The 261715-nt window shown below is 63.3% G+C and overlaps 24 protein-coding genes and 1 non-coding gene across 50 annotated transcripts; 12 read left to right on the forward strand and 13 right to left on the reverse strand.

Annotated features, from left to right (window-relative positions):
- Positions 1-1385: 1385 nt before the first annotated feature.
- UAP1L1 (UDP-N-acetylglucosamine pyrophosphorylase 1 like 1) lies at positions 1386-8032 on the reverse strand. Its single transcript, XM_030838230.3, has 9 exons — positions 7744-8032; positions 6874-7078; positions 6470-6645; positions 5998-6170; positions 5609-5802; positions 5044-5184; positions 4273-4458; positions 3736-3802; positions 1386-3282 (listed from the first exon to the last, which is right to left on the reverse strand). The coding sequence occupies exons 1-9, from the start codon at positions 8030-8032 to the stop codon at positions 3199-3201; spliced, it is 1515 nt and encodes a 504-aa protein (XP_030694090.2). The 3' UTR covers positions 1386-3198.
- Positions 8033-12525: 4493 nt separating this feature from the next.
- On the forward strand, positions 12526-21191 carry SAPCD2 (suppressor APC domain containing 2). 3 transcript variants are annotated; one of them, XR_004035491.2, is made up of 6 exons: positions 12526-13117; positions 15721-15833; positions 16396-16542; positions 16842-16949; positions 17045-18400; positions 20264-21191. XR_004035491.2 is itself a non-coding variant. In XM_030838234.2 (6 exons), the coding sequence occupies exons 1-6, from the start codon at positions 12532-12534 to the stop codon at positions 17367-17369; spliced, it is 1206 nt and encodes a 401-aa protein (XP_030694094.1). In that variant the 5' UTR covers positions 12526-12531; the 3' UTR covers positions 17370-21191. The 3 variants fall into 3 exon arrangements, 2 of the variants coding, with proteins under 2 accessions (XP_030694094.1, XP_030694093.2); XM_030838234.2 differs by having other exon boundaries at positions 17045-17167; positions 17241-21191; XM_030838233.2 differs by having other exon boundaries at positions 17045-21191.
- Positions 21192-27275: 6084 nt separating this feature from the next.
- ENTPD2 (ectonucleoside triphosphate diphosphohydrolase 2) lies at positions 27276-33058 on the forward strand. Its single transcript, XM_030838235.2, is given in 11 exon segments — positions 27276-27707; positions 27709-27780; positions 29208-29325; positions 29887-30362; positions 30416-30558; positions 30560-30623; positions 31080-31145; positions 31148-31339; positions 31429-31548; positions 32489-32623; positions 32725-33058. Coding segments are annotated over 11 exon segments (1644 nt in total). The 5' UTR covers positions 27276-27653; the 3' UTR covers positions 32929-33058.
- Positions 33059-35161: 2103 nt separating this feature from the next.
- Positions 35162-41412, forward strand: NPDC1 (neural proliferation, differentiation and control 1). 4 transcript variants are annotated; one of them, XM_030838240.3, is made up of 9 exons: positions 35166-35532; positions 38563-38709; positions 39873-40007; positions 40096-40266; positions 40337-40403; positions 40493-40577; positions 40665-40744; positions 40877-40973; positions 41042-41412. In XM_030838240.3, the coding sequence occupies exons 1-9, from the start codon at positions 35421-35423 to the stop codon at positions 41108-41110; spliced, it is 963 nt and encodes a 320-aa protein (XP_030694100.2). In that variant the 5' UTR covers positions 35166-35420; the 3' UTR covers positions 41111-41412. The 4 variants fall into 4 exon arrangements, with proteins under 4 accessions (XP_060156096.1, XP_060156095.1, XP_030694100.2 ...); XM_030838238.3 differs by having other exon boundaries at positions 35167-35532; positions 40662-40744; XM_060300113.2 differs by having other exon boundaries at positions 35162-35532; positions 40877-41412.
- A 4529-nt stretch (positions 41413-45941) lies between these two features.
- On the forward strand, positions 45942-48015 carry FUT7 (fucosyltransferase 7). Its single transcript, XM_030838237.3, has 3 exons — positions 45942-45985; positions 46446-46587; positions 46680-48015. Exons 2-3 carry the CDS (start codon positions 46575-46577, stop codon positions 47693-47695), a joined length of 1029 nt encoding a protein of 342 aa, XP_030694097.1. The 5' UTR covers positions 45942-45985; positions 46446-46574; the 3' UTR covers positions 47696-48015.
- A 2167-nt stretch (positions 48016-50182) lies between these two features.
- ABCA2 (ATP binding cassette subfamily A member 2) lies at positions 50183-70464 on the forward strand. 4 transcript variants are annotated; one of them, XM_030838242.2, is made up of 48 exons: positions 50183-50320; positions 53968-54061; positions 55053-55164; positions 55246-55409; positions 55704-55831; positions 55962-56072; positions 56382-56600; positions 56881-57251; positions 57514-57673; positions 58513-58641; positions 58731-58898; positions 58970-59066; positions 59217-59390; positions 59459-59561; positions 59640-59754; positions 60509-60699; positions 60798-60948; positions 61024-61228; positions 61345-61509; positions 61597-61777; positions 61876-62088; positions 62175-62371; positions 62459-62641; positions 62797-62981; positions 63436-63556; positions 63823-64059; positions 64138-64344; positions 64597-64699; positions 64801-65120; positions 65193-65406; positions 65497-65602; positions 65701-65812; positions 65889-65949; positions 66032-66206; positions 66344-66459; positions 66544-66691; positions 66793-66916; positions 67038-67170; positions 67309-67426; positions 67540-67718; positions 67802-67943; positions 68013-68147; positions 68325-68428; positions 68510-68602; positions 68703-68805; positions 68881-69018; positions 69093-69299; positions 69715-70464. In XM_030838242.2, the coding sequence occupies exons 1-48, from the start codon at positions 50255-50257 to the stop codon at positions 69748-69750; spliced, it is 7314 nt and encodes a 2437-aa protein (XP_030694102.1). In that variant the 5' UTR covers positions 50183-50254; the 3' UTR covers positions 69751-70464. The 4 variants fall into 4 exon arrangements, with proteins under 4 accessions (XP_030694102.1, XP_060156097.1, XP_060156098.1 ...); XM_060300114.1 differs by lacking the exon at positions 50183-50320 and adding an exon at positions 52633-53122; XM_060300115.2 differs by lacking the exons at positions 50183-50320; positions 53968-54061 and adding an exon at positions 54383-54401.
- Positions 70465-72216: 1752 nt separating this feature from the next.
- On the forward strand, positions 72217-77490 carry CLIC3 (chloride intracellular channel 3). Its single transcript, XM_070045683.1, is given in 7 exon segments — positions 72217-72270; positions 72467-72493; positions 74182-74287; positions 74340-74499; positions 74614-74719; positions 74800-74982; positions 75057-77490. Coding segments are annotated over 7 exon segments (795 nt in total). The 3' UTR covers positions 75216-77490.
- PAXX (PAXX non-homologous end joining factor) lies at positions 73047-79937 on the reverse strand. Of its 5 annotated transcripts, none has more exons than XM_060300122.2 (7): positions 77245-79705; positions 77113-77173; positions 76822-76871; positions 76546-76760; positions 76398-76469; positions 76176-76260; positions 73047-76072 (listed from the first exon to the last, which is right to left on the reverse strand). In XM_060300122.2, the coding sequence occupies exons 1-7, from the start codon at positions 77367-77369 to the stop codon at positions 76054-76056; spliced, it is 627 nt and encodes a 208-aa protein (XP_060156105.1). In that variant the 5' UTR covers positions 77370-79705; the 3' UTR covers positions 73047-76053. The 5 variants fall into 5 exon arrangements, with proteins under 5 accessions (XP_060156105.1, XP_030694105.1, XP_030694106.1 ...); XM_030838245.3 differs by having other exon boundaries at positions 73047-76076; positions 76546-76736; positions 77245-77522; XM_030838246.3 differs by lacking the exon at positions 76822-76871 and having other exon boundaries at positions 73047-76076; positions 76546-76696; positions 77245-77526.
- A 799-nt stretch (positions 79938-80736) lies between these two features.
- LCNL1 (lipocalin like 1) lies at positions 80737-86556 on the reverse strand. Its single transcript, XM_060300533.1, has 8 exons — positions 86468-86556; positions 86260-86331; positions 86021-86108; positions 85528-85658; positions 84686-84981; positions 84448-84558; positions 84084-84185; positions 80737-82747 (listed from the first exon to the last, which is right to left on the reverse strand). The coding sequence occupies exons 1-8, from the start codon at positions 86554-86556 to the stop codon at positions 82536-82538; spliced, it is 1101 nt and encodes a 366-aa protein (XP_060156516.1). The 3' UTR covers positions 80737-82535.
- PTGDS (prostaglandin D2 synthase) lies at positions 86090-90611 on the reverse strand. Of its 3 annotated transcripts, none has more exons than XM_070045655.1 (7): positions 90434-90611; positions 89477-89616; positions 89290-89366; positions 88632-88748; positions 88393-88494; positions 87800-87825; positions 86090-86108 (listed from the first exon to the last, which is right to left on the reverse strand). In XM_070045655.1, exons 1-6 carry the CDS (start codon positions 90545-90547, stop codon positions 87800-87802), a joined length of 576 nt encoding a protein of 191 aa, XP_069901756.1. In that variant the 5' UTR covers positions 90548-90611; the 3' UTR covers positions 86090-86108. The 3 variants fall into 3 exon arrangements, 2 of the variants coding, with proteins under 2 accessions (XP_069901756.1, XP_030693977.1); XR_009564209.1 differs by lacking the exon at positions 86090-86108 and adding an exon at positions 87284-87433 and having other exon boundaries at positions 87622-87825; XM_030838117.2 differs by lacking the exon at positions 86090-86108 and adding an exon at positions 87284-87433.
- A 25917-nt stretch (positions 90612-116528) lies between these two features.
- On the reverse strand, positions 116529-121397 carry C8G (complement C8 gamma chain). Of its 2 annotated transcripts, XM_030838250.2 has the most exons (8): positions 120972-121397; positions 120625-120787; positions 120408-120544; positions 120170-120240; positions 119991-120098; positions 119635-119736; positions 119510-119548; positions 119316-119424 (listed from the first exon to the last, which is right to left on the reverse strand). In XM_030838250.2, exons 2-8 carry the CDS (start codon positions 120760-120762, stop codon positions 119411-119413), a joined length of 609 nt encoding a protein of 202 aa, XP_030694110.1. In that variant the 5' UTR covers positions 120763-120787; positions 120972-121397; the 3' UTR covers positions 119316-119410. The 2 variants fall into 2 exon arrangements, with proteins under 2 accessions (XP_060156108.1, XP_030694110.1); XM_060300125.2 differs by having other exon boundaries at positions 116529-119548.
- Positions 120401-125782, forward strand: FBXW5 (F-box and WD repeat domain containing 5). Of its 3 annotated transcripts, none has more exons than XM_030838247.3 (9): positions 120401-121571; positions 122406-122621; positions 122804-122961; positions 123316-123490; positions 123697-123845; positions 123920-124325; positions 124524-124671; positions 124739-124951; positions 125023-125782. In XM_030838247.3, the coding sequence occupies exons 2-9, from the start codon at positions 122429-122431 to the stop codon at positions 125264-125266; spliced, it is 1686 nt and encodes a 561-aa protein (XP_030694107.1). In that variant the 5' UTR covers positions 120401-121571; positions 122406-122428; the 3' UTR covers positions 125267-125782. The 3 variants fall into 3 exon arrangements, with proteins under 3 accessions (XP_030694107.1, XP_030694108.1, XP_060156107.1); XM_030838248.3 differs by lacking the exon at positions 120401-121571 and adding an exon at positions 121638-121900; XM_060300124.2 differs by lacking the exon at positions 120401-121571 and having other exon boundaries at positions 121928-122621.
- Positions 125783-132748: 6966 nt separating this feature from the next.
- Positions 132749-155977, reverse strand: TRAF2 (TNF receptor associated factor 2). 3 transcript variants are annotated; one of them, XM_060300126.1, is made up of 13 exons: positions 155191-155977; positions 154677-154720; positions 145349-145565; positions 144810-144888; positions 144547-144645; positions 140299-140460; positions 139494-139568; positions 137857-137931; positions 136091-136417; positions 135436-135613; positions 134740-134888; positions 133926-134090; positions 132749-133118 (listed from the first exon to the last, which is right to left on the reverse strand). In XM_060300126.1, exons 1-13 carry the CDS (start codon positions 155265-155267, stop codon positions 132930-132932), a joined length of 1836 nt encoding a protein of 611 aa, XP_060156109.1. In that variant the 5' UTR covers positions 155268-155977; the 3' UTR covers positions 132749-132929. The 3 variants fall into 3 exon arrangements, with proteins under 3 accessions (XP_060156109.1, XP_060156111.1, XP_060156110.1); XM_060300128.1 differs by lacking the exons at positions 154677-154720; positions 155191-155977 and adding an exon at positions 152659-152709; XM_060300127.1 differs by lacking the exons at positions 154677-154720; positions 155191-155977 and having other exon boundaries at positions 132976-134090.
- Positions 155978-160429: 4452 nt separating this feature from the next.
- On the reverse strand, positions 160430-160502 carry TRNAG-UCC (transfer RNA glycine (anticodon UCC)). The gene has a single exon. It is a non-coding gene; the product is annotated as a tRNA-Gly (tRNA).
- A 4260-nt stretch (positions 160503-164762) lies between these two features.
- On the forward strand, positions 164763-168424 carry EDF1 (endothelial differentiation related factor 1). The gene is made up of 5 exons (XM_030838254.3): positions 164763-164952; positions 166452-166503; positions 166872-167032; positions 167321-167414; positions 167976-168424. The coding sequence occupies exons 1-5, from the start codon at positions 164875-164877 to the stop codon at positions 168035-168037; spliced, it is 447 nt and encodes a 148-aa protein (XP_030694114.1). The 5' UTR covers positions 164763-164874; the 3' UTR covers positions 168038-168424.
- Positions 168425-169493: 1069 nt separating this feature from the next.
- MAMDC4 (MAM domain containing 4) lies at positions 169494-177483 on the reverse strand. The gene is made up of 27 exons (XM_060299900.1): positions 177438-177483; positions 176664-176771; positions 176417-176590; positions 176212-176337; positions 175890-176020; positions 175722-175806; positions 175446-175571; positions 175136-175273; positions 174957-175045; positions 174698-174871; positions 174354-174438; positions 174088-174267; positions 173860-173985; positions 173568-173699; positions 172901-173017; positions 172599-172733; positions 172324-172460; positions 172034-172253; positions 171795-171932; positions 171569-171687; positions 171394-171484; positions 171122-171268; positions 170808-170942; positions 170580-170707; positions 170366-170474; positions 169665-169843; positions 169494-169535 (listed from the first exon to the last, which is right to left on the reverse strand). Exons 1-27 carry the CDS (start codon positions 177481-177483, stop codon positions 169494-169496), a joined length of 3417 nt encoding a protein of 1138 aa, XP_060155883.1.
- Positions 177484-179084: 1601 nt separating this feature from the next.
- Positions 179085-180620, reverse strand: PHPT1 (phosphohistidine phosphatase 1). Its single transcript, XM_030838261.3, has 3 exons — positions 180393-180620; positions 179897-180021; positions 179085-179346 (listed from the first exon to the last, which is right to left on the reverse strand). Exons 1-3 carry the CDS (start codon positions 180550-180552, stop codon positions 179254-179256), a joined length of 378 nt encoding a protein of 125 aa, XP_030694121.2. The 5' UTR covers positions 180553-180620; the 3' UTR covers positions 179085-179253.
- Positions 180621-181211: 591 nt separating this feature from the next.
- On the reverse strand, positions 181212-188946 carry AJM1 (apical junction component 1 homolog). 5 transcript variants are annotated; one of them, XM_060300131.1, is made up of 3 exons: positions 187666-188946; positions 185968-186051; positions 181212-185892 (listed from the first exon to the last, which is right to left on the reverse strand). In XM_060300131.1, exon 3 carries the CDS (start codon positions 185838-185840, stop codon positions 182910-182912), a length of 2931 nt encoding a protein of 976 aa, XP_060156114.1. In that variant the 5' UTR covers positions 185841-185892; positions 185968-186051; positions 187666-188946; the 3' UTR covers positions 181212-182909. The 5 variants fall into 5 exon arrangements, with proteins under 5 accessions (XP_060156114.1, XP_030694116.1, XP_060156112.1 ...); XM_030838256.2 differs by having other exon boundaries at positions 185968-186125; XM_060300129.1 differs by having other exon boundaries at positions 185968-186231.
- A 151-nt stretch (positions 188947-189097) lies between these two features.
- On the reverse strand, positions 189098-209224 carry RABL6 (RAB, member RAS oncogene family like 6). Of its 3 annotated transcripts, none has more exons than XM_060300133.2 (15): positions 209097-209224; positions 202409-202543; positions 201138-201185; positions 198816-198868; positions 197816-197907; positions 197547-197687; positions 196911-197016; positions 195335-195438; positions 192941-193260; positions 192617-192767; positions 191519-191731; positions 191215-191437; positions 190687-190858; positions 189849-189907; positions 189098-189752 (listed from the first exon to the last, which is right to left on the reverse strand). In XM_060300133.2, exons 4-15 carry the CDS (start codon positions 198834-198836, stop codon positions 189561-189563), a joined length of 1794 nt encoding a protein of 597 aa, XP_060156116.1. In that variant the 5' UTR covers positions 198837-198868; positions 201138-201185; positions 202409-202543; positions 209097-209224; the 3' UTR covers positions 189098-189560. The 3 variants fall into 3 exon arrangements, with proteins under 3 accessions (XP_060156116.1, XP_030694119.1, XP_060156117.1); XM_030838259.2 differs by lacking the exon at positions 209097-209224 and adding an exon at positions 208477-208849; XM_060300134.2 differs by lacking the exon at positions 209097-209224 and adding an exon at positions 208286-208435.
- Positions 209225-210852: 1628 nt separating this feature from the next.
- On the reverse strand, positions 210853-218106 carry CCDC183 (coiled-coil domain containing 183). Its single transcript, XM_070045656.1, is given in 9 exon segments — positions 210853-212466; positions 212468-212482; positions 213634-213756; positions 216245-216349; positions 216548-216723; positions 216867-216949; positions 217379-217499; positions 218039-218076; positions 218078-218106. Coding segments are annotated over 9 exon segments (936 nt in total). The 3' UTR covers positions 210853-212220.
- Positions 218107-220248: 2142 nt separating this feature from the next.
- On the reverse strand, positions 220249-222228 carry TMEM141 (transmembrane protein 141). The gene is made up of 5 exons (XM_030838262.2): positions 222112-222228; positions 221768-221834; positions 221459-221542; positions 221091-221198; positions 220249-220691 (listed from the first exon to the last, which is right to left on the reverse strand). The coding sequence occupies exons 1-5, from the start codon at positions 222163-222165 to the stop codon at positions 220678-220680; spliced, it is 327 nt and encodes a 108-aa protein (XP_030694122.1). The 5' UTR covers positions 222166-222228; the 3' UTR covers positions 220249-220677.
- Positions 222229-230940: 8712 nt separating this feature from the next.
- Positions 230941-235644, forward strand: LCN15 (lipocalin 15). The gene is given in 6 exon segments (XM_030838102.1): positions 230941-231036; positions 231429-231568; positions 231637-231707; positions 232494-232583; positions 235159-235258; positions 235566-235644. Coding segments are annotated over 6 exon segments (576 nt in total).
- A 77-nt stretch (positions 235645-235721) lies between these two features.
- On the forward strand, positions 235722-239207 carry LCN8 (lipocalin 8). The gene is made up of 7 exons (XM_030838103.2): positions 235722-235805; positions 236769-236896; positions 237303-237373; positions 237669-237776; positions 237856-237945; positions 238044-238164; positions 238985-239207. Exons 1-7 carry the CDS (start codon positions 235722-235724, stop codon positions 239205-239207), a joined length of 825 nt encoding a protein of 274 aa, XP_030693963.2.
- Positions 239208-247286: 8079 nt separating this feature from the next.
- LCN6 (lipocalin 6) lies at positions 247287-253900 on the forward strand. The gene is made up of 7 exons (XM_060300557.1): positions 247287-247376; positions 247556-247695; positions 251080-251150; positions 251663-251773; positions 252128-252229; positions 252529-252554; positions 253889-253900. Exons 1-7 carry the CDS (start codon positions 247287-247289, stop codon positions 253898-253900), a joined length of 552 nt encoding a protein of 183 aa, XP_060156540.1.
- Positions 253901-254249: 349 nt separating this feature from the next.
- On the forward strand, positions 254250-257642 carry LCN10 (lipocalin 10). Its single transcript, XM_070045688.1, has 6 exons — positions 254250-254360; positions 255103-255242; positions 255575-255645; positions 255970-256077; positions 257208-257306; positions 257614-257642. The coding sequence occupies exons 1-6, from the start codon at positions 254250-254252 to the stop codon at positions 257640-257642; spliced, it is 558 nt and encodes a 185-aa protein (XP_069901789.1).
- Positions 257643-261715: the final 4073 nt, after the last annotated feature.

Below are 261715 nucleotides of genomic sequence, written 5' to 3' on the forward strand. Positions count from 1 at the left end.
GGGATCTTCCCGGACCGGGGCACGAGCACGTGTCCCCTGCATCGGCAGGCGGACTCTCAACCACTGTGCCACCAGGGAAGCCCGGGACCATAGTTTTTAAACATGAAACCAGCTGAGGTTCCTGAAGAGGGGCCGCACTTAGGGCATCGAGATGACTGGGATCGCATCTCTCAGAGGATTTCCCGAGAGCAAAAGAGAAAATCCTAAATGACGTGACCCCAAAGAAGTGTTACGAAAATTCCAGCACAGGCTGGGCGGACACACCTCGTGTCTCCTTGTTTTCCAATAAGGAGAACAAACAAGTATTCAGCAAAAGGACAGAGCCTTCCCCAAAAGCCAAAAAACAGAACAGATGGATCCCAGATAAAGCCAGAGAGCTCAACCAGGAGGGCCTGAATACCAGAGACTGGCCAAGGGCATCGGGCGGCAGGGCCGTCAGCCCCCAGGCTTCTCCTTCAGACCCCACTTCTGGACACCAAGTCATGTCCACTTTACAAGTAAAGCAGCTATTAGCTCTTTTACCAGCAAGATGAGTTTATCTGGGAATAGCAGAGGAATTAGAATTCAGGACGTGCAAACCACGGCTAACCACAGGCAAGTGCGGAGAAGAAAGCACAGGACCATTACTTTGCGGAGAAAAAGGGGACGTTTCACTTGTGGGAAAGTCCATGGGAGGAAACAGAGTTCAGGGTGGTGACAAGTCTCCTTGGCTGGGCTGTCGCCTTCCTCCTGTCCAGGGATGAGTGGGGGGCCCAGGGGCAAGCAAGCTCCCCCTTCAGGCCTCCCTCAGCTCAGGGCCCCTCCCTGGTGTTTTCCAGGCCCCAACTGCCCACTCCCTCCGTGGGGAGCCCACTGCTTCCTGCCTTCTCAGCTCTGACATTTCTGGCCCTCAGGAGGGCTCCCCAGCACGTGCACCTACTGCTCAGCTCCTAGGCTTGTCTGAACCCGTTCCAGAAAGATCTTCCTCCCTCCTGCCCCTTCCCTTCTAGGGGTCGTCCCTGAGGTCTCCTCGGGTCTTCTCCCACACACAGCTCTGCTGGCAGTTCCAGCGATGTCCTCACGCGCCCCTCCCTGCAGTGAGTTACCAGGGAAACGCTGCCATCTGGAGGATGCATGTGCAGGAGGGCAAGTCACAGGCTGTCAAACCTGAGGGCGCAGGAGCCCCCGCCCCCCGAGACCTGGTTCAAAGGGCATGTTCTGGGCCCGCCCCCAGGGTGCCAGCCCCACTAGGTCACCTCGGGCTCCCCTGAGACCCTGGGAAAGAGCTAGACGGAGCATGGGGCAGATCCCTGGGTGGTCCAGAGCGGGGTCAGCACAGCCTGTGGGCTCTTGTCCCCTCAGGGCCCAGCCGGCTGCAGCCCCTGGATGGACGTGGCCCTGGGAACAGCCGCGGTGTTGCTCCCACACGTGTTGGTCAGAAACTGCAGTCAGCAGGCCAGGCGGCATCATAGCACCTCGTGTTTATTGGGAATCCCCACATTCTGTGGAAAATCGAGGGTCTGCCGTCTTTCAACTCAATTGCTTCACTAGCGGCCGTCTGGGTTAGAGATGGTGGGGGCGTGTGGCCCTCAAGGGAGCAGGAGGGAGGCCCTTGTGGCGAAGGGACCCACCGACCGTGCTGCCCCCGAGTGCTAGGTGGGCACAGGGGAGCCTCACCTGTGAAAAAGGGCTCAGCACAACCAGGGTCTCCTGGTCACAGTGTCCTAGCATCACGGAAGATGCAAACATTGCAGGAAACCCAGTGCAGGATACCCCGGACCCCTCTGTGCTACGTGTGAAACTTCACGTGGAAATAGAAAGCGTTTTCAAAAGCGAGCTGCTTCAACAGTTTACCCCACTAACTGTACTTGTGTAGAAAAAAGGTTGCCGGGTGCCCCGGTGTGGCAGTCAGGAGCCCCTGGGCCGCGGCGGGAGCCTCAACCTCGGCCTCCCCCTTGGCGACCCTCCGCTGCCCCAGGCCCTCTGCTCGCCTGTGGAGCAGCGGGGAGAAGGAAACTAAGGCACAAGGTTCGATTCTGAGGCTTGAAAAACGTGGCAGCGCCTGGGTGGATGCAAAGTCGTCCTGTGGGCCTTGGGCGTGGCCCTGACCCCGCCGGCACGCCCAGGTCGGGAGGCGTGGACGCAGCCACCGTCCACTCCAAGTCGCTAGAGGGATCACCGCCTCTGAACCCACCGCCGGACAGCATCCTTCCCGGGGGAAAGCACTGCTGCGCGTGGACTGTGGAGCGGCGAGGGGGCGGGCGGCGTCGGCTGGGCAGGCTGCGTTTTATGATGCGCTCCACGTCAGCAGGAAGAGGCCGGTGCCGCCTGCTGCTCTCCAGATGGGACATCGGGCACTGGCACCCAGAGCAGCCACGCCAGGGGCAAGAGACCAGAGCCAGCTGGTTTCTCCCTGCCTCGGCCAGGCTGCCGGGGTGCAGCAAGGGGGCCACGGCCCCAGAGAGCAGGGGCGGAGTGTGAGCCCCGGGATCCGTCAGCAGCTGCCGGCAGGCTGGGCGGGGACGGCGCTCCCCTCCTGGTGAAACTCCAGACTCATCAGCCACCACGGGAGCCCCCGGCACCGGCATCAGTCCCACTGGCTCCTGGGGGCCGAGGCCTCGGGCGGAACTCGAGAGAACTCAGTGCCAGGCGTGCAGGCCAAGTTTCCGGAGAGCCATCCCGACCTGCTGTCGGTCTCAGCCGGGCGGGGAAGGGGGCTGGGCCGCGGCCCCTAGGTTCAGCTGCCAGGGAGGGAGGGGCAGCCGCTTCCAACTTGTCGCCCTGTGAGGGGAGGACACTGTCCTCATCTCTGCAGAGAAGCGCGGGGCGGTTGCTGCTTCTCACCGGGCGGCTTCGCCTGGGGCCGGGGAGCCACCATGCCGTCCTGCCCCGTCCTGTCCCGTCAGGCCTCAGCTCAGGCCGGAGCGGCTACACTCCCTCGGGCCCCATCAGCCTCCTCTGAGCCCCACTGCGCAAGGTCCTGAGTCCCTCTGCCTGCGGCCTGGACCCCACAGCAGAAGCAAAGCCAGAGAGGCCGAGTGGGCCCACAGCGGGCCTGCGGTCACGGGCCCAGGGGAGCAGGAGGCGGGACAGTTCCCACCCTCTGTGGTCCATGTTCTCAGTCAGAAACTCAGAGCAGCCTGCTTTCCTCCTTGGAGCCCAGGCCGGGGCTGCTTCCTCAGCCTTGGGGACCCCGGGGCCGGCAGGTCTAGGAGGGAGTCAGGCCTGCAGTGTCCTGGCCGTGTCCACGTCCAGGATGAGTGGGGACCCGAACTCCCGGCCTCGCAGGTACACCTCCAGTCCCTGGAAACAAGCAGGTCATGATGCCCAGGTATCCAGCCCCTGGGCTCCGGGTGAGATGCCAAGTCAGCCTGGAGTCAGCGAGGGGCAGGGGAGAGAGGCTTCTAGAAACAAGGCTTGGATGTCCTGAGACCTCAGGTCAGGGCAAGCCGTCCCCCAGTGCAGGCCAGAACTTTCCAGAGAAAGGGGAGCCAGGTCTCCTGCCCCAGCGACGTTCCCACCGGCCCAAACCCCAGGCTCCGATGAACCTGGCTTGTCCTCCCTGACCCCTCGAGGCCTCTCGACACCTCACCGCAGCCCACGTCTCGGAAAGTTCTCTGCAACTAAGGGGCCGCTTACCCCGCTCGTCGACTGAGGCAGAGCTGTGACTTCCCACCAAGCTCCCAACCCGCCCCCGTCCTCTGACCACACAAGCCCGACCCCAGAAGAGCCCCAGATGGGCCTGGCGGCTCTCACCTCTCCGGAGTATGACACCAAGGGCGAGATCTCGCAGATGACCGGAGGCTCTCCGCTGCCGGGTGGGCTGGGGGGTGCACTTGTCAGCATCTGCTCGGGGGTGCGTACCCCAGGGCCCTCCCCTGCCCTCCCACACTGGCTGGCCCAGTCCCCACCCAGCCGAGCTGTCCACCACACCTGCCGCCCTCCTCGCGGACAGCTGGGCCCCGGGCACCGACAATCACAGAAGGAGACACCTAAGGTCTTATTCTTTCTCCACCCTGAAAAATGACCTGGTGCCGCTTTCTGGATGTCATGCCTGGGTCTTGGCTTCAGAGCTTCTGATGAGCAGGGAAGGCGTGACCCCCATGTCCCCTGGGGCTCTGAGCAGAGCTTGAGGGCCGGGCACACAGCCATCTGCCTTTGGTGTGGGGCCGGGGCGGAAGTGCCCACCCCAGCTCAGACCACAGCACAGCCAGCAGGGCCCTGGGGCTGGGGCTTGGGCCGCGACACCCTGACATCCCATCCTTCGGGTCGCACCCTGCAGCCCACGCTCACCTGGGCTGCTCGGGGAGCCGGGCCCCGTGTGCGTCCAGGAAGTGGGCTCCCGCCTGCAGGGCCCACCGGTGGTGCTGAGCGAGCAGGGCCCGCCGCGCCGTGGAGGGGTTGTCTCTCTCAGCCGAGTCAGCGTTCTTCAGAGGGGAGAACTCCTCCCCTCGCAGCACTTGGAAGGCCACGAAGTTCCTGGGAGGGCGGGGACGACAGCTGGGGACCCAACCTCCCAGCCCAGACGCCCTGGTCCTGGGCAGGTGAAGGCCAGGCCGGGCGACAAGGACTACGTGGGGGTCTGGTCTGCAGGCAGCAGGCTGGGGAGGGCCCCGCAGGCACCGCGTGAGTCTTTGTTCCTGAGATTCCGGAGCTGCCCTTAGTCCTCCCTTCCCTCCCCTTCCCACCAACCCCACCCCAGAACCTGGGACCCCAGGGTGAGGGCCACATACCCTGGGAGCCCCCAGCAACCTCGCCTGGAAACAGCTTCCTAGCTCCCGGCCAGGGGCAGGTGGAGGGCTCAGGAGAGAACATGGGTGCCCCCCAAAGTCCACAACCCCAAGGGCTCCAACTGCCCCAGACGCTCCCTGTGCTCCCACCCCAGGGGCTGCTTCTTCTGGCCTTCTTGCCCTGAGACCCGCCTGCAGCCCCCCAGCTCCCCCCTGCAAAAGGGCACTCCCACTGTGAAGCCCCCAGCCTCCACTTCCCTGCCTGGCTGGGCCTCAGAACCACCACCAAGTCAGGGAAGGGAAGGAGGAAGAAATGAATGACTTCTCCACTAACTTGGCAAACGGGAGCACATCAAACACGAACTTCTCCATCTTTATCCCGTTGGGCTCGAGTGGCTTCACTGGATTCCCTTGCTCATCCACGTAGGGGACCTTCTTCACAGCCACGTGTGGCTTCAGCAAGGGCTCGAACTCCCTGGGGGACAGGAGGCCAAGGGGAGGAAAGACACAGCTCAGACAGGACATGTTGGAGCCCCAGCCCACCTCCCCCATGCCCGGCCAGCCGGGGCAGGTGGACAGATGGACACAGCAGGCACAGGGCGGTGGGGGCTGAGCCCTGTCTCTGGAGGGCCAGGCATCCTCATGCACCCCGGCCTGAGAGCTGGGCACCATCGGCCACATCCCTGCCCAAGCCACGGGGTGGACGTGGTGCCTACGGGCAACGGCCCCCACCCGGGAGCAGGGCCACGCCCACTCGGCCACAGCCTTGTACCAGATACTGGAGCGCTCTGCTGCCTCCAGCTTGTCTGAGCGCAAGACCCCTTCCGTACCGCACCCCACAGCCCCACCCAGCTCAGGTCTCCCCCAGTCCCTGTGGCCCGGCTGGCCGCCCTGCACACCTGGTGGCCATCTGGAGGAAGTCTCGCGTGAAGAAGTGGTTGCAGATGTTGCCCGCGTTGTAGAGCAGGCCCCCTCCGGGCGCACGCAGCCGGGCCGTCTCGGGGCTGATCTCGCTGTACTCCACCACCTGCGGGACGCCGTCTACCTGGCACACCACACCCACCGGCTCCTCGGGGGACGCCTTTTCCACCACCTGCGGCCGCCACGAGCGGACGGGCGGGGACAGCTGACTGGGTCGGGCCCGGCGTGCGGGGGAGGAAGGGGCGGGGCCAGGGCCTGGGAGGAGGGCGGGGCGCGGAGGGCAGGGCGGGGCGCGGAGGGCAGGGCGGGGCGCGGAGGGCGGGCGGAAAGGAGAGGCGAGGGCGACGCGAGGGGGCGGCAGGCTCACCTTGGCTCCACAGTCGGCACCCCGCAGCACGCAGAAGCCGATGAAGACCGGGTCGGCCAGTCGCACCAGGATGTTGTCCACACAGTACACGTGCACAAACTCTACTCCGCGCCGCTCCATGTCCTCTAAGACCTGGTGGTCCGCCAGCGCGCAGTACAGGCCCCCGTTGCCATCTGCAGAGGGAGAAAGCAAAGGGTCTTGGAAGGGCTCCTGCCGGCCTCAGCCAGCTAGTTGAGGGCGCGCTAGAGGCAGGCGAGGGCCCCCGGGGCTGGGCCTTGTGCCTGAGGCCGCTGTCTGTCGCCATCCAAGTAGCCCTGCGGCTGTTCCACGTGACAGGTGGGAATCAAGGCCCAGAGAGGGAAGGCCACTGGCTCAGGACCATGCGGCCTCTGTCCCCGGCCTCCCGACCCCCAGCCAGCTCCACGTGGTAGGCCTGGCGGACCCTCCCTGCCGCAGGGATGGGGGGGTGTACCTGGCGCCATGGCAACCTTGTCTTTCTGCTCCAGGATGGCCCTGCCATCGAAGGTCACAGCAGGCAGCATGCGCTGTTCAAACATGACCACGTTGTTGGGGTCCAAGTGGAAGAAGTCATGCTCCTTGAAGAACTTGGCTGTGGGCCCCAGAGTGAACTCACTGGTCATGATGTACCTGCAAGGGGAGGCAAGCCTGAGCCAGGCTTTTGGAAGGCCTGGCCCCTCCGGTAGACGGGCTGACATCAGGGTGCAGCCTTAGGGCAGCGGTCAGGCCTCTGCCTGGGTGGGTGCTGGGCTCTGTCCGGGGCTGTGCTGGGGTTGGGGTTCAAGTCTTGGTGTAGAACAGGGCTAGGGCTACACGGGGCGGATCACTCTGGGGCCAGGGTAACGCAGGAGGGCACACCAGGGCACGGTGCAGCGGGTCCCATAGCGCTCGCCAGCCAGCTGCTCCACCCGCCGAATCCGTTCTGCCTGCAGCTGATACAGGGTCTTCTGGCTGGGCAGCCCCACCTGATACATGCCCTTGGGGTAGGTCACGCCCAGGCGAGTGCCCTGCCCACCAGCCAGCAGCAGCACAGCCACCTTGTTCAGGGCGATCTGGTGGAAACCTGGGGGCATGGGGCGCCATGAGGGGATGCCTGGAACCCGTCACACAACCACCCTTTCGTTTTAGAGCAAACCAAACTTGTGCCTGGGACGGTGAGACGTCTGATAGTCGCAGAACAGAACGATCCAGATAACATTCTGATTTGGGCCTGGGCCTCACCCAAACCTAACCCTGCCCCGGCCCCGCCGAGGCACTGACCATAACCTCCTGGGTTCACTCCCAACATAGGTCCTCCAGAGGAAACACCAGGTGGGCCTGGCTGGAGTTGTCCAGCAGGGGCCTTGGGCAGGCTCCCCTGCAGGAGCGACTGCCTCCCCTCCAGGCCAAGAGGCAAAGGGCGCAGCTGCGCCGGCGCTGGTGTGAAAAGGAGCGTGTGCAAGTGTCTAATGGGTCCCCTGCTGTCAATACGTGGGCTGGGCAGCTGGCCATCCAGGCGTGCCCAGCACAAAACACTCTCCCCAGGGAGTGCGGCCTAGGGGCGGCTGCCAGCATGGCAGCGTTCGGGGGCTCCAAACCCCAGCCCCGAGCTGGTGCGTGTGAGAGCGTCGATTTCACGAAGGAGGCAAACTGAACTCCAAGTACCCCCTCCCCTGTCGCCCCGCGCTGTGGGCGAGGCCGCCTTCCGGAGGCTGGGGCGCCCGCCGCCTGGACCTCCGCCCCGCCTACCTTCCTCCTCCCAGAGCCGCCGCGTCTGGGGGGCGACCCCGCTCGCGCAGCCTACGCGCTCGGGAGGCAGGGGCCGCAGGCGCGCGGCCAGGTCAGGCGCGGGGGCCGGAGGGCGCGCGCAGGCGGCGGCCGCGCGCCGGCAGTGCTCGCGCAGCGCCTCGGGCTCCAGGAGCTCCAATTGGGCCAGCAGCGCGGCACGCGGGCCCGGCGCCAGCTCGGCGCAGAAGCGCAGGAGGTGCTCCTGGCCGGCGCGCTGCAGCCGGGCGCGCACGTCCAGCTCCGAGGCCATGTCGCCGCCGCCGTCGGCCGCGCTGGCACTCGTGACCCGCGCTCTCGGACCAGCGTCACGGGACTCGGCGGGCGGTGCGGACCCCAGCTGGGCGGGCCCGGGGCGCCCCGCCTTGACCCCGCCCAGGCCCAGCGCGGCCGGGTCGCGGACCCCCGCCCGCCCCGCCTCTTTTCGGCCCCGATCCCGCCCCGGTCCCGCCCCCGATCCTCCCCGCCTCTCTTCGGCCCCGGAGGCCACGCCGAGCCCCGCCCCTGCCCACTGAGGCGCAGGAGGACTGACTTCAGTTCTAATTCACCAACCTGCCCACAGCCCTGGGGGGCGGGGCACCCGAGGGAGAGGCTAGGGTCTGTCCCTGCCCGTGGACCTGTTTGCATTTACCAAGACGCCTGGCGCCGGGGACAACAGTCCGGGGCTCAGTGAAGAGGCCGGCCAACTCACGGCTGGGCTGGGGAGGACAGAGCCAGATCACCAGCAGGGCTGGGTGCCACCCAGCAGGGCCACCCTGCCTCCTTGGGGGCTCCCTTCTTCACATCCTCCCTCCTTCCCCTTGCCACGTGACCGGAACCGCGCAGGAGCTGCCCCTCACCCTGCCTTGTTCCTTAGCTATCTGGTTTTAAACATCTTGCTGTTTACAAACTCCCTTGTGAAAAATATGAAAGAGTAGCTTCAGCCACTTGAAGACAAAACTTTCTTTTAGAAATGAGTTTTATTAAGTCTGAAAGTAATACATGCCCATGGTTAAAACAAGTTCAAATGGTGCTTTAGGACCCAAAATGAAAAGTAAGATCTCCCCCAGCCTGTCCCAGGGAACCTGTGTTAAGGCCCTTGCCTCTCCTGGCAGGCAGGTTCTGCCCATAGAGCCCCACCCCTTCCACTACCCTTTCTGGGTTAGGACGTGGCGCTTCACAGCCTCCTGGGGGCCCACTGTACCTTCTCCTGGACCTGAAAGAAGTCAGCCTGCCTCAGGGCCTTTGCACCTGAATGGCTCTTCCTCAGAAAGTCACGTGACTTTCTGCCCCACTTTGCCAGATCTCGCCTCACAAGTCACAGTTGGAGAGACCTTCCCATCCTCTTCTGTTCCTTCGTGCCTTTCTACATTCTTCCCTGCCTGACTTCCCGATGAGAAGTAAACCCCATGAGAGCTGGATGCTGTCTGGTTCACTGCTCTGTCCCTCACTTTAATTTTTTTTCTTTTTTTTTTTTTTTTGCGGTACGCGGGCCTCTCACCGTTGTGTCCTCTCCCATCGCGGAGCACAGGCTCCGGATGCGCAGGCTCAGTGGCCATGGCTCACAGGCCCAGCCGCTCCGTGGCATGTGGGATCCTCCCGGACCGGGCCACGAACCCGCGTCCCCTGCATCGGCAGGCGGACTCTCAACCACTGAGCCACCAGGGAAGCCCTGTCCCTCACTTTAGATCCACGCCCAGCACACAGTGGACACTCAGTCAGTGTTTGTTAACGGAACGAACGTGTTGGACCCCAAGCCTAGCACAGTGACTGGGCCACACAACTGGTCGAGAGCGCGTGCTGAATGAGTGGATGGCCTGCTCCTGTAGCCTGTGGCAGAGAAGGGCGGCCCGGGGCAGATGCTGGAGCTGGACGTGAAAGGCAGGGAAGCAGGGAGCAGAGCAGGCTCCACACCCCAGGCCAGAGTCCACCCAGCTCTTACTGCCCCTGCACACGTGCCCTGGAAGGCAGGTGTCAGAACATCAACTTGGGGTCCATCTTGGTCAGGGTAACCCCTAAATCCCACCTCAAGGCGTGGGTGAAAGGGAGATCAGCAGGGTTGGGACGATCGGGGCTGGGGAGCCAGAGGCCCCTGCAGGGCCAAGAGCACGAGAGCTGACCCACCCGGGCAGCCGGGGCGCAAACACGCGGGAGAAGCAAGGAGGCAGGGGCGGGCGACAGCTTCCCGGACCCCTGCCAAGGGCACGCTTGTGGCCGTGAAGCCACCTTTCCTTTGGACTAGGGCCTAGTCCAAAGGGTTCGGGGGAGCAGGACCCCAAGGCCAACAAGGGTTCCTGGTTGTCACTGTGGGAGTGGAGGCCAGAGAGCCCTGGGGTCCGCTCCGGACGGGAGGCAGGTGCCTGTCCCTCCTCCCACACCCCGTGCTGGCTGGGGACAGAGGGGCCCAGGGCCCCTGCCCACTCCAGGGAGCTCCAGGCTGGCACAGTGAAAGGTACAACTGAGGTGGCTACCTCAAAAAGTTTAAGGGCCGCAGAGCACCTGCCTTGCCTGGGGCTCTGGGAAACTGCCCCAGGTGACAGCAAATCTGAAAGCTGATGCTGGGAAAGTGGGCCAGGCTGGAAAGCAGCTTGGAAGGAGGAAATCAGACTTCAGGATAAGAAGGACACGGGGGCCACGCCTTAGTCCCACGCCCAGAGCTGCCACTGATTCCAGTTGCCTCCATGGCTTCCTCCAGTGCCTAGCCCGGGGCCACGGAAAGCCCACAGACCAAGGGCCAGCGGGGGCCACCTTCCCCACAGCCCTAGATGCCCTGAGAGGCCTTTGCTTCCTCAACACAGTGGGCGCAGGCTCACAAGGGCCCTAGTCTCGTCTGGGTCCCACTGGCCACGTGGCCCTGAGAGGCAGCAGTACCACTCACTGTCCGCTGGCCGCCGGCCGCCGGCCTCCACACCCGCACTGACCCCCATAGAGCTGTCCCCAGGCCTCCCCCTCGCACAGGCCTTGCCCTGGCATCCCACACAAAGATGCTCTTTCTGCTGCGACCTCCAGGGTGGTTTCTACGGGGCACCACTGAGGACCAGCCCCTGCTTCCAGAGAGCACAGGGCGCAGCCAGGAGCAAACAGGAAGGGTGTTCCTGGTAGGAAAGCCACCAAGTGCAAAGGCCCAGAGGTGAGGGAATGCTGGTACCCTAAGGATAGGGGAGTGGGGTGGGGGGGTGTTGCTGGAAGCAGAGAAGGAGGGGGGAGGTGAACTGTAGGACAAATGGCTTGAATGCCCCCTGGGACTTTGGCTGGTCCTGACACTTTGGGAAGACAGGGACGGACCAGTCTCCATGGGGTGACTCCAGGCTCACAGCTTTCTAGGTAACCCCCAGATTCCTTACCACAAAAGAGTCCTCACTTTGAGGGGTAACCCCAGGGGAGAAATGGACCCAGGACACTCCCTGGCCAGGGCAGCTGCCCCTACAGCCTGAGACACAGAGCAGTGCCTGGGGCCCAAGGACACAGAGACCCAGGTAGGCAGGCCAGCCAGAGGGTGGAGCCGAGCCCTGTGCCAGCAGCCTGTCTGGAGGAAGTGTTTGGCGACTCTTTGCTGTTTTATCCCTGAAGGCGGACAGTCTGCTTCTGAAGCAGCAGATAACACATGTGCAGTGTTCAGTGGCAAGGCGCCAGCTGCATGTGGAAAACTGTCAGGGGAGGGGAGGGAGCAGGGCAGGGTCTGAGGACAGGCTGTGGTGAAGGCAGGGGTCCCAGGGGGTACTTCCCTGGTTTGGGGGGGGTACTTCCCTGGTTTGGGGGAGGGGTTCCACCGGTTGGTCCTGAGATGGCCTCCCAGAGCTGGACTGCAGGCTAAGCCCTGTCCCCTCCCAGACTGACCAGATGGAGTGACCACATCCTGGCTAGAAATGAAGCAGAGGCAGTGGTGGCGGCGGTACACACGGCTGCCTAGCTGGCCTGAGGAGGCCATGAGAGCCCTAGGAGCAGCTGGAGGAAGTGACCAGCCAGAGTAAGGGGCCGGAGCAGAGGACCTTGCGAGCAGACGGGAATCTGGGGACACGGGAAACGTGGCTTTGTCCTGCAGCCGACAGGAAAGGCCAGGCTATCCCCAGGGGCCAGAGGAAAAGCTAGCAGCCGTGGGGACAGAGAGGCCTCTGTGAGGGGAAGCGCCCAGCTGGCTGGAGCCCACAATCCTCTTGGGGCCCGCCTGGCGCAAGAGAAAGGAGCCCCAGGGTTGCGCCGGGGGACCCTCAGCGAAGAGCGCCCAGGGGAGCTAGAGGGGGAAGGTGGGTGTCAGGAGGGCTGTGCTCCCCATCCATATCCCAGGAGGCCACCTGGGGACAGGTTTTCTGCCGGGCGCCTGGCCCCGCCCTTGGGAGGTGGGTTGGGCGGCCAAACCCCGCAAGGGCGGAACCGCGGCGGGAGGGCTGGGGTGGTGGGGGTTGGGAAGTATAAGGGGGCCGCTCAGGGGTCCCTCCCCCACCCGCGAGGTCGGGAGGGAGGCAGAGTTGGGGGACCCAGCCCTCTACTGGCCGGGGGCCTCCGCGCGAGGCTCCGACCCCTCCGCTCGAAAATCAAACCGGGCTGCCGGCCTTTCAGCCAATCGGAGAGGAGATGGGTCAGCCTCGGCCAATGGCCGCCGCGAATGCTAATGAGCGCTGACAACGCGAGGAAGCCCATTCAAAAAGTCGCAGCTATTGTCGCGACGGGTTGCGTGCCGCCGGGCCCGCCGTCGGGGCGCGCGGGGACGGACTCTGGGCCACGCGGGGACCAGCCCGGGGCAGGCCGAGGACCGAGGCGTGCCGGCGGGCGCCCATGGCCGGAGCCGCAATGGCCGAGCCCGGCCGCGGGCCGCCTTCCGCGCCCGCGCCCGGCACGGAGGGTCTGCCGCGCGCCTTCTTGCAGAGCCTGCGCACCCTCTTCGACATCCTGGACGACCGGCGGCGCGGCATCGTGCACCTGCGCGAGATCGAGTCCCGCTGGCAGGGCGCCGACGCTCGCGAGCTGCCCCGCGGCGTACTCGAGGGCCTGCGCCAGGTGGCCCCGGCCAGCGGCTACCTGACCTTCGAGCGCTTCGTGGCCGGCCTGCGCACCTCACTGCTGAGCGCCGACGGCGGCACGCGGGCCCCGGCGCGCGCCCCGGCCCGAGGAGGCTGCCCGGCGCGGCCCGGGGGGCAGCCGCCGCCGCCGCAGCGCCTGGTGTTCGCGCCGGCCGACGAGCCGCGGACGGTCCTGGAGAGGAAGCCCCTGCCCCTGGGCGCGCGCCCCCCGCCGGCCGGCCCGGGTGGCGCGGCCCGGAGCCTAGAGAAGCTGTGCAGCCCGGCGGAGGCGGCGCCCGGCCCGGAGGAGCCCGAACGGCCCCAGGGCGCGGCGCTGGAGCGGAGCCCGAACACGGACGCTGGTGAGTGCGGGGCGGACCCCGGCCCCGCCTCGTAGCTCCCCTCGCCGGCGCACCGAAGAGTGGTGCCCGAGCATCTCCCAGCGGGGGGACAAGAGCGGACAGCTCTTCATCGGCTTCTGAGCCTGGTACACACCTGGCGGCCCGGAGGGGAAGAAACCTCGTCCCCATGCCGGTGTGCTCAGGGACCCGGGCCAAGGGGCTGGTGGGTGACTCAGCAAACCCCACCAGGAACCCACTCTGTACCAAATCCTAGCGGGGCACCGGGGAACCTGTCCAGTATGAGGGGGCTCTCCACCTCCAGTAACTGCCCACACCTGGGGACACCTGGGCCCTTGGGCTCACCTGGTGACTTAGGCAGAGGCAGTTCTCACTGGTGTAGAGCGAGGACCCCCAGACTGTGAAGGGCCCTTGCTGCCTTCTTGAGTCCCTCTCAGTCTGACGGCTCCGCCAAGGGGCCTGGGCCCGCGGCCCCGCTCTGAGGCCGGGGCAGGCAGGAGCTGCCAGAGGTGGTGCAGGAGGACCTGGCGTAGCTGCCGGGAAAAGGCAGAGGGGTGGGTGGTCTCCAGCCCAGTTTTCCAGGCCTGGAGCCGTGGCACCTCTGACACCTGGGAGGGACCGACCACAGCCCCTGGGGATGGCCTGGCGTCCGGTCCACTTGGCAGGGACAGGAGATGGCTGAATGGTCCCCTGTTTGTCCCCCAGAGTCTGCCCTGGGAACAAGACCTGCTTTATGGCTGTGGGCGGGGGCTGGGCCCCTCGGCCCATTCAGCCTGTGCAGGTGCAGGCCTTCCACCCGGGCAGCTGCCAGCCCTTTCTGTGCTGCCCACCGCTCTGCCAGCTTCGCTGGACCCCCCCGCCCAGGCTTGGACATATTCCCCAGCCCGAGACTGCCAGCTGGAGCTGCGGCGACCCCCTAGCCTCCCTGGTGAGCTAATCCAGCAGCTCACCCGAGGCTGAGGGCTCCCGCATGCAGGCGCCTCGCTGCCCAGCCTCCCTGTCCCCGAGGTGTGTGTAGGGGGAGTGGGCTTCTGCGTGTGCCTGGCCTGAGTCCAGGGCTGGCGCAATCCACGCGGCTGCACAGCTGGAAATCAGCCGTGGGTTTGGGGTTTGGCGACCTCAGTCCTGTCGTCCCCCCGGCTTTGCCCTGGTGCCCTGTGTGACATGGGGCCCCTCACTGCAGCCCTGTGAGGTCCAGCTCCGGGGTCGGGCACCTGGCTGCTGCCCACCACGGGGCAGGGTTCACATCCGTCCCTCTCCAGGCTTCAGGCCAGGGCTCTCGCTGTCACCTTTTGCAGGCAGAGGCCCAGCCAGGGCGTGTGGCACACTCTTTGGGCGCCAAACCTTGAGCTCCAAGAGCCCCCAGCACCCCGGGAGGAGAAAGGCCTCCATGCGCACAGCTTCCCAAGCCCTCTCAGAGGCCCAGGTCCCGCTTCCTGTTCCCTCTCGGAGCTCAGAGTGCACAGCAGGCCGGCCTGGGCTCCATAAGTACCCGCTGCTCTATCAGGCCCAGACACAGGTGCTGATGCCTCTGCCTGCTGCTCAGCCGCTGGGCGTCCAGCGTGCCGTCCTCTGGGGGTCCCGGGGCTGCCCTGCAGACCTGACAGTGCAGACGAGCCAAGGTGTTCCGGGGTGTCCTGTCCCCCTTCCCCCGCGGTGCCTTCTCTGCTTGCCGGGCAGCCCGGCAGGTTGGAACGTGAACTCGGCCTGCCTGGAGCCTGTCTGCCAGGGCTGGCTGGTGGCCTGCGTGGCCACCTGGTGCCAGTCCTCTGGGTGTGCCCCTAGCAGGCATACCTGTGCCCCCTTCTTGCACCACCCGCCCACCACTGTGCGGGGCGGGGCACAGGGCTAGGGAGCCAGTGGAGGGTGCCCTCCTCACCTGCACCCCACTCCTGCCCTCCTGGGCAGCCCTGCACATACGCCCCCATCCCCCAGGAAAGCCTGCTGGCCCTCCAGGAGGCTCTCCCAGGGAAGTACCTGGCTTTCCAGCCCCCAGCCGACTGCAGCTGGCCACATTTGCTGTAGGAGTTGCCTGCTGAGGGCACGGCTGGTGCACACACGCAGGGAACTAACTTTATGCTGCAGTCACCTTCCCGGGAGAAGTCAGGTCTCTGCCACCCATGCCCCACGTTTTTCCTGCGTGAACTCCAGTCACCCTTAAAGGGCCTGGGTGGGCAAGGAGACAGGAGTGGACTCCAGAGGCCGCCTCGCTGGCTCCGTACCTAGCAGCCTCTGAGCCCCTGAGGTGCGGGCCCTGGGTGTGCACAGATGAGCCAGATGAAACGCCTGCCCTCAGGGAGCTCACGCCTGAGGCGTGTGTGTGGGGTGTGTGCAAACATGCAGCCTCAGCGGCCACACGGCTCTCCCCAAGGCAGGTGTGAGGGGAGCTTGTGGAGGTCGAGTGGGGCCCAGACCCCAGCCTGGCACCGGCAGGGTGCGGAGGTTCTGAATTGCTGAGGAATCCCGAGGCATGCAGGCCGGCACACCTGGTTCTGCATGGCTGGGGTTGGTTGGCAGGGGGTCCGGGATGGGTCTTTGCGGGGCTGGGGGAGTCAAGCTTGACTTGGCAGGCCTGGAAGTGAGCCAGGCCCTCGCCTCTGCTGCAGATGCAGTGGCCTGCAGGGCCCGGGAGCTGGGCGTGGGGGACGCCCGGTGGGGCCCCCGTGCCCGAGGGGAACGTCGGAGACACACCATCACCAACGGTGTGGACTGCGACCTGGTGAGTAAGGGCCCGGGGGGCTCTGGGGGGCTCTCCATCTTGCCTGGCTTTGGCCTTGGCCCCCAGACGTGGCCTGCTGGACCACCCCTCTGCCCGGGAGGGGACAGCTGGTTTTGGGTTCTGGGGGATTCTGTGGCAGGAACGTCGGCAGTTCTAAACCTCTCTCCCCATCCTGCTTTGAATCCCCTTGCGGGCCGGCCCGCGGCCAGGTCAGGAAGTCCTTTAGGGGGAACGTTTGGCCCCCTCCTCAGCACTGCGCTGGCCCCTGCCTGCTTCCCTGCTATGGTAGGCCGGCCCAGCAGCCAGGGGCTACCACTCGCCGTAAAGAGAGGGGAAGGTTCCCCTGGGGAGGGCTGCGTGGAGGGCCTGAGGAAGGCCAGGGCCCCCCGGAGGAGGAGGCGGGCTGTGCTTCCCAGCGCAGGAGGGCTCACGCGAGTACGGGTGTGCGCACACGGGCCGGTGGGCCCGTTCCTGTGCGGGCTGGGTGAGTTGCGGACATAGACAGGTGCAGGCGGCACCCGCTATTACGCCCGTTGGCATGGCGCGTGCCCGTGTGTCGCAGCTGAAGCAGATGAAGGAGCTGGAACAGGAGCAGGAGGTGCTACTGCAGGGCCTGGAGATGATGGCACGGGGCCGGGAGTGGTACCAGCAGCAGCTGCAGCGCGTGCAGGAGCGCCAGCGCCGCCTGGGCCAAAGCAGGGCCAGTGCCGTGAGTGATGCTGTCCAGGACTAGGCTGCCCCCCAGCCCCAGGCAGAGTGGCCCTCGCCCAACACACACAGTGATCACCCACCCAAACCCGGGCACCCCCAGCTGGGCACAGTGGCTGTCCCTCCACCCAGAATGCTGGGCCACGCCCCCCCCGTGATATTCCCCACCTGCTGCGACACCCCTGGGCTCCCTCAGCTCACAGCAGTGACTTCCCCCGCCCGTGGGGACCCCCTTCGAGGCATTGGGGCTGACCCTGGCCGGCCTGCGCTCTGACCACCCCTCCCCCACTCTCCTCCCAGGGCTTCGGGGCTGAGGGGAGCCCCCGCCTGCTGGGGCAGCTGCTACCCAAGGTGCAGGAGGTGGCCCGATGCCTGGGGGAGCTGCTGGCCGCGGCCTGTGCTGGAAGGGTGAGTGCTCGCCAGACCAGCTCGGTGCCGCCCTCACCCTTGTCCTAGGGGCTGTGCCAGGGCTGCCAGGCCTGCCTGACCGTGCCCTCCTGTAGGCTCTGCCCTCGTCCTCCTCAGGGCCCCTGGGCCCCGCCCTGGCGCCCGCCTCGCCCGCGGTCCCCAGCTGGCAGCAGCAGACCGTCCTCATGCTGAAGGAGCAGAACCGGCTCCTCACCCAGGTGAGCTGTGGGCGGGGTGCGTGGCCCGGGGCCGGAGGCTGGGCAGGCCCTGACTGCCCTCCTGCCCGCCCAGGAGGTGACCGACAAGAGCGAGCGTATCACACAGCTGGAGCAGGAGAAGTCCGCCCTCATCAAGCAGCTGTTTGAGGCCCGTGCCCTCAGCCAGCAGGACGCTGGGCCCCTGGACTCCACCTTCATCTAGCCGGCCCCAGGCACAGACGAGGGGCCTCGCGGCCTGGCACTCAGCCCTGAGGCTGAAGGCGCCCTGGCCAGCCCGAGCACCGCCCTCCTTCCTCCCTACCAGTCTGGGCTCCCCTAACCCCAGGATGTTCTGAGACCCCAGACATTGACTCCATCTTGGTCTTGGGGGCCTGACCTGGGGTGGGACTCCATCATGCCAACACACAGCCCGAAGCTGCTCCTGCCACTGTCAGTGGACAGTGGGGGACACCCCCTCGTGTTCACCAGATCTGGGCAGTCCTGGCAGCTGGTGTGTCTCCCCTCCCACCTGGGGTCTCCAGTGGAAGGCACTGATCACACTAGGCTGCGTTCCCAAGAGTGGCCAGCAGAGAGCGCCACATGCACTGGTGACTGCGGCCTTGGAGGCCCCGCTGTGGTGTCTCAGATGGGGCCCGGAGTAGGAGAACCTGGGGCGGGCTGGGACACCTGCAGGTCCAGTGGGTGATTGGCCCCGGGGGTCCAAGGGCGTCTTGCCCTGCTCAAGACTAGGCGGCTGTCCCTCAGTCAGGAGCAGATGGAGGGTGGCCTCTAAGAAGGGGGTTCTGCTTGTGTCCAGTTCCAGGGGAGCCCCGAGGGCATGGTGTTGGGGATTCACTGGATTCGTGCCTGGGCCAAAGCTGGCCTGCTTGGTCCTCCCCACGGACCTTAGATGCTAAACAAACGGGCAGACCCAGGCCCCAAGCAGGGTTCAGCCTCCACATCCCCGGCCCCCAGCCCTGCCGGCCGGGGCTCTCCCGTTTCTGGGCTTTGCAAATGCTCTTCCGTCCCTGGGAACACCCACTTCCTGCTTCACCTGACTGGCTCCTGCCCAGCCCTGCACCTTGGATACAGAGGGAACGAACCGGCAGAGGCTGAAACGGCAAAGGGGGTAGCCTTTGCCCTGAGGGTATCTGCTTTCCCCCTGAGGTCTTCGCGGAACTTGGAAGGCAGGACCAGAAGCCAGTGTCTGCCCCAGGGGTACTGCCCACAGAAGGCGGACCCTCCAGCTGCAGGGTGAGTGTGGAAGAAACCCGCGACTCAGGGAGAGGCCTCGTGGCGCTGGCTTTCCACGCAGGGTGGAAAATGCATCCTATTCATTTGCAGTCTGAAATCAGGCTGCCTGTGCGGCCCTAGAGACCCCAAGGGGAGAATTGTAAGTGGCCCAGGTTGGCGGGGCCCAGGCGGCTGGTGGAAGCCAAACGTCCTCGCTAGAGCAGCGAGTGTTTCTTAGCCGTGCACGGGGGATGTCTGGGGCCGCGTTAAGTCTTGGGGGAGCTGTCTGTGCCCCGTAGGATGTTTAGTACCATCCCTGGCCTCTATCCACTAGATGCCAGCAACACACACACACACTCAGTTGTGATGACCAAAATGTCTGGACATTGCCAGTGCCCGGGGGCAAAGTTGCCCTTAGCTGAGCATCTCTGCTCTAGAGCAATTCAACTCCACCAGGCCTCAAGGATTTCCTACAGACCAAGTTCCAAGGAAAATGAGCATCTCCAGCTTAAAAAAATGTTCACAAACACCACAAGGAAAGAATCTACCATGAGAGCCAGCAGAAACAGCAGATTCAGATATTCAATAATCAGAGAACATAAAATGGCTGTGTTTCGTACGCCTGAAGAAATAAAAGAGACCCCAGAAAATACGAACAAGGAATAGTCTTTATAGTTTCTTATTCTGTTAAAAAAAAGTGTAATCTTTTCTTCTATAAAGGTGACCGATAACATGAAAAAGAGTCTAATAGAACCAGGAATTTAAAATATATATAAAGATTTAAAACTCAAATGGACCTCAGATGGAAAATTTCAGCATAGCTGAAGGGAGACTTAGTGAATTGAAAGACAGAGCTTAGGAAATGGTCCAGAACACGGCCCAGGGAGACAGAGTTGAGAAATATGGACGAGAGGAGGGTCTTGAAAGATAAGGGGGAGAGGGCTGCTTGTCTGATTGGATTTCCTGAGAGAGAGGCTAGGGAAGGAGGGACAATATATGAAGTTAAACTGGCTTAAATTTTTCCAGAATTGGCTAAAAATATCAATTCTCAGATCCAGGAATCCCAGTGGATCCCAGCCAGGACGAATAAAAAGAAATGACATTTTCTCTTAAAAGATTGCTAAAGACATTGAGGGAGACGTCTCTAACCTTTACTGTGGGGTTGGGGGCAGGTGTGGTTATTGGGGGAGGGGTGAAGAGACAGTTCAGGGAAAACCTCTCCTGGACAAGTTGAAAGGTGAATGGATACCTGAACCAAGCCTCAGATGATGAGTGAGATAGAGGCAAGGGAGCACATGGGTCATGCCAGGAATGGAGAGGTTTAGAAGAGGAAGAGTTCAGGAGGCGTAGAGCCAGGGCACGATGGGCTATGGATGGAGTTTGTACTTTTTCCTGAGCTCTGTTAGAGAGCTATGGAAGGATTTTAGTTGGGGGTTGCCTATGTGTGTTTTATGTAGCTTATAGATGTTTGTTATAGAAAAAAATAGAAAATAAAAATAAACAGAAAAAAAAATTGTTAAAGAATCCAGAAACAGAAAAACAATTTGCTACAAAAGAGCTGCCACAGTGACATCAGAGGCCAGAGAGAGTGAAACGCCGTCAGTGGCTGAGATTCTATACGTAATTATTAACCTAGAGGCCCACGTCCCGAGAAACTGTCTTTTGAGGGTGAGGGCAAAATAAAAACATGTTCGTACAAAGTTGAGAGTTTACCACCAACAGCACTTGACTAAAGGAAATTCCAGAGAAGGATTTCAGAGAGAAGGTACAGTTCAAGAAGGAATCACAGACCGGGGTGAGTCAGTTAGCTGTGGCTGCAGAACGAGGCAACTTAAAACTTAGTGGCTTAAGGCAACATATTTTCTTGCCGTTTCTGTGGGTTAGGAGCTGGGTGGCTCTGGCCTGGAATCGTGTGAGGCTGCGGTGAAGATGATCTGCCGGGGCTGCAGTCTCCCCTGATGCCGACTGACAGGCAGGACCCACTTCCAAGACAGCACATCCACACGGCTGTCGGCAAAACATCGCCGTTTTTTGTCTCCGTTGTAACAATAATTAATGATGATGATTTGTGGGAGAGCAGGACAGGACCCAAATAACGTCAATAATGCCATAAAAATGGGGAGGAGTGATTGGAGATAAACAGTTCTAAAGTATAATTGTTCAGGGACTTGCCTGGTGGTCCAGTGGCTAAGACTCTGCGCTCCCAATGCAGGGCGCCCAGGTTTGATTCCTGATCAGGGAGCTAGATCCCACACGCATGCCGCAACCAAAGAGCCCAGCTGCCGCAACTAAGACCCAGCGCAACCTAATTAATTAATAGTAAATTTTAAAAATTCATCAAGTGTTAAAATAATAAAGTATAATTGATCATAAGGAGGGAAAAGATATTAACTTTATATTTTATTTTATTAAATATGTATGTTACAATAACTGGGAGAACCAGATAAAATAACTGCTATTCGGTGTATACCTTCCAAAGAAGGGAGGGACAGCGAAATGGGGGAGAAAAGGGAAAAGAAGTTCAACTCTACAAGAAAAAAAAATCAGAAAACACATAATAAGGGACTTCCCTGGTGGCGCAGTGGTTAAGAATCCACCTGCCAATGCAGGGGACACAGGTTTGAGCCCTGGTCCGGGAAGATCCCACATGCCGCGGAGCAACTAAGCCCGCGTGCCACAACTACTGAGCCCGAGTGTCACAACTACTGAGCCCGCGCGCCTAGAGCCCGTGCTCCACAATAAGAGAAGCCACCTAATGAGAAGCCCGTGCACCGCAAGGAAGAGTAACCCCCGCGCGCCGCAACTAGAGAAAGCCCGCACACAGTAATGAAGACCCAACGCAGCCAAAAATAAATAAATTTATTTTTAAAAACCAATAAAATAACATAAAATTGACTCACCACGTATGATGGTTAATTTCACGTGTCAGCTTCGCTAGGATAGGGTGCCCAATCCTTTGGTCAAACACAGAATTTGCCGTGAAGGTATGTTTTCGATACGACTGACGTTTACACCAGTGGGCTTTGAGTAAAGCAGATTGTTCCCCATAGTGTGGATAGGCCTCATCCACTCAGTTGACTGACGTTTACTCCAGTGGGCTTTGAGTAAAGCAGATTGTTCCCCATAGTGTGGGTAGGCCTCGTCCACTCAGTTGAAGGCCTTAAGAGAAAAGACTAAGAAACCCCGAAAGGAAGGATGTCGGCTTGCAGACTGCTTTTGCGCTCAAGACTGCTGCATCCAGTCTTTCCTGGGTTCCAACCTGCTGACCTGCTTTGCAGACTTCAGACTTGCCAGCTCCTACAACCGCATGAGCCAATTCCTTAAAATAAATCTGTTTCTCTCCCTCTCTCCCTCTCTCCTCCCTGCCACCCCCATATATATATTCCTGTCGGTTCTCTTTCCTTTCTCTGGAGCACCCTAACACATCATACACACAGCGATTGCATTCTTGGGCATTTATCCCAGAGAAACGAAGACTTATTTTCACGCAGGAACATGTATATGATTGTTCATAGCAACTGCACTGGTAGTAGCTCCCAACTAGACACTGCTCAAATGTCCTTCCTTCTATGGGTGACTGTTTGAAGAAACTATGGTCCATCCACACCACGGGATACAAATCGGCAATGAAAAGGAAGGAACTATTGATAACACAGCAACATGAATGCACCTCAGGGAAATTATGCTGGGTGGTGAAAGCCAATCTCAAAAGGATACATTATGTGTGACCCATGCATGTACCAACCGGGAGATAACATGATTATGGAGATGGAGGGTGTGGGTTGGCTGAAGGGTGGTGTGAGAGGTCTCGTGGGGATGGGTCAATTGAATTTCTTGCTTGTCGTGGTGGTCCCATAAGGCTACACGTGTGGTAAAATTGCAGAGAGCTACACACACAAATGAGTGCAAGTAAAACCAGTGAGAGAGAAGTACGCTCCTTAGGTTGTACCAATGTCAATTTCTTGGTTTTGCTATTGTACGATATGTTAAAAAAATCTATCTATCTATCTATCTATACGGCAAGACTTATCAGAACTATAAAGAAAAATTGACAGACTCACCATCACAGTGAGAAATTTTAACATATATCTCTTGATAATTGATAGGATATAGTAGATTTGAACATTATTGGTAATGTTGATCTAATGGACAAATCCAGACCGAGACACTCACTAATTGGAGAATTCTTCTCAAGCACACGGAGAGCATCTATAACTATTCATGACCACATGCTGGGCCCAAAAGGCAATGCAACAAATATCGGAAGATTGCTCTCATGCAGACTACATGATGCAACCACGATGCAGGTACCTTAGAAAACAGCCCAGACTTTTGGATATTAAAGCACACACACTTCCCCCCAAAAAACAAAACCAAAAGAAACAAAACAAAAAAAAGGGGAGGAAAAAAAGAAAAAACACACAAAAAATAAAAAACAGGAAAAAATAAATTTAAAAAAGGAAAAAACCCACACCCACATCTAAACAATTCATACATCAAATAAGAAATCACAATGAAAATGAAAAAAAATTATCTAAATGAAAATAAAAAGAGTGTGCCTCAAAAGCAGAGACCAGAGGGAAATGTATATAGACACTTAGATACATCAGGAAAGAAGAAAGCCTTGTAAGAAGTGAATTAAGCATTGAACTTCAGAAGTTGGAAAAAGAAATAGAAATAAATACAAAGAATATAGAAGAAAGAAATTATAACACATTATATTAAAATATTTTTATTGACTATATATATGTACTCGACACATTTTTTTGGCCACGCTGCGTGGCTTGTGGGATCCTAGTTTCCCCACCAGGGATCGAATGCGGGCCCTTGGCAGTGAACGTGGAGTCCTAACCACTGGACCACCAGGGAATTCTCCGACACTTTTCTTGATGCTGGGGAACATCCAAACAAAAGAGACACGAAAACTCCTGCTCACATAAAGTTATATTTGAGTAAGAATGATAAAGGTTAGAGCAGAAATTAGTGAAATAGAAAACAAACACACTTTATAGAAAACATCCATGAAGGCAAAGACTTGATTGAGGAAACTAACGAAGTGCAGAAGCATCTGCCTGGAATAGTGAAGAATAAAAGAGATAAAAGGCAGAAATAAAATGATTGAGCAATTTAAAAAAATAACAACATATGCTGCAGAAATTAAGTAGATGTTAACAGGATTTTTTTTTTTTTGCCCTGCTGCACGGTATGCAGTATCTTAGTTCCCCAACCAGAGACTGAACCCGTGCCCCCTGCAGTGGAAGCGTGGAGTCCTAACCACTGGACCACTGGGGAATTCCCACTAACAGGATATTTTAAACAAGATTATGCCAATCCATTAGCGGTGGATAAATACCTCATGGTAGATTATGCGTACAGGACCCAAAAGGAGCAAATGATAGAGCAGAAAATGGATACATCTGGACTAATCAAGCACTTCTATGATTTCACTGCAAAGGACTCGTGTCCCCAGTATACATAAAGAATTCCTGCAGATCTATAAGGAAAAGATAAACAATCCCTAGAGAATGAACAAAGATTTGAAAAGATGCCTCATGGAAGACAGGAAAGACTCTATTTCTTCAGTAATCAAGGAAATGACATTAAAAGCTCAAAGAGAGGACTTCCCTGGTGGCGCAGTGGTTAAGAATCCGCCTGCCAATGCGGGGGACACGGGTTTGAGCCCTGGTCCACATGCTGTGGAGCAACTAAGCCCGTGCGCCACAACTACTGAGCCTGCGCTCTAGAGCCCGTGAGCCACAACTACTGAAGTCCGCGAACCACAACTACTGAAGCCCCCATGCCCTAGAGCCCGTGCTCTGCAAAAAGAGAAGCCACTGCAATGAGAAGCCTGCATACCACAGCGAAGAGTAGCCCCTGCCCACCGCAACTAGAGAAAGCCAAGAGTTGCACAATACCAACCAAAATGGTGGTGTGTGCTCTTGAGATCGCCAGGTGGCGCCACCATCCTGAAAACAGTGCAGCTATTTGCAGGTGAACCTGCACACACAGGTGCGCTCTGGTCACCAGCTCCTAGGCTATTCCCCAGGGAAAGGCTTGCCCGCGTGCAAATGTGCACAGGAGCAATCTTAGTGAAAACAGCCTGAAGCCAGGACCCCCGACACACTCACAGCTGAAATGCGAGCTTTGCAACACTCACAGCAGAGAACGATGCAGCAACGGGGCGGACCATCTACAGCTTCACAAGCCAGCGTTCTGAATCTCAAAAATACAGTGGGAGTGAAAGAAGCAAATCCCAGAACAGTATTCCAGTATAAAAAAAAAAAAGAAGAAAGGAAGGGACTTCCCTGGTGGCCCAGTGGTTAAGAATCCCCCTGCCAATGCAGGGGACACAGGTTCAAGCCCTGGTCCAGGAGGATCCCACATGCCGCAAAGCTACTGAGCCTGCACGCCACAACTACTGAGCCTGTGTGCCACAACTACTGAAGCCTGCGCGCCTAGAGCCCATGCTCCGCAACAAGAGAAGCCACCGCAATGAGAAGCCCACGCACCACAACCAAGAGTAGCCCCCGCTCACCACAACTAGAGAAAGCCCTCACGCAGCAACAAAGACCCAACGCAGCCAAAAATAAATAAAAGATAAAATTCTAAAAAAAGAAACAACCAGGAGAAATAGCACAATATATTATTTAGAGAGATGGAAAACTATAAAGAAAAGCAAGAGAATAGCAAGTACAAAAGTCAAGAGAGTAGACACCTCTGGTCAGGACAACCGAAGGCTCTCTGATATGCCTGTTCCTGCACTGTGATTCTTTCCACAGGGCATGTGTACCGCACTTGCTCTCCTGTCTGTCTGCTGCATCTCACGAGGCAGCACAGGCCTCCCCTGACCCGGGGAGCCTTTGACAAGCCTGCTCTCCCCTGGACCGGTGGTGGGTTCCCCCACATGCCATGGAGTCCGTGAGCATCCCTCGCTCACTGTGCATGCACGCAGCCTGGTATGCCTCTGGCCCCATAGGAGGTGCTCGGCAAACGTCTGTTGAATGACTTGATGAGCACGTGTAGAAAGGGCGCAGTGAGTGAAGGAGATGTTTCAGCCACGAGACACTGTGGCTTCCGATGGAGAGACTGAGCCAGGGACAGCCAAGACCTTAACCGGCCCCCCTGGGAGGTCTGGATCCTGTCGGAGGGGAGGAGGGTTCTGAGGACCCCTCTCCTGAGGGCCTCTCCCGGCACCTCTCTGCAGCCGCATGCCTCTGCTTGGAGCCAGGGCCAAGCCATGTGCAGCACATCTGGAGCCCCACCCCTGCTGAGGTTCCCGGAGGCCCAAGGCCTGGGGCTGCCCCGCCAGAGCCCCCTCCTGCCGGTGGGCTCCTGCCAGGGCCTCCCTGCCGCCTGTCCCCCAGCCCAGTTTCCAGGGTCCCATCGAAGGAAGTCTCTGGGCCAAGAGGGGATTCCCGCCCTGGTCTCCCTGGGAGAGAACTCGCTCCCAGTCTCCGCCGTGGCTGTTCCATGTCCCCTGGCTTCTTCCCTTCTTCTCTCCCCAGGCTAGTCTGGGCCCCTGCCACGAGCACCAGGGCAGGGTCCAGTTCTCTGTTCTCCAGGACCCCTCCTCTCAGGTCTGGTGGGGCTCCCTTGGGCCTAGAGGGGTGAGGAGGGGGCAGGGGCCGGCCGGCAGCACCAGTGTCTCCTGCCCTTTCATGTGCAGGCCTCTCTCTGGGCCGCCTTTGTCCCTTACATTTCAGCCTAAACTGCAGGCCTCTGGCTCCTCTGAACTTTCTGGGGTGGAAGAAAGGGCCTGGGGGCGGGGGAGGAGAGCTGGCAGGAAAACGGGGCCTGGAGCCCTGTGCTGGCCTGCCGCACCCAGTGTCTCTCTGCTGGAACCCAGCCCGGCGGGGCTGGGGAGGCCCAGCAACGTCCCGAGTCGCCCACCCTTCCCACTGGGGTCCTGAGCTGGAAGAAAGGCTCCTTTGCTGGGCCTGAGACACCAGACCCTCAGCCTGGGCAGCCGTCCCAGCAATCCCAATTGTCCCTGCCGGTTCCACCCGGCCGGGCCATTGCCCAGACCCTGTGCCCATCAAAGGCTGTCCTTTTGGTCCCCTAACCCCGCCCCCATCTGCTGGCTCTCCTGGGTGGTCTTGCCACATGGCTCCCTGCTGCTGGAATTCCTATTTTGCACAAAATGGGGGTGGCCCCTGGCCAGAGAAGGGGGTGATGCTTGGCCAGGGTGGCACACAGGGCCCATGGGGATTCCAAGCACAGCGGCCAGTCATTTCATGGGGTGGAAGGGCTGAGCTGGGTCCTGCGACCAGCTGAGCACTTAGCCCAGTGTGCAGGGACCTGGGTGCTGACAAGCCCGGCCTGGGGGACCCTCTCCCTCATCCGCAGAGGCTCCTCCTCCCTCCTTGGGAAGCCTCCGGCCTCCCCAGCCCAGGCTTCTGGGTCCCCCAGGAAAAGGGGGCCACCGGGATGGGGGGTGGGCCAGCCTGAGCGTGGGTTCTCTTGTTTCTGGGCATGGTGCGGCTGTGGCCATCCTGTTCCTCTCTCTGCCTGTGCCCTCATCTGTCACCTTGGAACTGTGTGAAGTAGGTCTGGCTTCACCCTGCTCGGCACTCAGCTTTGAGGTCTCAGCACCTCCAGAGCAGGCTCAGCCTGGGTCAGCTCAGTGTCCTGGGGGGTGACCAGGGCGATGCCCTGCCATGCAGCCCAGGACTGGGTCAGCATCGCAGGCTGGCCAGCCCTTTCTTGCCGGGAGGGCATGGCAGGGGCCCAGCCAGGAGCCCACGTGGTTCCTGTAGCTGGCGTTGCCTCCTTCCTTCACGACCAGGCCGGGGGAAAGCCGGCTCTGAAGCGGCAAGACCCTTGGAACAAGCCTGCCTGGGCGGCAGCCCAGCCCACCCCCAGGCCAGGCCTTCTGCCGCCGTGCCCTAAGGCCCGAGGGGCTGGGGGCTCTCTAGGTCCTGCTGGAGCGGAGTGCCCAGAGGCAGAGCGTGGTCGGCAGGCGCTTACAGGTCAGCGGGACAGGTCAGAAGGGGTGAATCTTTGGGGCTGAGCGGACAGGAAGAAGGTGGGACATAGACTCAGGGCGCCAGGGCTGAGACCAGGGCGCCGAGAGGGGCAGCGCGGGTGACTCAGCCGCCGCGTCTCTCACCTGTGCTCCGGAGCCAAGCGGGAGGTGGGCGGGGCGGCCCGCCAGTGGGCGTGGCAGCCGTGGACCGGTCCGCGCCCCGCCCCAGGCGCCTACCCGCGGTCCCGGGACCTCGGCCTCCGGCTCCCCGCCGCCGCGCCGTCAACGCCTGGTCCGCCCCGCGCCCCCATGGCCGGGAAGGCGCTGTCGCTGCTGCCGCCGCTGCTGCTGGCCGCGGCGGGCCTCGCCAGCCCTCGCCGGCCTCCTGCTGCTGTGTGTCCCCACCCGCGACATTCGGGAGCCGCCCGCCCTCAAGGTGCACGCTGGAGCGCCCTGGCAACCCGGCGCAGTCCGGGAGCTGCTGGCTGGGCCGGGGCGCCAGGCGGAGAGGCTCGGACCGAGCAGGGCCAGGCTGCGCCCGCGTGGCAGCCGGGACCCCGCGCGCTCCGCTCCCGGCCCGGCGGGATGAGGTCCCAGGCCCCTCACCAGCGCTCCGGGTCCCGGTCCAGGGCGCGGCAAAGGCGCTTCCGGGGGACGCGGTGCGGGAGGCCGAAGTCCCGGGAGCTCTCCGCTCGCCGCGCCCGCCGCGGAGCCTTTCGCGGCGCGGCCGAGGGGCGTCTCTCCACACCCCCGCGGCTCCCTGACCGCGGCCCGGCCCGCGCCCCCAGCACGTTCGGCCTCCAGGGAGGCATCGCCTCGGGGTTTGGCCCAGATGGGGTGCGACAGGCGCTGGGGCCCAGGGACTCCTCCCCAGCCTCTCCGGTGGCTCCCACAGTGAGGGGGCAGCCCTGGCTGGTCCTGAAGGGGTCGGAGCGGGCTAGGCCTGATCCCCCCACGCATCCCCGCCAGACTCAGCCTCCAGGAGCCCGCCCTCCCTAACCCTCTATTGGGCTTGTGGGCCGGCCTGATGCGTGGGTGGATGGTAGGTGCTCTAAGGCCCAGGAGCCCAGGATGGAGATCGCTGGGGTGGGTGCCCTGTAGCAAAGGGCGACCACCCGGTAGGGGTGCGGTGGGGCGGGCCACTTGGCCTGCTGCTGCTGGAGTTCCCTGTGTCAGGGAGAGGACCAGAGGGGCCCCCTTCCCGGCTCAGGAGGGCATGCTCTCCAGACCGCCTCCTCCTATTGGAATCCAGGCCCCTGGGGGCAGGTGCTGGAAAGTGGCTCTTGCAACCTGGGTGCTGACCGTCACCCGCCCGACCTGCCTGGAAGGCCCATGTGGCGCCGGGGCAGCTCTCTCTGGCCCTGCCTTTGAGGCCCAGGGAGGGGGTGTCTGCTTATCGCAGGCCCACGCGCAGCCTCAGTCCAGCTTTCCCCCTCGCTTCCACATCCTCAGGTTGGGCTGAGGTCAGAGAGATAAGGACAGAGGGGAGGAAGGAAGAGCAGGCCCAAAGGGGCGCTTCCTGAAGCTCTAGCTTTTCTCCTGCAGCCTGGGGACCTCATGCCCCCCCGGGCAAGGTTCCAAGCGTGGTCCCGGGACCCCTGACTCTGATCCTGCCCCTCATTTGCCCTTGCCAGGAAGGCTCCCGCAGTCAGAGGGCCATCCGCCTCCACTCCCACTCTCCCCCCAGGCAAGCTGTGGCACAGTGAGTGTCCCTGGCCTTCTCTGAGCCTCAGAGCTTCATTCTGAAGCTTCCACCCTCGACACAGGGTGGGGTGGGGTGGGCTGGAGAGCTGAGAGAGTCAAAGGGCATGGCTTCAGGCCCCCGCCCCCCCCCCCCGAGGCTGACCTTCCCCCCACCCCCAGTATGGCATCGTTCTGGACGCCGGCTCTTCCCACACATCCATGTTCATCTACAAGTGGCCAGCGGACAAAGAGAACGACACAGGCATCGTGGGCCAGCACAGCTCCTGTGATGTGCGTGGTAAGGGTCCCCTGTGCACTAGGCGCCCCCTGGCCTGGACACCCACTCACTGTAGGGTCTCAGGAGCCCTCTCCGGCCTTAGCCTTTGCAGACACCAGCCATCAGAACCCGCTGCTTGATGCCAGGTGGGGCCCAATCCAGGCAGGAGCTGCAGGAGCTCCCCCAAAGACAGGCTGCGTCCCTTCTTTTCCTAGAAGAGAAGCCCCAGGAAACAGTTGGAAGGTTTGGGCCCTCCCTGGCCCAAGACTGGCCTCTACATCCCAGGTGGGGCAGGAGGGGGTCCGAGGAGCCAGTGGGCACACCCAGGCAGGCCCCTGGGCAGGCTAGGCTGGGTTGACAATAGCCAGTGCTTTGTCCTGCCACCTGTGTGCACATCCACTGGGCAGGTGGCAGCTCAGAGACTGTGGGTGGCACACGGGCGGGCCCTTTTGTCTCTGAACTGGTCTCAACTGCCGCCTGTTAGGAGCGCAAGCCCCTCCCCCACCGCCCCCGCCCTGCTGGCCTATGGTCCACCTAGAGGCTGCCCAGCAGGCTTAGGCCCCTCTTGCTGCCTCCCTCTAGGTGGGGGCATCTCTAGCTACGCTGACAACCCTTCTGGGGCTGGGCAGAGTCTTGTGGAATGCCTGAACCAGGCGCTTCGGGATGTGCCCAAGGAGAGACACGCGGGCACGCCCCTCTACCTGGGAGCCACAGCGGGCATGCGCCTGCTCAAGAGACCTCCTGGCCCCGGGGACCATGACGGCCTCAGCACAGGGCGGGCCCTGCATGTCCCCCGCAGCAGCCCTGGGCTGGGGCCCCCTCGGCTGGCTGTGCACCCCAGCAGCAGGATCACGGCCATCTGGGGAAGATGTCCCTCAGAATCCTCCCTGTGTCACAGCCTAACCAATCCAGAGGCTGCGGCCAACGTGCTCGCGTCCGCGACACAGACGCTGACCCAGTATCCCTTTGACTTCCGTCATGCCCGCATCCTCTCAGCCCAGGATGAGGGGGTGTTTGGCTGGGTGGCCGCCAACTGCCTGCTGGAGAACTTCATCAAGGTGGGCCCGGTGGCCCCCACCCACTGACTGACCTCAACCTCCACTTCCCACAGTATGGCTGGGTGGGCCAGTGGTTCCGGCCAAGGAAGGGGACGCTGGGGGCCATGGACCTGGGGGGCGCCTCCACACAGATCACCTTCGAGACGGCCAGCGCAGCTGAGGATCCGGCCAATGAGGTCCAGCTGCGGCTCTACGGCCCACAGCTTCCTCTGCTATGGCCGTGACCAGGTCCTCTGGAGGCTGCTGGCCAGTGCACTCCAGGTACCCTCCACTGAGTCCTTCTGGAGGTAGGGAGCCAGGGGGAGTGGGGGCCGAGGGCCCAGAGCAGAGCCCGAACAGCAGCCGTACTGAGGGGGGCTTCTCCAGGAACCAAAGTTGGGCTTTCATCAGCTGTAAGGACAGGTGGGCAGGGATCCAGCATGGGTAAAGGCCCAGGGGCTGGAGGTGAGCCTGGTGAGTGGCTGGCTGGGGAGGAAGGAGGGCCAGGGCCACATCTCAGCGGACCTGGACAGCCTGCCTAAGGGGGTTGCTTTTAGTCCAGCAAGAAGGGGGAGCCGTGGATTGCTCCTGAGCTCAGAAGTGATGCTGCCAAAGTGGAACTTGTGGGAGATTTATCAGCTGGTCCTCTGGGGAGGCCCTCCTAGGGTCTTAGGGCGGGGATGGTGGGCAGTGCTTGGAGTGGCGGTGTTGCCACACACACCCTTGTCATCTGCCCAGACCCACGGCTTCCACCCCTGCTGGCCGAAGGGCTATTCCACTCATGTGCTGCTCCAGGATGTGCATGAGTCGAGTCGCCGTGCACTGCAGCCCAGCGGCCCCAGACCTTCAACAGGCGCGCCAAGGTCAGCCTGTCGGGAAGCAGCGACCCTGCCCTGTGCCGTGGCCTCATGTCTGAGCTCTTTAACTTCTCCTCCTGCCGCTTCTCTAGACGCTCCTTCAACGGCATCTTCCAGCCCCCTCTGCCTGGAAAGTTCATCGTGAGTCCAGAGGACTGGGGTTGGGGGGCCGGGGGCGTGCCCCGAAGTGCTTGGGGTCTGGTCACGGTGTGACTGTACCCCCCTCACAGGCCTTCTCTGCTTTCTTCCACACGGTGGACTTCCTGAGAACTGGGATGGGGCTGCCCGTGGCAATCCTGCAGCAACTAGAGGCGGCCGTGGTCACCATCTGCAACCAGACGTGGAGTGAGGTGAGGCCTGCACCCCCCTCCTCCAGGGCTGCTCAGGGGGCTCCGCCAGCCAGTGTCACGCGTCCTGATCATTCGTTTGCTCTACGAGTAGAGGGAGTCTTAGGCCTCTCAGAATGCCCACTGCAGTGGGGGATACACTGTTAATCAGACTTGAAAAGTGGCCAGGCTACGGCAAGGAGGCCAGGAGCCAGATGAGATTGCAGAAGCCTCCCTGAGGCCTGACCCTAGAACCAAGATCAGGAGGGTAGAGGGAACAGCCAGTGCAAAGGCCCTGGGGCAGCAGGGAGCATGGAGTGGACAGGGTGGGGAGGCGTGTAGCTGGGAGAGTGTGGGGGAGAACAGCCAAGCAGGGGAGAAGCAGAGGACTCAGGGGAGACTTAGCAGATAGAACTGGGGGTGGGGGAGTGAGAAACCCCCAGGTTTCTGGCTGCCACCATGGACTGGACACTGGCTCAGGTGAAGGATGGAGGGGTTCGGACATGCAGAGGAAGAGGTGACTCCGGGAGAGGCACTGGAGTGTCTCTGGAGTGGGGCTCGGTGGTGACGGAGGCCCCATCCTGTCCTCTTCGTGGCTAGTCTCAGACAGACTTGGGGCTGCTGGAAAAGTGGGGATCGGGAGGCAAGCCCAGGGGCCTGGGGTCAAGCCTAGAGCTTCTCCTGTTACCCCGACCATCGCCAAGTTTGCTGCAGCCCTCTGCCCGCTGCGTGGCCACCCCTGCTGTCCCCTGGAGGTCCCCCTCCCAGGCGCAGGTTCTTGCTGCCATCTGGAAGTCACGCTGTTCTGCCCTGAGGAAAGAGCTCTGCCTGGGGGAGGCCCCCTCAGCCTCGTTCTTTCTGGGACCTGCGGGGGGGTCTCCAGCCCTGCATTGCCTTTCTGTGTCTGGTGGGGCAGAGATCTCCCGGTGGCCCCTGGCCCTACAGTCTCCCACCTGCATTCCAGCTGCAGGCTCAGGCGCCGGGGGAGCGGGCCCGCCTGCCCGACTACTGCGCTGGGGCCACATTCGTGCAGCCGCTGCTGTGCCGCGGCTACGGCTTCGACGAGCGCACTTTTGGAGGCGTGACCTTCCAGAAGAAAGTGGGAGCCGGTGGGCCCGCGCGCAGGGGGGCGGGGCCGAGCGCGGGGGGGCGGGGCCTCCCGGGCTGCGCCTAGGTTGAGGCCGCGCCTCCCGACCGTAGGCCGGGGACACCGCTGTCGGCTGGGCGCTCGGCTACATGCTGAACCTGACCAACCTGATCCCCGCCGACCCAACCGGGCTGCGCAAGGGCACAGACTTCAGCTCTCGGGTCGTCCTCCTTCTGCTCTTCGCCGCCATGACCCTGGCTGCGTTCGTCCTTCTGCTGAACCGGGCGTGCTCTGCCAAGTCGCCGAGCGCCATCTAGGGGCGGGTTGGGGGCAGCTGCCCCAGCCCCAAGTCCCCCATGCCTCACCCCACCCCACTCTCAACATCTCTGTCCCTAATGAAGCCCGGGAGCAAGGCTCTGGCGACCACGCCCACATTTGGCCGGATCGGCGAAGGCAACCGGCTCCAGCGCCCTCCTGCCCACTCCTGCCTTGGCTTCATCGCTGGGCCTAGTGTGCCTCCTCCTCTTACTGTGGGTGGGGATTCAGACACCCCGCAGCCCTCAGCCTGTGAATGCGGGGTTGGGTCCGCAGGGAATGGAGTCCTGAGAGTCCCCTCCCACCCCCAGTCTTGGGTTTTAGGGGGAGGGTCAGAGCCCACAAGCTGGGAGCCAGCCCAGCGCCTACTTGTAAAAATTTTGTAGTAAAAAGTTTTTCATAGAGCAGTGGAGAGAATGTCCGTGGGGTGGGGCGTCTCTGCTGTTGCCGGCCCTCCCTCGCTACAGTTAAAAAAAATTTTTTTTGGCCGCGTTGGGTCTTCGGTGCTGCGCACGGGCTTTCTCTAGTTGCGGCGAGCGGGGGCTACTCTTCGTTGCGGTGCGCGGGCTCTAGGTGCGCGGGCTTCAGTAGTTGTGGCACGCGGGCTTAGTTGCTCCGCGGCATGTGGGATCTTCCCGGACCAGGGCTCAAACCCGTGTCCCCTGCATTGGCAGGCGGATTCTTAACCACTGAGCCACCAGGGAAGCCCTCCCCGCAGTTGTGTTGGGTGCACAGGCCCCCTCCTGGACCCGAGGGAGGACCCCGGTTGTTTCTACTTCCTTCCTCTCTGGGCCCAGACCTGGGGTGGTGTTGACTGACCCTGGTCTCTTGCTCCATGGTTGTGGCCTGGAGTAGCTGCCAGTTGGTTGGCCTAAAAGAGTCCCTGAGTCCCTTGAGTCTTCTCTGGCCAGCAGAGCCCCTGCAGCAATGGCAGATCTGCAGCAGTGACCTAGGCCAGACTGGAGTCTGGGCCCCGGCCTCGAGCTGGCCTGGGTGCAGGTGCGAATGGCAGGCCGGAGAGTGAGTGGGCAAGGCAGCTGCCTAGGGTGCAGGCAATGCTCAAGACCTGGGGGGGGGGGGTGAGGGGCAAACCCTCAACAGGAGGTGGTGTCGGGGGATGTGGAGATCGGGGCCAAGACGGACGAAGGGCCCATTGCTCAGAAGGATGACCCTTGCCAGGAGCCTGGATCTGGCGCCAAGCCGTGCAATCACACCAGACGTCGCGTCCCTGCTGCCTGGGTGCTGTTTTCCGCGTCCTCAAGAGACATCAGCCGCCCCCACCTGCCGCTCCTGCAACCCCCCTTCCCTAAGCACTGTTTTCTCCAGCGTGGGAACGCGTGGTCTTGGCGGCATCTCCCCGCCGCCTCCCCCTTTCTGGGAAGTGAGCTCAGACACTATTTCTGTCTGGTCATGCCTTGTGTGGGAGGATGGCAGTCCTTGTTCGCTCATCACCCCCCTGCCCAACGCACGCACCACGTACACTTCTGCTGGTTTCTGAGCCATTTCACAAACCTGAGGGCAGCCAGCCCCATCTTCGAAGTTTTGAAACACAAAGGGCTGAAAGGAAGCACCGTGCTGGGGCCCACCCCCACCCCCGCACTTGTTCTCTCAGTAACGTGAGCCTGGGAGGTTTCCAGGTGGGATGGGGTGCGGGTGCTCTCAGGAGGCAGCCGGTGGGGGTAAGAGGGGGCATCACAGTGCTTGCTGTCGTGGGGCACCCCGGAGCTAAAAGGCTGTCACCTGGGCACCGTGGACAGCTCTCAGCTGGCTGTCATCAGTAGCTCCAGGTCACTCTTGCCCCCTGGTGGCCTCACTGAGAGCGGCCGTCCCACTGCAACCACCGTGGCCGCCGGCACCGACCTCGTTCTGTGCGCGTGTGTTTGCCTTCACAGTGTGTCTGTATGCCTGGGTCTTTGCGCACACCTGGGCACCTCTGTGCACCTGTCCAGCTGTGTGCGCCTGGTGTCCTTCCAGGTCCAGGCAGGTCCTCCGCTCCCGGAGGGTGGGGGTGGGGTGGGAGTTAGCAGCCCGAGAGGGACGGGGCCCGGGGGAAGCGCATCCCGGGGAAACCCATCCCCAACCAGTCCCTAGCCTAGAGAACATCCCCGGCAGCACAGGCGGCAGTGGTTGAGGCACCCGGAGAACTGGCTGGATGGGTGGGTGGAAGGGGGAGCAGAACTGGAGGGAGGGAGAGGGGGCGCAGCCTCACAGCGTCGTCCCGCCCCCGCAGGTGGAGCGCGCAGGCGCACTCCCGGCACGCGCGCCTCTCGCTGCCTAGCCTCCGTCCCGGATCCTTTGCCGCAGCGTCAGCGCCGCCGCCGCCTCTTTTCCTCATCCTCCGCCTCCTCGGCCTCTGCCTCCTCTTCCTCCTCCGCCCCCTCCTCCTCCGCCTCCTCCTCCTCCGCCTCCGCCGCCTCCCCCGACGCGGCGCCCGGAGCCCGTGCCCAGCCTCCGGCCGCGCGGTGCCATGCTGCCCCGGCGGCGGCGCTGAAGGATGGCGACGCCTGTCCCTCCGCCCTCCCCGCGGCACCTGCGGCTGCTGCGGCTGCTGCTCTCTGGCCTCGTCCTCGGCGCGGCCTTGCGCGGTGCGGCCGCCCGCCGCCCGGGTGAGCGAGTGCACTGGGCGCAGGCCGCGCGCGGGGCGCCCCGGGGACGGGGATCGCCGGGCGGGGGTCCGGCAGCGCGGCGCCGCCGTCATCCTCCCCGCCGCCGCCCTCGCCAGGGCCCGCAGGCCTCGCAGGCCCCGCGGGCCCCGCAGGCCCAGCCTGCGAGCCACCGCGCCGGCCCCGCCTCTCGCGGGTCGGGAAAACAGGCCCGGCGGGGAGGGCGCGGCACCGGGCTGCCGAGGGGCTCCTCTGGATGGGGCTTCTGCCGGCTTCTGATGTTGATTCGCTTCATGTCTTTGTCTGGGTCCGTGAGCCTGGTGGGTCGGTGTCTCAGGAGGGCTCTCTCTGCGTGGCCCCGCGGCCTGGAGTCTGCCCCGTGGGCGTTTCTGTGTGTGCGCGTCTCGGGCACCGCGGGTGCGGGCCCGGCCCTGGGTGCCTGCCGTCCTTACTGCCGGTGTCCGTCCTGGAGTCGGAGTCGCAGTGCTGGTCGGTCCCTGTGCCTCGGGTGGTGGACATGCGCCTTGCTTTGCTGCCATGGTGGGTCTGAAGTTTCCCTGGGCATCTGACAGCTTGTCCCAGGCTTAGGGTTTTGCTCTGGCCTCAGTGGGGACAGGAGGAGCTTACAGTCTCTGCGTCCACACTCACCCTCTGCTCTGCAGGGCCCCTCCATTCTGTCTTCTGTGCTTGGGGTTGGAGGGCACCCCCCAAGGTAGACTGAGGCAGAAAGGGATGAGCCCAGGGTCCTGGGAGATGCTCCTGGCTCCCCAGGTGGGCACTGGGGTTCCAAAGGTCTGCAGGAACGCAGAACCCAAAATGCACTCTGCCAGGTGGCAGAATTGGGAGACTTCGTACCCATGACTTCACTCATTTTTCCTGGCAGCCCCATAGGAGAAGTGTTGTTCTCAGCCCATTTTACAGATGAGGAAACTGAGGCACAGAGAAGTGACCACTGTATGATGCCGCTGGGATGCTAACCTGGGCAGTGCGTGTGGTCTGCATGTGTGGCCTCAAGAGGCCAGAGCAGGGCAGGCTTCCTCCTGGCCACAGCACCCCTGGACAGAGGCCTGGCACCACCAGGGTAGGCTCCCAAGGAGGCCTGAGGGCCAGATCATGGCTGGCCAGGGATGGTGGAGGCTGCCTGCTGCCGGCCTGGCTCCAGGGCGTACGGGGTGGGGCCTCCTGGGGAAACGGCTTATAGTCCCAGTACTGAGCCTCTGGGCTGGGCCGGTGCCGCCCAGCTGCTCATCAGCTCTGCACCCAGGTGCGGGGCAGGGTGCCAGGCACTCTCCAGCTGCTGCTGTTCCTGGGACCTCGTCCCTCACCCTGAGTCTGGAGCAGGGGCCTTCCCAGGGCTAAATGGGCAGCAGCCACATGGTCCCAGGGTGGGGGACTGGGAGTGGAGGGAGGCCCCGGAACCCGGAACCCAGAGCCAGCTCTGGAACTCAGGCCTCTACCCTTGCTCTGGCGCACTCTGGGTTCTCTGCAGTAGGGGCCGGGGCTGCCTGGCTCCCCAGGTGCCCAGCTGGTGGGTGGGGTCCAGACGGACCAGCTGGCACAGGCTTAATGTTTAACTAGCCCAGGCCCTGGGCCCAGCTCACTGATACGGGCGCCTGCCGACCCAGGTTGTGCTGGAGGGGGGATCCCTGGGATGGCAACCTCAGCCCACTTGCCCACCTGCTGTAGGAGCTGCTGGAACTTCCTTGAAGGGATGCCTACAGCCAAGAGGCTGTGGGTGTCAGGTTACCAAGGAAACCAAGCCAGGCCAGCCAAAGTCTGGAGAAGGACAGAGCAGGCATTCCCAGATGCCCCATGTCACCCTTCTGCAGCAGGGACTGTCCTGGTTCTCCGAGATGTGCCCACCCGCACCTCCCCAGACACCACTGACAGTTCTGCTGGGTCTCCCCTGGCTCCGCTGGCTCTGCTGTCCCGTGAATGGGGCTAGTGTCCCAGGTCTTGAGACATTCCCCACCTTTTTTTTTTTTTTTTTTTTGGCGGTACGCGGGCCTCTCACTGTTGTGGCCTCTCCCGTTGCGAAGCACAGGCTCCGTATGCGCAGGCTCAGCAGCCATGGCTCACGGGCCCAGCCGCTCCGCGGCATGTGGGATCCTCCCGGACCGGGGCACGAACCTGCGTCCCCTGCATCGGCAGGCGGACTCTCAACCACTGCGCCACCAGAGAAGCCCGAGACATTCCCCAGCTTTGAGGCAACTCACCTTCTGCATCCAGAGAGGAAACTGAGGCAGAGAGGGCCACCGCCCTCCACCCCCCAGCATCAGAATGGGAGCCTTGGTCACGTGTACAGGACACTGAGGTCTGGGCCCCAAATTAGAAATGGCCTGGCCTGTAGTCCCAGGCCTTCCCCAGTCCCTGGCAGTGGTGGCTGCAGGAGTGACCCCGGCCTGGCTTGTGTTTCCGAAGCAAGTGAGACTGGCAGACTCCGTCGCATGTATCCCCAGCCCCAGCGGCTCGGCTGTGCCCTGGGGACAAGCCAGTGGTTAGATGTGGGGCAGTGATTCGACCTGTGCTGTCTCCCAGCTTGGCCCTCTAGGGCTGTAGGATGTCATGATGAGGTTTGCGGTGGGGTGGGGAGGCAGCCCTGAAATAGGAGACAGCCCCGAGGTGGTGGGAGGGAGCGACCTGGGCCCCGCCCTCTGGGGCTCCCAGGTTGGGCAGGGGTGAGAGACTCGCTCTAGGACAGGTTGAGACTGGAGATGGGACTTGGAGCGCTGCAAGGCCCTAACGTTCTCTGGATGGTAGGGGACAGTTCCTGTGCGGAGAGCTGGCTCAGGTCAGGGGAGTGGACTCTGGGGAGGGAGTGAGGCAAGAGAGTTCCGATAAGTGTTAGGACTGTTTGTTTTCCTGGTTCTGATTCCCGGTGCAGGGGAGGAAGGGCCCGCCCAGAACAATGGCCGGAGCCAGGCTTGGCCGGCTCTGTAGGGAGGGGTTGGGGTGGCCAGGACAGTCCTACTTACTGTGCAGGGGCTGAGTCAGGCTGGCCGTGACCCTGTTCTGCCTCCGCTTTCTTCTCAGATGCAGCCGTCTGTCCTGGGAGCCTGGACTGTGCCCTGAAGAGGCGGGCGCGGTGCCCCCCGGGTGCACGTGTCTGTGGGCCCTGCCTTCAGTCCTTCCAGGAGGACCAGCAGGGGCTCTGTGTGCCCAGGATGCGCCAGCCCCAGGGTATGGCTTCCTCCCTCCCCCACCTGGTACATTTGACCCCAGCCTTAGCTCTCAGGTCTCCTGCGCTTTGTGGGGTGCCAGGGACTCTCAAGTCGCCCTCCAAGTGGCCTGGCGATCCTTTCCAGATGGTACCAGCCCAGAGCTGGGTGGTGGGCTGAGGCCTGGGGCAGTTAGCCCCTCCCAGGGCAAGAGGTATCCAGTGTGAAGTGCTGGGTGATTCTGGGAGAGGCGGGGTCAGAGTTCCCCAGGCTTGGGTTTCCGCAGGGCTGGTCCCAAACCCCTCAGGCACCCACTTCTCCGCCCCGCTGGGCCGCCCCTGCTCCCTGCCCAGCGACCCCTCTCTCTCCATCGCTCACCTGTCCTGTCTGATTGATTGTGCTGGCGGTGCCCTGCCCGCTGGCCTGAGCCCAGAGTCTGTCGGGATGGTGCCAGAGTGACTCCAGGTGTGATGGGGCATTGCAGAGGGTGCTCTGGGGGCTGAAGAGTTGGGTGGGCTGGGAGGGGCTTCCTGGAGGAGCATGTTCCTGGCAGCGAGCGGGGCGGGGGCCTGCTGCAGAAGGCGCATGCTCTGCGCTCTGGGTGCTGAGCGGGGGCGTCTACTCGGAGCCCCTGTCCGGACTGTGGTGCCCACGGCAGGGCCGAGGGCGACCCAGCCACGGCCCCGCCCCAGCTGCGGCCCTCCCTTCCTCCTGATGGCCTGGTGGGGGCGGGGGTGCAGAATGGGGCTTCTCCGCATTCCTTGGGGGGTCCTGCTCGTCTTGGCAGCGGAGGCAGTGGGCCAGGTGACGCATTGTCCCCGTGCTCCTCCCACCACTTTGTGGGTAATGCGTGGGGTGTGGGGCAGCACCCCTGCCCTTCTCCTGGCCTCTGCACGTTCCCATAGCACCTGCACCCCCTGCCCGCTTTCCTGGGAACGCTGGTGCTCACACAGAGCTCCCTCAGTTGTCACCATGGCAACCGGGATGGCCAGGAGCAGGTAGGCTGGTACCTGGTCCTCTGGCCACAGGTGCCTGGGAGGAGCCTGCAGGGAGAAGGAGGCCTCGGCCTGGGGCTGGCTCCCAGATGGGCCTCTCCCTCTCTCCCTCTCGGAGGGCGCCGGGTAGCTGGTGTTGCCAGGGAGGGGCTGGGGGCCTCTCCACCTGATAGCCCTTCACCCTCCCCAGGGGAGGGCTTGCCCCAGCCCAGACTGGAAGAGGAGATCGACTTCCTGGCCCAGGAGCTAGCCCGGCAGGAGGCGGGGCACTCCAGGCTCACGGCCCCACCCCAGCCTGAGGGGCGACTGCGGCTCCTGGAGGCTGGTGAGACCCCGCCCCCTTCCCCTGTCCAACTCCCCACCGCCCTTGACCCCGGCCTGGTCTTGCCGTTTAACTTGCTCTCCCTCTGCAGCATCCACCCTGGGGCTCTCAGAGCGTGGCCGGGGCCCCAACCTGGGCCTCCCCTCCACGCGGGGAGCGCCCACGCCCCGCACCTCCTCCCTGCGCTCCACTGTGTCATCTGGGCCTGTGCACATGTCCCCGCTGGAGCCGCGGGGCGGGCGCGGTGACGGCCTTGCCCTCCGTAAGTCTGGCCGGGCGGGGAGGCAGGGTCCTGCCCGAAAGGCTGCCCTCACTGCGCCCCCTCCCTGCAGTGCTGATCGTGGCGTGCTCCGTGGCCGGCGCGGCCGCCCTTGCCGTGGCCGTTCTCTGCTGGTGTCGGTGAGCATGGGGCCGGGCTGGGGGCGGGCGGCCGGGCGGCTGGGCGGTGACCCCGCGGGTCTCAGGTGTGGTGTCTCCACTCCCCGCAGGCTGCAGCGAGACGTTCGCCTGACCCAAAAGGCCGACTATGCGGCCCCGCAGGCGCCCAGCTCCCCAGCCACGCCCAGGATCTCGGTGTGTGGCCGCGCCCGGCCCCGCCCCGCCCCGTCCCGCTCCGCCGCTCTGCCTCGGCCTGACCCTGTCTCCCCACTCCCGCAGCAGCCCGGGGACCAGCGGCTGGCGCACAGCGCGGAGATGTACCACTACCAGCACCAGAGGCAGCAGATGCGGTGCCTGGAGCGGTGAGAAGCCCCACCCGCCCCGCCCCACCCCTGGCCCAGCCACCCCTACCCCGGCCCGCTGCTCCCGTCCCTATCCCGGGCCACTGGCACCTGGAGGGTGAGGGAGGACCCGACGATCCTGCCCCCACCCAGGCATAAGGAGCCCCCCAAGGAGTTGGACTCCGCCTCCTCCGACGAGGAGAACGAAGACGGCGACTTCACGGTGTACGAGTGCCCCGGCCTGGCCCCGGTGAGTGCGGGGGTGGGCGGTGGGTGTCCCTCCCCAGCCCTGGACCCACCTAACGCCAGCGTTCGCAGACTGGAGAGATGGAGGTGCGGAACCCACTGTTCGACCACGCCTCGCTGTCCGCGCCCCCGCTGCAGTGACCCGAAGGCTGATGCCCACCCTCTCGTGGATGCGCGGCCCACGGGGGGGGAGGGGCAGGCCCCAGCCTTTGCCATTAAAGAGACTGTGTCCTGACACGCGTGTGCTTGCGGCTGGGGCCCCGGGGCGGCTGGGAAGCCCTTGCCGGGGAGACTCCCCCTGCTGCCAGGGACCTTCTCTGCTCCTTGCACCTGCCCCCTCACATCTGGACACCCCCAGTCGAGGGGAGGAAGACAACCCGAGAGACAAGGCACGGATTGGGAGTCCGGGAGACAAGCCAATTAAAGTACATTTCAAAACTTTGGCTGGGTGTGCCGGAGACTGACCTCCCCCCTCCCCGCCACTGGGAGGGACCCTGGAGCGGGCCTCAGGCTTCCTTCCACGCCCCTGGAGAGGCGGGATCTCTGTGCCCTTCGTGGGAAGACCCTGTCACCGCCTGCTGGGGAAGGGAGGCTTTATTTTTCCTAGGCAGAGGACTACCCTAAGCTCTTTCTCCTCCAGGCCTCCCCCCACCAACACTCGTGCCCCAGAGCCGGGGAGGGGAGGAGTGCGGCGCAGGGCCAGGCCAGTCTGAAGTTGATGCCCCTCCCTCAAGACCCCGTCCTCTTGTGTGATAAAAAGGGCTGGGAGCGGGCACCCCAGGCCTCCGTTCCTGCCCTGTGTCCACATGGGCTGGAGGGCGGGGAGGGACGGCATGCAGGATTGACTGTGGGCCCCTGCAGCCTGTGCGGGGGGCACGCCAGGCGGAGCGACACAGGCTGCACACAGGTGGGTGGGCCAGGTCAGGGGACAGAGGTGGCAGGGGCCCTGAGTGTCAGGAGCTGGGTCTTGATGCACCCCAATCCCCCGCCAGGGAGCAAGGAGGCCAGTGGAGGGGGAGGGGACCTCCAGCTGAAGGCCCGGAGTGGTGGCCGAGCTTCGTGGTCAGAAGTGCCGAGACTGGGCCTGGCAGCGGGGTTTCTGGGGTCCAGGGGCAGCGGGGCCTGGTGCACACAGGGTGTGGGTATCACACCTGTCTGCCTCCCCAAGGCTGGGAATGAGGGATGGGTTGGGTTCAGAAGCCCCTTAGTGATTCCTAGGGGTGGGGCGTCTGGAGAATGCTGGACCTCTGGCTCCTAGATGGATGGGGGCAGCCGTGAATGGGGAGCACAAAGCCAGTCTGGGACAGTCAGGTCCCTGAGGTGGGGCTGGGCCGGGGAAATGGGGTTGGCTCTGCTTAGAGCTAATGGCTTGTCCTAAAGCGGTATGTTTCTGGGGCTAGAGCCCACCCCTGACTCCTGGGCCGTGGCCTTGGGCTGGCCCTCAGCAGGAAGCCTCAGTTTTCCTTTGAGGCACTGGTGTGGGAGATGAAATGGGCCGGGTACAGGGAGCTGGGAATGAGGGTAGGGTGGGATGCAGGCAGGACGACGAGGACTGCTGTCCACTGTCATCTAATCTGTATCGTGAGGGGAAATGGCCACGAAGAAAACTGGGGGGCAGAGAGGTTAAGTTCCCACTCAAGAGCAAGGCACCCAGCTGATCCGGCCAGGCCAGTCCGTCTCGCCAGCGGGACCTGCAGACCCAGGGCCGGCGGCTCCCCTGGAGCCCTGGGGTCAGTCCCCGGGCTCCTGGTACTTGCCTTTCCCACCTCGTGCTGGCCTGACCGGGGCAGAGAGCGGCCACCCTACGTGCTGACCACTGTCACCTTCCAGATGACAGCACCTAGGCAGCAGGAGTGGGGAGCACGCAGCCCCAGCCCGAGGGGCGCCTCAGGGAGAGAGGGCCAGAGCCTGGCTACCCAGCTGTCTGCCCCAGGGGTGGGCCTGAGCAGAGCCAAGTCCAGACACGTGCCCAGAGGCCCCCTGGTGGCCATGCTCCCAGCCCCCGGCTCCTGCAGGAGCGGGCTGAAGGCGGCAGAGGGAGCCCGCACACCCTTTACTCCCAGAGAGAGGGTGAGGCAGGGGCTCAGGGAGTGCCTTTGGGAAGGTGGGCGCCCAGGCTGGCAGGTGGCCAAGGGCGCCCCAGGTTGGGGGTGCAGCTGAGGGAGCAGCACGAGGGCAGTGCCGGAGGGCAGTCACAGCAGGCAGCAGCCTCCCCGTGGACCACCTGGAGGCCACCAGCCCCGCCAGCCCTCCTTCCCTTCCTGCCCAGGCTGTGGAGCATGGCCACATCCTGTCCAGGGGGAGCTCCAGGACCTGCTGGGGGCTCCTCCAGGGCCCTGGGGTGGTGCAGGGTGGGGACTCGGAACCCCGGAGCATCTCAGCCACCCAGGCTGGCGGGAGGACATCTCCTCCTGGTGTCTGCAGCTGGGGAGGCTCCCACTGCCTAGGCTCTTGGCTAGGGGGCCACCCCACCCCGCGGCCTGTGCCAAGCACCATCTTGGCCCCAGGGTCTATGCTGGGCTGTGGCAGTGTCACCCTCTGGCACCTGCACTCAGGAGGACAGAGGCCAGGGAAGCTTCCTAAGGAGCGGAGGCACACATGCATCACCGGCCCCGCTCCCCCCCCCACGCCCTCTAGTGAGAACCGGGTGGAGGTGGGGTGAGGGCTGCCAGAGATGGGGCCTGTGAGAGTCCCAGGTGGGCTCAGGGCTCCTGGTGCGGTGGCCAGGAAAAGTGCTCGTGGGCAGGGCACCTGGGCTGGGGACGGGAGCAGCAACTCCAGCCCCAGGGCAGCCCCCTGCACCCCAGGGCCTGTGAAAGGAAGGGTGGTTGAGGATTTGACCAAGCAGGGGCCGGCTCTGTCTGAGCTCGCCTGGGGCCAGTGGAGGCCAAAAAAGCCAGATGGGGAGCGGACATGGAACTGCTCGGGGCCTTGCGCCCGGTGAGTGGGCTGAGGGAGGCCCTCCTCCCTGGGGGACCCCAAGCCCCTGCCCTCCCTTCCCTGACCCGGTCTGCTGGCCCCTAACTCGTTGCGGAGGCTGCCGGAAGGGGGATCCTCTTCCCTTGGGCCCTGGGCAGTGGGAAGCAGGGACCCTGGGGAGAGGCTGGGGGCCGTCTGATCGGTGCCCGCCAGGAGGCTGGCCCTGGAGCAGCCCTGCGCTCAGCTGCGGGAGTGACCCTGTGTTCCTGGGTCCCAGATGCTCACGGGCTGCTAAGCTGGAGGTGGGTGCCCGCCGGCATCCCAGTGACTCCGAGGCCCAGGGCTGAGCTGGCAGGAGGAGGCGCCACTTTCCCTTTGACTCAGACGCTCTCACCTTTTTCATTTTCCTCTGAGAACCTCTCGTTCTGACCCATCTCTGGGCCAACCTTGGAGCCCCATTTCCCAGCCAGCAGGTTCTCACGAACGGGGGGGGGCCCAGTGACTGGCAGGCATGCCAGGGGCCCCTAGGAGCAGCAGACCTCACGTAAGGGTGGGGGAGGTTCCCTCAAGTCCACCCAGGAAGGGAGTGGGCTGCGGGTGTGGGTGAGGCCGGTGGCAGGGCCCCAGCCAGCCTGGCAGTGCAAACAGGAAGGGCAGAGGCTCTGGCAGCCAGGAGCCAGGTCACTGGCAGGCTGTGGCGGGATCAGCTCCTTCCTGCTCTCCCCCACCGCCCGAGGGGCGCCTGCCACAGGCAGAGGGGGTGTTCTCCTCCGGGGACCCTGTGCCAGGGAAGAGACGCCTGGGTGGGACCAAAGGCCCAGTGCCACTGTGGTCCTCTCTCTAAATGACGGGTGCCGGAAGGGCAGGGGTGGCAGCAGCTGTCTGCTCCGGTCAGGGCCTGACGCTGGCCCGCGGGAGCCAGGCCTGGCGGCTGCATCCACACCTTGGGCCACCAGATGGTTTCCGACCGATCCCGCAGGCCCCGCTCCGCCCCCTGGACGATGTTGCACAAGGCCTCACCGCAGCTCAGAGGTTATGCAGGGGGTGGGGAGCCTCAGAGGGGCCAAATTGCCCCCCTTCTCCTGGACTTGCCTCTGTCCCCCTCCATGGGTCTGCCACCAGCTCCCCGGTTCCTGCCCTGAGGGAACCAGCCAGTCCTCACCGGAGGGCGGGAGTTGGGGGAGGCCAGCAGCCCCGGGAGCCCGCGTGGATCAGGACAGGGACTTCGGGGCGATGGGAGGCGCCCAGGATGGCGTGGGCGGCAGATCCGACCACTGGTTCCTGGTTGCTGTTCCTTCCACGACACCCAGCCCGCAGCCTCCAAAAACTGGACTGGCCTGAGGCCTTTAGGACACTAGCATGAGGACTGGGCCTTGCCTAGCCACGTCCAGCCAGGTTGAAGGAAGCTGATGGCTGAGCGCGGGGTGCAGGCCAGAGCCAGGGCCGTCCAGCTCCGAGGAACCAGAGCAAAAGGGGAAGAAACAGGACCTCCATGCCTGGGCCTCCAGGGCTGGCCGGACGGCGGGGGAGGAGAGGGACTCTGGACTTCAGCCTTCCTTTTCCTGGAGCGGGTGCCAGCCCCCTGCCCACGTCAGGGACAGAGCGACTCCTTCCCTTTCCAGCCTGGAAAGCCCCCTCCCTGCCCCCACTCCCACCCTGGGCTGTGGGACCTGGAAGAAGAGACCTGGAGACCCCAAGGGCAGGCCTCCCACCCCAGGTTCCTGCAGCTCTTCCCGGCCCGGCCAGAACCTGGGCCCCGCCGCCGGGGCTTCCACAGACACGGTTCCTTGGGAGGGAGAAGAAGGTGTGGCAGCCCCACAGCCCGCGCCGGGGCCAGGCCCAGCCCGGCACCTGCCCACCACGGGCGCGTGCTGGGGCCTCGTGTGGGCAGACGCTCCTAGGACCCCTGGACGGAACCCCTCTCTGGGAACCTGGGTTCTGGGACAAAGGTGTCCTAGAGGCAGCAGGGGTGGGGTGGCGTGGAGTGGCCCAATTAGAAGCAAAGAATAGGACAGACCTCAGCCTCCTGGCAAACAGCTGAGTGCAGCACATCTGCGGCAAGAGGGTCTGGGAGCCCACAGCGGAGCTGAACGGGCGGTGAGCAGGGGAAGTGGGTGATGACACAGCACTGGGGGAGGTGGTGCTGGCCGGGGCTCGGCTGGCCTCCGAGGGAAGCGTGCCTGCTGTCCACGGGCACCCCAGGCCTGGGCAGCAGGCAACAGCTGGGTGCTCAGTGGCTGGGCCACCCTTCTGGGGCGGGGGCCACCTCCGCTCAGGATGGCCTCCCTTTCCCTGAGGTCCCACGGGCCCTCTCCTCCTCCTGCCTCCCGTGCCTGCCCCGTGCATCACCTCCAGGCCTTTCCAGAGGCCAGCCGGGTGGGGGACACGGTCCTGGACCCTGGCTGGGCGCCCTTCCTGTAGCCGCCTCCCCTCAGCAGCCAGAGGGCTAGAGGGGGAGGCGGGGTGAGGATGGCAGTGATGCCATAGGTCACCTCGGGGCGGGGGCGAGGGCGGGACGGGAGCGGGAAGGTACCCTGGTTGCCCTCCTCCTGAGCAGATGAAAGGACGGCGTTTCGAGGTGGGGCTGGGTGCAGGGGTGCAGCCGTGATTTCAGGGCATCCCCGTGCAGCCGCGGCTGTGATTTGAGAACCTCCGGCTTCTCGAGTAATTAATCTGGGAGCTGCCAATGCATAATGCCGGTGAGTGTCTGGTCTTCGGGGAAGCTTGGGCTGGGAGGATGGGGCCTGGGGTGAGCCCGAGGAGACAGCCTCTCTTCCTGTGTCCTGTGCAGGGGTAAGCCCCGCTCCAAGGCCTCGGGCTTTGGGGGGCCTGGCGGTAGCGGCTCTTCTCTCGGCCCTCTGGCTCCTGTGGCTGCTCAGATCGGCCCCTGGGGGAGCTCCGGCGCCCCAGCCCACAATCACCATCCTCATCTGGCACTGGCCCTTCGCCAGCCAGCCCCCAGAGCTGCCCAGCAATACCTGCAGCAGCTACGGTGTGGCCCACTGCCGCCTGACCACCAACCGCAGCCTGTTGGCCAGCGCCCACGCCGTGGTCTTCCACCACCGAGAGCTGCAGACCCGGCAGGCCCGCCTGCCCCTGGCCGAGCGGCCGCAAGGGCAGCCCTGGGTGTGGGCCTCCATGGAGTCGCCCAGCCACACCCGCGGCCTCGGCCGCCTCCGTGGGGTCTTCAACTGGGTGCTGAGCTACCGGCGTGACTCAGACATCTTCGTGCCCTACGGCCGCCTGGAGCCCCGTGAGGGGCCTGCGCCGCCGCTGCCGGCCAAGAGCAGGGTGGCCGCCTGGGTGGTCAGCAACTTCCAGGAGCGGCAGCGGCGCGTGCAGCTGTACCGGCAGCTGGCGCCCCACCTGCAGGTGGACGTGTTCGGCCGTGCCAGCAAGCAGCCCCTGTGCGCCGACTGCCTGCTGCCCACCGTGGCCCGGTACCTCTTCTACCTGTCCTTCGAGAACTCCCAGCACCGAGACTACATCACCGAGAAGTTCTGGCGCAATGCACTGCTGGCCGGCACGGTGCCCGTGGTCCTGGGCCCCTCGAGGGTCACCTACGAGGCCTTCGCCCCACCTGACGCCTTTGTGCACGTGGACGACTTCGGCTCGGCCCACGAGCTGGCCGCCTTCCTCGCTGGCATGAACGAGAGCCGCTATCGGCGCTACTTCGCCTGGCGAGACCGGCTCCGAGTGCGGCTGTTCGGCGACTGGCGGGAACGCTTCTGCGCCATCTGCGCCCGCTACCCCCACCTGCCCCGTGGCCAGGCCTACCAGGACCTCGAGGGCTGGTTCCAGGCCTGAACTCTGCCGGCTGGAGGAGGCAGGGGAAGGTGGCTGGGAGCCGGAGGTGTGGGCAGAGGCCTGGGTGTTGAAATCCAACCCCCCGGCATCCGACCAACCCCCATGGCCAACCCGCAGGCTGACTTGGGGTCTGGGGATGGAGGCCAGGAAGCAGGAGTAGCCTTGGCAGGCTGCCCGGAGGTGGAGGCGGGTGGGCACTGGAGCCACTATTTGGGGGCAGAGGTGTGAGCAGGGAGGGAGCAATGGGGGTGCACGTCGCTGGGGCCCGTCAGAGTTGAGAGGCTACGGAGGCCCTCCCTCCCCACCTTGATCATACCTCGGGCCGGTCAAGGCTGTCCTCCTGAGGTCTGTGGGGGCAAAACCTGTAGCCACGGTCCCCTCGTCCGGGACGTGCAGGCTGGAGCCCCGCGTACAGACCTGTGTGGCCCGGACCCGAGACAGCCAACCAGCTTCTTGGGCTTTTGGCAGCCTGCAGTCAGTCCCCTCGGGGGAGGGGACACCAATCAATAAAGAAACAAAGGACACGGATGGCATGGCACGCGTCGAGTCTGCTTCCCGCTGCCACCCTGGCCACACGGGCCTTTGTCCTGGCTGGATCCCGCCCTCTCCAGCCCAGACCTCTGTCCTCCCAGCTTGCTTCAGCCGCACTGAAAGGCACCGCAGCAGAGAGCCTTCCCTGACTCCCCAAAGGCCTGGGGGCGGAGAGCAGAGGCCAAGGACAGAAATGCGGCTGGGGCGGGGGAAGGTGCCCCATCTCGAAGGCCTTGGGATTTCATTCTCGGGCTGCAGGGTGTCCGAGGTGTGACGAGGTCTGGTTTTTGACGGGGGGTTCCCTCTGACTGGTGGCTGGCGGCAGCACGGGCATCGAGGAGGCACCAGGGTTACTGCTGCAGCCGAGGGAGCCCTCGTGGCAGGCTGTGCGGGGGGAGGGGAGGCCGATGGTGAGCCTCCGGGTGGTACTGACAGGGCCCCAGGAGCGCGTTCGCCCCGGCCCCAGGTGGGGTGGGCAGCAGGTGGAGGCAGGAAGCTGCCCGCCCCCTTGGCGTGGCTTGTGGGAAAGGCCCACCGGTGACTTCCGGCCCTGCCCTAGCCCCGGTACTGGCCGAGGAGAAGGAAGTGTCCTCAGGCTGCTGGGTGGAGCGGTTGGGGATTGTACTCTGCCCCTCTTCCTGGGACTGCTTCTCCTCGCCCGGTGAGGAAGGAGCTGGGACGGGGTGGGGAGGTGCGGCCCCCAGATCTGCCACTCAGTTTAGGATGCGTCTTCTTTGTGCAGCCCAGACGTTGGACACCACTCGGTTTGCCCGTCCCGTTCACAAGTTGGGAAACTGAGGCTGGGAGGAGCCATCAGAACCCACCGCCAGGCCTCTGTTCCCCGCAGGGGCCGGCCTGACCTCTGCTGGCCTCCCTGGGAATGGACCGCCCCACCCGGCTCAGACCCGGCCTCCGGCTGTCCCGCCGCTTGGCTCCGGCAGGCACCAAACCACCTCTGCGGAATTCACTGGACCCCAGACTCCCTGTGCAGAGGCCAGACTCACCCTCGCATATAGGGAGAAAAATGAGCCACTCACAGAGGGAGCAGCCTCAGTCTCCCCGAACTCCGGCCTACCCCGCCTGCAGGGAGCAGTTCTCTCTCTGGGTCCCTTCCCTTCCTCGCTGGGCCCAGGGAGCTGCAGCCCCGGCCGAGCCCAGCCAGGCCAGTCCTGCTACTTGGTCACCAAGCGGCTCATTCACAAGGAACGCAGGAAACTTTTACAGGGGTAGGGCAGCCCACCTGCAGCCCCTCTCACCAGCCCCACCCCCTCGTAAGGGGTACAGGTCGGGGCTGCACCCAGTGGGGCAGGAAAGCTGAGCCTTGAAGCAGGTGAGAGCAGGGCCCGCCCTGTGCACAGGTGGGATCTGCATGCAAGGCGGAGCTCCCCTCCCCAGGTGTGGGCGGCTGCCTCCCTCCAGGCCCCAAGTGCCCTGGGCACTGGGACCTGTCTCTTAGGTCCAGATGAAATTCCTGCCATCAGCCCTTCTGCGGGGAGGGCAAGGCGGAGGTGGGGACCTGGTGGGGGACGACCGCTCCCAGCATCCCCTCAGGGCGCCCTCGGCCAGGGCCAGTGACGACCTTGGGGTGCCTCTGTGGGAGGAGGGTTTCAAGGGGGTGGGGCGCTGCGCACAGGCCTGGCGCCCCTGAGAGAAGAGCGCCCTGGAAGGGAGTGAGTCGGGGGTCTTGGTTTAGATGTGGGCTCTTGGGCGCGTCACTTCAACGCCTAGCGAGGTGGGGGGCGACCAGAAAGCCATTCTTGGCGGGTCAGAGCTCCAGGAACGGCCCGGACGGGGGCGGGCGGGGGCCCCGAGCGGCGGGCACCGGGCGGCCCCTTTAAGCGGGGGCGGCGCAGGCGGGGGGCGGGCGCGAGCGGTTGTCGCCGCGGCCGCCGGGGCGGAGCCAGCGCCGAACCGGTCCCGGACGCCCGAGACGCCGCCCCGCGCGGGCGATGCCGAGCGGCGCGGCGGGCGGCGGGGCGCGCAGAGGAGCGGGCCGCGGCGCGGAGGCGGCCGGAGCGCGGCCCCGCCATGGGCTTCCTGCACCAGCTGCAGCTGCTGCTCTGGAAGAACGTGACGCTGAAGCGCCGGAGCCCGGTGAGCGACCCCGCGCGCCGCGGGCCTGCGGGAGCGGGAGGCTGCGCGCACCGGGGCCAGCGGCGCGCTCCCCGCGAGCACGTGCGGCGGCCCGGCCGGGCACGCGCGGACCCCGGGCAGGCGGGGCGGAGGGCCGGAGACCCCTCACCCGCCCCCGCCCCTGCCCGCGCTCCGGCCTCCGGGGAGGGGGCTCGCCAGTGCCCGGCCCGCCGCCCGCGTCCGCTGACATTCGTGGTGCTCGGATGAGTCACGGAGCGGGCGTCCTCCACAACGCGCTCTCCGGGGCCAGCTTCGAGGGTGGGAGGTGGCCCTGGGACCCTGGGGTCTTGAGAGGCTCTGCTTCCCGGGGCAGAGGGCTGGCTGGGTGTATGGGTCCAGCTCAGAGGCTCTGTGGTCTCTGGACCCAGCCCCCTGGCGCCCCTGCAGGGACCCTGCCCCTCCCCTCCGTGCAGCAGCCCTCTGTCCTTGGGCAGGCACCTCTCCTCCCCCCTCCCCCGCCCACATCCACTGGCCCTTGCTCCTGCTTTCTCACCACCGGCAGTGTCCTTGCTGTGCCAGCCTCAGCCAGCCTGAGTCCCTGCATCCTTTTGTCCTTTGGGGCCATCCTCCCTGAAGCTGATCCACTCTCTGATCTCCCCCACCCAACCTCCTCTGGGGACTGGGTCGTGCTGTTTGGAGCTGTGACCACCCCAGCTCTCTGCCCTGTGCCTGAGGTTGCAGGGCACAGCAGCTGTCAGGGGCAGAAGCCCCGGTGAGGGGCGGTGCCGGGGTGGGACGGATGTCATCATGCCGACCGTCACTGCTCTGGCCCTGGGAAGGACAGGGGCATCTCCTGCTGGCCTGCCCAACCGGCGGCAGCCACACACACCAGAGAGGCCTGGGCAGCTCGGGTTCCTGACTGGGCCCTGGGGATTTTCCAGGATGGGGCCCAGAGCAGGTCAGGGTCTGGAGATGGAGCCTGAGGCGGAGGCATCCTCTTGCCCGTCTGGGGTCTGGGAGGCAGGCTCCTGTTCCCCCTGGCCCCGGGACCCCTTGGGCTGACCAGCTCCTGCCTGGGTCCCTCCTTGAGAGGGGTTTTGAAGTGCACAGTGGGAAACCCAGGCCTGCAGCTGGGCAGGGTGGCCATCGTCGCCGGGGCCTGGCAGGATTCCCCTGGGCACCTGGCCCTGGCAGGGAGCCAGGGCTGTGTACACTCCCTGCCCGGGGCGCCCGGGGCTGGCTGGCACTGGGCTCCATGATCAGGCCTGCAGCCTCGGGCAGCCTCTGGCGCACCTTCCTCCACCTCAAGTTTTGGGTCACTGGTGACAGCAGGGCAGGGATCAGGGATGAAGGGGGACTGGGACATGGGCATGCAGTAGTATCAGCCCCAGAGTTCTTGTCAGGAGGGACCCCCAGGGGCTGGGAGCAGAGGCTCCAGTGACGGCCCCAGCATCCACGGGGGACCCCGAGGCTCGGGGAAGGGAGCAGTGGCTTGTTGGGTACCTGACAAGCAGGTGGGAGGTGCCCACTGACCTACACCCAGGAGTAGCTCCCGCGTGCCAGGTTGGACCTCCCCCAGAACCTTCCTTGCCCCTGCCCCGCGGCACTCCAGGGCATGGTTAGGCATCTGGAGGTTCTCGGTCTGTGGCCACAGCAAACCAGAAATTCCTCCTCCAGGGTGGCTGAGGCCTTGCTGGGCCCACGCCATGGGCTGGGGCTGGCTAGATGTCGGGCACAGTCCTCCACTTTTCTGGGAGGGTCTTGGGCTTCACACTTGGACCCCTGGGCTTGGCTGGCAGAGGTTGTACCCTGCGTGCTGTGTGCCTTGCTGAGGGGGGCGTGTGTCCTGTGGAAAGCTTGGTCTGGGGAGTAGAAACCAAGGATCTCTGTGCCCTGCTTGCTCCCTCTTCCCAAGCTCTGTGCCTCGGTTTCTCCATCTGTCAGTGTGGCCTGTGCCCTCTTAGCTGGACATCGTTCTACCCTGGGGCCATAGGCTACTCCTGGTGGGGGGACCAGGTCACTGTCACCAAGTCCCTGGAGTGGGGGGCAGCACCTCCATCCTCAGGCCTCACCTATTCTCCCCTTGACGCAGGAGGAGGGGGCCCGGAGTGGGACAGCATGGGGTGGCAGGCTGGTCTCCAGGAACAGGGGTTTGACCACCTTGCAGGCCGCTGGGTGGGGCGCCCAGGTGGGGCTGAACCTGTACTGCCTGCCGTAACCAGATGCCCTTCTGGCCGCCCGCCCGCCAAGCAGGCCTCCCTCCTCCCAGCAGCACGTGCGCGGCCGTTGCTATAGCAACGAGGAGGCAGCGAGGCCTGTTGCCGCGGTTACTGGTGGAGGTGCCTGGTGGCAGGGCGGGTGCGGCTGGGGCTGGCCCCGCGGCCATGACCCTGGCCTCCCGCATGCCGCTTGCACACGGCCACCCTCGCGCTGCGTGCGTGTGGCAGGCGCCTCTCCCAGTCCACGATGCCTCCTTGGCTGGCCCTGGGCTGGATCCTCGCTCCGGGTGGGGGTGGAGGCTGGCGCGGGCTGGCGCGGGCGTGGGGCGCAGACACACGGCGGGGTGTTCCAGACCACAGAGCTCTATTGTCAAAGCCCAGTAAACAGGGCAGCAGCTGCCCCCGCCCCGGGGCACCGGGCTCGGGCCCTGGGCCAGAGGGAGTGCCACTCACTGGGGGCTCTGAAGTCTGTTTGGGGTGGGGGGTGAGGGTGAAGCAACCCTGGTGCCTCTGGGAAGGGTTGGGGGTGGTCCCCCAAAGAGCAGCCGGCCCGAGGTCCTCCTCCCCCTTGCACTCCTCCCTGCCCGAGCCAGGAGAGGTGGAGGTAAGAATGGCAAAGTCCTTCCGTTTTCCAGGTGAGACAGAGAGAAGTCTGGGCTCCTAGGCCCCTGGTACTTCTTTGCCACTCCGAGCAGGTCCCAGCAGGGCTCACCTTGGTACCCAGCCTGGAGTGGCAGGAGCTGCCCTGGGAGCCCTGAGCTGATGCCCCAGGCAGGCAGGGCCACTGCACCCGCCTGAGTCACCTGGGGTGACGGAGAGGGGCCGGGGCAGAAGGAGGGACCTGTGCCTCAGGGACTGGGGGCTGTCAGACCCCTGAGCAGGTCCTCCGGGAGGCTCAGGGCCCTGGGCTACAGCCAGGCCTCCCCGCCTAGGCCCTTGTGTGGGGGTGTGACGGCGCCACAGTGGCGGGAAGGAGGGCTGACCCTGGGGGCGTGCGGGAGCTGCAGGCCAGTCCAGAGACTGCCTCCGAGATCTTGCCCAGGCGCCCCTGCGGATGGGAGAGAAGATGAGCTGGGCAGACACAAGGGTCAGAGTGGACCACAAGCTGGCTGATTTGTCTCTGCTGGCCTTCAGTGTGACAAGCAGAATCTGGGCTGGGGGTGGGAGACCTGATTTGCTTGAGCCGGATGACGCTGACCCTCTCACTCTTCAAAGAGGTCCTGGAAAGAAGGGGCCGTGATCTCTGTGGCCCTGGGGGGGCCTGGCGTGACCTTCTGTGGCCCTGGGGGAGCATGGAGGGTCCGGGCTGGGCTGGGCTGGCCCTGCGGGGAGGGTGGCGTGTGTCTGGTAGGGAGAGGAGGGTTTGGCTTTGTCCTGCCCAGCGCTGGGCAGGTGGTGTGGGGGGCCGGGCCGCCCCGCACAGTGGCTCACTCAGCCTGCCCTTCCCAGTGGGTCCTGGCCTTCGAGATTTTCATCCCTCTCGTCCTCTTCTTCATCCTGCTGGGGCTTCGGCAGAAGAAGCCGACCATCTCTGTGAAGGAAGGTGAGGGGCCTGGGGGGAGGGGAGGGGCCCGGGCACAGCCGGGTGGGCGGGGAGGGCAGGCCCTCACTGCAGCACACACGCACGTCCCGGTGCAGTCTGAGTGCCCGTCCCCTGGCGCGGGCCCTGGCCATGCCTGCTGGCTGGGCCGGAGGACGTGGCTGGCCACGCGGCTGCGAGGTGACCGAGGCGCCCGTTTCTCACTGTTCTCCTCTGTTCTGTTCTGCCCCTCCCCCGCACGGTCTCTGTCCTCCTCCCGGGCCTGCATGCAGTCTGTAAGTGCGCGGCCGCCGCCTCCTGGCTGGCCCGGGCGGCAGCCACGGGAGCCCTGCGGGGCCTCCTGGTGCGGCTTGAGCCCTCCCCCGCCCGCTCGCTTGCATTAACAGCCCCTCCTGGCCAGCTGGGTCCTGCAGGGCCCCCTGCCCGCTGTCAGGAGCGGCTGGCTCTCGGTGGGTGGGGGTGGGGGGAGGTCAAGGGTGGAGGCCCCTGGACCACAGTGGCTCCCAGGTCAAGCTCCTCGGGGTCAACCCTCTGTCTGTGGGGTTGCCTGGCCCCGCCTTGCTGGGCTGGGGTGCCTGGCCACTCTCCACTCAGACCCTTGTGGGCTCCTGCATTCACTCTGCTAACCAGCTGGCCAGAGAGGTCAGAGGTCGCTGCCCAGGAGGGGCCCCCGTGCTCCCCTGGGCCCTGTGGGCAGTGCCGCATCGGAATCCTCGGGAAAGGTGTCAGAGCATTTTGGCCCTGACTGGCCGAGGGAAGGGGGGCGCTCCGGGAGTTGTCGGGAAGGGGTGGTGAGATGCCCTTTGACCTCTGACCTGCTGGGTCATTTGCACTAGAACTCTTGGTCCTCTGTTTCTTGTCTGCTGCCTGAAGCTGCTTTTCCTTCCTGACTTTCTCTAAATCTCTTTTCTTGGCCTGTCTCCCTCCCCCTTCTTGATTCCTCCCTCTCTCCCCCCGGCCCCGCCCTGGGCCCTCTCACCTGCCCGCCCCCCAGCCTTCTACACGGCAGCCCCCCTCACCTCTGCCGGCATCCTGCCCGTCATGCAGTCGCTGTGCCCGGATGGCCAGCGGGACGAGTTTGGCTTCCTTCAGTACGCCAACTCCACGTGAGTGCCCCCTCGGACCTCGGCTGCCCCCCATCCCAGGCCTAGGCGACCTGCGGATGACATCCAGTGGTGGTGGTGCAGGGTCACGCAGCTGTTGGAGCGTCTCAACCGCGTGGTGGAGGAGGGCAACCTGTTTGACCCCGCGAGGCCCAGCCTGGGCTCGGAGCTCGAGGCGCTGCGCCAGCACCTGGAGGCCCTCAGATCTGGCCTGGACACCTGGGAGAGCCACCTTGACCGACCTGCAGGTGCGCCCTGGGTGGGTGGGGCAGTGCGTCTGCTGCAGGCGGCCAAGCCCCGAGCTCTAGTGTCAGCTGGGTTTGAGGCCCAGCTCGTTCGCTTCCTGCCCTGGGCCTGCGTGTGCCTTGGGCCCTGCTACCTACACGCTGGCTCTGAGTTCTCAGGGTGCACGTGCTTGGGGCCTGGCGCGCCACCCGCCACTGTGACCGAGCTGTGATGCCGGGAGCTCAGCTCTGAGGCTGTCCGGGGCACGTCGGCCCCAGGCAGGGCTGGCCTTCAGCCCCATCCTTCTACCTGTCCAGTGTCCTCCTTCTCTCTGGACTCGGCGGTCAGGGACCCACGGGAGCTCTGGCGTTTCCTGACGCAGAACCTGTCGCTGCCTGATGGTACGGCCCAGGCTCTCCTGGCCGCCCAGGTGGACCTGCCTGAGGTGAGGTGTCTGCTTCCGGGGGCGCTCCCGGCCCTGGCCTCTCCGCTCTGCCCTCCCCTGGTTTCGGGTGGGAAATGCAGGGCCGCCAGCCTGCGCCCCCAGCCTGAGCCGTGGCCCCTGCGCGCTCTAGGTGTATCGCCTGCTTTTTGGTTCTTCACCTGCCCTGGATGCGGGGTCAGGCATCCCCAGGGATCCGGAGCCCTGGAGCCGCCGGGGCAGCAATCCCCTATTCCGGATGGAGGTGAGGGGGACTTTTAGTGGGATGGGAGACATGTTGCCTGCTTCTGGGTGGGTGTCTCTGCTTGGGTGGGTAAGATAGGGGCCCCCTTAGGGGTGAGGGAGAGTCCCCAGGAGTTTGTGGTTGGCACGGGGAGGGGATGGTGATGTGTCTCCGTCCCTACCCGCCCGCCCCCCCCAACCTATTGTTGCAGAACCTGGGTGGTCTCAGACCTGGCACAGTGGGTGGGGCAGGGTCCCCATCTTGGGCCAGGCCCTTGGTTTCCTCTTGGTGGGGGCTCCTTCTCAGCTGTTCCCCCGCACCCTGCCCCAGGAGCTGCTGTTGACCCCTGCCCTCCTGGAGCAGCTCACCTGCACTCCAGGCTCCAGGGAGTTGGGCCGGATCCTCACGGTGCCCCAGGGTCAGGAGACAGCGCTGCAGGGCTACCGGGACGCCATCTGCAGGGGTCAGGCTGCAGTGCGTGCCCAGCGCTTTTCTGGGCTGGCCGCTGAGCTCCGGAACCAACTGGATGTGGCCAAGCTTGCCCAGCAGGTGAGGCCCTGCCTGCCAGCTGGCCCACAGGTCTGCTGCCAGGGCTCCACGGCGTCACGGCACTCCTGGGCCTGAGGCTGTGCACGGGTGTGCCTGCGGCCCTATAAATGCTGTGCCTTGTGCCCCCTGCCCCCCAGCCTGCTCCCCTCCTCCCATCTAGTGTCCCCGGAGGGTGTCCTCCTCATTCTACCCTGACCTCATCACCCATCTGCAGACCAGCCCCCAGACGCTGTTCCCTTCCCTGGGCCTGTGTTTCCCCACTTGCCCCGTTTCCCCTCAGCTGGGCCTGGATGCCCCCAACGGCTCCGCCCCGCAGCCGCAGCCAGCCCCTCCCCGGCGGCTGCAGGCGCTGCTGCAAGACCTGTTGGACGCCCAAAAGGTTCTGCAGGATGTGGATGTCCTCTCGGCCCTGGCCCTGCTGCTGCCTCAGGGTGCCTGCACGGGCCGGCCTCCTGGGCCCCCAGCCAACGGCCCTGGCGGGGCGGCCAACGGCACCGGGGCTGGGGCAGGCGTGGGCTCCAACACCACGTCCGAGGAGGGTGCCCCGTCCGCTGCAGCCCCGGCCTCCTCCTCGGACGTGCTGCAGGGCCAGTGCTCAGCCTTTGTGCAGCTCTGGGCGGGCCTGCAGCCCATCCTGTGTGGCAACAACCGGTAGGTGGGTGGCAGGAGAAGGTGAGGGTGGGGGGAAGACAGGTGGGGCGGGGCCCAACCCCAGGCCTGCTTCTGACGCCCCCTCCCTGGGCTCGGTCCACTGCCCCCACTCCACCTCCGTCAATTGACACCTGGACCTGCTCTGAAGCCCTGCCCCTCGCCCCTCCCTGCCAACGCCCCACTCCACCCTGAAGCCCCGCCCCACGCCCCTCCCTGCCAACGCCCCACTCCCCCCTGAGGTCTCACCCGCCACCCGCCCCAGCACCATTGAGCCCGAGGCGCTGCGGAGGGGCAACATGAGCTCCCTGGGCTTCACGAGCAAGGAGCAGCGGAACCTGGGCCTCCTCGTGCACCTCATGACCAGCAACCCCAAGGTCCTGTACGCGCCAGCGGGCTCCGAGGCAGATCGCGTCATCCTCAAGGTGCGTGCGTCCGCCGTGTGATGCACTTGGCCTGCGTGTGTCGTCTGGGACAGGAACTGGAGGAGCTGAGCAGAGGGTTCTGCAGGCTGGGGTCCCCTGAGCAGAAGGGGGCAGGTGGTGTGGTTCGTAGAATGGGCACGGGAGGGGTGCGGCCCTGGCTCTCCAGCTCTGGCTCGGCTCTGTGGGTGAGGGGACCTGTAGGCAGGACGTTTTGGAGGCTGCCTTGGGGAGGCACTGGATGGCTGGTGTGGTGCAGGGTCCTGGCCTGGCTGGACATGGCCAGGGCCGGGCAGTGCTGGTGAGGATAGAGGAGGGGCCGCATGCAGAAACCGTCCAGAGCAGCATCCAGTGGGTGAGATTTGGGCGGGGCAGCTGGGTGGTTTGGGGCCAGCTGAGGGCACGGTGTCTGTGGCCATCCCAGGGTAGAGCTCCTGTCTGGAAGTAGTAGAAACCAGGGCTGGAAATGGCCCAGGAAAGGGAGAGGCTGTGGAGGGGGTCCCTAGGATGACCACGGGGGAGGACGAGGACCAAGTGTCAGGGCTGCCCAAGAGATGCGTGGAGCGGTCCCCCAAAGGAGCAGGGAAGGTATCTGTGGGGCGGGGACCGGAGGCCGTGCTTCTCTGGTAGCTGGGCAGAGGGGCTTTCAGCGGAGGCGCTGAAGAGAGGCCTGGAGGGGGAGGGCTTGGAGCTTCCAGGTGGAATCTGGCCAGACCAAGATTAGTGCTTGGTGGGGACTGGCCAGTGGCTGGCCCCCAGCCATGGGGGGAGGCAAGGAGTGAGAATCCCCTTGCTGGCCGGGGTCCTTGAATGAGCTCATGCTCTGCCCTCACCCTCTGCAGGCCAACGAGACCTTCGCCCTCGTAGGCAACGTGACTCACTACGCCCAGGTCTGGCTGAACATCTCAGCTGAGATCCGCAGCTACCTGGAGCAGGGCCGGCTGCAGCAACACCTGCGCTGGCTGCAGCAGGTGCTGGGGGTGCTGGGCTGGGGTGGGGGTGGCACGGAGCCCACCCTGTCCTCAGGCCAGCCTCTGAGCTGGCCTCCCTCACCCCCCAGTATGTGGCAGAGCTGCGGCTGCACCCGGAGGCACTGAGCCTGTCGCCAGAGGAGCTGCCGCCTGCCCTGCGCCAGGACAACTTCTCCCTGCCCAATGGCTCGGTCCTCCTGCAGCAGCTGGACACCATCGACAACGCGGCCTGCGGCTGGATCCAGTTCATGTCCAAGGTGAGTGGGCGAGCCCCGCGGTCTGCTGGTGCCTGGGGTCGGCTCTGAGGATGCCCCTTCCCTCCCCGCAGGTGAGTGTGGACATCTTCAAGGGTTTTCCCGACGAGGAGAGCATAGTCAACTACACCCTCAACCAGGCTTACCAGGACAACGTCACCGTGTTTGCCAGTGAGCCAGTCCCCTGGGCAGGTCCCGGCCCCTGCTTCTCTGCCTCCCCCCTCCCCTAGTCCCTCGCCGCCCCACACCCCTTGACACCCAGTCCTCGGCCCTGCCCCTCACCCATCCCCTTCCTCGGCCCCGCCCCTCGTCCCGTCCCAGGCGTGATCTTCCAGACCCGCAAGGACGGCTCCCTGCCACCCCACGTGCACTACAAGATCCGCCAGAACTCCAGCTTCACTGAGAAAACCAACGAGATCCGCAGGGCCTACTGGCGGCCGGGGCCCAACACCGGCGGCCGCTTCTACTTCCTGTATGGCTTCGTCTGGATCCAGGGTGAGGGCCGGCCCTGGGGCCGCGGGGGGCGGGGCGCGGCCTCCGCTGACCGCTGCCCCCCACCGCAGACATGATGGAGCGCGCCATCATTGACACCTTCGTGGGCCACGACGTGGTGGAGCCAGGCAACTACGTGCAGATGTTCCCCTACCCCTGCTACACACGGGACGAGTGAGTGTGGACCGAGTGCTGGGTGCCTGGGGCTGGCGTGGAGCCCCACCTTCACGCCCCTCCCCTCCCCCTCCCCAGCTTTCTGTTTGTCATCGAGCACATGATGCCGCTCTGCATGGTGATTTCCTGGGTCTACTCTGTGGCCATGACCATCCAGCACATTGTGGCGGAGAAGGAGCATCGGCTGAAGGAGGTGCGGGGTTGGAGCAGAAGAGATGAAGGAGAGGGAGAAGAGGGGAGGGATGGAGGGGGAGATGGGGGAGGGGAGAAGAGGGGAGGGATGGAGGGGGAGATGGGGGAGGGGAGAAGAGGGGAGGGATGGAGGGGGAGATGGGGGAGGGGAGAAGAGGGGAGGGATGGAGGGGGAGATGGGGGAGGGGAGAAGAGGGGAGGGATGGAGGGGGAGATGGGGGAGGGGAGAAGAGGGGAGGGATGGAGGGGGAGATGGGGGAGGGGAGAAGAGGGGAGGGATGGGGGAGATGGGGGAGGGGAGAAGAGGGGAGGGATGGAGGGGGAGATGGGGGAGGGGAGAAGAGGGGAGGGATGGAGGTGGGGAATGGGGGCGGTAAAGATAGAGGTTAGGGCTTCCCTGGTGGTGCAGTGGTTGAGAGTCTGCCTGCCGATGCAGGGGACGCGGGTTCGTGCCCTGGTCCGGGAAGATCCCACATGCCGCGGAGCGGCTGGGCCCGTGAGCCATGGCCGCTGGGCCTGCGTGTCCGGAGCCTGTGCTCCGCAACGGGAGAGGCCACAACAGTGAGAGGCCCGCGTACCGCAGGAAAAAAAAAAAAAAAAAAAAAGATAGAAGTTAGAGAAGGGGGAGGACTACAGGTGAGGGAGGTAGCTGTGGGCGGCCCTCCCTCCCCGGACCTGGGCTGGCAAGGCAGGGGCAGGGTGTTCCTTCCTAGTGCCCCCATCCCAAGGTCTCATGCCCGCCCGCCTGCCCACAGGTGATGAAGACCATGGGCCTGAACAATGCCGTGCACTGGGTGGCCTGGTTCATCACGGGCTTTGTGCAGCTCTCCATCTCGGTGACGGCGCTGACCGCCATCCTCAAGTACGGCCAGGTCCTCATGCACAGCCACGTGGTCATCATCTGGCTCTTCCTGGCCGTCTACGCCGTGGCCACCATCATGTTCTGGTGAGCGCTTGTGGCTGGCAGCGGGCTGCAGGGTGGGCCTCGAGGGTGGCTCCGAGCATTCAGGTGTGGCTGACAGCCGTGGCCCTGCGTGCCCCCAGTTTCCTGGTGTCCGTGCTGTACTCCAAGGCCAAGCTGGCCTCGGCCTGCGGCGGCATCATCTACTTCCTGAGCTACGTGCCCTACATGTACGTGGCGATCCGCGAGGAGGTGGCCCACGACAAGATCACCGCCTTCGAGAAGTGCATCGCGGTGAGGGTCGTGGGGGGTGGGCCGGGGTGGGGGTGTCCAGCCTCCTCTCCCCCACTGACACCGCCGTCTCCTCAGTCCCTGATGTCCACGACAGCCTTCGGCCTGGGCTCCAAGTACTTCGCCCTGTACGAGGTGGCGGGCGTAGGCATCCAGTGGCACACGTTCAGCCAGTCGCCCGTGGAAGGGGACGACTTCAACCTGCTCTTGGCTGTCACCATGCTGATGGCAGACGCAGTCGTCTACGGTGTGCTCACGTGGTACATCGAGGCCGTGCACCCAGGTGCCAGCCCTTGGGAGGGGTGGGGGAGGGGAGGAGGAGGCTGTCTCTAGGGGGACCCATGGCCTGGGGTAGACAGTGACCCCAGACCCTGGGTCAGCCTCCCCTCTACCCCATAGGCATGTACGGGCTGCCCCGGCCCTGGTACTTCCCACTGCAGAAGTCCTACTGGCTGGGCAGCGGGCGGACGGAAGCGTGGGAGTGGAGCTGGCCGTGGGCTCGCGCGCCGCGCCTCAGCGTCATGGAGGAGGACCAGGCCTGTGCCATGGAGAGCCGGCGCTTGGGTGAGCGGGCACCAGGGCGGGGACGGGCAGCGGCTGTGCTTCAGCGGCTGGAGGCAGCCCTGGCGCTGACCCTCGGCCCTGGTGCAGAGGAGACGCGGGGCATGGAGGAGGAGCCCACCCACCTGCCGCTGGTGGTCTGCGTGGACAAGCTCACCAAGGTCTACAAGAACGACAAGAAGCTGGCCTTGAACAGGCTGAGCCTAAACCTCTACGAGAACCAGGTGGTGTCCTTCCTGGGCCACAACGGGGCTGGCAAGACCACTACCATGTGAGTGTGTGGGGGTCGGCCCGGAGTTCCTGACGGAGCGGGCGGCAGGGAGGGCTCCCTGCAGGAGGTGGGGGCCATGACCCCGCCTCCCCGCCCAGGTCTATCCTCACCGGCCTGTTCCCACCGACATCGGGTTCGGCCACCATCTACGGGCACGACATTCGCACGGAGATGGACGAGATCCGCAAGAACCTGGGCATGTGTCCCCAGCACAACGTGCTCTTCGACCGGCTCACGGTGGAGGAGCACCTCTGGTTCTACTCGAGGCTCAAGAGCATGGCCCAGGGGGAGATCCGCAAGGAGATGGACAAGTGGGTGGGGCTCGGGTGGGAGGCGAGGCTGCGGGCAGAGGCACCGGCTCCCGAGGGCTGGTCCGACCCTCCTGTCCTGCTCTCAGGATGATCGAGGACCTGGAGCTCTCCAACAAGCGGCACTCGCTGGTGCAGACGCTGTCCGGCGGCATGAAACGCAAGCTCTCCGTGGCCATCGCCTTTGTGGGCGGCTCCCGTGCCATCATCCTGGATGAGCCCACGGCCGGCGTGGACCCCTACGCACGCCGCGCCATCTGGGACCTCATCCTGAAGTACAAGCCAGGTGGGCGGGGCGCGGGGTGGGTGTGAGCAGCCCCCTGCCCAGCCCTGCCCGGCCGCCCGCCCCGACCCCAATCCTGACCTCCCGCAGGCCGCACCATCCTCCTGTCCACCCACCACATGGACGAGGCCGACCTGCTTGGGGATCGCATTGCCATCATCTCCCACGGGAAGCTCAAGTGCTGTGGCTCCCCGCTGTTTCTCAAGGGTGCTTACGGGGATGGCTACCGCCTCACGCTGGTCAAGCGGCCTGCCGAGCCCGGGGACCCCCAAGGTCTGTGCTGAGGCTGCCTACCCCAGACCCCTTCCCAAGACCAGTGAGGTGGAGGGGCTGGGCCCTCACCATTGCCCCAGTGGGCCCAGGGTGCTGGTTGGGCCTGGCTCACACTCTCCGCCAGCCCCTGAGTGAAGCCTTCCCTACCCTCGCAGAGCCAGGGCTGACAGCCAGCCCCCCAGGTCGGGCCCAGCTGAGCAGCTGCTCCGAGCCCCAGGTTTCCCAGTTCATCCGCAAACATGTGGCCTCCTGCCTGCTGGTCTCGGACACCAGCACCGAGCTCTCTTACATCCTGCCCAGCGAGGCCGCCAAGAAGGGAGCCTTTGAGCGCCTCTTTCAGGTGTGGGGGTGGGGCTGGGCTGGTGGAGGGGTTGGGGCTCAGGGGAGAGGTCAGTGTAGGAGGTGGAGCTGCCCAGGAGCTGTGTTCAGCAGAGGAGGTGGGGCTGGTAGAGGAGGTGGAGCTGGGGTAGGGCTCGGGGGCAGGGCCAGCAGAGGTGGGGCTGCAGGGTGAGGTGGGACTGCTGGAGGAGGTGGGGCTGGGATCAGGGGTGGGGCCAGTGGAGGAGGCGGGGCTGAAGGGGAGGTGGGACTGTTGGAGGAGGCGGGGCTGGGATCAGGGGCGTGGCCAGTGGAGGAGGCGGGGCTGAAGGGGAGGTGGGACTGTTGGAGGAGGCGGGGCTGGGATCAGGGGCGGGGCCAGTGGAGGAGGCGGGGCTGGAGGGGAGGTGGGCCCAACCCTCCCTGTGCGGTCCCCCCTCCCACCCTGAGGTGGGCCTCACCTAGCTCTTTCACAGCACCTGGAGCGCAGTCTGGATGCCCTGCACCTGAGCAGCTTTGGGCTGATGGACACGACACTGGAGGAGGTGTTCCTTAAGGTATCGGAGGAGGACCAGTCGCTGGAGAACAGCGAGGCAGGTGAGAGGCTCCAGAGCGGCTGACCAGCTCTGCCCCTGCCCCCACCCCCCTACTCCACCAGGTCCGGACTTGGGCCTCACTCTTTCTCTGTCTGTGGGGGCCAAGGGTCTTAGGTGGGAATAAGGATCCAGATCTCCCCAGGGTCAGACTGGGTCTGGGCCCCTCCGTGGGTAGGTGAGTGTGGAGGCTGGGGTCCTGGACGGGCCTGCAGGTGGCAGGCAGCCTTGAGCCCCACATCCCCTTCCGTGGCTTCTCTGCCGCTGCAGACGTGAAAGAGTCCAGGAAAGACGTGCTGCCTGGGGCCGTGGACTCATTGTCGAGGGAGGGTCACGCTGGCAACCTGGCCCGGTGCGCAGAGCTGGCACAGTCACAGGTGTCGCTGCAGTCTGCGTCCTCGGTGGGCTCTGCCCGTGGTGACGAGGGGGCCGGCTACACCGATGTCTGTGGCGACTACCGCCCCCTCTGTGACAACTTGCAGGACCCCGACAACGTCAGCTTGCAAGGTGGGCGGCGTCTGGGTGGGGCCGCAGGGTCCCTGGAGGGTGGTTAGGGCCCCCTGCTCAGCAGCCCCTCCCGTGCAGAGGCCGAGGCGGAGACCCTCTTGCGGGTCGGCCAGGGCAGCCGCAAGCTGGAGGGCTGGTGGCTGAAGGTGCGCCAGTTCCACGGGCTCCTGGTGAAGCGCTTCCACTGTGCTCGACGCAACTCCAAGGCGCTGTCCTCTCAGATCCTGCTACCTGCCTTCTTTGTCTGCGTGGCTATGACGGTGGCACTCTCCGTCCCAGAGATCGGTATGGCTGCCCGGCCAGGCATCAGGACGTCTGCCCTGCTCGGGAGCCGTGTGGGGAACCCGCACTTGCTCTGGGCCTGGGCGCTGCGCCTGAGGCTGGTGGGCATGCTCCTAGGCTCATCTGGGATTCCTGCCTCCTTGGGGTCCAGACCCCAAGCTTGGGCCCTGTGGGTATTGGGAAGAGGGGACCTGGGCCTAGGGGATGCTGGCAGGCCATAGAAACCTGCTCAGGCTTCCCCATGCACCCCACCAGGCGACCTGCCCCCGCTGGTCCTGTCTCCCTCCCAGTACCACAACTACACCCAGCCCCGCGGCAACTTCATCCCCTATGCCAACGAGGAGCGCCGGGAGTACCGGTGAGGCCGTGGGACAGGCTGCCCTGCGGGGTGGGGGCCGGTGCGAGAGCTGGGAGGGGGGGTCCTGTCCCCGAACCCAGACTGGCTCTGGGCTCTCTCAGATTGCGGCTGTCCCCCGACGCCGGACCCCAGCAGCTGGTGAGCACCTTCCGGCTGCCGTCAGGCGTGGGTGCCACGTGTGTGCTCAAGTCTCCGGCTAACGGCTCGCTGGGGCCCACGCTGAACCTGAGCAGTGGTGAGTCGCGCCTGCTGGCCACGCGGTTCTTCGACAGCATGTGCCTCGAGTCCTTCACGCAGGGGCTGCCGCTGTCCAACTTTGTGCCGCCCCCACCCTCGCCTGCCCCGTCTGACTCCCCCGTGTCCCTGGATGAGGACCCGCCGCAGGCCTGGAACACCTCCCTGCTGCCCACCTCCTCGCCAGGTACCGGCTGGTGGGGATGCCTGGGGCTCGGGGCAGCACGGGCTGGGCTGACTCTGCCCGCTGTGCCCACAGAGAACTGGACATCGGCACCCTCCCTGCCACGCCTGGTGCGGGAGCCCGTCCGCTGCACCTGCTCTGGGCAGGGCACCGGCTTCTCCTGTCCCGGCAGTGTGGGCGGGCACCCGCCCCAGATGCGGGTGGTCACGGGTGACATCCTGACCGACATCACCGGCCACAATGTCTCTGAGTACCTGCTCTTTACCTCTGACCGCTTCCGGCTGCACCGGTGAGCCAGGCGGGAGGGGCGCGCTGGCCGTGGGCGAGGAGCGGACACCCATCTCCCGCCTGGCTCACCAGTCCTCGGCTTGCTGCCCAGGTACGGGGCCATCACCTTCGGCAACGTCCAGAAGTCCATCCCAGCCTCGTTTGGCGCCCGGGCCCCGGCCATGGTGCGGAGGATCGCGGTGCGGCGGGCAGCCCAGGTTAGCGCCGCTTGGCCCCGGGCCCCGGCCCTTCTGGCCCTCGCCCGAGGTCTGCAGGGACCGACGTGGCTCTCGGGGTCTCTGTGTACTCCCCGCAGGTTTTCTACAACAACAAGGGCTACCACAGCATGCCCACCTACCTCAACAGCCTCAACAATGCCATCCTGCGTGCCAACTTGCCCAAGAGCAAGGGCAGCCCTGCGGCCTATGGTGGGTGAGCTGGGGCGGGGGGTGGGCCAGGCCGGGCGCAGAGCAGGCCCCTGAGGCTGCCCTCCCTGTGCCGCAGGCATCACCGTCACCAACCACCCCATGAACAAGACGAGTGCTAGCCTCTCCCTGGATTACCTGTAGGTGCGGGGGCGGGCGGGGGCGGAGGGCGCCGCTGTGGGACTGCGTGCCGCGCAGGGCTGAGGGCCGCCTCGCCCCCAGGCTGCAGGGCACGGATGTGGTCATCGCCATCTTCATCATCGTGGCCATGTCCTTCGTGCCGGCCAGCTTCGTGGTCTTTCTGGTGGCTGAGAAGGCCACCAAGGCCAAGCACCTGCAGTTTGTCAGCGGCTGTAACCCTGTCATCTACTGGCTGGCTAACTACGTGTGGGACATGGTGTGCCCCCAGACCCCTGGCTGTCCCGTCCCCCCCCGTCCGCTGCTGGGCCCCCGGTTCTGCCCCCGGGCCCCCCACCCCCGCCCCCGGGCCTCACCCCCTCCCTGGCCCCTCACCTGCCACCCCTGCTCTGGTAGCTCAACTACCTGGTCCCGGCCACCTGCTGTGTCATCATCCTATTTGTGTTTGACTTGCCGGCCTACACGTCACCCACCAACTTCCCCGCCGTGCTCTCCCTCTTCCTGCTCTACGGGTAAGGGGGAGTGGGCGGGCGGGGGGAGTGGGCGCAGGGCAGGCTCGGGCTGCCCAGTGACCTCCGCCCGCCTGCCACCCGCAGGTGGTCCATCACCCCCATCATGTACCCGGCCTCCTTCTGGTTCGAGGTCCCCAGCTCGGCCTATGTGTTTCTTATCGTCATCAACCTTTTCATCGGCATCACGGCCACCGTGGCCACCTTCCTACTGCAGCTCTTTGAGCATGACAAGGTGGGGCGGGGCGGCGGGATGATGGGATGGAGGGGCGCTGGGGTGATGGGATGGCGGCGCGGCGGGGCTGAGGCTGTGCCCTGACCCCCGTGACCCTCCAGGACCTGAAGGTTGTCAACAGTTACCTGAAAAGCTGCTTCCTCATCTTTCCCAACTACAACCTGGGCCACGGACTCATGGAGATGGCCTACAACGAGTACATCAACGAGTACTACGCCAAGATCGGTGAGGCCGGCAGGGGGCGGCAGCGTGCGCCCCTGGGCGGGGAGGCTGAGGGGCTTCCGGGCCTGGGGGCGAATGGGGGCTCCTGAGGCCCAGGCCCAGCCCTGAACCAGCTGCCCCACAGGCCAGTTTGACAAGATGAAGTCCCCGTTCGAGTGGGACATTGTCACCAGGGGCCTGGTGGCCATGACGGTCGAGGGCTTCGTGGGCTTCCTTCTCACCATCATGTGCCAGTATAACTTCCTGCGGCAGCCGCAGTGAGTGGGGCGCGCCGGGCGACTCACGGGGCGGAGGGGTGGGGCCAGGCTGGGCGCCGCCCCCTTCCCACCGTGGCCGCGGTGGGGCAGGCGCCGGGCGATGGCGGGGGTCCCGGCCATGCCCTCGTGTCCTCCCAGGCGCATGCCCGTGTCGACAAAGCCCGTGGAGGACGACGTGGACGTGGCCAGCGAGCGGCAGCGAGTGCTGCGGGGCGACGCTGACAACGACATGGTCAAAATCGAGAACCTGACCAAGGTGGGCCCTGGGCGGGTGGGGGCGGGGCTCGGGGTAGGGTGGGGCCCAGGTGGAGTCCGCCGGGTGGTGGCCCGCCTGCCCCGCTGAGTGGGCCGCCCGCTCACCTCTGACAGGTGTACAAGTCGCGGAAGCTCGGGCGCATCCTGGCTGTGGACCGCCTGTGCCTGGGCGTGCGTCCTGGCGAGTGCTTTGGCCTCCTGGGCGTCAACGGCGCGGGCAAGACCAGCACCTTCAAGATGCTGACGGGCGACGAGAGCACGACGGGGGGCGAGGCCTTTGTCAACGGGCACAGGTGCGGGGCACGGGTGTGGGCGGGCGGTGTCTGGGTGGGCGGGGCGACGGCAGTGACCCGTGCTGACGGCGCTGTGTCCTCAGCGTGCTCAAGGAGCTGCTCCAGGTGCAGCAGAGCCTGGGCTACTGCCCACAGTTCGACGCCCTGTTCGATGAGCTCACGGCCCGGGAGCACCTGCAGCTGTACACGCGGCTCCGCGGCATCCCCTGGAAGGATGAGGCCCGGGTGAGGGTCGCCCGGCGGGGGAGGGGGCTGGTGTGTAGCGTGGGCCCCTGACGCCATTCTCCCTCCCAGGTGGTGAAGTGGGCCCTGGAGAAGCTGGAGCTGACCAAGTGCGCGGACAAGCCTGCCGGTACCTACAGCGGAGGCAACAAGCGGAAGCTGTCGACAGCCATTGCCCTCATCGGGTACCCTGCATTCATCTTCCTGGTGAGCCCGGGGGTGGGTTGGGGGTCCAGCGCCCCGGCTTTGTCTTTGTGGGGGGCCCGGGGGTGGGATGGGGGTCAAGCGCCCCGCCTTTGTCTTCCTGGGGGGCCGGGCAGGAAGCAGCTTGTGGGGCTAGCTGGGGTGAACGGGTCCAGCAGCTGAGCCTGGCACCACCCCCAGGACGAGCCCACCACAGGCATGGACCCTAAGGCTCGGCGCTTCCTCTGGAACCTCATTTTGGACCTCATCAAGACAGGGCGCTCGGTGGTGCTCACTTCGCACAGGTCCGCTCGCCCCCGCCCCCCCCGCCCCCACACATCGGGCCCTCCCCACCTCCCGTGCCAGCCTGTGCGTCTCGCCCTCAGCATGGAGGAGTGCGAGGCGCTGTGCACGCGGCTGGCCATCATGGTGAATGGGCGCCTGCGCTGTCTGGGCAGCATCCAGCATCTGAAGAACCGGTGAGCAGCGGGGGCGGCAGGGACGGTGGGCTGTGGGCCGCGGCAGGCGGAGGCTGGGCTCCCCTGGCGGCCGGGCTGGGGCCAAGGGCCTGTCCCGCAGGTTCGGGGACGGCTACATGATCACGGTGAGGACCAAGGGCAGCCAGAACGTGAAGGACGTGGTGCGGTTCTTCAGCAGGAACTTCCCGGAGGCCGTGCTCAAGGTGGGCGGGGCCCCGGGGCGAGGGGCGGGGCGGGGCGGCACTGCCGAACGGCCTCTGACCGCTGTGCCCCGCCAGGAGCGGCACCACACAAAGGTGCAGTACCAGCTCAAGTCGGAGCACATCTCGCTGGCGCAGGTGTTCAGCAAGATGGAGCAGGTGGTGGGCGTGCTGGGCCTCGAGGACTACTCAGTCAGCCAGACCACCCTGGACAACGTGAGTGCCCTGGGCCGGGGCCGCGGGGCCCCCCTGGGCGGGCCCCCACCCACCTCCTTGTCCCTGCCCACCAGGTGTTCGTGAACTTCGCCAAGAAGCAGAGCGACAACCTGGAGCCGCAGGAGGCAGAGCCCCCCTCGGCGCTGCAGTCCCCGCTGGGCCGCCTGCTCAGCCTTTTCCGGCCTCGGCCCCCCACCACTGAGCTGCGGGCGCTCGTGGCCGACGAGCCCGAGGACCTGGACACGGAGGACGAGGGCCTCATCAGCTTCGAGGAGGAGAGGGTGAGCAGGGTCCTAGAGTCAGGGCAGCCAAGCCGGCCAGAGAGCCCAGGCTCGGGGTGGGGGTGGGGCTGGGGGGTGGCCCCGGGGCCCCTGCTGTCCTGAGCTCACGGGAACAGAGGGACCCGCCTGGTGCTCAGGACTGTAGTGGACACAGGAGGCCTGGGCACAAGCAGAGGAGACACACCCACACAGACCCCAGCACAGCTTGGAAACGGAGGGCATTTCAGAGACAGAGCGGAGGTGGGGGGAGCAGAGCCTGGGGACAGCAGCCACCGGCCTGGCAGAGGCAGGCCACGTGGGGAGCTGACCACTGAGAGGAAGCTCAGGGCGGACAGAGGTGGCAGAGCCTGCGTGCGGGCCAGCCTGGGGCAGGCGCGGGGCCAGACGCCCGACCAGGCCTGTCCCTGTCCCCCAGGCCCAGCTCGCCTTCAACACGGACACGCTCTGCTGACCGCCGGAGCTGGGTCAAGGTCACGCTGTGGGAACGGAAGTCGGGCGGTGGCTGAGGTCCCACCCTGTGCCCCCAGTGCCCGCCCGCCAAGGCCCTGGAGTGGGAGGTCCAGGACCAAGGGCTTCAGGCCCCTCCAGCCCCGCCCTCCTCGGCCATCGCGCCGCCCTCCCCTCATTGTGCCAAAGGCTGGCCCGGCCCCGGGCTGCGCACACCCTCACCCTGCTCTGCCTTAAAGCCTTGGGGTCTGGCCAGCCCCTCGCCCCTGCCCAGCTCTGCCTACCACCCCCAGGGCCACGGGGTGACCCGGGCTGCCAGGCACCGCCCGACTTCTCCTGGCGACCCCTGCCCTCCTGAACGGGCGGTTCTCTTACACCCAGTTTGGATGGTGGCTGCTGCCAGCCTGGGACTGGGGGGCGGGGCTAGGTCCCACCCAAGGCGCCTGTTCATTCTGCTTCGGGACGAGCCTCGTCACCCTGGTTTCCCACAGGGAGCCGTTGTCGTGGGCCGGGGAGGGGGCTGCCACGGGGCAGTGGGCCGGGTAGCAGAAATGGGGAAGCTGGCCCCACCGGCCCGGTGAGGGGCCGGACCCCCTCCCCACCCCCTCCAGCTGCCATTGCTCTCCCACCCAGCTTGGCCCCCTGCCCGCCCACCCGGGAGCCAGACCCGTACGGAGTGCACAGATGTTTGTTTTAAATAAATAAACAAAAAAGTTCACGCCAGCTTGCGTGTGTAGGGTGGGGTGTGGGGTGAAGGTGGGCGCGCTGGATGCCAAGGTACAGCCCCTGCCCCGTAGGCCAGGCTCAGGGTGGGGGAGGGTGACTGGGTCAGCCTGGAGGAGGGGTGGGCTCCTCCTCCTGCAGGCCGGGGCTCAGGAGAGAAGAGTTTCCAACACAGGGATGAGGTTGAGGACAGCAGCCCTGGGACCTCGGGCCAGGCCGAGCCTGCCCCGCAGGGACTGTGAAAGGAGGAGGGCGGGCAGCCCCCGAGGGCCCTCGGGGGGCTGCTCTGTGCATGTGGCAGGGACGGCGGGGAGGGTTGCTTAGGGACAGTGCAAGTGGCTGGGGTAGGTTGTGGTCTGGTTAATGTTGGTGACCACAGGTTTGTTCTCACTTCTTTAAAAACTTTGAAACATGGTAGAAATTTCATACAATGCAAGTGGATAGAAAACACAAATGGAATGTCTGTGTTTGTACTCGTCAGAGGTCAGCCTGCAGGATACACACAAGCATAGGCTCAGAGTGACATACACTAATGGGTGGTTTTTCAGTTTGCTGGGTTTCTCTCTCCCACTTGGCCTGGTTTGCTAGGGCTGCCATAACAAAGTACCATAACCGCGGCGCCTTAAACACCGGACGTTTACTCTCACCGTCTGGGGGCCCAAGATCGAGGTGTCGGCAGGTTGGAGCCTCCCGAGGCTGTGAGGGACGGTCTGCTCCCTGCCCTCCCAGGTGCTGGTGGTTTTCTTTGGGGCCTTTGGCTTTGGAAGCGTCACCCGCATCTCTGCCTCCACCTTCACACAGGGCTCTCTCCCTGTGTGTGTGTGTCCACATCTCCCCCTTTTCTATATGTATGTATATATTTTAAAAACATGTATTTTTGGCTGTGTCGAGTCTTAGTTGCGGTATTCGGGATCTTCGTTGCGGTGCGTGGGCTTCTCTCTAGTTGTGGCCTGCATGCTTAGTAGTTGTGGCGCGCAGGCTTAGTTGTCCCATAGCATGTGGGATCTTAGTTCCCCGACCAGGGATTGAACCCAGGTCCCCTCCTTTGGAAGGCAGATTCTTAACCACCGGACCACCAGGGAAGTCCCTCCCGTTTTTATAAGGACACAGCCATGTTGGGTTAGGGCCCATCGTAATGACCTCATCTTAACTTGATTACTTCTGTGAAGACCCCCTCTCCAGATATGGTCACGTTCTGAGGGGTGGGGGCTTGGGGAGGAGGACTTCATCTGAATTTGGAGGGGACACAGTTCAGCCTGTAACACTAGTAAATCTCAGGCTAGTGAGACCCCCCTCCTCCGTCCGCCCCTGTGGACGCACCGGGACTCTGCCACACCCCGGGGGACTGCACACCCGTTTGTCCCTCGTGTACTTATGGGGACGACTCGGTGGCAGGTGTTTACCAGGGACGCCCCCAGAGTGTGTTTCCCCCACGCTTGCCAAGAACGTGGTTGCCACATTTCTGCCCGTTGTAACCACAAACCGTATGCATGTCGGTCTCATTTGTTCTTGGAATACGTGTACAACGGAACACAGTCATGTGTTCTCTTGGTGTTTTATTTCCTTTTTTCTGCACCGCGTGTTCATTGGTCCATGCCACCATTTTTCTAACGGACGCATAAGGCTGCCTTTACGCACAGGACGTCTGGCGAACAGGCGCAGGTGTGGAGGGGCCTCGGCCCTTCTCCAGGGTGGCAGGGAAGCAGGAAGGGAGCCAGGAGACCCCCCAGTTGTTGAGGGCAGCCCCATGGTGGTGGCAGGTGGTCCGGAGGCCCAGGCTCCAACTCTACAGTATGTCGAGGTCAGCCCCAGGCTCAGGGGGCCTCTGCCAGGAGCGCTGACCACTGTTGCTTCCGGAGAGGGTCTGTCGGGCTGGGAGCCTTGACGGGGGAACGAGGCCCTGGGCTTGGAGTGGAAGGCGCCGTGCATATCCCACTGCTGCCACCAGGTGGCGCTGCCCCACGATGGCTCCTCCCTAAGCCCCCCTCCCCCCCCAGGCGCTGGGCCCCAGTGTGGGGAGTCCGGTGAGTGGCCCTTATCGGGGCGGGCCGGCAGGCGCACACCTGTGAGCCTGCCCACTCTCCCAGCCTCCTCTGGCCTCCTTCCAGTCCAGGGTGGGGAGGTGGAGCGGGGGTGGGGGGGCGAGGTCCCCATGGCTCAGAAGATTGTGGCTTCTAACCCCAAACGTTCTCTCTTTTAAAGGTTAAGAGCAGGGAGAAACCCGCCCTGAGCCCACAACGGAGGGGCAGGGGTGTGGGGTCGGCCGGGTAAAGACACCTGAGCCCGGCCCGTCCCCCTCGGGCACGTTTGGAATGTGGGCCCTGCCCTGGGTGGGGGTGGGGGGGCTGTATCTAACGGAGATCAGTACGTGGGAGGGGGGCGCCCCTCCCAAGGATTTATCACTCCTGTAGTGCCCTGGTCGGCAGATGCGGAAACAGGCTGTGGCCGAAACAGGCTGTGGCCGGGCTCTTCATCTCCCTCCCGCTCCTCGGCTTTCTGGGCTGGGAACCCTCACAGGCGGGGGGGGGTGGGGTGGGGGGGGTGGGGGGGGTGGGGGGTGGGTGTCCACTGCAGGGAGGGCTGTTGGGCTCACGGTGGGGGCGGCCCTGCTCCAGAGCTGCCCCCTCCCAGGTCGGCACCCCGACTGCCAGTGCACTGGCCTCCTCCACCACTCCGCCCCCCAAGCCGTGGCGCCCCCGGTCCAGCTCCCAGCACTCAGTTCTCCACGGTCACACCCTCACGCCGGCACTGAGCCCTGGCTGCCTGTGCGCCACCTAGGTGACTCCACAGGGCGGGCTCCCGGGCCGGGGAGGGCGGGGCGCTCGGGGACCCTTAAAGGGAGCTCCGCACGTCCTCGCCCAGGCCCTGCCGCCGCTCGAAGCTCCCCACCATGGCTGAGACCGCCAAGCCCGGCTGTTTGTCAAGGTGCCGGGCTGGCCGGGCTGCAGGAAGGTCTGGGGAGGGCTGAAGGGTGGGTCTCTGCGGCACGGTCCGCACCCCTTGCCCTGCGCTAGGCTCTGGCTGTCCTTGGAGGCTGCGTAGGTGGGGGCGGCGAGGGGGGTAGCGCCGGTGAACCATTCCCAAAGGGCTTGGGGTGGCCTCACCCTGACTCCCAGCCTTGACTCCCGGGCACAGCCCAGCCCTCCTGAAGGAAAAGCCCCTGGGGGGCGGGCACGTAGCAGGCAGGGAGCAGTGCCGAGGCCCGGTGGAGGCTGGGGTCAATGCAGCAGAAGAGGGGCTGTGCCAGGCAGCCTCCGTGCCTAGATCTGCCGACCCCAGTGAGGGGCTGCCAGGGCCTGGCCTCCTCCCACCCTTGAAGCCCGGGGCAGCGAGGTACCCGGTGCAGCAAAGTGAATCACTCCGGAAACAGCTCACTTGTCCCACCCCTTGCGACCAGCCTGCAGGCCCTGGTGCCCAGGGGCCTGGCCTCAGCCCATGCTCTGAAGATAAGGGCCGAGGGACCAAGCTCCAGAGCCAGGCTCCCGCCTCTGCACCCCTCACCCCGGTGCCCTGGCCCAGCCTCCAGGCTCTCAGCAGCGCTGCAGCCCTCCCCGCCTCCCAGGGACCGAGTGAAGGGCCCTCGCGGCCGCTTGTCCAGGCCATGCCCAACTGAGTTGGAGCCCTAGCCTTGCTCCAACCTCTTGGCAGTGGGAGGCCGCGGGGCTCCTGGGTGTGCTCCCTGCTGCGACGCCCCTCTACGCCTCCCATCCAGGCAAGCGAGGACAGCGAGAGCGTGGGTCACCGCCCTTCTTGTCAGAGGCCCCACGATCCTGCTTCTCAAGGCGTGTCCTTCACACTCGCCACCGTGGACCCCGCAGGTGAGCCCCTGCCCCGGGAACCTCTTGCTGGCTCTGGCCCTCCTTGTGCCAGCCGCTGGCACCCTGCCTTGTGCCCACAGGTCCCCAGATGTGCTGAAAGACTTTGCCCCGGGTTCACAGCTGCCCGTCCTGCTGTATGACGGCGACGCCAAAACGGACACGCTGCAGATTGAGGAGTTTCTGGAGGAGACGCTGGGCCCCCCAGAATGAGGGCCCGGTGCGGTGGGAGGGGCAAGATGGGGCCCTCAGGCAGGACACCCCCAGGACAGAGCCCGGGGCCCCGCAAGGGGCAGCAAGGGTCTGACCCAAAACCCCTCCACCCTCAGATTCCCCAGCCTAGCGCCCAGATACAAGGAGTCCACCGCGGCGGGCAATGACGTCTTTCACAAATTCTCCGCCTTCATCAAGAACCCGGTGCCCGCGCTGGACAATGATGAGGAGGATCTGGAGACACGGCGAGGCTGGGGGGAGTGGCGCCCCCGGCCGGCTCCTCACCGCGCTCCCCGCCCCCAGCCCTGTACCAGCATCTGCTGTGCGCCCTCGCCAAGCTGGACAGCTACCTGCGCGCGCCCCTGGAGCACGAGCTGGCGCGGGAGCCGCAGCTGCGCGAGTCACGCCACCGGTTTGTGGACGGCGACCAGCTCACGCTGGTCGATTGCGGGCTGCTGCCCAAGCTGCACACCGTGAACGGGAGCGCCGGGCCGGGGGGGGGGCAAAGCTGGGCGGGGCGGACCCTCGAGGAGACCCCGACCGCGCCCCTCGCCCGCAGACGGTGTGCGCGCACTTCCGCCAGGCGCCCATCCCCTCTGAGTTGCGCGGCGTCCGCCGCTACCCGGACAACGCCCTGCAGGAGAAAGAGTTCAACTACACGTGTCCACACAGCGCCGAGATCCTGGCGGCCTACCGGCCCGCCGTGCGCCCCCGCTAGCGCGCCCGCCTTCCCCGCCACCCGCCCGCTCCTCTGCAGCCCCAGAAAGGCATCTCTGCCTCAGTGAGCGGGTACGGACATACGAGGACCAGAAGCCCCGCAATTTCTGCCACCCCCAAACTCCCACCGTGAGACGCTCAGCTCCAGATGACAGCCAGGAAGGACCGGCAAAGAACCCAGTGGGCGGCGTGCGGTCCATACCCCCACTCCTCAGGGATGGCGGGACTGGATTGGGCTCCCAAACCAGTCAGGCCAGGGTGGGGCGGCAGGATGGCTGGGGAGGGTGGGGAACAGAGCCCCGTCTGGGCAACTTGGGTCTCCAGGCCGGAGGGCGGGCCCATATTCCTCAGCTCTGCCCCAGGTGGCAGGCAGGCCACCCCCATCTCCCTGGTCATCTCGTGGGGTTTGCATCAGGGAGGCGTGTGCCCGGAGGGACAAGAGCAGAGTTCTAGCCTCTCAGAGCCCCAGCCCCACCTCACACAACCTTCTTGGCTCCTGGGCTGGCCAGGCAGGGACAGCTGGGCAGGTGGGGAGAGCCGGGCAGCTCCACCATGGAGCGCAGAGCCTGACGCGGCCCCACGCCCAGACCGCAGGCCTGGCAATCCCCGAACCTCTCCTGGAGCCAGCCCCCAGGAACCAGAGCCTGGCCCTGACCTCTGTGACCTCCGCCAGATGAAGATGTTTATTTGATGGGGAAGGGGCTGGAGGAGCAGGCCTGTTCCTGCCTGGCAGCGGGATGGGCAGGTGCCAGTGGGAGGGTCCCAGGGGCTGCCCCTCCCCTGGCAAGCAGCCTCCCGACGGTCACAGTTTTTGCTGCGCCTTCAGGGGTCGTCGAAGTCTACACCACCAGCTGGTTTCTTGCTGGGAGAGAAGAGGGAATGACACCATGGGGGTGTGGACGGGCGGGCAGGGTCCAGGGATGGACCCTGGGCACAAGAGGGAGGGGGAATGGCTGGGCACCTCTTGAAGCCAGGGTTGATGAGAGACTCTCCCGGACACCGCCTCTTGACCCCAGGTCCAGGGCCAGCTCTCTGAGGATCCGGGTCTGGGGAAAAGAGAATGAGGGAGGGGGGCTCTTGAATCTAGCAGGATGCCAGGGCCACAACCCCTTCTCCACACAGACAGATCCTCTCTCTGGGGAAACTGAGTCACCCAACCCAAGTCACAGGTGACAGGCCTTACCTGGTAAGAAGAGCGGAGGGCCCACCTGCCGGGAGCTCTTCCTGGGGCTGCTGGCCGTCTCCTCTGCAGCAGCTGGGGAGAAAGCAGGAATGGAGGCCCCAGCAGGGGGACCCCAGTGAGAGTGTGAGATGCCTACCCCCCACCCTACCTGCCAGCCGCTGCTCCAAGCTGCACACGCGCTCTGCCAGGCCCAGTGTCAGTGCCTGCAACCTGGAGGCTGCCTCTGGGCCCGGCACCTTGGAGAGCTCAAATTCCAGCGCAGAGGGCCCCCCTGAAAGGGTCAGGGATGCTCTGTCCTCCTGCAGGGTGAGAGTCACAGCTTGCTGCTCGCAGGCTGCCCTGGGAAAGGAGGCGGGCTGAGCGCTGTGACCAGACCCACTCGCCGCTCGCTCCCCATCCCACCTGCCCCCCCCCAGGGGCTCACCTGAAGCGAGGGGTGATGTCTTCAGCCGCACTCAGGCCAAAACGGGCTTTCTACAGGGCACAGGGACTGGTCACCAGGTGCCTGACACCCTAGGACTACTGGGGACACCCCAAACCTGCCTGACCCAGAGCCGCCCGGGACCAATCTTAGGACTACAGCTACAGAGCCGTGGGAAGGGTGTCTTGACCCTTCCGGGGAATCCCAGGCCGCCCCCTTCGATCCCACACGTGGTCCGCGCTGCGGGCGTGGGGTGCTGGAGGCTGCCGGCCGCCCAGGAGCCCTGTTACCCACGAGGGCCGCCAGGCTGTCCGGCGTGAAGCAGGTGCTCCAAAGCTCCGCGGCGTCCGTCACACTGCAGGGGAGGGGCTGTCAGGCAGGACCGCCCGCAGAGCTGCCCGCAGCCCTGCGGACCCCGCTACTCACTAGAGGTTGAAGGCGCCGCGTTCCCACGTCCCACTGCCCTCCCCCTCGCAGTAACACACGAAGCGCGGGGGTCCGGGGCCGGGCGGCAGCGTGCAGAGCGGCGGCGACAGCGGCGGCGGAACCATGGCACCTCGGCAGGCGGAGGGACCGGGCGGATCCAGGGCCGCCTCGGGACCTAGGGCCACCTCGGGACCTAGGGCGCCTGCGCGGGCGGAAGGCTTCCGGAGAGGGGACGGGGCCCGTGCCAGTGGGCGGGCTGGGGGTGGGGGGGGCAGTGCCGAGCGGTGCCCAAGGGGCCTGCGCGGGGCGGGGCTCGCTGGGCGGGGCTTAGTCACGGGACGGTGCTTGCACCGGTGGGGGCGGAGCTTCGTGCGCAGGGCGGGGCTCCCGGGCTGGGCCAGCGTGTCCTGAGAGCTGTTTTACGGGACCAGGGCTGTGCAGCGCGCTCCGGGACTCGGGAGCCCGCGCACACTTCGGGGTCTCTTTGAGCCTTACCCCCTGCTCTGTCCCCGCTGAGTCCGGGGTTCCCCCCCTTCGCGCAAACCCTGACTGGGCGCAGGCCGCGCCGGCCACTGCTCTGGCCTCAGACTGCTTTGACCCCCTCGCTGATTGCTGCGGCCTCCCCCTCGCACCCAGCTTCCTATTGTCAACTGAAACAAGTCAAAATACGAAAGTGAATAAAGTACGGTAACCGGTGCAACAGGCTTCCGCCACTCGTTCATGCATTCCACAATGTTTACCCAGCACCTGTTCTTTGCCTCGTGTTGTCCCGGGCCTTGGGCACACCTTGATCAAGAGACAAGGTCTCTGATCTCCTGGAGTTTGTGAGAGCTCATGGGATGGACAGATAAACAAACGAAACATGCAATCCTCAGGTCGTGCCAAGTGCCTGTGACCTGGAAGAAGAGAGAGGTGGAGCGCGCCAGGAAAGAGGGTACCAGGCAAAGGGGGCAGCCTCTGCGGAAGCCCCATAGTGGACACAGAGCAGCTGTGCTCAGGGCTTTGCTAGAGGCCAGGGTGCCCGCAGCGAGGCGTACGAGGGCGGCAGGTGGGTTTGTAGGCTGTGCTGATGCACTTCAAGTATGGCTGCAGCCAGGCCTGCCTCGTCGCCTGCTTCCTCCTATTCGACAACCCTCACGCGACAAGCCCCTTCCCATGAGGCTCCTGCCTCAGGACCTCTGCATTCGCGGTTGTCTCTGCCCGGCACCCCCTTTCCCCAGAGTTACTCACTCCCTTCAGGTGTTCACTCAAAAGTCACCTTCTCGGTGAGGCCTTCCCTATTGTTTTATATCCAGTTTCAGCACCCGGCCCAACATCTCATGTCCTCTCTCCTCTTTCATCTGTTTTCCAGCTTGTCACTACATAGAGTACATTCTGATTAACGTGTTGTGACAGCAGCCTCTACGATGGCCCCCAACCACGTGCCTCCTGCGTTTGCACCTTTGTGTAGCCCTCCCCTGAGGGTGGGCTGGATTGAGTAACTGGCTTCCAGCCAATAGAATGTGGCAGAAGTGATGGGCTGTCACTTCTTTCTTTCTCTGGAATTGCTCACCATGACATGAGGAGTCCCGTGGCAAAGGACCAAGGCCTGGCCAACAACCAGTGAGGGAGCTGAGACACAGACCCTTTCCCAGCTGAGCCTTCTGATGAGAACACAGCCCCAGCCAGTGGCTCGACTGCAGCCTCTCGAGAGATTTTGCGCCGAGGGTCCAGAGCACCCAGGACCGGATTCTTGACCCTCAGAAACTGGGAGACAATACACGCTGTTGTTTAAAGCCACTGAGTTTCAGGGTAATCTGGTCTTCAGCAGTAGGTGACTAATATAGCTATTTATCCTGTTTATTGCCAATTTTCCCCATGAGGTCCACAAGGGCAGGACATTCTGTTTTATCTGCCGCTGTATCCTCAGTGTCTAAACAGTGGCTGGCACATAGAGATATTCAATAAATATGTAAGTGAGTGAATGCAGAGTGGGGAGTCTTTGGAGGGTTTAAGCGGGGGTGGGCTGGGGAGTGGTACTTCTGATTTATGTGTATAAAGCCCATGTTGAATGCCATGAGGTGAGGGGATGAAGGGCTGTGGGAGTGGAGGTGAGGGGGCCAGGGAGACTAGAGGGCTGCTGAGTTCCTCAGGACAGAGCTGTGCCAGGGGCTCAGAGTGGAGTTGGAGAGAGGTGCAGGGGAGGAGGGGAGAGATCATGGTGACCCCTGCATTTAGGAAGAGTAGAAATGCCCTTCCCAGGACTTCCCCAGTGGTCCAGTGGTAAAGAATCCGCCTTCCAATGCAGGGGACGCGGGTTCGATCCCTGGTTGGGGAACTAAGATCCCACATGCTGAGGGTCAGCTAAGCCCATGCGCCACAACTAGAGAGAGAAAACCTGCACGCCACAGCTAGAGAGAAGCCCACGCGCTGCAAAGAAAAATCCGCGTGCTGCGACTAAGACCTGACGCAGCCAAAAAAAAAAAAAAAAAAGTGCTCTTTCCAAGACGACTGGGCTAAGGCAGGACTGGAGAGGACATGGGCGCCTCTCCTTCGTCTTATGAGCTCTTGATATGGCTGTATGTCTGATGGAGATGAATGAAAGCTGCTGTGTACACAAGACTCTAGAGGATCAGGCCCAGAGATGTGAGTGTGGAGTCACCAGCCCCCGGGACAGCCTTAAACATTAGTCCCTCCAGGCACAGTGCTCAGGCTCTAGGAAGTTGTCTCTAGGTAGAATGTGGTAGGCTGAATAATGACCTCTAAAGGTATCAGGTCCTTAATCCCTGGACTTGTGTTATCTCATGTGTGTTGACCTAAAACGATAAAATAGTCAGTTATTTTGCCAGCAGCGTGGGTTTATTTGGGAAGAGCAAAGAATCACAATTGAGGGCATACAATCTAGGGGAAACCACAGGCAAATCCGAAGAACAAAAGACAGGAAACTCTTTTATAGAGGAGAAGGGGGAATGGGGTGGGGTGTTCTAAACAGAAGAGTCCATTGGAGGAAACTGGGAGTTGGAAGTGTGGTGGCTTTTCATTGGCTGAACTGTGCTGGTCTCTCACTGGCTGGGCCGTTGCTGGGTGGGAAGAAAAATCTTCCTCCTGCTGGGTAGTAACTAGTAACCTTCCTGTTGGTCTGCAATTGAGGCTGCACAGTATGGGGTGAGGTCTCCCCCTTGTGGCCTCCTGACTATTTTAAATAAGGTTTCTGTTTATTCATCTTTACATGCTTTCGCTAAAAGCATTGCTGGTCAACGGTCAGGTTTTTTACAGATTCAGCAACTTTCGTCCCTTGATGCCAGGGAGGACCTGTCCTGGGTGTCCTGTCCCATGTGGAAGGGAGAGTGCACATATGAGAAGCCTACTGCGATCACGTTCACGTAACAAGGAGGGGTAGGAGGGAGATCTCTCAGGAATTTCCCATCTAAAGTTTGTGTCTTAGAACAGCGAAAAGAGCAAGAGCACACTCAACACAGAAAGAATTAAACAAGCACTTCGGGAAGACACAGCTGATGAAAGAAATTTGCACATATTAAGGTATGGGGAAGTTATTCTGGATTAGACATACTTTGGCTTGAACTTTACGCTAATTAGAACAGTCTGTCTTATGGCCCGTCAAACGTAAACTGTATATCTGCTTTAACCATTAAAAAATAAGGAGGAGGAGGAGAAAAATGCATTACCTGATTGTTTAGAATGTCCACTTTGAATACAGGGATAAATGCTGCGTGCTGCCCCCTCCCCAGCAACACCAATGCCAGTATTCCTTCGAAGATGAGATTCCCTTCCCAGACGCCAAGGTCATGCTGACTTGCTGTGTACCTGCTAATCTGTTTTGAAAACTTGAAGAAATGTACCCTTGTCACGTTTGATGTTTGTTGTTCTGAGAAGATATTAAACTGTGGTTCAGGCATCCGAATTGGAGCCGGGTGGCCATCGCGGATGTGGTTTCAGACAGTTCCTGCATCACTGGGGACTTGAATTTTCTGAGCTGTATCAGACTCAAGGTCATGACCAACTGTTCTCAAAATAGCATCTGCTAGTTGCTGCCACCAGCAACCTTCTAATCTCAAGATCTCTCCTGGTAACTATGCATTTGGAGCCCAACCAATTCTTGCTCTATAAGCACCTTCCTTATTGCCAGCTCCTGTTCTAATTCTTGACAATTTACGTAACTTTGCAGTTTTTGCTTGTATAGGCCTCCCCCATTGTGTAGCCTGGGGAACGCAAGTCAAGTGCTTCTTGAATCTGGGTCTCTGCTCTGCAGTCCTCAGTTTAGCTCAAACAAAACTTGTCTCTTCCTCTCGTCCATGTAAATAATCAGTAACCAACCTCAGCTGACTGAGAGGGAGGGTTGGAAAGAAAGAAAAGACACAGTTTAAGAAAAACAAAAAAAAGAGGGAGGTTTGGGAAGAGCCCCCGTGGTTCCTCGGACCCCGTCTCTGGAGGTCAGGAGGGCGTTGGAAAGGCTGGTCCGAGGGCTGAAGGCACCCGAAGCACCGAGGTTTGGGACAATCTTTTTTCCAGTGACCCGGCTCTTTGCAGTCATACTGGTGGGGTCAGAAGAAGGCCGATCGGGGGGCCTTTGTTGGCCACCTAAGGACTTTGGCCTTTACTCTCAGTGAGATGGGACCCACTGGAGTAGTTGCGAGCAGAGGAGGGTGCCAGCCGACAGATCTTACACACGCAGCCCTGGGCTTCCGGGTGGAGAACTGGCTGAAGTCCGCCCCCGTGTGGCCGGAGCTGGGAATGCAGGACTGGGCTGATCCGCAGCCGCCAGGGGCATGACCCTTCCTGGGTCCAGAGGGGCCCTGGGGGGCTGCCCCCCAATGGGCCGTGAAGGGAAAACTGCATCTCCTCACTCCAGATCCTTCCCAGGGGACATGGGAGGGTTGAGTTAGTGGGGAAGGAAGGGACCGAGAGCCTGCTGGAGACTCTTCCCCCCACCCCGCCCCGCCTTAAATCCCTGCTCCTGAGCGATTTCCACCACGTCTTCTCTTGTTCCACGTGGAAGCTGAATGACAACCGATAGATCAGTTGATCAATAGATCAGCTGGGAATTTCCTGGCGGTCCAGTGCTTAGGACTCAGCACTTGCTCTGCCGGGGGCCCCGGCTTTTATCCCTGGTTGGGGAAGAGAGATCCCACCAGCCACACGGCGCTGCCAGGGGCAGAAAAGAAAAGCAAGTTGACTGCGAGTTCATCACCAGTGTCTCTGCGGGCGCCTCTGCTGGTTGGCAGGTGGCATCTTGGCTGGGAGGTGCTGGATCTCTGGGCCTTCCCACCTGCTCCCACATAGTGGGACTGGTGTCAGGCTGGGGGGAGGGGGGAGACCCTGCCCTTGTAGTGTCTGCAGAGGGCCAGAGGCCGGCAGGTCGGCCAGGCGGCAGGGGCGGCGGCGGGGCCTCCAGGTGTTGGGTGCAGGTGTGGAGGGGCTGTCTGCGGTCCCTGGGATGCGGGGCTCTTTATCCCAGTAACCTCGCCGTCGGGTAGGACAGGGCTGTGTTTCTCAGGAAAACTGTCTAACCGAGTGAAGAGCAGAAATGATAGTATAACAGACCGTCACCCAGATGCAACCACCATCAACATTTTGACATATTTACAGCTGGTACGATTTTCTTCTGAACTAGTTACGTGACAGGTACTGTGCCATTTTACCCTCAAATCCTTCAGGACCAGTCCTTGAAGGACCGCGCTGTTTCCCTCAGAAACACACGGCAGGACAGAGCTCTGCCTTGAGGGCGGGGGTCGAGGGAGAAGGGGTGCTGGAAGGCCGCCTGGGGGGGGGAGCGGCGCAGACCCCCTCGGGCTGCGGTTTGGGAGGACCCCAGGGCCTGTGGAGCCCAGGCACGTGCTGGGTGTGGGTCGGGCAACTGCGAGGGCAGCACCCCTGGCCTGGCGCCCGGGGTCAGTGGGGGACCCAGGGAAGCCACTGTGATGCCCTGTCTGACCGATGGAGGATCCTACCACCCGTGGGGCCAAGCCTCGGCCCCTCCCAGGCCTAACGCCTGCCTGGGTGGTGAGGGGTCCCGCTCCAGTCCCTCTGGGTCCCCAGAACCGGCCATGGAGGGGCCTCCCTGCAGGGTTGGAGCTGAGCCCCGCACTGTCCCTCTCCGGGCGGGTCCCAGGCCTCAGGGGGACCCAGAGTGCCCCTGCCCCGGTCCACACGGTTCCTCTGCCCAACCCCCTATTCCTGCCCCCACCCAAGAAAAGCACAGCGCTGGCTTTTCGAGACAGTTTATGGTGCTGGGGCCTGGGGGTGGAGGGAGGCCGCCGCTCTTTGAGGAGGGCTGGGTACCCTGAGCCCCAGCATCACGGGCCTCTTCTCCAACCCCTGGGCTGGGTCCCTGACTGCAAACCAACCGGGCAGCAGCTGTGGGGAGGGGCGGCATCCTCTCACCTCCTCCTGCCCTCCCTGGGCCCGCCCCGGGGCCCCACTCTGTCCCTCCCCGCCGCTGCCCCAGGACGGAGGACCCCCAGAGTGCAGCCCTCTGGCCAGGAGGGGCCTCCCTGGGTCAGCAGGGCACTGGGTCCGGGCCAGCCCCATGCACTCACCTAGGCGAGGGCGCCAGCACACTGGTCTGTGGAAGAGAGCAGGGCCCGAGGAGACACCCAGTGCCCCCTCCCCGGGCTGGAGGCGCTGCACCCTCCCCGGAGTAGCCAAGCCTCCTGGCCTGTGACCCCCCCCTGAGGGGCACCGGCCAGGGCACCGCCCACCATCCCCTGGTCCTCCTGTTCTGGGTCCGGGGCCAGTGGAGTGAGGCTTGGGCCCTGGCTCCCCCCGACCCGCCCCCCACCATCAGGGTCTAGGGTCTTTCAGCTCCTGCAGCCCTGAGCCGGCACGGGGACAGCGCTCACCTGACTTGGGCAGCAGGGCGCCCTGGCTGCGGTTCAAGCCCACTTGGGGTACCAGCTGCTGCATCTTCTGGGCATCTTCAGGAAATGGCTCTGGGGCCCGGGCTGAGAGCAGGGAGGGCCGGTGAGCAGAGAGGCAGGGCTAGGAGGGGGAGGGGGAAGTGGGGAGCAGGGGGTGGGGAGGGACCCCAAGGAGACACTGGGAGATGGTGGTTCCACCTGCCACCGAGTCAGAGCTTGCTGCGAAGGGCACGTGGGCACTACAGACCAAACCTTGCATGTGGCCCCCAGAGAAGGTCGTGATGGGCTGAGGGACGCGTCAGGAGTGCTGCCCCTCTAGCTGGGTCACCCACCACCCATCACCCACTGTAGGGCCGCAGCCAGACGTTCCTAACGTCCCGCTTCTGCGTCTTGGAGTACAACACGGTGAAGTGCTTGTAGTCGGCGAAAGCCACCCGGATGTTGGTCTGGGCCATGGCTGGGGAAGCGAGAGCCTGCTGAGCTGGGCGCCGGCTCAGGACGCCCCGTCCCCTCCGCACGGCCCTGGCCGAGCCAGCCCTGCCGCTGCCCACCCTCTGTCTCTCTCCCGGCACTGCCCACCTCACCCGCGCTGCTGAGCCGCCCGTCCACGGCATCCTTGGTGAGGGTCACGTCCGTCTTCTGGCACCCGCCATCGGGCCTGGGGAGGAGGACCCCAGCAGCCTGCACAGTAGCCCCGGTCAGGCCGCTGCGGCCCCACTGGGCCCCCTGAGCGGGGAGGGTCCGGGCCAGCCCCCAGCCCCTGAGGACGCTGCCCGACCATGACACAAACGGCTGCCACTTAGGTGCTGCCGACGGCCGCGCGTGGGCGATGGTGTCCAGCCTGTCCCAGGGCCCACCTGTCCCCGCCGTCACATCGATGCTTAATCACACAGGTGCTTTATAATTCACTTACAGGTCAGGAGACACCGTGGGGGGCAGGGGGACACAGCCTGGGGTTGCGGGGTCTGTGGGGCCTTCCGGTTTCCCCTGCAGACACACACGCACGTGCACACCCACACACGTGCGTGCACGTGTGCACACACGCAGCGCACGCACGCGCACACCCCCACGCACACCCCCCACACGCACACACAGCACACACTCGCAAGCACACACGCACACACCCACCCACGCGCACGCACACAGCACACACCCACGCGCACGCACGCACACGCGCACGCACGCACGCACAAGGACGCTGCTCCTCCACGCCCAGGCCTCAGGCGGGCCCCTCGGGGAGCAGGCGAGCTGCAGCTGCTGCTTTAACGGCCCCCGCAGCCTCGCGCAGGGTCAGGGTCGGGCCTGGCTCTGGCTCCCTGACGGGTCAGGGACACCTCTGGCTCCTGCTGGCTCACGTCTGACCTCACACCGGCCGGGCCTACGGCCAGTCCGAGGTGGGGCTCCTGGGATCCCTTAAGCGGGGTACCCAAACTTGAGGCCCAGGTCGCCGTTGGCCAAAGGGATCACCAAGACCGCGGGCATCTTCATGCTGTCCTTGGAGTCCAGGAAGCCCTGGTCATCTGACACCGCCCCAGCCGTGCACCAGATGCCCTGGAACTGCAGGGAGGGGACAGGGAGAGCTGGGGGGCAGCCCCTGTGCCACAGCCTCCCTGACCTGGAATCAGGGGGCGGGGCAGCTGCCACTCATCCGGTCTGAGGCCTGGGGAGTGGCAGTGAGCACAGCCCAGAGGCGGGGCTGAGGGGCCTGCTGTCCTCCGCAGCACACCCACCCCAAGCTGGACGAGCAGACGGACGCGAGCTCTGTCCCCTGTCCCCAGACATGAGCTAAGCTTGGGCCAGAGAGGGTATGGGCAGGGCTGGGCTGGGCTACCCCAGCCCTCCAGCCTCTTTGGGTAGAACGCAGCCAGAAGGAGGCTGTCTGTGAGGAGCAGGTCTGGCCTAGGGAAGTCTGGACACACCTGGCTGGTGTCAGAGTTGGCCTGGGTGGGGACCTGGGCCCGCTGGGGATGCCGCGAGCAGCGCGAGGGTCCAGCCAACGAGCAGCACCTGCAGCGTGGTGGAGGGTGTCTCTCGTCGACTGCACGGGCTCAGGGGCGGGGTAGGAGAGTTGAGGTGGCCCCTCCCACTGTGCCTTTAGGCCCTCAAGACACCCTGGGGCGCTGGCATGCTGGGACAGAGCCCACTGTGATGGGCTCACGATCGAGGTGCACCCTGGAGCACCTTGGCCCAGTGGCCCCCAGCCACCCCCGGCCAGCACAGGTGTTTCCTCCTGGGGAGGGGCCGTATGCCCGAAGCAAGGGGAGGCGAAGGCCCGGCAGGCGCTCTGGGACGGGGCCCCCAGCCCTTGGCCGAGGCCCAGCCTCAGGCCCCCTCCTCCAGGAAGCGTCCCAGAAGTCCACCCTCACCTCTGAGCCTCACACCCTCGGTGCCTGGGCGGGGCCTGGCTGACGTCTGCCTGGGTGGGGTCTGGTGGGCTGCAGTGGGCACTGCACATTGTGAGCCAGGAGGGCCCAGGACAGGGGCCTGAGAATGGCCACGCCGGCCAGGAATCCGGGGGCTAGCAGACGGTGAGGGACTGCGGGGAGGGGAGACCGTGCTTCGGGTCTCTGGCTCAGCTTTGGTGCCAGAGGCCTGGCGAACGGGCAGGGCCGTGCCCTTGAGGCCCAGGCCAGAGGCCAGGCGACTGGAGACTCTCAGGTAGCCATGGGAGATGGGAGGGTGGCCTGTCTCCAGCCCAGTCAGTCTGTCCCAGTCCAGGGGGGCACGGACACTCCGGCCACCTTCGTCTTGGTCCCCGCAAACCCGTATCTCTGCCCAGCCTGAGTGCACTAATCCCACGCCTTCAAAAACTGCCCTGGGCCTCGGGCCTTTCCCAGACGGGGGGCAGCGGGCAGGCTGTGGGCACCTGACCAGGACCGGCTCAGCTGCCGCTGGGCCTTGAGGGGCTGTGGTGAGATCAGGGCCCCGAGTGGAGTGGGTGGGGGACGCGTCGGCGCTTCCCCTAAGCTGTCCTGGCTTCTGACCCAGCCGTGTCTTCCACTCCACCAGGCGCCTGGCTAGCGGGCCCTTGCTCACCCCTTGGGGGTGTCATGCAGAGCCAGCCTCCAAGATTTTACAGGGGGGGTAGGGAGACCTAAGAGGGCGGCGGTCAGGTCCTGGGGGCCTGCCAAAGCCAGGCCCAGGGGGGCAACGACTGCAGGACAGACAGACAGAGGCCAGGCTGCTGACTTGCTTCCGGAGTTTATTCTCAGAGCTGGGATAAAGCCCAAGGGGCAGGGCCGGTGGCGCAGGAGCCGGGGCTGGGGTCTTGGGGGTGTTGAAGGAAAAGGCTGAGCAGGGCAGCATGGCCAGGTCCTGAGGGCTGGGGTCACCTGGCCAAGAGAGCAGGACCTGTCGGTGTGGCGGGCAGCACCGCAGTCCGGGCCCCGGGCCCCAGGCCCCTGCTGGCTGCAGGCCACGGGGGAATGGCCGTCCCAGGGCCCCACCCCCTGATGGGGGCCTCCCCGCCCTGCCCTCCCCTCCCCTCCCGGTTCCTGTTCCAGCCGCCAGCCCCTCCTACCCCAGCGACCTCGCGGAACCCCGGTGGAGCCCCCTCCTCCTCGGAGCAGCCCCAGGGGCCTGGACCAGCCTTGCATGGTGGGTGGGGCTGTGGGGAGCGTGCACTGAGCGACCAAGTGAGTGAAGGAACGCATGGGCGGGCACCGCTGGGTGAAGGCGGCCCCCAGCACCCCACTCACCTACGTGTTCTCCTCCATGCACTTGTCTGCCAAGAAAAGCCCGGGACGGCGGTCAGCGCCCCAGGCCGGGCCACCTGCCCCGCCCCACCTGTCGCTAACCCCGCGGCCCTGGAGAGCGTCTCGGTTGACCCTCAAACTGCTGACTGCAGCACACCACCCCGCTCCCTGGCCCCGCTCCTCCAAACAAGGAGGGGGTCCCGTCCCTCCAGGGGCCCAGAGCAGGCTGCCTGCCCCAGGGAGGCCATGGGCGCTGAGACTTCGGGGAGCCCGTGCTGAGCCCAGGGCGCTTGTCCCTGTGTCCCCACGGGCACACCCACCCCTAGGGCTTGCCCCCCACCGGGCTGGGGGCCTACGTATCCTGGGGGCCGACCCGGGGCCTGGCACACAGTGGGTGTGTGGTGAACACGGGGAGGGGGTGTTTCAGGCCAAGGTCACGGTGTGGAGGACAGACCGCCCACACTCTGGAGGCCGTGTACCGGTCAGCGGGCGGTCGGCTGGATGAACCCCAGGCCTCAGCCACCCCCGAATCAGGAGACCGTGTGTCTGCCTGTAACCTGACCTTAATCCCTCCCGTCAGATTAGCGGCCCCTCACCAGTCTGCGGCAGGAAGACAATGCTATCCTCTGTGAAGCCCTGGGCCTTGGCGAAGGTGGCGAATTTCTCCTTGATCTCAGCTTTGGGGGCCTGGGTGCGGCCTGGGGCAGAAGGAGAAGCCGCTGGCCTCCATCCGGGAGACCTCGCTCGGCCCCCACCCCCAGGCTTGGGGAGTTCCCAAGCTGCCCCGTGGGCCGGGCCTCAGGCCGGGCGGCGGGAGCTGGCGTGGGGCACGTACTGTAGAGCGTGGCCATGCGGAAGTCCTGGCCGGGGCCTCGGAAGCTCTCGGTGTAGAGCAGGGCATAGGCCTCGTAGTCCGTCTCCACCACCGACACCTCGTGGTTGCCGCTCCAGTCTGGGGGCCCAGGAGACAACCGCGGTGGGTCGGGGACCCCTGGGGAGGGCGCCTCTGTGGGCCGGCGTGGGAGGGGCCCTGATGCCCCACGCTCTGTTCAGCTGCCTTCCCTGCCCCTCCCCAGCCCGCTGCTTCCTGCCAGCACAGCCCAGCGGCCCCAGACCAGAAGTCCTGGGGGCCCAGCAAACACACAGGCTCAGAAAATCGGGAGTTCATGGGACAGCCACAAACTCTGCAGCCAAACTCCTCTCGGGAGGAGGAGAGATTCGCAGTGGGGAGGTCGTTCCCGGGCCGGGAGTGAGGAGGCCCGAGGTCCTGGGGCGGAGAGCTGCGGAAGGTGTGGGGGAAGCCTTGGGGGCAGCGGGACGGGGCAGCAGACAGCTGGGGAGATTCCATCCCGGGGCAGATCCAGGCCGACCCTGGCAGAGCAGCCATCACCGCCCCCCTCCATGTCCTGCAGGGCAGGGTGTCACCCAGAGTCCCCGACCAGCAGGTGTCACTCCTGAGTTGACCCTGGGGTCTGGCGAGGGGCCCCACTCACGGGGGCTGGTATAGCTGTAGCAGCCTGGGGGGCCTGCAGGACGCAGCAGCAGAGTCCGGGTCTCACACTGGTCTTTCCTGTGGGCAGGTCACCCGCGGGTCAGGGGTCAGGCAGGGGTGGGGGCTGTCCCTAGACCGCGACCATGGGCAGGGAGCTCTCGGCCCCAGAAGCCCGCCCCGCCGCCCACCTGAGGAAGGTAGACGTGAGATTGAGGCCACCGTCTGCCGCGGGGGCTACCACCGACTTGCACATGGACAGCACCTTCTTCTTCTCCAGGAACCAGCTCGAGTTGGAGGCGAGGCCCGAGGTGAACCAGAGCCCCAGGAACTGCGGCGAACGGCCCCCACCCTGGTCAGCCGGGACCCTCCCGGACGCGCCATGGTGGCCGCCCCGCTCCTCCCCCTCCCCTCCCCTCCCCCACTCTCCCCCATCCTTCCCCTCCCCGCCCCTCCCCCGCCCTTCCCCCTCCCCCTCCTCTCTAGCCCGGCCCCTCCCCCTCCACTGGGTCCGGCCTTGCCTGGCCGTGGAGCTGGCGCCAGAGGGCGCCGAGGCCGTCCCTGGAGGGGTCGGAGCAGGGCGCGGGGCTGCGAGACCCACTCCGACTGTTCCCACAGCTCCCGAGGGGGAGCGCGCCGCCAGCTGTGTGTGTGTGTGTGTGTGTGTGTGTGTGTGCGCGCGCGCGCGCGCGCGGGGAGTGGGGGGAGGGTCGCGAACGCGCGCGCACTCGGTTGCTGTGGCCATCCCCTGGCGCCGCCCTGTGCAGCATCCCCATCTTCGCGCTCGCCCACGGAGTTGTGTCCTAGGACCCAGGTGTGGAAGGTGTGCCTGTTTTCCCTGGGCATCGTGAGCTCGTTGGGCTAACCGTGTTGGGTCAGGGCTGACGGGCACGCAGGTGATCCGCGTGTCTGCATGTGCCGTGTGGGCGCTCGTGGACACAGGTTCTTCCCTGCCAGTCGGGGGTAATGTACCCAGATCTTGGTTGGCGAATTGCCCGGGAAGGCCTCTCGTGGTCAGCCTCCTCCTGCCGGTCCAGCCCTCCTTCCCTTCAGCACCCCCTTCCCAGGGAGAAAATTGGGCCCCAGGGAGCACCCTGCTCCCTACACGGCCCTGTCCCGCCTTGGGGACCCGGCAAGGAGCCCCTCACCTTGTCCTCTTGGAAGTTGGGCTGCAGGGCGGCCTGGGCCTGGGTTGGAATCTGCAGGACCCCCAGGATCCCCAGCAGGGCCAGCCCTGTCCACAGAATGTTCAGAGCGGCCATTCTCCCAGAGCCGAGCAGGCAGCGCAGGCAGAGAGGCAGGCAGGAGGCGCGGAGGCCACCGGGGAGACCCCTATTTATGGGCCTGGCTTGGCCTCCACCCAGGGCACAAGGACAGCCCACTGGAGGCTCGTGATGCTGGGGGCAGGACAGGGCAGCTGAGCCCAGCGGCCGCTGAGCCCCCCACAGGGCTGCTTATGTAAGAGGCACTGACTAGGACAGGCCTGGGCGCTGCCACAGCAGGGTGAGCGGGGGCGGGCGGCCAGAGGCCCCTGCGTGGCTGGTCCTTTCTCCAGTCCCAGAAAGTCCCGCCGCAGCAGCCTGGATGGGGGCAGGGGGCAAGAGCCTCGGTGCTGCCCTGCCTCTGGGGCCTCTGGTCACTTCCCACTGGGGACTGGGAACCCCCCCCGCCCCCAGCCCAAGCCCTACCACTGTTCCATCTCCAAGCCTGGCGACCCTGGGAGGGGAAGCGAGGCCCCGTTTGCACTGTATGAGTTTGATCCTGAAAGGCCCAGCAGGCCCCGGGGTGACGGGAAACTTGGGCCACGGTAAAGAAGTCAAATCTGTCCCCGAAGCAGAGGCCGAGGGCCGGATGTGCTGGGCACAGCCTCCCCCGACGGCCAGCTGTCGGGGCTCTGGCTGGGGCCCCTGGGCACCTCTTTCAGCCCGGGGCCCCTCTGGCCTTGGGCGTAGGCCCATCCCCCGTACCACGCATCCCCGCCTGCACCAGTCCCGCCCACCCTGTGGAGCTCAGCCTGTCCTGTTACCTGGGGTGCTGAGGCTGGTACCTCCCCCAGTGGCAGCGGATTACAGAGAAGGCCGCCTCCCTGCAGAGGCCTCTCTGGGTTGATGGGGTCCCGGGCCCTGTTCACATCTGGCAAGTGTCACCTGTCCCCCTGGTTCTGTCCAAGGCCACCCCAGGCCAGCCAGGGCCTCAGCACAGGACTGAGTGCGGTCAACGGCTCTGAGCAACGGTGAGTGGGGTGGGTGTGAGTATCTGGGGTACGGGCTGGGAGGGATGAAGCTGGGGAAGGAGGTCCCGTGTGTGGTGCAGACACAGAGGGGACGCAGCTGTGGCCGGTGAGGGGACAGGGGCTGGTCACCCCTAGACGTAGGCCCGGCTCCCGGCAGGGTGCGGGCTCCCGTCCCAGTGCCTGGCACCTTCCGCCCGGGAGCTGGATTCTTGGCAGCCCTGGCCTCGGGCTTTGGAATGGCCCCAAGGCGGCCGGAAATTATCGAGGGGGAGGTGTGGGTCAGGGCAACTGCCTGAATGGGACCAGCATGGGCCCTGCCACCCACCTAGTGGGGGCAGGAGGGTGGGCATCAGGCCCACGGGGGTCCTGGCGAGGTCAGGGTGCCTGCAGCTCGGCCCTGCCTGGACCCCTCGCTGGGGCTGTGAGGCCGGCGTGTACCGCCCTTTGTCACCCCTCCCCAGTGGCCCAGGGGTCTGGGAGCGCAGACTGGGTTTTCTGAGGGGGCACCAGGGAGCTCCCTCAGCGGGGCTGCCTGGGGGAGCCGCTGGGTGGGCAGTGCCGTGCAGAGGGTCTCCTACTGTCTCACCGGTGCTGGGGCTGTGGGAGCCTTTGGTGTACGAGGCGGAGGCCAACATGAAGCGGGGGGGGGTGGGGTGGGCAGAGAGAGATAGGAGGCACCTGCGGTGGGGGGGGGAGTGTGATGGGGGATGGGGGTGGAGGTAAGGAGGGCAACGGTGCAGGGGAGGGGGCAGAGGCAGGCCTGAGACCCCCACCCCTCTGGCCTGGCCTCCCATCAGCTCCCGCCCCTCAGGCACTGTTCATGCTCTAGGCCGTGTGGGGACAGTCCGTCAGAGCAGGCAGGAGTGGGGACGGGTGCCCGGACCTTGCACTGCCCCTGGGCTACCCTGGGAACCCCTTTGCAGCGCTGGGGCCTTTCGTGGGCAGGGCTGGGCTGAGGCTGGGGCCCTGGACTCCTCCCCCATCCTGGGCTCTCCCTCAGGTGCCCCTCCAGCCCCTTACCCAGTCCTCCTGGAACTCGGGCTCCAGGGGACCCTGAGCAAACTGGAGTTGAGTGGGGGCTTGGGCCTGGCCCAGCTGCAGAGGACCCAGGGCACGATTTCGGGGCCCAGGAAGTGGGTTCCTGGGCACTGCTGGGCCCGGCAGGTGGAGGAGGGGTCCCCCTGGGAGCCCTATTGATGGGGACACCTGGCATCGGCCCCCCAAGGGCCGATGATTCACCTTCTGCCAGGTCCAGGTAGGGTTGGGCCATTGCCAGCAACTCCTGCAAGATTTCTGTCCCTTTCTTCCCTCCCCCTGGGGCTGTGCAGGACGGAGGCTGGGCACGGGAGCGAGAGGGGGATCCCACAGGCACCAGGACCCCCGCTGTGCCCTCTGCACCCCTCCGTTCTGCTCTGAGCTTGGCCCTGCGTGTGGTCAGCAGCGCCGGCTGGGCCATCTCCGCCCTCCAGGTGGTGGGTACGTGATGGACATGGGGGTGGTGAGGCTCCTCCTGGCACCCACTGAGCGCCAAGTTGCCCGGTCCTGGCAGACCAGGGGCTGCTCCCTGGGTCTCAGGGGGACAGGTCTGAGAGGGCAGGGTGCCTGCCCTGAGCCCGGGAGCCAGACCCTGGCCTCTCAGGAGCCCACTCCCAGCCCTGGCACCAGGAGAGACCCCCGGGAGGCTGGCCTGGGGTCCCCGCCTTGGGTTCCTCCCCGTCTCTGGGCCCATCGCAGAAGCTGGCAGCTCTGGGTGCGGCTGGGCTCAGGCCTTCCGTGGGCCTGGGGGCATGTGAGCCGCAGACCTGGCTGCTCAGCGATCAGTGGAGCTGAGGCTGCAGTATCCCTGGAGCCCGAGGCCCAGGCGTGCGGGGGGATGGGCACCTGCCGGGGAGGCGAGCTGCTGGGCTACAAGGATGCCGAGAGTTGGCCTGGACCTTGAGAGGTCACTGCTGCCAGCCCCCTGCTTCTGGCCCAGCAGGTCAGAGGCAAGCCCGGGCCCAGGCCTAGGCTTGATCTCCTTGGGGGGCAGTGACGGGTCCCAGTCCCCAGGCAGTATCCCCCAGAGATGGTTGGCCCTTCAGAGCTGAGGCTCTCCCAACACCTGGTGGCCTCTCGCTGACCGGTGGCTAATGGAGTGTCCGCTGCTCTTGGATTGGGGATTCACAGGGACCTCATGGACCCCACCCACTTGCTGCTTGGCCGTCAGTGCCCCCAGCCTGCGGGAAGGGGCTCTGAGGGAGCACTGAGCTGGTGGGCAGGGGAGGCCCCACTGGACCCCACCTCACCCTTCAGGCCTGTCCCCCGCCCTCCAGAGGTGGCTCACAGCCCCGGAGATCACCCCATCCGGCATGCTCCTCCCATGGGGGGATCCCCAGCCAGTAGATTTTAAGTAGAAGAGGGGCAGCGCCCAGGGTCACCTAGAAGCTTCTAGACAGAATACTCCAGAAAATCACCGAAGGCCTCGTCCCCTTTCCCTGCCCCCTTTCCCAGCTCCTGGACGGGTCCAGCCTCCAGGGCTGCCCTGGGAAAGACCCGAGGCAGCCCGGTGGAGAGATGGCCAAAGCGGAGAGTGGCCGTGCTGCCTGGTGGGGCACTGGGGCTGCAGCACGAGACCACCAGGGCTGGGTACCGACGGGACAGCCAGCTCAGGGCTCCTCCGGGTGCAAGAAGCCCTCCACGCCCCCGCCTGGGCTCCCCAGAGGATAGCTGCTCTGAAGTTTAAGGAGGCATCCCAGACTCGGAGTGTCCCCGAATGAGGCCCTCTCTGAGTTTCTACCCAGACCACAGGGGGCCCACTCTGCCCCCTGTGCTGGCCCGGCCTCTGTCTCCTCGTCCCCTCTCTGCTTTGGGTTGGCCACTGTCGACACCTGGCGATGACCATGTCTCCACCTGGCGTCTTCTTTCCCAGCCCAGGAGGTTGCGCTGCCCCGGGAGCCAAAGCTGGGGGAGGGCCAGGGGGGTGGGATGAAGCACTGCTGCCAGACCCCAAGGGGCCCAAGGATGGTCACGGCCAACCCGAGGCTCCTCCTGGCCAGCAGGAGCCCAGGGCCGGCCGGCTGCCTCTGGAGGTAGAGGGGCTGCAGCATTCTGCCTTAGAGAGGGGCCTGGCAGGGCTGTGGGGAGAGCGGCCTGCCCCCCACCACGGCCCGCAGCCCCCAGCCTCCCATGTGTGTGACACTCTGGATTGGGTGACCAGAGCAGGTGGCTTCCAGAAGCATCCAGCCCGGCGGGGGGTGGTTGGAGCTAAAGCATGTCTCCTCACCTGTGGAAGGCTGGGTGCACGGTCTCTGGGTAGGAGGGGCCTGCGGGCACCAGGTCTCCTGGGAGCATCGACGGATGGGCCCTCCTGAGTCACTGCGGCCAGGCTGGGCCCCCCTCCCCCCGAAAGGACCCCAAAGCCAGGACTGTTTCTTGTGGGGTCTTCCTCATCCAGGGCCTCAGTGAAGTCTCCTGATTCTGGAAGTTTTCTCGTGCCTGTGACCTGACCGTGCCAGGCTGGCCCAAGGCGCTGCAGGATCTCCTGGTCCCGCCAGGGGAAGCAAGGCCACCCCTGGGGCCTGGGCCTGAGGTCCTTGGACCTGGGCCTAAGTATTCTCCTGCAGTGGGCGCTCCTGCCTTTCACTCAGGGCCCAAGGTGACCCCTGGTGGGTGGGAGCCACGGCTCTGATCAAGGCCTGCAGCAGGGGGGCACCTAGCAGGGGTGGTGCTGGGCAGGGCTCACCTCGGCCAGGAGCGTGCCCAGCCCTTGGGGGCGGTTGCCGGGGAGTTAAGTGGGGACAAACGTCAGAGAGGACACTCAGGCTGCCCGGCCTGGGCCTGCGACCCGGGGCTCTGGGTGCCGCCCCTCAGCCCCAGGACGCCACTGTCGTTGCGCAGTCCTGCCGGCCCATCCGGGCACCAAATGTTTACTCCTGGTGCGGGAGGGGTGAGGGGAACAGATGTGGCCACGGGAGACGAGGCACAGGCAAGGCCTTGACTGGCTGTGAGGATGGGGTCAGCCAAGGGCCAGGCTGGGCTCCAGAGGGGGTGGGTCCAGCATTTCACGAGGGCCCGGCCTGGGCCATCTGAGAGCGGGGAGGCCAGGCAGAAATGGGGCGGGCGCTGGAGAGCGGGAGGCCTGGGGCGCAGGGAGGGAAAGGGGCAGGGCCTCTGGCTGCCTCACCTCGGTAGGCGCTGCCTGGGCCCCAGAAGGCCCCCAGTGCCCCAGCCTTCCTCACAGCCCCCTCAGGCCTCGGGGGACACTCGCTCTGTGAGGCCTGAGCGCTGGTTGGAGGGGCAGGGCCTGTTTGCACAACCCCTGCCCCCAGCCCAGGCTCCTCAGGCAACGCCCACGGGCCCCAGGCTCACTGCAGAACGGGCCACCGGGCACAGAGGGCGTGCACGTGCCTGTGAGCGTCCGTGCACCCGAGGGCATCCTCCCTGTGCGCACGTGTGCGTGTGTGGGTGTGTAAGTGGTGTACGCTCATACGTGAGCTCTGCGTGTGTGAGGTTGTCACGTGTAAAGGCCCAGAGACAGGAAACACCAGGGACGCTGGGAAACACTCCTGAAGCGAGGGGACAGGGTGGCCCAGGGCAGGGGGGCCTAGGTGGGGAGGGTGTGGCCCGAGGTGGGAGGACCGTGTGGAGGGGGGAAGGTGGTCGGAGCGGGGCACCTGGAGGTCTGGGCAGAGGCAAAAGAGGTGCCTGGGGCCGGGGTCCTGGTGGCGGCCTGCTGCCTCCGCTCTATGCTCCCGACGCAGTTAAGGAAGGCCGGGTCGGGGACTCCCTCACCCGCTGGGTCTCTTCCGAGGCCCTGAACCTACTTGTGTCCTTGCAGCGTTAACCTTTCATCTCAGGACTGCCCCCTCCCCAGCCCCCAGCACACGTCCCACGGGCCTGTCCCCGCCTTCCCTTGGTCACACAGACGGGCCCCTGTGCGTCCTCTCTGCCCTCAGGGTACCCTCCCCTGCCCTGGCCTCCCCATCTGACAGGCTGTCCCCCCTCAGTCCCCTCCTCCGTGCCCCTCGTCCAGGGCCGCCCTCGCTGTGCCTTTGCTTGGCCGCTGCCCTTGGGACCTTCTGCTGCTCGACGGGTCCTGCCTGGGACCCTCTTCTCGAGCCCCAGCCCCCAGCCTTGCTACCTGGGTCCTGATGACCTGCTTACCAGGTGGACCTGGGCCAGGACAGGCGTGTCTGAGGTCTGGTGCCCACCCCAGCTGGGCACACAGCCCCTCCTCAGTGGACACGGCCGCCCGGCCCCTGCACCTCAGGCCCTCAGGCTCCCGGGCCCCTTCCCCAGTGTCGGCCCCCGGTGCCCCGCCCCAGCTGCCGCAGACCTCCCAGCGCTGCTTTGGGGCCACAGGCAGTGTGGTCCCGGGAGATGCCCAGCGTCTGGACGAACGCGACAGGTTTCTCCCTCAGCTCAGAATTCAGCTCCTTGCTCGGCCCCGTGACCGAGAAAGGGGTGAGTCCTGGGAGGAGCCTCCCTCCAGAACGCGCCCCTCTGTCCTCGTGGCCCTCGACCTCCGCGTGGAGCGCCAGGGAGAAGTGCTGACAGCTATCTCCACCCCGCGCGTCTCCTCCTGCTGGTGGGGGGCTGCTGAGCACGGCCTCCCTCTGGGTGTCCCCCAGGCCCCCCTGGTCGCCCTGTGACCTAAGGAGCAGCTCTGGGCCCTTCCTGGGTGGGAGAGCCCCCTTCCAGGCCTCCGAGGGGTCCTGGTCTGGCTGCCCCTGGGGACAGGGCTGTGGACCCCGTGTGCGCGGGCTGGGGCCCGGTGGGGAGTGCTTGGGCGGAGGGAGGAGGGAGGAGGCCCCTGGTTGGAGGGGCTTTGGGGACGGGGGGCGGGGCAGGTGGGTGAACCGGGTCGGGGAGGCTTGGGTCCTTCCGGAACAGTCCTGTTGCCACACGTCTCCCCTGGCGGCCCATCCCTCAGGGGAGCCTGGCGGGAAGGCTGGCGGATGCAGAAGTCGGGTGTCCTAGATGAGGTCACCAGGTCCCCTGGGCCCGTCTCTCTGCCACCAGCCTGGACCTGGGTACCTTCCTCCTTCCAGCCGAGCTCTGGCTGCACCTACCTGGCTCCTCTCCCCATTGCAGCCCGTGCTGGCCGCCCTCCCTCGGGCTGTTAGCCTGCCCGCCTCCAGGCAGGGGCTCTGGGTGTCCAGCCTCATCCTGAGGAGAGAGAGGTGATGGCAAAGCGATGGTCGTCCTTGAGCTTGAAGATCGCCGAGGCCGTCCTGAATCAGGACTGGTCCTCCCCGAAGGTGCTGCCTGCTGGGCCACGAGGGAACGCTGTCCCCGGAAACTGCGCCGAGCTGGGGCTGAACAGGCCCCGGGAGGCCCGTCCCACACCGCCCGGGCATCCAGGAGCCAGGGGCCCTCTCACCGGGCAGAGGTCCCCGCGCTGGACCTGCCCCGAGGCACGAGCAGAGACCAGAGGCTCCCTTGGGTGTGGCAGGGACAGGATGACCCTGACCTTCCCGAGCCTCAGTTTCTCCGTCTGTGCAGAGGCACCGAGATGTTCCCGCCTCACCGGTGCTCCGAGGGCTGTGGCCTAAGGCAGGGCTGGAGTCGGTCTGGGCCCAGCTGCACTCGCCCTCTTTCCTCCTGTCCAGGCGAGTCCCGGGCCTTCCGCCCCAGATGCCCGCTCGGCCCACCTTCTCCAGGCTGTGCCAGGGATAGACCTTGTGGCAAGGCCAGTTCGGGCCCCGGGGTGACTGAAGCCCCGGGATATGTTCGGGGCCCTGGGCCTGGGTCTGCCACGCTCCCAGCAGGATGAGGCCACCCGCAAGGGTCCCAGGGGCTCCATTCTGAGCGAGGAGGCAGGAGGCCTGGGTGGCCGCTGGCCTGGCAGGTGGTGGAGGCGTGGCGGAGGGGCTGGCCTGGGAGCCCCTGTTAACGGGTTCACCTGCTAGCCGCCACCCCAGGGCAAGCTCACCTTCCTCCAAATCCAGTAAGGGTGAGGTTTTGCCCCTTTGTCTCCTGGGTGCAACTGGGCCAGGGGGAGAGGTGCGAGAGTGAGAGCGTCCAAGGAGTGTCAGTGACCAAGAGAGTGTCAGTGCCAGGCTGGCCAGCCACTGACCCCGCTCTGCGCCCAGGTCCGGTCTGGGCCAGGGCCGCCTGAGGCCACCGCCATGTTCGGCAGCCCCAGACCCGGGGGAGCAGGCAAACCTCCTCTTTCCCGGACACGGCAAGGTCCACTGCCCCATGGTGGCTGCCGCCTGGCCACAGTGGCCCCCACCCTTCCACTCCCCGAGTCCTGAACGGGTGCCCCTGGGTGAGGTGGACCCGGCCAGGAGGTGCCCCAGAGAGAACTCGGCCTGGCCACTGACCCTTGGCAGGGCAATTCTTGGGGGCCTGGGGGGATACAGGAGTTTCTGGGTTCAGGGCTTGGTGCCTGGACCCTGGGCGGGGGCGGAGCACACTCTCCCACAGAGCCCCGGCCCGTGATGTGCAGAACTGGCTCTCAGCATGGGACCTGCCCACAGAGGTGGCAGGCAGGTGGGGAGGGTGCAGGCTGGAGGGTCTGGGCACCTCCCTCTGGGCCTGGGGGGCTTCTGGACCCCCTAAGGCCTTGGGAGGGTATTCTCCTCTCTCGGGGCTGAGCAGTCCAGAGGGTCCCCCGGCCCCCACCCGGAGCTCAGCCTGCATTGGCAGAAGCAGAGCTTCTCACGGATCCTGGGTCTTTGCTTACACACCCACTCCCAGGCCTGCTCTCCGGGCACCTGGGATCCTCTCGGGAGATGGGTCCCTGGGAAGCCTGGCTGTGTGCGGAGCTGTAGCCCCCCGGCTAGTGGCTGAGGGGCTCGGCCGTGCCCCAGGCAGGCCAGTCGCCTGAGCTAAGGGGACCCGGAGAGCTGGTAGAACCTCATTCCTGGTGTGTCTGGGAGCGTGTCTCTGGGAGAGATTAGCCTGTGATTTGGGGGCCAGAGGAAAGCGGGGTTGGGGGCCCCATCCAGCCCCCGGGAGGCCCAAATAGAAGAAAGAGGTGGGGGGCAAAGTCACTCCGCTGGAGCTGAGCCGTGACCCTCTTGCCCTGCCTGCGGACGTCGGCGCTCCTGGCTCCTGCGCTTTTGGACCCAGACCAGGGTCTACACCTCCTCAGGTCTTCGGACTTGGACTGAATCGCACCCCCCGGTCTCCTGGGGCCCCAGCCTGCAGACGGCGGACCGTGGGGCTTCACAGCCTCATAACCGTGTGAGCCCGTTCCTAGAATAGATTTCCCTCACAGGCATCTATACACATATCCTATCGGTCCCGGTTCTCCGGAGAGCACACAGGGGCTTGTAGACAACCCCGAGGGGTGGCTGATTTCAGCCCCTGGGGCTCGGGGGCTCAAGTGGGGGCGGGGCAGAGAGGAGGCTGCTACCCGGAGGCGTGGGCCTCGGGGAGGGGGCAGCCTGGATGCTCTGAAGGGCCGTCCTATCAGCAGACCAAGAATTAGTAAAATAATAGAATATCAGGAAATGTCGAGGTTCGGGAAAGACTAAAAACAGAGGTAGAAACCCGGGATGATTAATCGAGACACAGAGACAAGGCACAAATCAACACGGCAGGAATGAAAAAGAAGTCTACAGATATCCGAAGGATAACGAGAGGAAACCGCCACGAAGAGATGGGGAATTTCCCAGCAAGCCCAGCAAAGTGGATTCAGGAAGAAAAAGTCTGAGCAGAAGCCGGACCCGTCGACAGATCTTCCCACCGCGGCACCACAACGCGGTCCGTTTTCCTGGGGGTCACTGACTTGCCGTGTCCTGCATGTGTGCAAAGTGTTTGAACGATAAGATTTCTTTACATAAACTGGAAATTTTAGACTAGTTTTAGATTTACAGAAGAGTTGTGAAGGTTCCCATACACCCCCCACCCGGCTGCCCTGTTGTTAGCCTGTCACATTAGCGTGGAACATTTGTCACGGTTAATGAACCAGTGTTGACACGTGATTAACTGAAGTCCATGCTTTATCCCATTTCCTCAGTTTCCCCCAAATATCCTTTCCTGTCCCAGGACCCCATCTGGGAAGAGCACGACAGTCGGTCGTCAAGGCTTCTCAGGCTCTCTGGGCTGTGACAGTTTCCCAAATGCTCCTGGCTTTTGCTGACCTTGACAGTTTGGAGGCCTGGGCAGGGATCTCGTAGACCACCCCTCTGCTGGGATTTGGCAAAAAAAGCCGGGTGTGACTGTGGCTTAGATGAGACGGGAGTTTGTTTCTCTTTGACGTAAAAGCCCAGAGGTGGTGGCTGGGGCCCACGTGGGGCCTCGAGGCTCGCTGGCCCTCCTGCCAGTGTCACCACCGTGCATGGCCTCTGCCCCAGTTGCTGGCTCCACCATCACCAAGGACAGGGGCGAGGGTGCCCCTCTCTCAGAAGGCTTCCGGGAGGATGCGAAGGTCACCACACGTCTGCTGTCTAGACTTAGCCGCGAGGCCAAGATCGGCTACCTGGGAAGCCGGGAATCGCAGTCTGCGTTCCGCGTGGCCGTGTCACTGGCTCACGCTGAGCCCCACAGACAAGAAGGGGAGGCAGCTCGTGCCCCTCCCCAAGGACGATGACCACAGGCCCCGCGCCAGGCCCACACCCGCCCCCAGCCGCGTCCCGGCCTCTGGGTCTCGAGGAGCTTCTCAGAGTGTTGAGACCTGAAGCCTGAAGCCAAGGTGTCCCCTCCCGACAGGTGCCGATGTCCTGGCCAGAGGCTCCGTGTGCAGAAGAGGAGCAGAGGCGGGGCAGCCTCACTGGGAAGTGGCAGCGCTGGCGGAGGCCCTGGCGCACAAGGGACCAGGACGCTCTCTGTGGGGGGAAAGGAAGGGGCTGGCCTGGTAGCCCCTGGTGCTGGAGCCTGGAAGTTGCTCCCTGGCCACCGTCTTCTGTGGCCGACCTCCCCAGTCACCCACAGTCAAGCCACCGCACAGGCCCAGAGGCCAGGACGACCCTCCTCTCCTTCCACGTGAGGTCAGCGTCCTCTGGGCCACGGCTCTGCGGCCCCCAGGTTCCAGGCCCTCCAGGGCACACCCTGACCCCCGCTAGTCCGTGCCGGAGATCCGGGCAGACCCTCCCCGTCCAGCGGCCAGCTGGGTCCCCACACTGGGCAGAGGCGGAGGCAGGCCACTGCGGAGCAGGGGTCAGCAAGGGCCTGTTTCAGAGGCTCACAGATGAGATACCTGGGGGGACCCTGGGTTAGAGAGGGACAGTCAGAAGATCTCGAGGGGAGGTGGAGTGGGGATGTCGGGTGCTGGGGCTCCCTTGACCTGTGGCAGGAGCAGAAGGGAGCCAGTGGCAGGTAGGGAAGGAGCCAGTGGAGTCCCAGGGGTGGTTGGAAACCCAGGCCTGGAGTCAGGACAGGGCTGCAGTCACAGGTGGTGACAGAATAGGGGGAGGGAGGGGCGGCTGGAGGCCTGTGCCTAGAGGCCCTGACACAGAGGAACCAGATTCATTAGAGGCTGCAGAGAGGCGAGGCCGGAGGGGAACCAGGAGGGCCGTGGGGTGAGGCCTGGGGGAGGAGACCAGCCACCGGGATCAGAGGTCAAGGGAGGCCACGGAGGTTACGGCCCAGAACGGGGCTTGTGGGTCAGCGGGACCCAGGCTCTGCCCACTCCTGGAGAGAGGCGCGTCCTTCTCCGTGTGAGAACGCTGGGCACCGCCCCCCGCTGTCCCAGAGCCACGGGGACAGTTGTGCGTGGGACTTTGCCTGGCCATGGGGGATGGAGGCTGAGAGGCCTGCTCGGCCCTAATGGACGCTGGACTAGAAGACGGCATCGGGACAGGTCGGGAGGGGAGGGGCCGAGAGGTGGGCGAAGCAGGGGCCTCACTGCCCAGGCTGGGTTCCCATGGCCGAGACCTGGGCTCAGGGCTCCGTCCAGCTCGGCCACAGCTGGCCCCTCAGCCCCGAGGTCCTCTGGGCCTCAGGCGCTTGGCGGGGCCGTGGACCAGGGTCGCCGGCTGGAAGGATTAGGGAAGAGGTGGCGTGGGCACCGGGCAGGAAGCCAAGCAACGGGGCTGCAGGCGGCCGTCCTACTGACGCCGGTCCAACGCGGCGTGGTGGAGGGCGTGGCTGGCTGCCCTGCGTGGCGTGGGGGGGCGCGGCTGGCTGCCCTGCGTGGCGTGGTGGGGGCGGGGCTGGCTGCCCTGCGTGGCGTGGTGGAGGGCGGGGCTGGCTGCCCTGCGTGGCGTGTGGGGGGCGCGGCTGGCTGCCCTGCGTGGCGTGGGGGGGCGGGGCTGGCTGCCCTGCGTGGCGTGGGGAGGGCGGGGCTGGCTGCCCTGCGTGGCGTGGGGAGGGCGGGGCTGGCTGCCCTGCGTGGCGTGGTGGGGGCGGGGCTGGCTGCCCTGCTGTCCGGCAGACGATGAAGTTGGGGTCTGCACGGCGGCCCCAGCACCTCCCCGCAGGCCCGGGCCTGAGCTCCCCGTGCCCTGCGGTGGGTCTGACCTCGCCCAGGGCTCTGAAGACCCAGATCCAGGCCTGTAACAAGCGTCCAGAGCCAGACTCGGAGAAGGACGGGGCTGGCGGGGGCCTAGGGAGGGGCTGCACCGGGCTCCCGGCAGGGCTGGGGCGGGGGCACAGACTGTCTCTACAGCCTCAGGGTGAGCACTGCTCGGAGGAGCCGGCGTGGCCGAGGTCGCTGTCAGCGGACCCAGGGCGGCCTCCCCAGCCCACGGCTCCTGCCAAGCTCGGCAGCGCAGGCCCAGCCGGGGCCCCGCTGCTGGGGAGGGGCTGCTGGCCTGGGCTCCCTGGGGCGGCGTTGGGGCCTCTGCCTACAGCCCCTGTGGCTCATCCTTGGCCCGGCTGGCAGCCCTCACGGGAAGTGCCGGGGAAGGCCACCATGTCCCCTAGCACTACGAGCTGCACGCAGACGCGGCTTCCAGATCACAGCGCCCTGTGTGGGCGACCACAGCACCTCTCTGAGCCCGGGCGGAGCGGGACCCTCATCTCTATCCAGACGGGGGCTCGGGGGCTGGTCCTTCCTCCTTTCCTCCTGGGCTCAGAACCGAGTCCGTGTCAGTCCCCGTCCCCTACCTAGGTGTGGCCCGTGAGTCCCCTTCCCGGGGACACACCCACATGCACATCCCCACAAGCATGCACACACACACACACCTGCACACACACACCTAGGTGCCCACGGCCACTTGTTCTTCACTCAGGGCTACCCGCGTCTGCAGCCCTGGGGTTCATGCCCCTCCGTCTCTGCCCCGGCCCCTTCCCCGGAGCGCGGCCGGCCCCCTCCCTCCATGCCTCCCGCCCCTACTCCTCTTCCCCTCCACCACCAGGTGGGGGTCACCTGTCCCGCACCTGTTGAAGGATGACGTGGCTCCTCCCCCAGCCAGGCAGGGGAGGGGTGGGCGTGGGGTGCCCCTCCCCCTCCCCAGAAATAAACAGGTTAGGGGGTTGGGGCTCTGAGCATCTTGACCTGCAAAACGAGCACTGCAGGGTGAGAAGAAGGGCCGCACGCTCCCCACACACGTGCTGCGCCCACGCCCTGTCCCGGCCCCCCAGGGCTCAGCCACAACCGTCTCCAGATGGCCGGCTCTGGGCGGGGGCAGCTCCCTGCCCCGGAGCCACCCTGCCCACTCGGCCCGAGAAGAGCCAGGCCAGGGCAGGGTAGGCACGGATGCTGCGGTGGCCTCCCAAGGGTCCCACCCCATGGCGCCATGGGACCCGGCGGCACAACGGGCACCAGCGTCCCCGAGCCCCAGGGGCCTTGTGGGAGGTGAGACCTGACACAGGCCCCAGAGACATGGGGGAAGATCGGTGTGGGGACGTCGAGATCAGGCCAGTTGGACAAGCCAGAGCGGGGTCTGCTTCTGGGACAGCCCCGGCCTTCTGCTGCCCTCCCCAGCCCAGACCCAGGGCCGCTGTGCCACTCAGCCCGGCCCTCCCCCCGGGACAGAGCCAGGGGACCCCGCCCGCTGAGGTGCAGTTGCTCTGGGGGACGTGTGCTGTCTAGGGTCTCAGAGGCCCAGTAACTGACGGAGTGGAAAAAACCTGACTGCCAGCTAATCCACACAGACCTAAGAAATCCAATAACTTCCTTCAAAACAAAATAGCTCCCGCCAGGCATTCCTCCCTGAGCCTCAGAGCATCCCGCCCCCCGGGGGAGGTCCTTCCAAAGAGAAACAAGAGACAGTGTGTCTCGGGTTGGAGGCCAGTGTGCACGTACGTGTGCACGTGCATCTGTGTGCGTGAACACGGTAGAGACGATGTTTCAGCGCCCGCTCCCGCCCCCGCAACAGCCTGGGGAACCGGAGCGTCCTCGCCGGGGGAGGGAGGTGGGCGGTCAGACCCTCCCCGCAGTCCTGCGGGCGCCCAGGCCTCTTGGTCCCCGGTCTGGTTCCACGGTGGCCGGAGCCCCTCCGCTTGAGCCCACTCCCGTTTCTAGTCTGCCCGGAGGACACCAGAGGTGGTCCCCAGGATGGCTGCCCGGGAGGAGCCCTGGGTGCCCCTTGTCTTGCTGGCAGCCACGGGTGGTGGGTGACACCGGACACCCTGACATCCAGGCCTGGGACAGTGCAGCCGGAGCTCTGGCCGCCGGGCACCCTGGCCTCGTAAGCCTTCTCCAGCAAGGTCACCAGCGAGGAAAGAGGGCTGTGATGGCTCTGGGGTGCTCCAGGGCAGGGGTCAGGAGGGCCCTGCCTGCTGGGCTGGTGGTGGGCCTGTTCTCCCTCCGGCTCCTGGGAACCCGTCAGCTGACAGGGGGCGGGGCGGAGGGAGCCTGGCCTGTCAGCCCCCGCACTTCCCCTCTGTGCTGGGATCCAAGCCCCTCGGGTCCGGCTCCTTGGCCAGGTCAGAGGGCCTGCAGAGGTGGGCAGCTTGGTGGGGGCCCCTTCCCAGGCCGAGATTGACCCTGGAGGCCTCACCAGCCCCGGTCCCTGGGAACCTGCCCCGTGGACCCGCCTGGAGGTGCACAGAGCCCCGTCCACACAGCGCTTCCCCTTCTCTCTTCCCAGCAGAGGTGTCTGGGCTCCTTGGGAACTGGGAGGACGCATCTTCTGGTCCTCCCCAGGCCCCAGGGTGAACAGAGGGACTCCCCAGGTTACCCTGTCACACCTGGACTGGGTGGTCCCCCAGCCACGTGACACCATCCTCCTCAGGGGCCCTGTGTCCTCACTGTCTGCGTCGGGAGGTCCATTGGGTGACGCTTCGGGAACCAGGCAACCAGGCCCAGGTTACCCTCTGAGCGGGGGCTACCGGGAAAGGTGCTTCCCCAGGGGCCAGAGTGGGCGCTAGGCCTCAGGACCCAGAAGGGAGGGCAGAGGGCAGGGTGGGCGCTAGGCCTCAGGACCCAGAAGGGAGGGCAGAGGGCAGGGTGGCAGGGGCTCCAGCTCAGCTTTGCACCCACAGATCCCGTTCCCCAGGGCTGACCACTCAGGACCCCGTCACCCTGGCCCTCCTTCTCTCTACATTCCTCTTCCAGGAAACAGGCAGCGTCAGCTCTGGAAGCGCCCAGGGGGCTGGTCCTGGGCCTAGCAGGCCCAGATGGTGATGGGGGCTCTGGGGCCAGGATGAAGAGACGAGCCAGCTGCCCACAGGGCCTGAGGCCACGGCTTGGGGCCCACAGCGGGGGCCACACGGCTCCAGCCAGCAGCTCCCCGGGTCCCATCCTGAGCCCCTCAGGGGCCAACATTCCAGGACGAGCTCTGCCTGGTCTGCCCTCCCCCCGTCCAGCTCAGCCACCCACCATGGGACCTGAGCGGGGAGGTGGGCGCCGGGGGTTCGCACAATCCCGTCCCCACGCCCAGGCCCTCCCTTCCCCGACGCCTGGTCATGGTGTCCGTGTACGGGACGAGGGGGGTCGGGCACCTGCCTCCTTGCCCTTTCCTGATGCCGCTTGGGTTTGATGGTCAGGCCACATCGGGCGGGTCCATAGCCACTGTCCACACCCACGGGATGCCTTACCTGGGTCCCAGCATTCTGCACGGGAGGGAAGCACGCAGGGTGGGTTCCTGCTGTGGACACCCCCATCCTCGTGCGGTCCCTGTCCCTGGAACTGTGGGCTGGCTTCTGAGGACTGACCACAGTGACAGCGGGGGCAGTGCCCGGAGGATGGCTTCTATCTCAAAGGACGCAGGGAATGTTTTCAACCTGGCAACATGCGTATGGTGCCAGGGGGGCAGTGCCCGGAGGATGGCTTCTATCTCAAAGGACGCAGGGAATGTTTCCAACCTGGCAACATGCGTATGGTGCCGGGGGGGCAGGAACCAGAGGTGCAGGGGGAATTGGTCACTGACACGTTCTGTGACCTACCTCCTGTCCGGGCAGGACACCTGCTGCTCCTTCCAGGGGACACAATAACAAAATTAGAGAAGGTGACTGCCCCCAGCAAAGGAAAGGATTCTCCTATTGGCTACTGACCCCAGGCAGGAGGGGAAAGTGGGTTTCTGTACAGAATGAGGGCCAGGAGAGCCGCGTGGGAGCACGGAGCTCCCTGGGGGCCGCCTGGTACTTCCAGGTCTGCAGGACAGGCTGGTGGGACCATGGCCACCAAAGACTCAGCCGCCTGGGGGATTGAGGGGGGGGGTCGTCCATCAGGCGTGAAGCCAGGTGGGCTGCGGGCGGGGAAGGCGGAGCGGGCAGCGGAGAAAGGAGGGCCCGCGTGTCGGCCGCACCCCAGGCCGGGCCCCGAGTGAGGCCCAGCGTCCTGGCCTGCGTCTCTCTGCTCGTGCGCGTGTGTGATTCCTTCGTGGTTTTTCCTTCTTCCCATTACAGTTTTATATACATGTCGTTGGAGGTTAACTTTATAATCGTGGTTTTTTGGAAGCAGAACCTTCCGTGGGGCTGCGGCCGAGTGTGGGAAGTAGGTGCTTCCTCTGGGCGACAGCTGCGGGGGCGGTGCGGTGCCTCGGGTTAGGAGAAGGCGGGCATCTCCTCACCTGCACGGGGGATCCCGGTCTCTTTAGGGGGAAATCATCCTCTCCCCCTGTTGCCGGGAAGATCGCGTGGGCCTGGAGGGGAGTTAGAAGGCCGCCGTGCAGGGGGGCCATTCATCAATTCAGTGCCTTTCGGCCCAAATCTGCCCTCCGTTACCCTTCGTTTATGAGAACTTCACGCCGCGAGCAGCTCTCTGCCGCTGGCCTGATGTTCGTGTAGGGGTCCCCTCGCGGGCTCCTGCACCCCCTCCTCCTGCGGGACCCGCGGGGCTCAACCCGCAGCGGGCGTCACGCGCCCCAGTCCTGACGCGGGTGGGTCCTGTCTGCCGTCCTCAGCGCCGCCGCAGCCGACTGCTCTGCCCTCCTGACTCGCTGTTTTTTCTTGTGACAGTTTAGTAGGTGTTGTTTTGTTTTGGACTTTTCCCGTTCCATGGAAATATCCCACCCGGGCGTGTAAAGGTGTCCACGACATCTTCTTGTGACCGCTTAAGTCGCCTCAGGCTGTGTTGTGACGCTGTGTCTTCTATTTGCAACACTGGTTATTTGTACTTTCCGTCTGTCTGTCTCTCTGCTTCCTCCTTTCTTTGCTTCTCCCCTTATTTCCTCATTTCTTTCCCTTAAGCGGACTTGCCCAAGATCTGTCTACTTGATTAGCCTTTTCGGAAACCACCTGTGACTATGCACATCTGCTCTGTCGCTTTTTCCGTTTCAGTCGTGGCCGCTCTGCATTGTTTCTTCCTGAGCCACCTTGGGGGTTCCCGCTGCTGCTCTTTCTACATTTCCTGAGCGAGAGGGTTAACCCTTCTTTGGTCTCCGCCCGTGAACACACGCAGACGAGGCCAAGGGCCCCGCTCTCCAGCTGCAGGTATGTTTCACGAGCTTTGATGTAAAGTGTTTTTAATTTGTTTAGTTCAAAGTATTTTCTGATATCCATGTGATTTCCTCTCCGGCTCATCAGCTGTTTAGAAGAGCATTTCTTTTTTTTTTCCCTTTCCTTTCTTTTTTTAAATTGAAGTATGGTTAATTTACAGGATTGCTAGAAGAACATTTCTTAATGGCCAGGCCTGCAAAGATTTTTTTAGAAGATTTGATGTATAACACGCTTGTTTGTCATCAGATAACATACTCCTCCATTTTAATCTTTCTCTTTCTCTTTAATCTTTTTGCTTTGTGGTCTAGTAGTTCATCAATTTTTGTAAATACCCTTGTGGGCTACCTTTATGTGTAACAGTCAAAAACTGGAAACCCTCGAAATGGCCGTCAGCGGGCAGACGGACAAACAGCCTGTGGTACATCTTTGCTTGGATACTACTCAGCAGCAAAAAGGGATGAACACCAATTCCAGCAACAATACAGACGCATTGCAAGGTCATTTTTTCTGAGTGGAAGAAGCCAGTAAAAGTGTAGGTTCTGTATGTTTCCACTTACATGAAACTCTGGAAAATGCAGACATCATCTATAGTGACAGCAGCCGTTGTGGGGAGAGGGGTCCAAAGAAACTTTCTGGGTGACGAACACGTTTATTTACCTTCATCGTGATGGTTTCATGGACATACACATATCTAAAACCTTAACAAAGTGTCCACGTTAAAAGTGTTCAGTTTGCTGTATGGCAGTTTTGCCTCAATAGAGCTGTTGGAAAGGATTTCCTTGTGTGCTTGGTGAGAAACGTCCGTCCTAAGGCTGTGGAATGCAGTGCCCTCCCCATACCCACGTTATTCAAATCTCGCGGTCCTTGTCGATCAGCACCCCTGCTTGGACTGCTGTCTACTGAGGGAGGTGTATAAAGTAATCCCACAGGGATTGTGGGTTTGTGTCTCTTGTGGGTCTGTTATTTTTGGTTTGGTTGTTACAAAGCCACGTTATTAGTCACGTACAAATTTAAAATTCTTTTATGTTCTTGATGGATTGATTCTACTATCGTTATCAAATAATCTCTGAATCACTAGTAATTCTTACGTCTTCAAGTCTGTTTAGTCTGATACTACTATAACGTTCATTGGATTAGTATTACCCAGGGAATCTTTTTTTTTTTTTGTGGTACGCGGGCCTCCACTGTTGTGGCCTCTCCCGTTGCGGAGCACAGGATCCGGACGCGCAGGCTCAGCGGCCATGGCTCACGGGCCCAGCCACTCCACGGCATGTGGGATCTTCCCGGACCGGGGCACGAACCCGTGTCCCCTGCATCGGCACGCGGACTCTCAACCACTGCGCCACCAGGGAAGCCCCCAGGGAATCTTTTCCTTTCCTTACCTCCTAACATTTCTTTACCCTTTTGTCTTAAATATTTCTCTCATAAAACAGCGTATGATGGATTTTTTAAAAGTCCTGTCTGATCAGCTTGTTATTTTAAGAGGTGCATTTAGTTAACTTTATTTAATGTAATAACTAATACATTGGGGGTTAGATTACCATCTTATTTTGTGCTTTATATTTTCCCCACCTGTTTTTACCTTCCTGACACTTCCTTGGATTATTTTTCAATTCATCATTTTCTTTGTACTAATGTGTAATAAATATATGTATATATACGTACATGTGTATATATGTGTGTGTATATGTATATAATTGTGTGCATATATGCATATGTGTGTGCATGTATGTATACATGTATATATATTATGTGTGTGTGTGTATATATATGTGTGTCGGCAGAGTAGACGCGGGGACTTCCCTGGTGGCGCAGTGGTTGAGAATCCGCCTACCAACACAGGGGACATGGGTTCGAGTCCTGGCTGGGAGGATCCCACACGCCGCGCAGCAACTAAGCCAGCGAGCCACAACTACTGAAGCCCGCGTGCCTAGAGCCCTTGCTACGCAACAAGAGAAGCCACCGTGACGGGAAGCCTGCGCACCGCAACAAAGAGTAGCCCCCGCTCGCCGCCACTAGAGAAAACCCACGCACAGCAACGAAGACCCAACGCAGTTAAAATAAAATAAAAATTTTAAAAACCACAGAAACACCAGACACGGGATTTCCTGTGACGCAGCAGCCCCATTTGAGCATACAGCTCTGAGCCGTTTTTACCGGCAACACGCCGACAGCAAATGTGAGGGTTCCCACGCCAGCCAGCTCTCTGGTTCTCCGGCACCCACTGGGGGCCTACAACTCAATTTTGACGCTAGCTACCTGGAGTCAGTGCAGACCCCACAGGTTAGGGTCTCGACCCCACAGGACTGTCCTCACACCAGACGCCACTACTTCTCCACCGACTATGAATCGGGCTCCCGTGATCCCTCCTCAGGCTATTTACTAGAGCAGCTCACAGAGCTCAGGAAAACAGTTTACTTGCTATTTCCGGTTTATTATTAAGGACACACGATGCACTGAGCAGGGCTGGGGAGCACATCCTTCACACCCTCTGTGGCCCGCCTTCCCCCGGGCTACACGTGCTCACCAAGCTGGAGCCTCTCCGACCGCACAGCTGGGGGGTTTGGTGAAGGCTGCATCGCGCAGGCGTGGTTGATGAAATCGTTGCCCGTAGGTGATGGACTCCCTGGAGGTCGAGCGTGGGGCTGGAAGAGCCCCTGGTCTTGCTGGACACCAGTCCCCACCCTAGAGCTTCGTAGGGGTTCCTAACCACGCCCCCCCGGAACCACTGCTCCGCCTTCCGTCTCCGTGGGGTTCCTGTTCTGGACCTTGCACACACACGGAACCACACAACTTGTGGGCTTTTGTGTCCGGCTTCTTTCACTCGGTGTCCTCAGGGTTCATCCATTGTGCAGTGCGTATCAGAATCCTCTTCCTCTCCGTGGCTAAAAGAGATCCACGCTGCGGTGCAGGCTCACAGCCCCCGGAGCTCTCCTGCCGAAACCGGGAACCGGCCCCCGCACGCGGAGGGCGACGAGAGACAGCAGAAGAGGAGGACCCTACAGGTCGGCAGGCGCCATGAGTGAGGGAACAGGGAACGTCCTCACGAGGCTTGTCCTGGGCCGCAAAACGAGTAGCTCTCCGCACCCAACGAATCCGAACAGTTCGTTCAGGGGCCTTAGGGGCTTGGCGGGCGCGTGTGCAGCTCAGGTGGCCCAGCCGCACAGGGCTCTCTCCAGGCTGCGTCCTGGAAACAGCTCCGCGGCCGGCACTGGCGGAGGCGTGAGGAGCCTCGATCGCCCTGGTCAGCGGCGGTCACGTCCTCTGTTGACGGATGGCTGGGATCTTGTGTTCATCCGTCGTGGACACTCGGCTGTCCCCAGTGTATGGCTGCTGCGGACCTCGGTCCCTCACAGCAGGTGCGCCAAAGTTACCGGGAGCAAAGGCTGTGTGGGCACGTGTGTGGTGTGCGCCTATGCGTGTGCACGTGGTGTCTCTGTGTGTGGTGTGTGTGTGGCACGTGTGCGGAAGACCCAGGCAAGGCCACGTTTCAGCATCACCCCCACTCCTCTCCGCAGCAGCCTGGAAAACTGTGGCTTCCTCACCAGGGAAGGGGGGTTCTGACCCTCCTGTGGTCCCGCCCTCTCCCACACCCAGGCTGGTCCTGCGGTGGCCGGAGCCCGTGTCCCCTCTCCCTCTGAGCTCCCACAGTTCTGCAGCCGTCCTCCGGCTGCTCTGGCTTGGCCCCACCACGCAGGGCTAAACCCCAGCAAACTCCTGGGGCCTCAAGGGCCCTCCCTCCCGGGGGCGGGGCTGCTCCCCTTGAAATGGCCCCCAGGTGGCGGTCACTGCGTCCACCCAGATGCAGCTCTGTCTTCCCGCCCATGCAACCGCCTTCAGGGACCTCAGAGACCTAGAAGGAACCAGAACTGCGCTAGCTCGCAGGTTCCTGGACTCAGTATCTCCAGCAATGTCGTGGGCACAGCTCGGGCTGGGCCCACACGTCCGCCCGGCCCAGGCCAGCTGGGTTAGAATCCCACTGCGGGGGGTGGGACGCGGTCTGTGGCCCTTGCCCACGTCTGCCCCTGTCTGGCACACAGCTGCCACACTTCCCGGTCTGCAGGGAGGGCTTGGCTGAGAGAGATGGGGGGCTGAGCCCATCTGGGGGGTTGGGTTTTCTGATGTCTCCGTGCCTCTAAGGATCCAGGTGCCGGCGAGTCCAGGGCTTGGCTGGACCGCCCGTGTCCTTGGCCTCAGGGCCCCCCATTTTGACTCTACAGGGTCTCTGCTTGTCGAAGGGCAGAAGGTGGGGTTCCAGGCAACACTGACCCATCCTGGGGACAGGCTGGTAACCGGGCTGCCCAGAGCGTGGGGAGGGATGTCCAGCCAGGCTCAGAGAGAGGATGCGGGTGGGATGAGCGAGGGGGTGTCCCAGGCAGCCGGCCAGCAGGACAGCTGTGGCAACACTCAGGCCGGCAGGGGTGGGCGGCGTGCTGTTCACGGTGACTGTTCAGGCTGTACTGACGCTGAACAGCTACTCCTTGACTTGGCCGAAGTCAAGCCACCGGGAAAGGCAGGGCCCCTGCGCTCGGAGGACAGGGCCGGGTAGGAGGGTGCAGCGGTGGGAATGTCCTGCAGGGCCCCTGCGCTGCTGTCACCGAGGGCCGGGCCCTCTCCCCCTGCCCGCAGGCGTGGGCAGCTCAGGGCAGAGTTTGCCCTTCAGACTCTTAAACGCGGCACCTCTGTCCTCCCACCATGACAAATACAGCAGCCGCAGGCCCGGCCTCACACTTGCAGCACCCTTCTCTGTCCAGCCCCGGCTGTGCCCTGCAGGACCTGAGCGCCTGTCCCCCGCCCCCCAGCCGTCCTTGGGGGTACAGGCCCCGGGTCCTCACGCACCGGATCATGGCATATGCCACTTCCAAGAGGTTGTTTTCATTTAGCGAGAACGTTGCTGTGGAAGGGCTCAGCAGGGACCTGTCTTCTGGCTTGTGGGCGCTGCCCGCTAGGCCGGGGACAAACCACTCGCCCTGAAGCCTCGAGGGGCTGGGGGTCGGCAGAGTCCAGGACGGCCCAGGACCCTCTGTGGCACTAGGCAACGGCTCCCAGGCTGGGCCTGCCCAGGTCACACAGGCAGGAGCCCGAGGCCGCCCTGGGCCTGGTGGGGACGGTGATCCTGGCCCATGGCTGGCCTCTCTGGGCCTCGGTTTCCTCATCTGCGCAGAGGGACTGAGATATGTCCACCTCTCAGGGACGGGTGGGGATTACGGAGGGAATCCAGGGTCCTCTTCTGCTGGCTTCAGGGGTGCACGGGGGTGCCGAGAGCAGGGCTGGCCGGGCTGGATTCCCTGCACTGCACTTGGCCGGCCCCTCCCCCTCCCTCCCAGCCCCTGACCTGGCTTTCCTGGAAGCTCTGCGAAACTGAGCTGGGGACTGTCCGTGGGGGTGAGGTCTGGCCCTTCAGGGCCCTCGGCAGGGAGAGTAGCACCCACGGGGCACACCACGGCCCCATCCCGGCAGGGACGGAGGAAAGAGAAGTGGCCGTCAGTGCTGCCGACGCAGGGACTCCCCTTTTGTGGGCCTGCTTCGCAGGCGCTGCTCCCTGGGGGTGTATCTCTTGCACTTTCCTCCTCAGGACCCTGGCGGGAGGAGAGGTGGGTGCAGAGGGCTTGGGGGTGGGCTGGGCAGGGGCGGGGCCCACCTCAGCGGGGGGGCATCTGGGTCCCAGCCTGGGGAGGTGGGGTGCCCGCTGGGTCCAGCAGCTCCCGGGGAGGGCCCCGAGCTTCCCATTCAGATTCCTGAGAGCCAGGCTCTGCACCGCTTTGGCCCCCATCCCGGGCGCCCCACGCTGGGCTCAGAGGCCTGCCGTGTCTCTCCTGCAGCCTCACCCCAGCTGCACTCCACCGCCGGTGGAGGAGAGAATGCTCCGTCCCAGGACGGGAGCATGACGTTTCCTTGCCCGATGGGGCAGGGCTGGGGCATCCTCGCGGCAGGAACACGGCGCAGAGCCTGGGCCTGCCAGCCTCCACGCTGCTGCACAGTCCCTGAGGCCAAGGTGGGGGGCCCTGCAGTCACAACCCAGAGGGAGGGCAGGGGGCAGGGCAGGCCAGCCTGGCAGGGTGGGGCACCCACACGCTGGTCCTGGGGACTGGGGGATAGTGGGGGAGGGCGTGGGCAGTCCCCAAAGAGCCCCTCCTCCCCACTGGCAGCGGAGTGCGTGGGTCCCGGGCTCCATCGGATAGCGGGAAGGACCTGTACTTGACCCGTGGGCCCGTCCTGAGTCACCGCCTCCTGCCCTTGGCCTGGGGCAGCCTGTCCTCAACAGGAGCCCCAGCCAGGCCACTGGGAGAGCCCAAGGCCCAGGGCTTCAGGCCCTGGCTCTGTCCCAGGCCCCCTCTCCTCTGGGAAGGGCCTGGCCCTCGCTGGGGCCCTTCCTCCCCCGGGAGTGTCTCCCGTTGCCAGCTGGACGGCCGCCAAGGCCTCTCCAGGTCAGCTGCAGGCCCTGGGCGGGGAAGGGGCGGGGGTCTGGGCAGCTGAGCCCCCATGCCTTGACCTCCCCGGGCCTGGCCAGTTAGCACAACTCACCTGCTTCCAGACTCTGGCCACAGCGAGAGGAGTTGCAGACAACAAGCTGGTTTTCCTGGAACTTCCCAAAGGACCCGTCATGCTCCAACAGAAGCTGGGGCGGCAGCTCCCCCAAGACCTGGCCTCCACCTCCCACCCTGCAGGCCCCAACGACCCCGCTGACCCCACCCTGATCCTAACCCCCCTGAGATCATGCCTAAAACCTGCCCCTCTGCACTCCTCCCGGGCTGGGGGCGCTCTGCCCCCCTCAGGTGCTGCCCTCCCACTGGGTGCTCTGGGGAGATCTTGAGGGGCAGCAGTCGGCCCCTCCACAAGTACGCCCACCCCCGCGACCACCTGGCCTTCCCGGGTCAGCACAGGCGCCTGCAGCAGCGGAGGCCAGGCGGGGTCCCCACCCCACCCCAGGCCTGAGTGGTGCCCTAAGCCCAGGGATCCCACCTCCAGGCCCTGTTCATCTCCCTGGTGTGGGGCCAGCAGAGCAGGGCAGTGCTGGGTGAGCGCAGGCAGCGTGGGATGACCCCCCGAAGGCCCCCCACGTGCTGGGGGAGCTGGAGGTCCCCTCTGCAGTGAGGGAAGTCTGGCCCCGTCCCCACATTCAGGGGCCTGGCCCGCCTGTCCACTGGAGCTCCTGTGTGGACAGGTGCCCAGCAAGAAGGGCCAAGCAGGGGCTTCCCTGGTGGCGCAGTGGCTGAGGGTCCGCCTGCCGATGCAGGGGACACAGGTTCGTGCCCCGGTCCGGGAAGATCCCACATGCTGTGGAGCGGCTGGGCCCGTGAGCCATGGCCGCTGAGCCTGCGCATCCGGAGCCTGTGCTCCACAACAGGAGAGGCCACAACAGTGAGAGGCTCGCGTACCGAAAAAAAAAAAAAAAAGAAGGGCCAGGCACAGGGAGTTCCCTGGTGGCCTAGTGGTTAAGATTCAGGACCTTCACTGCCGTGGCCCAGGTTCAATCCCTGGACTGGGAACTCCCGCAAGCCACGTGGCAAGAAAAAAAAAAGAGAGAGAGAGAGAAGGGCTAAGCACAGAGCACCTGGTGGTCCCATGACAGGGCCAGCGATGCACCTGCTGTGGGACCACAGCGCCAGGGGCCTCGGACACGGCAGCCTCACGTCCGGGCGAGGCCAGTGTGCTCCAGGTCAGTGCTCCTTGGGCGTGAGCGGCCCTTCCACGTTCCCCGACTAAGACTGCCAGTTAGAGGGTAGTTTCCATAGAGTTTTCAAGGTTTTTCTTTCTTCTAAGATATTAAAAACCACCTCTCATAATTAAAAGGCCCAAACAAATTATAATTAATAAATACCTTTACATAAAAACGATTCATCTGGGGCTTCTCTGGTGGCGCAGTGGTTAAGAATCCGCCTGACAATGCAGGCGACACGGGTTTGAGCCCTGGTCCGGGAAGATCCCACATGCCGCAGAGCAACTGAGCCCGTGTGCCACAACTACTGAGCCTGCGCTCTAGAGCCTGTGAGCCACAACTACTGAGCCCGCGAGCCACAACTACTGAAGCCCGCGTGCCTAGAGCCCGTGCTCTGCAACAAGAGAAGCCACCGCAATGAGAAGCCCACACATAACAAGTAAGAGTAGTCCCCACTCGCCACAACTAGAGAAAGCCCGCGCGCAGCAACAAAGACCCAACGCCGCCAAAAATAAAAACAAATAAATAAATACATTTAAAACAAAAACGATTCATCTAGAGCTACAATTGTTTCACCCAGTTTTTGAAAATTTAATTAGAGCTTGTTAAACATTTTAGCAAAAGCAAAATGCATTGCGACGGTAGCCCTCCGTTCCCCACCGCCCCCTCCCATGGAAGGAGCCAGCCGCGGGTGGGGCTGGCCTGCTCTGTGGCCTCGGCCCTTTGATCCCTTGAGAGGTCCTGGCGTGGTCCCTGGGATGCTCAGCTCTGCTGGAAGGACCCTTTCTTCCCCAGAAGCTCTGAGAGGGGCCTCTAAGGAGCCTGGCCTGCCCACACCCCAGAGCAGAGGCCCTCCTTTCTGTCTGGGGGACGCGGGGCCAGGCATACAGTGGTCTCTCTGGGGCCCGGCCAGCTCTGCGCTGCAGCCCATGTGACACAGGTGCCCGTGTGGCCTCCAGCTCTGCTCTGCGGGGTCTTTGTCTTCCCTTCTTCCCACCAGCCCTGTCTGCCCTTCTGGGAGGCCGGCGCCGAGGGACACCAGGTGGGCACGGCCCAGACTGGGGTGTCGGGCACAGTCCCTGCCCGCTGTGGACACACCAAGCCCTCCAGGGCTGCGGGCTCCTGCCAGCAACCGCCACCCCAGGCCTCCTGGTCCGGACTGGGCCAGCGGGTGCGGAGGGCAGGTGGGCATGCAGAGGTGGGGCCAGGGGCCTCTGACCCTGCTCTCCAGGGACCAGGCGGCGGTCCCTCCCGTTCTGTGGCCTACAGCTCACCCACGGAGGCCTGGTCCTCCCCGCAGCCCAGGGAAAGAGGCTGCTGGGGGGCATGAAATGGGGCTGGGGTGGGGGTCCAGCTCCCAGGTGCCCCCTCAGCCTCGCCATTGTCAGGGAACGGTGAGCACTGGACCTCAAGCTCCCAGGGTCAGGAACCTGCCACCTGTGTGCCCAGAGGCTGGCATGCAGTGGGCGTTTCAGGAATGCTCATCAGATAGACCCTAAGGCTCCCCAAACAGGGCGACTTGGGCCCTTCTCCCAGGCCCGGCTTTGGCCAAGCCAATGACCAGCTCCCCGACTCTCCAGCCCCGGTCCGGCCCAAGCCGGGGGCTGCCGTTTGCCCGGAAGCTCTCCCCAGGTTCTCTTGAGGGAGGCTGCCCCTTCTCCTGATTAGGGGGGGCACAGTGGGAGGGGGACAGGCAAGCACACAGTGGTCTGGCCGGGCAGTGTGTGTACCAGGCACAGGCGTCCACAACGTCCCGGAGACAGCGCTGACTGGCCGTGGCTGTCGCCCAGCAGGGGCGGGGGCGGGGGCGGGGTGAGGGAGGGAGCGGGGCGGGAGTCCTGGGACCCAACAGGGCACTGGGTGGGTGGGCGTGCGTGGGGGGCAGCACCCTCCCACGTCCCCAGCGCTGTGGGAATTGGCTGATGTTGTCAGCTGTTTAACAGGACGGGTCCGGACAGGCGAGCTCTCGTGGGCAGGGGCCGGAGCTGAGCCCACGTGGACCCTGGCACCGCAGGCGAGAGCACTTCCCTCCCTACGGCCCCCGGCAGCTGTCCCTGCCGGTGGGAGCCCCGGGCAGACCCTGGCTGGAGGGACGGAAGGACAGCTGGATCCCAGAGTGACTTGCTCTGTACTCGCGCCCTTTGGTCTCTGTTTCTCGGGCATCACATGGCCGCAACCGCGGATTTTCTCTTTGGCGTTTCTTCCACTGTCGCGGACCCTTGGTGAGGGATGGGCGGGTTGGCCAGGACATTGGTGTGTGGAAGGGACGCGCAGTCTACGGGGGGGTTGGGGGTGTGTGTGGACCTGTCCCAGCACTCGACCCCCTCCCAACAGTCCACAGTCACTCGGAGGGGCCCCTCCAGGCAGCGGTTGGGGGGGCGAGGACATCGTTTCCAGTCCCCGCCTGCCTCTCCCTGGGCCTCGGAGCTCCCACGTCCCAGAAAGGTCTTCTCTACAGGCCGGAGGTCATCTTGTGGGCCCTCATGGCTGGTGACCTCGGGCTGACACTGGGTGTGGGCTCCTGGGGGCAACCCAGTCTGTCCAGGGGTCCCTCCCTCTGCACCTAGAGCCCCCGTGCTCACCCCAGTACTGGCAGGCCTGCTTCCCCCAGGTTGGGGTACAGATCCCCCCACCTCTCTTTGTGCTTCCTGGCCGCTCACCCACATGATCTCCCCTCGGGGGCACCTGATGCCCGATGCCAGGAGTGGACTCAGCGCCGGGGGGGTCGGTCCCAATCGCGGGCCAGTCTTGTGCCCTGTCTGGCCCTGCCAGCCCCCGTGGTGGCTGTGAGGGGCAGCTCAGCCTCACATCCTCCTAAGACAGATGCCAGCTCACCCCAGGCCCAGGCACGACCCAGGAAATGGAACGGAGCCTCCCTGCCCGCCCCCTTGAAACTGCCTACCCTCCCCAAGGGCCTTTCCTGCCTTGGCCACAGGGCCCCCTGGGACTCTGGGCCCCTGCCTCCCAGGAGGGCGCTCAGTGGTCAGCAGGTGACAAAAAGGACCTGAGGGGCGGGTTCCGCATCCCTCTAGAAAAGACCGACACGTCTGGACAAGGCGAGTTCAGGTCCTGGGCCCACCCGGGGCAGCCCAGCGAGGCCAGCAGGGCAGGCGTGCACAGAGTCAGGGGGCAGGAAAGACAAGGACAACCACAGCGCGATGGCCAGAGGAGGGGACACTGGGGACAGGGAGTCTGGGCACTCTAGGCCTTGAGGAGGAGCCACTCCCCACCCCTACCTCCCTGGGGAGGGCTCTTCACCAGGAGACAAGCCGATGCCCTCCTGGCCCACCCGGGAAGCGGCCCCACGTGTCCGTGAGATGACAGGTGGGCAGAGACCCCGGCCGGGTCCAGCTGGAAAGGAAGAATCCAGGAGCTGAGACTGACAGCGTTTAATGAAGGCAGCGCCCCGAGCTCCTGGCGGCGAGGCGCAGCTTCAGGAGCGGACGGGAGAGAGCCCCCCACTCAGCAAGGGGGTGGCGAGAGCCGCACCTCCAGGGCCCTGGCTGCTTGCTTGGTGCAGGGCTGCCGCCGGCCTCACCTCCTCACTTCTGCAGCACAGACGAGACCCATCCAGGAGGGAGCCGCGCGCTGCCAGTCCCCTGCCACACCGCCCCACCGGCGCTGCCCACTCACCATCCAGGACGTGAAACTGGTCCGCGGCCTCGCAGAAACCTGGGGGCCGGGGCTGGGGTCAGGGGTGGCGGGGCCGGGGCGCGGGGGAGGGCGAGGTGGACCGCGGGAGACGCAGGGACACTCACCATACTTGGGGAAGAACAGGATGTGGTCCTCGGTCAGGTTGGCACCCTGGACCCGCTGCTCAAACACACTCAGGAATGATTCGCTCACAGGGAGCGAGCGGGCTGTGTGCGGGACACACGGGGCTCCTGGGCGCCCGCTGGGTGGGTGCGGGCTGGGCGGGCAGGGCGCTCTGGGAGCTGGGCTGTGTGCCGGGGGCTGTGATCTGACCCCTGCCCCCCACCCCCGGTCTCCTCTCTGCCCCCACATCTGGGCCTAACGGCAAGGGCAGGGGAAAGGGAGGGGAGCGTCCATGTGCCCATCCGGGCCCACCCAGACGGCCCTGCGGGCGTGCAGACCCGGTCCCGTGGGGACGTACCGTACAGCTTCACCGACAGCTGCCGCGCCCGCTCCAGGTACAGGATGGCGAAGCCCTGGTAGTCCGTCTCCCCAACGACCACGTCCACCGGCCCTCGGGCGCCTCGGGCTGGGCAGAGCCAGGTCAGGGTCAGCCTCACCCCCAGCCCTGAACCCTTGTCCCCATGGCCCGCACCTCACCTTGGAGCAGAAAGCGACCTGGGAGCCCCGTGTCACCGTAGAGCTGCCGCACCTGCCAGCAGATCCCATCCCTGCGGGGTGGGGGTGGGAGGAGGCACAGCAGGCTTGGGGACCCCAAACTGGGTGGGGCCTGCCGGGACCCTGGTCGCAGGGCCGCAGGCCACAGCAGGGGTAGAGTTGGGGGCCGGGGTGGGAGTCGGGAGGCTGGGTGGGGGCGGGGCTCCGTGCCGGGACTCACAGCTTCCGCAAGGTGCTGACAGCCATGGCGGCACCCTGAGGAGTCACGTGCAGTGTGCTGGCCTCAGCCCGGTGGCCCTGCTCCTGCAGGGAGCGGCACGCAGAGGCCACGGCCACAAGGAACCAGGTCCCTGAAAACTGGAATAGGCCCCGTGAGGGCACGCGGGGACGGGGGCTGCAAAGCTGGGCGCGCGCCGCTCCGGCTCCCCCAAGCCTACCCGCTGCGCGTCGAAGTTGGCCTTGGGCTGGATGGTGCTGATGGGGGACGGGGGCCGAGGGGGTCTCTGAACCCTCTGACCCAAGGAGCCGACGGCCAGGAGCAGAGTCAGGAGGGATGCCGTCCTGGGGGGCAGCATGGCGACAGCAGCGACGGTGACAGGCCTGGGGGAGGCGCAGGGCAGGATGGTCAAGTCCCGGGTCGGAGTCCACTGCCTACTGCTGCCCAGCCGTCCGGCCCGGGAAGTCTGTGTGCATCCCCCACACCCCCGGCCCTGGGCCAAGCAAACGGACCGCCCCCCACCCCGGCCCTGCCCCTGCCCCGGCCTCCTCACGAACTCAGCCTCACCCTGCACATCTGACCTCGGCCCTGCACTTCCCGGCAGGGCCCTGTCGCCATGTCCTGTGTACAAAGTCCGAGTTGACCTCTGGCTTCTTGCCCACAAGCCCCCACGTGACTTCCAGTGTGGCTGGTGCTCATCCCTTTGCACATTCATCTCCCTTAAACCGCCAACAGCTCCTTGAAGTACGGACTAGTCTCATCCCCACAGCGAAGAACACTTGTGCCCGACACTGGGAAGCGCCGGAGCCTAGTCTCGAACCGGAGATCTCGAGCCTCGCCCGCAGCCCCGCCCACGACCCACGGCGCTCGGCCGCCGCCCCTCCAGGCCGCCAGGGGCGCTGTTTCTGGAGAGACCGAGCAAACACAGGCGCACAAAGAGGCACCGCCCGGGCCGCGGGGCCTGAAGCGCAGGCGCAGTAACAGCCAACGCGGGCTGCTGGGCTCGGCCCTCAACGGCCATCGATGCGTCGGGGCTCGTGACGTTGGCCTGGCGGGCTCGGTCATAGAGACGCGACGGCCGGAGCGGCGACGGAGGGCGGAAGCGGGTCTGCGGGCAGAGGCCTGGCGCCGGGGCGGGGGCAGCGCAGCCGGGCGGAGGCGGCCGCGGTGAGTGGGGCCGGCCCGGGGAGCGTCGACACCAGCCATGTCCGAACCCCGGCCCGGACCCCAGCGCCCTGGCCCCGGGGAGCGTCGTCACCCCGCCCCGATCCCCGGCCCGGCCCCCCGGCCCCCGTCCCCAGCTCACCCGGCAGTGGCCGCACTGGCCCGTCGCCCACCTGGCAGGGCTCTCCTAGGCCAGAGGGCAGAGGCCAGGGCCGGCTGGCGTCCCTGGCGGCGTCTGGGGCAGGCGGGCTGGCCCTCGTCCCGCCGCTCCAGGTCTCTCCCGAGAAGGATCTCTGTCCCATGTTGACAGCTCCGAAGCCTGGGGCAGCAAGGTCAGAGAGGCAGGGTGCACAGGGGCCACCGACCCTTCGTTTCTCGGCCTCAGAGCGGTCACCAGCCCTGCCAGCCAGACGACTCCCTGGGATCCTGTGGGGGGCGGTCAGAGGGACCCGCCCAGGGCCCCACTCAGGACAGAAGGCCTGTCCCGAGGAGGGGGCTTTTGGGGTGAGGGTGGGTCTGGGGTCTCAGGGCCCGCCGCCAGCTCCGCCTCAGGCTGGCCCAGGCCTGGAAGCTGCCTGTTCCGGGGATGACTTGGACTTTCCGGGGACCCTCAGGAGTGCGGGGTCCAAGCAGCGTGGCCGTCCGGGAGGCTTGATGAAGCTCTTGGATCCTCGGCCGCGGGGGTTCTCCGCACAGGCTTAGCCCCTGGAATTCCCAGCGGGGCAGTCGGCGGGCTGCCTCAGCTCAGCCGCAGGCCCCTGCGCCTCTCCTTGGGCCTGGGGGCTGGTGTCCTCCCTGGTCCAGCTGGCGGCTAAGGGGACCGTGCATGGGTTTCAGGGCCGCCTGGGCAGAATGTCACGATGGACGAGGGGGGCCTACCCCTGCTCCCCGACAGCCTCGTTTACCAGATCTTCCTGAACTTGGGCCCGGCCGACGTGCTGGCCGCGGGGCTGGTGTGCCACCAGTGGCAGGCCGTGTCCCGGGATGAGTTCCTGTGGAGGGAGCAGTTCTACCGCTATTACCAGGTGGCCCGCAACGTGCCCCGACACCCAGGTCAGCACCTGCACTCCGCCCTGAAGCCCACTGGTGCTCGTGCTGCTCGAGGACAGCCAGGCTGTGCCTCAAAACACAGGGCCTGGGAGGGAGGCCGAAGGGTGGGCAGGGCTGGCCCCTGGCTGTCAGGGGCCTGGCTCTGAGGCGTGGGGCCCCAGTGTGACACGCCCGTACACACACAGCGGCCACATCCTGGTACGAGGAGTTTCGGCGGCTCTATGACACAGTGCCCTGCGTGGAGGTGCAGACTCTCGAGGAGCACACCGACCAGGTCCTGCACCTTAGTTTCTCCCACTCAGGCTACCAGTTTGCTTCCTGCTCCAAGGACTGCACCGTGAAGGTGAGGGCGGCTAACCCTGTAGGGAGAGAGGACCAGGCCACGAGTGACAGCTGGCCCGTTTGCTGCATCTGCACGGGGAGGCCCGGGACCTGGACCACTGGCCTGGATCACCCGGGCTGGGAGGCTGGGGCTGGGCGGCCCTAACTGCCTACAGAGAAAAGAGGGTCCTGCTCGCAGCTGCTCCAGAGCCGGCCCCAAGCTCCACGTACTCACATCCCTCTGGCGGTCTGACAGCCAAAGATAAGGGGCCCCCACCAAATGGCGGTTTCCAAGCACTGGCTCAGCGAGCCGACCAGGAGAGGGGCCCCGTGCAGGGCGGGATCACGAGGTGCGCCTGCTCGGCTCCCCATGCAGATCTGGAACAATGACCTGACCATCTCGCTGCTGCACAGCGCAGACATGCGGCCCTACAACTGGAGCTACACCCAGTTCTCCCAGTTCAACCAGGACGATTCTCTGCTGCTGGCGTCCGGGGTGTTCCTGGGGCCCCACAACTCCTCCTCGGGCGAGATCGCCGTCATCAGCCTAGGTGAGAGTGGGCCGAGGGTGGGCGGCCCTCACACCGGTGCTGTCCCACCCAGGCCCCTGCTCCATCTCCATCTCTGCCCTGACAACCCCGCCCCTAATGCCCAGCTCCGCCCCCTGCCTGGACAGCCCCCCCATCCCTCCAGCCCCCAGCCCCGCCTCCCCCCCCCCCCCCCCCCCCGCCTCGCCCCATCCTGCTGCTCCCCGCAGACACCTTCGCCTTGCTGTCCCGCGTGCGCAACAAGCCCTACGACGTGTTCGGTTGCTGGCTCACGGACACCAGCCTGATCTCGGGAAACCTGCACCGCATCGGGGACATCACGTCGTGCTCTGTGCTCTGGCTTAACAACGCCTTCCAGGTGCGCGCGGGGGGGCCCTGCGGCCGGCGGCGGCCCCCAGCAGCCCGTGCCCACCCCTGCGCTCCTGCCCCCAGGACGTGGAGTCGGAGAACGTGAACGTGGTGAAGCGGCTTTTCAAGATCCAGAACCTGAACGCTAGCACCATCCGCACCGTCATGGTGGCCGACTGCAGCCGCTTCGACAGCCCGGAGCTCCTGCTGGACGCCGGCGCCCCTGGCGCAGGCCCCGGCTGTGTCTTTGACCTGAGCAGCGACAGCGAGGACCAGGCAGTCAACCCGGGCCCGGCCCGCGCCAAGGGCTTGCGGCGCGTCCTGGAGGGCCGGGCCCAGCCCCAGCCGTCAGAGTGCGCGCTGGAGACCAAGGCGGCCGAGCTGCTGGCCCAGAGCCACACCAAGCCCCCCGAGCGCAGCACGGCCGCCGCCGGCAACAAACTCCTCATCTTCACCACAGGCTGCTTCACCTACTCGCCGCACCAGATCGGTGAGGGGCCCGGGCGAGGCTTCCCGGGGTGGGGCGGGGCCCGTCTGTGCGCAGAGTCCCTTCCTCTCTTTGCCCTGGGGGTGAGCGCTTGTGCAGCCCCCCGGGGCGCACCTTCGGATCCAGGGGCACAGGGCCGGTGGCGCCGCGGGCGTCTGGGCGCTCCCAGGCACTGAGGCGCTGCCCACTCGGCCTCCACAGGCATCAAGCAGATCTTGCCGCACCAGATGACCACGGCGGGGCCCGTGCTGGGCGAGGGCCGGGGCTCCGACGCCTTCTTCGACGCGCTCGACCACGTCATCGACGTGCACGGACACATCATCGGCATGGGCCTGTCCCCCGACAACAGGTGGGCGTCTGTTGGCAGCCTGGGTGGGGGCGTCCGCAGGCCCTTACTGAGCAGCGCGCCCGTGCAGGTACCTGTACGTAAACAGCCGCGCCTGGCCCCGCGGCTCGGTGGTGGCCGACCCCATGCAGCCGCCGCCGATCGCGGAGGAGATCGACCTGCTGGTGTTCGACCTCAAGACCATGCGGGAGGTGAAGCGGGCCCTGCGCGCCCACCGCGCCTACACGCCCAACGACGAGTGCTTCTTCATCTTCTTGGACGTCAGCAGGGACTTCGTGGCCAGGTCCGGGGGCGGAGCCGGGTGGGGAGGGGCCCCAGTGGGCGGTCGGGGGCTCATCCCAGGCGCTCTCGCAGTGGGGCAGAGGATCGGCACGGCTACATCTGGGACCGCCACTACAACATCTGCCTGGCCAAGCTGCGGCACCAGGACGTGGTCAACTCGGTGGTCTTCAGCCCCCAGGAGCAGGAGCTCCTGCTGACGGCCAGCGACGACGCCACCATCAAAGCCTGGCGCTCGCCACGCACGGTGCGTGTCCACCAGGCCCCGCGCCCGCGCCCACGCCCCTTCTTCTCCTGGTTCGCCAGCCAGAGGCGCTGAGGGGCGCTGGGACCCACCGAGGAGGCCACGGAGGCCCATGGCCCTTTTTCGGGGGTTGAGCTGCTGCCCAGAGCGCGCGGGGGCAGAGAAGCTTGCTGCAGAAATGCCTTAGGAGGGGGGCCCCGCGAGGCCACGGCGGGGGACGGCCTAGCCCCCACCACGCTCGTGCACGCACACCGCCTCCCACAGCTGTGACGCTCAGCCTTGGGCAGCCGGGGCCGTCTCTGGCTGGCTTGGGCTGCACAGGACACTGGGCCCCCGCTCTTCACCCACCCCCTTCCCCTGGGCCTGGGCTCTGGGACAGTCTGCACAACACGTTCCCCTTGGCCAGCCCTGTGGGGCCCTGGCGGTGTTTGCTGGGCCCAGCCTTGCCCAGGGAGCCCAGGCTCCCTCTTCTGGGAACTTCCCAGCGTCAGGGTCGAGATGCGGGTCAGGCTGCCATGGGCCAGGCTGCCATGGGCCCAGGGGACCTGCATGTCACTGGTTCAGGATCTGAATAAAAGGTTGGCAACAGCACAGCGCCGACCAGTCTGTGCGGGGAGGGCGTGGCATCCAGTGTGTGCAGGGAGGGCGTGGCATCTATACGGGCCCTCGTCGTGCCTGCTGGACGGGGCGGGTGCCCTAGGCCACACGCTAGGAGCTGCCCTGAACTGGGCAGCGGGACGCGACTCTGCGTCCCCAGCCGCTGCCCCCGCTGCCTCTGTGGACAAATCCCCGAGCGCAGACTCTGGAGCACGTCCGGCACGTGTGTGCTCCCCGCCAGCAGGGGGCGCAGAGGGACACGACCTGGCAAGTGCCGGGCACCGGGGACGGCAGGCGGGGCGGGGGTGGGGGGATGGGGGGGGCCGGTTTCAGGGCTTGGAGTTCTCAGGGGGTGCCCTGGCTGGGGCAGGGGCAGACCTCTGGGGCCTGGCACGTGACAATGTGGACACAGCGGAGGTGGCAGCAGAGGGGCGGGGGTGGCCCCAGCTGTACCCTCAGGCCTGGCCCAGGCCCATCCTGGGGGCTCACCTGGCCTGCTTGCTCAGCTCGGGACACCCCAGGGTGGAGGTGCAGCCCGGCTGCACGTGGAGCGATGGTGCTGAACTGCCATCGGCTCCACACTCGGCACGCGCCAACGTGACGGTCGAGAAGACACGTGGATGGGCCTTGGGGGACAGCGTGTTTCTCCAGGCCAGAGGCAGCGGTGAGCAGAGGCTGTCCCGGTCGCCTGCGGGGTCGGAGCCAAGCTGGCCGCAGGCAGACGGGCTGGGCAGGGCCGGGTACAGACACGAGATCGGGGAAGCTGACCCAGGAGGAGTTCGGACTGGAGGGCAAGGTGCCCAGAGGAGCCAGCCAGTGGCACAGCTGCGCCCCGAGGACAGAGCCCCAGCCCCACGGCTGCAGCGGGGAAGCCTGGGCCCCTGGGTCTGTCTCGGAACAACTGGACGGGTGAGAACAGGGAAGGGAGCTCAACAGCAGCGGAGCCCGAGCGCTCTGCCTGGGACCCGCCTGGAGCTGCAGCCCGGAGCCCAAGCTCGGCCTCAGACAGGAGCCAGGAATCCCCACGGGTAGCTGCGAGGTGACGCGGTTTCTGGAAAAGACTGGAGATATGTTTAATTTAAAGCCATCAAGGAAACCTACAAAATCTATAAAACAAAAGCAGCTGAATCGGAATCAAAAACATGCAGAAATCGAAAAATTAGAAGGGAGCCAACAGAGGAGAGGGTGATTGGAACTAAATGCTTAACACACGGAAAGAAGGCTGGACCAGGCCCACCTGGTGTGAGGACTGGGAAGCGGGTGACAAAAAGCAGAGAAACAGAAACGTGCCAGAGGAGCGGGGAGGCCCGGGAGGCGGGGGTGGGGTGGGGGGGAGAGCAGGTGGAGGCGGGGTTGGAAGAGGACACCCATCCCCGGAGCACGTGCGAGCTGAGGTCTGATTGAGGGTAGCAAGCAGGCTCGAGCCTCCAAGCTCCATGGGAGGCGGTGCAGGTGGGGAGGCGGGTGCAGGTGGGAGCTGGCTCGAGGCCCTGCCCCTCCGGAGGTGTGGCCAGAAACCTGAGCAGAGGCTCGGGGCAGCCGAGGGCTCCGCCGTGGCAGGCGGGGCAGGGGCAGCGGCAGCACTGGGGCCCCAGCACTGGCACCTCTCGCCGGTGCCCACCCTCAGTTCCTGGGCCTGCACGGCACAGCCGCCAGCCTGCCATGGGGTCGGGAAAGGGGACTTGTGAAGCTGAGTGAGTGCAGAGAGGCCGGGTGATCCCCGGGGGCTGTGTGGCCCCAGGCACAGCCGGACTAAGGAGGGGCACGACAGAGCAGGGTTAACGGGAGTGCCAGCTTGCAGGCTGGAGGCCAGACGGGGTGCCAACAACCAGAGCAGAGGGAGCAGCTTGAGAAACAGCCCGTGAAGTGGCTGTGACGCCCAGGACCACCCGTGCGCTGCCCGTGTGCTCCTCGGGCTCAGGCCAAGGCTCGGTGAGCTTGCAGAGCAGCGCGCAGGAGCGGCCGGAAGAGCGTGGCTTTCGGGGCTGGGCTGACGTGGGGTCCAGCCCGCGGGTGGCAGTGGGAACTGAGCCTGGGCCTAACCAGACCCACACCTGTAAGGTCAACGTCCAGAATCTAATCTACAGTTACCCAGTACACGAAGAGCTGGTTCGTTCAACTCAAGGGAAGCCAAGGACGCTCAAGTTACCTGACACAGACAGAGTGGCCATTATAAAATGCCTGAATGAGCAAACACATTCTGCAGTGGATGTTAAGATATAAACAAAAAAGGGAAATAACCAAAAATGAAAACTCTAGACAAACTCCATAGCAGGATGGAGAAGTCAGAGGAAAGAGTCAGTGAACTTGACTGAAGACAGGACAACAGAGATGGTCCAACCTGAACAGGCGCGCAAAGGTCTAAGCGCGAAAGGAGAGGAGGAAGCGATTTGAAGAAATGATGGCTGAAAACGTCCCCAAATTTGGATATAAACCTACAGATTCAAGAGGTTGAGCAAAAGGACAAACTCAAGGACATCCACACCTGGACACGTCTAAATCGGTGCTGAAAACTGAAGACAAAAGAAACCTGAAAGCAGTGAGAAGATGCACCTCGGCCCCCGGGGAGCAGCCTGTGGTGACTACAGATTCCTCATTAGAAACCACGGAAGCCACAGGAAGTAGCACTTTTTTTTTTGGGGGGGGTGCGCTGAGGGATCTTAGTTCCCTGACCAGGGATTGAACCTGGGCCCTGGCAGTGAAAGCCTGGCGTCCTACCCACTAGGCCACCAGGGAACTCCCAGAAGTAGCACATGTTTTAAGTGCTGGGGAAAAGGAAAGACTCAGCCCGGAGTTCTATATCCAGTGAAAATGATCTGCGCTAACAGAAATGCCGATGGGAGCTCTTCCGACAGGAAGGAGATGGTGTCAGGAAACCTGGACGGTCAGCAGGGAGGGGACAGCAACAGAAACGGTGAACACTCTCCTCTTGAGTTCTCCAAACACATTCCGCTGCTGAAAGGAAGTTTGTTATGGTGTCGTCTGGTGACGTGTCCAGCACACAGAGGTAAGGGGGGAACCACAAAGGGGCCTCCAGGGTGGTAAGGTTTCTATATCCCAGTTAAAGAGCAAACTACTGATTCCAAGTAGACTGGAACAACCACTAAAACCATAAAGAGAGTCAGTATCACAACAGATGAACTAAAATTGAATACTGGGACTTCCCTGGCAGTCCAGTGGTTAGGACTCCGCACTCCCAACGCAGGGGGCACGGGTTCGATCCCTGGTTGGGGAACTAAGATCCTGCATGCTGCATGGTCAAAAAAACAAAACAAAACAAAACAAAACAAGCAAACAAAAAACCCAGAGAGAACCAACAGAAAACAAACACAAAATGGTCAACTTATATCTAGCATATCAATAATTACATTATTGTCAACGTGAAACTTAAAAACAAAAAAACCTACAACCCAACTATGCCATCTCTAAGAAACTCAAATATAGTATAGGTTAGTTGAAAGTAAAAGGATGGAAAAAGGTATACCACAAAAATACCAATGAAAAGAAACAGGATGTTAATATCAGACAAAGTAAAGCACATTTCAGAAAAAGTCTGTTACCAAGAAAAAAGAGGGACATTACACACCGACACAAGAGTAAATTCACCAAGAAGATATAACAATCCTGCATGTGTGTGCGCCTAACAACAGAGCCTCAGAATACACAAAGCAAGAAGTGACAGAATGAGAGGAGAGACAGACGCATCTGAAGTTACAGTTGGAGACTAGGTGCTCCTCTCTCAGTGAAGGTCAAACTAGTCACAGAGGCAGCAAAGTGCAGGCGAACTGAGCCCTCCCCTGTGTTAGCTTCCTGGATGGCTGGAACAAAGTACCACAAACTGGGAAGTTTAAAACAACAGAAATGTATTGTCTCAAAGTTCTGGAGGCCGAAAGTCCAAGGTCAAGGTGCTGGCAGGGCCACTGTCTCTGGGGGAAGCCCTTCCTGGCCTCTTCCTGGGTTCTGGCGTTTGCCAGACATCAGGCGCTCCTGACCTGTAGACGCATCACTGCAGCCTTCTGTCTTCACGTGGCATCCGCCTCCGTGGGCCTGTTCACGTGCTCTTCCCTCTGTGCACGTCTGTGTCCACGTTTCCCCTTTTCAGAAGGACACCAGTCATATTGGATTGAGCCCACCCTAATGACCTCATTTTAACTTATCTCTGTAAAGACCGTATTTCCAAATAAGGTCACAGTCTGAGTTACTGAGGGTTAGCACTTCGTATCTTTTGGGGAGTCACAATTCAATACATGACAACTATGAGCCACCTGAATCTAATCGATACGTGTGGAACACTCCCCTCACCGACAGCAGAAGACACGTTCTTTTCTCTTTTTATTTATTTATTTATTTATTTAATTTATTTATTTTTGGCTGCGTTGGGTCTTCGTTGCTGCGCGTGGGCTTTCTCTAGTTGCAGCGGGCGGGGGCTACTCTTCGTTGCGGTGCGCGGGCTTCTCATTGCGGTGGCTTCTCTTGTTGCGGAGCACGGGCTCCAGGCGCGTGGGCTTCAGTAGTTGTGGCACGCGGGTTCAGTAGTTGTGGCTCATGGGCTTAGTTGCTCCTCAGCATGTGGGATATTCCCGGACCAGGGCTCAAACCCGTGTCCCCTGCACCGGCAGGCGGATTCTTAACCACCGCGCCTCCAGGGAAGCCCTGACATGTTCTTTTCAAGTGCACATGAAACAGCCACCAACGTGGACCACAGCCTGCACCACAGAACGAGCCTCAGACACAGGAAGACGAGGGGGCACAAGTCAGCTGGGAGCAGACAGCACACATGATGCTGTCCCTCTACTTGAAGGTTTGTGTTTTTTTTGCCGCACTGCATCCATGCGGGATCTTAGTTCCCCAACCAGGGATCGAACTCGTCGTGCCCCCTTCAGTGGAAGCGCAGAGTCTTAACCATTGGACCACCAGGGAAGTCCCTACTCGATGTTTCTAAATGATTATTTTGTGCGTTGAAAAAATAAGATGGAACTAAAATTCTAGATAACATGGAAGACAAGGGAGTAGGAGGTCAAATAAAGGCATAAATTAAAACTCACATCCCAGTGGGAATGCCAGATGGTGCGGCCACCTCGGAAGGTAACTTGACAGCTCCTCCGATAGTTCAACACACGCCCCACAGCTCCCCTCGGAGGCATCTTCCAGGAGAGAGGGAAACACACGTCCATGCTAAGACTCGTACACAGTGCTCACAGCAGCCAAAGGTGGCCCCACCCACGCGTCCATTACTGCGTGTCCGTCCACACCGGGACGGCCATTCAGCTTGAGGCTTCAGAACCTTGAAAACCTCATGCTTCAGGAAGCAGACATCAAGGGCCAAGTTGTGCGACTCCTGATACGAGTGTCCAGCACAGGCAAATTGGTGGAGACGTGGGTCAGGGGTTGCCAGGGGCAGGGGGCGGCGGACGCGAACGTCCTAAACCAGGTTACAAGGCAGCGGCCCGCCCCCGGGTTCCTCCTCTGGAGCTCAGTTTCCCCCTGGAACCCTGGTTCCCTGGCAGAAGTGACTCCACAGCAGCTCACACTCCTCAAGGGCAGGGCTGGCGCCTGCAGTCCTGACCGCAGACGTCCACTCCTCGCTCCATCGCAGGGCGGGCACCTGTCCCGAGCTCCTTTGGCAAGTCCCCCAGATGGAGACCCTTCCCGCTGCAGTCTCTGAGTCCACGCCCTTCCAGCGCTACCTTCTCCGGACCCTGGGCACCTTGGGGCAGCCACTCCCGTGCCCACGTCCCACCTTCCCAACGAACGGGCTCAAGTCTTCCTTCTGCTGTCACCTTCTTCCCGCTCCTTGTCCTTGTGGCTGAAGAGTACCTTTCTACGCCTCTCATTTTACTGTTCTGTTTCATTTTAAGGGTAAGGAAACAAACTCATTAATCTACTTGGTTTAACCTGAAGTGACCTGATGGAAACACACACACAAACACCATATATAAACAAACTTCAGACGTAAAAACCCAGTATGTTAAAAACAAACAGTATGTTTAAAACTATCAGAAGAGGACTTCCCTGGTGGCGCAGGGGTTAAGAATCCGCCTGCCAATGCAGGGCACACGGGTTCGAGCCCTGGTCCGGGAAGATCCCATGTGCCGCAGAGCAACTAAGCCTGTGCACCGTAACTACTGAGCCTGCGCTCTAGAGCCTGCAAGCCACAACTACTGAGCCTGTGAGCCACAGCTACTAAAGCCCACGCCCCTAGAGCCCGTGCTCCGCAACAAGAGAAGCCACCACGATGAGAAACCCACGCACCGCAAAGAAGAGTAGCCCCCGCTCCCTGCAACTAGGGAAAGCCGGTGTGCAGCAATGAAGACCCAACGCAGCCATAAACAAATAAATAAATTTATTTATTTTACAAAACCCCAACCATCAGAATAAAACAGTATTTGTCAGGCCGGTGGGGGCAGGGGGCTGGGACTTCTTGACTAAGGGGCCAGCGGCACTGTCCATGACCCGCGTGTGTACAAGCGCTCCATTTCTGTGCACACCTGCACACGCAGCCCGCACGTGCTCCACGGCCAGTTTCCGGGAATACTGGGAGCTCTCTCCGACCAGGAGGAAAACAGGACCAACACCCCAGCAGGCAGGCGGGCGGCAGGCAGGGACCCTGGAGGAGCAACGAGCCTGCACGCACGAGCAGCAAGGGCTGGACGGGATGGGACAGGCAGCAGCGGGGATGTTCTGTCCAGGTTAGGAGGGCAGGGCAGGGAGGCATGTGCCCGAGGGAACGTGGAGGAGGGACACCGTCTGTGTCTGCGCCTCGCCTGCCGTGCCATGCTCAGCACACCAGGCGTTCCCCTGGGGGAGGGGAAGAGGGATCTGCAGAGGACTGGGTACACGAGCCTTGCTTGTGTGTGACCACAGAGACAGAAACTCAAACAGAAAAGGATCCAGATCCATGAGGGCGGAGCCTTGGCCAGTGAAGGAGGTGGTGAGAGGGAAAGGAAGCAGAACTTCAACTTTTCCGCAATGTTTCTCTTTAATTAAAATACAGAATTCAAAACGTGTACACGTGTTAATTCTGGACACACGGAGCTTATTACTCTGTGCCTTTCAATTCTTTAACTTCTCAAAACAGAGAAGCGACAACGTTGTCACGGGTCTTCCGTAAGGACTCCACTCGAGCACCCAGTCCCGGTCACTAGTGCACCTGGGTGTGGCCAGCTCCCGGCCAGGACGCCGTGCCCATCCTGCAGCCCCGGGCTGAAGCCCTGACCGGGTCCAGCCGAGGTGCAAGCCTGTGCTCAGGCTGCCCGGGCTCTGCCACTGTCGAGGAAACACCTGGAGGCCGGGCAAGTCCTGGTCCTGGGGAGATGCCACCTGTCAGGTCCTAAATGCAGACAAAGCCGTTGGCCACCCTTCCAGGCCCGTGGGCCCTGCACGGAGGGGCGGGGCAGGCCCAGAATCGGGGGCACGCACGTGGCACTGCTCTCCAGGGCAGACCCTGGGGAGCCTGAGGGACGAGGAGCTGCCCAGCTAGTAACATCCCAGAAAAGAGAATGGCTGGCTTCACTGAGGCCCGCACCAGCCAGCCTGCAGTGTCAGGGAGCCCACGGAACCACTCAAGGAGCTGGCGACACACGGGGCGTGCAGGCCAGCAGGCCAGGAGGCCCTGGCCAGAGTCACTGATGGCCAGGACGAGAGCCAGATGGACACCACTCACCGCAGAGATTCAAGGGTTTAACAGCAACTCCTCCACACCCAACAGGGAAGCCAACGTGTCTTGCGGAGGCTGGGCAGGGGGGTGCTGGACGTGCGCCCTGCACGCGCCATGGGGCAGGGGACATGGGATGCCCTCCCCGCCTGCCGGCCTGGTCAGACTGGCCCAGCAGGGCTCTCCCTGGAGTGGCAGCCGGGCCCGAGACAGTCCCTCCTCTCCAGCAGCTCCTCACTGTGGCCCCGGCCGCCCCGCTGCAGGCTGAGGGCTCCACACCTGCACAGCCCACCTGCTGGGGACACACGGGCCTACAGCCCACCCCGATGGCCTTGGGCTGAACCCCTTCCCGGGAGGCGGCCCCTGCCTCTGGGACGTGAGCTCGCAGGTGCCCGCCCAGCACGGTGGCCCTGCTCCCGTGGGCAGCAGCTAGAGCCCTGTCAGGTCCACTATGGCCTTGATGAAGATGGCGTCATCACGCACGTAGGAATTCTTGGCCTCCATCTTGGAGACGGGGCAGAAAAGCGGGCAGCCGCTCGCGATGTTCATGTCGCTGACCGGCCTCTGGAACGAGGATGAGGTCACGTCGGGCCTGAAGGCGTCAATCACATGCTCCCGGTTGTTCTGGTCCAGCAACATCAGGGTCACCTGGGAGGAGAGCGCCCAGGGGACAGCACGTGAGTCACAGCCTGCCCAGCCGGCGGGAGCCCGGTCTGCAGTCGCGTGCCAGGAGCACGGCCGCCACGGGTCTGCCCGGTCTGTCCGTCTGTGCCCGTCCCGGCGTCTTCTGTCCACTGACACCAGGATCCGAGGCTGAAGCCCAGGACCCCGCGCCACGTCCATTTGTGCTTTTTTCTGACAACACTTGTCTAAGGGACGTTTTCTCACCAAAGAGCTCACGCAGCTGTCCCCGCCCCCAGGAACAGCACCCCTCAGGGAGAAGCACGAGCCAGCCCCGCGCTCAGTGACGCCACCTCCTCCACGAGGGCCACGGGGCTGCCCAGCGTCGTCATGGCGTCTGTCCTGACTAGTGCCTGGGTCTCCGATTCCTCCCCCACGTGGGCTCTGGCTTCCCAAGGGTTGGGCCATGCCCTCAGATCAAGGCCCCCTGGCGGCCCCCCTTCCTTGGGACAAACTCTGAGGCAGCACCACCACTAACTGCTGGTCCCGAGTGGCTGACCAGCGGCATGGCCCAGGAGACAATGGACACTGCCCGAGCACTGAGGCGTGGTGACGCCGACACCTGTCACCCACGGGCTCCCGCGTGCCCGCACAGCCGGGGCAGGGCCTTGCGCACCTTCTGGTTGAAGGGCCAGTGCAGGAGGGCGTCGTGGGGGCCCTTCATCAGAACGAAGAAGAGGGACAGGTGCGTCCCGCGCCCAGTGCCATCTCCGTTCAGGTAGGCGCGCAGACACATCTTGTAGCCGTACCTGCTGGTGTAGAAGGCTGTGGGGAGGTGCTGGTGAGCGCCCAGGGCTCAGCCCATGCGGCCACCTCCACCGGAAACACACACGCGCCACTCAGGGTGGAGGGCACAAGGAGGGAACGTTCTCCTCCAGGCACGCAGTTAGCTGCTCGTGCAAACAGACTTCTCTTGAAAATGGAAGTAGTAATCAGACACAGCACTTTTAAGAAACCCTAAATGCGACCCCGCACTGGCCCTGCTACCAACCGGGAAGGAACCTCAGGGGCTGGACTGAGACTTGAGCACCAGGCAGGGGCTCTGGGCAGAGGAGCTGCGGTTGGACTGAGCCCGACCTGGACAAGTCTCATGTCCAACGGAGAGCAGAGGGGGCGACCACGGACACGGTGGGCCTGCCGTTTAAGGAACGAGATGTGACCCTGACGTGAGGCTGGTGACTGTGGGCTGAGGAGCTGGCTCCGCCGGGGGGCCCTGCTGCTCCCGGCCACAGCAGGGGGCAGACCCCAGCCCAGACATGCGGGGGCCCAGGGTGGCAGCAGCTCAGGGGGAGGGCAAGTTCCGGAAGAACACCTGGGGAGAAGATGGCGGGCGTGCGGCCAGCCACGGCTTCCTGGCGCTTCCTGGCGAAGTCCGGGATCTTCCAGATGAACACCCCGTCGAAGGTGGACGCCTCCATCTCGTGGACCTTCTGCTCCAGGTCGGCCATGGCCAGGTCCTTCAGGCCGATGCTCCTCTCCAGCTGCTGCACCTGGGGGCACGGGGCCCGTCAGGACGCGCCCCTGGGGCGCCGGGCCAGAGGGGCCTGGGGCTCACCCGCCTCCACAGAGACCAGCTTCCCTCTGGGAGGAACATGCTATGAAACGACCCCCGTGCCCAGTGCCTCAGCCTTGCTGGGTCAGCTGCTCTCGGATGGGCTCCATGCCCACGAGACCCCCGACCCCAGGAGGAAACGTGCTCGCTCGTGGGAGCCGCGTGAAGCTCCAGGCACGCTCCCCACGGCCGCCTCTGCCCCCAGTCAGAGGAGAGACTCCACCAGCGGCCTCGCTGAGCCCCGCGTCGGGCCCTGCGGGAAGGGGCTCAGAGAAGAGCTCCGTTCAGGCCCAGCGCGGAGAGCCGAGTGCCCGCTGGAAATGCAGGCGCTGTCCTCAAACTCCTGGCTCTGCAGCCCCGAGCCCCTGGCACCCGCCCGACGAGGCCTGGGCACCGCGGGCGAGCGGGCACAAACCTTATTGCTCAGGGCTTCGATCCTGTCTTGGTCCAGCCGGTGCTGCCGGCCGCAGGCCTCGGCAGTCACGGCCACCCGCTCCACCTCCCGGTTCAGCACGCAGACGATGTTCTCGAAGGTGGCCGTCTTCCGCTCCAGGGCCTCGCACCTCTGCAGCAGCTCCGCCGCCTGGGAGGGCGCTGCCCCCGGGCCTGGCGTGCTGGCCCCCCAGCCCTGCTCGCCCTGGCTGAGGAGGGGGGGCCCGGCCTCCAGGAGGGCGCCCAGAAGCAGGGCCAGGTGCTCCCGGAGCCGCTGCGCCTCGTGCTCCTGCAGCCTCTCGCCCTCCACCTGCCGAGGCACGACGCCCGCTTTCAGTCCCGGGGGCCCGCGGCCGCACACCTCGCTAGAGCACCGGAGCCCGGCGCGCGGCGGCGACACAAGGGTGACCTGCCCTCTCGCTCACCTGCCAGCACTGCGTCTGTCACTGTCTGAACTCAACCATGTCTGCGAAACACAGACCTCCCTACGTGACTCACTCGTGTTTCAGGTGATGGGAGGAACACCGCGGCTGGGCGGGGGGAGGGGGATAGAACCCATCTTAAATAGTCCCTACAGATCTGGCTTTGCAGCCACATCCCTTCCAAAGCTCCACAACGAGTTTGGAGGGTCAGACAGCCTCAAAAAGCCTAAAGTGGAAAGAAAGGGACGAACCTCCGCGTGAGGCCCAGCGCCCGGGAGCGCCCTGGGATGGCCGGGCACCTGAGGCTTCCGGAAGCTGGGCCGAGGCCAGCTGGGTCCTCAGGGTCAATAGGACACTCGTCCTCACTGGGACGTGAAGAGGCCGTGGCAGCGTGTGCCCTAGGCCCTTCCTCTGGCCTCTAACGTCCCCCACGCCAGGGATCCCCGGGCCTGAGCGGGAAATGACCACACCGTGTTGCCCAGAAGCAGGATGTCAAACACAAACCCAGGGAACGGGAGGGGCACTGCCCTTGTTCACCCTCATTAGAAAAAACAAAGCAGGACACCGAGACCAAGTGTTGTGAAGTCACCAAGTGACAACACCGCCAGGACTGCTGCCACCAGAAATGCTGCTGGGGTGTCGCTGAGAGCAGAGGGCTGGTGTGCCGTATCTATAGAGCCAGCCTCCGCTTGCAGGGCCTGCACACGCCCCGCCCTCGGGGGCACAGAATAGGTGGGAAAGGAGGGCAAGGGCACATAAGCAGGGAGCTGCCCAGGCCCGAGGGAGCCGCACAGAAGCTGGTAGGTGCGGCGGGCAGACAGGAGGTGGGTCAGGGCCCGGGGCAAGTCAGCGTGCTGGAGGACAGCCAGGCCGGTGACCGGGGTGTGGTGACGCAGGAGGGCCACGCAGGCCACAGAGGTGAGGCGGGGAGGCAGAGAGGCTCCAGGACCCGTCTGCAGGCAGAACGGAGGCTCTTCTGGGAGACTGGATGTGATGGGAGAGACAGGAGGCAGCTCCAGAACGACCACTGTGCTTTTGGCCAGAAGAGCCGGGCGGAGCAAGGTGTGCTTTCTGGGTGAGGTGAGAGGACGGGCAGAGGGGCCATCGCTAGACCTCAGGGGGCAGCGACACGCTGGGGGTTCCCAGCAGCTGGGCGGTCAAGGCTGGGCACCAGGGATCACCTGGGGGACGAGCGGACAGAGCCGGGACACCTGAGGGCCGGATTGGAGGTGGAGTGGAGACCGTGTCCGCACGGCGCGGTCACGTCCGCCGGCCTCTGCTTGGGAACCAGGAGCTCCCGGTGGTCCCGCCGCAGACCTGGACTCACCATCTCGGGGCAGCCGACAGCGTGGAACCTGCAGGGGACTCGGCATCTGCCACATGTCCTGACGTGGTCCTGAAACTGACGGGCCTGACATCAGACACCGGTCCCCCTCTGCTCCAGCCGCTCCCACACCGACTGGGTCAGCGTCCCATCAAAGGACCCTTGCACCCGCCCCACTGGCCTCTGCACGCTCGGGCCAGACAAAACCCCACAACCTGCCCCCAAAGCCGCAGTGCACACTCACGCACACACGCGAACACGCGCACGTGTGTGTTTGAGGCACGGGGGCCGTCTGGGATCGCCCGCAGAGCCCGGCCCGCGCGTGGGCCTCTGCGTCCCAGAGAGCAGCCCTGCCCACCCCCTCCCTCACAGGCCGGTCTGAGGCCCTGGGGCCTGGGGGCCGACAGCCTGGGTTCCAAACGGAGCCAGGAGTGAGACCAGCAGCCTGACCAGGGATCAGACCCCACTGCTGACCCGGCGTGGCGCTGGCCCATGGCCACACTCAGCAGAGCAGAACCCATGACCCAGAGCGTGGCCAGCTGACCCAGCAGTGTCTGGGCCGAGGGAGACACAGCCAGGCCGGCATTGCCAGGAGTGCGGGGAGGGGAAGGGGCAGCCACTGGCCTCCACCTGCCAGGGACCCAAAATGTGGGAAATCAGACTTACGCCTGCAGGAAACAGAGAATTTCCTCTGCACCTGGGAGCGGAGAACGATCCCAACTCTGGATCAAAATCCAGAGACAACGAGAAAAACCTTGCAAAGTGCCCCCAACACAGAAGCAAACCAAAAGCACCGTTAACTAAAAGGACAAACAACTGCAACTTACAGCCCTGATAGACAAAGAGCTCCAAAAACAGAGAAAACAGGACAAGTGCCCTGCCAAGAAACGCACGGGAGTCACAACTGCTCCCCAGGAAAGAAACGCAGGTGAAGTTCAGGCAGAAAGCTCGCGGTCACGCTCACAGCTTGAGAAATGCCGCCTAAACTAGCCTGGGTGCTGTTTTCACCCATCACGTGGGAGAGGCGTGCGCGACCGAGGACAGCTCGGGAGGGGTCCGCGCCCCACCAGCTTCCGGAAGCACCCTCTTCCCAGCTCTTGCCCTGGAGCACTGTAACCGTTGCACAAATCCACGAGGGCGCAACCTCAGAAGCTCAAAAGAAGAGACGAAGGGGCCTCATGGAACAAACTGCAGCTGCCTCCCCGGGGACCAGGCGCGGGCTTCCCACAGGCATGTGAGCATACGCCCTCCCTCTCTCCCAGAGCATGGAGGCCGCCTGGCCGCCACCACCACCACCGACTCAGCTCCCAGCACAGCCAGGGTGGGCCTGGGGGCCTGCCTGTGGAACCAGCGCCACAGCAGGAGCACAGACAAGCCACTGCCCTGTCCTCAGGGACAGAGTCCTCAGGGACAGAGACCTCCCACAGCGAGAAGAGCCAGGTAAACAGTCCAACTGCCCAGATCCCCGCTCCCTGGGGCCAAGTGGCTCAGACGCAAGGCTGCGCAGCCGGAGGGGGGGAGGGGGGTGGCGGGAAGAGGAAGAGCCTGCGACCCCACCCCTGGGAACCCCACCCCCAGAGCCGAGGTGTGGCCTGTCCTTTGAACACCACGCTGCTCAGGGGCACCAGGGGAGCGCTTACTTTCTCGCGTGTGATCTTCTTCTTGCCGCAGCCCTCGCAGGTCAAGGGAAACTTGGGGCAGACCTGGTGGTGCGCCTGGAAGAGACGGGGCAGCCGTCAGAGCTGGGGCCAGGCCAGCAACGCTCCTGAGCCCCGAGGTGGAGACGGCATGCGACACGGGGCGCTGCAGATTCAGGACCTGCCCTCGCCTGGCAGCCGCTGGGGCAACACCAGGAGGAGGAGCGCCCCAGCGCCCCAAGAGTACCGCCACCCGGGTGCCAGGCTGGCGGACCTCCTGGTGGTGGGGGACCCAAGCGGCCAGAGCACCTCCGAGACCCCTGATGAGATGCGCAGCGTGGGCGCCCCGAAGTCTCGGGCCCTGGGCTGCCTCTAGAGCTGAGCTTCCCGGGTGTGAAAAACACCTCAAGGACCCGACCAGCCAAATGCAGACTAACGGCCGGCTTCTTCAACAAACAAACGGCAGAGAGAAAAAGACACCCACAGGGAAAGGCTGAAGGTGAAGAGACCTGCAGACACCAGGGGGGCGTCTGGGTCCCGACCCAACAGATCCACGTGACCCACACGGACAGACTCCGGAAACGTGGGCACCGAGCTCACTCGTGACCTCAGGAAGCGGGAAGGTGGCCCGCCCTTCACAAACACCATGGCGTTCGGGGCCTGTTCAGGGCCTGTTCAGCGTGAACCCAGGGAGGCTGCTGCCGAGCGAGAGCGAGGGTGGCGTGGCCGCACGCTGCCGTCCCCCTGTGCAAGCTTGCCCCCGGCCCGGGGCCGCCAGGAGCCTCCGGGCCGCCGGGCGCGCGCTCACCTTCATGTCGGCCGAGCAGCAGGGCGCCCTGCAGTGCCGGCAGCTGAGGCTTCGCTCCGGGCACGCGTGCTCCAGGTGGTGCTCCTTCTCGCCCAGGCGCACCAGGCCTTTACACGCCGGGCACTCGGTCAGCACGAACGGGCAGTGTCCTTCGTGGCAGCTCTGGCAACGAAGGGAGCGAGGCGTCGGCGGAGCGCCCGTGGGGTTCTGGGCCACTGCCCCGCCGGCCGTGGACCGGTCTGGGTTCGTTCTTGGCGCTAGGCCACGGGGGCCACCGCGTTCACTCCACGACCCCTGCTCCAGCGCAGAGATCAGGACCCAGATCCAGCAGGCGGCACCCCGCCCTCGGGACAATGAGAGGGGCTGCGGGAACAGGTTCTAAACGGACGGAGGGCAGAGAAGTGATGCCGTGGGGACCAGAGCGAGAAGCGGATGCAAACGCAGGCGCCCACCCATCCCGACGCCCAGGCTGAGAGTCCCCGTTCCCGCCCTCCTGGAGCTGAGGACGTGCAGGGTGACGTGGCCAGGGAGGCAGGGGCCCAGCCTGGGCTTCCGAAGGGTCAGGCGGGGCCCAGGCGGAGCCCAGTAAAGCCAGCAGCGCGGGGAGGCCCCGACCCGGACAGGCGTGGCCCTGAGCAGCGCAGCACTTGGGGGGCCGCGGCAGTGGGCTGAGCGGAGGTGGCAGCGGCTGAAGAGGTGAGAAAGGGTGGGACCCGGAAACAGGGCTGCAAGCCTAGGGGACAGACAGAAGCTGTGCGCAGCTCTCAGGAAACGCCGGCCGGGAAGGGGCACAGAGGGCGGGCCGGTAAGCAGAGAACGGGAGATGACGGTTTGTTTGCTGTTTTTTAAAAACTGTGGTCAAGTACGCATCACACAAAATCGACCCCTGGTGCCTGGGCACCGAGCACATCCACGCCGTGGGGTCAGCACCTCCACCAAGATTCAGGCTGGGCGCCTGACAAGCTGGGGCAGCTCAGGGCCCCCGCAGAGCTCATAGAGCTCCGCCGCAGTGACCTTGAGGAAGGAGGAGCCTCACGCGGGCTCTGTCTCCACGTGGCCCACAGTCCGAGGCCGAGCGAACAGGCCGGCTGAGTCTCCACCCCATGCAGCAGGCTTGGCTGCCAGGGCCAAAGCTCACCATTCGGGGAGTGAGCAGTGCTGCCAGGTGAACCCCAGAGACATGGCACGTGTGGTGCTCTCCCAGCAGCCGGGGTGTGGAGACTTCAGATGTGGTGCCCGTGGCACTCCCGCCTCCTCACAGGACCCCGGGCTCCACGTCTCCGCAGGGACACACGTCAGATGGAACTCGGCCTTCTCAGCAAGACTCCCCCGTGACCCCCCTCAACCCGACGGGGCTCTGTGGATGCTGCCGCAGAGGCCCGGCCCCAGGACACAGACCGGCCGTGCGGGTGGGCAGGACGCCACTAGGTACAGGGAGCAGAGCAGAGGGGACACCTTCCCCGAGGGCTCCTGCTCCAGCGACAGCTCCTTAAAGGCTCCACGGCGGCCACGCCCGGGAGGAGCTTCCCTCGACCGCCAGGGCACCCCCAGCTTCCCCAGACAGGGCCCTGGCGTGGCCACACTGAGCACAGCCCGAACAACCACACCGAGCCACAGGGGAGCCCCGGAAACAACCAGGCCCGTGAAACAGAAACGACAGCACCCAGAGGGCACCTGGATCTGTTCAGAGCCAAAGAACACGCTCAAGGTGAGCCCCGGGGCCACTGCACAACTGGAGAGGGACGCCCGCGGCCAGCGCTGAGCACCCGGCCCCACACGGCTCGCCACTCAGCGGGTGCCCCTGGGATTCAGAGCCCTGAAGCGCGCACCTGGCGCAGGAGCAGCAGCGTCCTCACAGGCTGGCACGGGCTCCGCGGGCTCCCACTGCCACCAGATGGCTCAGGGAAGCAACACTTCAACCAGAGTTCAAGCTAAATGCTCAGGCATTTCAACTTTGGATTCCCTGACACGTGAGCACATCCGACTGCTCACCTTTCAGCTGCAAAATGTCCCCATCAGCTGGTCCTCCCTCAGGTCCGCGCGGACCCCTCCTCTGAAGCCCGAGGCCCCTTCTCCCTGCTGTTCCTTCCACGCAGCCCCTGCTTCTCGCTTCCAGAAAAGCAGTCCCCAGGGCTGCTACGTGTGCTTGGCAGGCACTTCTAACACCTTCTAACTGAACTGGAGTCTTAATTCCCTGAGTTTTTAGAAAATACTAGACGTGGCTGCAAAGGAAAAGCTTATTCAAAGGCTGACCAGGATTTGCCCCACCTCGCCACACTCTCAGGAGCTCAGCCGCAGCCTCAGCATTTCCCAGCACCGCCCCAATTCTGAGCAACCCAAAGGGCAAACGTGTTGGCTCCGGGCTGGGAGCAGGGCCACCGCTGCAGCAAGGTGGCCACCCCACGCCCCGAGGTGGGGTCTCACCCCAGCTAGAGAGAGGTTTACCCGACGTCAAAGGCTGCACCGAGAGACCCAGAGCAGTGCCCGTCTCCCACGTGACCAACCCCAGGGACTTTCCTGAGTTCCCCGGGTGCAGCCAGGGACTTTCCAGCCCGCATGCCTGCAGGGCCGGCGCAGGGCCCACGGGCTGGCTGCGGTCCCAGGCCCTCGGCCAGGGGCCTGCGAAGCCACCACCCGCACCAGCGGCCTGGAGACGGCAGAAACGCCAGAGGACGCGGGAGCTGGGGTTATTCCGCCTGTCCCTGGGGGTCTTTGGTCCCCTCAAAAGGCGACACAGTACCCGCTGCACTCCCTGCTGGGGCTCCCCACCCGCCCAGGAGAGACCCTGCCCCGAGGCCGGCTCTCCGGACAGCGCTGGGCAACAGCTCAGGCCCGTCTGCTGAGCAGGGCCTCGGTGGCAGCACCCCCTGCCTGTGCCCCTGCCCCACGGTGGCCCCTGGGCGTCGGAGGCCTCTGTCCACGGACTGCAGTCCTACTCCCCGGAAGGGCACAGAGAGGCCTCCGCTTCCAGGCCCAGGTGCCTGTCAGAGGAAAGCCCAGCTTCTGTCCACCCGGCCACTGGCTCCTCCCCAGAGACAGCCAAGCTGCCCCTCTGGCAAAACGCAACCGAGAGCCTGAAGCCCACGAAGTCGAGTCGGTCAAGACCAGCGGACGCCGCCGCGCAGCGCCCGGGACGGGAGGCGGGAGGAGCCCCAGGAACCCAGGACCCAGTTCCAGAGCCGACAGGCTCTCCCGTGTCGTGACTCAGTCGCAGCCCGGCGCCCACCCCATGGCAGGGAGGCTGCTCCGTGGCCTGGGCAGCCCTGGGCGTAGGCGAGCCGGGTCCCCTGCAAACAGCCCCTCCAGCCTCGCCAGCCTCGCCGCATGGGACAGCAACAAGGCCTCCCCACCTTAAGGACCCCGCCCATTACTCTGCACCACTGCACACGACCTCCCGGCCCGGGCAGCCTCCACTCCACCTCCTGTCTCACAGGGCTGGTTCCCGCACGTTCTGTCCTCCTCTGCTGGGCTCATCTCCCTGAGACCCCAAAGCTGATTGAGCGTGGCCTCAGCGTGATGTCCCCAAGGTCCGTCCCCGCTGTAGCCTGGGGCGGGGCTCCCTTCCTCTCATGACTGGACACTATTCCGCGGCACGACCAGCCCACATCTTGTGTGTCCCGCCCTCTGCCAGGGACACTTGGCTGCCGGGAACAGTGCTACTGGGAACACTCATGCGCAGGCACCTTGGAAACGGAAGTTTTTAAGGGCGTTTGATCACCAGGAAGAGTGTCCGGAGGGGCTCACAGCCGCAGGTTCAGCTGCCGGAGGCCCAGCACACAGGGACCCCAACTTGCCAGCCTTGCACGGCAGAGACAGGCCTGCAAGATACGCACCCGGCCACTGCCCTTGTCCCTGGCCAGATGCCTTCCTGTGACCCCAGAACGGACGTGCAAGCTACTCCCGCGTCTTCCAGTGGCAGCGCTATCCAAGTGAGGAAAGACAACGAAGTCCCGTCGGAGAGAAAGCTAGTTTCCTGCCTGCGCGGCGCTCTCAGGGCCGGACCAGGGTCCCCGCACACACCCCTGCTCACCGCCACCGCACTGCGGCTGGAGGACCGCGTCCACGGACACACCAGGAAACAGCCCAGACAGGGTGAGCACCCCACCCTGGGCCACACGCCCGGCTCCCCCGGCTCCAGAGTCTAGGTGGGCACGTCCGGAGCAGCAGCTGCACCCCCTTCCGCGGGACTCAGGCGGGCTTGAAGCTGCTCTGCGGGAGGGGCTTCAGCCAGCGCAGGGCAGCCCCTACCTCGTACTCCTTCAGGGTCCCCTTCCAGGTGCAGCCCTCGCTGGAACAGACGGCTGGCAGGCTCTCTACCTCCCTGCGGGCAGCATTGTCCGGGAAAGCCTGGGGAGAGAGCGTACCTTGGGTAAGCCCCCTCCCAGACGCCCACCCGCCTGGCGCCCCACACCACGAGCCTTGCGGGGAGACTCGGGACCAGGGCGCCTCTCCCACGGCCGTTCCCAGGTTCCCTCTCCCCTCGACACCGTCAGCGTGGACGGCTCACTCACCGAGCTGCTCTCCAGGATAGAGACGCCTTCCTCGTAAATGCCCTCGTTCACGCAGGCGGCACAGTTCTGGGGCCCGGAGCTGGTGGGGAGAGGGGGAGGCTGCACTGTGAAACCCGCCATGGAGGGTGGGAGGCCCGCGGCCTCGCCAACACAGGCCCACGCCACGGCTTGGGCTCTGGAGCCTCTGTCGGCCACCGGCGTGGCCAGCAGACACGACGCACCGTGCGAGACACTCGGGGCCCAGCCCCAAACCCCGGCCCGTCTGAACGCGACCCGCGCAGACGGATGCCAGGACCAGGGGCTGCTGTCCTCCTGCTGACGGGCCGGAGGCCCCACCTCCCGACCCCGCAGGGACTCGGGCGCCCAGCGCAAAGGGAGCGGGAGCCTCCAGGCAATTTTAAACTGTCCGCTTCCCACCAGAGACAAGGAGAAGCAGGGAAAACAGACTCTAAGGAGATGCTTGACTTCACCCCACACCAAAGCAGCCCTGGGTCACGCGGGCATCAGCGTCCGCTCCTGGCAGCTCCCGGCGCCCCTACCTCAAGATGCTGCTCAGGCAGAAGGAACAGTAGCGGTGGCCACACTGAGCCTGGAAGGGCCTGCGCAGGACGTTCCTACAGGCCGAGCACAGGTACTTGTCCTCTAGCTTGGTCCCCAGGAGGGTCTTGGAGAAGCCAGGCTGCAGCAGGTCCAGGGAGGCGGGAGGGGTCGCGCTGGCTGCAGCCATGAGCACCGCAGCCCCACCAAGGCCAAGCCCTAAGGGAGAGCACAGCGTGTCACGGCGGGTCCAGGGATGTGCAAGACCTGGACCATTAGGCCTCTGAGAGGCAGGACGTCAGCGCTCCGGGGAGCCCAGCGCAGGCGGGGCTAAGGCTGAGACAGCGGGCACCCGCACGCCCGCCGCAGCCCTGGGCCCAGCGGGCTGTCCTTGTGGCCGCCCGGCCCGGGCCTCTGCTCCCAGGCCAGCTGGCCGGGCTCGCATCTGACCGTGATCGCGGACCCCAATCCTTACGCCCTGCCGTCTCCCCAAGGCTCCAGGTGCGAATGTGTCCTTAGAATATTGGACAGCTTGGCAGGCGACGGCCCCGGGCAGGCCCAGGAGACAGCCGTACCAACCCTCAGCCCCAGGACAGGGGTGCGGCCTGCGTGCAGCTGCTGCTCTGCTTCCGTCCCCACAGCCAGGGTCCCTCTCGCTTCAGAGCTGCCCTTTGCCGTCCACCAGGCCTTGGTAAGGCCGCCACGCAAGGTACCCAGGATGGGCGAGCGGGCGGAGGGCCCCCCACAGCGCTCAGAGGCCTGCTCTTCGTCCGCTACCCTGGCAGGCCACCCCAGCCCTTTGTGCAAATCCCCGAAGAGCCATCCCTGCCCCCGCACGCCCCCAGCACACACGCCCACGTCTGCTCTGGGGTCTGGGCATGGTCAAGTCAGGACGCTATGAAACTCTGCCCCTTTCTGGGGCGCGGAGGCGGGGGGGTCTGCTTGGGCAGCGACCGTGCACAGGAGGCCACGTGCACTGTCCTAAGCTGGCCTGACACCGAGGGGACAGCACAGACGGTGTCGTCCCCTAGCTGCTGGGCAAAGCCACTCTCAATCAGCTGTGGGGTCTGTAACACAGGAGGCCTTACTCGGAGGGCCCTCCGCAGCTCCCAGGACGTTTCACAACCGACATTCTTGCCTCCAGCCACCAACAGAAGGGACGCTGTGCCCGGGCACCTCGGGAGGGCACACCTCTGCCTCTCTCGCGCTCTCTTCACACTGGCAGGCCTGGCCCCTGGAGGGGCCATCTGTCAATTCGACAGCTGGGGGATCTCATTCCTTCAAGCCCTCACAACACAGACGTGCAAGCATGAGAGGTGCCTTTATTAGTAACACCTTTTGGTCGACGATGTGAACAAAAAGTCCCAAGAGCTCACGGACACGCCCCCAGTGTGGGCCAGGGCAGCTCAAGGTCAGGCTGTGGTGGCCACACGCGTGTGTGCGTCTGGAACACAGGCCCGTGAAGGTGCACTCCCTCCCGCGTGAGAGGCATCACGTTCCTAGCTTCCCTCTTTTTCTGGTCATGCTAACTAAATTGATTTTGTAACCTTGATGGTTTAAAATATCATGGCTCCAAACTACATGAGAAAGAGGAGTTTTTATTTTTGAATATAACATGAAAAAAAAAAGCCACCTTCTTTCAGTCGAAACGTTGTATTTGTTATAAGGTGTTAAATAAAATGAAATGTGGGAAATCCCTGGCGGTCCACTCGTCAGGGCTTCACACCTTCATTGCCGAGGGCGCGGGTTCAATCCCTGGTTGGGGAAACTAAGATCCCACGAGCCGAGCCGCGCGCGGCCATAAATAAATAAATAGACAAACAAAATAAACAAGATGAAACACAAAGGCCTCTGTGGCTGCAGCCATGTTTTACACAGGCAGGGCCAGAAAGCAAAATAAAAAATGGAGCTCGTGCAAGGCGTAAGGATGAGGGTGACGCTTTTCTCGCTGCCAACCTCAAACACGGTCTCCAGCGGACCTGTCAGGAGAGACTTTCTTCTTTTGCGATGACTTTCCGCCCGAATGTGGCCGGCCTGGGGGAAACACTTTCTGGCCGACTGACCACACCTTCTGTGGCAGATTGAGCCCATTTTATTAATCCATGGACCTTTACTCCTGTTGGACATAAAAGAACCACAAACGGTCTCTTTCTTGAGCAATAAAGAAGGAAAAGGCCCCAACACACAGTAGGCCTCGTCTTCCCCGCTCAGCGGTCACAGCTACCTGGCGCAGCAGGAGGGTGGGCGGCCACGCGGTCAGAGGGCGCCCCCGCCACGCCCTAGGAGGTCTCAGTGCTTAAGGCCTTAAATGTCTTATTCAAGTCACAGTTATACACTTGAACCCTCAAGAACCGTAATGGAAAACATCATACTCTAAAGCGCCGTGCCCAAACTCAGCACCGAAAGCCACCCGACCTGCCCGAACATCAGAAGAAACCTCCGCGTCTCTGGCCCTTTCGGACCCTCCTGGCGCCACACACTCCACCCACCTGCAGTCACACAGGGCTGGGGGCTGGGCGACCGGCAGCCTTTGTACTTAGGGGTCAGATGTTACAAGCCTCCAATATGGAACCAAACCCCCCTACTGGTCCTTCCAAGCTTCCAGTTTATCTTCCAAATCCTGACTCTCAGGTGTGGTGGTAAACAACAAGAACTACATCCATTCACACGACTCACCAGGGAGTGTGAGCGAGCACTCCCACACGCCCGGCCCCGGCCTCACACTTACTTCACTCCCCAAACATGCTCCAGACGGGAATGCACTAACTTTATACAACAAACTTGCATTTTGTTGGAACGACATTTCTACTAGACACAAAACATCATTTACAGGATAATTTCAGTTACGTGAAGCTCGAGGATAGGCGAAACTAACCTATGACAATAGAAGTTAGAACAGCAGTTACCCTTGGGGTTGGGAACTGGGATACAACAGACGTTGGGTCTTCGTCCTGGTTCTTGGCGCAAAGCACCCAGAACCCCTGGGGCTTCCTGAGCCATGGGGACAGAGGAGCATCTCCACGGTGGGGGGTGGGGGCGGCGACACTGGCCATTGACTTAATCACCAGTGATTCAATCAATCCTGCCTTCAGAACCGAGCCCCGGTGAAACCCCTAAACGACCGGGTTTGGAGAGCTTCTGGGTTGAACACGTGGAGGTGCTGGGAAGGGGGGGCTGGAGAGGGCATGGAGGCTCCACGTCCCTCCCTGTACCTGGCCCTGTGTGTCTCTCCCAGCGGGCTGTTACGCATGCTTCTCTGAGCCCTTCTAGCAAATTACTGACCCCAAGGAGGGGGTCATGGGGACCCTCAATTTACAGTCAGTCAGTCAGAAGTATGGGAGGCCCCGCCTCCCCACTGGCATCTGAAGTGGGGTGGGGGCAGCCTTGTGCAACCAAACCCTTAACACAAGGGGTCTGTGCTAACTCCAGTCGGCCAGTGTCAGAACTGAATTAAACTGCAGGATGCCCAGTCGGCATCTATCAAGAAAAGTAGGGCTTCCCTGGTGGCGCGGTGGTTGAGAGTCCGCCTGCCGATGCAGGGAACGCGGGTTCGTGCCCCGGTCCAGGATGATCCCACATGCCACGGAGCGGCTGGGCCCGTGAGCCATGGCCGCTGAGCCTGCGCGTCCGGAGCCTGTGCTCCGCAGTGGGAGAGGCCACAGCAGTGAGAGGCCCGCGTACCGCAAAGAAAAAAAAACAAAAGCCAGGCAGAACTGCTTGGTGTGGGGAAACCCACACATCTGGAGTCAGAAACCCCGTGAGACGCGAAACAGAGAAGCTTTCCATGTGGGAGGGTCAGTGCTGCCTGAGGGATGCGAGGGCTTCCGGAAGGCAAGGCACGACTGTATATGTGGACACAGGCGCATCTGCCTGTACGTTTAGGACTTGTGCATTTTGCTGTATGTATGCCTCGTTTTAAAAAGAAAGAGATGGAGCTTCTATTCCCGAGAGTCGAAAGAAAGATGGTGAAATCCCTAATTATGGTACACCCATGCACGTTTATCCAGAATAACCCTGCTTCATAATAGTAACAATGGCGGAATAACCTCAAAAACCGGTTTTAACACAAAAGAAGCCCCCCAGGTGGGGCTGCATCTCCCTCCTGCCTCCCCACCCCCAGGAGAGTGGGGGGCATCTGGCACCCCACCGCTGTTCTGCCATTTCCTGTGCCCCCTTCCCAAGCCCAGGTCCCGCCTGGGTACACAGCAGGAGGACCCCGGGAAAGAGCCGTCCCTGTGAGAAATCACAGAGACCCCGACTGAGCCGGAGGCCGCTGGGCAGCTGGGCTCCACCGTCCTCAGTCCGGTGTGTGGGGGTCAGGGACTAATTCTCAGAAGGCTACGTTGCTGCCCAAACCAACATCACATTAGGTGTCGGAGCACTTGGTTGCCGGGGGCCACCTGTTGCCAGCAGATACACGGGTTCAACCCAGGAGCTTCCCTCTGGGATGCCCCAACGCAAGGACCAAACTCCCCCAAATCCACACTCCACTGAAAGCGGTCCCTGCTGCACGCCACGCTGGGCCCCCAGGTCCGAGACTCCTGAAGCAACTCCCGGGGACCTGCGACCGCACACAGCGCGTGTTCTCATCCACGTGAACGTTACGCTGACACTACCTTCATCTTCGTTCAAGCTCAACGTGATGCCAAGCGTTCTGGTACCAACTTAACGCCCAACAACCGTTTACACTAAAGCACACAGCAAACGCTGCGCCGTCCCTCCCGCCGCGCCCACTCACAGCTACTCGTGCCACCAGCACGCCCAGATTCTTATGAAAACCTGGGGCCGCTGATCAATGACGCAGCGCTTCGGCCCCTTTGAGGCCTCAGCCCCGCCTCACGCCCACCTCAAGCGGGCCAGGAAATCCACTGGCTCTACCTGCTACAAACATCCAGGACCTGACCACACTGCTACCACTGGGCCCGGCCACCGTCCACTGTGACCTGACTCACCGCAGGAGCCTCCCGAGGCCCTTGAGTACGAGCTGGGGACTTGGGCTCCTCCCTCAGACCCCCAAGCTTCCAGGGCCTCTGCTGCTCGGCTTCCTGAACAACCCTCGCCTCCCCGCACCGTTCCTCGGCCCGGGCAGCATCGCGGGCCTGGAGGCAGGGAAGAGGGACCCGGGCCCATGGGAGGTGCAGGGGTGCCCTCCGTGCTCCCAAGGCTCCCGCCGGTCACTGGCTCCTACACCCGTGTCTGACCCTTCCTCCGTGCTGCACCACTGGCCCAGCCGGGCACCACCCCACCACAAAGCAGGGCACCCCAATCCTGGAGCCCGCACTGTAGTCACCTCCACTACTCACCTCCTACCCCCACCGCTGCTGTGTCCTCGCCTCCCTAAATCACAGCCAGTCCCCAAGAACACCTGCCCCAAACGCCATCTCCACCGCCTGCTGGCCCTGCAGGGAACACGGTGGCCACTCTGTTCCTGCTCGGAGCCAGGGGACAGCTTCCGCGGAGCCTGCCCCCCTCACTCCCCGAGGCTCAGCTGCCCAGGCCTTTGGGGGTGATCCTCACCCACCTCCGTGAAGGAGCAGGCCCAGGACACAGGGAGGACAGGGCAACAAGCCCAGGTGTGGACACAGGAACAGACGGAAGGGGTGCACCCCATTCTTGGCATGATCTGTGGAACCTGTGGGTCATTTTTTCTGGGTTTTCTTCTCTGGACCTTCCTCCCCTTGCCCGTGTGTGTGCTGCCCTGTGGTGGAAACCCACCTGCCGGACCGTGCCCAGTCCACGCTGGTGTGCTGACCGGGTGGGCGGGCAGGCAGGCGGGCAGGCGTCTCTCACTGCCAGAGGGGGGCCCACACCTGGCTCAGAACTAAGTCAGAAGGCCTTTTCTTCCCAGAGAAAACATTTTCTCCAGCACCAAGTGATGGCTGTAAATTCCGTGCTCTAGTCCACAGTTTACGACCACTGTTGAAACAACCCATTTCTTCAGGTCCCCAGAGGAATGACATGCGTGTTTGTCTCCCCAGAGGGCGCGAGCCTGTGATGTACATACGGGACCTGCACTCTGTCGCTCGCATGGATGTTTCCAGGCTCCTGCTGTGCATCACGCGTGGAGCTGGGGAGACTGGGCAGCACCGTTACCGATGCGGCCAACAGGCGAGGGCCACAGGGCACAACGCAACCGCAGGTGGCACAGGTCTGGGACGCAGAGGGGACACCGGAAGGGCCCATGGCGCGGCCTGGGTGTGTCAGGAGGTGCGCTCAGGGCTGTCCCAGGCCAAAGGACCAGAGAGCACAGAGGCCCAAATCACAGCTCCGGCCTTTGGGAGCTGCAGCCTCACGGGGGCTGGGCTGTGTCCCCAGGTGTGGGGCTGAGGTGCGGGACCGGCCAGGCTGGGGCCTGGAATCAGAGAGAGCGGCTGCTCGAATGTGTGAAGATGCTACTGCTGAAAGCACTGAAAGCTTCTACTCCTCAGAAAAGCTTTCAAAAAACCACTGCTGAGGATTTTGTTTGTTTGCAATTCAACGCTGAGTTCTGCGGTATGTAAATTACACTGCAATAAAGCTGTTAAAAATAACTCAAACAACAATTCGGGGCTCTTGGGACCCCCACCTAGAGCCAGTAACTGAGTGGCTAAACGCTGTCGTCCTCGCCGGGGACATGTGGTCCCTGAGTCACGCACGGCCCGGCGTCAGGCCTGGCACGCCCCCTGCTCTGCTAGATTCAAGGCCGGGCGGAGCGGCTGCTGTCACAGGCGCAGCTGTCCCCAGCTCTCCCCCGTCCCCACCGTCCAGTCCACGAGGAGCCCGCTCTGCCTCCAAGGAGCGTCTGGCCCCGCACACACAGCAGTTTTCTGAGTCCCCACGCCAGGCTCCGTCCGCCCCGGCAGCTCCCTGGACCCCTGCATCCTCCCCATCCACCTCGGGGCTCGGTGTCACCGTCGGACAAGGCCCAAGCTCGGGGGGTCGGAGACACGGGGAGAGGGCCCGGGGCAGCAAGCGACAAGCGGCGATCCCCGAGGTCCAGGCCGCCCGCGGAGCCCGTCCGGACCCCGAGCGGGGCAGGAAGCCCCTCGGGGGCAAGAAGGGGTGGGGCACCGCAGCCGAGGCTCGGGGGCGGCCCGGGGGGCGTGGACCCCGCGCGGACCCGGGCCGGCCGCCGTGGACGCCCCGCCGTTCGCGAACTTTCCTGTGAGGGGCCCGCTCCGACTTTCAGTTTCCGGCTCCGAGAAATCCCCTCAGGCCCGCGCGCCGCGGCGGCCGTGCCTCCCGCCGGGCCTCCTGGCACCGCGCGCCCCCCCGCCCCCGCCCCTCGACCTAGACCCCGAACCCCAACCCCAATCCCCGCCGCGCGACTCACCAACCGCCGCCGCGCGCCCGGAACTGCCTGCCCGCCTGCCGCCGCCGCCGCCGCCGCCCCGCCCACGAGCCCGCCTGATGGACTGATGTGGAGACCTACCAGGAGAGAGCAGGAAGCCACACAGGGCCCCGATTGACCAGCTTTCTCCCCCGCCCCCTGCTTCGGGCCCTCCCTCCTGACGGACTGACACAAAAGCCTACCAAGTGCCGCAGAGAACCACAGCGGGCGCCGATTGGCCAGCTTTCTCCCCCGCCCCTCCCACCTCGGGCCCTCACTACTGACTGACTGACACAACAGCCTACCAGAAGCGCGCAGGGAGCCGCAGCGGGCGCCGATTGGGCGGAGCTGACGCGGCTAGGGTACTTAAGTCGCCCGCGGACGCTCTCTAGACAGAGTTCGTCTTCGCTGGCGCGGCTCTGTGGCTGGAGGGCGTGGTCCCGCTGTTCCCGCAGAGGGTTAGTTCCAGGCGCAGGGAACCAAGGCGATACCCGGCGCAGGGCTGGGCCCCAGTGTGGGTTACATTTATGAGAAAAAGTACAAATAGACGCCGCTCACCTATAGGGTAGGAAGGCTTTAGAGCTCTCCTTTCGGAGTAGTGAAATGTTCTAGATCTAGGTAGTGGCAACGGTTGCCCGACATTACAAAGTACAAATGACACTGAATTGTAAGCTTTAAAATGGTTTAAACGGTGAATTTTATCTTATGTGAATTTCACCACCAAACAAAACAATATGCACAGCCTATGGCACATGGACACACACGAGTGGAAATATTTAGAAAGGAAGCGCTGGTCTTGACCAGAAAGAAGGGACGGCACACTGCCGCTAAGTGTGTGACCTGAGGACAAGCCGCTTCTCATCTGCTAAAGGAGACTGGGGACAATTTGGATTCTCTCCTGTGGGACACAGCTTTCTAAATACCTGAGAACAGCGTCTCATCTGATACCAGCACCCGGAAATGGGGACGGCTCTCCCCATTTTGCAGAAAAGGAAAGATTACGAGAGGCAAGATTCCTTACCCAGGTCACACAGCACACTGGGCACCCCCGCTCCAGGGGCAGCATCTGAAGCCACGCAGACTGTTCAAGGACAGAGTAAACGACACAGGCAGGCTGTGAAGCCACATGATGTAAAGGGTCCACGCTGTGTCCAGAAGTACTCACATCACACTGCATAAATCATTACTAGGTTTGGAGTCGGAATTCCCCGATCGCAAACGCCACATCCCCGGAATACAGCAGCAAGGCCCCTAGGCCTCCATTACAAGTTCCGTGAACTTCAAGGCTGAGTTTGCCACCAGCAGCCGTGGAAACCTCCTCAGTCCCCACCTACGCGTTCCATGAGGTTTCCCTCAAGGCCCATAACTAACCGAGCTCTCAGGTGTAAGGAGGTTTCTCCTCCTGGGGTCTGGGGGGCCGAGGCCATCCTGTGAACCCACTGGCAGCACGGAAGGAAGTGGCTCTTGCTGCAGAGAGGAGGTCCCCCCTCAGCAGCACCCCTCTTTCTTCAGGGTAAAGTGGAAGTTGTTCGCCGGCCTTCTGCAGTGACTCCCTGGGGAGGGTCAGACCTCACTCACCCTTCCAGCATCGGGGACAGCACAGGAGCGCTGGGCTCAGGGCCCCCTCAGCCCACCCTGCATCCCGAAGAGATTTCCTGGACGAAGGTCTTGCTTCCCGGGAAGGAGGCTGCCTGCAGCCCTCGGCACTGACAGGGCTGAGCCCATCTCGAAGGACCTGGCGATGCTTCCAGCATGAAAATGATTTCATATCTCTCAGACTGCCAGTTTCAGAGGATTTTCCTGAATACATTGTGTGTGTGTATGTGTGTGTGTGTGTGTGTGTGTGTGAGAGAGAGAGAGAGAGAGAGAGAGATTCTGACAACAGGCCCCCGAGTTGAGATGGGATAGAGGGAGCCTCGGCAGGGAGGGGCTGCTGACTGAGAAGCGGCCAGCCCACCCCCGCCTGCCAGCTCAGAAGGGTGACACCTCGATCCAGGCGGGCTGGAAAAGGGATGACTCACTCTGGTCGTCGGGCAACTCAGGGGATTCCCACGCGGGTTCCTTCCTGCCAAAAAGAAAGCAAAACTCAGCCTCTGAGGCAGCCATGCGGGGAGGTGGCTGGGACAGCCCCGAGCAGACCCTAGAGGGGGCCTGCGTCATCCACCTGCTCCCTGAGGGCTGGGGTCTAGGGCCTCTGTCCTGTGCCTCAGTGCCCCCCAGAGAGAGGCGTGGGCCTGGCTACAGATCCGGGTCGATGCTGCGGTGGACGCTGGCTTTTCACAGCTCGCCGGCCAGGCAGGAGAGGCCCCAGCAGCTGCCCACTGGGCCTGCAGACCCCGGGGGAGGTGCTGCCGCGGCCACGCACTCTGCCCCAAGGCCCCCTTTCCCAGGCCCCTGGCGCCTGCCCCGCCCCCTTGGCTTTCCTCCCTCGGGTCCTGGTCTGCGCCCAGGACATTTCTGAATGCTGGCGGTACCTCCGCTCCCCACTGGCATGGCCAGTCCCCTTGGACATCTCACCTCCCATCCTTTACTCACCCAGGCCTCTGGGAGACAGCACTCAGGGCCAGGAGGCAGGAAGGCCGACATGGGCCCCCACTTAGGACCCTGGACATGGGCTGCCCCTCCTGTGCCGGTGCTGTCCCCAGAGCAGAGGCCGGCACTGAGCAGAGCCAGCCTTCCAGTACAGCCCACTTCCCGTCCTGAGAGCTCGGCCCCGCTTCTTTTCTCGCTTTTCAGACATTTGAAGGTCAACCGCGGGCTGCAGCTTCTGAAAGGAGCTGGTTTCACTCTCACTGTGTAATCACCTGATGGATGCGTTTCCAGAAAGGCCGGCCTCCAGCTCTGCCCAGAATTCCCCTGCCCGGGAGTCAGCCACAAGGGGCTCCCCCACTCCCCCTCCTGGAACTGCACAGCCAGCACCGTCCCTCCCCAAGAAAAGGAGAAAGACGAGGCTGGTGAGACCCCGCAGCTGACTTCATGGCAGCAGCCAGTGCTCTGGGACCAGGACCGCCCACACCCAGGCCCTAATGAGGTGCAGAGAGCACGGTGGTGACAGCGTGCACATAGCGCTGCGTCCTCTGTAAGCAAAGGTGGAAAATAATGGTTTCCGTGTCTGTTTGTACTCTCTGTAGACTTGGGAAGGGTGCGGGAGAAAGTAATCAACGTGATGGGGGCCAAGGAGCAGGCCGTGGTCACTGTACACCATCCCCCAGTTTTTAAACCACCTGATGATACCACCGATTCAAAAGCATTTGGTTTTAAACAACAGAAGGTCATTTCGGAAGCTCTGGAAAACACAGAAAAGTACCAGGAAGAAGGCAAAGATCACCCCAAATTCCCCCACCCTGCCCAGATTCCCCACTCAACACCCACCTCCCTTCAGCCGATCTCAGAAAACGGACGCCACCCCACACCCGGAACGGAAGGCCTGGGGGACAACCTCACATGCAGAATCACAGGTGCCCGGGCTTCCCTGGCCAACCCTGGCCTCCGATCGCCAGGCCGACCCGGCCCCAGGGCCTTTACACCGGCCAGCGCCTTGCCGGGACCAGCTCCCTCACTCCCCGGGCGAGGGCTCAGCCTGGGCCCTCTGCAGGTTCTAGGGTCTCAGATAGAGAAGGTCTCTCCTGCTGGCCCTGTGTTAAGTGGGTCCCCCCCCACACACACCCCGTGGGACTAGACTCGGTTTGTGTGCCCGTGTCCTCTGCCAGCTGGGTCATTGAAGGGCAGCGGCCTTTTCGGCCTCATTGGGGAGCAGCGGCGGGTCCGCGCGCGCCCTCTGCCGGCCACATCCGGAACTGCCGCTCTGGCCCCTTGACTCCGGCCGGACCTCCCGCCCAGGCACCGCGCCCCTGCTCCCTGTGGGGACCTTGCTCCACCGCCTCACTTCGGACCCGCAAACCGTAAGATGGCTCTGCTCACACTCGGACCCAGCAAGTGATCACCTGGCCAAGGTCCGCAGCTCTGTGTCGGAGAGGCTCGGGGTGGCCCTCAGGGGTCTCCCAGCACCCCACTGCAGCAGGCATTCCCCGCCCCACCACTGCCACCCTCTTCCATGGGGCTCCCACCTGTCCAGGGCCCAGCATTCTTCAGCTCAGCTGGGACCTCTGACCCTGGTTCTGCCAGCTGTCAACCGTACCTCCTTGCTTCCCCAAACCCCAGGCCCATCCTTGGCAGCCCCCACTCTCCAGCCGGCCCCCTCCCCTCCCCTGGCCATCTGTAGAGGCCCTGCACCCGGCTCAGTCTAAGTGGTCCTGCTTTCTGCAGCTGAAGGAAGTGGCCACCAGTGCGCAGGAGAAGCTGGCAGCCTCCTCCACTGCCCAGTCCAGCCACTCACCCTCCTGGACCACAGCCCATCCTCTCCTCCCGCACACCTGGCCTTTCCAGTGCTCGCTGGGGATGCCCAGTGGATCTTTTAACTCCCCTTCTCCATGGGACCAAGTGTATTCGGTGACAACGACAATGGCTGAGAAGAAAAGCAAGCTGTGAAAATATTTTCTTGCTGAACTTCATGTACACAACCATGTGAATAAAAAGTAAATACATTCAATAAACAGTACAAAGAAGGGGAAAGTGATGGATCAAAACTTTCTTTACATTATGTATTTTCTCAAAAACAAGGGGAATACTTACACCGACATATCCATTTTTCACATTAATGAATAACAGTATAGACCAGTTTCTGTTTTTGAGTCTTAATATCTGCAAATTTCACAGTGCTTTTGTCACCATCAGTCTTTTTTCTTCTTGTCATGTTCAATAGAGTACCCAGCCATATTTGTTCATCTATTTTCACTCGTAGTTGATCAAAGGATACTTTTTATTGACCTTAATAAACTCGTGGTAATTTTCTCTCACTTGAAACCACAGACGCACCAAGTTAGGAAGAACCGTACGTACCTCCTGCAGATTGTGATTCTGTTAGTGTCTTTGGTCAAAGCCGATCCCTGGTGCCTTTCAGACATCTCCGCAGTTGAAAAATTGTGAATTCCAATGGAAACTCTGAGTGGCTGTATAGAACGACAGGGTTGAAGTAAGTCGGGCGCAGTGGCGGTGCTAATGTCACCTGCTTTGCTGTTTAAATGCAGGAGCGCAGAGTTCTGCCAGGGCTGGAAGTACACATGACACCCAAATGTTAGGAACATCCCCCCGAAACACAGGGTGTAGCTGATTTCCACGTAGGATACAAAGCGTGCTGGAGTTTGCCGGTGCCAGCAGCCGACAGGAGACATTTTGAGGAGGAGTATTTGTATTTTATCACTGACATCATTTAGGATCACTACATGAAACTTCAGCTAATTGCATCATATACGATCTACCCTTTGGGTCCCAGAGTGAGGGGGGTCGTCAGAGGCTAGCTGCGCTGGCTCCAGGCAAACCCAGAGGCCCCGGCCCCTGAGCAGGCTGGGCTGCAGGGAGGGGCTGAACACTGTGTAGGGACGGCTGGACCCCAGATCCCATCTCCAACCCACACAGCCAGGCAACTTCCCTCTCCTCACTGCTATGGAAGGCAGGAGGCGATGAATCCAAGGGCTCGCTAGCCTAGGGATGCCGGGCTCAGTTCTTCCCCTTGGCGGCCACCTGGCTGGCAGTCAGGCTAAGGAGGAAACTGGGTTGGCCACGTGTAGCTCTTTGGGACCCTCAGACGAAATGGCTCTGTCCCACCCTGATCACCCCAAAGAGGAGCCCACCCTGGCAAGTCCTGCCATGCACACGAGGCTCCCAGCTGCTCCCAAGGGCCACCCTCTCGGATGAGACAGACAGCCAAGGGTTGGGACAGTTGCGCGAAAGACATCAAAACAGATGAAAGGAGAGGGAGGGAGGGTGCAGGTACCTGAAAAAAAAACATGACCAGAACTAAACTTGGTAACCTCAGAGGGACAGAGAGAAGAATATGTGAAACAGGGTGCTATAAATTTCAGTGCCGTAGAAGGAGCAGATAGACTAGAGCAGGGAGCACTTAGAAAATAAAAATGTGATACCAAATTAAAGAAAAAAGTCAGTGAAAGGGTGGTAAGTTGAGGAAATCTCCCAAAAGTGGAGCAGAAAGAAAAGGAGTTAAAAATAGAAAAGATAAGGACATTCACAGCCCCAGGAGGGAATCTAAGATCTTAGTGATAGGAATTCCAGAAAGTGGAAACAAGCAACGAAGGGAGTTAGTTATTGAGGAAAGAGCACAAGAAAACATTCTCAAACTGAAGGGCCTTATTGTCCAAACTTAGGGGGTCTAGAGTGTGGAGCACATGGTGGGGAAGCACACCAAGGCCATCACCCTGAGGTTGCAGAGAAAGGAGGGCAAGTAGAAGGTCCTAAAACTTCCAGATGGGGGGAGGGGGGAGGGAAGGGAGAGGAGAAGGAGGGAGAGACAGAGACAGAGGCAAAGAGAGAGAGGAGGAAGCCCACACAAAGCAGGTCATAAATAAAGGACTGACAAGAAAGACATGGGACTTCTCAACAGTAATATGGAAACTAGAAGACAATAGAGCCTGACTTTGAAATTCTAAGAGAAAACATATTCCAACCTGTAATTTGTTGCTCAAAGTATCAATCAATCACCCTGAGAGTTGATGATGGGATAAAGACATTTTCAAACATGTTGTGTCTCAAAAAATTTTCCTCCCATGTAGTCTTGGTCTGAAAGTTACTAGAGCCTGTCCACCAAGATAAGAGTGAAAGGAAAGAAGATGCTGGCATTGGCTCCAGGAGACAGAAGAAACTCCTCAAAAGACAGTTCCAGGCTCGGGTCTGGACGAAGCCCACCCAACTTTGCTGGGGAGAACAGGCTGCAGAGGATGAGGCTTGGGAAACACAGGGATGGCCAGTCACCTGATGGGTGGAGAGGAGATCTGCAGCCCCGACAGACAGTCTGGGGCTGAATTAATGGGGGTAAATAAAAATGAAGTGAATTAACATGCAGCTAATCAAAAAAATTAGAGACACTTGTCAACACAAGGAAAAAGTGATGGGGGAAAGGAAGTAGAATCCTAATGCATTATGTAGATCTGCTGTGAACAATACTTGTACAGTCATATTCATCAGAATACTAACAAAGGATGTAACCAATAACTTTTAAGTTAACAATGAGTAACAAGTAGCTTGTTGGTCTGTTGATCCAACCTGACATAGTTAGCTTCCATAGGGTGTTCAGCCCCTCTCAGCCCCCTGACCACTCCTTTTGCCCTGGTCAGTCCAATTCACTGCCCATACTCCCCTGAGCACTGCCTTCACCCCATGTTCACACCCCCATCCTCCACACTGGCCAGAGGGCTCTTCCCCAAAGGAAAACCTCAGTGGGTTACTCCTAATCCTCAAAGGCTCCTTCTTTTCAGAAAGTGCCTGTCTAGGGACTTCGATGGTGGTGCAGTGGTTAAGAATCCTCTTGTCAATGCAGGGGACACGGGTTCGAGCCCTGGTCTGGGAAGATCCCACATACTGCAGAGCAACAAAGCCCGGGTACCACAACTACTGAGCCTGCGCTGTAGAGCCCGCGAGCCACAACTACTAAGCCTGCATGCCACAAGTTCTGAAGCCCACATACCTAGAGCCCCTGCTCTGCAACAAGAGAAGCCACCGCAATGAGAAGCCTGAGCACCGCAACGAAGAGTAGCCCCTGCTTGCCGCAACTAGAGAAAGCCCGTGCACACAGCAACGAAGACCCAGTGCAGCCATAAATAAATAAATAAATAAATAAATAAAATATTTGACTACTAGTGAAATTTTTCCCAATTTTTTTTTTTTTTTTTTTTGCCACACCTTGTGTCATGTGGGATCTTAGTTCCCTGAGCAGGGATCGAACCTGCACCCCCTGCATTGGAAGTGCATTGTCTTAACCACTGGACCACCAGGGAAGTCCCAAATTTTTCCCAATTTGATGAAAAACATTAATATATAGATCCAAGAAGCTCAGCAAACCCAAGGAGGATAAATATGAAGAATGGTATAATTGGGCACATAATAGGAACCCCCTCCCCCCCCCAAAAAAGAGAAAATCTTGAAACAGCCAGAGAACATGTCACATTACATGCAGGGCACAATGATCAAAACAGATATGAACGACGGATGATTTATCATTGGAAACAATGGAGGTCAGAACACAATGGGACAATATTTATAAAAGACATCCTTCAAAAATAAACACAGCAATTCCTCAAAAAATTAAAACTAGAGCCACCACATGATCGACAATTCCATTTCTGGGTACATATCCAAATAACTGAAATCAGGGTCTAGAAAAGATACGTGTACATCCACGTTCACAGTAGCACTACTCACAGTAGCTAAATACGGAAGCAACCTGTGTTCATCAATGGCTGAACGGATAAGCAAAATGTGGTATGTACGTGCAATGGACTATTATTCAGCCTTGAAAAAGAAAGAAGTTCTGACACAGGCTACAACATGGAGGAACCTTGAGGACGTCATGCTGAGTGAAATAAGCTAGTCACGGAAGGACAAATATTGTAGGATTCCATTTATATGAGGTTCCTAGAATAGTTAAAGTCCGAAAGTAGAGTGGTGGGTGCCGAGGGCTGGGGGAGAGGAGGAATAGGGAATTAGTGTTTCATGGGAACAGAGTTTCAGTTTTACAAAATAAAGAGTTCTGGAGATGGATTATGGGTGATGGTTTCACAGTATCATAAATGTATTTAATGCCACTGAACTCTAAACTTCAAAAATGGCTAAGATGGTAATTTTTAGTTAAGTGTATTTTATCACAATAAAATATGCTTTTTTACGGAGGGGGAAGGGATGACACAAAAGCTGGGCTGCCAGGAAGTGGGGTCCTTGGGGCCACCTCAAGGGCTGTTGGCCATGGTGATCATGAGCTGCCTTTGAATGTGTGAGTAGCCCCTCCTTCGTGAGGGTACAGACCTTCACGTTTACTAGATTTTACTGGATAGTATTTAGTTGATAACTTTTAATGCTAATTTTCACCAGGGAGGGACTTCCCTGGCAGTCCAGTGGTTAAGACTTCGCCTTCCAATGCAGGGGTTGCGGGTTCGAGCCCTGCTCAGGGAGCTAAGATCCCACATGCCTCGCGTCCAAAAAACCAAAACGTAAAACAGAAGCAATATTGTAACAAATTCAATAAAGACTTTAAAAATGGTCCACATCAAAAAAAAAATCTAATTCTCATCAGGGATACAATATTCAAGTTAATATCTTTATTTGGGAAATAGAGAAATAGCCATGTTTTATCTTTGTTTTCCAGAAGGCTACAGAATTCTCTTTTCCCTTCTCCATGAATGGAGATGTGTGACACTGGTTACTTTAGTGAAGGCAAGCAGGGGATTCATTAAACAGCAGTGGTGTGGCGCCTCAGGGGAGATGTGAGCTGCTCACCAGGCCTCTTGAAGCTGATTCTCCATGCCACCTGCTGCAGCTTCGCCCCCAAAGCTACTCTCCCGTGGACCCTGAGTAAATCAGGAGCACCCAGAGCCAGGAGGGGGTGAGCACGGGTGACCCGACAGGGAATGGGTCGGGGGGAGGGGCACAGACACCTGTACCACCTGTGCCCTGGTGGTAGCTCATGCCACAAGGACGGGGGCTGCAGAGGTCTCTGTGGCATCAGGCCTGGACTCCTGACCAAGGGCCAGATGTGATGATGGCTATCCTGGCAGACACCTGCATGGACAGAAGACACCAGGGTCTAGGATGCCCCCTCTCTGGGCTGAGCCAACCAGGGCAGATGCAACACCACGGAGCTGATGCAACTTCTCCTTTGGGGATCACAGCCCTCAAGAGAGGGCCTCACTCGAGGGTTCACATGGCCGGTGTTGCTTCAGTTCCAGGAGTAGGATATCTTGACTTAAAGAGGTTAAGACCGCCGTCTCTTTCTAAGCAGCCTCCTCTCTCTTCACACTCTTCCTGGGCCCGCTGCAGTGACCACAGGCATTTTTGGGACCCCACTAAGAGGAGCTTGAGTTGGGATGCACTTAGTTGGGGTACATGGGATATTTTTATGCTGTTCACAGTCTTGTTGGCCTGTCCTGGGGCAGGTACATCTTCTACATCTGCCAACTACTACCCGCACAGCGCCCGGAACTGGAAGTACGTGGAGCAAAGGAGAAACAAGGTTTGTCGTATGAACCAAAAGGGAGTCTATGCAAAATTGTTAGCAGAGGACTCGGCTGTCCTGACTCCTGGATAGAATGTGTGGATTTAATTACAGAAAACTCAGCCAGAGTTGGAGTCGACTCGGGACTGGCCTGTACGGTGTGCCCTCATGCCTGCCATGCATGTCAATTACCCCAAACAGGAAGAGATCTCTGCCTACATCTTGGGCAGGAAGGTGCCTCTACTTACCGTCAGGCAGGAGGAAGGAAACTTCCCTCCACCCTCCAACAGCCCAGCCAATCAGAGACTGCAGCAGTCCAGCCAACAAGAAGCCTCCATTGGACCCCCAGCTCCCCAAACTCTTTGGTTATCACAGCCCGTCCCAACTCCCCCTTCTCCCTATAAAAGCAAGTTCTTCCTGTTCTCCCGATTTGCCTATGGTCTGCCACAGTTTTACTATTCTGAACTGTAATTCCTAAATATACTTGCTTTTGCTGGTAAGATAACTGGATGTTATATTATTAAAGTGTACACATTTATCAGAATTCCTGTGTTGTGGAGCATAAACCTATAAGAATGCTACAAAGAGTGAGCACATCTGTGCGAAGCGCAAGTATTACCCAAACCGAGGTCAACGCTAACAATCAGAGACAAATTAGATCACACAGCTTAGAAAAATGTCTGAATTGTCTTCCTGTTCTTTCCGTAAAACAATTCTGCAAAGTCATGATGTGGCATTCAATGAGGATACAGCCAAAAATGTAAGCAAAAGCATTAGAGATGCATTCATTAATTCATACAAACGTTATTTTTCTGAATTTTGTGATGTGTGGAGTTTGTCAGTTTTTTTAAATTTATAGACTTATTTTCTCATTATACAAGATTATCATTGGGCTTCCCTGGTGGCGCAGTGGTTGAGAGTCTGCCTGCAGATGCAAGGAACGCGGGTTCGTGTCCCCGTCCGGGAAGATCCCACATGCCGCGGAGCGGCTGGGCCCGTGAGCCATGGCCGCTGGGCCTGCACGTCCGGAGCCTGTGCTCCGCAACGGGAGAGGCCACAACAGTGCGAGGCCCGCGTACCGGAAAAAAAAAAAAAAAAAAAAAGATTATCATAAAATAACTATAAAATATTACAAAGTTATTGTTAAATAACTTATTCACGTTATATTATGTATACATATATTACATATTGTAAAATTATGTATATATTATATTATTCAAAATATACATGTTATACAAAAACATTCTCTTTTGTAACTAATTTTTTTTATAATTTTATATATTTCCTTGGAGTCCTCCCACAAAATATATTTGCTTCAGGCCCCACCAAACCCGCACCCTGGCCCCCATCATCTTTGCATCACGTGAGCAGAACTCCAGAGAAACAGAACTTCCATTTGCGTGCCAGGTGACCAAAAAAGGCATGAAACAGAAACTAACCTCACCTACAGGAAAATCAATGAGGCTACCTTTCCCTTGCATCCAGTCTGCGCGCCCACCTTGCCCGCGAGGGGCCAGGCCAGGCCGGGGCTGCTCGATCCCCATCCCCAAAGCTGCGACCAGGAAGCCAGGTGTGGACCCCAGTCTCCCTCCCCCTACCTGCTCCTCCCCCGAGTCCCCTCTTCTCCCCTTCTCTCCCCGGCGCACAGTACCCGCTACTCGCATTTCCCCTTCCCCTCCCAGTACCCCTCTTCACGTCCTGCGCCCCGACCCCGTTCCAGAGCCACCCTGCGCCGCCTCCCCAAGCCGGGTTCCCCTTCCTCCCACCCCCTCATCCTCTCGCCTCCCCGCCCACGGCCCCTGTACCTCTCATTGCCCCACATGCCCCTCATCACCCCCCACCGCTCCCAAGCGCCCCTCCAGCTGCCCCTGGCGCCCCCCCCGGCCACCCCCACACACAACACCCCCAGCGGCCGCACGCCCCGGCCGCGACTTCTCCCGCCCCACGTCACGCACCTCTGGCGTTTCCACAGACGAGCCGGGCACGGATTGGCCCCGAGCCGCGGGAAGTGCCCGCCCCCAGAGCCGCCGGCCAATGGGAGGAGGGGGCGGGCCCGAGGCGGGCGCCGGAAGCGCTCGAGCGACTAGGGGTCGTCGCGTCGCCGGGTTTCGAGCAGCTGCCGCGGAGCCGCCGGACGGACCGCCAGCGTCGCCTGCCCCGCCATGGCTGAGAGTGACTGGGACACGGTAACGGTGCTGCGCAAAAAGGGCCCCACGGCCGCCCAGGCCAAGTCCAAGCAGGTGCGGGCTCAGCGCGGGCCTCGGGGCCCAGGAGCGGCCGGGCGGGCGGGGCGGACGCGGGGCCGGGGGCGGGGAGGACGCGGGGCTGGGGGCGGGGAGTGGGGACTGGAGCAGGGACCGGGTGGGAGCGGAGCGGGGACAGGGGGCGGCGACGGGGCGGGGGCCGGGGGCAGGAGTGGGAGACAGGGGCGGGGTGGGGGTGGAAGGGTCCGGATGGTCTTAGGGCAGTGACACAGGCCTGCGGGCGAGGCGCTGGACCTCTTGGTGGGGACAGGTACATAGGGACTGGAGGGGAGCGGGGCGAGGTTAGCGGGGTGGACCTCGGGGCGCAGATGGGGGATGGAGCGCAGATAGGTGGTGGGTCGAGGGGAGGGATGGGACAGGGGCACGGTTGCCTGGCACCCCCGCCCCAGGGTCTCCTTCCCGCTTCTGCGGGCTGCCGGGTGCCTGGCCAGTCCGCTGCCGCCTGTGGAGCCCACTGAAGCACATTGCCGGTCATAGGGAGTCCCTGGCCCCAGGCTGAGGTGGCCTAGGACCCTGCGTCCCCAACTTGCAAGGGTAGCCGGCATGCCCTGAGGGGTACTCGGGGCAGAAGGTTCCCTGGCTAGTCCATCCGGGGTTCATCTGTGAGTCGATGTGAGGGAAAAGGGGAAGGGCAGTTTAGTCCCCACCCTGCTTGTTTCTGCTCTCAGGCCGCCTTGGGCCAGCCTTAGACACGCAGTGCCAGGTCTGGGCCAGGACTAGCTTTGGCACTGGTGATCAGCATTCATTGACCTGCCCAGGACTTCTCAGTTAGTCAAAACCAAACTCACTCTTTTTTTTTTTTTCCAAAGGAAACTTAATAGCCACAAGCTAGGAATCATGTGAACAGCTCTAGAAAGCATCTGTGCACCTGTCACACTGAGAATGTCGCACAGTCACGTCTCTGAGGTGTCAGAAGCTTCAAGAAATACACTACATTAATACTCGGGGACTGTAGATCAGGGGACGTCGCTGTCTTTGCTGATGTTGGGGACGGGGGCTGCAGGCTTTGTGCGACGTACTGTCTTTTATCAGGAGCCGGACTGGCTGAGGAAGGCCAGACCAGGTCCTCACTTGACGTTCCTTCCTGCTTTTGCAGGAGCGTGTACTAGAGACGTAAATCTATTTCAAGTGTGGGTTTCCGAAAGGAATCCATTAGCACGTTGTTTTCAGCAGCCAAGACGTGAGCTCTTTCTGTTTTCCTTAGCAGGAGTTTATTGAGAGTGGCCTGGATATTTGGTTGTAGAGGGATTTGTATAATGGGCTTTGGTTTAAACCCAGCATTTGCTTGTCAGTGCTTGGAAAAGCATCAGGTACTAAGCACGTAGCACTGCGCTTAGGGGCATGAGCTCGGAGCTCACGGGCTCAAAAAGCGCCAGGCGTTAGCAGTGCGCTGACTGGCTGACAGCAGCCTAAACCGGTGTTTGCCAAATACTGCAAAGCTAATTTTGACCGAAAAACACTTGCTAATTTTCCAGGCCATCTTAGCAGCTCAGAGACGAGGAGAAGATGTGGAGACTTCCAAGAAATGTAGGTACTCGTGTGTCCACTCGCAAGACCGGGGGGGGTGCTCTTGGGGTTCGTACCTGCAGACGCGTGAGTGCTGCCCCCGGGCTGTCGGGTGGCTGCTGGCAGCTGAAGCCGCCACAGAGCCGGGCGACGTCAGGGATCTTGTGAGAGCAGCTGTGGTTGGCGTAGGTCAGGAGGGATTGTTCTCCTCCTTAGTTCACAGATTCTGGACTTGTCCTTTGCGTGCTCTTGTCCCCACTTTGGGTGGCCTGGCCTAGCACGTCACCCTGGGCACAGGGCGCCTCTTGGGCCTGGTTCCCATTCTGAAACGGCTCTCCTTCGGCTTCATTGCAAACCCTCTCCTCTGCTCTTGCCTCGTGCCGGTCCAGGGGCCGCCGGCCAGAACAAACAGCATTCGATCACCAAGAACACAGCCAAGCTGGACCGGGAGACCGAGGAGCTGCACCACGACCGGGTGACCCTGGAGGTGGGCAAGGTGATCCAGCAGGGCCGGCAGGGCAAAGGACTGACGCAGAAGGACCTGGCGACGGTGAGCGCGGCGGGTCCCCTCCTCCCGGGCCGTGGTCGGGCAGGCGGGAGGCGTGGGCTCCGCTCTCCTGGTGACTTGAGGGCTTCAGTTCGCTCTTGCCCCGGGAACCCTGAGCCCTCTCGGGGGGGCCACACGAGTCGGCTGTAACTTCCTGAGCTGCTATCCGCTCAGACCCTCGGCCTGCACAGTGCCGCGGGGGTCGGCGCCTGAGGCGCCTCACCTGGATGTGTTCTAGTCTCCCAGCATCTCCTTCTGGAACTGACGTGTGCAAATACACGTTCTCTTTAGAAAATCAACGAAAAGCCACAGGTCATCGCGGACTATGAGAGTGGCCGGGCCATTCCTAACAACCAGGTTCTGGGCAAGATCGAGAGAGCCATCGGTGAGTGTCCCGCCATCCTTCAGTGGGTCTCGGCTGCCGCTGCCTGACCGCGCGTGGTACGGCCGCCCCTCCTGGGTGGGCTTGGTGAGGAGGGGCGCAGGAAGGCCCCTGGGGCCCCGGAATTCTCCGGCGCCTGAAGAAAATTCCCACGAGCATGTAGCGTCTGGGCGCCTCCCCCTTTGGCATCTCCCCGAGCCCCCTGTGCTGTGGGCCTCGCTCTCCCTGCCCCGCCCCCAGCATTGGCGGCAGCGTGGCTCCCAGAGCGAGGAGGCCTAGTTCTGGGGAGGGGCGTCCTCTGTCCCCATGAAGACGGGCAGGCACGTGCTCTTCAGAGTCAGGCGTGGAAGCTAGCGTGGTGGGCGTGGTGCTCATCGGTTTCCCGCCCCTCCACACACGCGCCCACTGCCCCCCGCCTCCAGTGGAGCCTGGGAGCCGCGCTCAAGGGTCGGTGCTGGTGCCGCTGCCCCCTCCGGGGCAGTGGGTAGTGGTGCTGTGGAGCTGCCCTGTGCCTTGAAGACCCAGGGGCGAGCTGCAGTGGTCATGGGCCGGTGGCTCTTTCAGGCCTCAAGCTCCGGGGGAGAGACATTGGGAAGCCGATCGAGAAGGGGCCGAGGGCGAAATGAGCACAAAGCCTCGAAATCAGTGCGTTCCGGCTGATCTCGTCTGGCTGGTTCCCCTTGACCACCAGCGCCAGCGCGGGTCTCCTCACCGGCCGTGCGGAACACAGGGCGGTAGCCCTGCCCGGGAACCCCCTCTACCCGTACCTGCTGTCAAACTGACAAAACCTTGCAGCGTGTTTGCTTCTCCTGATTGTTTTCCTTCCTGTCCCCGTCCCTCACGTGGGGTGCAGAGCGCTGCCTTCCTCTCCCCCGGGGTCTGCCCTGTCACGGCTGTGGCTCCAGGGAGCTCGGAGGGGGACCGCCTCGCACACGGTGGGCAGCCACCGTCTGGGAGAGGAGCTGCGTGTCCGGCCCGGCTCGTAGAGAAGCTAATAAACGTTTGTCGCCCTTCCTGCTGGTGCTGAATCCTTGCTGTCCGGCCTCGCCTCTTGTGCCTGCAGCTCCCCCTCCCTCTGGCCCCCAGTGTGGCGAAGGGCTGTTTGCATGCAGCACTGTGGGGGAGTCTGCGGGCCAGGAGGGTCGCTCTGCAGGCTGTTGCTCGTCACCTCTGCTGGGACGGTTAGTGGGCGTCCATCAGCTTCTTGGCGCCAGACCCTGGCCCTCCCCGGCACTGAGTCCCTGGTCACATCGTTCCGTGCAGAGCCCAGTGGGCCGGGGTGGCAAGGTGGAGCCACCTGGGCTGGAGTCCAGGGTACCTGGCCATGCAGGTGTGGCCGTCACCCCCTCCCCTAGGACAGCCATGCCCGGGGGGCCTTCCAGACCTGGCGGGTGGTGTCTGAATCTCCCTCGTGGAAGACCAGAGCCTGGGACTGTCCCTAGGTCAGAAAGACTCAGCTCCATTTTATTAGATGAGGGTGGCGTGTGGGCGGGGACCTTGACCATGGGAGGGTGGACACGGTGACTTTTATTTGGGACAGGGGACACATCAGGGCATTCCTCCTACAAGTCCAGCTCCATGCCACCTTGGACCCAGTTAAGTGTCTGCTCCTAAGTCTGTCACCGGCAGCTCTGGGGATTTCTCTCTGTCTTAAATCAGATGCAGAATCGCCCGGTGAGGTGGGGCCCCTGATGGGCCTGGGTCGGAGTCCCACTAGGCTGGCCAGAGGCTCGCTTGGCCTGGGGCAGGGGCTTCTCAGGTCCCGCTGCGCCTCCCTCCTGGTGCCCCTAGCCCCTGGCGCCGTCTCCGGGGACTGCCTGTTTCCAGTCTCCTGAGCCACTGAGGCACGTGGGAGGGGCCCCCAAGCACATCCTCTTGGGCAGGTCGGGGAGCCCGGGGAGCCCCCGCTTCCTGCTGGCCTCAACCTTGGCTGGCCAGCGGGGGGTCCCTTGTGGGCCGGGCCACTTATTGCTGGGGTATGTAGCTGCGGCCCCTGTGAGGGTGAGGGATGCAGGGGCTCGACGCCTCCTGGGGGGTGGGAAAGGTGTTGGTCCCTGGGCCACGGGGTCTTCTCTGCGTCATCTACTGGTCATTGGTGACCGATGCTGGCAGGGTGACATGGCCCTAGGAGGAAGGAGGAGATCTGTGGCCACCGGGCAGCGGTGGCCCCGCGTGTGGGAGGGTCCTGTTCACCGTCCAGCCGAGTGCAGGGCTCAGGGGCTCCTGCCCGCCACCCCCCCCCAGGGCTCCTACCGCGTTGAAGAGAATGTTGTCAAAGCTGGGGGCCACGGTGTCCGTCTCCCCCCAGAAGGGGCAGCCCCCCCTGTTCTGCAGCCAGCGCCGTCCCGCAAGTCCAAGCAACACCAGCAGCATGAGGAGGAGGAGGGTGCCACCAACCACCGCTGGCACCGACGTGGCCACTGCTGTGTCTCCTGTGGGTGTGGGGTGCGTGACCCGGGATCCGAGCCCTCCCTGTCAGCCCCACGCCCGGGCACGGCCGTCCCCACAGCCCTGAGGACTTCTGCGCCCCCTGCTAAAGGAGGGGCGCCGGTCGTGCCCACACAAGGCTCCCAGCTGAGGCCGGGCCCTGGTGGGCAGGCGGCTGCCAGCTGCGGAGCTGGGGGAATCGAGGCCCCAGGCTAGGGCCCCACCCCGCCTTTGTCACAGAACACCAGCAGCCGCGGGTGCTGCAGCAAGAGGCTGGCTGTGGCCTCTGGCCTGACCGGACGTGGGGGCGCGGAGTGCAGAGGTCGGGGAGGGGCGCCCCAGTCCTGAGCGAACAGGGGCCAGGGGCGGCCCAGCCCGGCATGGGGCACAGCGGGCGAGCGAGGGGACGGTGCAGGGCCCGGCCCGGTGGCTCTCCTGGTCTCTTGGGCCAGGAGCAGGCCGCTGGCAGCCACGTGGGCCGTGAACCACCGAAGCTGGTGAAGGCCCAGACCCGGGGCAGGGCTTACCCTGGCTGGGTGTAGGCAGCTGGCAACGTTGCCCGGCCAGGTACTCAACGTCATCCAGGGCAATGGGCCCCAGGGCTGGCTGGCCGCCCAGAGTGGCTTCAAACACAATCTAACCGGGAGGGAGAAGAGGCTGGGTGGGCCCGAGGAGGAGGATGGCCCCTCCTGAGCTCCTGAGCCCCCTGAGGTCCCCCGGCTCTGGGCGGTCCGGCCTCACCTGGAACTCCTCGGCGCTGGCCACTTCCACCTGGCCTTCCAGCCACTGGTGCCGCAGGCGCCCGCCCGCGCCCCACACGGCCAGCTGACCCCGGGCGCTGCTCAGGAGCACCCTCAGCTCACCCTTGTCTGAGAGCAGGGGGCCAGGTGTCAGACCCCCGACCCGGCGGGAGGCGGGGCTGCCCCCGTGCCCGGTGCCCCCACCACGCTCGCTGCCGGCCCGACTCACAGAAACGCTCAGGAAAGCCCATGTGGTACCAGAAGCGGAGGCAGGAGGCCTCGGTGGCGGGCAGTGGCTGGCTGCGCAGCCAGGCCGCTCGGCCCCCCGGGCCCAGCACGCCCGTTTCGAAGAGAGCAAAGTGGCCTGGCAACGAGAGAGGGCACGGTGCCCCGTGGACCGGATGGAGCCAGGCCCCCCTGACCTTTGGCCTCTGACCCTGGCGGGAGCCTGGCTGGGCTGGCCGGTTGGCCCGGACTGGGGTGAGTGAGGTGTGTGGCCGGGGGTGTGTATGGCGCTGGGGTCCCTTCCCGACTCAGACCCACCTGCCTCTGTGCCCAGGGTGTGGTCCACAGGCGGCTGGGGGTAGCGGGAGGGCGCAGCGCCACTGCTCCAGTCCCAGCTGTACCCGCCCAGGCCAGGCCAGGGCAGATGGTTCCAGCCACACAGACCAGCCTCAAAGTCACAGGAAGCTGCAAGGGACTTGGGCAATAAGCCGAGGCGCCCCGTCCCCGGGCAGCGCCGCTGCGGGGGTAGAGGCCAGGCCGGGCGCCTCCAGGAGCCAGGCAGGCCCCGGGGCCAGGCCACGGGCTCCCACCTGGCCGAGGGCAGGGCCCATCCTGGAGGAGCAGGTCGTCCAGCGCGATGTAGGAGCGCTCCACGCCGGCAGCCACGGCCTCAAACACCACCTGGGCGGGCACAGGGCGGGGGGCTCGCTTCCGGTCGGTACTGGATGGCCCTTGGGGGTGAGGAAGGCCCTCCACCCCGCTCACCCTCCAGGCCCGCTCGGCCTGCAAGTCCACGCTGCCCAGGCGCCAGGCAAAACCTCCATCGGTGCCGATGCTGAGCACCTGCCTCCTCTCAGCCTCCTCCACGTGGACCCTCAGCGTGCCTGCCACCCGAGCAGCCACAGCCCCGGTCAGCGGCAGGGGCGGCTCCCGAGCGGCCTCCAGCAGGGGCCTGAGGGACCCACGGGCCCCGCTCCCGGCAGCCCCTCACCTGGGTTGCGGAGGCTCAGGTGGTACCAGAAGGTCAGGCAGGCGGCCTGGGCCAGGGGCCTGTGCTCCTCTGAAATCAGGGAAGCCACGTGGCCACGGGGCAGGGCCTGCGGGCTCATGTCCACCACCATGTAGTGCCCTGGGGGGTTCCAGCGTCAGCCTGCCGGCCCCCCCCGCCCCGCCCCTGCCCCCCAGCTCCCCACCCCCACCCCACGCCTCTGCCCCACCCCCTGCTGGCACCCTGAGCCGTCTCTGTGGTGTGGTCTGCGGGGGGGCCCCGGGCCGCCTGGCCCGTGGCATTGGTCTGGCGTGTCCAGAGGCCCCGGCCCCCCGTGGAGAAGCCGCAGGCCGAGTCCTCGAAGGAGCAGCGCTTGGGGGCCCAGCAGGGCCCGGGCCGCACAGTCATGTCGTCCAGCGCCATGGTGCCGTGGTACCCGTCCCGGAGGCCCTCGAACAGCAGCTGGGGGACAGCGGGGGGTCAGCTGTCTGGGGCCTTGCCCTGCCCACCTCTGCCGGGCACCGGGCCTCACTTGGTACTTGGCGCTGGAGTCCTGCGGGTGGTGGAGGGTGGCCCAGGCCTCATGCCAGCGGTTGCCGTGGGTGCCAGACCGCGACCACAGGTGCCTTTCTCTCTCCCCTTCTCGCCTCATTGCCAGGCGCAGAGTCCCTAGGGGGAGGCAGGGTTTGGAGGGGACAAGACCCCGACTCCTGCCTCTCACCCCTCCTAGAGCCCCGATGGGCCCAGAGACAGAACTCGAGCCCCCCGTGGGCCTCCACCGCGGCCCCGCCCAGCACGGGGTCTCACCGATCTGGGGCCCATAGAGGTGGTACCAGAAGGAGAGGCACTCCTGAGCGGCCGCGGGTGACTGGGGCCAGGTGAGCAGGTGAGCACCGGGGCCCTGGGCTGGGGGTTCCGTGGGGTCTAGGAGCATGAAGTGGCCTGCAGGCGGGCCGTGGGGCTGAGCCGCAGAGACGCCAGGCTGGGGACACTCAGCCCAGAGCTCCCCTCTGCCCCCTGGGAGTCCGGTCTGGGAGGCCCCCGGGGTGGGTATGGGAGGCCGCTCCGAGTCTGAGAGCCGCCCCCAGGTCGGGGCGCCCCTGCCTCACCTTGGCCTGTGGTGTGGTCGTACCCAGGGCCACGGCTCTCGACTCGGTGCCAGTGGGCATCTGTGAGGTGGCCAGTGTGCCAGCCGCAGGTGCCCCGCTCAAAGTTACAGGAGATCTCTGGGGGTAAGGCACTGGGGGGTCAGCAGCCCCTGCACCCCTCCTGAGCCCCGAGAGGGTGGGAGAGACTTGCTCCCGGACTGGGGACTCCCGGGGGTTCCTCGAGGAGGCCTGGGTGGGAGGCCCCTGGGTGGGGACTGGGCCACGGTGGTCACCTTTCTCGGTGACCGCCTCAGGGCTGCAGTCCTTCAGGGTCACGCTGTCCACCCCAGCGCCCTGCTGGCCAGGGCCATCCAGGTCCAGCAGCCCAACGAACTCCAGCTTTACGGGGGCGCGGGGGACGGGCCGGTAAGTCAGGGCCGGCTCCGCGTGCCCCTCGCCCCCCGCCCCAGGCTGCCCGCCTCACCCGGAAGGGCCGGTGGCGAGCCCCGAGAAGGACTGTGTCCACTTTCCAGCCCCCGGAGCTGCTGCCCGCGGCCTGCCACACCAGCTCACGGCTGCTGCCTTCCACCACGACCAGCTCCAGGAAGCCTGGTAAGGGGTCACTGTGGGCTGGCCCGCCCCACCTCCGCCCCAGGGCTGGGCAGAGGGCCTGGAGGGACAGCGGTACCTTGGGGGTGACTCTGAAAATAGTAAGCCATGTGGAGTTCACAGCGGGGGCCAGAGGGGCCCAGGGTGGGTGTGAGGACGCGGGCCTGCTCTGCCAGCTGCCCCCAGGCCCTCTGCACGGACAGGAAGTGCCCTGGGGAAGAGCAGGCGTCTCAGAGCTGATTCCTGAGAATGGGGGACACCCCCCAATTCAGAGACCCTCCCCAGTGAAAAGAAGCAGAGCGGGGACCCTTGTGCGGGTGCAGTTGGAAGGCAGGCTGCAGGCTGCCCTGGGCGGGGCACTTGGGCCTCACCAGCGGCCCCGCTGGCGTCCATGCCAGGGCTCCCGCTGTCCTGGGCCGGGAGACGCACCCACTGCAGCCGCCCCACACTGGCGTCCTCCCAGCCCCCGGCCGAGGGGGACTCGAAGTCCGTGGTGCCTGCAATGGCAGCCGGTGTGAAGGGTCCCGCCCACCACTGCGAGCGGGGCTGGTCTGGGGGAAGGGAGGTGAGGGCTCCCCGCACCCAGCTCCGCCTCTTACCGCATTCCTGCTCGTCCTCGCCCCCAGGGCACTGCTGCTGGAAGTCACACAGCTGCTCCGGGGGGACACACAGCTCCCCACACAAGAGATGTCCGGGCTCGCAGAAATTCCAGGGCTGCAGGCTGGACAGCTGGGACCGGGGACCTGGAGCCCAGAGCCCAGGAGGTGGGCCAGCCACCTCTGTGGGGGCACAGCAGGGATCAGGCAGGTGGGTGGGGGCTGTGCCTCTCCTCACGGGGGGGCGGGGGGGTGCCCAGCAGGCTCACCTGGGACTGGTTTGCAGTGGTCAGACAGGATGAGGTCATCCAGGCCCACGACGCCCCCCGGGCCCGTCTGCCCGGCCAGGAGGATCTGAGGGCGGAGGCGGCTCTGTCATCCCTGGGTCTGCTCCCTCGAGCCCTCTCCCCACGACCCACACCTCGTACCTGTCTATCGCTGGACGCTCCCTCCCGTCACCACCCCAGCCCTGCAGGAGGGGCCTCGGCGGGCAGCCCCTCCTCCCCTCTGGCTTGCCTTCCTGCTGAGACAGCGGAGGGGCCCAGACCGGACTCCCTGAGGGGCCCCTGGACCTCCCCACGTCCCTGCATGGTGCTGCCCTCGCCAGCCTCACCCGAAAGGGGTGCTTGCTCTGGATGTCAACGCGGTCTCGGACCCAGGCGGCCCCCAGTTCCCCGTGGCGCCTGCGCAGCAGGACAGCGGCCTGGGGGGCGCCAGCGCTCCGCGTCTGCAGGAACACCTGGAGGCAGCCGGCCTCGGACCCGTGCAGGTAGTGATAGAAGGTGAGCTGGAAGGGGAGTGAGCATGTCAGGGGAGGCTCTCCAGGGCCTGGGCGATCAGGGTGGCCACCCTGTGTCCTCCACCCGCCTCACCGAGCACTTCTCGGGGGCCGAGGCCTGGAACTCGGGGCTGGAGAGGATGGCTGGGGCGCTGGGCTCTGCCACGGCCACCAGGAAGGAGCCTGGGGAGACAGCAGGCGTGAGCCGGGCTGGCAGGGGTGCTGTGGCCGAGCGTGGCCCGGGTGGCGGCCGGGGTCCCCGGGGGGCCTCACCCTGCGCGCTGTTCCGGCTGTGGTCACGGTGCGGCCAGGCGGGGTGCTGCGGACCGCCCGCGCTGTGGTTCCGGGCCCAGCCCTCTGAGCGGTTCCACAGGCCCAGGCCCCTCTCAAAATCGGTGGCCGTGTGGTGGTCTAGGGCGGGAAGCGGGGCTCCGGCTACCACGCGGGGCCTCCTCCCTGGGCCCCCTGCCTCCCCGGGCCTGTGCTGATGGCCCCAGCTCCGGGTGGACAGGAGCTGCCTCACCCCCAGAAGGACCGTGCCAAGGGACAACCCCCGCCCGTGGCCCCGCCAGCCCCGGCTCACTGCAGGTGGGCGTGTCTTCATCTGAACCGTCGCCGCAGTTGTCCTCCCCGTCGCACAGCTGGTGGGGCTCCACGCAGGCCTTGTTCTGGCAATGGTGATGCCCAAGGGGGCAGTGCGCCTGCGGGGCTAGGGTGGGGGAGGGTTAACCCACCACCCCACCCCAAGGCTCCGGGTCAGGGCAGCTTGGGGAGAGGCTCAAGGCCGGAATGAGGGGACCACGGGCTCCTGCTAACCCCTCCCCCACCCAGGGGTGTGTTCACGGCCTGGGGACCTTACTGGGCAACCCACAGCTCCAGAAGGCCACGTCGTCCAAGGCCACAGCACCCCTGCGGGTGGCGTTTCGGGTGGCAGAGAAGGTCACCTGAAGAGAGCGAGGTCCCTGGGATCTCAGGCAGAGCTCAGACCCTTCTCGCTGCCCCCACCACGCGACCGTCCCCGTCTCACCCTGAAGTCACCCTGGATGCGGCCGGTGGGCACCACCAGCTCCTGCCAGCCGGGGACCCAGGGCCCCGAGCTCCGCCACAGGGTCAGCGTCTCCACACCGTGGGTCAGCTCCAGCCGCAGCTCGGCCACACCTGCAGTGGGGCGTCCCAGGCATCTCAGGCCCCGGGACCCCTCCCCCCGCCCGGTGGCTGCTGCGCCCTGCCCCAGGACCCCTGCCCGTCCCGTCCTGGGGGCGCCCTCCCGTCTCTGCGGCAGCTCCCCTTCCTTTTCCGGTCCCTCCCCTCGGGACCCGCACGTGGGGCGCACGGTCCTGGGCCCGCACCTTCAGAGGCCACGTGGTACCAGAGGCTCAGCTCACAGGAGGGGGCTGCCTCACGCAGGGTTGGGGAGCGCAGGGCTGCGGTGGCCACCTCTCTCCCACGGTGTGTGCCAGCAGCCGCGTACCAGCCTGGCCGGGCCGAGAGGTCAGGAGACCGGGCGGGAAGCACAGAGGGGAGGGCTAGTGTGGAGACCCGCCCAGGCCTCACCGAGGTCAGTGCCCAGAGTGTGGTCCGAGCGCGGCCCTGGACCCTCCGGCGTGGCCCCTGCCCGGTCTCGGAGCCAGCTGTAGCCCGAGGTGCTTATGTCCCGCCAGCCACAGGAGTCCTGCTCGAAGTCGCAGGCGAAGGGGGCGCCCAGGGTGGGTGAGGCCCCGTGGTAACCTGCAGGGCAGGTGGTCAGGTGGGGTGCCTGCAGGCGCCGGCCCTGCCCGCTCCCCGCCCGGCCCCGGCTCACCGCACTGGGCCTCGTCGGGGCAGCCCCTGCAGTCACACACAAAGTTGCACACGGCCTCGCGGGGGGGTCTGCAGCGGCTGGGGCCCCAGGCCCAGCCCGGGGACCTTGCTGCCAGCAGAGAGACAGCCAGGTGGCCTGGGGTAGGGAGACACCACATCCCAGTTTGCCTGGGACTGTTCCATGGCCCAGAAACTGCTCAGACTCGGGCGTCCCGGGACATAGGTCACACTGCTTTGGGGTCCAGGCCAGGAAGTCATGCAGGGAGGGGGCTGGGTCTGTGTCTGGGGGCCTGGAACCCAGAGAACTGCCACCTGGGGGGTCCCTGTCAGGGCCAAGCAGAGAATGACTGAACCTGGGGAGGCTGCCTGCGTGCCAGGATGGGGGGTGCATGGGCGAGCAAGGGACCAAGGACCCCTGATGTGGGACACTCCCTGGGGAAGAGAACAGGAGCCCAGCAAGAAACCGGAGGGGCTGCCAGCAGGGGGCCCCCTCAAGGGGCTGCATCAACGGGTGGCCCAGGCCCCCCAGAGCTCTGTCCAGGTCAAGAGTGGCTGACTACCATCTGCCTTCAGGGCCCTCTCACCTTGGAGCCCAGGTGGAGATGGAGGCCAGGGAGAGCAGCACCCTTCCCCGGCGGGGCCATCCCCAGGACCCCAAGGGCTCGCCTGCGTCCCCCACTGCAGGCCGTCCAGGGCCTGAACCCCTCCTTCTCTGTAGGCCCAGCACCCGAGCCCCCGGACACTCCTGCTTCGGGAGCCAGACCCGACGACTCACCCAGGAGCAGGACCAAGACGGGCAGGAGGTGGCCGGGCAGAGACATGGTCAGGCCAGAGGAAGGGAGACCAAGGGGCAGTGTGTGCACCGGCCAGCCTGGTGGGCACTTTTCCTGGTCATCAGCCCGAGGCCCCACCGGCTGACTCTGCTCTAATCGGAGAGTGGGGCTCAGCCCCATCTGTACCTGCGGCCCCTCGCCTGGCCCCGCCCTGCGCTGACAAGGATGGGCACCCGGCTGTAAAAGCATCCAGGAGAGGGGCCCCTGGCCTAGGTGGGCTCCCACCTGCCTGGCTCCTTCAGGCCAAAGGTCAGGCTCCGACCATCATGCCCACTGCTGCCCAGCCCTGCCGGGTGGAGGCCCCACTGGAGACAGCACCGAGTGACACCGGCCTCGGCCGCTTCTCCCGGGGTCTCTGACCCCACACCTGCTAGGAATTCAACTCAGCCTGGCCCGGGTCGCCAGTAGGAAACCAGCTTGTGCAAACCCCCCATCCAGCCCCTGAGTTCCCTGCACGGGTTGGGGCAGCCCTAGCAACCCGGGACGTTGGCCTCCATAGCTCAGCCTGTGGGTTCCTCTTCGCTTGCTCTTACAAACGATGGACAGACTATTCGTCAGCAAGTGTCCTGAACGCTGTGGGCTGGACGCTGCCAGGCACAGGGTCCAGAGGAACCTAGAGACTCTGGGGCTTGTGGCACCGACCCCCCTGGAGGATTTGGAGCCAGGCTCCACCCGCAGTTTACTACGGTGCAGCCTGGGGAGCTTGTCTCACCTGAGCCTCAGTTTCCTCATCTTCGTTTTAAAATTTATTTATTTATTGGCTGCGTCAGGTCTTAGTTGCTGCACGTGGGATCTTTTGTTATGGCGCACGGGCTCAGTAGTTGCGGTGCGTGGGCTTAGCTGCCCTGCAGCACGTGGGATCTTAGCTCCCCGACCAGGGGTCGAACCCGCCTTCCCTGCATTGCAAGACGGATTCTTAACCACTGGACCACCGGGGAAGTCTTTCCTCGTTTTCAAACGCGGTCACAATGGTGCCTGCCTGGACAGGCTCCCGTGAGGGCCCTGGAGGCTCACAGGAGGCTGGCACGGCAGGGTCACAGCCTCGGCAAGGGGCACCTCCGCTCCCCACAGCCCTGCGCCAAGAGAAGGGTCTTGGGAGAGGGGCTCCCAGCTCCAAGTCTGAAGCCCTGCCTGTTTACTTGGAGCAGAGCCTGTGGCTGCGGCGCAGGGCCGTGGGACCTGACCTTGGAGTCGAGGGGTCGTAGACTGCCTGACTCATGACCTCAGTTGGCAGCTGGCCAGGAGGGTGGTTGCTGGCGCCTGCCCTCCCTGCACACTGGGATGGGTCCCCGCCTCGGCAGGCCCGAGGGACTCAGCCCTAGCTCCTTGCGTAAGGACTCGTCAGGCCTCCTCCCAGATGTCCTTGGGGATAGCAGGTGCGTGGAGAAGCAATCAGGCCATAAACGGGGGCAGCAGCCCAGGGGCCCCCTTATCAGGCCCCAAAGGGCTGAGTGTGCACTGCCACTCCCGGGGCCCCCAGGGGTGGAGCGGGGTGAGGGGCAGCCAGGAGTGACCCGCTGCCCCCATTCTAGTCAGGGGTACAGAGAGGTGACCTAGGAACAGAGAAGCCAAGACACACAGCATTCAGGGACCAGCAGAGGTGACGATGCTTTTAATTCTCCCCAGAGAGGTAACCCCGGGCACTGAGGCCTGGCCAGGGTGGCAAAGTGCCAGGGGGTGCAGCCCAGCCTCTTGGGAGGTGGCCTTGAGAACAGAGTTCCAAGTGGGTCGCTGGAGGTGGCTGGTCTCAGGTGGGCCTCAGTAGCCGTCGTCGGCCCAGGTGACCTTGTAGTCAGGGTACCTGGCTTTGATCTTCTCAGTGGAGACGGAGTGCTGGGCGCGACCGTAACCCTGAAAGGAGAAGGCAGCTCTCACAGCCCTGTCCTGGCTCTGGGCGCCCGGTCAGCAGGGACACCAGGGGCCAGCTCAGGAGGGGGCTGTCATCCCCTCCGACCACACCAGGGCGCTCTCCTGTGGAAGCGTGGCCACCAGGGTGAGCAAATCTTGAGGGAGGTTCCTTTAGCTGGAGGCCCAGACCCCTCTAGGTGCCCCCGTGTATCTGCTGGTAGCTTGGTGAAGGGAGGGACAGGGGCCTCTTAGTTTCACCCCAGCACTGATGGCCTCAAAGCACTAAAGGATGACGGCCAGTCAGGCTTTTGGACCAGGAACAGCACGCAGACCGTCAGAGCAGAGGGGCAGGGGGCGGCTCCCTCCCACCCTGTGTGCTTCCTGTGTCATGCCACGTGAGAAATGGGGAGCCTACAGGCCCCGGATGGGGGGGTTCTGCCGCCGAGAAGGGCCGGAAAACTGAGCACCCCAGGTCAGGCAGCTTGGAGGGCCAGGTCTCCCCAAGCCAGGACTGGGGCCCTCGGCCCACCCAGGCCCGAGGCTGTGGGCTCACCATGGAGTAGCCGTACACATGGATCTTCTTGTCCTGGCTCTGGTGGGAGATGCGCCCGCCCCCCAGGCACACGCAGTCATAGCCTTTCTTCTGCATCTCGCCTGATACCTTGTCATAGATGTCCGCTGGGATAGGAAGGGGGGCTCAGCACGCGCCCTGGCTGCCCTTGAAGGCTGAAGGGGTCTGAAGCCCCGCTCTGAGCAGCTCCCTCCCCAGGAAAGGAGACCCTCTGGGAAGGGATGAAATGGAGGAGGGGGTGCACCCGGGCAGGGGCGCTGGGACTAGGAGGGAGGAGTCGGGCCATGGCAGCCCCTCGTCTCCAGGACCATCTGGGTACTCCAGACTCTGGGTACTCCACGCTCCTCTGGGCCAGCCAGGGATGAAACCGGGTACAGGATCACCTCCCACTACGCCCCTCGGCCCCGCCCGCAGTCGTGGCTAGTCCCGCCCACAGACGCCGGAGACCCCGCCCCCTGGCCCTCCGCCCCGCCCTCACCGTGGTACTCGGCCCACTTGTAGCCGCGAACGATCTCTTTGCTCTCCCCCGCCGGGGCCCCGGAGGGCGGCACCGCGTGGACTCGAATCAGCACATACTTGAAGACGCCGTCGGAGTCGATGTCCACGTCGGGGATCTGGGAGAGGTCCGCCGCCGTCATGTTCCCGGAGCGCACTCACCCCCTGCAGCCCGCGGCCCTTCCCCCACGCGACCCGGGGCTGCGCCGACAGTGCGGGAGGCGGGGCCTGGGAGCCCATGACCAATCCTGCGGGGTCATGCTGCCCGAGCCCAGTGCCTCAGCCAACCACGCGGCAACCCGCGGCACAGACTGGCCAATCGCGATCCAGCTCCTTGCAGCCCAGACACCACGCCGGCTCCACTTAAAGAGGAACTTGGGACCGGGAGTAGGTGGTGACTCAATCCAGCCCCCGTAAAAGTTCCTTTCCAGGGAGCTTGCGGGGAGGAGGGGGGTGTGACAGGCCCCTTTGGTGGGGGTTAGGAGGCTCATGAGGCCCAAGGGACGCGCGCCGGCCCTGGCGCCGTCCCCCACGTGACCGAAGGCCTCCCTTCCCCTACACCGATCCTGCTGTCCGCTCCCGCTGTCCCTTGGCTTCCCTCCGGGTTCCCCCCACCCCGTGCCCGAGGGCCTCCCTCTCCAGTCCCCCACCGAGGCCGAGGGCCTCTCTCTCCTGCTTCCCACTCCGCGTTGCTCCATGGTGTCCCTCCCAGGTTTCCGAAGGCCCCCCCCCCACGCCTCCGAAAGTCTCCGTCCCGCGTGCCACCCACTCCCCCGCACAAAGAATGAGGCAGCAATGGCTACATTCGAGTTTTATTTTCCTTGGTTCGAAAGCGCTCGCCCTCTGGAAATAATCCCGGCCCAGGGTCCTTCCTGGAGGGCCGGCCCTCAGGCGCGGGGCAGAAGGCGGAGGCACCCAGGCCGGGGGGCGCGGCGGCCAGTTTGGGAGGCCGCGAAGGCGGGTGGGGCAAGCGGGGCGCGTGGCCGGTGCAAATGCGCGGAGCCGAGGTGGGCGCACAGGCATTTAGGGGAGTGAGATGGGCGCGGGTGCACGGTCAGGGGCGAGGGCCGGGAACAGAGGCGGGGTTTGGGGGGGGAGGTCCACAATTTAATTCAGTCGATGCCCCACCTGGCCCCAATGGGGGACTGGGGGCTACAGGAGGGCCCTTCCGGCCTCCCGGCCTTGCCCCCTCTCCAGGTTACTCGCCATCCTTGGAGCCCGGGCCAGGGCCAGCGGGCACCCCGGCGTAGGGCGGGGAAGGACGGACACTCGAGCGTGCGCTCCCGAGGGCCGGAGCCGGGCCCCCTGGCCGCACCACAGGGCACGGCTAGAGCGAGCGTTCGGGGGCGTTTGTTTAATCGCGCCCGCACCCCTCCGGTGGACCACCGCCCTGGCGAACCTGCTCCCATCCACGCTTTCCCCGCCCTGCTCCAAACTGGGAACGCCCCTCTTCTTTGGTCCTCCCTGTGCCTAGGAATAGGGTCCCTGCTGGACGGCCTCCTCGGCCCCTCCCGCAAATCCATCCTGTGCACCTGCTTCCTGCCTCCCTGTATACATGCTTCCTGCCTCCCTGTGTGGTTAGGGCCTGCGCTGCCGTTTGCACCCCGGGTCTGCCCTGGCACACGCCTAGGGCCATCCTGTCGGGTGAGGGCAGGCAGCCCGATTCATGCCCAGCCAGGTCTCAGGTCTGGCCAGCGCCCCTACCCATACGTCCGCTCTGCTTCCCCCACCCAGGACGCCCTTCCCTCTGGCTGGGTGTCTTGCACCTTGGCTGAGGACCCCCGAGTACCCCTTCACTGCTGCTTGCCCAACCCCTGCAGCAGGGCGGGCAGCGCCGTCAGTTTGCCATGGTCCGGCACAGCAGGGATGGGGGCCAGCGGAGACACCACGCGCAGGTCCCCGCCGGCCCTGCCCATCAGGCCAGGACGTGCTTGGGATGCGGACACACCGAGGCCAATCAGGGTGTCCTCTAGAGGGGAAAGGCCTCTGAGCAGGACGCATCCCAGACCACAGGAGGCGGGGTGGGGAGTGTGTTTAAAGGGACGGGACTAGGCTTTGGTCGACTCGGGCTCCTGGACCAGGGCGAGCCGGGGTTGGAGAGGTTCCAGGGAGGCCCTGCAGACGGACAGGGGTCGGACGAACCGATTATGCGCGGTGGGATCTGCAGCAGTGACCCCTCCGCGTAAAGGCAGGGCGGGCTGGTCCTCAGACCCACCCCGCCTCCCAGCGGGGAGCACCAAGCGGCCGAGGACCGGCCCTTGGGGAGGCCCGAAGGCGAGCTGGGGGAGAGGGAGCCGGGCGGGACTGGTCTGGGGGTTGGGGGGGAAGGGGGTTCGCAGGAAGGCGGAGGGAAAGGCGGAGCCTGTGGAGAACGCAATGGGGCGGAGCTTTTGGCGAGCTGGGCGGGGCCTAAGTGGACTGGGCAGGGCTCGGGTGGACTGGATGGGGTTCAGGGTGGGCCCTGGGTGGACTGGGCGGGCCCCGGGCGCGCCCTCGCGGCTCACATAATGTCATCCAACAGGTTGGCACTGGCCACCCAGTCTAGCGCGCGTGGCTCGGAGGCGGCCATGATCATGCACATGAAGGGACGGCCTGTGCGCCGGTCCGTGGGGTAGATGGTGGTGGGTGTGAAGCGCCGGTTGGCTTCGACGAACTCGCAGAGCTGCTCGTAGACGCGCGGGAACTCGTGGCGTAGGAAGACGCCGCGGAGCCGCAGCTCTCGCTGGATGTGGATGAAGGCCACCTCGCGTGCTCGCCGGCCCGCCTCGCCGTCCTGGTCCAGGCCCGCAGTGCCGGGCGGCGGCGTCAGGATCAACGTCTCCATGTCGGGTTCGCGGCCCCGCGCCGGGGGCGGCCGTGCTGGGCTGCCGGCCGCCAGCGCCACTTTGGCGAACTTGCGCACCGTGGGTCCGGGGCTGCGCGGCGCGGGAGATGGCCGGGCAGGGGCGCCGGGTGGCACAGCGCCGGGGCCCACGGCCACGGACACGCTGAGCAGGAAGCACTCCGCCGGCTCGTAGAGGCGGCCTGCGGCCGCCAGCTCCCGAGCATAGCTGCCCAGTGGCGCCGCGTGCATGGCCAGCTCGCGCAGCGACAGGTAGGTGGGCGACAGCAGCAGCCCCTCGAGGCCGAAGCGCAGGAAGTTGTCTGCGGAGCCGGGACTCGGGAAGCCCAGGAAGAGAACGCCGCGGCCGCGCGACAAGAAGCCGACGCGCGCGATGCGCGAGAAGGCGCGGTGCACTGGGCCGCTGTCGCGGCAGAACTGCAACACGTGGCGGCACACGCTGCCCACGCGGCCGTACACGCAGCGCACCTTGTGCGCGTCCCAATCCTCGCGGCGACAGAGGCGCGAGCAGTAGTAGGTGTAGCAGCTATGGCAGGACTTGAAGTAGAGGCAGGCGTTGAACATGGTCTCGGTGCGCCCGCAGCGCGCATTGGAGCACGTCATCAGGTCATCCTCGTCGGCGCTGGGCTCCGGGGACGCGTCGGCCGCCTGACCCGGGCCCGCGGGCTCCTCAGCGCTGCCGGCAGACAGGGGTGGCGAGCGCGGTGCCCGCGTCGGGACCCCGGCGCCCGAGGGTCGCGAGTCTAGCAGGCGCCGCAGCTGGCGGCCCAGGCCGTCGGACGCGGGCTCGGGCGCTTGGCCGGCTGGGGGCCGCGAGTCGATGACCAGATCGGTGATGAGCTCGTCCAGCTGTTCGAGGCTGCGCTGGCGGCCAGAGGCGGGGCCATCGGGGACGGCGGGCGGAGGCGGCCGCGGGCGACTCCCCAGCAGCTCCCAGCTCCTGGCGCTCGGGCGCTCAGCCGCGCGCAGGTCGTTGTCGGTGATGGTGATCTCCGGCGTGACGTACCAGTTTCGGGCCAGGCCCTCGCCCATACGGCCCTTCTCCGACAGCGACGTCTCGGACAGCGACAGCGCCGCGTAGCGTCTGGGCGAGGTGGACAGGTTCACTATGACGGGCGGACGCCGGCCTTCGGGGGATGTGCCCCGCGGCTCCCGTGCCTCGCGCCCCAGCAGGTTCTCGTAGCTGCGGCCGCGGCCCAGTGGGTCTTCGCGGCGCGGCGCGGGCGCCAGGATGTTGTCCCAGGAGCGCGAGTAGTGGCGGCTGTCGGTCGCTAGCCGGGGTGGGCTGGTGCCGGTGCCGCCGTGCCACGAGGCGAGCAACGGGCCGGGGTCCGGGGGAGGAGGCGCCACCTGCAGGGTGCGGTAAGGCCTCGGGCCCCAGTCGCCCCAGGCCGGGCTGCTGCGCGGGTGCGGGTAAGTCCGCGTCAGGGCGTCTCGATTGCGGTACCGCCCGAAGTCCTCAGTGTAAAAGGGGCGGGCGGCGGGGTGAGCCCGGGGCTCTTCGGGGGCGTAGCGGGGGCCGCAGGGCGGGCCGTAGGCTCGGGGGGCCTCCCCGTAGTAGGAACGGGAGGGTGGTTCTTGGACGGGGAAGGTGCGAACTTCCCCCGCATAGTAGATGCCCCCGTGTCTTGGACTGGGCCCGGGTGGCTCTTCGGACAGAAAGGGCCTGGGGTAGTAGCTGTCGAAGGGCGGTCCAGGGCTGGCCATGAAGCCACCGGGGTGGCCCTCGGGTTCCTCGGTGTAGAAGAATTGGGTGGGGCCCGGCGGGGTGGTGAAGGGCAGACTCCGGCGCTCCGCGTAGTCTCGCGGCCCGAGAAGGGGCCCATCGCAGTACAGCGCCCGGGGGTCGGCGCAGTATGAGTCACTGGGGGTGGGGGTGAGCGAAAGCCCCACGTGGCGAGGCCCGGGCACCGTGAGGCCGTGGAGCTGCGGGGCGGCGCGGGGCCAGGGCGCGGTCTCGGTGGGCCCGCAGGGCCTCGAGCTCCGGGCGGCATGCTGCAGCACCGCGTCGTCGGGCTTGACGTCCAGGCGGCAGCGGACGTGGGGGGCCGGCCCCGCGGGTGGCTCGGCCGGCGCACAGCGGTTGGCGGCGGCGCACAGGGGCGCCATGCGGCCCGGGCCGCCCCGCTGAGGCTGCAGCTTGATGGGGTGCAGCTCGTTGGCGAGCGCGCGCAGCGCGGGGTACGCGGGCTCCCGGCGGGGCGATGCGTCGGCCGGCGCCGCCCGCTGGGCCTCCCGGCCTCGGCGCGGCGGCACAGGCGGCGAGGCGGGTGCGGGCGCCAGGCCCGGGGCCGCGCGGGGTGCGCTCTTGGAGCGGGCGCGGCGCCGTGGCTCGCCGTCGCGGGATCGGGCGCGCGGCGCGGCGGGCTCCGGAGGCGGCGGCTCCGGACGGGCCTCCATGGCCTCCCGGTCCAGTGCCTCCAGGAAATCGAAACTGCGGCAGTGGCGCTTGTTGAAAGGCGCGGGCGCAGCAGGCCGGGCCATTGGGCGCTCACATGGCGGGGGCCTCGACACGGGCCCCGGGGCCGCCACCTTGATGTCCTGGTACACGGTCGACACCAGCAGGTCCGGCGGGTCCGTGCGGGTCATCTTAAAAGAGGCCTCCAGGCTGCAGCTCACTCGGCCTTTTGGGGCTTTCGCCCTGAGGGGAGACGCGGGTCAGGGCGGCCCCTCTGTAGCCCAGGCCCCGCTAACCCCCAGCGCTGGCCCGGCTTACCTGGGGCACAGTGGGCGGGGCAGCCCTGGCCACGGGCCTTGGCCGAGGCCGCAGGGACTTGCTCCATGCTGGCGTCAGAAGCACCTGCAGGAGGAAGCCAGCTGTCCGGCCACTCAGGTCCCGCCCCCTCATCCAGACCATCCTTTCTGTGCCACTTTCTGTTGGGATGAGGCGGGTCAGCCAGAACAGGGATGTCATTGCAGTGGTTCCCGAACTTCTGCGCCCACTAGTGACCACTGGGCAGGCTTGGGTAGACCCCCTTTCCTGGGACAGGCCAGCAGCGGGGTAGGAAGAGTGGGGGTGTGATCCCAGGACCACCACCGTGGTGCCCACTGCTGGAGCAACTGGGTACTCCTTTGGGGCCTTCACAGACTTCTTCACAGAGCAGGTGGCTGAAGCCCCCTCCTTAAGACCCAGTGCAGAGCGAGCCCTCCACTGCTGCAGTGTGAGGTCCCGGCCCCGGCCTTCAGCAGCTCCACTCAGTCACCTGATCGTCCCGCCCCACCTGCTGGCTAGGCTGGACAGGCAGTCCTCCCCCAGCGCTGTGTCAGGCCCCAGGTCCTGAAGCGGCCCCACCGGGTCCAGGCATCTCGGCTCGTGGACTTGCCGGCCCCACCCTCAACTCTCCGTGTGGCCCAGGCCAGAGTAATGCTTCCAAAGGTCACAGTGGACCCTAAAGCTCCCTTTCCTTTGCAGAAACATCCTTTGACTCTCCCTCATCTTGGGGTGGCGAAACCCACTGAGATCTTTGGGGCTGTCACGAAAAGCCCGGGAGAGCGACCCCCCATCTTTGCAGTGAGTACACTGCAGCCGGCGACCGGGCCCTGGTTGCAGGACCACGTGGGGGCTTGCGAGCCAGGAGCTCGAGGCTGCCCCTGGGCCCCTGAGCCAAGCACCAGGCCAGGAGGCTGCCAGCCGGGGAAGCAGGGCGGTGGGTGGGTAAAGCCCCCGCCGCCCCCGGTTCTCAGGCAGGCCCTCCCCACAGCCGCTCGGGAAGGCGCCATGGAAACCTGAGGTTCCGTGCCCCCGCATGCAGGCTGAGCTGGGGTCCAGCCCTCCGTACCAGGCTCACGTTCAGACCTGAGCCACCGGCTTCACTGGGTACCCAGAGCCTGGACAGGCTGGGAGGAGCTCAGACAGCGGTACAGGTCCCCACTTCCTCACACAGGCTGGGGGAGCGTGCTCCAGGGTGAGCTGGGTCCTCACCTGGTAGGACCTCTGGTCTGGTTGACCCTCTGTGTCCCGGGTGTGCCAGGGGCTTCCTGCCGGCAGGGCTGCCCTCCTGGGTCAAGGCCACCCAGGCCCAGTGCCTGCCCCCAGCTCGGCCTCAGGCGCACCCCAACTGCCCCTGGTTTGCAGGACCACCCCCTCCCACTCCCTTCCATCTTAAAGCTAGGCCGGAATTGGGGGCTGGATGACGGGGTGTGAGGCTCCGCCCCAGGGAGGTGACAGCCAGGCCTTGGTGCTGCTGTGATGAGGAGCTAGACCGGGCGACACCCCTGCCCGTGGGGATGGGACAGTCCGCCCTCGCCGGGGTCCTAGGCCTAATGAGCCCGGCGGGTGGCCTCCCCGCCAAGCAGCCCGGCCCCTGCCCCGAGCGCCCGGGTGGGGGGCCGGCGTCCTCCAGGGGCGGCACCCCCATCCTTGCAGGTGCCGCACCTGCGAAAGACCCGCGGGGCAGCGGCCTCGACCCCTTACCTGGGCGGTGCTCCCCCACCTTGCCCGGTGGGCTGCGCAGGCCCGGCGAGCTCTGCCGTCCCCCGCGCTGCCGCCGCGTCCCCGGCACCAGCAGAAGCTTCCAGGCAGCGGCGCGAGGCCGCCGGGCCGCTCAGTGCTGCCCCCAATGGCGACTGGCAGGACTGCACTTAAAGGGGCCGCGCCGTGGGCCGGGGACGCGTGTGCCCCGCTGGCTCCAGGTTGGGGCTGTGGCTGGGCGCGAGGTGACGGGCTCTCTGCAGCCTCAAGGGCAGGCCTGGGGTCTAACGAGGGGACCCGGGTCCAGGGGGCACCTGGCCGGTCCTGCCAGCCCCCATCTCCAGGACACCTGCCCAAGGGCAGCTGGTGGCCTGGCAGGCCTTGGAGCTGAAGCCTGGAGAAGGCCCAAGCCCTGGCCCGCACAGCAGACAACTCCCGGAATTCAAGCCTCGGTTCAGCCCGGGCAGGAGCAGATGGGCGGCTCCCCGCCCTGCTGGCCTCTGCGCTGCCGTGCTGGAGGTGCCAAGCCCTCCCCAGGTACCTGGGTCCAGATGGGCACCACCTGAGTGCCTGCAGCCTCCTGTCCCCAGGATGTCCAGCTTCCCCATGCAAGCGCACACTCTTGCGCTCCCCACCTCCAATGTCCAGAGGCTGCTGCTGCTGCTCTGGGCAGCTCTGCACACCCATGAACTGCATGGTGACAGCCTCCCTCCAGGCCCCTCCCACACACGATACTGAGCAGGAAATATTCTAGCTTGGCAGAGGGGCAGGTCACCGATGCCCTTGGCTCCGAAGGCCGGGACCTGCCACACTGTGGGTCCGTCAGATGAGGGGCCCTGGGCAGTACGGTCAGTATGGTCCCCATGTTAGCAGGTACTACAGGGACAGTCGACCTCACAAACTCTGGGCTAAAGGGAGCCCCTAAGGTATCTGGGGTCCAGCCCCCAACACCTGCCCACTGATCGATGGCCCACGGCCTCGTGGGTGCGAAGCTCTCTAGGCACGGCAACTGGGGAGGGGGAGGCCCGGCCACCAGGCCCCGCTTCCGCCTGCACGCCCTCGGAGGGAGCAATCCTCTGGGCACCTGTGGGGTTGCGGGCGGGGCAGGGCCCTGCTGACAGCTGGCGGGGAGTGGCCTGTGGGGTTAGGGTTGGGTGTCAGGTGGGAGCAGGGACACACAGCTGCCCTCAGAGGGCTGGACTGGGCACACAGGATGGTGGCCGTGCTGGTCCCACCTGGATAGGGCATGGCACACGGAGGGCTGGGCCTGCTGGAGGCTTCCTACCCCCAAGGGTAGTCATCCCTCAGGGGAAAAGGGCTCCGGGGCCTGAAGGTAGGGTGCTAGGACCTTCCTGCCCACCCACGCCGACCGGGGGCTGGGGGCAGGTGGGCCCGTCCCAGCCGGGCAGGGGCCCCGCAGCAGCATACACAGATGCGCAGTAAAACAGGAGAGCTTTATGGTCCGAGTGGTGTGCAAGGACAACAAAAACACGAGTGTTGTGGGCCTCCCCGCTTGGGCCGCGCACGCCCGAGCTCAGGTGCGGGTGCAAAGCCGGTCGCCGTGCCTGGAAAGAGCTGCCCCCAGAGACGCGCCAGCGTCGCCTGCCCTCTGCGCACAGGTGCCCCAAGGGTCTGGGGACCAGACGTCTGCAGAGCCGGCGCAGCTGAAGCGGAGGCCGCTGCATGCAGCGGGCCTGGGTGAGTGCGTGCGGCGGGCCGAGGGCAAGCAGGGGCCGGGCGGGCGACGGGAACATTGCCCCAACCCTGCAAACAGCCTCACGGGCTTCCTCGGCCTCAGTCCCATCCCTGAGAAGCGCTGGGGGCCGGGTGCCCCTCCCCGCAGGGCAGGCCCAGCGCCCCCAGCACACGAGGAGCGCCCTGCGGTCTGCGCGCCAGGCCTAGAGCTCCTCGTAATCGCCGCCCCCGCGGAGGTGGCCGCCCGGGGCCCCGCCCCCCAGGAAGGCCTCCAGCTCGTCGACCGCAGGCCTCTCTGTGCCCCGCCGCCGCCGCCGCTCCTCCCGACCCTTGTCCTCCGCTTGGTCCCTGCTCTTCTTCCGCCGGCTCTTCTTCTTCGCGGCCTTCTCTTCCTCCTGGGGGGGGGGGGGCGTGCAGCGTCACCCGGGGGCTGGGAGAGCTGGGCCCGCCCTGCCCAGGGGCACCCGGGAGGGCTCAGGGAGCGTGTGTACCTCTCTGCCCTTCTTCTTCTTCTTCTTCTTCTCCTTCGAGGGAGGCCTGCCCTCCTTATCTGCACGGATGAGACGCAGCCTCAGCTCCCCGTGGACCAGAGGCCAGGCCCTCCCCGGGCCTCCCGGACTGGTGTGAGCCTGGGAGTGGGCGGGTCTAGCAGAGGCCCTGAGCCGGGGTCCCAGTGTGAGCACAGCCCAGAGTGAACACCCAGCACCTCAAGCCTCTGCCCTGGGTCTGGGTGGGGCCCTGGCTACAAAGGCAACAGGAGCCGCTCCTGTGGACGGGCCGACACTTCAGCACCAGGACAGGCCCAGGAAGGTCCTTTCCTCCCCACTTTGGGGACGAGGCAGTTCCAGGACCGGCCCAGGTGACGCTGCTGGGCTCGAGCTGCCCAGGGTGGAGGCTGGGGATGAGGCAGGGAGCGGTGGAGCGGGCCAGGGTTGTCATGGAGCACATGGGGGCTCAGCAACGCAGGGCCGGACTGAGGGCTCAGAAGAGCTTGCAGCAGCGCTGCCCACGCCGCCAAACGCCTCCCCTGTGGCCACTCGGTCAGCTGCCTCAGCTGCCCATCCTTCCAGCCTGGTCCTGGCCTGAAAGCCTGGGATGTCGTCAGAACACAGCCGAACTCCAAGCAGGACAGAGAAAAAAGAAGGAACTGGGCTTCCGGCCCCACGGGATGGCCTCGCTGCTTGCGCCCCTGTGCTCTGGGGCCCCCAGGTTCAAAGGCACAGGTAAGGGGGTCAGAAACATGGCCCCTGGCTGGGACACAGTACAAGTCACCAGTGCCGACACCGTTGGATGGGGGAGGGAGGGGCAGGCGTGTCGCCCCGCAGCTACCTTCCTCGCTGCTCTCCTTGCGGCCTGTGTTTTCCAGCCCCAACCCGAAGAGATCCGAGTCGTTCTTCAGTCTGAAGGAGGGGGCAGGGGGTTTTGGGGGCGGGGGCGGCTGGACAGGGCCGGCTTCCTCATCCGTCACGTCCGAGAGGTCCTCTCGCACCGGGAACTCACCCTGGAGAAGGAGCGGGCAGGTGGGCCGCTGAGCCCCTCCCCAGTTCCCTGTCACGTGACTCCGTAAGGAGGCTCCTGCGCCGGCCCCGCACCACGGGCGCACCCAGAGTGATGACAGCCCGAGCGGGGCAGCCGTGACGCCGAGGCCCCCCACCACATCCTCCCCAGAACGGGGGCAGCCTGGGCCTGGCACACGCAGCCCCCTGCGGGGCAGCCCTCCCGGCTCAGCCAGGCTGCCCTGACTCACGCCCCCCGAGACCCCTGCTGCGTTCTCGTGCCTCCCGTGCCTTTCTGCCATTCCCCACCCACCACTCGCCCTGGACTCGGAGGCAGCGTGGTGCCAGGATCGGTCCTCACCGCTCTCCGCTGAGCATCTGAGTCACTCTCAAAGTCAGGGTCGTCCATGACGAAGGAGAGCATCTGGGCGGCAATAGGCCCCTCGGGGTCACTCTCCGATGACACCTGCTTGTCCCCCCCGTCCTCCAGCCCCGGAGAGGAGCCCTCAGTGCCGCCCGGCCAGTGGGGCTCTGTGGCCTTGGGAGCTGCGTCCTGGTGTGGCCTCGAGGCCTTCGTGGAGGAACTGCAGGACACACAGGAGGGTCACGGAGCCTGAGGCTGCCCTCCCCCGCGGGACACCCCTTCCTTCCCACCCCCAACATACCGTTTGGTCCCTGGTTCAGAGCACTTCTGGGGGGCCAGGACGGTGGCCTCGTGGTGCCCTGCCGCCACCTCTTCCTCCTCGCTGGACAGAGTGATGTGCTCCCTGGGGATGGGGCCCGTGGGTGGCAGGGGCCTACTGGGCGGCTTATCTTCAAGGTCCACGTCGTCCTGGAAACCCGCCACCATTGGGTTCCCCCCTGGGGCCTCCCCATCACTGCAAAGGACAAGCAGGGCAGTCAGAGGTCACGAGTGGGGTACGGAGCACCCACCCTGATCACCAGGCCGCTCTGTGCCAGGCAAGGGCCCTGACGGCGGGGTTGTCCACCCTTGCATGGATGCAGCAAAGGGGGATGCACTTCGAGGGTGGCCTTGGGGGCTGTCCCGTGTAGGGGACCCACCACACTGCAGCAGAGCTGTGGCAGAGGTCGACAGGAGAGCAGGCGTGAGGTGGGCTGACGAGAGGACAGAGATGCCCCTGTGCGGCGGGAAGCCACGGCGGGGCCCGCGGGTGGACACCTGAAGTGGGTGCCCTCCCGTGGGGCGGTGGGGTGAGGGGTGTGGGGTCCAGGGTGATGAGGGGCTCAGTGATGCCGGGGCCCTCCCTTGGCAGGGGCACAGTGCCGGCTTCGGCCTGGTATTTTGCACTTTGGGACACGCGGTGGTGGTGGAGGCGGAGCGGCGGGCCTCACTCGGGCTCGGCACCGGGAAGGGAGAGTGTGCGCCGGGCCTCGAGCCTCTCCCGTGCGGCCCTGACCGGCCACCTGCTGCGGGAGAAGCTGACGGCAGCTCTTTGGCCCCAGGGTTCCTCCTTCCACCCGGCCAAGGCTCTCAAGTGGCATCAGCCCCAGGAAGTCACTGAGAGGAAGATGCCGCCGACAGGCGGGTCACCGGCTCCCTCCTCCCTCCCTGCAGGTGTGAGGCTGCCCTTCCCGCAGCTCCTCAGGCCCAGCTCTGCTTCTGTCCCCAGAGCCCAGATGGGGTGCCTGTCCCCTCCGCCCGCCCAGTGCCAGGGAGGCAGCAGAGTCCACACCTGACGGGCCGAGGGCCAAGGCTGAGGACGGCAGCAGCTACCCGCCTGCCTTCCAGGCCCCGCGCTTACCTGTCACTGTCCTGCGGGACCTTGGCTCCAACTTTCTTTTCATCCTTTGGGGGGCCTACGTCCTCCAAGAAGCTGCGGTCAAGACTGTCGTCAGGAACAAAGTCCTCCACGTTCTGGACTCTGGCCGGGGCCTCTGAAGCCGGGGCCGGCTCTGTGGACAGCAGGCATCAACTCTTGCCCAGCGCCCAGCCCAGCCGGGCCCGCCCCAGGCTGGGCCACAAGCAGGGTGCTGTGTGGCTAGGCTGTGGGGCTGCCTGCCCAGCAGGGGTGTGCCCCACTTGGGATGCCTGTGCCCACCTCCCGAGGGCTGCTTCTGGGGCCTACCTGGGGGTGAAGGGGCCACCTCGGCCGCCGGCGAGGTCCCGAACAGCCGCGAGATGATGCTGCGCCGGGGGGGTGCCGCGGGGACCAGGGGGTGTGCAGGGGCTGGCGGCGCCTCCGAGGGGCAGGGGGGCCCCGGGCAAGCCGAGGGGGCCTGGAGGGGCGGCTGTGGAGCCGGCTGGGGTGTGCTGGGGCTGGAGCTCCCCGTGGACACTGCACTCAGAGGCACCACAGGAGATGGGGAGCCCGAGGATGGACTCTGCCCGTTGGTGGCCAGCGGGGACGCGTGGCCACGGCTGCGGGCCTCCATCATCTCAAGGAAGCTGGGGGCAAACAGGGCAAGGGGTGAGAAAGCCACCTCCCCGCGCCTCCTCCTCTGAGGCTCCTCAGAGGCTGCTACTGCTGTGCTGGTGGGGACGGGGTGTCCCCGCTCTCAGGCTCAGAGCCCCTACCTGCCTTTCCAGGTTTCCCAGCGCAGGCTGGTGGCAAACACTGCAAGCGCCCCCAGGGCGGGGAGTGATAGGTGCGAACACAAACACTGGCTGGGAGTCTCTTCCCTCAAGGGGAAGGGTGCGCGTGTGCAGACAGGCAGGCTTTGCTGTGCCCCCGCCCTATGCCCCCTGACCCTGTTTCTAGAACCCACCTACAGGGACAGGCTGCAACCCTCCCAGACAGGGAGGGGCCTAGACCCGGGCAGCCTGGGCCCGACCGTCCCACTGACTGAGGACCCTGGTGTCACCTAGGCCTGTAGCAGGGCCCTCCTCCCGTGGGGTGGGCTTTCAAACAGAAGGTGTGGAATGGAGAGCCGGCCTGTGCTTGTGGGCCGGGGTCCCGGGGGGCTGGGGTGTCTGGGCCAGCCGGCCTCACCTCTAGGTTGGTATTTGGGTGAGGGGGTGGGGGGGGGAGGCACTGGGTCCTGGCGCAGGCTGGGAGCGGATCCGCCCCAGACCTCGTCCGGTCCCCCAGCTGCTCAGGGGAGGTCACAGGGACACCACAGCCGAGCCCCCCCATGGTGCCGTCTTCTTCCAGTGGCCTGGTCCTGGGGGCTGGCTGGGGACGGACGCTGTGGGGAGGCTCCAGATGCCACCTCCCCAGGGACCCTATGCTTGGTGACGCCGGGCGCCCAAGCTCTCCGTCAGAGAACACCTTGCAGGAGCTGGTCAGCCCCAGGGTGGCATCCACAGCAAGGCCAGCCTGGCAGACGGAGCAGGTGAACCCCCCCCAGAATAACTCCTGCTGCCCCCCTCTCGCTGTTCCAGGACCAGCAGCTGGATCTTTCTCGGGAGACCCAAAGGCCCTTCCTCGAGTCCCTCTGGGGCAGCTGGGAGGTGCGAGGGTCCTGCCTGGGCCGCAGTCAGAGCCCGTGCTCCAGGCCGTGAGCACAGGTGGGCCAGCAGCCTGCGCCCCACCCCCCAGCCCCAACATTTGGATAATTCAACAAAACAAAGGAAGCAGCTGTTTTTAGGGGTGGTTCAGGGTTAGGCCTTCCCCCACGAGCTGTGGAAGGCGGACGGGCCTGCTACCTGCTCTGGGCGCCCCAAGACCCTGCGAGGGCAGAGGAGGGCCTGCCCGGGGGCTGCTCCCTGCCCGCTCGGCCGTCCTGCTGGAAGTGGCAGGACAACGCCCCTTCCTCCACTATCAAGGGCCAGGAGATTTCGTTCCCACCCAACACGCCTTCCCAAGGTCAAGGAGCTCTCTCCACTGGCATCAACCTCGGAAACCTATGTCAAAACAGGGACGGGGCCTCGGCTGGAAAACGCCAGGGTGGCCGGTCTTGCTGGGGCCTGCGGTGGACACGTGGCCGGGTCAGCGGCTCCCCCTTCTGCATGCCAGGTGGCCGACAGGCGGGCCGGTCTGGACAGAGGCAGGCGGGGGCCGGGCAGCTAGAGCGCCTACAGCCGCACCGGGCCCGCACGCCGTGTTCCCTCCACCCCCGCAAGGCACGCAGCTGTCTGAGGGCAGCAGCTGCAGAAGCACCTCCGTGAAGTGCCGGCCACGCTGTGTGCCCATCACACCCGGTTAAAGCAGGCCGGGCCCGAAGTGCCCAGTGGGCGGGGGCGGCAGGGCCCTGGGGTGTCCAACCTCACATCCTCAGGGCCAGCAGGAGCCCGGTATCTGCTTCCCAAGAAGAGCCGAGGCCTGACAGCGTGGAGAGAGCCACCCTCACCCCCTTCCCATGGGGCCTGGACCACATTCAAAGCTGAAATGACTCCATTTCTTTGAGCAACACACCTCCACGCGGACAGATCTACCCGGGCGGGTGGCACTCAGGCTGCGGGCCCGCTGAGCGCACACCCGAGCTCAGAGGGAGGCCTGGCCCACAGGGTGCACGTGCCACCTGCCCGCAGAGCCCCGCCTGCAGGGTCTAAATGCTGAGGGCAGCCGCGGCCGACATACATGTCGTAGTTCTGGTCCTCGGTCTCCTGCTGCACGGACAACTCCTCCAGCGTGGCATCGATGTCCAGCTGGTTCGTCTCCAGCTGCCGCAGCAGCGTCTCTCTCTACAGAAAGGAAGCAGACACCTGAGCCGGGACCGTCGCTGCGGTGAGCCACCCCTTCAGCCTGGCGCCCCTCTCGGCGGGCCCTTGATGGACAAAACCACCTGAAGCTGAGTGCCTGGAGCCGGGAGCCCGCACGGCCTCGCCCAGGGGGGCACGATGCCTCGGCTGCTCTGCAGGGCTCCAGGGGCAGAGGTCGTGATGCGAGCGAACCGCCCAGAGAGACAGCGCCCTGTTCACACAAGGTACCCCAAAGTGTAAGAAGCCCCAACACTTGCTGAAAACCACGCGCTTCCTGCCAGCCCCAGGCTCAGGACCAGCAGCGGCTTCCAGCTTCCATCCTGCCCGACGCCACCCCCCAACCCACGCTGCGGGCGTTTTCCTGCGATTTGTGTGCACGTTTTACTTGGACAGAAGGTTAAAGGGACTCCTTCAGGCGACGAGGATCAACACCCAGGAAAGGGTGGCCAGCACGTCTGCGAGGTCCGGACACCCTGAAAACGCCCGCCGCCCTGGCCTGCAGAGGCCTCATCCCGTCAAAAGAAGGCGAGAGGAAAGGAAAGAGCCGCTCGCCCGAGTAAGTTCCACATCCTTCTGGAGAAGGGCCACGGGTCAACGTCCCAGTGACAAGCCGCGTGGGTGACACGTGTCCCCGCCATGTGATGAGCAGGGCAGTCACCTCTGGGGTCTCGCACACAAAAGCCCATCACACATCTGAGGTCAGACAGACCCTGAGCCAGGCACGTCTGAAGAACTGTCACAGCCCAGCGCAGCCGCGGAAGAGTGACCACCACGTGTCGGGTGGGCTGGGTGGGGCCCAGGACAGAGGGCCGGCGGGAGGTGCCGACAAAGCCTGGTTCTGTGGTCTTGATGGGAACACGTGGAAACGTGAGGCTGCAATCGGGGAACTGAACCGGGGCACGGAACCCTCTGCGCTCTCTGCAAACCTACAACTGTTCCCAAATACGAAGGTCAATAACACCAAGAGCAAAGGGCTGCACAGTAGGCAGGGGCCCGAGGCAGGGGCTTCTCGGGCCCATCCCGGCACCTGTCGCCAGAGAGGGGCCAGGTCCACAGCGGGGACACAGCGGCACGGCCACAGGGAAGATCCGAGGCGTCCTGATCTGGGTGCCGGGGCCGAGTGCACCTCCTCGGTGAGGACGGACACACGAGGGCCCCAGCAGGGGTCAGCGCAGAGGGTCGCAGCTCCCGGGAAGAACATGCAAGGACACCCATGTTCTCCCGCAGCTGGTGGGTCCGTGGCTCCAGAAAGGCCCAGGTCCCAGACCACCAGGCAAGGGGAGGGGACAGGGTGGGCCATCCAGGGGCCGCCAGCATCCGCACACGGCATCCTAACTGACGGCCTCGCTCCAACCAAACCACCAAGCTGCCCGCCCGCTCGGGCCCCGTCCCTGCGCCACAGCGGCCCTGGCAGATCCAAGCCCCACCCCCTGCACCCTGCCGGCAGGGCTCACCTGGAGCTGCAGGAATGGGATGTTGAAGAACCTGTGCAGGTACTTGAGCCCGAAGCTGTTCTTCATGGAGGACTCGGCGTAGCGGAAGTAAGAAGACCCTGGGGGCCTGTTCGTGAAAAGCACGGAGACATGAGACACGGTGGTGGCAGCGGGCAGCGTGGCCTGGCCCCAGCACCCCCTTGCAGGGCTGAGTCGCCTCCTGTGGGTGACGGGCTCATGGTCCACAGGCGGAGACCTGAAGTTCAGAGGGCTCTGCTTAGCCGGGCGCCCACCAGGGGATGCCTGGACCAGGAAGGTGCTGCCTGCCTGCCCGGCAGGACCTCGAGGCACCATCCCCAGTGCCCGGCCCCGGCCTCAGAGAGGGAGGGAGGCCGCCCCCACCTGGCACCTGGGGCTGCTCGGTGCCAGGAAGCCAGGTGCCCACCCACACCCCGCCCTCCAGGTCTGCGTCCGCATCCCGGAGGGGCAGGGTGCGGGCCAGGCGGGGCAGGGAAGCCGGGGGAGCTGGCGCACCTGGGGACCCGGGGCTGTGCAGCTGGGTGGGCGGCCAGGGCTCGAGGCAGAGGAGGGCGCAAGCAGGAGCGTCCCAGGCGGACAGGCCGACCGCAGCAGCCGCGCCTGCGAGCTGGCACCCACCTGTCCAGGTTGTCGATGAAGTCTCGCGCGTCGTCGGGCAGGATGACGCGGTGCTCGCCCATGTCGCGGTAGTTCCCCAGCACGCACACAGGCACGTGCGTCGGCACTTTGGGAAGCTCCCGGAGAATGTAGTTGAAGGTCCTTGGGAGGCGCATGTGGGGAGAGACCCGCCTTAGCTTCCGCCCCAGGGAACAGCGTGGCTGAATGGCCAGCATGCACACTGCCCACGGCCAGCCCTCAAGAAGCACTGAGTGGGCCAGCGCCCTCACCACTGCTTGGTGATGTCGAACATCATGACCACCCCGTTGCAGTTCTTGTACACGTCCAGGAACTCGGCATCCAGGGCCATCTCGGACTCCGCCTAGGGATGGGGGAATCGGGCCTCAGAGACGGTGCCCCAGGCCAGGTCCCACAGGCGAGCACCTGCCAGCTCCTGGGAAAGGCTGAACAGGACTTTTACAACTGAAAAGACAATGGCTATTTTCATTTTGGGAAAAAGAAACATAGACGCAAGGTTATCTGGGGTGGAGCCACACCGTGCCTGCCCTCGGCTGAGGGTCTCCCGCAGTGGCCGGCGGCGGCGTCCCGACCTTGGGGCTCACAGACGCTCCACTCTGGGACAACGGAGCAGAAGAAATGCGTCCCAGAGAACCGCCCAGAGCACACACACCAGGGGGGCTGCAGTGCTGGGGTGGTGGCAGCATGCCCACAAAGACCACACAGACCTGGGCCAGGCGGTCACTGGATCTTCCTGTCCTAAAAGGGAACCCTAAAGGCTGCCCGCCGTCAGGAGGCCGTCTACGGACGGGAGGACCCGGAAAGAAGGGCCCTTGGAAGCCGTCGGAAAGCTTTGCAGCTGGCCCCTGAATTCTTTGTGTCGAGGTGGCGGCCGTGGTGAGAGCCCTCTCGGAGCCACACTCATGCCCACGTGTGCCTGGGGCCACACCTGAAGGTGTGCCTATGCTTTTAATGGCTGAGGCCTTTGTAAAACGGATATAAAATTTGGCCACTTCACCTAAATACCTCTCAGGTCACCCCAACTCCAAGTAGGGTCTGGCGGGCATCGCTGACACAGAGCAGCAGCTGAGGTGACCCCAGCCACCCCAACGCGACCAAGGGCAGCACGGGAGTGGCCACTGAGTCCACCAGCACAGATGGAGTCCTCAGGAGGGCCAGGCCAGGCGGGAGGCAGAGGGGTCTGAAGAACAGATGCCTGCTCACAACCCCCCACCCGAAAGAGTGGGCCACGTGGGAACAGACGCAGCTCACCTCCTGGGGTTCATTCTCCATCTTCAAGGCATCGCCTCGCTTCTTGCATTTTCCTTAAGAAAAGACACAAAGTCACGGGGTGGAAATGCTGGGCCCAAGGATGGCCTGAGGGGGTAGCAGCCCCTCCTTGTGTCCCACTGCCCCCCATGCCCCTGCCCCCGCCTCCAGTAGGTGCCTTACGGGCTGGGGTTGGAGCCGCCGGGACCCTAGGGCAGGACCTGGCCAGGACCCCAGGGAGGCCACGGAGGCTCCCTGAGCCGGTGCTGAGAGTGGACGAGCTGGGCTTGGGGCCAGGAAGCCGTGGAACCACCTGAGCAGTAAGAGCTCCCATGCCCAGCCTCCCTTCCCTCCATCTCAGACATTTCTGACAGGGGAGAAAGGACCACTCGTCACCCTAGGGTCCTGGGGCCCTCAGTCTCAGAGCAGCGGGCTAGGTGAAACCAACAAACCGGGGTTCGTTTATTAGAAGGCCGCCCTCTGCCTCTTCCACAGCCTCTCCCAGAACCTCTCACCACCCTCTGATCCCGTCTCTGGAGGTGCCCCAGCTCAACGGACGCTGGCCACCTCGCGCCCTCCCAGTGGATGCCTGGGGCCATGGGGTCGAGGCCCGAGCACCACGACTGCCGACAGGTGTGGCCAAAGCCCAGGACGTGCCACCACCACCCAGCTGCGAGCAGAGCGGAACCTGGGCCGGTGCTCCTGGGAGGAGGGCCGGGCAGCCAGAGTTACGCCGCGCCCACGCCCGCCATGAGGGGCACCATCTCTCAGCCGCTGCCACCCCCCTCCAACTCGATGCCCTTTGCTGCTGTGGACGAGCCTCGGACCGTGTCCAACAGGGGACCAGTCAGGGTGGTAGAGAAGGCACGTTCCCTTCCCACTCTGCAGATGACACCAGATGACGGAGCCGTGGGGATGCTGGATGCTCATACAGAATGCTGGCCCTGCCCCTGGCCGCCAGCACACGAGCAAGCCTCCTCTCCACGCCGCAAGGAGCTCTGTGGTGAACAGCCACCCAGGGAACTGTGGCCAGCCCATCACTGCCCTGCCATGGGCGGGAAGTGGGGTGCTCGGAGGTTCCCAGAACAGGGCAGTGCCTGCCTCTGTACCATGAGGCCGTTCCCCGCACTGAAGACACGACATGCTGCTGCATGGAAGGGGTCCCGCCAGCAAAGACAGAGCCCATTCTGGACATGTGCATCCTGTCCCGAATGAGTGCAGACCCAGGGAGTCGGAGCCAGGCACGCGGGGCAGGGGTGCGGGATGTGCCGGGGCACGGAGGGCAGCCTGGCCCGAGCGACGGCTCCCCCTCACATCCGGGATGGCGGCTGGGCTGCAAGGGGCTGCTTCCTAGTGCTACCCGGCCACACGCACACAGGACGCAGTGCAAGCACGCTCTGGAGCACGAGGCCCCTCCAGGCCCTGTGGGGTTTAAGGCATCCTGGGGGCAGTAGCCCCAGCATGGCGCTCGGGCTCAGGGCAGCAGCGTCCTCACCTGGCTCGATGGGTCCTCGGGACCCAAACCCACCTCCGAAGAACGTGGTGTAGGAGAGAGTGCGTGTCCTGCACCAGAAATCACAAGCTCGTAGAAGACAACGTCCCTTTGTCCCTGAAGGACGGGAGGAGCTATAGCAGGCCTGCGGGGTCCGAGGCCGGGCCTGGGGGTCGGAGGTCAAAGCTGCGAGGCCAGACCACGGTGTGCACAGGGCACTGGCCCCAGGAAGGAACAGGAGCATCACACAGGAGGGGCCTGTGGCCTGTGTGCGAGGAGGAGATGAATGGGATGAGACGCTGGGGGCGAACGTGCCACGCCCCCACCCCGGCCCGCCTGCTGCCCACAGGCACGGCCGTTTGGGGTCTGTGTGCGCGCTGGGGTCTCCGAAGGCTCAAGCCACCTCAGAAGCCAAGGACCCTTGGCCCTGGGCCCAGGGGCAGGAACAAGTGGGCTGCCACACCCATGGTGCTGCAGGAAGGGCTCCCTGAACAGCCCCACAGAGCCTCTGGGTGTGGTCCTGTCTACCCTCCATGGCCACGTGCTCAGCTCAAGTGGGTGGAACAGGTGTTTCAAGAGCAAAGACCACGGTGCCCCGACTGGTCAGCACCGGGCGCTCCATCCTGGACCACACACCCGGAGCCCGACGGCACGCTCAGCACAGAGCCAGGCCTCCGACGGCCCCTGTGCCCAGGAACCAGAGTCAAGGGAACGAGGCGCCAGGAGGCGGCAGAGGAGGGGCCGCCAGCGAGGGAGAGAGGACAGCTGTTCTCCTCCACAGCACAAGCAAAGCTTGAAAGAGAAAAGCACACTCACAGAAGGATCTGACTTACCTTTGTCAACCACATCCCAGACTTCAACTTTCACGATATCATCAGTGGCTAGAATAGGGGGGAAACAGTAAGATGAGCATCCAGTGTGAACTTCCGGTTCCAAAGATGGGCCACGCGGATGTCACTGTCCCCACTCGGTGCCTCCCCGCCCAGGCTGGCGGGTGCTGTGCCCAGGACACCCCTCCCTGGAAGGCAGGGAACAATCTGGACACCTCCTCCGCTGACACGACCCCGTATCCCGAAGGGTCCCTGGGGCAGGCTCGCCCCCAGCCTGAACCCGGCCCCCGCTGGCCCCCGGCTTCTGCGGGAAGGTCCAGTCCCCGTGATTCTGCCCTGCTCCTTGGTAGAGGCCTCGGCTCCGCTGCTTGCGGGGGGCCAGGGCAGCAGGCTCTGGGATGGGCCAGTCTGGCGTCAGGGCCTGTGCACGTGCCCGGGCTGTCAGCAGGTCCACCCACCACCCCAGGGATTCCGTGGGGAAAGGGGAGAGGCGGGGAACTGCCGGGCACCTGCCACCAAGCTGCAGGGCACAAGAAGTGCGCTGTCCCCGCCAACTTCACCCAGACCGGGAAGGGGTGCCCTGGGGGGGAGGCTTCCCTGTGCAGCTGGTGGGCAGGGCAGCACGAATGCACACAGCTGTCCTGCGTCGCGGCCTGGCCGTCCCTAGGAGCGAGCCGGAATGTCTACAAAGGCCCGTGTGTCCTGCTGTTGGCCCGCTGGATTTTTTTTTCAGCGAAAAGGAAGGTTTAAAATGGCTCAAAGGGCTTTTGCTTTCTGGCTCCTGGGCACGCAGAGTGGATTCGCTCCCTCCCAGCAGGGCGCCCCGTGGCCGCTGTCCCCAGGCGCGGAGTGAAGGTGCCTGCCATTCTGCCTCCGGCCGGGTGGCCGCCAGGTGTGTTCTGCCCATCAGGCAGCCTCGCCAACAAACGCCCTCCCAGGACCCCGTGGGGACGGCACCTCACAACTGCCACCGAGAGCCGGGCTCCAAGGCCCAAGGGGCCTCTGTCTGCCGCGGCCCAGCACGCGCTGTGGCCGGGACGCTCCCTGCCCGGAGGCTCTGCCCCTGGGACGTCCGAAGCTCCGGGCCTCTGGCCCCGCTCCCCAGGTGGACCGAGTCTCCCACAGGACAGGGGACTTCAGGGCCACCCCAAAGCGGCTCTGATGAGCCCCCGAGTTCACGCGTGTGCGGTGTTCCTGTGGCGACCCCAGGCTGGGGGCGGGCGACGGGAGGAAGGCCCCACCCAGCAGGCCCCGCCCCGCCCCCGCCGCCTCACTTTTGTAGCTCCAGTGGATGCTGGTGACCTGGATCTCCTGCGTGGGGATGTACTCCTCCACGAACTTCTTGCCCTGCAGCCGGTGCCACAGGGCTGTCTTGCCCGTGTTCCTGTCCCCTCGGATCACGATCTTCACTGCGGGGAGAAAGCACAGATGAGGCACACAGTCAAGGCAAAAGGCAAACTTTCATCCCCCGAGCGGGTCCACGCATGGCTTCTCGTGTACAGACGTGGCCAGTGTGGCTGGCGAGCCAGGAGAGCTGGGTGAGGTGGGCTGGCCGGGAGCCCCCGGAGGGACGAGGCCGTGGGCACACGTTCGCTCCCTCGGGGCACCGGCAGCCCTGCTCTCCCCCAGGCCCCCGACGGACTTCCTCCGGGGCAGGTGGTCGACCTCGGGACTCTGCACTCGGGAACGCAGTGCTCCAGAGCTGGGTGCCCGTGGGGCAGGTTGGGGCAGGCTGTGCTCACCTCTGCAGGCCCCACGATTCCCACATCCGCTCTTACCCTCCTTTCCCAGAGCCCTGGCATCTTCGGGGCAGGATTCTGCAGGACGCAGGGCTCCTCAAGACCACATCTGGGATGACAACAGGAAACCTGGACTCTACTCTGCTTACTCAGCCGGTGTTTAGGAGCGTGTGCACGTGGAGGGCTGGGGGCAGCGTCTCCCCCACTGGCACCGGGCACCGGGCAGGGCCAGCGTGGTCTCCGTGTTTCTCACCCGGTCGTCCTGTAGGGCGCCGTCTTCTAAGTTTTCAATGTCTGGCACAAAGTCGTCCGTGACATCTTATGTTCTAGGCTTCGTGGTTGCTGCTGCGTACTCTTCATCCTCCCTGGTATTTGTTTTGTCTTTTTAATTAACCTTCCCAGAGGCTCGTCTACTTGACCAGTCACGCACACACACCCTGTGTGTTTTGCTGGACGCCTCCACTGACCCTTCTTAGAAAGCACTTGCTCCTGCGGTTTTCTTTGTCGTTTACTTCCTTTCTTTCTTGAGGTTTCTCCTGTTCCTTCTCCTGGGTTTCACACCGTACTCTCGGGTCGACCAGCACAAGCGTGTGGGCTGTTCATTGTCACTGGATTACAGATACTCCTCTGACCCATAAATTACTGAGAAATATTTCTAAGCTCCCCTGGAAAGTTGTCCTTTTCGTTATTCCCATCCAGTCTGGCTCACGGTGGCCCCAGAATGTGGTTTCCATGGCACGTACCCTCGGGGTCTGCTCGGACGGTCGGTTTTGGGAAGGCTCCTTGGTGTGAGCGGGGCTGGGCGCAGACGCCTGCTCTTCACTGAGTCTTGCTCTCGCCCGGCCGGCTGTCTGACCTGCGCCCAGCGTGAGTCCCCACAGCTCCGGCACGAGGACCCCACGGGTGCGGCTTCCTCGCGGCTGATACTGACCCACCGCGTGGTTCCACGACCCTGCTTTCGACCTTTCTATGCCATCGTGTGTTGGACGTGTCTCTTACACATCACACAGCCAGAAAGAAATCAAATCGCAGTCTCTCTTTCACTGGTGCGTCTGCCTGTTCTCATTCCCTGGTCGCCAACAGCGGCGGGTAACCCCCTCCGCCACGTGCGGTCATTTCCAGTCACTGCCGGGGCTCCCTCCCCTCTTTTCTGCCTCTTTCATGTTGGACGAGGGTTTTTTTAATTCCCCTTTTGCCTGGTATTTATTTGGAGGGTTTGAGATCTATTTCCTTCCTTAAATCTTTAACACACACCTCTGCTGCAGTGAAGCCTGAAGTTAACACGTGTCCTCGGCTCCCACTTAAACACACTCTGGTCAGCGCCATCGTGGGTTACACGCTGATTGCTAGCGTCTGGCTCCTCCTCCTGCGCTCCCCACTGTCGTCATGATGCTTGTTCACCCATTTCCGTGCTGACCTGTGCCTTGCAAACCTCCTCCATCTCCCGAGCCCCCTCTCCACCTGTCTGGAGTGCCTCCTCCGGGACTTATCTCAGCAGGAGCCTTCGCACAGCAACCGTCCAGCTGAGGCCGGAGAGGGGCTTAATCGCACGCACTCACTTGGCGTAAATTTCTAGGCCGACCAGGACTTCCCCACAGCAACGTCTCCGCCACCATCACCGTCGGCGTGTTGTCAGGCTCCTGGCTGTCCCTCTGCTTGCACTGGTCTCTTCTACAATTCTCCTCTTTGACTTTGCTGTCCTGAAATTCCCATGATGTGTCCAACTCTGGGAGTCTGAAAGCCCTGGCCTTGGGTTTCTTGGAGTTTCACGTACTCCGGGAACTCCGGGAAGTCCTAGCCTGCATTTCTGCAGTAACTACCTCTTCTCCACCCCTGCTATTCTTTCCTTCTGAGACTCAGATCACGTGTGTGTGGGCATCGCTCAGTTCTGGGCCCGCATCCCCCTGCCAGGTGCCAACTCCACCTTCAGCTATTATGCTGCTTCGCCCACCTGCCGGCTTTTTGTTTGCGTGACCGTGCTCTTTCATTTCTGCAGGGTCTCTTTGGTTCTTTTTTCAAACACGGCTTGTCTGTCCAGAGTCTTGATATAATCTTAGAACTGCTTCCTTCTTTTATATCTTTACCAATTTTAACATGTATTGATATTTGTTTTCTATTGTTTTGAGAATGAAAAGTCTTAATTTTCTCTCTCTTCAACTGAAATCCTTTTAAAATTCGAAATTTACTCTTCAAAAAAGTTAATTAGAAGAAACCGTACAACGTCAGAAATAAATAAAATGACCTGCTTTCATCCATTAAAAAAAGGAATTGGCCTCTACTTTTAAATTAAAAAGTCCAATCAATCTCAGAACCTTGGACACTGGCTCAGATAAGCTAAATAAGTGATCCACTGAAAAACCTGTAATTAAGATTCTCCCAAGAAGCGACGAGGAGCCCTTACTTAGGAAGCACGTGGCGCTTTACGCCAGGCGTTTTACTAAACAGAATAACTCTATTTCTATTCTACGTCTTTTCTTTCATTCTAAGCAAAGCTACAACGCAGAAGACCCAAGAATCTCTTCTACTCCGATTCAACAGTAATTCACTCACACTGCCACACGTTTCCTGCAAGATCGGGAATCTCGTTTTTGTGTTTTCATACAATAAAAAAAGTGGTTTATCTTGGATGCAAATGCTGCAATCAATCACTCTGCAGGAGGCACAACTGAAATCCAGCGATGCCCTTTCTCCGTACCACCAGCAGGGGTCACTAGACACACGCCCAGCTGGCCACCTCCTCCTGGGCAGCCCCTCACCCCCACCGCAGCAGCGGCTCCTCTGCTCAGAGCCCTCTGAGGTGTCCCGTTCACAGAGTCCCCAGGACGGTGTGAGGGCCGCACTTCTGCGGCTTGGCCCCCCGTGCTTCTCTCCTGATCTCGCTCCGCTGTGACCCCTCGGCCCTTCTCCACGAGGCCCGCTCTGACCTACGTAAAGTCCCAACCCCAGCCCCCACCCTGCTCCATTCCTCCACCCTTCAGATGGGTGATGTGGTTACCGCCTCATCATGCTTAGTGCCCACAGTCTGCCTTTCCACCCCCACTAGAATGGAAGCTCCACAAGGCAGAGACTGCCATCTGGGTTTTCACTGATCTACGCTCAGTAAATATTTGCTAAGTAAATGAACGCTAGGGAAGGAAAACCTATACATGAAAACGTGGCAGATCATGGGCAGCAAAGGCTCGGGAATTTGCAAATCGGCCCTGCTGGGGCAGGTCAAATAGTTTGCCAAACACAGCTGTTTATTTCCGAGAGAAAAAGCTCTCTTACCCAGAAACCAGCCTTTCAAAGGTTTCTTGGCAAGGAGGTGTTTAACTCCATTTTAAGTGCTAGCACTGAAATCCGACTGGCCAGGACTCTGGCTGTCCCAGCGTCTGGAGGCCTTCTCAGTAAGGAATGCAGCCTGGAGCAAGGGCACTCTGGACGAAACGCACAAGACCGGGCCTCCTCACTGGACCCAACACGGGTAGAAAGAGCAGACCAACACAGGTAGCATCCTTCCACTTAACACGCGAATGACTTCCAAACCAAGGACAACGTCCAATGTCTCATTTGGGTTTTGATTCTAAACGGGATGTGTATGCTGGGACTCTGCATGGGTGTCACTTCTCATCGTCATAGCAATTTAAAAGAAAACGACTTGTCTGCCCCAGGAGGACAAGGTTCTGTAAGAGACAATCATCAATTCTTACCCATAAAAGTCCTGAGTCTATAACTATCGTATTGCTGGTTTGCTCTCCTAAGTAAGATGTTTTGGGAAATAAATATTAGAAATGTTCTATTCTACTGACTAATAAAAAAATTTTAAAGTTTCAAAATTGCAGTATTAGCCAACTACAGGGGCAGCATCACCCTGAAATGTCCTGTGGGCACAGCACCCCGTTTCTCTCAACTGCACCACCTTTCGTTCATTTTGTTCCAGATCAGAATCTGCCCCCCCTCTCCCCAACTTCCTGAGGCGGGTCTCTTCTCTGGAAGGACTCCAATGTCCTTTCTACTTTTTTTTTTTTTTTTGCGGTACTCGGGCCTCTCACTGCTGTGGCCTCTCCCGTTGCGGAGCACAGGCTCCGGACGCGCAGGCTCAGCGGCCATGGCTCACGGGCCCAGCCGCTCCGCGGCATGTGGGATCTTCCTGGACCAGGGCACGAACCCGTGTCCTCTGCATCGGCAGGCGGACTCTCAACCACTGCGCCACCAGGGAAGCCCCATCCTTTCTACTTTTTACTCCCGCCCACCCAGGACCAGGGGGTGTGCCCACCAGGGAGTGCTTTTCCAAAGGTGAACATTTTTCAGGTCCAGTTTCCAAAGGACTAAGATTAAGTTTTAAAAAATAATACCATAAATAGTAAAATTAAATAAGGGAACCAAAGGTGGATTGTAAAGACTTGTGTAAATGAGTATTTTGACTTACTATTATCCTCTTCTTGGAATGTGAGAGAAATACACACAAAATTGGGTAAAATACATGCAAAACGATCCCTCTTTTAAACCCAAAGTCTTTCCAATCAGTTTCTTAATATGGTACATTGTTACCAAAATCTGGGTCATCACAGAGACTGAAAGGCTCCCCTGAAAGTAGCAAAGGGAGGAATGTCCAGTATCTTGTAGCAATATATAGAAATACTTAAAAAGGAAAACAATTTAAAAGCAGAGAACAACATTAAAAAATCTTTAAATACCGCTAGCAAAAAGCCAGCAAGATGGAAAAACTTTAAAGAGGTCAAGAGGACGGTCAGCCTCTAGGAGCTACACAATTTACATAATTTATAACTGAGGACTGGAAACGACCTGGGCTTTCAGGGCATCTGGTAAATAACTCCTCTTTCCCGTAGGAGAAAAGAAATCTCTACAATAACAAGTAAGAGAGTAAGAGCCTGTGCCTTCTGGAGCTTTTCTAAATATATCCCTTACAAATGCTTCTTTTTTAAAAAAAAGGGGGGGGCAAGAGCGTGCGGTGTAGCTGACATTCCGTCTTCAAACGGGGTTCGAAGTCTACAAAGAAAAATCCCATAGCTCAAACTACGGAAGCCGGCGGAGTCCTCCGCTCTCTTCTCTTGCGGGTGACCCCACGGTTCATGGATGGAGAGCTCCACCACCCACTTTAAGAAGCGTCATACACCACAGACTCTCCCCACGTTATGTAAGAATCCCTCTTAGACGAGGTCACCTGGGCCAATGAGGGTACCGCAGACGCACCAGGAACCGCCTAGACCAATTTCACTCGAATGTCCCACCGTGCCAGCATTCCTCGGGAATGACCCACAGGTCAGAGGGGAGCGCCGCGGGCCGAGGAGTCCACCTTCTGGCCCTGGGGTCCTCTAGGACCTCCTCTCCGGCCCGCATCACCTCCCAACCCCAAGGGAACGCCCCTGGGGCACCCGCAACGTGCCCGGCACAGGTAAGGGCTCAGCTCACCTGCACACAGACGGCGAGGCCCTCGGAGCGCGACGGGTCCCCCAGCGCTTCCCGGGCGAGGCCCGCCCCGGTTACCACAAGTCCTGGACGGCGCGGCTGGGGCCTGCGGACCCTGCGGGACGGCGCCCGCTGCACCCGTGCCCCCACTTTCCACGTGCCCCCGCAGGAACCCCACGCCGGGCTACACTCACTGTTGTACTGCACCCCCTTGGCGAAGCGCCTCTGCAGCGCCTGGTTCATGGACTGCAGCCCAGCCGGGATGTTCTTGTCGCGGCCCGGAGCCTGCTCCGACCCCACCAGCTTCTTGAGCGCGGAAAACATCTTCCCGCTCCTACGTCCGAGCCCGGCGCGGCTCCCGAGTTCAGCGGCAGCGGCGGCGGCTGCGCGGCGCGGATCGCACCATGTCCCGGGCCCTGGCGACTGGGCGCCTGTCTCGAGGGCGGCTCAGGGGCTCAGCCGCGGAGGATCAGCTTCGTCCCCCGCGGACCCCGGCGCGGCCGCTCTGCACTCGTCAGCGCCGCCATCTTGGCGCCGGCTCGGCGGGGCGCGCGGCTACGGGGCAACGCGAGGGCCACAGGAGTGCGGCGCGCGGAGGGGTGCGCGTGCGCAGAGCGCTGCGGTCGCGGGGCGTGCGGCTACGGGGCGCCGCGAGGGCCACGGGCGGGTGGCGCGCGGAGGTGCGCTCTTGAGCCGGGCGGTGTAGGTGCGGGGCGTTGGACTCCGCAGTCCCGCCTTACGAACTGCCCCCAGGGTTTCAGCTCAGCTCAGACCCCCGTCCGCATCCCCGCCCGGACCCCCTACTCACTCTTACCCCCTGCACCCTCGGGCCCAGATCCACACCGAGCACCCCACTTCGCCGCAGACTTCCCAACGCTGTCCCCCACATCTGCGTCCCCTCACGTGCCCCGCAGTCCTGGAAAATTGTTTATTTGTGTAACCAATGACAGCATGGGGGCGGGGTGTGCTGGCGAGGCGGGTTCTTCCTCTTCCGGTCACTTCTTGGCTACCTTGAGCTTCCCCTCTATCAGCCGCTGGCCCTGCCTCTTGATCTCGGCCCGCGAGGGCACGTAACTGTGGTCCACGTCGGCGAACTGGAAGGTCTCTGCAAAGGAGTGTGGCGGGGGGGGGGCAGCCGCGCCCGCAGCCCGTCTGCCCCGCGAGGGTCCCCAGGTCCTGGACTGTCCCCTGGCGTCCGTTCACCGCAGGGCCAACTGTGCCAACGACGTGTATTTCTTACTTTCTGTGTCCCTGATGCTCTGGCATTTGGGGTCCCGCACAGCCGGGGAGAGAGACAGACCAGGGCTCACCGAGCCCTTCCAGAGCCCACACTCGACCACCTCTGTCTAACGCACACCCCAAGCCTGAATCACCCAGGGTCGGGTGCCAGGCAACTGGAGACAGCCCCTGTGCCCCAAACCTGCTGGAATTATTTGAACGGGCAGATCTTAAGCGGTGTGCCCCCTGCCTTGCCCTTCCCACAGAAACCCCAATAGGGCCCCGACCTAGGCCTTGCCCCCTGCCTGCCTACCGGCACTGGTGCCTCCCTGTGTCACAAAAGGTGGTAAGTTCTTTCAATGGCATTAACTTCACCAAGTCACCTCCATAAATTAAAAATCCTGTGGGTGCAACTGACACACCCTTTCCATCCCTTTAGCCCCTGTGCCTCCAGGCCGCCCTGGTCAGATGCGGCAAGCACCGTCCCCAGCCTCTGCCTCTGCACAGCTCAGGCCCACCGCCAGCTGCTGGGCGGCCCGTGCCTGCGACATCCTCCCCCACACAGCTCAGGCCCACCGCCAGCTGCTGGGCGGCCCGTGCCTGCGACATCCTCCCCCACACAGCTCAGGCCCACCGCCAGCTGCTGGGCGGCCCGTGCCTGCGACATCCTCCCCCCTCTCCTCAAAGCTGATCCTGGTGTTCTGCTTCTCCTTCAGGGCCGAGGACTCCAGGACATGCCTCACCTTCGTGTGGACCTGCAGGGCATGGGGACTGTCAGCTCTGAGGGCACACGGGGCGTGTGGGCACCCCCCGGGCCAGGGCTACCTCCTCTGTCCTGGGCAGCATCTGCGCTCGGTCAGCCAGGTACAGCAGCTTCCCCTCGCAGTATGCCAGCTTGCTGTACACATCCAGGGTGTCGGAGGGCAGCGCTTCTTTCTGTGGCCAGGAGGAACAAGTCGTCTCCCTCTGGCCCCTCCAGGGGACCCTCTGTACTGGGGGCCCCTCCACGCTTCCCTGGTACCTGGGCCGTGGGCAGGGGGACGCCCATCAGGCGGATGTGGAGGTTGTCGATGCCAGTTTGGATGGTCAGCAGCAGCTCTGGCTCTTGGCCATGTTGGCGTGGGCCAGCTGCAGCCGGGCTTCCTCCTCCTGCAGCATGTCCTTCATTTTCTTCTCAACAGACTTCAAGCTGTTGAGGATGAGGGAGGTGGGTAGCGGACTGAGGGCAAGGTCGCGGAGTCCCGAGCAGGCGCTGTGCTGATTCGGGCTCAGGAGCTCACACGCGGGCACTTGGGGCCCCTCGGCAGTGGGTGCGCTCAGCTCCGAGCCTGGTGCCAGCCACGGGGCTGTCAGTGAGGAGGAGGTCAGGGGCTCCCGGGTGCCTGATGGAGCTGGGCATCATGCCCTCCGTCGCCAGCTCCTTCGTCACGGCCTCCAGCTGCGCCCGCCTCCCCTCACCGCCCGCCACCTGCAGCGCCAGGTTCTCCTCCGTGCTCCTCTGAGCCAGGAAGCGGCCGGTGATGTCCTGGCGGGGCCGGTGGGGTGAGGAGCAGGTGTGAGCCAGGAGGGAGCTTGTTCTTCTGGCTTCCGGTGGTCAGTAACATTGACCGTGGCTGGGTGTTGAGGACCCGTGAGGCCCTCTGTGTGTGTCACCCTCGTGACAGGCAGAGGGGCCAGATGACCCCAAGGAAGAGCCAGAGAGACCACCGCCACGAGACTGCGTGGCTTTGAGTCACTCGTCCAAGGGTGGACAAGCTTACGTCAGGACCATGGACAGGAGCTCAAGGCTTACTGATGATAAATCCAGGGCGGATTAAAATAAAGAGGGTGGGGCGGAGAGGCAGCTGCTCACACGATGCTGTTGGTTTGGGAAGGGGAAGGAGTTAAGAGGTGAAGGCCGCCTCCTCGGGGTTTGAGATCCTCAAATTCCAGCGGGCTCTGTGCAGCCCCTGGAACACGGCTCGGATTTGCCATCTGCGTCCCTGGAGTGCCCGCTACTCTGAGCTGTGGGGCCGCTGCTTTGTGTGTCCATTCATGCAGCAGGTGTCTGCAGAGCCTGGCCCAGCTCAGCTGGGCCTTGGGCTGGGGCAGGGTCCCCACCCGTCCTTCTGCCCACACCCCAGGAGTGCCAGTACCCAGAGGTGAGAGCACCGCACAGCAGTCTAGACTTTCTCCACCAAAGCCGTCACGTCCGTCTGGTATTCGATATCAGCCTTGAAGGTCTCCCTCCTCCTCACTGGGCAGAGCAGAGGGGAAGGTCAGCCGGCATGCAGGAATGCTGTGGGAGCTCTGCGCGGGGCCGTCGGATGCCCCTGTACGTCGTCAGGGGAGGCCACCCAAGAGCTGGGTACCCGTCAGAGTCGCCTTCACCCTAACTGGCTCCCTGCTCGGCCAGCCCTCGAGGGGTGCCCCAAGGCAGCTCCATCCGCAGGAGGACCAAAAGCGGCCTGGCACAGTGGGGCTCAGCAGGGCTTCTCAGAGGCGGCTCGGGTGCATTTTACAGCTGAGAAGCCGGGGGCTCAGCCACCCCTGGCCAAGAGCCCAGAGCCGGCAGCAGCACCTTGAAGCATGCGCTGTGACTGTTGGTGTGCTCCGGTGCAGGTCTAGCCAGGGAGGGGCCGGGGCTCGTTGGTCTCCCTCACCCCGGGCCCCGCAGGTTACCCCCACCTCACGGTGACCCACCTCTCGGGACCCTGGCTGGGGCGGCGGGAGCTGAGCGTTCACCTTTCAGTTTCGGGACCCATCAGGCTGGAGGGGAAGTGCAAGTCCCGCCGGCCCTGAGCGCGGAGGGGGAGGAGGTGAGAGGTGTCCTCTGTGGCACAGGGGCTGCTGTGCCTGGCGTGGCCCGGACGCACCCAGCGGTATTCCCCGCTGGTCTCCTTGGAGTGGATCTTGTCAGTGAGCTGCTTCTGCTGGTTGAGCCGGTCCTCCCATGCCTGGCGTTCCTCGATGAAGGTGGCCTCCCCTTTGCCTCATGTTCATCTGGGGACACAGGAAGGGGGCGGGGGTCTGTCCCACCAAGGCCACCCGGGGTGCTGACCCAGCGTCAGCGTCAGTCCCCGCCTTCCCGATTTGGGACGCTCCACCTGCGACCATCACCCTCACCCTTGCGTTCTGCCCTCCTCTGGGACGCCCCCCTCCTGCCTGGCTTCTGAGCCTTCCCTCGCGTTACGCCCCTCCAGCTGGGGTCGCTCCGGCTACAGCCGTAGGCTCAGGGACCGCCTGGGACACGCCTCACAGATTTTTCTCTCCAGCCCCGGTCCTCTGCTGCCTCTGCCAGCTCCCCTTACAACTCACTAGAGTGGAATCCACATGTCTGAACACAAACTCATCATCTTCCCCCAGACCTCCTGTCTCCCGGCACATCCTGCTCTGGTGGCTAAATCCACTGCCTGCCTGGGCCTGCTCACGTGTCCTGGATGCCACGCTCTGCCCTTGCTTGCACGTCTCACCCGCCCCGCCCCTCATCGGGGTGACCTCTTAAAGGCTTCTCGGCTCCGTCCGAGTTCGGCCACCCATCTCCACCACTGGTCTGGCCCAAGTGACCAGTGTCTTGGCCCTGGTCCTCTCCAGTCTCTGCAGCCAGAGCGCACCCGTTTGGAGACACGAATCTGATTCCATCTCCTCCCAGGGCTCCAGGTTGGGAGGGCTGCCACTGCAGCCCCGCCACCTGCTGCCTACACAGGCTCCAGCCCCCACACCTCCTTTTGGCCCTGTTACACCCCAAGACTCTGTTGCCCAACCTCCAACCCCCAGAATCCGCCATTCACTGCCTTCCTGAGAAGGTCCGAACCCCAGGGTGGCCCCACTTCGTGAGGAGGGGGCAGGCTGGCCTGGCAGGGGCCTCGGCACAGAGTGGGTGAAGGGGTGGCACCTGCCCCGTGCAGGTCAATTCTCTGCCTTCTCTGTCTACCTCTGCCCAGGCTCACAGGTGGTAAGGCAAGCAGGCCGGCAGGGCAGCCACTGGACTCCTCCAGTGATGACGGGGGGTGTGGGCATGGGGGTGTCCCGAAGGACCCTGGGCCAGACAGGTTCAAGAGATAGCCCTGCAGGGAGGGCCCCCAGCCTGGGGCCTGCTCTCACCTTGGCCTCATCCGTAATCATCATGGCATCTTGGGACAGGACTGTCTCACCTTGACCTCATCCGTAATCATCATGGCATCTTGGGACATGACTGTCATATCCGACAGTTCCGAGCAGTAGTCAACCACGAGATTCTGCAGCTTGTCCAGCTCTGTGGGGTATCCTGCCAGCTTCTGCAGCAGAAGGGCAAGGGCAGGTGGGCACAGAGCCTGACAGTCTAGGGACTGCGGGCCAACCACAGGCTCCCCTGGCCCCTCCCTCGTTCTCTTCTGGCCCTCAAAGTGGACCACGTCTACTCCCCACTCCTCACCCCGGACTGTGCAAGTCCAGGGGACAAGTATAACCTGGCCTGTGGCCCCAGCCGGGCCCAAAGCAGGTGAAAGGACATGTTTGGGGAGGGAAGACAGCATCTTCCTGGTGGATTCTCTCACTGCCCAGGGCCAGAGTCCAGAGACACTTCCAAAGAAGTTGTGATGGGATGTCCCACCGCGTGAGCGGTGACTGAAACGCCGGAGGCTGGCTGCTGTAAGTGAAGAAGAGGGTCTCAAAACACTGGTGTGGGGTCAGAGACTCAGGACTCAAGGCCAAGGCTGTAACCTGACCAGCTAGCGTGGGGCCTCAGGAAAGCCTGGGTTCTGCCATGTGTAAGGTAGGGTGATAACGGCTCTTTCAGGAGGTCGCTATCAGGACGGATTGAGAAGGTAGAATGATGTGTGTTTAGCACAGGGTCAGGTTCGTAAATGTCCAATATATCTTGGCTCTTAGGATTTTGTTGTGGAAAACTACAACGTAGAACCTGCACTTTTTTTTTTTTTTTTTTTGCGGTACACGGGCCTCTCACTGTTGTGGCCTCTCCCGTTGCGGAGCACAGGCTCCGGACGCGTAGGCTCAGCGGCCATGGCTCACGGGTGCAGCCACTCCGTGGCACGTGGTATCTTCCCGGACCGGGGCACGAACCCCTGTCCCCTGTATCGGCAGGCGGGCTCTCAACCACTGCGCCACCAGGGAAGCCCTTTTTTTTTTTTTTTTTTTAATGCAAGGGAGACTTCCCTGGTGTTCCAGTGATTAAAACTCGGCACAGGCGGCACGGGTTCGATCCCCAGTCAGGGAACTAAGAACCCGCATGCTGTGCCATGCGGCCAAAAAAAAAATGCAGATGACCACAGGAGTTATTTTTTTTTAGTGCATATGTTCTGAAAAGATAAGCAAGTACCACTGGGAGGACATGATGCATACAAGTGAAGGAGGGGCTGGACCCCAGGGTGCAGTCGGAGTGGGAAGGGGTGTGGGTAGGAGGAGTGGGCCTGGGAAGGACACGTGGGCAGGGCCACAAGGTGAGTCTCCAGGACCCGGGGCCTGAGGCAAGAGGGACAGGCTGGAGGACAAAGCTGCGTGCTGCTGGGCTCTGGGCACCGTGGGCAGGATTTGGGGGGCATGACCCCAGCTGCGAAGAGCTGCAATGCCCACCCATCCCACACCCTCCTCCAAACGCATTTCTACCTGTCACCCTCCCGGCCACACTGCCCTCCAGGGCTTCCCCTCCCCCAGCCCCAGCATGAAGGTGGGGTCTTCCCTCCCTCTCTCGGCCCCCCCTGCCAAGCTGCTCCTCTTTGCACCCTGGCACCCAGCCTCCAGCCCTCCTCTCCAACTGTCCTCGTCCTCACCATCTTCCACCACCGGGCCTGTGGCGGGTGCCTGTGCTCTTCTGTGTGGGGGCCAAAGGGGGCCGCCAGTGAAGGGGGGTTGCCTCACAGCAGGGCTCACGGCCCCTGGGGACTTCCCCCTGGCCTTCTCGGCAGGGAGCCGGGTGGCTGGCTTGGAAGAGGTGGGCAGCAGGCGGAGGTTACTGACCTGCTCAGAGGCAGCTTGCCCTGGATGATGTTAGGGGACTTCTGAGGGTGCAGGACCCATCTCTTGGCCTCAGAAGCCAGGGGATGAGAAACGATGGGGCAAAGAAAAAACAACACTAAACCATCAAATAAGAACCCAAACAGGACTTCCCTGGTGGTGCAGTGGTTAAGAATCCACATGCCCATGCAGGGGACACGGGTTTGAGCCCTGGTCTGGGAAGATCCCACATGCTGCGAAGCAACTCAGCCCATGCACCACAGCTACTGAGCCTGCACTCCGGAGCCTGTGAGCCACAACTACTGAGCCCGCGAGCCACGACTACTGAAGCTCACAAGCCACAACTACTGAGGCCCGCGCACCTAGAGCCTGTGCTCCGCAACAAGAGAAGCCACTGCAGTGAGAAGCCTGCACACCGCAACGAAGAGTAGCCCTGCTCGCCACAACTAGAGAAAGCCCGCACGCAGCGACGAATACCCAAGCAGCCAAAAATAAATAAGTCAATAAATCACTAAATTTATAAAAAACCAAAAAACAAACAATTCTGATGTAGCACATGATATGCCTTTTTGGAATAGCAAATAAATTCTTGAAAGAACGTTTCCCACCTACAAGGTGCCGCTGCTCAGCTTGGTGCCCAAAGCGGGGCTCAGCCTTTCTCGGGGTCACCCGGCCTGGGGGAGAGCTGCGCGCCAGCGGGTCAGCCTAACCCGGAGGGCACGCCCCCGCCGAGATTCCCGCCCTTCCTGGCCAGCTGGGCTCCCTGGGACCGGGATGCGGTCTCGGTCTCCGGGTGTGGGTTGAGGGGCTCACTTGTTTCAGGTGGTCCAGCAGGTCCACGTACAGCAGGTGGGTATTCTGGCTAGTGGTGATCTTGACCATCGTCTTTTCTATGTTGTTCTCCAGCTGACGGATGACCTGGGCGGGGAGGAAGGGCACATTGAGAGTGCGTGGGGACAGGCCACCTGGGAGTGCAGAGGCCGGCGGGGGCGGGGCTGGGCTTTCTTCCAAGGGAGCCTCATCCATCTAGCCCCGCCCTCCCACAGAGCCCCGGCCCCTCCTCCTGTGGCCCCGCCCCCATCACCCTGGAGGCCCCGCCCCGCTCCCCGCCGCCACCTGCGGCATGCGCGGCTCCTCCTTGGTGGCCTTGGGCTGGTTCTTAAGGCTGGCCAGCTCCAGCTGCATGCTTTCCAGCTTCTGTTCGCGCCGCCGCACCAAGTCGATCAGCACGTTGTGCATATTCACGCGGTCGAAGACGTACTTGCGCAGCTTCTCCCGCGCCACCTGGGTCGGGGAGGGCACGGCCCGCGCGTGGGTGCTCAGGGGCACGGAGCGCGCCTGCAGCTGGGCGGGCGGGGAGGGACCCGCGGCAACGCCACACGGACGCTGGGGCTGGGAACTCGCTCTGCTCCCCACCGGCTCCACGTCGTAGTGGTGCAGCGGCTGTGCGCCAGGCTCATGGGCACGTCCTTTCCGCAGGACTTGGAGGTGGTCCGCTGAGCGGGGGGCTCGGCCCCTCTGCGTTCCCCCCCGCCGGCCGCCGGCCCCTCCAGGGATTCTCCCCGGGTTTCCTCTGCCCTGTGCTAGCCCAGCAGCAAGACCCCAGCTCCTGGGGCCGCAAGGGGCAGAGCACTGAAGGACTCCATCCGGGCCATCCCTGCTCCGATGTGATGGGGGTCCAGAGAGGCGGGTCCCTGGCTCCCATATATGGCTGCTGCAGAGGGTAGGCCAGGAAAGGGAACTCTGTCGGGCCTCTGGCCCTGCCCTCTGAGGTGTGGTGGGGAAACTGCCCCCCTCCACCCAGTTTCAGAATGGTTGGGGTTAGAGTGGGGAAAGGAGAGGAGGTGCCAGCTGTCCACCTGTGTTGGGGGAAGGGCTGTTTCAGCACGTGCCCCGCCCCCCCCCCGCCCCCAGCCAGCAGGTAGCAGGGAGGGTCCCTTCGTCCACCTTCTTGGCCAAAGCCCCTCGTGGGACCCGCGGCAAATGTTGCTGCGCAGGACAGCCAGCGTGGCCTTGTTCTTGAACGTGGTCTCCTTCACCGCCTGGATGTGCAGCGCCCGACGTTGCTCTGTGTGGAGGGACAGGGCAGCCAGGATGTAGGCCAAGGGCCAAGGGCCTGGCCGGGATACCCGGGTGGGGTATGCTCCACGCCGGGCAGGACAGAGGTGGGGGCGTGAGTTTGCTGTCTCCAAGGCCGCACTCCTTCCTCCCAGCCTGCATGGGGGCCAGCTTCGCTGCTCAGCAGTGCTCATCTGGACGGCTCTCAGTGGACAGCAGTGCTGGGAGGTGGGGAGGGCGGGGTGCAAGCCAGGGACGGGCAGGCCTGTGATTTCTTCCAGACCCTCTAGCCACAGAAGTGGGTGGATCCCCTCCTGTCCCCTCTGGCTTTGAGGCCACCGTGCTTACAAATCTCCTTGAAGCCCCCAGCTTCTCCTCCCCCTGGCCCCTGCATGGCAGACCCCTCCGATCCCTTCCCCCCAGCTCTGTTTGGGGGTGAGCAGTAGAGCGGCCCCCAGTCCATATGCCCTGGACCGTCCGTGTGTTAAGATCGTAAGTCCTGCCCCCAGGAGCCCCGGAGGCCCTGGGTCACCCCAGCGGCAGCTGCACCCTTGAGCCGAGTGACAGCCTTCAGCTCCTGGATCTGCCTCCACCTCCGCCTCACTACGGATCTTCATGGCGGCCCACGGCGCCCTCCGGGGCCGTCCGCACCTCCCACCCTCTCTGTGCTGAGCCTGCCCCGCAGAACCACAGTTCAGATTGCCACTGGAATCTCGGCCCATTGGGACGGGGGCGGAGGTTCTCAACGCCCAGGGAACCCAGGAATTCCTGGCCCACCCCGACGACCCCACCCTCTGCCCCCAGCCAGCCTTGGGGTTGCTCTCCTGGACACGAGTCTCGTGGCTGCTCTCCTAAAACTTCTGACCTCTCACTGCCTACAGGGTCTCCATTCCCTTACCCCACCCCAAGTTCAAACTCCAACCCTGGTGACCTGGCTCGTAAGACCCCAGCCTCGGCCCTGACTACCCCATCTCTCCCTGGGGAAGTCCTGGGTCCAGCTTTACCTGTCACTTACTCCAGGAGGAGTCAGTCCCCTCCCTCTGCACCCCCAGCACAAGCTTCCCTTCCAGCCACGTGGCCCAAGCCTGGGATTCCAGGGGTGCACATCAGATGGGTTACTTCTTCCAACCTGCATGAGTTTGCCAACAAAGCACCACAGACCGGGCAGCTTAAACAGCAGAAATTTATTGTCTCACATCCTGGAGCCTTGAAGTCTGAGATCAAGGTGTCGGCAGGGCTGGCTTCTCCTGAGGCGTCTCTCCCAGGCTTGTGGACGGCCGTGTCCTCGTGGGGTCTTTCCCCTGTACTCATCTGTGTCCTCATCACTTTCTCTTATAAGCACACCAGTCAGACTGGATGAGGGCCCATCCCCATTTTAACGTAATCACCCCTTCAAAGGTCCTGCCTCCAAATGCAGAGTCATATTCTGAGGTCCTGGGGGCTGCAAACTGAGTTTGTGGGAGACACAGTTCAGCCATAACAGTCTTCACCCATGCGCTGTTACAGCACGCATCTTTCTCTGTGACTTCTCGAACAGATCCTTTACTTTTCTGGTCACTCTCTTTTTAAAAAGTGAGTCCAGTCCCCTCTGAAACTCGAAGTTCACCCTCTGCCCTCCCTCTGAGCCCAGGTCTTTCCCTCAGGGGGTTGGGAGTGCCTGCCGTGGGCAGGGTCTATTCCCTTGATGCCCGTGTTCTCCCAGGGTGTGAGGCAGAGCCTGTGCCCCAATACTGGTTCTCCTTTCCTCAGATGGAGAACCCCTGAATTTTAGTGGGCACGAGGCTGCCCAGAGCAAGCTGCCCTCCTAGGTGCCTTTGCACTAGGCGTCCCACATGACTTAGTTCTAGCCAATGCAGTGTTCAGAGAAGTGAGTGAACTGCCCTCCTCCTCCCCCTTTCTCTTTCCTGTTGACAGGGATGAAGACCTGATGGCCGGAGCCAGCACAGCTGCCTGGGACCATGAGGTGGATTTGGAATGAGGGCTGTTACAGCACAGAACACGCTAAAAGAAGCCTGGGTCCCTGACTCCATACAGCCCCAGACCACCCACTTGAGCTTTTCCATGAAAGAAACTGAAAACTCTAGCTTGCTTATGCCGCGGTTATCTTGGGCTTCCTGTCGTTTTGCCTTCCCACGAACAGATTCCCCGGTGCATAGTGAGCGTGCAGTAGACGTTCTTTTGCGGGACTGGCTAGGTCAGCAGGCGCAGGGGCGGAGCTGGGGCTGGAGCAGCGCGGCCCTGTGTGCCTTCAGTGTTACCGGGAAGCCTGCTATAAAGGACGGTGGATTTGCCCAGGTGTTATATAATCTCTGCCTCTCCCTCTGTTGGGGGTGGGTGAGGTGGGCAGTCTTGCCCACCCAGGAACACTCCTCCATGTGGACAGAGCTCCAGTAAGCTGACTCTGGCCTCCTGAACCACTCACTTCCTCCTCCCCAGGGGAGAAGTGACTTAATCTGATAGGTGGGTTTGGAATGATAGGCAGGTGGGCGTGGCCACTTCCTGTCCCTTGTCTCCTGGAAGCCAGGTGCTGCCTGGCTGCACACCGTCTGCTCTGCTTCTCTGTGCCAGGCGGTACAGAAGCACCCCCGCATGGAGGGCCCATGGGGGCTGCCCAGAGTGTCTAATCCTGGGGTTCGGTGTTAGGAACAGCCCTGGCACCTCCTCCAATCAGCTGTATGGTACCGAGGTGACATTTCTCTCATCTTCTTACTGCGCTGACTTGTTTCCCAACTGCTTCAGAACTCAGGCGGGAAACGGGAAACAGGAAAAGGCGTTTATTAGTCCCACAACCCCCAGCGGCAGCTGTCAGCTCTGACTGGGGTGGGCGGGGGGGGATGCAGGGGTCAGAAAGGGCGTATCAGCAGCAGGAAGTGCAGAAGGCCCAACCCCCCACCCCAGAGCTGCCGCCCCCAAATATGCATGAGACAGGCCTGGTCTTCTCCAGCTCTGTGTCCACCACGTTTCTCACTGCCCTGCAGGAGGCCAGCCACCCAGGGGCAGCACGTCCTGGTCTGACCTTCTGGGCGTCCAGGCTGGGCAGGAGCAGTTTGCACAGGTCTGACAGAGCTGGCCATGCATGTGTGCAGGGGACATGGGTGTGGGGAAGCCAGCCTGGGGTGCAGAGGTGCTGAGGGCTGTGTTCTAGAACTCTCCGGCCCCAGGTCCTCTGTGCCCTGGCTGGAGCTCTCCTAGCTGTGCCGATCTGTAAGAGGCAAAGGGAGACAGCTAGAACCACACCCCAAAGCTGCGCCCGGTCCCTGTGCCCATTTTTACCGGGGCAAAAACTGAGGCCTGTAACAGGAGGGATGCAGGCAGTGGAGGCCAGGCTTGAGATCAATCAGCTTGATGTCCACTGCGGCACCTCTCAATCCGGCCGCTCTTCTCGGGGTGCCCACCCTCCTCGCTCTGCACTCGCCCCTCCCAGGGCCACCCAGACCCTCCTGGGTCTTCCTCCTGCACAAGGGCCTGGAAGTTCTGTCTGCCGCAGGCCCCCTCCCTCCCGCCCCCACCCCCATGCGCGTGTCAAGGGGACAGGCCTGTCCCGCCTACGCCCGGGGAATGGAGCCTCGGTTCCGCGTCCTGCTGCCCCCGGGACCCTCACCTGTGTCCATGTCTTTGGGGAGCTGCCCTGTCTCCAGGAAGAGCCAGAGGTTGCTGCATTTCTGCGACTCCACTCGGGTCACCCAGTAGCTGGCCACTGAGCCTGCGACTGGGGAGAGGCGGGCAGGGGCCAGTGGGCAGGGGGGCGGGGCCTCTGCACTTGTCAGGGGAAGGGAGCAGGGTGCAGGTTTCTTCCTGGGAGCGGTGGGGTCCAGCAGGGCTCCCACTGAGAACTGGAGCCCCATCCCCGGAGGCAGGGATGCCCGGAACCACAGCCCCCCACCCCTAGTGGGATCCACTTCTGCTGAAGAGCCAGCGGCGACGGGGGTGCATTTCAGGGGCGCCAGGCACCAGTCCTGGAGTACCCACCCACGGCCACCAGCACGTTCCACTGAAAGGGGTACGGAAACTTCTTCTGAACGAGCATCTGCAGGCCGACGGTCGCCCCGGTGCCTGCCAAGAGCCATGGTCCGCGTCAGCCAGCCCGTCCACGGGGCTTGCCAGGGGACCACGGGGCTCGCCAGGGGACCACGGGGCTCTCGGCCGAAGTGCTCGCGACACCTGCCAGGCTCTGAGCACTGCGGGCTGGCGACCTGGCGCCACCTGCTGGGGAGTCAGGGTGAGACAGGAGGGTGAGGTCTCTTCACACCCCAGGACAGACACCTGGACCCAGCCTACCTGTGACAAAGGTGAAAATGCCCTTCATGAAGGCGTTCGACTGGCACGCGGCATACTCCCCGAGTCCCTGGGATGGGGGAGGGGGTTGAAGGCTCAGTTCCCCGTCCCTCCTTTGGGCACACTCCGGCCCTGGGGTAGGGGACCACTCATCGTGAGGCCCTGGGGGCCTGGACACATCCCACTTGCCCCCATGCCCACCCAGGATGCCTCGATCTCCACAGCAACAGGGTCCCCCACCTCTGTCCCTCTTCTCTTCCCTGATAAGGGCACTCCCACCGAGGCCCCCGCCCCGCTCAGGTCAGCTTCTGAGGTCAGGGGCCCGCGTCCCAGGCCAGCCTTCTCACCGGGTGCTTGCTGGCCACGGCGTCGTCCACCCGGGACAGGCCCAGGTTCACCATGGCTGGCGGGGCGCGGGGAGCCGGCGGGGCAGAGCGGCGCCGGACCGGGCGGAGGGGCGGGGCCGGATGGGGCGGGGCGGGGCCTGGCGGGGCGGGGCCTGGCGGGCGGAGGGCCGGGCGGAGGGCCGGGCGCGTAGCGGGACGCGCGCTCCCCAGGCCCAGCTCTGTGACGTTGGTTGGCCAGGCGGCGGCGCGAAGGCGGCCGCCGGCTAGCGCTCCTCCCCGCGGGCCCGGCCTGGGTCGTCCACCTCGTTTCCAGGCTCTCAGAGACATAATGATTAGTTAGTATTATTTGTGGGGGTGGGGTTTTGCTTACGGCATTACATCTACTGAAAACGACCACGGAATAGTGTATCCAAAGATGATATAGCGAGTTAATTCCAAAAACACCGTAAGCGCGTACTTGGCGCCAGTTCTGTGCTAGGAGCTGGGGGTCCCACGGAGGAGTCAGAGCTCCTAGCCCTCATAGAGCAGACAGGTAAACAGACCTGGGAGGAGGTCAGGAAAACAAAATGGGTAAAGCGTATGGAGAGAGGCCAGGGCCTGTGTGTACGTGTGTGCGCCCGCCCTCAAGGAGAGACCTGCGTGGGAGGGTCAGGCAGACCCTCAAGCTTCAACCTTGGGCTGCTGTGTGGGACTAAGCGTGGCCTATTTGCATAAGCTTCAGGAGGCCCATGTGGCTGGATGTGAGGGCGAGAGGCAAGGGTTGGGCTGTGCCTTGAAGCCTGGTGGGAACTTAAGTTCCTCTGATTGCGCACAGCCAGGCACAGCCAGGGATGTCAGCTCAGTGGACATCTTGCTGTCCCTGCGCGGTGCGGGGCCAGCCTTCCAGGAGGGCAGCTGCTAGGGTTTAGAGAGTGTTTCAGCAGTGGAGCAGGCAGGGGTGCTGTCATGGTGCAGCACGCTGTCAGGATATCGGGGGCTACTGGGGTGCAAGAGTGCTGTCAGGGTGCTCTTGGGGTGTGTTTGGAGGCTGCACGAACAGGCCTTGGCATTGGGTTGGAGGTGCCAGCGAGGAAGGAAGGGGACCCAGGCTGGCCTCCAGTGCTTGCCCTGAGCACAGGTGGGCACAGCAGTGCGGGGCTGAGGGGAGCTGATGGTGTGGGGCACGCTGGGAGGTGGTTCGGGCTCTGTCGGGTGTGAGATGTCTGGAGGCAGGAGAGTGGGATGTGTGAATTTGGAACCCAGTGGGGAGGTCAAGGTTGTAGTTAAAAATGCTTTCTCTAAAGAAAAATTTATTATTGCTTGTTAATGAAAATAGTGTATATTCCATATAAAAATTAAAGCTCCTAAAGTAAAATGCACGTCCCCCACCACCACCGTGGGCGCTGGCGGGGACCTTCCCGGTGCAAGTGGGGGATGGGGGGGATGGGGGGTGATGAAGAGACACAGGGTGCAGCCGTTCCCAGCGCCTGCTCCTTCCCAGGGCTCTGGAGAGAAGTGCCCAGGGCGCCCTCAGGGCGGGCTGGAGGGGACAGGGCGATTTCACCAGGTGCAGTGTGATCCGAAGTCACCACTGCCTCTGTGACAAGGTGTGGCTGGTTCACTTCTACTCCAGTTAAACCCAAAGTCGCTGCTTGTTAGTGGGTGTCTTTGGAAGTATCACCACGAAGTGGGTCAACAACTTACTGCTGAAGTCACTTGAGGAAACTGGCTTTCAAGCCTAGGCAGAGGGTGCAATGCTCTCTTAGTACAGAGTCATCAGGACTGACTGGCAGCCATTTCCCACCCTCGGCTGACGCTTTGATAATCTTAGTATTTAGTTTCTCAGACAAGCCACCTACAGACTCCTGTGGGTCAGCTTGGGAAGTCTAGAATACATGAACTCAGGAAGCCGTTTCATCTTCTCTGTGTTGAAGAGACAGTGTGGAAATTCTACGGACATATGAAATATTCTTTTGCTTCAAAATCTATTGCCTTGGGACTTCCCTGGTGGGCAGTGGCAAGGAATCCACCTGCCAATGCAGGGGAAGTGGGTTCGAGCCCTGGTCGGGGAACTAAGATCCCACATGCCGCAGGACAACTAAGCCCCCGTGCCACAACTACAGAGCTCGCATGCCGCAAACTGCAGAGCCCATGGGCCACAACTAGAGAGAGAAAACCTGCACGCCACAGCTAGAGAGAAGGCCACGCGCCCCGACGAAGTGCCCACGCACCGCAACAAAAAAGATCCTGCATGCCTCAACAAAGATCCCGCGTGCCGCAACTAAGATCCCGCGTGCCGCAACTAAGATCCCGTGTGCCGCAACTAAGATCCCGCGTGCCGCAACTAAGACTCGACACAGCCAAAGAAACCAAAAACCAAAACACACACAAAAAACTATTGCCTTTCCCAAATTCCCTTTTTGTATCATTCATTTCTTCTTGGCTCCATAATCTGAAGATGGACTGAATTGTTGAAGTTTACCATTTTCTTCGAACAGCTCTTTTGACTTACAAGTAGGTCAGCGGGCTGGGGCCTGGGCCTCTGCACTTCTCAGGGAAAGGGCACAACCGATACATTTCAGGCTGAACCTTGCAGAAGCGTTCCTGCCAAATGCTTCATCTTCAGGAAGAAGCCCCGCCCAGGTATCGCTAACCTATCCATGTGCCACCAAGCTCCAAGGAACAGACACTTGGAGTCACGCGTCACATTTGAAAAAGCACCAACCCCTGACTGGAGCTGCATACCATCTGGTGACCTGAAAGTAAAGATTTCCAGGAATTAAAGCAGGTGACATCTGACCTGACAGCTTTCCCAAGATGTCTGGACCAGGCCTGTGCGCCCTTTTCTCACTGTTGCTGCTTCTCTCTCTCTTTCATGGGAAGACAACACCCTTGTCCACATTTCCCAAACCCTTGTGAAAGGGGGAGACCTCTTCTTTTGATTATGGCTTTTTGGAAACAGCCTTATCATGATCCCGTGACAAATTAATCTTTTACTTGCCTTTTGGGAAGCGTTAGACGGTTCAGGATTCAGTCTTTATTTCATCTGAACTATTAACTGACTCTGGTTCTTACCGACATTCTCTGAATTTGCAAACGTACAGGCGGTATTTTTCATAATATAATTGGTTCCAAACAGTTCTTTTGAGATAACGATACTATTTTTAATAGATCTTTGAAGTTTTGCAGAGCTCATCAGTTACTGCTTCACGTTTATTTCTGTGCTGTTTCTTCCCAACGTACTCAGGTAATTCTTTCAGTTTGAGTGTGCTCCTTCTGTATTTACTGTTCTATTTTCTCCTCATAACAAAACGGAAGCCTCCCATTGATCCACTTTTCTAAACCTTCATGGATGCCTAAGTGGGAACTTCCAGGAGGCGTATTTGACTCCAGATTTCCCTCCATGGGGAGAGCCTTTTTCCTTTGGGTCAGAGTAAGTACCAATGAAAAATGACCAGAAAAGTGGAAACTCGGGAATTCCCTGGTGGTCCAGTGGTTAGGATTCAGTGCTTTCACTGCCGGGGAGCCCAGGTTCAATCCCTAGTCAGGGAAATAAGATCCCGCGAGACACGTGGCACGGCCAGAAAAAAAAAAAAAAGTGGAAACTCAACTGCATAGAATCAGGCATAGCTGCACGTCTCACCTGCCTCTCTGTGGCCCTTTGATTTGTTCAGTTGGCCACCTTCAGGCATAAGGTCCATGTTTGGAACCATCACACAATTTAGAGTTGTCATGTTACTCTTAATTCTGTTTTGTATGAATATTTTAAATTCTGCATTTTGTTGCCTGTCAAACTTTTGTAAAAATGATGTGTCCTGGGACTTCCCTGGCGGTCCAGTGGCTAAGACTTCACCTTCCAATGCAGGGGGTGCGGGTTCGATCTCTGGTCAGGGAGCTAAGATCCCACATGCCTCAGGGCCAAAAAACCAAAACATAGAACAGAAGTAATATTGTAACAAATTCAATAAAGACTTTACAAATGGTTCATGTCAAAAAAAATTAAGAAAACAATGTAGCCAATAAAGTGCTACTGGCTCAACATTTCAAAATAATCTCCCTTGGCCTTAAAACAGCAACATGGGTTTATTCGGGAACAGTAAAGAACTACAATTCAGGACAAGCAAAGGAGAGGAAACTCTTTTATAGAGGAGAAGGGGGAGTTGGGAGGGGCTGTTCTAAACAAAGTGTCCGTTGGAGGAAACTGGGAGTTCGCAGTGTGGTGACTTTTCGTCGGCTGAACTGTGATGGTCTCTCATTGGCTGGGCTGTTGCTGGGCAGGGAGAAAATCTTCCTTCCTCCTGCTGGGTAGTAAGTAGTAACCTTCCCGTTGGGTCTGCAATTGAGGCTGCACGGTAGGGTGTGAGAGCTCCCCCTTCTGGCCTCCTGGCTGCAGTTTACTGAGGGTTCCCTTTATTAATCTTCACATAAAGGAGAGGCCTGAGGGTCCAGAGGGAAACCACCCCATGCCTCCGAGAATGCTGCAGCTCCCTGGCTCCAGACCTGGACCTCCCACCCCCACCAAGGGACCCTGCTCACTAACGAGGTGCAGGGATGACCCCGCCCCTGCCTGGCTGGGCCTCCCATTCCTTACAGCTCAGCTTTTCTCCACAGAAATGGAACCCAAGTCATGTGCAAACACACCACTTCCCTGACCTTGGCTAGCTTCACTCATCTGTGCCCCTAGACCCTTCTCCAACAGGAGGGCAGGCACCTCGCCCGACCCCACCCAAGGTGCTTCCGAGAATCACGGGCAGCTGGACACATGCCCTGTGACAATTGGCCCAAATGGGCAGGACTCGAACGATAACGAACAATAATTTCTGTCCCCATCTTCAACTCAGGACCAACTGCAGAAAGACAAATATGCCCCCTGAACAACCACAGGGGGTGCCCGCTTGTTCTCATTTGGGTGGTCTTCATTTATTTCCACTGTTGTAATCGGTCTTTTATGTTTTTCAGCTTCTTTGTTATTAAAAAAGAAATTCTAAATATTCCTATAGAAAACGGATTAATCTTTATCAGGTTTACCTTTTCTGGTTTTCGTAGACTTGGTCCATACCAAATTAAAAATTCTTTTCCTACAAGCACTGTTAAATTTCATTTTTATGTGGAAATCTGACCCATTTAAGTTTATTTTGATGTAAGGAGTGGGGTGGTGATCTAGCTATGTGTGTATTTTCTAAGTGGTCCCTAGTGGTGACAGTTTTGTTGACTGAGTATCAAGTTTTCTCCACAGACGGAAACATGTCCTTCATCGTGTGCTGAATTCCCCTGTCATTTGTCTCTTCCCATTGTTTCTAGATTCTTCTGTTATTCTATTTATAATCACGCTCTTACTGCTCATGATCTTATAACAGGTTTTCATGTCTTGTAGAACTAGTTGCCTGTGTTTATTTTTCCTTTGTAGGGGGGAGGGGAGGGGGAGGCGAGCGGCCGGGCAGCGGGGAGGCGCAGGGCAGCCAGGTCAATCCCAGCTCACCCCCTATGCCAGCACCAGGCTGACCGTTGCCAGTGCCCTGAGTGCAGCTCCTGCCCTGAGGGGCCCTCCCTGGCCTGGCGTCCACCCTGTCAGTCCAACCTCCCCAGCGAAGAGTGCTGGGAGGGGCTCTGGTTCCTGCCTCCTAGGCAGTCGTCCTTCAGCCCCTGCCCTCTGGTGCCCTGGGCCTCTTCTATGGAGGGCGTGGGGAGCCACCCCTGCCCCTGGCGGGCTATCTGTGCCTGAGGCCCTGGCCCCTGGGTTTGTCCGCTTTGCGGGCCCTTGTGATCTGAGCTGGAACAGGGTGGGGTGGGGTGGAGGGCTTCATGTGTACTTTTTTTTTTTTTTCTGAAATTAAGTCTCTGGCACTGGCAGCATCACAACTTCTGTCCTTAATGAAAAGGCAGTGGGCTTTATTTCCAGAAGCCTTATTGAGATTTAATTCAGGGACCGTATAGTTCACCCATATAAGTGTACAATTCAGTGAGTTTTAGTGCATTCATAGAGTTGTGCGACCATCACCACCATCAGCTCTAGAACATTTCCCTGACCCCACAGGGAGAGCCTATGCCCATTAAACGGCTGCTCCCCACTGCCCCAGGACCTGGTAACCAGTAATCTCCTTTCTGTCTCCATGCACTTGCCTCTCTGCACGTTGCGTACAGGGGGGTTCCTACGCCACGTGGCCTTTGGGGCCTGGTCTCTCGCCCAGCACCCTGTCTTCACGGTTCATCCTGTTCCTTGTCATACGGACAACTTTCTGACGTGTGGATAGACCCTGTTTGTTTATCCATTCATTGGTAGCAGGTTTGAAGCTTGGAAACCCTGCCACGGACCCCACTTCAATATAAGGTGACCTTCCTGCTCGGGGACCCCTCCCCAGCCCCAGCGGGCGCGAAGCCCCACGTAAGCCCTTCTGCCAGCTCGGCAAGCAGGGTCCCTTTGCTGCCACCCTGTGGCCGTTGCTGGGACCACACCTGCTGTGCTTGGGTCCAGGGCCTTGCCAGCTCTGGCCTGCCCACTGCCCACACCTCTCCTGCCAGTGCCCCCGTCCACGTCCTGAGCCCCCTCCTGTGCACTCTTCCTCGTCTCCTCCAGGGAGCTGAGGCCGGCAGGAAGCGATGGAGGCCCTGGCAGCGGTGCCCCTGCACTGCGGGGAGCGGGGGCGGGGCTCCCACTGACCCGCTGCTATCTGGGCCTGCAGTGCCAGCTGCACCCACGGACCGTGCAGGCCAGATGTGGCCACACAAACTCTGCCCCGGCAGCAAACGTGTGCTGTGAAGATCCCAGTTTAGCAGCCCTGCGGGTCAAAGCGGCTTGGCCCCTGTCCTTTACTCATTCACAAGCATTGACTAGTCCCTTCCACCGCCAGGCCCTGCGCTCCAGGCTGGGGAAACAGAGGCCAACAGGCTGCCAGCAGGCCGGTACAGCTCCTCTTGTCACGGGGTTTACAGTGTGTGCGGGAGAGCAGACAGAAAATAAACACAGCAGAGAATTCGGATGGTGCTAAAGCCGCCAGAAAACGACCGGCAGGTGCAGGCTGGGGTTTGAGGAAGGCTGCTTGGAGGATGCAGAGGCTGAGAAGTAGCCCGGGGAGCAGGGGGCTCCGGTGAGGCGGCTGGAAGGGACCACCGGAGGGCCGCTGGGGGGGAGGGTGCGAGGAAGAGGCCTGGGGTGGGGCGGGGGCTGCTGGGCGGACCGCCGGGGAGCTGGGCTGGGCACAGGGGTGGGCTGGGTGCGGGTTTTGCGCTCAGGGCCACGATGACTCGGCAGCATCTCAAGCAGGGACGCGTCAGACGGATGCTTTACAAGCTTTGCTCCAACCACTCTGTGGAGAGGGAACTTGGGGGTGAGGGTGAATGGGGAGGCCAGGAGATGGCCGGGCATCGCAGACTCGCGACGGAGAGTCCCCAGACCACGGCTGGCGACACACTGGTGGCAGGTCCTCCACAGCTTGGCAGGCTGCCCTGCACCTCGGAGGCTCCGAGGGGTCCCCGGAGGGGTCTGCAGGTTGTTCATCCGGCCCCCCGCATGGCGCTTGGTCATTTCCACTTTCTAGGGATTGTCAGTAAAACCACATGACCAGCCGCCGGCAGATTCTGTGTGTGTCTCGTTTCTCTTGGGTAAATACAGCCGCCGGCAGATTCTGTGTGTGTCTCGTTTCTCTTGGGTAAACACCTAGGCGTGCGAGCGTCGTCGAACCATGTGGTAATGAACGTTTACCTTCATAAGAATCTGCGAAACCATTTCCCAGGGTGTTGCTCCCTCTCGTTTTCTCCATCCCAGCGGTGACAGCCTTGATTTAGAAACAGAATCGCCATCCTGCTGGTGTGTAGCTGCGTCTCCTTACGACAAGCGCCCGCGAGCCTCTCTGCGTGGGCTTGCTTTGTGTCTGGGAATCTTTTCAAACCTTTTGTCTGTTTTTAAAAAAAAAGTTATTTTTTAATTGAGTCTTGAGAGTTCCCTACAGGTTCAGGATTGAAGTCCTTTATCAGATAGATGTGTGTTTCGTAAATATTTTCCCGGGAAGGCTTTCACTGCATTCGTCCAATGACTCTGGCACCTGACTGAGAGGCGTGGCCTGAAACCCAGTGGAGGCTGCGGGCGGAGCCCTCGGCTCTGCCCCTCCCTCCCTGCTGGCCGCTGGGGTCTTTCTGTGACTCTGAACCCACTTCCACTCCAGAGCGCAGTGCTGGCTTTCCCTGGGCACCCCTGCCTCTGACCTGAGGCCTCGGGGTGGTGTGTCCCAGGTCACACGCTGTTCCTCAGAGTGTCTCTGGGGCCCTCTGAGTGGACATGAGAGGTCGCCTGCAGAGGCCTCGGCAGCTCAAGCCCCCTCCAGCCCGCGGAGCCACCGGGAGACGCTCTGGTCCACACACTTATGCAACCAGGGATAAGGTGGCCGGACACCCTAACCCACCCTAAGTGGCAGCCCAGACCCACCCTCCTCTCGGGCTGCTGGAGGCCCAGCTGGGGGTCTGGAGTGAGGGGTGCCCAGGCTTCTGACGTCACCTCTGTCATCCCAAGACGAGGTCCGGGGGCCTGGCCAATGGGGGCTCCACTCCCGTGCGAGGAGTGGGGACTCTGGGGGCTCGGAGGGGAGCTCACTGGTCGGGGCAACCCGACTGGCTGAGCCGCGGTCACGGAGGTGGCCGGGACACGAGCCAGGTGAGGGCCGGGCTCTCTGGAGCCTCCGGGAAACGACTCCCGGAGCAGGTGCGGACACTCGAGCGATTGTGCCAGACGGTGAGCAAAGAGGGCCTGGAGCTTCCGGAGCCGCTCATCGCCGAGCCCCGCTGCCGGGCCGGGCTGCAAAGCTGGGCCGGCGGCGCGCGGGCGGACTGGGCGCCAGGGGCCAGAGGACCGGCCTGGGGATGGAGGCCACCCTGCTGAGCTGCGTCCTGGCGCTGCTCTGAGCGTCCTCGGCGCAGGCTGAGGTCCTGGGGCAGCCAGATTTTGATGCCAAAGAGGTATCGGAGGCCTCTGAGCTATGCCACGCGGGTGGGGGTCTGGGCTGAGCCCTCGCTGGAAACAATAGCGACGACGTGATACCAGTACCTCCTGCCTTCCACCGAGCACTTGTTGGTGCCTTGGGCCGCGCACCCTTTACAGCCGCTCTCCACTTGATCCTGAAACAGCCACGTGTGTGGGTAATTACTGACCCACTTCACGGTTGGGAGAACTGAGGCTCACAGTGGCCATGAGACCTGCCCCAGGTGAGTGGGAGAGCAGGGACCCAGACCCAAGAGATGGACACTCCGGAGGCCCCCGGCTGTGTGGCTTCGGAGAAACCTGTGGTCCTTGTGGCCCAGGGTCCCGGTGCCCGGAGGATCGGGCCTGAGGTCACTGAGCTGTCTTGCAGTTCTCAGGCCTCTGGTACGTGGTGCCCATGGTCTCTGACTGCAAGGTCTTCAGGGACAAGAAGGGCCACCTGCTGACGTCCACCAGCAACATCAAGGCCATGGCGGAGGGCAGCCTCAGCGTCCACATGCAGCTCCCCGGGTGAGCGCGGCGCTCCGGGAGCGGTCGGGTGGGCGGGGCCGAGAGTGAGCCCGGCTGTGCACCCCCAGGGCTGAAGGCTGTAACCAGATGGGTGCCGCGTAGCTGAGGGAGGGCTGCCAGGGGCACATCCGAGCCCCGAGTAGGTGTCCTCCCTCCCTTCTCCATGGGGTGACGTGGGACCATCCTTCTACCCGGGACCCTCCCCCACGCCCCCCCATCTCCTGCCCCTCCCCTCCCTCAGCCTCTCCCCTGCCTCGGCCCCCCCCTCCCCTCCCCACCTGGCTGCCTTTTCAGGCCCTGTCCCCATCTCTTCTCCTGCCCCCCCTCATCACACACTCCCAGGTCAAGGTGGGGGTGGTCGAACCCCACAGCACTTTGGTCGGGTAGGGGTCGACTGGAGGGGGCTCCGAGGGCTGGGCACTCAGGCCAAAGCTCATACCTCCCTCTGGCTGGGGACCCGCTCTCGCCTGCTTGGCCCGCTGCCTCACACCCTGAGCGGGGGCCGAGGTACTATTTTGCTTTCATTTCTGGGGGGCTTGGTAGAGCGAACCGGGGGGGCTCCCCAAGGAGAGAGGCTGGGGTGAGGGCTGGAGGCTGGCATTGGGAGCTGCAGGTAAGGATGCCTGAAGGGGGCGGGCCCAGGGGAACCTGGTCCCGGAGGACAGCCAGGCCACCCCAACCTCCCAGGTGCGGCTGTGTGAATCAGGAAAGGGCGCTCCTCTGGGCAGCTGCCGTCCCCGCTGGCCCCTCGGCCAGGCAGGTACTTTCATGCAGTGCACAAGCGGCCCAGCCCTGGCTGGCGGCCCTGTTGTCAGCCTTCAAGAAAGTGCAGCGAGGCCAGGAGACCCTCGTCTGCCCTTCTCTCTCACCTCTGTGAGCCACAGGGGTTCACAGGCACCCCTGCTCTGCCCCAGGCCGGACCCAGGAAGCGAGCCCCCAGGCTTGAAGGCCTTCCAGGACTTCTACCCGACGGTGGGGCTGCCGGAGGACACGGTGGTCACGCTGCCCAAGTCAGGTACCTGCCGAGCCCCGTCCTGTGGGAAACCCCGCCCACCAAGCCCAGCCCCGCCCCCTTTCCGGAGTCCTGGGAGGCACAGGCAGGAGGTGGCTTTCTCTTCTAAGGATGGGTTGGCAGCCCCTCCAGCCACTCTTCTTCACACCCTGCCCTTCCCCTTAACACACATGAGGGAGATGTTTGGGACAGTCGGGGCCCGAGGGCCCCACGCTCTGTGGGGGGCTGTCCTGGGCAGGTCCCAGGAGCAAGTGGGCAGTCCCAACCAACCCAGCCTCTCACAGACCCTCTGCCTTTCTCCAGATGCGAGCTCCTCGGGGGCAAGGAAGCACGCTGACAGCTCGGGAGACCCACCGAGGCCCTTCCTAGGTGGGGGCCAGGGTCACTCCCCCCTCCCGTCCTCCAGGGCCTGTGCGTGTGGGCTGCCCCTTCTCGCCATGCCTCCTGCCCGCTCACCTTCTGAGGGCTGCAGGTGCAGATCCCCGCCAACATCCATTGTTCTGCCTGGACACTCACCTGTGTGCTCCAGGCCTCAGCTTACACATCACCTCTTCCAGGGAGCCTCTCCTGATTACCTAGGGCTGCCATAACAAACTACCACAAACTGGGTGGCTTAAAACAACAGAAATTTACTCTCTCACAGTCTAGAGGCCAGAGGTCCAGAATCAAGTTGTGGGCAGGGCTGGTCCCGTCTGGAGGCTGTAGGGGAGAATCCCGGCCTCTTCCACCTTCTAGTGGTGCTGGTGAGCCTTGGTGTTCCTCGACCTGTAGACCATCACTCCCATCTCTGCGTCCGTTGTTGCCTGGCCAGATTTCCCTCTTCTTATAAGGACATCAGTCATTGGATGTAGGGCCCACCCTAAATCTAGGGTTATCTCATCTCGAGATCCTTAACTAATTACATCTGCAAAGACCTTATTTCCAAATAAGATCACTTTCAGAATTCCAAGTGGACTTGAATTTGGGGGGACACGGTCCATCCCAGTACATTCCGTGTCCCCGTAGCCCCTGGCTTACCCGTGGGACACTGGGTCCTGCCTTGGAATCCCCTGTCCTCGTTCGCTTCCTGAGGGTCCCACGAGGCAGTCTTCTGGGTTGCTGCCATCACAGGGCTGGGTCCACAGGAGCTCTTGGGACAGGATGCAGGTGGGCTCTTGGGGACACCTTCTCCCAAAGTGGACACCAGGAAACCATTGGGCCCCTCACCCGTGTTCATCGTGAAGAATTTGGGAACCTATGTAAAACAATAAATAATGGACACGACGTGACAGTCACCGGCATTGGGAGGTGCCCCTGCAGCCTCTCCTGGCAGGATTAGATGTCGCTCGGTGGGGGCTTCCTGAGTGGCCCGTGGGCAGTGTCCCTCCAGCCTTCACCGCATTCTGCTCTCCTGGCCGGGCTGGGTTTACCCAGTGCTGTGCTGGGGCCGCCGGGGCTGCCGAATCCTTCCAATGGGTCTGAATGACACTGTCCAGGATCCCCGCCCTGTCTCCTGTCACGTGAGTGCTTGTTTCAGCAATGTTACTGGGTGGGAGAAGGGCGATCAGGGATCGCGTCACATCCCCCTCAGGAAGGTTCGAGCTGCGGAAAGTGTGAACCTGTCTTCCTGCTCTGTGCCCCACCCTCCAGGATTATCTTAGAAAAAAGCAGCTTTCGGAGTAAAGTGCCCTATGTGGACCCCCTCTCAGGTGCTGAGTCTGTGGGGTTCAGCATGGTTTAGTGGCCATTCTGGGGCTTTCTTGCCACGCCAGCCCCTCACTGCTAACCAGGGAGTGAGCGAGGCCCTGGGGAGAGTGGCTGGGTCCCCAGAAGCCCGGGGCAGGGGCGGCCTCCAGCCTGGGCCCCCGGGGGGTGGGGGCAGCACTGAGGGTGTGTTTCCACATTTGCAGAAGTTTGGGCGGCAGGATCCACTCGCACTGGCCTTTCTGGTGATGAGGAAATTGGGGGGCCCTGCTGCGTGAGGGGGGCAGCTTGGGGTGTTCCAGGAGTGACCAGACCTCTCCTGTCTATGCAGGGTGAGCCGGAACAGCAGGCCGTGTCACGCGGAGCCGTCTGGACCCAAGGCCCTCCTGGCCCCCGCACCTCCCCATCCGCTGTACTCTGCCGGCAGCTCCTTGGGCCTCCCCCTGGCACTCAATAAACAGATTCTGCAGTTTTGAGGCCCCTCGCCTCTCTGGAGAGACCGTCAAGGAGGGCACAGTGGGCCAGGCCTTGACCCGGGCCCTGGGGCCACTGAGGCAGGGAGGCTCGGGGCTGAGGGCAGGAGGCGCCAGCCGAGGGTGGCACCTGTGGGGGCTGCCACCACAGGCAGTGTCCGGTGCCCCCCGCCCAGCCCCTGTGGGTTCATGGCACCTGTGGGGAAGCCGAGGTGCCCTGTGCCGCCCAGCCCTGTGGCTGGCTCTCCTCCAGGTGCACAGGTTCCCCTCCACAGGCCCGGAGGCAGAGCGGCTGCTGGCTCCCTGGCGTCTGTAGAGGCTCACGGGGCCTGGCGCGACCCCACTGCGCCCCACTGCCACCTCCCGTGGGCCCTCCCCTCCCACTGGGCCTCTGTGCCTTTCAGGCACTGCTCCCTCTGCAGGGAACGACCTTTCCCACGCAAGCTTCGCACCGCCCGCCGTCGTTTCCCCCACCCGGGGGAGGAACCCCCCACCCGGCTCTGCGGTCCAGGCCCGTGGAGCGTATGTCCACTTGTCCCAAGAGCCATCGGAAAGAGCCTGAAAACCACCGTGTGTCCTGGGAGGAGGGCCTGGGAGTGCGTGCGGAGCTCTGAGCCCCTGGGGGTCTGGGCTTGGTGTATCCATCCCATTAGTGCCCCCGGGGTGGGAGATGCCGTCCTGGGTCACCCCCGTGCACGTGGGGGGGGCCTTGTCCTGCTCTCAGGCCCCCAGGCGGGCCCCGCCGCGGTGTCCACCATCATCCCCAGGCCAGGCAGCGGGTGGCGCCGGCATCTCTAGTCCAGGCCAGCCCCCCTCGGCCCCTCCCCAGGGCTGTGGGTGTCACGGGGCCCGGATGCACGCCCCGTGAGCATTTGGAGGCCAAGTTCACCGAGGACACCCTTGGGTGATTGCGCCACCCGCCAGATCTCCCTCCCGATATAAACCCGGGTGCGGGGGGCACAGGTGCGGGGAGCACAGACCCTCCATGGAGGCCGGGCTGCTGAGCGCCGTCCTGGGCATTATCCTGGTGCAGGTGGAAATGACCACGCAGGACCTGGACCTGCAGAAGGTGGCTTTCTTTCTGGGCCCCGGGAGGAGGTGGGGCGGGGAGGGGCCCGCGTGTGCAGCTACTCCAGGCCCCGCCGCTGCCCCAGCTGATGCTGGACAGCTGCGTCGGGGGCCCCAGGACTCACCCAGGCCAGCCCCATGAGGGCGGGTGGCGGAGCGTCTGAGCTCAGCCCTGCCTGGTCTCCCCTCTCCTAGCGAGTGGGTGTGAGGCAAGTGGCCAGGGCCGCGCAGGGGCGGCGCCCTCCCTCAGGGCCTCCTGTGGTCTCCAGGGCATGGGGTCCCCGCTGTACCCTCTGACCCCGCACACTGTAGGAGCCAGAGGAGGAGGCTTTCTGGGTGTGGAGACCTCGGCTGCGGGCTCTGGTTTCCAGCCCGATGCTTCTTTGCCGGAGTTCCTTCTTCGCTGGCTCTGTGTCGGCTGTTGGGCCAGGAGCACATCAGCAGGCTCAGAAGTGACAGATGTCGGACACGGATGCGTTTCTCTTGCAAAAATGATCAGTTTTCAAAAGTTTCAGATGGAAGGTCTGGGCTCTGGGTGGCCGTTTCTGCGGCAGGCACTCGCTCCCCCAGCCTGGCTGGGCAGAGCCGGGCCTCTTCCGCGGGGGAGGGCTGCTGGCCACCGCTCCCCAGCGGCTTTCACACTCAGCTGGCCCTCTCCAGCCCCCCTCTCTCAGGCTCTAACCACCTCCGCCCCTGGCGTCCCATCCCCAAGGACAGGCAGCAGCAAGGCTGGTTCTCCTTGGAGACGGATCCAGCCCTGTGGCAACTGCAGACAGGCCTGTGCGGGGAGGGGCTCGCCCTGTCGCCCCCAAAGGGACCCCTCAGAAGGCCGACGGCTGCTGCTTCAGAGCCTGCCAGCTCCCTGCCTGGGAGGTCCGGGGAGAGGCGTCTGCCTCCTGGGGCCCAGGGATGGGGTCTCTGTCCGTCTGCCCGAGACGGGCTTGGCCCCGGACCCTTTCTCTAGATTGCAGGGTTCTGGCGGGAAGTTGGGGTGGCCTCCAGCCAAAACCTGGCACTGCAGACCCCAAAGAGGCTGGAGGCCTTGTTCCTGACCTTGAGTGGGGAGGAACTGACCGTGAAGGCTGCGTATAACAGATAAGGGGCCTGGGCAGAGCCCGGCTGTACCGGCCGCAGCTGTGGATGTGGACTTTACTGTCACTTGGGTGGACCAGCCCTCCCTGCGTCTATCCTGACCCTCCCCTGAGACCAGACCCCCAGGCTCCTAGAGCTGCATCTTCTCCCAAATGGACTTAGGGGTAGGAAAATGGACTTAGGGGCAGGCGGCTCTCTGGAGGTCACAGAATCCTTGGGTGAGGCTGGCACGGCCCCATCCTGTGCCTCTGCCGTCCTTGCCCTGCCCCAGGCTCGCCTGGGGGTGGACACACTGCCAGAGCCCTTCCTGAAGACACGCACCCCCCCCCCCCCCCCCCCGCCCTGGGATGTGCCCAGCAGAAGGAATGCAGGCTGGCGTTTTCCTAATGAGTACTTTCCTGCCTCTCAGTTCAGGAAGCTGTGAGACTGAACAAATAGTGAGCTCAGAAATAAATGTTTCGGGGCAATTTGTTTTCCTGGTTAGAGCCGTTCCCTTGCTGCTGCAGCCACAGCCCTCTGGCCCTGCGCACCAGCTCTGCTTGGCCTCGCTGTTCCCCGTCCTGCGCGCGCCCCAGACGCCCGTTCTCCCACCAAGACACTGGTCATCCTGCCAGGGCCGCTCTAGTCCTCCCCTACCCCACCCTGGCATCCCCAGAGAGTCCCGGCTGGGTGGGGAGAGGATGGAGTCAGGCCCTGCTGACCCTGGCCTCTGAGGTCCACCCACCCCGAGGGTGCCCGGTCCGCCCATGCCTGTCTCTCCCACCTGCTTGCACAGGCCACAGGGAGATCCAGGTGACAGACACAGACTACGAACAGTACGCCATCCTGAGGGTGTCCCTCCACTGGCGGGACAAGGAATTCCACGTGCTCAAGTATTTCAGTAAGCTGCCCCTGGGGTGGGGCGGGGCCGCTGTGGTCCTCCTGGGGACCACCCAGCCCAGGCCCCTGTGCTCCCACAGTTCGGAGCCTTGAGGGCGAGTATGAACCAGGCTTCTGGAAGTTCCGGGAGTTGACCACAGACACGGGACTGTACCTGGTGGCCCGGCACGGTGAGCCCCAGACCTTGGGGTGGGTGCTGGGCTAGGGACCCCCCCGGGTGGGGTCCGGGCGCCTGTCCCGCAGCCCCTCACACTGTCCCGTCCCACAGGGAGGTGTGCCAAGCTCCTGAAGGAGGTGAGCCTTTGCCTGAGGGGAGCCCGAGGGGAGCCCCTGGGCCTCCAGGGTGGTGACACCAGGCTGCCAGGAGGGGACCCTGGAGGCTGGGAGGGGTGGGCAGGGCTGGGCGGGGAGGGGAGGAGGCTGGCCCTCGTCCCCCATTTCCATCCAGCAGGGTCCTGCCGGGGGCGGTGGGGTAGGCGCAGGCCCTGTGGGCCCCTTCTCGGGCTCCCCGGGTCCCCCACTGGGCTAACACGTCAGCTGCACGACCCCCTCTGTCTCAACGGCCCCGAGAGGTTGGGACAATTACCCCGCTTTGCAGGTAGAGAAACTGAGGCCCAGGCCACACAGCTAGGACACCCACTCCTGGCCGTGGCTCCAACCACTGCCCCCCAGGGTCCTCGGAGGCCGGGTGGCGCCCTGAGGCCCTGGCCTTCTGTGTCACAGGAGCAGATCGAGGGGAGCCCCCGCCCCCATCCGGGATGCTGGGAGCCCCGCCCACCCGGGCTCCCCTGGCCGCCCAGCCCTGGGGGGCCCGCCTGCACATGCTCTGAATAAACTCTACTGCCAAGCCCGCTGCCCGAGTCTTTCCTGGGGCCGAGGGGTGACAGGTGGGGGTGGCGGGGTCAACAGAGGAGCTTCTGCCATGAGGAGGTGGGGTGAGTTGAGCACCGTGAGGCCCTGCTCCATCTGCAGGGGCACAACCGCTCAGCTCTCCTTGGAGCCGGGACCCCAAGAGTCGTTTCCGCATTCCGTGTGCCTCTCTCCCACCCTGCCCCCTTGTATTCTATCTCGGCCTCTCTGTGTCTATCTCTCTCTCTGTCTCTGTTCCTCTGTCTCTCCCCCACCCCTCTGACTTGGCTGCTGTCTGCTGTGTGCTGGGAAGCCCTCACCCGGCCGGTCTACCTGTGAGGACGGCTGTGGCACTTGGAGGTGGGGTGGGGTCAAGGGCAAAGGAGGGCCGCCGCGTGTCTGCTGCGTGGACTCGGACAAGTGCCTTCCGCCCTCTGCTCAGGAAGCTCTTCACCCGGAAGATGGGGAGCCGCTGTCCCCGCCTGGGGGCACGACGCTGTGGGTGAGAAGCGAGTACCAGCAGGCGGGGCTGCCTCTGGCCGCCGTCTGGTCGGCGGGATGCTGCTGGTTGGCCAATCGCTGAGCGTGGGGCTCCTTCAAAGGACTCAGCCGGCCAGCAGGGCTGGAGGCGTCAGGACGTCCCGGCCCGCTCCTCGCTGCCCGCAGCCCGGGGGGGCTGGGCTACACAGAGTCAGCGTCGCGTGGGCACCCATGTCCCTGGTGCTGCCCCACTGAGCGGGCCCACGCCTACTCAGCTGGCAGGCCCCGGGGGGCACGCGCCCACGTCCTGAGCATGCCTGGGGCTCCCGGGTGGGCCGTGTACTGGGAGCTGCTGAGGCTCCTGCTGGAGCCTTCCGGGCAGCTGCCGGGTCCTGGTGCTGTGAGGGGCCCTGCCCGCCGAACTCCCTCAGCACACATTCCCAAAGTGCTTCCCAGAGCACCTCGTGCCCTTTCATGTCCCCATCCCCTCACCCTGGAGCCTGGGGGCCCTGGAGGCTCCTCTGGCCACGGGACGTGGTCTGAGCACCTGGGCGGCCTGGGGCCCAGCCTGCAGGCGAGCGGATCAGGCGAATGAACACAGGAGGGAACCTGGGCGACACCCGCGCCCCACGGGTGGGTCCCCCTCGGGTCTGGCCCCGCCGGCTGGTGGGCAGGCAGCCGCGTGAGCTGCCGGACTGCATAATGAAGCCAGCCTGTGCCTTCCCCGATGCCCACAGGGAAGGGTATGAGCCTGGACTGGTGCCGAGGCCCGTGTCCTGCGGCTTTGGGGAGCTGGCCCCAGCCCCTGCCTGCCAGACATGAGGGGCGAGGTGATCGCAGCCCTGCTGGGGCTGTTCTTGGCGCTGGCGGACGGTGAGGAGGACTTGAGCTTGAAGGACTTCGACTTTGCCCAGGTGGCCGGGTCAGGGCGCCTGCCGTTGGGGACAGGCCCGTCCCGGCAAGCCTGGGAGACCCTGCAGGACCTGCTGCCCCTGGAGCCCCCTGCTAGCTCCGCAGCGTGCGGGGCCCTGGAATTTCCCAGACCACTGCCCTGCTCTGTGGTCGGGGGGGTGGCCCTTGATCCCGGCTGCGGCTTCCCCGGGGCAGCCCCCCTCCAGCTCTCCATCTCCCCAGTTTTCAGGTATCTGGTACGAGATTGCCTCCGCTCCAACCTGGAGCCCCAGGGCTCGCCCCGGATGAAGAAGATGGGGGCCGTAATGGCGCAGCAGGAGGGGCCGCCCCTGGCCCTGACCTCCGTGTCTGACCAGTGAGTGGCGCCTCTCTCCCCTGTGCCACGCGGTCACCCTGCTGGGATGAGGATGGGTTTTGGGCCGAAGGACACCGGGGGTACAACCCTTTCCAGATGAGGGGTCCGCAGAGCAGAGCAGGAGTGCGGGGGGCCGTCATTCTCTAAGACGGCGGAGGAGGTGACCCTCAGCCTCAGGGCCAGTGCGGGCTGGGGCTCGGCCTCTGGCCCCACCGCCCGGGACCCCTCCCTGCCGGGTGTCGGGGCCTCCCTGCGAGGCTGCCCCAGCCCAGGCACTGTGGATGAGCCCATGCTGTCTGCGGGCTCGCACGCCCACGGCCTGGCCACCTCCCCTAGAACGTGTATGGGCTGGGGAGGTGTCTCTGGCCCCTCCGAGGACCCCGAGTCTGATCCTCAGAGGTGGGCACACTTTCACTGCAGGAGAAGTTTGTTCCCAGAGGGCGGTCTCCTCCTGCCCGGCCGGGAGGCTGGGGGCTCCTGGGTGGTCTCGGGGCTGCCCCTGGTCCAGAGCAATGGCGTGGCGGGGTTGGAGGCTGCTGGGCTGACAGGCGTCTGCTCCTTGCAGCACGAGCGCTGTGTGGAGGAGAAGAGCCAGGCTGTGAAGGGGTTGCCCCCGGGAAGTTCGAGCTTCCTATGGAGTCTGGTAAGAGCTGCCTGCGGGGGCCCTGTGCTCCGCTCAGCCTGGAGGCCAACGTGGTGCCCGGTAGGCTGGGGCCCTCTCGCCGTGCCTTCCCTGCGGACTGGACCAGGTGGGGACGCTGTGTCCCGCCACATGCGGCCCTTGCTCAGTCACACTGGGCACCGAGGGTCTTCCCGTGGGGACCCGGCCTCAGTGGGGTGCTACTGGTCACCCGGCCCAGAGCCCTCGGCATGGGGCTCAGTGCAAAGCCCGTGCAGAAGCCCCCCAGCCACCGTCTCCAGTCCCCAGGCTCTGGCCTCAGCTGCCGGGACTTCCTCTCTGAAATCCTTGACAATGTCGCTCAGACGTCTTCCTGTCCTGGTCAGCCGGGTTCCCTGCCCACCGTGTGTGTGTCCTTTACAAGGCGGGGGTGGGCCCGGGGGCGTGGCCTGTGGGAGGTCCCCACCCAGAGCCTGGGAGCCCTGTGTTTGGTTCATTTCCCAGGAGGCAAAGAGGTCACTGTGGTGGCCACGGACTACGAGACGTCCAGCATCATGAACTGTCTTCCACAAAGGAGGGAAGGCCCACAGTGTCCTGAAACTTCACAGTGAGCCTACGGGGGAGTCTCTACTCTACCTCTGCCCTGTCCCAGCCCAGAGAGGGGGCAGGAGAGGGCTAGGAGGTGGATGGGGTGGGCGGGACAGGCAGGGAAAGGGACAGGACAGGGAGGGGGACGGGGTAGGGCAGAAAGGGGCACAGGACAGGGCAGGGAGTGTGTCTGTGGCTCCAGTCTCCGCCTGTGCCCCCCAGCCAGCGGCAACCCTTCCTCGCAGGCCGGATGGTGGAACACGACGAAAGAGCCGTGGACAGGTTCCTCGTAAAGGCCGTGGAGCACGGGCTGTCAGCAGGGGATGTGCAGCTGCTCTCCAAGGACCGTGAGTGTCCGGCCCCCGGGGCAGGCCTCTCTCCTGGCACCCATCTCCCCGCGTCACCGTCTTCTCTTCTCCATAGCGACCTACGTGAACTTGCCGCGCTAGGTGGTGAGCTCCTGCCCCCACTCTGAGGCTGGGGCTCCGTCCACCAGGCCTTCCCATCACACCTGGAAGAGGAGTCTGGGGTCCGAGGGGCGGTGGGACTGTCAGGTCCAGACAGTGGGCCGAGCCGTGAGGGGCTGCCTGAGGGTCGAGGCCGTCAGCAGTCTGCTCTGGCCCAGCTCCTCCTCTGGTCACAGAGGCTGCGCTGAGAGTGCGGTCCGGGCACCTGTCCTGCAGCCCCTCACGCTGTCCCGTCCTACCGCGAGGTAAGCCTTTTCCCCGGTCTGAGCCCCACCCGAGTCCTGGCCTGAGGGGAGCCCCGGCTCACTCTAGTTCCTGGGCCTCCGGGGTGGTGACACCAGGCTGCCAGAAGGGGACCCTGGAGGCTGGGAGGGGAGGGCAGGGCTGGGCGGGGGAGGGGAGGAGGCTGGCCCTCGTCCCCCATTTCCATCCAGCAGGGTCCGGCCGGGGGGGGTGGGGTAGGCGCAGGCCCTGTGGGCTCCTTCTTGGGCTCCCCGGGTCCCCCACTGTGCTAGCACGTCAGCTGCACGACCCCCTCTGTCTCAACGGCCCCGAGAGGTTGGGACAATTACCCTGCTTTGCAGGTAGAGAAACTGAGGCCCAGGCCTTCTGTGTCACAGGAGCTGAACTAGGGGAGACCCCGCCCCCATCCGGGATGCTGGGAGCCCCGCCCACCCGGGCTCCCCTGGCCGCCCAGCCCTGGGGGGCCCACCTGCACCTGCTCTGAATAAACTCTACTGCCAAACCCGCTGCCCCAAGTCTTTCCTGGGGCCGAGAGGTGACAGGTGGGGGTGGCGGGGTGTGTTTTCTGTGACTGCCCTAAAAAGGACAGCAAACCCAACTCTCAGGTGGCCTGGGTTTACTGTGACCACGTCTGGCCCACCCCTGGCTGGACCTCCCCCTGCAGGGGGCTGAGTCGGCCGCAGGCCAGGCTGCCCTGGGGGTGGTGCAGGGGTAGGGGGACGGGGGTGCCATCTGCCACACTCCTAGGGTCTTCTCTGGTCCCTGAGAGCCAGAGGCAGCCCCAGGCCGGGCTCCCTGAGCAGAGCTCCTCTCAAATGAAAGGTGACCACAGCCGGCGCCTGTCTACCTTCGCCCATGGCTCCCTACTGCCCCGAACTCAAATCCACGGGCACTGGGTCCAAGGTCCTCAACCACGGCTGCCCTCCGGCCCCCCCTGGCTCGCACCGGCAGGTCAGCCCAGCCTCGTCAGTGCCTGGGGTCACCCTGCATTCTCTCACCCCAGGACCTGCACTGTGATGTGTGATTCCCCCTCTCCTTCCATCGGCTGGGGCAGGGTAGAGAATGTGGGCGGGTGTCAGCCCCCTACCCACGTGCAGAGCAGCGTGACCGGGCTTCCAAGCACGGCTGGGGGGCTGGGGTGCTGGTCCAGCCAGAGAGGAGAGACCCTGCTGACCCTCAGGCGTCCAGCCAGCCACCAGTAAGCCCTGCAGGAGTAAAGACCAGCCCTGAGGGAAGACCTACCTGGGACTCGCCTTAGCAAATCCTGAACCGTCCCAACAGACCCACAGGGGAGATGCTTGGAGACCGAATTCTGACACATTCGAGACGCTTGGGGAACATTTGGACTTTTCCCCAGATCTGTCAGGCCAGAGCTCGAGGGGGCATGGTCGTCTGCCTCAGGGGAATTCCCCATAGAAGATTCTAGGATGTCTGCTTGGTTCCGTAACACAGAACCCTGCTGGGCGTGGTGCAGAAACAACAGTTCACTTTCTCAGGTTCCTGGAGGCTGGAAGCCTGAGATCAGGGTGCTGAGAGGGCTGGAGTCTGGTGAGACCCCCTTGTTGGCTTGTGGACGGTGGCCTTCCCGCTGCGTCCCCCGCTGGCCTCTTCTCTGCACACACACGGTGTCCTTCCCTCTTCTGAGGGCACTAGCCCCACCGGATCAGGGTCATACCCTTATGACCTCACTTAAACTTATCACCCCCTAAAAGGCCCTAATGCCCAATACGGCCACATCGGGCCCTGAGGGCTTTAGCACGGGAATTGGGTTGGGGGGGGACACAAATCAGAGGGTGATAATGGAGACCAGGGCTTCCACCTGCGTCAACAGTAACGTCGAGCACAGAAGTTACTACACATACAAAGAAACAGGAAAATACGACCTCTGGTTAAAAAAAAAGAAGTTAATAAAAAGTGATCCTGAGAAGGGCCAGAGCTGGATTTGGAAGGTGAAGGTCTAACTAAAGCAGCCTTTGCATTCTGAACTTGTACTCTGCTCCACTGTCCCGTCTATTCACGCGTGGATACCATTCTGCCATCCATTAGTCTAGTCCTTCCTCATAGCTTCTGTTTTATCTCTATCAGCTATCTGTCTATCTATCTATCTATCTGTCTGTCTATCTATCTATCTATCATCTATCTACTATCTATCTATAGATCTAGCTCTTTGTCTAATAGGGTAAATTTTGGCAAACTGAATTTTCCTGTAACATTATCCATGTCATTGAGGACTTCAAAGTGATTTGCTTAGAGGTCAGCAAAGTACTTTCTGTTGATGAAACATTTTTTTCTTCTGTCCCAAAGGTCATTTCCCCCTTTTGTCACTTCTTACTTCATGTATTTATGGTCTCTCCATCTTTTCTTATTCATGTTAGTTAATTCTGTTATTTTTAAAAACAATACTAATGATTTTGTTAATAATTCTGCAAATTAACAGAAAAATTCTGTTCATTTTTCCAAGGATGAGGACTTTGGTTCATTAATTATATCTGCTGTTCTCTATACTCTATTATTTCCCGCTTTTATCATTATTATTTCCTTCCTCGTGACATCCTACGGTTTATTTTGTTCTTTGTCTAGCTCTTAGAGTTGGGAATTTAATGCATTTAGTTTCATTCTTTTATTTTTTTTAATTTTATGTTGTTGTTGTTGTTGTTTGTTTTTTGCGGTACGTGGGCCTCTTACTGTTGTGGCCTCTCCCACTGTGGAGCACAGGCTCCGGACGTGCAGGCTCAGCGGCCACGGCTCACGGGCCCAGCCGCTCCGTGGCACGTGGGATCCTCCCGGACCGGGGCACGAACCCGTGTCCCCTGCATCAGCAGGCGGACTCTCAACCACTGCGCCACCAGGGAAGCCCCTCATTCTTTTATTTTTAATGGTGTGTTTAAGGTTATGATGTTTCCTCTGACCCTGAATTACATGGTATTTTTATGATATTTATTTTAAATAAATTCTGTAATTTCAGTTTGTATTTTTCCTTTCATCCAATAGTATTTTTTAAAATAGAAAGTTAAAAAAATCTAGTTTTATTGTATTTTGTTTTGTTTTGGGGGTTTTTTTGGCCGCGCTGCACGGCATGTGGGATCTTAGTTCCCCGACCAGGGATCGAACCCACATGCCCTGCATTGGAAGCACAGAGTCTTAACCCCGGGACTGCCCGGGAAGTCCCAGTTTTATTGTATTTTGGCCAGAGAATGTTGTTTGTAACATTTCTACGTTGTGGCACTCATCGATGCTTTCTCTGTGACCAATGAATTTTGTGCATGTTTTGCTCTGTGTTATCAAGAGTACAGTTTAGGGCTTCCCTGGTGGCGCAGTGGTTGGGGGTCCGCCTGCCGATGCAGGGGACGCGAGTTCGTGCCCCAGTCCGCGAGGATCCCACATACGCAGAGCGGCTGGGCCCGTGAGCCATGGCCGCTGAGCCTGCGCGTCCGGAGCCTGTGCTCCGCAACGGGAGAGGCCATAATGGTGAGAGGCCCGCGTACCGCAAAAAAAAAAAAAAAAAAAGTTAGAACTATGAGAAATAAATGTCTGTTGCTTACAAGCCGCCGGCCTATGGTTTTCTGTTATTTCAGCCCCAACGGACTAAACAGCCTGCCTTTAATTCCCGCGTAGGAAGCATCGCCCATGGGTCTCTTCTGGCGTCTGTTTTTCCTGCTGCTTCTCACTCACATTGTCTTCGTCTCCCAAGTGTTTTTTTTAGGAAACTGAACTTGAAAAAATAACGAACGAGGTTAATGTCAAGGTCGGGATGATGTTTCTGTCTTCTATTGTCATTTTCTTCCGTCAGGCGTCTGGGAGGCCGGTGGTCAGGGACCACCCCCATCCAAGCTCAGCTTGAGGCTCTCTGGGCCCTGAGGCAGGGCAAGGCTTAGCTGCAAGTCTGTGTGCAGCGGGCTTACTTTCATCCCCTTTCCCGCAGGGCTCATCTCCCAGGCAGGGCTGGGGTGCTGGCTTGGCCGAGGTCCCTCCTGGGAAGGCCCGGCAGGACAGATGGCTTCATCTGTCCTCACCCTCCAAACCCTGCCTGTTCTGTGTCCACAGCACCCCTGGAAGCCAACCAGCAGAGGGGTCTGGGAGCTGTGGCGTGCAGGGTCCCCCGCCCCGGCGAGGCATCTTCCCAGTTACTTCCGCCTGGGTTTCGGGGGCTCAGACAGATCCTGCCGAGGCCCCTGCCCTTCACTCCCAGGCAGGGTCTCCGATGACCCAGGGCGGGCAGCCCAGGCCCAGGGAGAGCTCCCATGCGGCCTTGGGGGCCTGGCCAGGGTGAGCAGGGGTAGGAGGCAGCAGGGTGAGGCTGCCAGAGAGTGGGCAGGTCCAGACGGGCGAGCGGCAGGCGGAAGGAACAGGGCGTTCTGCTGGGTGTTGCCGTGATGGGGCAGGAGGCTGCAGCCCGCAGAGCAGGAGGGTTGCTGGGCTGGGAGGAGGTGGGAGCTTTCCAAAGAGCTGCGCGGGGACTTTTCATACTTTTAAGGATGAAAACAAAAGCTATGCACAGCTGCAGCTTCTGGAGGGGCGGCTTGTTCTTGACGCTCTCCTCAGACATGACCTTGGCCTGGGTTCAAGGGCAGGGTCCCTGGCCCGCCCAGACTGAGCCAGAGACTGTTGGCTCCCCGGAGAGGAGGGGAGGGGAGGGGATGGTGCGGCTGAGGGCTGGATGCTCCTTCTGGAACCTTCCAAGTGAGAGAAGCGGGGATGGCACGAATGTGTCTACGTAGGAGGGGCTTCGCACACGCTCCCCAGGGCCCACGGCCCCCTCTCCGGCACGTCTGGAGGTTAATTCCCCCGCCTCCCCCCCCCCGCCTCCCCCCCCCGCCCCCCGCCTCCCCTCCCCCACCGCCCCAGTACTTTCGCCACCTCGCAAGGAGAGGCCAGGATGGTGCCCGGCGGTTAGCGGCCGCCCACAGCAGTGCATTCCGAGCCTTTAAAGAGGCTTCCAGGGGCTAGAGGGCTCGCTCACCCCCGCGCAGGTGTGCTGGTGTGCAAACCTCTGCGAGGATGAGGGCTGTGCTGCTGGCCGCCCTTCTGGCTTTGGTCTTGGTGCCCAGGGCCCGGGCCGTGTGGCTGGGGAGGCTGGACCCTCGGCAGGTGACAGCCCTCTTGTGCCAGCACACGCCTTGGGGCCGCACGGCCTCTGGGCTCCCCCAGTGCCAGCCCAGACCACGGGGGCTGTGGGTGGATGGGCTAGCCTGCGTCAGGGCCCCCAGATCAAGAGGATGGGCCGGGGCTGGAGGGACAGGCCCCCTCACCCGTTCCTCCTCCATCAGCTCCTGGGGTCCTGGTACATTCTCGCCGTGGCCTCGGGCGAGAAGGACTTTGTGGTGGACAAGGCCACGAAGAACATCGAGGGGGTCATGCTGACCCTCACGCCAGAGAACACTCTGAAGGTGCTGTCCTCCCGGAGCCGGTGCGTGGGGCTGGGGTCTGGACGGCGGGCCCCGCCCTCCCCTCCCCCTCCCCCCCCCCCCCCCCCCCCCCCCGCGCTGGGCTCTGCTCTGAGAGCCACCCTCTGCCTGGCATCTGGGCTCTGCATCCCTGGACTCCTGGCTGGGGCGCCCCTGGGTGGGGCTCACGCCTTCTCCACCAGGGCCGGGCACAGCTTCTGACCTGCCCGCCTGCTGTCCCAGGCCCTTGGGTAGCTCGGCGGGGTCTCTGGTCAGCAGGAGAGGCCTCTCCTTTGCTTAAGGCCCTCCTGAGCTGCTACTTAAGGTGGGTCCGTGCATCTGTGGCTGGGAGCCCCTGGTTCTGTCGGAAAATGAATCCCCCAGAAGACGTGGTCACTGAGGCCGTTTATCAGACAGGACTTGTGGAGTCAGGCTGAGCCTCGGCCGCTTTTGGCCAGTGGAGCAGACCCCATGCACGCCTTGGGGCAAGGGATGCTGGAAGGAGGGGCCGTGCTTCTGGGGGACCTTGCTGCCTGGGGGGAGCCAGGCAGGGGGCGGGGGCATGGCGTGCTGGGGGAGGTGTCGTTCTAGCGTCCCCGTCTTTCACGTGGGGAGGCCAGGCAGTCACCAGCTGGTGGCGCACCATGGGCATTTCCACCCTGAATCTGGAGCCCCTGCGCGGCCTGAACAGCCACGCAGACCCCGGCCTGAGAGGGGAACTTTCTCCCCTGCTCCCCGAGGCGCGCTCACTGCCTTCAGGAGATGGTGGGGCTGCCGTCCACCTGGGCCAGCCAGGCCGAGGATGCGCAAGGACCGAGGAGGTCTGTGCTGGGGCGGGGGCCCCTCTGAGTTGGGTGAACACGGGGTCGCATGCGGCGTGGGTGGCAGCCCCAAAGCCACATGGCTCGGTGAGTCCTGATGAGGCTGGTGGGAAAACAATCTGCATATGGAAACCTGGCCTCTGGAGAGCCCTGGGCTGTGGAACAGCCGTGGACGGGGAGAGGACCACGGCAATCGCAGGGGAGGGGGGTCTCCGACGCTCTTGCTGGAACCTGCTTGCGGTTGGGGCTGGTGAGTGGCCTTGCTCTGAGTCCCGTCAAGGTGCCTCTGTCTGAGGACCTCGGCCAGCCCGTCTGCAGGACTCACACTCAGACCAGGGCTTACAGGACAGGCAAGCAGCCGTTTCATTTTGTTATGTAATGTGAACTTCATTTGCCGGATTTTGAATAGGAAACACATTTGCGTGTTTCAAAAAATCAGAGTGCCCTGGGAATTCCCTGGCGGTCCAGGGGTTGGCACTCAGCGCTTTCACTGCCGAGGGCATGGGTTCGCTCCCTGGTTGGGGAACTAAGATTTTGTAAGCCACGTGGCACAGCCAAAAGAAAAATCAGAATCCCCAGGGGTGGAAAGCAGGGGTCTTTCCCCCCCCACCTCAGCCAGTGGCCCCCTCCCCACAGGTGGCCCACGGTTTTGATCTGCTGCAGCTCCTCAGGGACGTTCAGGCACACGCAAGCACACGCGCGTCATTTAAACACGAGGGCCAAATACCGTTCCGTGTCAGTCCCTGGGGTCTCTGCCCTCTTTTTTTAAAAAATAAATTTATTTATTTTATTTTTGGCTGTGTTGGGTCTTCGTCGCAGTGCACGGGCTTCTCATTGTGGTGGCTTCTCTAGTTGCAGAGCATAGGCTCCAGGCGCACAGGCTTCAGTACTTGCAGTTCGCAGGCTCCGTAGTTGTGGCTCACGGGCTTAGTTGCTCCGCGGCATGTGGGATCTTCCCGGATCAGTGCTCAAACCCGTGTCCTCTGCATTGGCAGGCAGATTCTTAACCACTGCGCCACCAGGGAATCTGCCCTCTTTTGAAACATTTAAAATTTTATTCTCTTTTGTCTTTATAGGCGACAAACTTCCCCACGTTAGTTTTTGCTTCTTTCTCTGATCACGAGGGAGTGAGACGTCTCGGTACCTGTTCCTTCTGTGTTTCCTTCCCAGCCCAGCGTCTGTTCATATCTTTTGCATACTTTTCCCTCGGGCGGGTCATTATTGACTTGCAAGAACCCTTAAGTATAGGGAGTTTTAGCCACTGTCTGCGATAAAGTTAGATGCGAATATATTTCCCATTTTGTCGTTTTTCTTATACCACCGAGAAGCTGTCGATAGGAAGGGCTCTTTTAGTTTCTGTGCAGGTGTAAACACCTGGCTTCTCTCAGGGCTTCTGGGTTTTGTGTTCAGAAGCCTTTCTGTCTCCCTGGAGCTAAGAGGGCCTCTGACCGGCTCAGGGCTGAGCCTGGGGATGCACGAGCTGGGACCGTCGCTGAAGGGGCCAGTCGCCCAGCCCCACTCACCCAGTGGTTCCTCTTCCTCCACTGACTGAGACGCTACCTTGTCTCGCGCGAACCTCCTCTGCTTTTTGCTTTATTTTCGGGCTTTCTATTCTGTTCCCTTGATTTGTCTATTTCTGTGCCAAGTCCCATTGTTTTCCCTCTTTGGGCCCCACAATACGCCTTGTCAGTTTACTGGCTTGTTTTTGCTGGTTACACTTCCTTTTAGGCTGTTCCTTGCTATTCCTGTGTCTTGCACGGAACTGGGCCGGGAGCTGGTCTTGCTGCACTTACAGAAGTGGGTCTGCTCATTTTGCGGACTGGAGGCTTAGGGAATTTGGCCCCTTTTGGTGTTGAGTCTCTTTATTCAAAACTGCAGACCTGGGGCTTCCCTGGTGGCACAGTGGTAAGGATCCGCCTGCCGATGCAGGGGACACGGGTTCGAGTCCTGGTCCAGGAAAAGCCCATGTGCCGCGGAGCAACTAAGCCCGTGGGCCACAACTACTGAGCCTGCGCTCTAGAGCCTGCGAGCCACAACTACTGAGCCCGCGAGCCACAACTACTGAAGCCCGCACGCCTAGAGCCCGTGCTCGGCAACAAGAGAAGCCACTGCAGTGAGAAGCCTGCGCGCCACAACAAAGAGTAGCCCCCACTTGACGCAACTAGAGAAAGCCCGTGCGCAGCAACGAAGACCCAGTGCAGCCAAAAATTAAAAAAAAAAAAAAAATTAATTAATTAACAACAACGACAACAAAACACAGCTGCAGACGCCCTGTTTGTCTCACGCTCCTTTGCTGCCCTGAGCAGCAAGAAAAAACTTCTAAGTTTTCTCCGTGTGGTTCTGGCAGAGCGGGTCTCTGGGGAGGTGACGGAGCAGATGCGCATTCTGCAGGTGCCGAGCTGGCCCATTTCCCTGACGGGTTCGCTTTGGTCAAGAGCAGGGTTTCTGGCTAACTTGGGCCACCGAGGGGGAGGCGGAATCCCCTCTGCAGCCACGCTGGCCCCTGGCCGGGTCTGGGTGGCCAAACCTGTCTTCTCTCGTCCTGCATACGGACCCTGGGTGATGACAGACCCTTTTCCTTTCCAGGCGGGAGAGATGCCACCTGCATGCTGTGGAACTGACGAAACAAAATTCCAGATGGGTGTTCAGGAATCCCTGTAAGGGTGCCGGCCACGGTGGTCCGGATTCCGGGCAGGCTCCCTTTCCCTGACCGTGATCGGGGCCGGGTCCTGCCCCTGGCAGCCCTGGGCCCCCTGCACCTGCAGGCAGGGTCAGCACGCAGGAGGGGAAGGGGAGGGGGCGACTCCACCCCAGGTTTCAGTGGCGTTCTCGCCCGGGAAGTGAAAGGTCCTCATTTTGTCAGAGGTTTGGCGCCAGTCCTGAGGACAGAGGACTCGACTGTGTCAGGCAGGCTCAGCTGGGACCCCAGGCCTCCCGCTGTACTGTGTGGGGGCAGGGCGGCTGGCACTCTTACCCCGTGGGGACAGGATCGCGGGAGGGCACCCCGGGATGAGCTGGGACTCACCTGCTGTCCATCAGCCACCGCAAGCCTCTGTGTGCCGGAGCCGGCTGGGGGTCAGGGACCAGGGGGACAGAGCTGGGAGGCTCTCGGCCAGCTGGGGGGCCCCCCACGAGGTCTGACCCCACCCCGGCGGCACCTGTCTCCTAGCCCTGGGTGTGCTGGAGTACCGGGTGCTGGCCACCAACTTCAGGGACTATGCCATAGTGCTCACGCAGCTGGAGCTCCAGGACGAGGCCTTCAGCACCGTGGAGCTGTACAGTGAGTGCGGCCGCGGGCGCGGAGGCCTCCCTGCCGTGCGGGGCCTCCGTCCTCCCGGGGTCCCAGCCTTGAAAGAGCCCAGCGGGCTGGCGGCCGCTCCACTCCATCACTCATCCCTGCATGAAATCCCCACCGGGGCCCCAAGCCTTCCTTCCCTGTCGCCCCCTCCCCGCACTTGTCCTCTGTGGGAGACGTGACCCTGCCTGGAGGGAGGGACGGGGTGGGAGCTGCATGTGGTAAAGGGCCTTGGGGTCAGAAGAGCGCAGGGTCCCAGGTGTCTGTCTGGTTCCTGCTGCGGACCCCCTGCTCGCCCCCGTCCCCCAGCCTGGGTCTCAGGGGGCACCTCCCCTGCAGGCCGGACGGAGCTGGCCAGCCAGAAGGCCATGGGCCTCTTCACCAAGTGGAGCAAGGGCCTGGGCTTCTCGTCCCAGCAGCAGGCCACGCTGCAGAAGGACCGTGAGTGTCACCGAGCCTGACGCCACCGTGTGCTGAGGGGCACGGACCGTGGGGCCATTTGCTGGCTTCGGCTGCGCTCGGGGACCCTCCAGGCCTCAGGGCTGGCAGGGCTCGGGGGTCTTCAAGGAGTCACCTAGTCCCCCCCCCAAGTCAGACCTGTGGGGACGGGGGGGGCGGGGGGGGCTGTGTGCAGGGGCCGGCAGGGCCCCAGGTGCTCTGCGGCCACGGTCTGTCTCAGGCACCCGGCTGGGCAGGGAGACCCGCCCCGTCCTCACTGCCGTCTCGCTTTCCTCCCCCAGTCACCTGTGCACGCAAGGCCTTCCAGGTAAGCGGCCTTCCCGAGCGTCCCTGAGCTCCTGTGTGGTGGGTGGAGTCTGGGGGCCCTGGGGCCCCTCCATCCCAGTGGCTGTACCGCCGCCATGCAGGGCTGGGGGCTTGGGGGAGCTGATGCCTCTCCGGGCGAGCCCAGGGTCCCCCAATGTTCCTCATGGTTTTCAGTGAATGCTGCAGCCCCCAGGGGACCGGAGGAGGCTGGCCAGACGCTACCCTCCCTGCTCAGCCTCCCAGGAGCTGGGCTTTGGGCCGGCTGCTCTCAGGGGCTCTCGACGCAGATTCCAATAAAGCGGCTCCACAAACCTGTGCCATGCCTCTCGCCTGTGTGCGCGCAGGGCCTGGGCTGGGGGCAGCCAGAGGAGCCCACAGGGAGCTGCCTGTGTGCGCACGGTGCCTGGGCTGGGGGCAGCCGGAGGAGCCCACAGGGAGCTGCCTGTGTGCGCGCAGGGCCTGGGCTGGGGGCAGCCGGAGGAGCCCACAGGGAGGTGCCTGTGTGCGCGCGGGGCCTGGGCTGGGGGCAGCCGGAGGAGCCCACAGGGAGCTGCCTGTGTGTGCGCGGGGCCTGGGCTGGGGGCAGCCGGAGGAGCCCTCAGGGAGCTGCTTGTGTGCGCGCGGGGCCTGGGCTGGGGGCAGCCGGAGGAGCCCACAGGGAGCTGCCTCCTCGGGCCCTGGGCTGAGAGCAGCCAGAAGAACCCACAGGGAGCTGCCTCCTCGGGCCGGGTGGCTGCAGGGAGAGGCGGATGGGCAGGGTGGGCTTGTCAAGGGCTGAGCACAGAGCACAGAGCCAGCCTGGCACGAGAGTGCGGGCCTGCGGCCCCGTCCCTCCCCAGCGGCCCTCTGGCCCAGAGGTGGAAGCTGGGCTGCAGGCGGCTGCTCCTCCCACAGGGCTCACGGCAGGCGGGGCTCCAGGCAGGCAGGAGGCTGGTCCGCTCAGTTTGGAGGACGACCCTGTGATCTGGATGAAGAGTGGGCAGGGCGCTGGGCTGGGATGCCCAGGGTGTGAAAGATTGGCTTTTCCTGGCTGGAGCTCTTGGATGGGGGGTGGGGGCAGGGACCCCAGAGGGCTCGAACCTGTCGGTCCTCCTGTGTCCTGAAGTCCTGGCAGAGCACAAGCCGTCAGGGGAGGTGGGCTGGGAGCAGGGTGGGGACTGCCTCTCACTTGAGGTGAGGTCAGGTGCACACAGGCTGCCACCCTCTTCACACACACGCATGTGCACATGTGCGAACACGTCAGTACCTTCTAAGGGCATCGAGAAGGCAGCCCCCGCGTCAGCGCCGGCACCATCTGAGCCCCGTCTTCACGTCCTTCACTTTCGTCCCTGTTAGGTGACTCAATGACACGTTCCGACCTTTGCCTCTCTCCCTGGGGGGCTAGGACAGGAGGCCCAGGAGCCTCCCTGCCAGGTGCAATGGCTCTAGGGGACATATGGTGACCGGAGGCCCAGGAGTTGACCTGGGGAACATCATGGTCTCCATCTTTGGGGCATCCCGGGACAGCAGCTGTGCCGCTCCAAGGGCCAAGGGTAGGGCTGGCCCTCCGTGCGGGGAGGGAGGGCCCCAAGCTCCCTCCCTGCCATTGGCCCACCAGGCTGGCTTGCGGCTGCAGGCTGGCCGGACACCCACGCAGGGCTGGTGGGCTGGGACATTTAAGCGTGGCGTCCAGCGGGCAGCTGGGAGGAGGGCCAGGATGGGGCCAGGCTGGCTGTTGCCCATGCTGGTCCTGGTGCTGGAGCTGCCTGGGGGGTCCCTGGCACAGAAGCAGCTCCCCAGGGAGCCCCACAACCTCAACTGGGACAAGGTGAGTCTCGTGCCCCAGCCCACCGGCCGGGCGCTGGGGCCAGGGTGGGCAGGGGCAGCAGGAAGAGGGGTCCCTGGAAGTCTTCGCAGAGCCACCGGAATCCGCTGGACGGGCTTTCAGAGGGCTCCGGCACAGGCTTCTGTTGGCCCTGTGGGGCAGCCCACGGCCTCTTTTGGGGACAGGCTGGGGCTTCAAAACTCAGCTGACGGCCGTGGGCCACATGCCAGGAGCCCCGAGGAGGGGCCGTAGCAGAGGCCCCAGACAGGCACAGCCTGAGGTGGCCCGGAGGTGCCAGGTGGGCAGAGGGGAGGCAGCACGAGCAGGACACGTCCTGGAATAATGAGGCCTCTGGCTGGGTGGAAGTTTCCTGTGGGGGCGGCCATGGGCACAGGCCGAGGAGACTGGGAGGGGCTCTGTTTCAGGGAGAGCAGTGGGATGGGGTGCGGGGGCCAGCTGGGAGGGAAGGGGCCCCCACGAGGCCCATGTGGGCAGGAAGCTCTGACACCCGGTGCCCAGGGCCCTGCCTGATGCCGCTCCGGGCCCTAGAGCAGCCGGGCATGTGCATCCTCAGCCTGGGGTGGCAGCGGGGGCCCCGAGGCAGGAGCCGTGCCATCCTGTGGGTGTTGGACATGCTCTGGGCCTCAGGCTAGGGTCCCCTGTCCTGTGGGTTCTCTGGGACCTGGGGTGGGGGCCGAACCCGTGTGGCAGCCCAGACCCTGTGCCCCCAGCACCCTCTCTACAGTTTTCAGGGTTCTGGTACATTGTTGCCATCGCCTCTGACACCCAGGGGTTGTTGCCGGCCAGAGACAAGAGGAAGCTGGGGGCATCTTTAGTGAAGGTTCACAACATGGGCCAGCTGAGGGTGGTCCTCGTCCTTAACCGGTGAGTGGACCAGGGCAGGGGTCCCAGCACATCCTCTGCAGACCCCTGAGCCCAGGGAGGGGAAAGGGAGCGGGGGGTGGGGGCGGGGACCAGGCCCGAGCGTCAGTCTGGAAATCCCACAAGGACTGTCCCCGAAACCCCAATACCCATCACCCTCTGCCCCTAAAACTCAAACGGCTGCTTTTGGGAGAGGCTCCCACAGTGCACCAGGGGCCCAGCGGGCACAGGGTGTTCGGAGTGTTTCCCCTGAGCTGTGGGACCGGTCCGGGTCCACGCTGGAAAGTCCCAGGGTGGCAGAGCCCAGAAGGGACTCACAGCCCGCCTCCCCCCAGGTCACAGGGGTGCAAGGCACACTCGCTGATCCTGCGGAAAGACAGAAAGAGGGCTGTGTTCAGGAACACCTGTGCGTAACCGCTGGGCCCTCGGGAGAGCAAGGGGAGGGGTGTCCAGGGCTTCCTGGCCACCAGGACCCAGGCTTGGGCTACCGACCGCACTGGCCCCAGCTGTCCTCCTCTGAGAACATGGGCCGGTGGGGATGAACGCCCAGGACACGCGGTCAGGCCACCGTGGCCCAGAGCCGACGTGGCAGGCGTGTGCCCGGGGGCCTGGGTGGAGGGGACTCTGTGGCCCTTCCAGACACCCCCGCCGTGCAGGCGGAAGGGGTCAGGGGGTCGGGGCCCACCGTCCAGGCGCGAGCAGCCGACTCTGTGCTTCTCTTCCCGTCCAGTGAAGGGGGTGGCGGGCTTCCACGTTCTGACCTCTGACTACAAGGACAGCGTGGTCTACCTGCGCCTGGGCCGGGCGGGCCAGGCCACCAAGACCCTGCTTCTCCTCAGTGAGTCCAGTGGCCGGGTGTGTGGGGCAGCGAGTGGGGGCCGAGCGGGCATCGTGCTGGACACCCAGACCAGCGGCCACACGATGGGCACTCACCCCTCAGTCCAGGGCGCCAGCCTGTGGGGTCTGGTGGTTTGCAGACGGCCGCCTTCTCGCTGTGTCCTCGCACAGGGCTTGGGGCGTTGCTCTGGTCTCGTCCTCTTCCCGTAAGGGCATCAGCTCCATCGTGAGGGCCCCACGCTCACGACCTCAGCTTCCCCGATCACCTCCCAAGGCCTCCTATGACCACCCAGTTGGGGACTCAACACGTGAATTTCGGGGACACACACACGTAGCCCACAGTGGCCGGTCATGGCCCGTGGGGTGCGGCCTGGCAGGAGGGGTGACGTGGGGAGGTAGGGCTGGCCGAGGATGTGAGCAGAGGGAGGGAGGGAGGGAAGGAAGGAGGGAGGGAGGAGGGAGGGAGGGAGGGAGGAAGGGAGGGAGGGAGGGAAGGAGGGAGGGAGGGAGGGAGGGAAGGAGGGAGGGAGGGAGGGAAGGAAGGAGGGAGGGAGGAGGGAGGGAGGGAGGGAGGGAAGGAGGGAGGGAGGGAGGGAGGGAGGGCAGAGCGCGGGACCCTTTGCTTGGAGACCATGCGGGAGGGTCTGGGAGGGGCCCCCAGGGGCGAGTGGGGAGGCCATTGCAGAGGGGGGTCAGAAAGGCAGAGGCCGGGAGGGGCGGGCTGTCCATGTGGAGGCAGAGGCCCCCAGGCTGACAGCAGGATTGGGGGGCAGGAGGTGAACCAGGAAGAGGTTCTGCCCCGGGTTGGGTGGGTGGTACAGAGAGGGCGGGAGGGGGTGCTGGGGCGTCTCCGTCAGGGTGGACCCGTCCAGGGATGCAGCGGGAGGGGCAGCGGCCAGACTGGCCAGAAGGAACTGGAGGGCCCTGCGTGGTGACCCTGCATGGTGACCCCACCTCCCAAGGCTCTCTGGGGACCTGCCCTGGCCGACGCTTCCTGTCACCCACCAGTAGCCGCCTGCCCCTGAGCGCACGCACCTTGCTTGTCTGTCCCAAAGCCTACGGGCGTTCCGGGGCTGAGGGGCAGGTGCCACATCGCACGGCTGATGACGCGGCTCTGCTTCCCCACTGCAGGCAGGCAGAGCACGGCCAGCTTCCTGAGTATGAGAAAGTTCATAGACGTGTGTGAGGCTTTGGAGCTCGCCCGCAGTGTGACAGTTCTCCCGAAAGATGGTAAAGTGCGGCCGCGAGCGCTCGGGCAGCACCGCTCCCGGCCCCGTGCCCATCCCGCTGGGGTGCTGACTCCTGTGGGGGACAGAGAGGTGGAGCGGTGACAAGGGCACTTGTTAAAGATCTAAAGCCACCGTGAATGCACGGCCACGTGTGCGAGCCCACGGCACCCAGAACACAAATGCTGCCTTGGCCAGGTCTCTGCCGTGTGGCTGGGGGCCGGGGCTGCATGGCTTTGCCCTCTGCGGTGCCCGAGGCCCCCGGGAGAGCCAGTCCCCCACCCCCTCACTGCCTCTTTCCTCTCCCGCAGCTTCCTGTGCACACACCATCCTGCCGTGAGAGTGAGCTGCCACCCACCTGCTCTTCCCTTTGAGGCTCGACTTGTGGTCCACCTAGACCGCAGGAGTGTTGTTCCAAATTGCAGGCTTTCACATCCAACTGGTTGTGGAGTGGTGTTTGGGGACCCCAGGCCTCTGAGGATGTGGAACCTGGGGCCCGTGGCTGTAGCCCAGCAGGGTCCTTTACGATCACTGAGGGATGGGGTGAGGGGCACATGCTGACCGGGCGGGGGATGCGAAGCCAGGCCCCTTTGGCCTGTGTCCTCTGGATTACGCGGCAAAAAGGTGCGACTGGGCCTTTTCTGCTACAAAATAGACCACGGGTCCCATGTAATGTGCCACGTGCTTTCTCTGCAGTGAGTCTCTGCCACCGCCCTCCGCGTCCCGTGACACCCTACACTGTCTCAGGAAGCCGTACGCTTATACGCACCACACGCATGTCGCGGACATCGTGCTGGCTGCTGGGGAGAGAGCAGTGGGCACACAGGCAGCCATGGTTCTCTCTTTAGGAGAGGCGGACGCTGACTCAGTCATCCAAGCACACAGTCATAGACCCTTAGAATACGTCCAGAGGTGCCAAGTGCACACCACAGCAGGCCTGGCTCATTCCAGGTCGGGAGGAAGGGCCAGGGAGAGCTTCTTGGAGGAAGTGACGTTTGAGCTGAGAAATGAAAGGCAGTGCGGGTTGAGAAAGTTATGGTGAGGCTGGGAGGGAGCAGGCCCTCCCTGGAAGATGAAACAGTCTGAAAAAGCCTAGAGTGGTGGAGATGGAGGGCAGGGCGTGGGTGCAGGGCGGGGGCTGAGCTCGGAGCAGCTCAGGGATGTCCGGACGCAGGTGTCCTGAGGGAGTGCGAGTCTAGAGCAGAGGTCAAGGTGGGAGACAGATATTTTGGAGTGACTGATACTTATTTGGTGACGGAGGCTGCACACGGATGAGATCACCTAAGGAGAAAACGGATTGAATCAGTCAGCCCCTGCTGTTTAACAAACAGCCACACAGATGTATTTTTATTTTATTTTATTTTTTTGGCCACGCCACGTGGCTTGTGGGCTCTTAGTTCCCCAACCAGGGACTGAACCCAGAATTCACCTGGGCAGTGAGAGTGCCGAGTCCTAACCACTGGACCACCAGGGAATTCCCCCCTACGAATGTGTTTAGCTTCCCTGCCTGGGGCTCAGCTTGGGATTGGCTGATGTAGGCTGGGCTCGGCTTGGGATTGGCTGATGTAGGCTGGGCTCAGCTTGGGATTGGCTGATGTAGGCTGGGCTCAGCTTGGGATTGGCTGATGTAGGCTGGGCTCGGCTTGGGATTGGCTGATGTAGGCTGGGCTCAGCTTGGGATTGGCTGATGTAGGCTGGGCTCAGCTTGGGATTGGCTGATGTAGGCTGGGCTCAGCTTGGGATTGGCTGATGTAGGCTGGGCTCAGCTTGGGATTGGCTGATGTAGGCTGGGCTCGGCTTGGGATTGGCTGATGTAGGCTGGGCTCAGCTTGGGATTGGCTGATGTAGGCTGGGCTCGGCTGTGGAGCTCGGCTGCATTTGTTCTGACAGTTTTGTGTCGGCGGGAGGTGGGTTGATCTGGGCCGGCTCTGCTCCGCTTGTGCTTCAGCTGTGGCGCTTGTCTCATGGCCATGAAGAAGGAACAGGGGCCCTTTGAAGGCTCAGAACGGGCACAGCGTCACTTTGCCTCATCCTCTGACTCACTGCCTGGTCCTCACTCGCAGCCACAACAGCTCACGTCAGGGGTCTTCGTCCCACCTTGCGTCTCAGGTCCCCCGAGTCTCCTGTAACCGGGGTGCTGGAAAGTGGACCCTTGTGGTCTGTGTCCTGCAGGGGCTCCGCTACATCACACACCTTCCAGCTAAACGAGAAGTGGCCCCAGCCCAGGGGTCAGCATCCCCAGTGGACCAAGGGCGGATGACGGCCTGGGAGCTCCCGGAGAGGAGCAGGGCGGCCCCCTCTGGGGGTGGGTGTCCCTGAAGCACTGGCTCTGCGGCTGCAGTGTGCTGTCCTCTTGTCTCTGTCCTCTGAGACGCTTCCGTTTCACATGTTCACTTGCTCTGGTCACATCTGAAGGAGGCGTCGGGACACGCGCCATGTGTGCAAGGCGCTCAGCCCGTCTGCTGACTGGAGAAGTCGCCCCGCGGCAGCTGTACCCCCATCTCAGCCACGCGGGGCTTCTGACACTTGGAGGGTTTTCTGTACATTTGATTCCAATGTACTCCAGGTGCCCAGGGCCACCCCAGGGTCCTTTAGGAAACGTGCCTCTTTCTCCAGGTTTGAGGACTAGAATTTGGGGGCTCTCAGCCTCGAGGACCTCCCTGGCAACTTAATTCTTCCACAGGTCCAGCAAAAACATCGCACCCCAGTCTTGATTTGGTCTGTACCCTGAGGACGTGTCTCGCTGCGGCGCCGGGATTGAGTTTTGTTGCCTGTCTGCATTTTAACAGCCATGTCCTAGATTTGACCCCTGGCCAGCCTCAACCCTCCCATGGGGTTTACTCTGAGATGAGAGTCCCTCAGATCCCGGAGGACCCCTGCCCACCCTTCCCATGCGGAGCCCATCCCTCTGGGCCTCCCCACAAGGGCACAGGTGTGCACACACACACACACACACACTCACACACACACTCACCCACTGACTGCCCTGCTGGGGGTCAGAGGGGAGTGCATATGGGGGAGGTGAGAGGGTTGAGAAGGAGGTTGGGGGCAGCTCTGCCATGGGGCAGGGATATTGACCCCCTAGCAACATGCCTGGTCCCATAGCATGGGGAGGGGAGAGATGCCAGGCTGATGGCAGGGGGTCCCCAGGGTCCGGGGCCCTGTGTCCACCACTCTGGGCACCAGGCACTAGGATGAGACCCCCCCCTACTGTGGAGGAGCTATAGGAGAGGAGGCCTCAGCCTACTTCTCTGTAAAGTGGGTGCACAGACAGGGTGATCCCTAGGGTTCCATAAGCTTGCAGAGGAGTCTGCGGGCCTTGGTTCTCCATCCCTGACCCACTCTGCTCTGAGTCCTTGGAAAATGCTTTCTACCCCCCGAGGCCCTTCTGAGCAGGGGACAGACTTGAGGGACAGGGGACCTGGGGTGCAGAAGGTGGCAGAGACTGGACCACTCGTCGGGGACCAGGGACAAGACCCTCCTTATTGGCGCCTGGGGGTCCGCATTTGGAAGTGGGTGGAGTCACTGCCCTGGTTGGGATGAGGAGGCCTCCGGAGTGAACTGGACACCAGGACAGTGGAGGGAAGGAGGGGAACAAGAGAGGCTCTGAGGTCCCTCTCATCCCCCAGGAGCCGGCAGGTCCTGCTCGTTTGCCCCCTCGGCCCTGGTGGAACCACTGCCTTGAGGACCCCCAACAAGTTCTGTGGTTAGTTTTCTGGTCTCCTGCCTGGGGCTGCAGTTCCATGGATGACCACCAGGGGGCAGGCTGTGCGCACTCTACCGGATGGAGAAACTGGAGCAGGGAAGGGACACCCGGGGTCATTCTGGGCGTCCCCCTGCCGCGGACCCACAGGCACCTTTTATTGTTAGCCTCCAGGCCCACAGTGGGAGCTGCTCAGAGGCGGGAGGGGGCTCTGAGACCCTCTATAGATCATTCAGCTACCGTCCCCCCTGCACTCACCCTGAGCAGGGGCCCTGTTAGCCCTGGGGGCGGTGCTGACATGACAGATGGTCCCTGCCCTGCAGGAGCTCACAGCCTGGAGGGGCAGATGGACAAGAGCAGGAAAGCAAATCCACGTGGGAGAGAAGAGCAAGTGCTCTAGGGAATGAGTCAGGGCCCTGGAAGGAGGGCCAGGAGCCCCTGGGGGTCTAAAAGGCTCCCTGGTGACATTGATGCCGGGACCAGAGAGACAAGAGCAGCCAGCCCTGCACACTCCGTGACAGTGAGCTGGGGGGGGCGGAGCTCAAAGGTGCAGAGACTCGGAGGCAGAAGAGACTCTGGCCGGAGAGCAGGCGAGACAGGAGGCAGTGTGGCTGGAGAGAGCTGGGAGGAGAGGAGGTGGGGGGATGCGGGAGGCAGGGCCAGACCAGGGCCGGAAGGACGTCCCGGTGTCTGTGCCATGCGACAGCATC

This window comes from Globicephala melas, chromosome 6 (genome assembly GCF_963455315.2).
Source record: "Globicephala melas chromosome 6, mGloMel1.2, whole genome shotgun sequence".
Classification (NCBI taxonomy): domain Eukaryota; kingdom Metazoa; phylum Chordata; class Mammalia; order Artiodactyla; family Delphinidae; genus Globicephala; species Globicephala melas.

What these genes read in the sequence shown, in the direction of transcription:
- UAP1L1 (XM_030838230.3), bottom strand. Translation starts at nt 8,032, where the DNA reads ATGGCCTCGGAGCTGGACGTGCGCGCCCGGCTGCAGCGCGCCGGCCAG. An exon ending in GTGCCGACTGTGGAGCCAAG is followed by an intron (nt 5,803 to 5,997) that starts GTGAGCCTGCCG and finishes TGGCGGCCGCAG; the next exon opens with GTGGTGGAAAAGGCGTCCCC. An exon ending in GATGTGCTCCCGTTTGCCAA is followed by an intron (nt 4,459 to 5,043) that starts GTTAGTGGAGAA and finishes CCGCCCTCCCAG; the next exon opens with GAACTTCGTGGCCTTCCAAG.
- SAPCD2 (XM_030838233.2), top strand. Translation starts at nt 12,532, where the DNA reads ATGGCCGGAGCCGCAATGGCCGAGCCCGGCCGCGGGCCGCCTTCCGCG. An exon ending in GAGCCCGAACACGGACGCTG is followed by an intron (nt 13,118 to 15,720) that starts GTGAGTGCGGGG and finishes CCTCTGCTGCAG; the next exon opens with ATGCAGTGGCCTGCAGGGCC. An exon ending in ACGGTGTGGACTGCGACCTG is followed by an intron (nt 15,834 to 16,395) that starts GTGAGTAAGGGC and finishes CGTGTGTCGCAG; the next exon opens with CTGAAGCAGATGAAGGAGCT.
- NPDC1 (XM_060300112.1), top strand. Translation starts at nt 35,421, where the DNA reads ATGGCGACGCCTGTCCCTCCGCCCTCCCCGCGGCACCTGCGGCTGCTG. An exon ending in ACTGCGGCTCCTGGAGGCTG is followed by an intron (nt 40,008 to 40,095) that starts GTGAGACCCCGC and finishes CTCCCTCTGCAG; the next exon opens with CATCCACCCTGGGGCTCTCA. An exon ending in GCCGTTCTCTGCTGGTGTCG is followed by an intron (nt 40,404 to 40,492) that starts GTGAGCATGGGG and finishes CACTCCCCGCAG; the next exon opens with GCTGCAGCGAGACGTTCGCC.
- ABCA2 (XM_060300114.1), top strand. Translation starts at nt 52,766, where the DNA reads ATGCCTCCTTGGCTGGCCCTGGGCTGGATCCTCGCTCCGGGTGGGGGT. An exon ending in CCCAGGTGGACCTGCCTGAG is followed by an intron (nt 55,832 to 55,961) that starts GTGAGGTGTCTG and finishes TGCGCGCTCTAG; the next exon opens with GTGTATCGCCTGCTTTTTGG. An exon ending in CCTTTGAGCGCCTCTTTCAG is followed by an intron (nt 62,982 to 63,435) that starts GTGTGGGGGTGG and finishes GCTCTTTCACAG; the next exon opens with CACCTGGAGCGCAGTCTGGA.
- PAXX (XM_060300121.2), bottom strand. Translation starts at nt 77,369, where the DNA reads ATGGTTCCGCCGCCGCTGTCGCCGCCGCTCTGCACGCTGCCGCCCGGC. An exon ending in CTTGGAGCAGCGGCTGGCAG is followed by an intron (nt 76,470 to 76,545) that starts GTAGGGTGGGGG and finishes CTTTCTCCCCAG; the next exon opens with CTGCTGCAGAGGAGACGGCC. An exon ending in CCCTCCGCTCTTCTTACCAG is followed by an intron (nt 76,261 to 76,397) that starts GTAAGGCCTGTC and finishes TCTTTTCCCCAG; the next exon opens with ACCCGGATCCTCAGAGAGCT.
- LCNL1 (XM_060300533.1), bottom strand. Translation starts at nt 86,556, where the DNA reads ATGTGCAGTGCCCACTGCAGCCCACCAGACCCCACCCAGGCAGACGTC. An exon ending in CGGGCGGCTCAGCAGCGCGG is followed by an intron (nt 84,559 to 84,685) that starts GTGAGGTGGGCA and finishes TCGCTTCCCCAG; the next exon opens with CCATGGCCCAGACCAACATC. An exon ending in CGCCCTGCTGCCCAAGTCAG is followed by an intron (nt 82,748 to 84,083) that starts GTGAGCGCTGTC and finishes TCACTCGGTTAG; the next exon opens with ACAGTTTTCCTGAGAAACAC.
- PTGDS (XM_070045655.1), bottom strand. Translation starts at nt 90,547, where the DNA reads ATGGCCGCTCTGAACATTCTGTGGACAGGGCTGGCCCTGCTGGGGATC. An exon ending in CTCACGTCTACCTTCCTCAG is followed by an intron (nt 89,367 to 89,476) that starts GTGGGCGGCGGG and finishes ACCTGCCCACAG; the next exon opens with GAAAGACCAGTGTGAGACCC. An exon ending in CCGCATGGCCACGCTCTACA is followed by an intron (nt 88,495 to 88,631) that starts GTACGTGCCCCA and finishes CTTCTGCCCCAG; the next exon opens with GCCGCACCCAGGCCCCCAAA.
- C8G (XM_060300125.2), bottom strand. Translation starts at nt 120,762, where the DNA reads ATGCTGCCCCCCAGGACGGCATCCCTCCTGACTCTGCTCCTGGCCGTC. An exon ending in AGGTCGCTTTCTGCTCCAAG is followed by an intron (nt 120,099 to 120,169) that starts GTGAGGTGCGGG and finishes GGCTCTGCCCAG; the next exon opens with CCCGAGGCGCCCGAGGGCCG. An exon ending in GCTGTCGGTGAAGCTGTACG is followed by an intron (nt 119,737 to 119,990) that starts GTACGTCCCCAC and finishes TCCCGCACACAG; the next exon opens with CCCGCTCGCTCCCTGTGAGC.
- FBXW5 (XM_030838247.3), top strand. Translation starts at nt 122,429, where the DNA reads ATGGACGAGGGGGGCCTACCCCTGCTCCCCGACAGCCTCGTTTACCAG. An exon ending in CAACGTGCCCCGACACCCAG is followed by an intron (nt 122,622 to 122,803) that starts GTCAGCACCTGC and finishes GTACACACACAG; the next exon opens with CGGCCACATCCTGGTACGAG. An exon ending in AGCAGGGACTTCGTGGCCAG is followed by an intron (nt 124,952 to 125,022) that starts GTCCGGGGGCGG and finishes GCGCTCTCGCAG; the next exon opens with TGGGGCAGAGGATCGGCACG.
- TRAF2 (XM_060300126.1), bottom strand. Translation starts at nt 155,267, where the DNA reads ATGTCCAGGGTCCTAAGTGGGGGCCCATGTCGGCCTTCCTGCCTCCTG. An exon ending in GCTGTCTCCCAGAGGCCTGG is followed by an intron (nt 154,721 to 155,190) that starts GTGAGTAAAGGA and finishes TCTTTTTGGCAG; the next exon opens with GAAGGAACCCGCGTGGGAAT. An exon ending in GCTGCTCGGCCGACATGAAG is followed by an intron (nt 139,569 to 140,298) that starts GTGAGCGCGCGC and finishes CGTCTCTTCCAG; the next exon opens with GCGCACCACCAGGTCTGCCC.
- EDF1 (XM_030838254.3), top strand. Translation starts at nt 164,875, where the DNA reads ATGGCTGAGAGTGACTGGGACACGGTAACGGTGCTGCGCAAAAAGGGC. An exon ending in CCCAGGCCAAGTCCAAGCAG is followed by an intron (nt 164,953 to 166,451) that starts GTGCGGGCTCAG and finishes CTAATTTTCCAG; the next exon opens with GCCATCTTAGCAGCTCAGAG. An exon ending in TGTGGAGACTTCCAAGAAAT is followed by an intron (nt 166,504 to 166,871) that starts GTAGGTACTCGT and finishes GTGCCGGTCCAG; the next exon opens with GGGCCGCCGGCCAGAACAAA.
- MAMDC4 (XM_060299900.1), bottom strand. Translation starts at nt 177,483, where the DNA reads ATGTCTCTGCCCGGCCACCTCCTGCCCGTCTTGGTCCTGCTCCTGG. An exon ending in CCTGAGCCTCCGCAACCCAG is followed by an intron (nt 171,688 to 171,794) that starts GTGAGGGGCTGC and finishes CTCGGGTGGCAG; the next exon opens with GCACGCTGAGGGTCCACGTG. An exon ending in CCAGCGCCGAGGAGTTCCAG is followed by an intron (nt 170,475 to 170,579) that starts GTGAGGCCGGAC and finishes CCTCCCGGTTAG; the next exon opens with ATTGTGTTTGAAGCCACTCT.
- PHPT1 (XM_030838261.3), bottom strand. Translation starts at nt 180,552, where the DNA reads ATGACGGCGGCGGACCTCTCCCAGATCCCCGACGTGGACATCGACTCC. An exon ending in CAAGTGGGCCGAGTACCACG is followed by an intron (nt 180,022 to 180,392) that starts GTGAGGGCGGGG and finishes TTCCTATCCCAG; the next exon opens with CGGACATCTATGACAAGGTA. An exon ending in ATGTGTACGGCTACTCCATG is followed by an intron (nt 179,347 to 179,896) that starts GTGAGCCCACAG and finishes TTCTCCTTTCAG; the next exon opens with GGTTACGGTCGCGCCCAGCA.
- AJM1 (XM_060300132.1), bottom strand. Translation starts at nt 185,840, where the DNA reads ATGACCCGCACGGACCCGCCGGACCTGCTGGTGTCGACCGTGTACCAG.
- RABL6 (XM_030838259.2), bottom strand. Translation starts at nt 208,606, where the DNA reads ATGTTTTCCGCGCTCAAGAAGCTGGTGGGGTCGGAGCAGGCTCCGGGC. An exon ending in TTCATCGACAACCTGGACAG is followed by an intron (nt 197,017 to 197,546) that starts GTGGGTGCCAGC and finishes TTTCACGAACAG; the next exon opens with GCCCCCAGGGTCTTCTTACT. An exon ending in CAAGGAGAGCAGCGAGGAAG is followed by an intron (nt 189,908 to 190,686) that starts GTAGCTGCGGGG and finishes TCATCCGTGCAG; the next exon opens with ATAAGGAGGGCAGGCCTCCC.
- TMEM141 (XM_030838262.2), bottom strand. Translation starts at nt 222,165, where the DNA reads ATGGTGAACCTGGGCCTGTCCCGGGTGGACGACGCCGTGGCCAGCAAG. An exon ending in CATTTTCACCTTTGTCACAG is followed by an intron (nt 221,543 to 221,767) that starts GTAGGCTGGGTC and finishes GGCTCTTGGCAG; the next exon opens with GCACCGGGGCGACCGTCGGC. An exon ending in GAACGTGCTGGTGGCCGTGG is followed by an intron (nt 221,199 to 221,458) that starts GTGGGTACTCCA and finishes GCCTCTCCCCAG; the next exon opens with TCGCAGGCTCAGTGGCCAGC.
- LCN8 (XM_030838103.2), top strand. Translation starts at nt 235,722, where the DNA reads ATGGAGGCCGGGCTGCTGAGCGCCGTCCTGGGCATTATCCTGGTGCAG. An exon ending in GTACCTGGTGGCCCGGCACG is followed by an intron (nt 237,946 to 238,043) that starts GTGAGCCCCAGA and finishes CCCGTCCCACAG; the next exon opens with GGAGGTGTGCCAAGCTCCTG. An exon ending in GACCCTGGAGGCTGGGAGGG is followed by an intron (nt 238,165 to 238,984) that starts GTGGGCAGGGCT and finishes TGGCACTTGGAG; the next exon opens with GTGGGGTGGGGTCAAGGGCA.
- LCN6 (XM_060300557.1), top strand. Translation starts at nt 247,287, where the DNA reads ATGAGGGCTGTGCTGCTGGCCGCCCTTCTGGCTTTGGTCTTGGTGCCC. An exon ending in GGAGGCTGGACCCTCGGCAG is followed by an intron (nt 247,377 to 247,555) that starts GTGACAGCCCTC and finishes CTCCTCCATCAG; the next exon opens with CTCCTGGGGTCCTGGTACAT. An exon ending in GGCCACGCTGCAGAAGGACC is followed by an intron (nt 252,230 to 252,528) that starts GTGAGTGTCACC and finishes TTCCTCCCCCAG; the next exon opens with TCACCTGTGCACGCAAGGCC.
- LCN10 (XM_070045688.1), top strand. Translation starts at nt 254,250, where the DNA reads ATGGGGCCAGGCTGGCTGTTGCCCATGCTGGTCCTGGTGCTGGAGCTG. An exon ending in GTGGTCCTCGTCCTTAACCG is followed by an intron (nt 255,243 to 255,574) that starts GTGAGTGGACCA and finishes GCCTCCCCCCAG; the next exon opens with GTCACAGGGGTGCAAGGCAC. An exon ending in GACAGTTCTCCCGAAAGATG is followed by an intron (nt 257,307 to 257,613) that starts GTAAAGTGCGGC and finishes CCTCTCCCGCAG; the next exon opens with CTTCCTGTGCACACACCATC.